Consider the following 249,411-nt stretch of genomic DNA (forward strand, 5'->3'; position numbering starts at 1 on the left):
AGAGGATACCACCGGATTTCGAGAATAAAGGCTTCTATGTCCACTATTTCCTGATTTCCCAAGGCCAAAAGCGGCTTACAACCTATACTGGACTTCTGCAGCCTCAACAAGTACCTGGTCTACCTCAAGTTCTACATGGTCTTTCTAATCTCCATCATCCCCGATCTGGATCCCGGGGACAGGTATGCCACCCTCGACCTCAAGGGTACGTACTTTCATATTGCAATCTTTGAGGGTCACAGACACTTACAGAGGTTCACAGTGGGTGCAAACTACTACCAGTTTTCTGTGCTGCCTTCTAGCCTGTCCATGGCTCCCAGGGATTTCACCAAGTGCATGCTGGTGGTAGTGGCGTACCTGAGATGTCATGGACTGCAGGTGTATCCTTACCCGGACGACGCTCTCATCTAAGGTCCCTCAAGGCTCAAGGTCCAACACTATGTGGGTCTCCTTTTTGGACATGTGCTGCTGCCTCAGCCCCCTAATAAACAAAAAGAAGTCATTGTTAGTGCCAACCTAGTGGATAGATTTAATTGGGGGCTGTCCTGGATTCTACCCAGGCCAAGGCATCGCTCCCTCAAGAGGTTCGAGGTCCTGTCGACCCTTCTGCAACAGCTCGCTCATGCACCCATGACCATGGAGAGGATGTGTCTGCAGGTTCTGGGGCACATGGCTGCCAGTACGTATGTCATGCCCCTTGCTAGGCTCAGGATGAGACCTCTTTACTGTGGCTAGCATGTATTTACATGCCAGCCAGACTCCTGAAAGAGCAGTGACAGTCCTGCATCATGTCCTGTGGACCCTAGAGTGGTGGACCAGGGTAGAACACATCATGTCCAGCACCCCCTTCCATTCACAACTACACTCGAGAGCTAGTCACCAATGCTTTGGACTGTGGCTGAGGGGTCTACAAGGTGGGTACCTTTGGACCCAGGAGGAGTGGTCTGTGGAAGAAAAAGCACTCCATATGACTATAAAGGAGCGCAGAACAGTCAGAAACATGTGCAAGGTGTTTCTTCCTCACTTCATGGGTAGGGCAGTGCACGACAGTACCACCACCATGAACTATATCAATAAGCAGGGGAATTATGTGTGCTTCACAGAATTGTGCTGAAGACACGTCACCTTCCAGGGGTTGTGCAACAGAGTTGCGGACCCTCTCAGCAGAGAATTCTCCTCTCACCATGAGTGGGCTCTTCATGCCAAGATGGCTGCCCCTCCCTTTTCTGAGTGGGACTCTCCACAAGTAGACCTCTTTGTGATGAAAGACAATGTGAGATGCAGCAGATTCTTTTTCTGGTTTGGTCTTGAGCGGGGCTTCCTGCCAGATGCATTCCTCTTTGGGGGTTGGAGGGCCTCCTATATGCTTTCCCTCCATTTCCCTTCATTGGCAAAGCCTTGCAGAAAGCCAAGAGGGACAAGGCAACAATGATTCTCATTGTGCTGACCTGGCCTCGCCAGCATTGGTTTGGGACACTTATGAGCTTAGGATCCTGTGCACCCAGATGGCTGCTGCTGCAACTGGTCCTGTTGTCACAGGACCATGGACATCTCCTGCACTCAAACCTCAGACCCCAGCATCTGACCACATGGTTACTCCATGGTTGAACCCTCCATGGCATATTTGGGCGAGTTTCAGAGAGTTCTCCTTGAGAGCAGAAAACTGTTGACATGGTCTACCTATGTTGCAAAATGGACACGGTTTTCTGCATGGGCGCAACAGTGGGAAATCATCCCATCTGAGGCTTTCCTTCAGCAGATCCTGGATTACCTCCTCCTCCTGAAAAAACAGGGGCTAGGTCTAGCCACAGTCAGCGTCCACCGAGTGGGCATTCCTGTGGTTCATTTGCACTTCCAAGACTGTTCTGTTTTCTTACATGACATCACATCCCGCTTCCTGAAGGTCTCGAATGGCTCTTCGGGGTCCTTTCCCACAGTGAGACTTGAACCTTGTCTTGGTCAGGCTCACAGGACCGCTGTTTGAGCCTCTTGCCATGTGCCCCCTCTCGTTGCTCTCTTTCAAGGTGGCCTTCCTAGTCACGATTACATTGGCTAGAAGAGTGTCCAAGATCTCGGCTTTGACATTAGAACCTCTGTATACCTGGTTCTTCTAGGACAAGGTCCAACTGTGGCCTTATCTGGCCTTCCCTTCCCAAAGTAGGCTTTGCCTTTCACTTGGATCAGGACATTTTCCTGCCAGTCTTTTATCCCAAGCCTCATGCAAACAGTGAGCAGAGACATCTCCATGTGCTGGATATCTGGAGGGCACTGTCATTCTACTTAGAATTGTAGGTCATTCTGGTAGCTGGACTGTGAGGCAAGAAGACATAAGCCATTTTCTAAAACACACTGGTTCACATTTCTCTTTCATTCAGGAGCCAGGCTGTAATAGAAATGTCTCCTACTTCTGTTCTAATCCAAACTGAACACAACTATTGTATTTGCCAAAATATAACAGGAAGAAAAACATGTTTGATTGTTGGCTTGACTGGTTACTCTGGGTACCTTCATTGAAATTATGCTAAGACAAGTAAGGAGTAGGGTGTGCAATGAAACAGACAGAAGGGCAAGAACAATTTACCTTTTACAATTTTACATAAGGTCTTATACATCTCTATAGTCTATCAGAGGTTGAAACTCTAATTTGGCTCTCTTTGTGCCATATGCAGATTGAGTGAGGAGTTTCCCTGTATCGTCCCAGGCTCTCAAAATGGATTGCCTCTTGTAACTGTATGTGCTATGAGTTGAGCCCCGCCTCCAGTGCTGATCAGGGCCTACTCTACTAGAGCTTAAGCTTCATTGCATGCTAACCTCTTGTATGTTCCAATCCAAGATATCTGCCAACCAGTGGTGTGGTCATCTGCATACTTCATACTATGCCATCACGGACCAAGCTAAGGAGGCCACTGCATTTGGCAGAGCTGTTCTGCAGTCTGCATGTCCTTCATGCCTACTCACCTTCACAGACATTACTTCTAGTCACCTATGTTGAGTGGACATGAACAAGCAGTCAGAGAAGAAAAGAGAGTTACTTGTTCCATAACTGGTGCTCTTAGAGATGTGTTGCTCATGTCCATTCAGCTTCCCAGCTGCCTTGCTTCTGTCGAAGTTCTGGCAAGAAGAAACTGAGGAGGGAGGGGCCAGGGAGTGTTCTGTATAGTGAGGCATATGTGTGCCACTCCAGGGGTGCTGGGGCCCAGCCTCTATCGGTACTGCTTAGGGAAAAACTTTTGTGCCAGTACATATGGCGAGCACACACATTTGTGTTGAATGGACATGTGCAACACATCTCAAAGAACACCAGTTACAGAACAGGTAACTGTCCTTTACCTACCTTTTTGTAACTGTTGTACTTAAAGATATATTGCTCTTGTCCATTCCATTACCCACCACCGTAAACCTGTGTCTGAGTTGCCAGCAAGAAAGAAATGAGATGACATACTGGCGGTGGCACCTGATATAACAGCACAAGTGCAGCATTCAGCAAGTGCCACAGCAGACCCTATAGATGTTGCAAAGGCAAAAATCTCTGATGACTGTGCCTGTGAGTGGTGCATATACCTAGAATGGAATGGACAAGAACAACAGTTACAGAAATGTAGGAAACCTTTTTTTCTTCAGGCTTTCACAAGAGTGTACCATTGGTGCAGCTGAAGAAACATTCTCCTTTTCCTGTCTGTGAATGAATGATTTGAAATATAGATATCAAATATTAAGATACACTATTATGTTAGTACTAAGAAAAAATAGGGAACCACACTGAATAAATTATTGTGATTAAATGAAGTTTTGTGTGAGAAATGGAATCAGTCAACTGTAAGTAATGCAATTTTGGGCAAAATATTGTAAATGTTATTAATAGGATTTACCACATGGACAGTCCTATTGGAGAAAGAAGGGGTTTGCATTCCTATTAATTTCTTTCACTTTAGCAATAAAATGAAAAAGTAAGGCTAGTATTTGCAATCATGCATGACTATATTATCAAATTAATGAAATACACATGTGCTGAAAGAGGTAGTAAATAAAAGGGACTCAAACCAATGGTGTGTTATAAAGACATTTGACAGCAGAGATGAATAATAATGTGGAATTAAGCATAGACACAGCTCAGTTATGTGTAACTAAGGTCCCACCATTGTTAAAATAAGAACAGAATGAAAGGTTTATACAGCTGTTCTGGCCTGCTGGAGAACAACAGTTCTTGAAGTGACTTTGTGTTATTTAATGGACTGTTAAAAGAAGTTCTGCGATCATAACAGAAAATGGAGGGAATTTGTATAAACTATGTGAACTTTAAGGTGGACATCTCAGCAGTTTGCTAAGTATTGATGTAGAAATTGCACAGCATGCTTGCTGAAGTTTCAAAGTTGACCATGGGATTCTGTACAAGAAGTGCCCATGCGAAGTGACTTTTGGAAGTAAGTTGCCAACCACAGCAACAAACTTGAGGTCAGTGTATTTCCCAGTATGGTAGTATCAACAGCTATAACCCAAGTTGTCTTACATAAGCTGGTCTGACTGATTCCTTGCACAAAGAGGCTGGAATATTCAAACTCAGAGGTGATGCCATGTTCTCAGATTGGATGGTGAGAGGGGAGAGCTCTGAGTTTGGTTGGACATTTCAAATCTATAATCAGATGGTGTTTCATATTTCTTGATAGTCCAGCCCAACAGGTCCAAGAAGCTTGGATCAACAGGTTGGATCAACAAATGGAATTTCTGGGGGAATTCTGTGCCACTGCGCATACGCAGAATTCATGTGCCATAAAATCATAGGACTGGAAAGGATCTCAAGAGGTCATCTAGCATAGGTACTGAATTCCCCTTTACCTTGGGGGTGTTCGACTGTCCTTCCACTCCAGCCCCACCTCCATTCCATTCTGACCCTAAGCCCTGCCCTGCCTCTTCCTTCCTGATTTACCCCTGCTCCGTTCCACACGCTCCCAATTCCTGTCTGTGTCTCTTTCTGCTCCTACCTCCCCGTGCCACCTCTTTCCCCCAAGACCCTACCCCCAACCTGCTTCCTCTCCCAAGTGTGCTGCCTCCTTACGCTTACCTCTCCCTCCCAAAGAGTCCTAAATGCTGCAAAACAGCTGTTTCATGGCATTTGGGAGGAGCTGAGAGAGGAGGGAAGGGTTGGTCAGTGGTGCTGCCTGCAGGCAAGAGGTGCTAAGGGGATTGGAGCAGAGAAGGGAGCTTGGCTGCCAGCAGGTGCTGGGAACTCACTAATTTGGATCACCCACAGAGTCGGCAGCTGTCATCTAGTCCAATCCCCGGCACTCACAGGAAGAATAAGTATTATCTACACCATCCCTGCCTGGTGTTTAAACTGTTCTTAACTCTCCAATGCTAGTGATTCCATAACCTCCCTAGCAATTTATTCCAGCAGCTACCCCACCCTGAGAGTTAAGAGGTTTTTCCACATGTCTAACCTAAACCTCCCTTGCTTCAATTTAAGCCCATCGCTTCTAGTCCTATCCTCAGAAGTTAAGGAGAACGATATTTTCTCCCTCCTCCTTATTACAATGTTTTAGTATTTTAAACCTGTTACCATGCCCTCTTTTGGTCTTCTCTTTTTGAAAAGACTGAACAAACCCATTTTTCTCAATCTTCCCTCAAAGGTCATTGTGATGGGACCACGGGCGCTGCCGCCGCCAGCCCCGCTGCAATCCCCGAGCCTCACACTATCCCAAGCCCTGCGGCGGCTTTGGACAAGGGAAATGAGGCTGTGGAGACCTCTGCCGCCGTGACCCCAGCACCTCAAGGAGCCCTTTTGGGCAGGGAGGCCGTGGCTGCGATGCGGACATCAGCCATTTGCTCCAGGGCTGCCCCCCAGAGTCAAGCCAAGACGCTGGCTGACATCAGAGGAGGCGCCGGGAGATGCGGGGCATCGGGTATAAAAGGCCCCGAGAGGTCCTCAAATGGGGAAGAGGGCGTAACGACGGAGGAGAGTGCGGAGAGACAGGAGGAGAGTGTGGAGCAACTGAGAAGAGTGCGGAGAGATGTGGAGGAGAGTATGGAGGGACGGAGGGGAGTGTGCGAGGAAGAAGAGGAGTGTGGTTCTCAGAAGGAGAGGTGAAAGCGCCATGGAGCTGAATCTGAGGAAAGGACCTGACGGAGGAGAGGAAGCGACCCAGGACTGAGCGGTGGAACCCAAAGGTCCCTCGAGGATTGGTGAGTTACGGTCGCAGCCCCACCAACCGGGCAGGGAATTGTGTCCCTGTCCTTAGGGTCCTGGGTTGGGACCTGGAGTGAGGGAGGGCCCAGGTCCCCCTCCCCTCCGTCGGATGACCAGGCGAGACTCGGGTCGGGCGAATGTTCGGTGAGCCCGAACACCAGGAGCACTATAGACCGAGGGCAAGGAGGAGAAAAGACTTTATAAACTGGGGCACGGTGAAGGGGAGGGTGCATGCTAAAGTTGAGGAGAGGCGGGGACATCCGCCTTAACCCCGACGATGACATGGCCAGAGATCTGAGGGGAGGCGCGGACCGTTACAGTCATGTTTTCTAGAACTTTAATCTTTTTTGTTGTTCTTGGACCTTCAATTTTTCCACCTTTCCTGAAATGTGGCATCCAGAAATTGACATAATACTCCAGTTGAGGCCTAATCAGCAGAGTAGGAAGAAGAATTACTTCTCATGTCTTGTTTACAAAAATCCTGTTAATGCATCCTAGAATCATGTTTAGTTTTTTTTGCAACAGTGTCATACTGTTGATTCATATTTAACTTGTGGACCATGGTGACCCTTAGATCCCTTTTGCAGTACTCCTTCTTAGACAGTCACTTCCTATTTTGTATGCGTGAAACTGATTGTTCCTACTCAAGTGGATCACTTTTTGCATTTGTCCTTATTAAATGTCATCCTATTTACCTCAGGCCATTACATCAGTTTGTCCAAATCATTTTGAGCAATAGTGTTATCCTCCAAAGCAGGATATCCCTTCCAACTTGGTATCATCTGCCAACTTTATGATGGTACTTCCTGTGCCATTATCTAAATCATTGATGAAGATATTGAACAGAACTGATTTCAAAACTGACCCCTGTGGAACCCCACTTAATAATGATTCGCATTCATGCTAGAAGGGCATAACTACTCTCTGAGAATGGTTACCCAACCAGTTATAGTTGCCTCATCTATGTTGTTTTTCCCAAGTTTATTGATAAGAAGGTCATCCAAGACTGAATCAAATGCTTTACTAATGTCTAGGTTTACCCATGTCTACCTCTTCCCCCTTATCCACAAGGTTTGTCCTAAAAAGAGAAATGGTTTGACATTGTGATGAGGTGTATCAGCCCCACACTGGAACTGACGGAGTTACACTGGTCCAACTAGCTGAGAGGGCTCCACTCTCACATCCCTGCTCAGAATGCTTGAACTGGAGACTGGCTATAAAGGCCTCTGGAGCAGCTCAATGAGGGCTGAAGGGGAAGAAAGCACTGCAGGAGCTCCAAGGGAAGAAGCACAGCCAAACCAAACGGCAGCAGCTGGGACTAGAGGGGACACAGTAGAAGCCGTGGGACCTGAGCGTTAGGATGGAGAGGACTTGTGACAAGTTCCAGTAGGAAGTAGCCCAGGGCAGGGAATTGCTCCCCTAGTGTTCAGTGCGTTGCGGCAGGATTCTGCACTGAGCAATCAGTGGACCGTACCACTGCCAAAAGGGCCTTGGGCTGCGACCCGGTGGAGAGGGAGGCCCCAGACCTCCTCCTTACATATCCCCACATGGGGGAGCTTTTCCAGTGGTATATTTACTGAAGCCGGTGGCAGTAATACCATGAATACAGGGGAAGCAGATAATGACTAAGGCTGTTGGGCCCTTCCATGAATAGACGCAGTGGCTATTAGGTTGCACAATTAGGAGAGTAAGTTTGAGGGGCCTCAGAGGACCTGTAGCCCCTCAACAGTGTGGTGGAGAATGTGGGCATATGCCCAATCCCTCTCTTGAGATAAAGGAACAAGTGGACAGGACAAGCAGAATATGCTGTAAAGAACCTAGGCAAGGGACCTACTGGGATTGAAGCCAGGGATCCTGATAAGCTGTTTGAGTGGCTGCTGGAGAACCAGTGGCACAAGCTACCTAGCTACAGTAGCAACAAAACCAGTTACTTCAGCAGTTGGTTGTCCTACAGCAGCTGCAAGAAACCGAACAACAACTACTGTGAGAGCTCGCCACGTAGGAACAGACTCTACAAGACCGCTGGCTTCAGCAATTATCAACTCCGTGGAGGTCTGCACCGGCCCCCATCCCTATCCCACCAGGAGATTGGGCCATGTGGGGGCTGCAGCAGCTGGCCATCTGCCTCAGCAAATGGGACCCAGTGACAACACCTTTGAGAGGGTCACGATAGCAGCCGGATGCCTGGAGGGACACTGGACCACCATACTAGCTTTCTGCCTGACAGGTCCAGCCCAGGTGGCCTGCCGGAATCTAGACCCTCATAGAGTGAAGGCAGCAATACTCAGATGGGCATTAGCCCAGAAACGTACAGACAGCAATTCCAGCAGGAATGATACCCACCTGGGGCCAGGCAAAAGCTGCAAGACTACTGCTGGTGATGGATTGAACCTGAGAGATGGATGGTATTGCACTTCCTCAGACCTGCTGAAGAACAAACCTGGATCAAGGATTGGCTGGAGCAGTATTGCTTTCGGGGTTATTTATTGGTACAGATTCTTAAGAGTAAAGTGATACAAACATATATCACATTCATGCTGGCAGTTTGAAGGCAGGATGCAAGTGTAGCGTAGATTACTTTTGATTTTGCTGGTGGCTGGAGTGCTGGCCTGGCGTCAGCTTCCTGGAGACTCGACCATGACATTCCTTGGGAGATCCCTTCGGATCTGCAGGAGGCTTTACTTTCTCTAGGCCGGTCCCAGGTTTCTTCTGTGATGTTACATTTTGTCCGAGATAGAGAGAGCGAGAGAGATTTTCTGGCCACTTCTCAGTTAATTTATCTGCTTGCAGAGTCTTTGTTTGCCTTAAAAGGTCACAGATCCTAAAACTGCCTTTGATTATTTCTCATTCACACTTCACGCATATTCCACAGGTTACATACATATTCATATGCAATATGATTTCTAGGCAAAGTTGGGCCTCATGGCCTTGAGTAACAAGAAATGGCATTGTTTGACATAACACACCAAAGGCTTACAAAGCGTAACAAATTATAACTAAGAAAGCCAAGGTCAGGGAAGAAGGGAAAAGCAGAGGAGAATGTCCAGTTATCTAGACGCCAGTCGAGAGGAGGGAGGGGGGTTACAGATGGGTGTGCAAGTAGCAGAGATGATGTTTTTTTTTAATAAATCTCCCGGTTTTTATGAATCTCCCTGCCAGGGAGCAAAGGTGGAGTGAAACGCCACCGCCTGAATCACTCATGAAAGCAGTCTCCCTGATGAAAGATTACCTATCATCATAGGGACCTGAGTTATGAGGCTGGAGAGCTGAAAACAATCTTGACCTGGAACCCCAAGTAAGGCAGGGCACCTGTCAACGGGAGCTAAGGAGCTTAAGGCACCCTGTTAACCCCCAGAAGCCTGACAGAAGGCCAATTAGATAGCAACTGGCAAGCCTACTAATGGATTGGAGGAGGATTACCAGGCCAGTAGGACCTGAGGAGGGGACATTAGAAGACCTGGAAGTGACAAATCGAGGCAAATGATTTGTTTGTGGGCAAAAGCGGCACTTCTGTAGGGATTGCCTGTACATGGATTGTAGCTATGGTTAATTGCTGACTGCTGGACATAGGGCCAGGGGATGAGGCCCCGCCAGGCTGAGGGTAAGCCTGAGAGTGGAGGGGACTCCAGTAACTACCCTAGTTGACTTAGGGTGCAGCCAGATGCTGGTGCAAGCTGATTTGGTGTAGTCCTCTTAGCTCGCTGGAGTCCCCATTTTGATGCAGTGTGTACATGGGGACGTGAAATCATAGCAGACTGCATGGGCGCGGCTGTCAGACAAACATGACGGAGGAGTCTGTCAGGTTGCCCAACCCTGTAATTTTAGGCTGGGACTGCAGGGATTCTTCTGGATTGTCAAGGACTGGAGCCACCAAGAGCCAGAGGAGGTTAGGGCAGGCCCAAGTGGGGGACTGATGGCCCAGGGGAGCAACGAGACCCTGGAGGAAGACCTCACATCAGCCCCTGGAACTTCCCTCCAGCAGGCCCCTGAGACCAGACCGATAAAGGAGACAGAGGCCAATTAGCTAGATACTGGTGGTAACTTCCTCAGAGATCAGTGAGAAGATCCAACACTAACTCAGGCATGGGAACAAGTATTGGAGCCAGAGACTGATGGGGATGAAGAACAGAGGAACCCCGGTCCAAGGTGTGTGATGATTTCCTTTATTGTGTGGTCAGACCCCAGACTGTCGGGCAGGAGTGGCAGCTACCGGTCCCAACAAAATATAGATGGGGTGTATAGCAATTAGCCCATGCAACCCCTTGGACCAGACACCTGGGTTGACAGAAGACATTGCGGTGAGTGGCCCGGAGATTCTTCTGGCTGAGGAATGTACCACGAGGTTCAGGATTTTTGCAAGTCCTGCCTGGAATATCAGCTCTCCAGCCCAAAGGGAGTACTGAAGGTCACCTTGATAGTGCTGCTGGTTGTAGAGGTTCCTTTAGAGTGGATTGGTCTTGACTTGGTAGGACCCTTAGAGAAGGCTAGTTTGGGGTGCAAGTATATTCTCATGGTGGTGGACTATGCAACTAGGCTGAGGCTGTTCCTTTGTGGAATACCATAGCTACCACCAGAGTGGCTGAGCTTTTAAAGATTTTTTTTCCCCGGGGATACTGAGGGAGATCTTAACTGACCAAAGAACTAATGTGTCATCAAAACTGATGGCTGAATTGTGTTAGTTATTAAGTATTAGGGCTTTAAAGACCACAGTTTATCACCCCCAGACAAATGGGTTAGTGGAAAAATTTAATCAAACGTTAAAATCAGTGCTGTAGAGATTCATGGACAAGAACAAGCTCTGTTGTTCATGGTACATGAAGTCCCCCAGACTTCCACAGGCTTCTCACCATTCGAGCTCCTTTATCCATGGGGGGATACTAGACTTGTTGAAGGAGACCTAGGAAGAGCAGGCATCCTGAGTTATAGGACTGGACTCCTATATACTAGAGCTCTCTGAGTCCCCCAGAAATACCTTTTGCAAGCACAACAGGCCCAAGTCTGATATAGTTGTGGGATGAGATGGCGCACTTTTGAACCCGGAGATCATGTCTTCCTCCTACAGCTGTCAAAGGAGTCTAAGCTACTGGTGAAGTGGCAGGGCCCTTTTGAGGTGGTGAGGTGCATTGAGCCAGTGGACTACAAGGTGTGTCTGACAGGAAGAAAGAGTTCTAGACCTACCATGTGAACCTCCTAAAGGAGTAGAAATCTCGGGAGGGTTTGCTGATTGCCCTGTATCCACTAGAATCAAAGTTAGGGCCATTTGTGGCAGACTCCGTGACTCCAACCCCTGTTGCAATAGGGGAACAACTGGACCCTAAACAATAGGAGGAACCATGCAAGCTATTCCAGGCCTTCCCCTCCATATTATCTGCCCACCCTGGATAGACCAACTTAGTCCATCACCACATAGCTTCCCTGCTGGGCCAAAAGGTATGCAACCAACACCAGCCCCTTCCAAAGAAGATATGGGAGGCAGTCCAGAAGGAACTCCAGACTGCTAGAGATGGGATTAGTAGAAGAGTCACAGAGTGAGTGGAGGCACCACATTATGCTTGTCCTAAAAGTGAACGGGGCCATACAGTTTTGCATAGACTTCTGCCAGGTGACTGCCATATTGTGGTTTGACATTCACCCCATGCCAAGAGTGAATGAACTACTCAAGAGACTGGGGTAGTGCTAAGTTTATTTCTACCATAGACTTGACTAAGGGCTATTAGCAAATCCCCTTGACTCTGGCTTCTAGGGAGCAGACAGCCTTCTCCCCTCCGTTTGGGTTCTGTTGATTCATCACTATGCTCCTACATGGACCAGTTGCAACATTCCAGTGACTGATGGATTGACTATTGCAACCCAACTATCCGTACGCGGCAGCCTACATAGATGACACAGTGATTTATAGCCAAACATGGGCGGAACATCTCCTGCATCTAGAATCTGTGCTGTGGACTTTGGGTGAAGCTGGGGTCACAGCAAACCTTGGCAAATGCCATCTGGGATGACACAAAGTGACCTACCTTGGTTACACCATTGGATAAGGGCCTCTACGCTTGCTGATAGACAAGGTGCAGACCTTAAAAGATTACACCACACCTACAATGAAGGAAGAGGTATGACAAAACGTGTGCCATGTTTGTCTTCCTCCCGGAAGAAAACGGATTTCATCTGCACCAAGTGCAAGCTGGTCGACATTTTGGAAGAAAAAATTAGAGGACTGGAGGCCCAAGTGTCGACCCTACACTTGATCAGAGAGGATGAAGACTTCCTCGATAGAAGGCAGCATTTAATCCTTCAAGCACGGCAGGCAGAAGAGCCAGAGAGGGCAGTACGTGACCAAGAAGAGAACTGGCAGCATGTAACTTCTAGAAGGGGAAAAAGGCCAGCACGGGAATCCCCCGATGCTATAGAGGTAAGCAATCGCTTTCAAGCTCTCTCCACAGGCTCTGCAGTACTGAAAGCTCTGGAAGGGACCTCACAAGGAAGAAACCAGAAGGGAACACCATCTACTGGAAGGCATGGGATACATAGTTCTACGGATGGGGGTTCCACGGCCACCCCCCCAAAAGGAAACGACGGGTGGTGGTGGTCGGGGACTCCCTCCTAAGAGGGACTGAGCCATCCCTCTGCCGTCTGGACCTGGAATCTCGAGAAGTGTGCTGCTTACCGGGAGCTCGCATTCAGGATGTCACTGAGAGGCTTACCAAGCTGATCAAACCTTCGGATCGCTACCCCTTCCTGCTTCTCCATGTGGGAACTAATGATACGGCCAAGAATGATCTTGAGCGTGTTACTGCGGATTATGTAGCGCTAGGAAGAAGGATCCAAGAATTTGGAGCGCAAGTGGTATTCTCTTCCATCCTCCCTGTTGAAGGGAAAGGACTGGGCAGGGATCGTCGAATTGAGGACGTAAATGCGTGGTTGTGCAGGTGGTGTCGCAGAGAGGGCTTTGGTTTCTTCGACCATGGGACTCTGTTCCGGGCGCAAGGATTGTTAGGAAGAGATGGGATCCACCTAACGAAGAGAGGAAGGAGCATCTTCGCGGGCAGGCTTGCAAACCTAGTGAGGAGGGCTTTAAACTAGGTTCGTTGGGGGACGGTGACCAAAACCCTGAGGGGAGTGGGAAAGTCGGATACCGGGAAGAAATGCAGAGAGGAAGGGGCAAGAAAGGAGGACCCATGTTTCGAATGGAGAAGATAGGACGATCAACTGGTTACCTGAAGTGTTTGTACACTAATGCAAGAAGCCTGGGCAACGAACAGGAAGAACTGGAGGCCCTGGCCCAGACAAAGAAATATGATTTAATTGGGATAACAGAGACTTGGTGGGATGACTCGCATGACTGGAGCGCTGTGATGGAAGGATATAGACAGTTCAGGAACAACAGGCAGGGGAGAAAAGGAGGAGGAGTTGCACTATATGTAAGAGAGCACTACTATTGCTCTGAACTCCAGTATAAAGAGGGAGAAAAACCTGTTGAGAGTCTATGGGTTAAAGGAGCAAACAACAGCATTGATGTTGTGGTTGGTGTTTGCTACAGGCCACCGAATCAGGTGGATGAGGTAGATGAGGCTTTCTTCGGACAACTGAGCGAAGCTTCCAGATCGCAGGCCCTGGTTCTCGTGGGGGACTTTAATCACCCTGACATTTGCTGGGAAACCTATAGGGCAGTACACAGGCAATCCAGGAAGTTTTTGGAGAATGTTGGGGATAACTTCTTGACACAGGTGCTGAAGGATCTGACCAGGGGCCGTGCGCAGCTTGACCTTCTCCTCACAAACAGGGAGGAACTAATAGGGGAAGTGGAGGTGGGTGACAACCTGGGAAGCAGTGATCATGAGATGGTAGATTTCAGGATCCTGACCAAAGGAAGAAAAGAGAGTAGTAAAATACACACCTTGGACTTCAAACAAGCAGATTTTGACTCCCTCCGAGATCTGATGGGCAGAATCCCCTGGATGTTAACATGAAGGGGAAAGGAGTCCAGGACAGCTGGCAGTATTTTAAAGAAGCCTTATTGAAGGCACAGAAACCATCCCGATGCGTAGCAAGAGAGGCAAACATGGTAGGAGACCGGACTGGCTTACATCCTTGGTGAATTTAAGCACAAAAAGGAAGCTTACAAAGAGTGGAAACTTGGACAAATGACCAGGGAGGAGTTTAAAGGTATAGCTCGAGAATGCCGGGGGGTTATCAGGAAGGCGAAAGCGCAGTTGGAATTGCGACTGGCTAAGGATGTGAAGGATAACAAGAAAGGTTTCTACAGGCATGCTAACAAGAAGAAGGTGATCAGAGAGGGTGTGCGGCCCCTAATGGATGAAGGAGGTAACCTAGTGACAGATGATGTGGGGAAAGCTGAAGTACTCAATGCTTTCTTTGCCTTTTATTCACGGACAAGGTCGGCTCCTGGACTTCTGCGCCAAGTGACGCAAGATGGGATGAAGATGGACAGCCCGTGGTGGGTAAAGAACAGGTTAGGAACTATTTAGAAAAGCTAAATGTACATAAATCCATGGGTCTGGACTTAGTGCATCCGAGGGTACTGAGGGAGTTGGCAAATGTCATTGTGGAGCCTTTGGCTATTATCTTTGAAAAGTCGTGGAGTTCGGGAGAAATCCCGGATGACTGGAAAAAGGCAAATGTAGTGCCCATCTTCAAAAAAAGGGAAGAAGGATGATCCAGGGAACTATAGGCCGGTCAGTCTTACCTTGGTTCCTGGAAAAATCATGGAAGGGATCCTTAAGGAATCCATATTGAGGCACTTGGATGAGAGGAAAGTGATTAGGAATAGTCAACATGGATTCACAAAGGGCAAGTCGTGCCTGACCAATCTGATTAGCTTCTATGATGAGGTAACTGGCTCGGTGGACATGGGGAAGTCAGTGGATGTTATATACCTTGACTTTAGCAAGGCTTTTGATACGGTCTCCCACAATATTCTTGCCAGCAAGTTAAGGGAATGTGGATTGGATAAATGGACGGTAAGATGGATAGAAAGCTGGCTAGAAGGCCGGGCCCAGCGGGTAGTGATCAATGGCTCGATGTCAGGATGGCGGTCAGTTTCTAGCGGAGTGCCCCAAGGTTCGGTTCTAGGACCGGTTTTGTTCAATATCTTTATTAATGACCTGGATGAGGGGATGGATTGCACCCTCAGCAAGTTTGCGGATGACACTAAGCTGGGGGGAGAGGTAGATACGCTTAAGGACAGAGATAGGGTACAGAATGACTTAGACAAATTGGAGGATTGGGCCACAAGAAATCTGATGAGGTTCAACAAGGACAAGTGTAGAGTCCTGCACTTGGGACAGAAGAATCCCAAGCACAGTTACAAGTTGGGGACCAACTGGTTAAGTAGTAGTTCTGCAGAAAAGGACCTGGGGGCTACAGGGGATCAGAAGCTAGATATGAGTCAACAGTGTGCCCTTGTAGCCAAGAAGGCTAATGGCATATTAGGTTGCATTAAGAGGAGCATTGCCAGCAGATCCAGAGATGTCATCATTCCCCTTTATTTGGCTTTGGTGAGGACACATCTGGAGTATTGTGTCCAGTTCTGGGCCCCCCACTACAAAAAAGGATGTGGACGCATTGGAGAGGGTCCAGCGGAGGGCAACCAAAATGATTAGGGGGCTGGAGCATATGACTTATGAGGAGAGGCTGAGGGACTTGGGTCTGTTTAGTCTGCAGAAGCGAAGAGTGATGGGGGATTTGATAGCAGCCTTCAACTTCCTGAAGGGAGGTTCCAAAGAGGATGGAGAGAGGCTGTTCTCAGTAGTGACAGATGGCAGAACAAGGAGCAATGGTCTCAAGTTGTGGTGGGAGAGATCCAGGTTGGATATTAGGAAAAACTATTTCACTAGGAGGGTGGTGAAGCACTGGAATGGGTTACCTAGGGAAGTAGTGGTGTCTCCATCCCTAGAGGTGTTTAAGTCTCGGCTTGACAAAGCCCTGGCCGGGTTGATTTAGTTGGAATTGGTCCTGCCTAGAGCAGGGGGCTGGACTTGATGACCTTCTGAGGTCTCTTCCAGTTCTATGATTCTATCATTCAATTTTAGGGGTTGGTGGAATACTGTTGACGCTTTGTGCCAGATTTTGGGATGCTGGCTGCTTCCTTATCTGACTTGACTAGAAACTCAAAACCCAGAAAGGTTCAATGATTGGCTGAGTGAGAGAGCGCTTTCCAATCCCTCAAAGACCTTTTAACTAAGGCCCCAGTTTTGTTTCACCTGGATTTTTTGAGACCTTTTATTTTACAGACAAATGCATTCGAGGTGGGGCTACAAGCTGTACTGTCCCAGGAGGTGGAAGGAGAAAAACATCCTGTCCTCAGTATGAGCAGGAAGTTGTTCCCTCGAGAACAAAAGTACTCCACAGTAGAGGAGACGGCCCTAGCAGTAAAATGGGCAGTCGACATCTTGAAGCAAGCTGCTGAGCAACCCGTTCCGACTGGTTGCCAGCCACACCCCATCGTGATGGTTACATAGCATGAAGGAGATCAAACTGAGGATCATGAGGTGGTACTTATCACTGCAGCCCTATGACTTTTAGGTAGGGCACATGCTAACACAGACTTTTTCTCCCAGGCATGTGTAGAGGACCCCCACTCCAGGACCTTTGCCTGATACCCACTTAAGGGGGAGGGTGTGTGACAAGGTGAATCAAATCAGTACTGGAACCAACACAATTACCCTGGCCTGGCTGGCTGAGAGGGCCCCACCCTATTGGGCATGCTTCAACTGGAGACCGGTTATAAAGGCCTCTGGAGCACCTCAGTCAGGACTGACTGCTGAAGGGGAAGGAGGTGCTCGAGGAGGTCCAAGGGAGGAAGTGCAACTGGGCCAGGAGGGGACACAGAAGCCGCGGGATCTGCACGTGAGCATGGAGAGGACATGGGACAAGTTCTGGTAGGAAGTAGCCCAGGGTGAAGAATTGCTCCCTGAGCGTTCAGCGTGCTGCAGCAGGATTCCACACTAAGCAGTGGGCTACGCCACTGCCAGCTGGGCTCTGGGCTGGAACCCAGTGAAGAGGGAGGACCTGGGTCCTCCTATTCCTTCCTTACATACCCACTGACATACTGGGCTATAATACCCTGCATACAGGGGTGGACATATTGACTGAAGCAACTGGGCCGTAATGCCTTGAATTCAAGGAAAGCGTATATTGACTGAGGGTGTTAGGCTGTTTCATGAATAGACAGAGTGGTTGTTAGGTCCACTCAATGGCTATGTCTACACGCGTGGCTTCTTGTGAAAGAAATATGCAAATGAGGCTAAGCGTGGAATATCACCGAGCCTCATTTGCATACCTAATGAGCCACCATTTTTGCAGAAGAGACTCTTGCACCAGAAGGAGCTGTCTACACTGCCCTATCTTGCACAAGAAAAACCCTCTTGCACAATGCCATTATTCCTGAAAATAATCAGAATACTGGCTCATTAGGTATGCAAATGAGGCTCCGTGATTTTCCACGCATAGCCTCATCTGCCTATTTCTCATGCAAGAAGCCGGGAGTGTAGACATAGCCAATTAAGAGAGTAAGTTCGAGGGGGCTTCCAAGATCCTGTTGCTCCTTGAGATACATGATTTGTTCTTTACAACTAAGGTAGATATTAGGGGTGAGAGAGATAAAAGAACAGGGGTCTGGGATTTTGCAGGCCTACAGGAAGGAATAGCGTCTGTAGTATTACAGTCTTCTCACATTGGGATGTTAGCATTTACTCTTCGTCCCATGGGAGGGAGTAACCAGCCGTGTTAGTCTGTAACATTAAAAGCTACATAGTATCATGAACTTTTGTGGGCAAAACCCACTTCCTGAATTTCACCTTTTGTAAGTACACGTCATGTACAGTGACATCTTTTTTGCTATTTAACATTTAAAGCTATAATCTGCTGGAATTCTAGTCATTGTATACTAAGATGCCTATGTGCATGTCTATTCTTTTTTCTCTTAACATCTAATTTGCTCCTTAATTCCAAAGATTTGACTGCACACAAGTTGACACTATAAAGGCCACAAACAGATTTCATTTATGCATTATAATATCAATGCTTCCAGCTGAATCAAATGTGCATAAACAATTTGAATATGGATTATCATAGTTATTTCAACAATGTGCATTTTTATTTATAATTATTTTCAGAGCTTACTGCATTAGCAAGCACAATCTTAGTCATTTCCCTCTGTGGAATGAGAGGATTTGATTTTTTTTTTTTTTTTACAAATGATTTCTCTAAAAGTTTCTATTGTCTCTCCTAGGGCAGCAATAAATAAATAGATGTGACTCAGTATGTGACTGTGAATGGAAAATTGTTCTCTGCTTTTTGTAAGTAGTAATGACAGTTCATCAGAAAATTATTTACAGATTCTAAAGCAGATCACAAAGAACTTGGACTCACTTTTTTTTATTGTGAATGACAGCATTAAGAATGTTACCCCTCTTAACTCTGCTACACCCTGCTAGAATATAATTTACTCAGAACAAAAGAAGAACATTGACAGCCTTCTCCAGGAACTTGTTTCACACCAAGTTTTTTTTCTTTTTATCTCAAAGATTACAGAGCACATGTAAGCAATATTTTGCATTAATCTAACTTCTTCCATTTGGACCATATTAACACACCAAGACAGGTTTATGTATCTCACACGTCAGACCCTATCAAGAAACTTGGTAGTGGCGGCTTGATAAGGACACCATACCCTATTGAACTTGTTCTAAAAATGACAACATCAAAACACTCATCTACTCTCACTTTTTAATGACCTTGGTGTCTGCTTATTTAGCTGTTACCAACTGCTTTACTATATGTATGTTTAGCGTACAAATTTAAATGACCAAAATGCTACATTGCCTGGCATTTCAGTTATATTTTTGTATTGTACATGCTTCCATTATGTGCTAGAGAAAACTGTGTGATCTATGGTTATTTAACTTTTCAGCCTTCTCTGATGGTTTTAAAGTCACTAAAAGCTAGCTGTAAAAAGGCTTTAATAAAAAGTCTAAGATTAAGCTAGCAATTTCTGGATCTCAAAATTAAATAAACCTGCAATACTGAGAAATCAGTAGTGAAATTAGACATTCTGGGAGTTTAAGACACTTTTAAATATGAATTAAATTATTGTTCTTTTTTCTATGCTAATTGTTGTTTAAATTTGGATTCTAAAATGTTTTCAAGCTAGTGAAATAACATTTCCAAACTTGTAGATATCATGTTTTTCCAAGTAATTTTTGGATGTTTCTCAAGATGAAGAAAATTTAACCACACCCTCAAATTAAATTTTGATTGCGTTTCAAGAGCTAGGAGCATTGTACACTTTGTGCTGGAAGTCTGGAATTTTTAAATCTTTCTTCTGAACTTTGTGATACAATGTAGTCGAAGAACCCACTTGTTTAACAAAAAAATCAATTATCTGTAAATGGATTTAAACCTACCATTTAAAAAAAAAATTAATTGTAAAAATCCTGTTCAGCTGGTGTGAATAATTTTTTTCATTCCCAAATGTCTTAATTTTGGAAAATGCCTTTTATTCAATATTTTGAAAACAAACCTTCTGATTATATTTACAATATTTAATCACAATATAGTGATCCAAATTATTATATATTTAACAAAATTTTAAAATTGTTTAGAGAGCTTGGATTATATACCGACAGCACTTGCTTTTTTTACTGCACTGTTCATAAAACAAATAAGATAGCTATACTTCAAAATCAGATGACAGGTTCTTGAGAGATTTCTTTTCACATAAGTGACGTTTTCAGGGAACACAGCTATTAAAGGGCCAATGCTTTATTACAGTTTCCAAGCCAGCTCTAGAGAGGTTTACATTCATTTTATCTCCTTTCTTTTCTCTCACGCATTATCCTTTTGCTTTGTTCTCTTCTCCTCTTATTTACAGGATTCCGAGGATCATAGATTTCAAAAGTATCTTCATCCTGCATGTTTGCATCTTTCACTTTTCTGCTTTTATCCTCAAACTGAAGTACATGTGACATCCTAAAAAAAAAAATCCAAACAATCATACGTCAAACTTGCTGCATGAAAGAAGTTACATTAGAGATTATAAATTACACTGCCCCTGCTTTTTAAAATGTACAGTGGTGAGATGGTCAAAAATACAAAAATGAATTTACTGCTACTTTATATCACAAGATAATTATTTTTATGAAGACAAAAGTATCAGTGTTATCTGATGGACTTTTATTTTTAGTATAGGGTCCCTTCATCTTGTTTTTATTTGCTGTACTTTCCCTGATGTACAGGCAGTCCCCGGGTTACGTACAAGATAGGGACTGGAGGTTTGTTCTTAAGTTGAATTTGTATGTAAGTCGGAACTGGTACATATTGTAGGGGAAACTCTAGCCAAACATTTCTCCAGAGCTCAGTTTTATTCTCCCACACCTCACTTCCCTCAGTCCTTTATTCTCAAGCTGAGGTGTCTGCTGAGAAAAGCTGCTCTGCGTCTCCTTGGTTTGCTGCGGGGGGCGCTAGCTTCGCGTCTCCCTGGTCTGCTGGGGGGAAGCAGCTAGTGCGGGGTTGCCTCACCCCGTTTGTAAGTAGGGATCCGATGTAAGTCGGATCCATGTAACCTGGGGACTGCCTGTATTAAACATAATCTTCCCGGAAACTCAGCGTGTTTTTTCCTATTAGTCACTTTGGACCTTCCCTTTTAAATGGCTATGGTCTGCATAATTGTAGATCTTTTTCTGTTTTATACTGAAAACTCCTACAGTAAAGTAAGCTCAGGGAATGCATTCTATAGAATCACATTAGTCCTTCTGTTCCACTTTAAACTGAGCATGCTTTCACATTCAAAAATAAACTTGGAAGGGCTTAGATTTTTATTGGTAAATGCAGGTAAACCCAAACTTCCCCATGCAGCCACCAACTCACAACAACGTATTTCCATTGATAAACAAACTTTGCAGGCAGGCAAAGTCAGAAAAATACTGCTTGAGAACTTAGGGTTTGATTGAAAAATACTTACTCTGTATATGTGTGTCAGTGTTTTAATACCAATAAAGATTTAACTGTTTGCATTTCAACGTTTACAATCATTAAATAAATATTGTATGGCTCCCTTAATTTCTCTCAACCATAAAAATTTAAATGGATAACATTGAAAAAAATGCGTACATACAAGAGATATTTGTCAAAATTATAAAACAGAAAAGTTGAATTTTGCTAAGCCTTTTCTTAGATTAAACTCTGATGCTGCTCTTCAAGCCAACTTTTTCTTTCTACTGTTAATTTGAAATTTTAACCTTACTGATAGTTTTCAAGTTAATAAAATTCTCAGTGGTCTGAAAATATCAGCATGTTCTGGAGTCATAGGTATTTTATTGGCATATTTAGTGGCAGGAAAGCCTGGATTTAATCAACTCTGGTTTTATTAGCAGGTGTCACTGAAGTGGGAATTAGTATAGAAGATGTCAGAAAAATGAAATTTTGGACTAGCCAAAATAAAATCTTAAAGTGAATAAAGTTCAATAGTTCTACTTTACTGAAAAAGACAAAACAAATTGTGCATACTTACGACAAGTTTACCAGTGGTAAAACAATGATTTTTACTGACAAGTCAGATAATTTTCCACCTCACAATATAGTGAACTGGATGTGATGTGAACTTTATACATTTAAGTGGGTCTATGGTTGTAACATTTTAGATGAATAAACACCCACACCATTAATTTCTATTTCTTCCTATTCAGAAGAGAGATGTGCTATGCAAAGCAACTAATTTTGAAAAGGTAAAAAAGACAACTTTAAAATTTGAAAGTTCCATATAAAATGTGGTAATATTCACTGGCATTCAATGTAAATCAATGAACATAATAATGGAGTACACATAAATATGACACATAAATGTTGTGTTCCCTTTCCTGTCTGTGGATCCAATTCTGCAACCACTATTAGTTCACACTTTTGTGAAAGGTCTCAAAGTTTTGGGGCACTACTGGCAATAGCAAGAACTACACTTAAAGGAAATATCTTGTATGCTTTAGTTCAGGGGTCTCCAACCTTTTTACACCGAAGATCACTTTTTAAATCTCAGAACAGGCGAAGATCTACCGCCCCGCCCCTTCCTCGAAACCCCGCCCCCCGATTCTCCTCCTGTCCATCACTTGCTATCCCCAGCCCTTATTTACACACTCTGATAAACAGTTTATTTTTAAATTATGTGATATATAATCACGTGTTTATAGTTATGAAATAAATGGTCTGTTTTTTATTCATGCTATTTAAATCTAAAATGAAGCATTTATAATTATACATTTTGTGGGGTCAGAGTTCTGCGGCTGGGGGCAGGGGAGAGGGAACAGGGTGCTGGGAGGGCAGAGGACAGGGTTCTGCAGCAGGGGACAGGGTGCCAGTGGGGACAGAGTTCAGGGAATGGAGACAGAGTTCTGCGGCTGGGGACAGGGGAGTAGGGTCTGGGGAGTGGGAACAGGGTGCCAATGGCAGCAGAGAGTCCCCTGCATCTGCCTCCTCCCTGTATTCGTCCCCCCGCCCGAGGGAAGCCAGCACATGCCTCCTCCAGGCCCGACTCTCTCTCCCCCCCCACGGGGCAGGGAAACCCCTTGCATGCCTGCCCCGGGGCCAACCCCCGTCCCATGGCGGGGCCAACCCCCCCTCCCGCGGTGCGGCCCACCCAAACCCCGGCGCAGGGAAATCCCTGCGCTCAACTCACCCCTCTGGCGCTGGCGGCGCAGGGAAGCCTCCGCACTCCTCCTCTGGGGCCGACTTCCCCTTCCTCAGCACACAACAGAGCTGTGGGAGGGGAGCAGCTCGCGCACTTCCAGAACTCCCAGAAGTAACGCGGGCTTCAGACAGGACTTCTGTCCACGCCACAGGAAGCCTAGAGGTAGGTAGTGGGGCTTCTCGGGGGTGGGGGGAAAATGGGGGCTGGGGTTGCCCGAACGCCTCGCGATCGACTGGTCGAGGCCTTGCGATCGACCAGTCGATCGTGATCAACAGGTTGGTGACCACAGCTTTAGTCCATGCTAAGTTGTTAGTGAGGACTAAAAAAATCCCATTAATGCAAACCTTTAAAGCATATTCTCTCCCTACTTGTTGCAAATTCTGGAATCCTGTTTTCCAAATGTACTAATTTCAGTGCAAATTATGTTTTAGTGTAGATTATTGTTCATGTAGATATAATGCTGCTGCACACAATTTTGACAGTCCTCCTACAGTTTTACAATAATGCTTCAAGTAACTGTTTGAAGCTGCGTTGTGAACCTTTATCATCTTGCCCCCTGGAGAGAAAGGAGTGTGCAAGCAGCTTTTGTGGCCTGCCGCCATGATAGGAAACTATTAGAGGAGATCTTAAAACAGATGGCTGAACAGGGTAACTACTGGGATGTTCCTTAGTGCTGTATAAAAATTAAATAGCTAAGGCAAACATATAAAGACAGGAAGGACGACAGAAAAAAAAAATCTATTGTTGGCCATTTGACCAGTCCATTTAATAGATATGTGGGCAGGTATTTTTAGCTTGCATGACATGATAGAGACCAACAGCCGTGTGGAGACTCAATGCAAGAATATAAGACAGAGGAGGATGATGGGAAGGGATATTGAAGATGTCTCTCCAACAGTCAGAATTTCTTCAGAACTTGGGACCCCAAAAGTGGACCATGCAGGAAGCCAGCCCAATTCCCAGTTTGTGTCACAGGAAGAAGAGCCTACAGATCGTATCAAAGGAATCTTGACATGTAAGAGAAGGTTACTCACCAGGTGCAGTAACTGTAGTTCTTTGGGATGGCTGTCCCCGTGGGTGCTCCACCTTAGATGTTCCACTGCACCCATGGTCAGCAGACTTCTGTGGTTGGCTGTGTGCGCGGAGCACTGGCATGTGACAGTTGGAATGTTCATCTCACGCACACACCCCACACCACCACCTCAGTTCCTTCTGACCCAGAAGGAGACAGATCCAAAGTCGAGGGGAAGAGGGTGAGTGGTGGTGCACCTACAGGCACAACCATCTCGAAGAACCACAGTTACTGCACCTGGTGAGTAATGTTTCCTTCTTCTTCAAGGAGTGTTCCCATGGGTGCTCCACCTTAGGCAACTATTAAGCAGTGTTCGTGTTCGGTGGAGGGTGCTTCAGCATTACTGACTCACTAACTGTGAGTACAGTTCTGCCAAAGTGTGTGTCCGTTTCTGCAAATGATTGTATTGTGGAATGCTGTGTAAATGTGTGAACTGAACCCCATGTGTCGGCTTTACAGATATCCTGGGTTGGGATTCCACTGAGGAAGGCTGTTGTCATTGCCATAGCTGTCGTGGAGTGAGCCCTTATGGTCGTGGGGGGTTCTTTGTTGAATATGTTTTAGGCCATGCGTATGTATTCTAATATCCACTGAGAAAGCCTATTTTGGATATGGGCAAGCTTTTTGACCTGTCAGTGGATAAGACGAATAGTCTTGGGGATTTCCGGCAGGACTCTGCAGAAGATAGAAGGCGATTGCTCTGCAGACGTCTAAGGTATGTAATGTTCTTTCTCTGTCATCTTTATGGGACGTTGAGAAGAAGACACGTAGGTATACTGGCTCATTACCATGGAAGGAGCTAATTACTTGTGGAAGGAATTTAGGGTGAGTTCAAAGTACCACCTTGTCCTTATGGAAGACTGTATAAGGTGGTTGTGTCATAAGTGTTCCTATCTCCCCCTGCTCCTTGCTGATGTAATTGCCACTAGGAAGGCTACCTTCATTGATCAGTGTAGTAATGAGCAGGGCTCGCCAAGCGGTGGTGAGCCCCACTCGCCAGCCGCGTGGTTCTGCGCATGTGCAGATCGCTCTGCGCCGGCTCTTCTGGGGTGTAATCTACTCGCCCCAGGCGAGTAGACTACATTGTTTGTCGAGCCCTGGTAATGAGCATGTAGTGGCTCGAATGGTTTGCCCATAAGAGCCCTTAAGAGGAGGTTGAGGTTCCGTGCTGGAAATGGGTCTTGTTGCTGTGGAATGTGATTCGTAAACCCCGTAGGAACCTCTTGGTGGATGGGTGAATAAATGCTGAGTAGCCATCTATTAGGGAATGCAGTGACGTTGTTGTGGTGAGGTGTACGTTGAGCTTATTGAAAGACCTATTCTGTGTAGTTCTAACAGGTAAGTAAGTACTTCTATCACTCCTGATTTTGTTGGAGTGCAGTTGTGTTTGAGGCACCATATGTTGAATCTGTGCCATTTCTGATTGTATGTTTTCTTTGTTGAAGGTCTGCAGCTGTTAACTAGGATTCACTGTACCTCTTGTGGATAGTTGGCCTCTGAAGGCATCAGCCAAGCATCATCCATGCATGAAGGTGGAAAGATTGTACATTCGGATGGTGGCTCCAGCCATTCTGCTGTGTCAACAGAGATCAGACTAGTGAAAAGGGGTGTGGTGGACAAGCACACATCCGTAGCAGGTAAGAGTACCAGGTCTGTCTGGGCAGCACTTGGGTGCTGATTTTCAGGATAGTGTGCTGAATCATTAGAAATGGTAGGAATGCATACATCAGAGGTGCTTCTGACTTTATACTGAATGCGTCTCCCATGGATTGGTGTCCTGTTCTTGAGCAATAACATGGATATTTCCTGTTTGTGCTGGTGGCAAATAGATCTATCGAGGGAAAACCCCATTTGTTAAATAAGTGGTTTATCATTTTGGGGTTGATTTACCATTTGTGTTTATGGGAGAAATCCCGGTTGAGATTATCTGCTAAGATGTTGTCCTTGCCCAGAAGATAGGTGGCTATGAGTGTTATGTTTCTGGAGATATACCACTCCCATAACCTAACCGCTTCCTGGCCAGTTTATAGGATTGCGCTCCGCCCTGTCGATTGATGTAGTGCCGTGGTCACCAACAGGTCGATCGTGAAGTGTCCTGTCTGCCTCGCCCCCATTTCCCTCCCACCCCCGAGAAGCCCCACTACCTACCTCCAGTGAAAAATGGAGGTAGTGTAGGCTTCCCGGGGATGGACAGAAGTCCCGCAGCTTAGTGCCACTTCCGGCGATTCATTCATAGGGATGGCCAGCTTGTTCTGTGACAAAGTGTGGAGGATGTTTATAAGGTTTGTGCTGGATCTCGGGCATATCTTCGAGTGGAATGTCCAGTGCGATTACAAACCTCCTAAAGAGGTCTTAGAAGGACCTGAAATCATCCCCCATGGCATTTGGTGGGGGCACAATTGTGTCTTCAGTTGTTGAGGAAGTAAGATGCTTGTTAGATATTGAGTCTAATGTTTCTGCCTGTGACCTCCATTTCCCCTTCCTTCTCTGATAAGGCAGATTGTTCAGGGAAGTTTTTGGGGGGGTTCTTGTGTCTGGCACCCTTGAGGTATCTGGTGTTGTAGAAGTCTGTAGGCTGACCACAGGTCCCAGTAAGGCCAGTTTGGTACCATGGGTTGTGGGAGCCACTGTGCTTGCTGCCACTGCTGGCCCTGGCATGGTTTAGGGGACGAAGTTATTGGGAGACTGTTGTATAGTGAGCCTTCTTCATCCTCTTCCTCCTTAATAGTGAGCGAAATGACATTGATGCTGGTGAGAATCCCAGCCTGGAGGAACTTAGGTTGTCCCCGGGGGCAAGTAGTGGCGTTCCCAGCGCCGATGTCACTGCCAGGTCCGCTGTGGTGGTAAATTGAGGCAGACATGGTGAGGGGAGCATTAAGTTGCTCTGTGTTATGAATGGAGCCTGTGGCTGTATAGGTATTGTAGCCGATGCCCTATGGCTCTTCCTGCTTAGTGTTATTATGCGGTACTGGCCCTGTAAGCACTTGTGCTGCTAAGCAAGGAGCCAGCACCGAGCACGCTCTCTTTGGTGTCGTTGTTAGCGCTTCTGCTGCCGGCATCCCTCGTGGTTCTGTCAGCGCCCTCTTATGTGTTTTGAGAGGTGCTGCGGGTATAGCAATTGTTGCTGCAGTCATTGTCGCCCTTGGCACGGCCGTTAGGGGCAGTTGTGTTGGCAACGGCTTGGAAGTCTTCTGATTGCCCTTTGCGGGTGCTTGGGGGGGGGGGAAGAGTGGGGAGGTCGTGCCTTTTCATTTGGGTCCTGGTTCTTTTGAGTGCCAGTCCCCACCTCCTTGTCCTTCGCCTTAAGTGTTGGTAGGTGCGGCAGTAGGCTTGTTGTGCTTTTTTGACGGTGATTCTGATGCCACCGAAGAATAGGACCTCTTTCTGGGCGTTTGAGCCCTGTCCTAGTCCATGGGGCTTGAGGGGTAGTCTAGCCCCTTATCTTGGGCACCCCCAGGGCATCTCCTTGGAGGTGATGCCCTCTCAGTTGTTGATTATAGTCTGACTCCATCTGCATCAATTTTAACTGCAGCTGTCTGGATTTCCGGGCTCTGTTAGTCACTTTCAGGCAGTGCTTACCCTGCTGCGTACTGTGACTCTGTCCTATGCACAGTGTGAGTGTCCATCAGCAAGGAATATAGATAGCCAGCAGGATTCACTTTAAAATCTGAGGCAGCAGGCATGTTCCAGTAAATTTCTTCTGTAAGACGGTCTCTTGTGAGGGACCGCCTGTGTGTTTGCTTTTAAGCCATGGCTTCTGTGACGCCCTGGGGAGATTCTTCCCCTTTTCTCTCTCTCTCTCTTTTTAAAAAAAGAAAAGGTAGAGAAAGCTAATTGAACCTATTACCATTCAACTTAACCTAAGTACAGTGTCTAACCGGAATTTAAGGGTGAGGTAAACGACGGCAACTGCTCTTCTGCGACCGAAGCTGGCAGCGTTCAGAGAAGAACTGAGGAGGTGGTTGGCTAGGTGCGCGAGATGACCATTCCAACTGTCACATGCCAGCACTCCACGCGCACAGCCAACCACAGGGCACTGCTACTAGAAGTCTGCTGACCATGGGCACAGCGGCGCTGGCCCATGGGGACTCTCCTCAAAGAAGAAGCACTCTTCCTGAATGAAAGAAATAGTTTTTCACAAACCTCTGTTATATAATAGTCATGCCAATTCACTTTCAGAATATGATCTGAAGAAGTGGGTCTGCCCCACGAAAGCTCATCACCTAATAAACCATCTTGTTAGTCTTTAAAGTGCTACATGACTGCTTTTTTGTTTTTGTTTTACCAAGATCAGACTAACACGGCTACTTCTCTGTTACTTTTCAAACCTGAACAGGTAAGTCCCCTAATCACCAGGGTATAAAGTCAATTCCCCAGGATCACTATTGGCATTTCAACATCCACAATGGTAATCAACTGGGAAGGCGGGAGGTTATCCAGCAATGCATGCATATCCATAGAAACGTGGTCCTTTCTTTTGATGTTCTCAGGGTATACAGGATGATTTGGCACCAAAATACAAACATACACACCATCTATCATGCCACTGCAGTTTGGAACCCCAGTGTTGCAAGTCCATCCAGTATGTCCTGCATATTGTCAAACGTCATCACCTTGCATGCTTCCTGCAGTGGATATCCTAAAGCCAAATTAATTCCCAAATGACTGATAGCAATCTGATGTTGCACGTGTCCATACTGTAATCTCCACTGACTTCTCCACTGTCAGTGCAGCTCCATATGCTGGCGTTTCTCAGTTGGAGAGTTGGGGTGAGCTGTGCACACAGATCCAGGTGGAACCTTGTGCATCTGAAAGTTCTGCAGCCACTGCTCATCATACCAACACTGCATTATGATGCAATTCTACTAGTCCTGGCCTGTTTCTTGGGCCCTGAAACAATGCTCCGCCATCTGTATCTGCACCATGAACACCACCAACTACCCTGAATTGGTTCTATGTCCCACAACAATCTGTCCTCCAGAAAATAGTCATGTTCCCTTCTCATTCACTTAGTATTGTGGTTCTGTAGCTATTCCGGGAGCTGTATCCTGTGCAACAAAATTGTCTTTAAAAACCATTACTTCTGCGTACACACTCGTTTCTCTTCTATGTCTTCTGTTTTTCTGCTGCTGACGGGACTTTACCCTCAGTTGAGGTGTGTAGTCCAGTGAAGAACTTAGTTACAAATAGCAAGGAGAACAAGTTCTGCCATCTTTCATCTTGAGTGCTTTTAAAATTGTACACACCAATGTTTTCAGGTCAAAATCAGGTTACTGCACATCTATTAAAATTGGAAGCACAAAAGTGGGTGCATATATAAAACACAGGCTGGCTAACAATGTGGCTGTTGGGTCAGCTATTGAGGCACTGAGACAAGCCAGGCAGGCTCAGCTTTTCACATTCTAATTAGCAGTAGTCCTGCTATAACTCCTACTAACAGGTAAAGACATACCTAGAGCATATACAAAAACTTCCATCTTTAAGCAAAAACAGTTAATCACAATGAATGGCATACGTATTATAAATTATCACCACTGTATTTTACATGGATTGTTGGTTCACTCCATCAGTTTAAAACATCTAAGATTTATAATGTTCGGATCAAGGTTCCCTCTAAGCTACATGGCCCTGCAGCTGCTTAATGAGCCCTGCCCACGGGCTCAGGGCTGCTGTGCATGGAGCTACCTAGCTAGGGGATGTCCTTAGCAGGGAGCTGCTGCTGAAGGAGAGGGGAAAGTGCACCTCCCTCAACAAAGCAGCTCCGTGCGCAGCAGCTCTGAGCCCCTGGGTGGGCTCATTAAGCAGCTACAGGGCCATGCTGCTATGCAGCTTAAAGGGAACCTTGATTCTGATCATTATTTGCATATACATTTGGCTATATCTGCAAGGATTTCCAAATAATTTGTTAGGGAGAATCTAACGTTTCTGAAAATACAGTGAAATCAGAAACTACAAGCATGAATAATGGAAAATACTGCAACGTTTTCCTCCTGTCACTCTTATGATATATAGCTAGTAGATAGACCAGTAGCCCATATGAACAGACAGACAAAACAGACAAGTGAATCCACAGATCAAAGCAAAAGAAGCTTTTCTTCCTTGGGAAAAAAAAGTTAGCTGTTCTGGAAGAATGAACTCCCTGGCACGCTTTTCACTTCCAGCAGAGTAACGGGTGGCACAAGAAGAGGAGAAACAGAAGAGATCAACAAAGAAAAATAAATTGAGGAAGAAAGGTAAAGAATGAAAAAGGAAAAAAATGAGTAAGAAAAACAAAAAGAATAAAAGAAGGCTAACCAAAATGCAAGTATAATGGAAAATAAAAAGGACAAAAAAAAAAAAAAGCCAGAGAAAAGGGTAAAAGAATGAAAATTAAAAACAAGCAAATAATTCCAATCTAGTTAAAGAGAATGAGGGAAAACACAAGAATGAGACACAAAAACAAACAAACAAAATAAAAACCAGAATGGCAAAAGTAATGTGAAAATGCAGCAAGGTTTTTAAGAAGGCAATGTTATATACATTGTAAAACAAAATTTAGCCTGCAGCTCCCCCCTCTAAGTTGATATACCACAGCTAAGAAGAAAGCTTTTAGAACTGATCTGGCTGTCAGTATACACTCGTGCAGTGTTACTTAAACTTTTTAAGACCAAGGAACACGAAACAATAATTTTTGTTTATGCAGAACACCAAAGATTTTTTGTTGAGGAAAAATAAGGTTGCTTGCCCCTTTAAGGGCAGCCATTTTGAACTGTGCCACAGAACAGAGTTTCAGAAACACTGCAGTAGTGCTCTCACCATTTCTAGTACCAGTGGAACTAATCTGGTTTAAAAGCAACTGAGAGAGAACTGTAAAAAAATGTGTGTGTAGGCTGGGCCCTCTGTGTGACAGACAGGCGCCTCCCCTTCAAACAGGATTTTACATCACTACTTCTCACAACCCGTTTATCCTTTCCCCTACCTTATGGGTGGGCACAGTCCTTTTGCAGCCCCTTAATCATGGCATTCTGGTCAGTGGCCCAAGTTGGCAACGCAAGGCCATCACTGCCTATTCCTAAGGCAGATGCAATTACCTCTGTTGCTCCTTGGAATAGAAGATCAGGAATGTTCCATCAGTATTTTCTATCTGGCACATGTTCACATTATCTAGCTATCCATTTGGGTTTGATGTATATGTCCATATATATGTTGTCCCCAAACACACACAACAAACTACCAATTCCCTAAAATAAACTATTTTTCTATAAGTGGTGAAAAGAGAGTGCAAGAGAGATTTTTATTGTTAATCTGTTCTTAAACTTGGGAGGTGCTTAGAGACTTGAGTCCTAATAAAGACCTCATAAGTTCCTAGGTCAATAGACTCTAAACCTGAACACACAAACACATCTGCTGCAGCTTGGTCTCATTTGTTTACGTGAGCCAGTTAGTGTTGTAAATGTTCCCAAGAAGCATTCTTCCTGGACTTGCTGATTTCTGTATACCCATCCACAATCTGAAAAGGCCCTACCCTAGCAGCACTTATTCTATTGCAACAGAAACTCTATCTTCTCTCCCTAGAACACATTTCCACACATCATGGACATATTTTACCAATCATGATCTTCTCATTTCCATAAGTTTTGGAATTCACTGTCACTAATAATCTATTTAACATAATTCAATTGGTGACAAAGTAAAATCAGTTGGCAGTGGACAGTTATCTGTCTTGTTACACTGTCCTTAGTTTCACCTCTTCCCATTCCTGTGAACCTCTTCCCCACTTTACTGCTTTTTTCTCCATTACCAGATTACCTCTGCTTTACTCCAAGTTCTTGTGCTGCTTCAAAACCTTCCACCTCTCTTATCTCAGTTTCACTAAACTGACAGTGCTATTAAAAACCCATGAATTTAAGGTTGATTTGCACATAAACAGCAGAATTCTAATAAATGTGTTAAAAATATTAATTTATGGTGAGTACCAGAAGTCCTGGAATGGTTAGAAAAACATTTCCAACATCTGTGGAGTTAGCATCCACAGTACTGAATTCATGGTGTGACAGAATGAAAATGGAAGATAATACTGAGAAAATCACCACACAATATATTGATAAGGAATTTAAACCGAAATCAGTATGTTTTTAGTCCTTTTTATAAAATTGATTTAATTTGTGGAAGTGGCTTTATTCCATATCCCAAGACAATATTGCATAGCTTTCACTTCATTTAAAGAAGCATGGCTCATTAACAAATTGATCTTGGTTTAATAGATGGAACTAGCTTTTTGTTCTTTTTTTTCTTTTAGACTGTCCTCAAAGGATCATTATAATACTGAATCACAAAAATTACCTTAAATTGTCATTACAATTTCAGTCTAGACAAAGGTGCCATTTTAAATACTGTTGGTGGGTTACACTACTTCTGCAAGACCTGAAAAGCCTATCATGTATTAAAGATGGCAAACCAGGTATTTTTACTTAATCAAAAGGGAATAGACTTTGAGTACAAAAACATGAAACCTAATTAGCAGAACTAAAATAAAGGATATACAGTGTCTAAAATCCAAACAAGAACAATTACTGAATCATTCAAATAAAAGTCAGGCTATTATTAAGGTTCATGCATAGAGCAAAAATCTCCCAATTTCTAAGTAAGGAAAACTGAAAATGAAATTAATAAACATATATCTGCATTAAAGTCAGATAATAGATTTCTCATAGCATTGATTAGCATATTGGAAAAGAACACTGTACATAACAAGCACTGAAGAAAGATCAAATCAGCTTAGTTTCATCAGAATATTTAGCATATAATTTCAGAAGGATGACTAATTATATTCATTTTGATCAGTTAATAAAGAACCCTTGTTATTACCTCCTTTAGAGGAAAAAAGACTCTTGTCTAGGCTGAATGAGCATTTTTATTTGAAGTGCTGAACAGGAAGAAACAACGTTGTCACAGCAGCAATTTGTGGGTTCTCCAAAATATCAAGGAAGTAACCCCCAAATATGGTTTTTGTTTTTTCCTGGCCAGGGTCTGGAGCATAAGATACATGTCTTTTTAGACAGGTACTTTTTAGGGATTCTTAACATGATATTCTCAACTCAGATATTGTCATCAAATGACTAATAATCAGTTTTTCACAAAAATACTTATTGCAAAACTAAAATTGAGAATTTGGAACTTTATGTAATCTCCAGGTTAAAACTGCAAATATTCCATTGTTTGCAAAGGACAAGGTTGATATGGAGAGGGGGTGGGGAGAAGAAAGGTTTGTAAGGACTAGAAATACCAAGGCTTGTTGCCTCATTTTAATTTTTTTAAATGTAACTCAACATTGTCATTAGTATTAATTTTCACTTAATATTCGAGTTCTGAGTAATCAGTCCCCTGGAATGCTGCATTTATCCACAGGTAGGCCACTTATTCCAAAAAACATGAACATGACTATTTTGGTTTTGTAATGACTTAAGAATCACCAACATGTGAAAACAACAATTTAAGTTTTCTTTATAGTAGGGGTAGGGTGCACTGGCCACATGTGGTTCATCAGGGTTAGCCTCTTGTGGGCTGCCAGTTGTTTACCTGAGCATCTGCAGGCATGGTTGCCCGTTATCTCCCAGTGTCAGTGGTCACTGTTCCCAGCCAGTGAGAGCAGCTGTACTTGTGGATGCGTAGCTACATACAACATCTGGCAGCCTGACAGTATCTAGCCCTGATGAACCACGTATGGCCGGCACACTGGAGGTTCCCCACCCCGGCTCTACAGCATGGAGACTACAGATGCAAAGGTATTCTGGCCTAATCCAGCAGTGTTTTTCCATTGTTTTAGTGTTTTTCCATTGTTTTAGTAATACCATCTCCCTGAATAAAGTTAGCTAACTTGAAGTGGCTTTTATCAATCTAGCTGGGTCCACACTGGGATGAGATTAGCATACCCATGTCAGCCAGGGATGTGTTTTTTTTCAGAGTCCTGACCAATGTAGCTATGCCAACCTAACTTTTAAGGGTAGATCCAGCCTTATTCTCTCTAAGGTAGTCTCATTATGGAAATTAAAGTATCTAATTCTTACATTTCATCTTATCAATAATTCACATATATAATATACTGCATTTCCCTATCCTCCTTCACAAAGTATATTAAGTAGCTTGATGAAAGAAGAGAGGTGCTTTAAACAGAGAACACATGCCGGTAGAACAGATTGTTATGGAATACTCTAATCTAAATTCCAGATTTGTCCCAGTCAGTGTACCAAGGCAGAGAAAATTTACAGCGTTCACTATAAGAACATGTGAACTACCATACTGGAACAAACCAGTGATGAATCTAGTCTAATATCCTGTCTCCAGCAATAGGCTGTAACAGTACCTCATGCTTCAGAAAGCAGCAATCCCCTCCTCAAATGAATCCAGCCAACTGTGCAGTTCCATATCATGTGGTTCATAGGATGAGGAATATCGGAGGGCTTCCTCAAAGCAAAATCACATTCCAGTCAAACTGCACTCTCTGCTAATTTTCAGAGCTTAACATTCAAAATTTTATTTAGCACATCAAACCCCTCAAAAATTTTGTGTACAGCTAAATGCATGTTGCCTACATACGTTCAGGAGTGGCTCGAGGCGGGCTGTGGGAGCTGCGCACCAGGCGGAACGCGCGATCGGTGCCCCCGCCTGCACGGCCATCAATGGAGTGACGTTATTATCAGGTGCCCCGTTGAAGGCGGCACCCTAGGCGATGGCCGAGTTGGCCTATAGTCACGGGCCGCCCCTGCATATGTTACAAAACCAGATAATGCTGGGAGTGTATGTAGACAAAAAATGGTATACAATACCTGGGATGCTTAAATTGGGTTGCTAGACACTGAAAATATATTATTTCTTCATCTTTCACTAGCTTAGCAATGAATAAACCATAAGATTTCAAGACATTAAATTCATTGCTGGACACTCCAAGAGTGAAGCATGGATCATCTCTGAGTCCTGGTCTACACTAAGGATGTTAAGGTCTAGTCGACTATCCGATAAGCAAATATTTATTAGATGGTTGAGTCGACTTGTAACTTTTCCCGCCATCTTGCTGTCTCTATCAGATAGAAGACGCAAAAGGGGGGGAGGGAAGGGAATAGGGAGTACTTCACAGCGGCAGCACCACACGGAGCCTGGAATCAGCTATGTGGCGCTGCGCCTTTGAAATGCCACTGCAGAGTTTCAAAGCACCAAAGCTGCCCAGGCTCCATTTCCACAGAATCTGGGATCAGCTGGAACCCTGGGTTCTGTGAAATGCCATGTGGAGCCTGGGATCAGCTGGGCAGCCCCCAGCTGACCCCAGTTTCGCACGGCATTTCAAAGTGGCAGTGCCACATGGAGCCGTTGTCAGCAGGGAGGAATGCGGAAGTGCCTACTGACTAGTTAAGTAGTCAATGGAAATTCCATTGACTACTTGACTAATAAATTAATCAATATTTAACATCCTAAGTCTACACTAAGGAGTTATTTCGAAAAATACCCTTTATTTGGAGCGTCCACACTATCAAACCCATTATTTTGAAATAACCGGCCAGTTATTTAGAAATCTGTACCCTGCTTTCCTCAGGGAATAACACTTATTTTGAAATAGTTATTTTGAAATAGTGTTAGTGTGGATGATCTTGTGCTGCTATTTGAAATAACTACTCCCTAGAGTAATTCAAAGTAATTACTCGCTGTACTTCCTGGGGCTCTAAGTCAAGGTAGCGCATCTACAATAACAGAGTCTGCCTTGGACTAATTTTGAGCCCCCTGGTCCAGTGTGGGGACATGGTATTTCAATTTTGCTATTTCAGCCGTTATTATTTTGAATTTAGTTATTTCAAAATAATTTCCTCATGTAGACATGCCCTGGATGTGTTAAATGGAAAAGGAGCCAAATCCAAGCCCAGATGCCTGACCCAAATAAACTCTAAACTCTAGACATGGAGAAATAAAAAAACGATTTCTCTGGCATGGACAACTGCTAGAAGCATTAGCAGTAAGTAATAGAACTTTGGCAGAACGACCATTTTGATCAAATACAATCTTCCAAACATTCACTAGTGGGAGAACAATTAAATAACTGAGGTTTTGATCATATGCTGGCAGTCTGGGGGTGGCATAGAGTAAGGATGAGGAAAGAAAAGATTTACTGCTTATTTTTACCAGCTTTGTGGCGATACAAAGACCCAAACAACATTTTATTTTTTGCCAAACAGAATAGAAATCCCCCTCTTTCCAATGTGTTTTCAATACAGACCTCTGGAATTAATTTATTCTTTAAAGGGGCCTATAAAAATCAAAATGATCAAATATTTGATAATTCCATTTGTAAAGGTAGGTTGGTAAATAAATGGCTTTAAGGGAGATCCAGTATGGGTCCTGATTTTCTAGCTAAAGTACATTGGCTTAAGGGAAGAGGAAGGGAACAAACGTGACTACTAATCTTTGTGTTCATAAATTGAAGCAGCATTTTCTCCTCCATTCCTCAGGCTACAGTAGACATGTCAAAGTAGCATGGCTTTTAGTTTTTAAGAACTTACTGCTTAGAGCACACTTACCAAAGTGAGCCCCAAAAACTATAGGCAAGGGAACATTCGGTTTGTGAATCCCACTAGAGCAGGGCTACTCAACATGCAACCCATTAGTTTGCAGCCCGTGGTGTGGTTTGGATTTATGTGGGGATCAACATGGGGCCCCGGGTGGGAGCCAAAACAAAAAAATTGTCAATTTAATGGTCATCTGTTTATATGCATTTTAGTAGTAAAATTCCTGGACTGTCATTGCTCATTAAAAGTGCTGTCATATGTGTGGAAATCGGGTAAATGTTGCATTTTATTAATATAATCAGAACTGGGGCCTGTGTGTTGTCTAGTCTTGCTTTAATCTTTGTATTCATGCCCATCAGTGTGAAAGAAGCTATTTGCATATATATTTACATGTGTATGCAATCATACTTAAGTTGCGGCCCTCAGCATGTGCTCTGAGTATCATTGTGGCCCTCGGGGCTTCCAAAGTTGACTAGCCCTGCACTAGAGCAATATGGAAAGATCTAGACACCTTGTCCTCTTAGCTGAGTTGCTGTTATGTGGTAATACATTTGTTAAATACTTTTAGAGCAGTACATAAAAATGAAAATTGGATTAATTTAATTTTCCTTCTGCAAAAGATAGGAATTGTCAGGGTTCTATCTACAAGGAATGGTGGCTTTAGACTTGGAATTGGACTTTGATGGAGTATGAAAAACTGAATGGATTGGGCAGCACCAAAGAATGCAATAATCACACCAACATGTGTCTGCCCCACAGAATGTGGTTCCTATGACAGAGGCTTTCCCTTCAGTGGCAGTAGATCTCCTAGCACCAATGGACTCATGGTTCCAGTCCTCTTGGAGCCAGAAGAGAAGCATATATATCCTTGAGAATGCTGATACTATCCTTTTTCCCCCCTCAAAGAGCATCTTGGACCAGGGTCTAGGATTAGTACAGATTTATAAGATAGTATCAAAAAGGGCTGGCCAAAGTGTCTTTAGCACCAGACTGTGAGGGTTTTTTCACACTTCCAAGAGTGTGGAGAAGAAGGTGGAATCAGTTCAGACTCCAGATCCACTCTACACTTCATCTGTTCCATAGTTGGATCCCCATGACTGATAACACTTTATCCCCAGCTCATGCACTTCAATGCTGGCATTGTGTCCTGTGTTGTACCAGAGGAGTGCAGTCATTCATGGTACAGGCAGTCCCCGGGTTACGTACAAGATAGGGACTGTAGGTTTGTTCTTAAGTTGTAAGTCGGAACTGGTACATATTGTAGGGGAAACTCTAGCCAAACATTTCTCCAGAGCTCAGTTTTATTCTCCCACACCTCACTTCCCTCAGTCCTTTATTCTCAAGCTGAGGTGTCTGCTGAGAAAAGCCGCTCTGCATCTTCCTGGTCTGCTGTGGGGAAGCAGCTAGTGCGGGGTTGCCTCACCTCGTTTGTAAGTAGGGATCCGATGTAAGTCGGATCCATGTAACCCGGGGACTGCCTGTAGTTCATACACTGAAATGAGGTCTTTAATGTAACTATATCATGTAATTGGGGCATGTGCCATTAATTGCCTTGAAAATAAAGACCAAAACCTTCAACTGTCATTGGAAGCTGCCTGGGAGCAATTACAGAGGCTTGAGCATGGTTCTGATGTGTTCCCAGTGGCCTGAGCAATTGAGAGAGTGAACAGCCACATTCTGTATTAGCTGGAGCTGCTGCCTCATTTTTACATTCGTCCTCAGATACTCACAGTAATCAGTGGTAGATGGAGATGGCTGTCTGAGGTTAGTGAAGAATCAAACAGTACCCTGAGGCTTCACAGCATTTTGATGAATGGGGGCTGCCTCCCTTCAGTGGAAGATGGCAACAGCTTCTTGCCTAGTTTTTCCCCTTTCTAACTGGTATCACTTACATCTTTCCTGGGTTCAGGTTGTATCAGCTACTTTTCATCCGTGAGCTTATTTCTTGTAGGTAAGTCGCAGGAGATACATAGCTAACTGTCATCAGCATACTGTTTGTTGAAAGCCAAACTCAACACCTCTTAGTATCTCTCCCAGTGGTGTCATGTAAATATTGAAGAGAAGAGGGGATAGTATGCATTACTGTGAAGGTCTTTAGAGGAGGAGGAGAAACAGTCACCATGATCTCAGAAAAGAATGAAGCCAGTGCTCTATCTAATTCCTCTAGGAAGTGTCTCATGATCAATGTTACTGAAGGCACTGACTGTATAGGTTTAATATCAGCTTGAACACCTGATTCTGATATATCACCATCAATCAATGCAAACCATGTACAAACCACCCACTCCTCTACCTACCTACAAGCTTCAACCAAATCAATCTGACTTAAAAGAGTTTCCTTGCCAAAATCTAAACATGGCCTATTAACTAACTTAATAGATATGGTCACATGAGTGACCATCACTATGTACTGTCTATTTATATGCAGTATTTTTTTAAATTATATGGCTACAGACTGGGTCCATTGCTGGTTGTGAAAATTTGAGACTCCTTGAATTTTATGCAGTAGGGTAGATTCTGCCACTGCAAACAATACATGATCATTGCCACAGAATGATCATAACATTTGAGGGACCTCAGTATATGTCCCAGCAAGAATTCATAAATTTAAAATTAAAACTATATCATGTATGTTTTAGCTCTCTTTAACAATACTGCTTCAACTGCCTTGTTAGAAGGTAAAATCTGGTAATAATTATCAAACACCATGCACACTATTTACAATAGAGTCATATTTCTTTTATTCCTTTTTTTGCATAAAAAGTAGAATGCTGCTGAAAAGTACCCAAATGTCTGCTGTGCTCCAAGCCAATACAGCAGCTCAGCCAAAAATGCAAAGAGAAAAGTTTGCCAAATAAAAGAAAACATAACAAATTGGTAATGGTTTCTATCTTGACAGAAAATGAAAATTATGCCTCAATGTGTGGCCACTCATGTGGACACATAAAAATATCTTAGAGACAATAATTTTACCTCAGATAACACACCCTGACAGTAGAGCACAGCATACTGGCTAGCTTTCACTTAAAAGCAGCAAGCATGACCGACAAAATGGCCTAGGAATCACATAATTTATGCCTGTCACAAATGCACATGCCATGCACTCATAATATTTACTATAAATCATCTCAAGTACAAACACTGCATTTAAGGGGTGGGTTGGAAGAAAACAAAGAATTTTTAATGTGAACTTGCCACAATTGGATTAAATCTCCCAGTCCAGCTGAGGACACTGAGGGGAAGGGGGGGGGAAAGCACAAACCCTTCTCCCAAAAAAGTTTGTGTATGTATATAGTTATTAACTACTTAGAGCTATGTACTACAGCAGTATAGACCCTGCCAGCACCAACTTAAAGGTGCCTACTTCAGGTCACCATCAAGGTGCTGGAACAATTTGTATAGTGGGGGTTCTGAGAGCCATTGAACCAATCTACATCCTGTGTATGATGGAAACCACTTCAAGCCAAGGGGTGCAGCAGCACCCCCAGTTCCAGCACCTCTGGTCACTGAAGCCCCATTTCAAATAGGACTAAGTTAACCTGAATTATGTACCTTTTTGTTGATGGCATAACAATTTACATGGGGTACTTACAGCGCAAAACTTTAGCGTGTGTTGCAACTCACATCCCTGTAGCTCACACCATGGTGCTCTGTAGACAAGCCTTTAAATGGTAAGTTATACTTTGTACGTTTTGAGCAGGGACCATGGCTTATTTATACATCAAGTGCCATACAGACTTACCACGTCATATAACTAATGATAATATCTTAAACACTTTGGACATTTATTATGTGGCTATACATCCCTTTGATTTATCTGTTCAATTAACCAATGGATGTAAACAAACATCGCCATTGCAAGTAGGAATGTAAAAGTTTAACTCAAAGGTGGGCAATAATTTTGCAGGGGGCCACTTCATGAATATTGGTATGTGGTCATGGGCCGGCTCCAGGCCCCCCAGAAGGGGCAGGGCCTTGGGTAGCAGGGGTGGGACTACGGGTTAAAGAGAAATAGTGCATAAGTGTGAGAAACATTGTGAGAAAGACTTTGTGACACATTAAATGTGTGTTGCACAGAGACAGGAATGTGTGTGGTGGTAGTGTATGTTACACTTACTGTATGTGTGTGGCACAGAGACAGTGAGACAGTCTGAGTGTTACAGTGATACAGAGAATGCATATCTGGCTGCTGCTGGATAAGTTTCTAAGAGAAGCCATGTGTGTCTCTAGAAAAGGAGAGCTGTTTTGCTCTGTTGTCTCTCCCCTCCCCCACTCTGCAGAGATGGGGTATGGGAGGAAGAGAGAGAGCGCGCGCATTCACTGCCTCCTAAGGCAGGCACTCCTCTGAGTCAATTACCATCCATGCTTTGGATTAGAGCAGTGATTTCCAACCTTTTTAAGCATGAGATCAATTTTTGAATTTAAGTGCAATCCAGGACCTACTTCAAACCCAAACACCCTTGCCCCCCCCTCCTTTCCATCCCTTCTCTGAGGCTGTGCCCCTGCTCACTCTGCCCTCCCTCACTTTTATCAGGCTGGGGGCAGAGGATTGGGGTGTGGGGGAGGGGGAAGCGGATGCCAGTCTTGCGCTAAAGGATTTGGAGTGTGGGAGGGGCTCTGAGCTGAGCCTGGGGCAGGGAGTTGAGGTGCAGGAAGAGGTTCAGGATGCAGGCTCTGGGAGGGAGTTTGGGTGCAGGGGGACTCAGGACTAGGGCAGGGGTTTAGGATGCAGGAGGGGTTCAGGATTGGGGCTGGAGTTCAAAATGCGGGCTCCAGCTGGGCATCACTTACCACAGGTAGGTTCTGGGTGGTAGTGCTTGGGGTTAAGGCAAGCTCAGCCCTACTCTGGCCCTGAACCACTCCCAAAAGAAGTCAGCAAACTCCCTCCATCCCTGCCCCCCCTTCCCCGTGGATATAGGGTAGAGGTTGGGGGGATGGGCACCTTGATATCAGCATTCTCTCCTCTCCTTTCTGTGCCCTGCACACCAAGCAAGAGGCACCCGGGCTTGGGGGCAGCTCCAAGGCAAAGGGCAGGAGCAGCACTGCAGTGCTGACAAGGGCAGATGAAGTGCCAGCACTTGACAGCCTCCCAGCCAAACCTGTGAGGATCACCTGTCAAAGGCTCCAAAATCCACCAGCAGATCCCGATCTACTGGTTGGTGACTATTGGATTAGAGCCTCTCCGCTGTGTGTCCCCCTTGCCCAATCCCTGCTCTGCAGAGATGGGAGTACAGGGGCAGGGAGACACCATGACATAGCACTCCCCTGTCCCCTTCAATCCCCCCCTCCCTACAAACACTCTGCACAGCTAGCAGGAGAATCCTGGGAGTAGCCTGGCTGCAGAACCAAGCAAGGTGGGGGGAGGGGCAGTTGAACACACACTGCCAACTATGCATGCTCTGCTAATCAGCTGGGCAGGCCAAAGAGAAATTCTTGGTGGGCCGGATTCCAGCCCTCTGCCTAATTTTGTCCACCCTTGGGTTACTGGCATGCTTATGGGATAACCAGTTAACTGGAGGGCTGGGATCATCTCCCTGCCCACCTGCTTGCAGTGCAGTTAGGGTTACCAGATGATTTCAAAAAAATACCGGACACACTTGATCTCAGATGGGGGTGAGGACCGGCTGGGAGGGGAGCGGGGCCGGCTGGGAGGAGCTCGGGGGAAGTGGAGATGCCCAGGGGAGATTACGGGGGGAGAGAAGGAGGAGGGAATTGCTGGCAGGAAACACGGCTGGCTGGGAGGGGATTGGAGGGAGTGGAGCTGGCTGGGGGGGGAACCGGGTGGCGGGAAGAAAGGCTGGCCGGGAAGGGGTTTGGGGGGAGCGGGGCTGGCCGGGGAGGAACCGGTCGGCAGGGAGTGGGGCTGGCTGGGAGGGGGTCGGAGGAAGCGGGGGGGAACCAGTCGACAGGAAGCAGGGTTGGCCCGGGTGCATGCAGGTCCCAGGGTGCTGCTCGTCCCGTGCACTGTCCCGGCGGAGCGCATGGGTGAGTCCGGCCCCGGGGAATCCATCCTGCCCCGGGCCCGCCCCCACCCACCTCCTCTCTACTGTGTACTTGCATACTGCCTGGCTGGTAGACACGCTCACGCAGTGTGAGCTGTGTACCAGCCAGGCAGTACACAACTACGTACTGATACTCATGATAATAATAAAACGTACTTAATTAGAAAATACTGGACATTTATATGTCTGGTATTTTCTCAGATTGATTCCTGGACAGAAAGCCCAAATACCAAACTGTCTGGTTCAAAACCAGATACTTGGCAACCCTAAGTGCAGTGGGGCTGGACACCTCCTCACCTGTCCCGCGCCCCCCCCCCCCCCCCCCGGGGTGCAGCAGGGTCAGAGTAGCTTTCCATCCAGGGTGCAGTGTGGCTGGCTGAGGCTGGAGCAGCTCCCTTGCCTGCAGTGGGCTAGCCTTCAGGACCTCCACTGGCAGAAGTCCCTGCCTGGTGCAGCTGCCACTGGGGATTAACTGGTACAATGATTAACATTAAATCATTTAACCAGTTAACATTTTTCATGGGTATTTACATCTCCAATTATAAGGCTGTATTTTGTACTTCTCATGTCAGGGATAAAGCCACCTAAACTTTGTAATTTTAATGTTTTTGGAATGCAGTTTTCATGAGAATTTGTGCACTAGACTCTCAACTACTAGGTTCAAATTCTTCCTAAATTAAAAACAAATATGATTTTGCTAATTTCCATAGCTGTAAGCCACCCCCAAAGTAAATACAAAAGGTGCATTAATTTTATATTTCTTATTCATTCTTGTTTTGAAAAAATTGCAAGTTTTTTAGCAATATGCCTTTGATGCTATTTCAGCTTTGTTGCATTGGTGAAAATGGAAGAAGAAAAAGATGAAAGCAACTTTAATCTATAAAACTATCTTTTGGGGAACAGAAATCCACAAAATACCTGAACAATGATTTTCTTAACAGCTTTACGAACATTTACAAATATATTTTTCACATTTTTAGTGGTCTCATACTTCTCCGCAGTACACATCATAAAACCAATGTTAAGTCTGGCTCCAGGGCAATCTTTATTCAACAGAGGTCCAGAATATCATTCAGTATCCTTGTCTTCTGAAAGTGGCCGAGACTAGGTGCCCCCAGAGGCCAGAACCCACCCCACCTTCCTACCTTTAGGAAGTCCCTTATACTCTGTGTTGGCGGTCCAGTGGCTCCCAGGGAGGGTGGGTCTTGGACCCACCACGCTCCGCTCCACTCCCCAGGTGAATGCCTTATCCCCTAAGCAATCTCCCCCTCCCCCGTCATCCATTCTCAACCTCTGACAAACAGAGGCTAAGGTCACAATTCCTACCTATCCTGGCTAATAGCCATTGATGGACCTATCCTCCATGAATTTATCTAGCTCTCTTTTGAACCCTGTTAAAAGTTCTGGCCTTCACAACATCCTCTGGACACTTTCAGAAGACAAGGATACTGAGCTAGCTGGACATTGGGTCTGAACCAGTATGGTCATTCTTATATTGATACTGCTACTGCTGGATATGACATATCCCTATGACACCACTAACTTTAAAATACATGAAAAACAGGAGATAATACTCTGATGATATGATGGAAGTATTGTCAATCTCAGTGCATAGTTCTCAATGGCCGCATATCTCAACACTGCATATAAAATTATCTCCCTCTTTTGAGTTCCAGTAAATATTCAGCAGTTTTATTTCACCTCTAAAACGTATTGGGAAAGTATTTTTTACGGTTGCTAACAGAGAATTCAGAGCATATCTTGGCTGATATAAATTGTCATTTCTACATTCAAGTCTGTGGAGCTATACACTAGCTAGCTTATTAAAGTAACAGTCTGTTATTTCAAAAGTAATGTCAAAAATCATGGAAATAGTCATAATAGTAAAATGATACTGGCGCATATATTACTGTAAAAGCAATGCCCCTTTGCAAGTAAGTATATGGTTGTAGGAGCCAGGATTACCGAATGTCAACCATGAAGCAAAAATCTGTGATACAGTAGGAACGGGGCATGCCAGTGTGGCTCTTTCAGCTAATGTATTTATGTATCTTGATAACATATGCAATAATAAATATGCTATTACACAGATTATCATAGGCAGAACACCTTACTCACATTATATATATATATATATATATACACACACAGAGAGAGAGAGAGAGAGTGTCTGTCTGCAAATCTGTTTGTTCAAGAACTCCTCCTAAATGGTAAGAGCTAGGCCCACCAAATTTGGAGTGCAGCTTCTTCTTCTAACTTAAAGCAAGGGCAGGGTTTGGTTGTGTCAGGATAAGCAGAAGCTCTGGGAAAGGAACAGTTTTCCATAACATGCAAAGGGAGGAGCTGCTGTTCTGAGGGAAGCGATATGAGAGTGGCCACTGAGGGCAGCGAACCTGCAGGGGAGAGCTATCCCACAATGGGTTTACTGGAGGCATCCGTAAAATCAAGGGAGTGGCCAGCAGGTCTGGGGTTCCTCCATCTTGCCTGCCAGCACACCAGCAAGTAGCCCTCTGCCCCAAAGTCTTCTCTCTCTCCTAGTCCTTGGCCACAGCGCTTGGGGGGGAGGGGAGAGACAGGCCCTGGGTAGGCGGGAGGTAGCCTGGGTGGGGAGAAAGAACAGGTGCCGGGCAGGCTGAAGGGTGGCCTGGTGGGGAGAGAACAAATCCTGGGGATATCGGGGGGTGGTGGTGCAAGAGAATACATCCCTGGTCCCCAGCTTCTTGCACACACATATCCCCAAGGCCCTGCACTGAAGGACCTGGGCAACTAAAAGAATCCTGCACTAAAAGTTGTCTAGTTGTTCAAAAACAGCAGCAGATCAAAGTGTACTGGAGAACATTTAGTACACAGCAGCAGGGTCAACATAGTCATTAAGCACATGGCAGGCTAGTGTGCAGGAGACTTGCATGCTGACTTGCTTTGCATTAAATTGCTGTACAGACATACAGTAAATTTGGAGAGAACAGAATCTAAGGTCTAATGCTGCAGGCTCCTGCTATTTAGGGCACATCTACACTAGCCCCCTACTTCGAACTAGGGAGACTAATGAGGGCGCGGGATTGCTAATGAAGCACGGGATTTAAACATTCCTCATGGAATGGAGGTTTAACTGTTAATTCGAACTAAGGGTTTATCTTAGAATCGCGCTTCTCTGCCGCGTGTAGACACGGGCAGTTACTTCGGGCTAGTCAGTTTCCAAAATGGCGACCGGCCGGGAATATGCTAATCAAGCGCGGGATATTTAAATCCCATGCTTTATTAGCAATTTTGGTCGCCCTCATTAGCCTCTCTAGTTCGAACTAGGGGACTAGTGTAGATATACCCTTAGCTACTTACTTTGGGGGAAGAGTGACTGGCAAAAAAACCCAACTACTTTGCTTCCTCTTGAGGAGGCCCTAAAATAGGAGTAGAGAAGCAGATTGTCCAACTTCCTCTAGCATGACTTACTAAATTGAAAAAAGCGTATTTCAGAGATGGGTGAAAATTTGTAATAGGCCTTATTTTTCCTAAACAGACTTTTTTTTAATATGAAGCATAAAAAATACTTACCATCCTTCATCATCCTCTACTTCAGGTTCAGACATTTCATTTTCAGGAGTGTCTGCTATTGCCTGAGTTAGCTTTGATTTGAATTGGTCCAGCAGTGCCAGTGTCTGAAATTAAATATATTTTGTTTTACTAAAGTTGTGTAACAATAAAATATTCAATTATGTTTGGATTACTTGAAGAGTAGTAAATTGAACTGGATAAAAATTGTTCAAAAATATATTTGAGGAAGCTCCTCCCACACAATTCACAAATTCCCCTACCTCTTCAGTGATTACCGTATTACCTTTTTGACATGACCATATGATGTAAGTGTTGAGAGGCAAGATGTAGTTTTACAAACTGAATGAAATAATTGCCCTTCAATGTGATCATTCAAGGCTATGTCCTACAAATAATAATTTATGATAATTTATTAAAATAAATGAACTATATTTGCTATTGGTACATAATAAGAATTATAAATATTAATACATACAAGTAATGTAAGGAATTTGTCATAGGTTATGAAGTTTGGTCATTCATTTACAATGTCTTAAAGCATATTTACTTAAAGGAGCAGAGTAAGATAATCAATAAACACCAGAGACTACTGAGAACAATTGTCCTTTTTTTCTAGTGAAGAAATCAATGAAATAAATTAAAAATAATTCAGATTATGATGTCCTAATTTGATTGACATTTATATGCTATATTTTACAGTGCTGAAACAACCTTTCAACTTCTGTGCTAACATTTAAAAAAAATTGTAACAGTATGTGAGGAGAAATATGTAGTTTTTTTATATACATGCACATACATAAAATTACAAAAAATTCTCACAGGAAAAAAAAAAAGACCAAGTATTATTTTGTTAGCTACAATTAGCTAATAACATAGTAAAAGCATCCTGGCTAATAACTTACATTGGTTAATTACATCACAAAGAGTTTTAATAGTTTGTGCTGCAAAGAACTGCAAGAGACTCACTCATAAGAGAGCTGCAAGTCTCAGTCTGAATCTCATTGTTGTAACTGTACAGATACACTACATCATAATCACATTCATTTATAACTTATTTTACTTTGTGAAACCGTATGACTACTTTTATATTTGTAATCAAATTGTAAGAGTGAAAAAAAACTTTTTGAAATCTTTCTTCAAAAGTTAAAATATAGGAATCAAAAACAGAAATATTTCAAATGTGCAACTGTACCTAAATTTCCTTTTGCAAGTAAACTTATCTTTGGGAATTTCCTGGCTTATGAGTTCTTATGCTAGTATAGCATTAATGGGTTGGTTGGTTTGGTCTGGTTTTTTGGTTAGGAAGTGTGGTTGCATTTAATGCCCATCTTTTCTATTTAAGAAAATGGGAAGGTGAAAAAGAAAAAAGAAAAATTTCAGAACTAATGATTTTGCACATTAATGTGTAAGATGATATGTACGGTGGGTATCACAGATTATTCATTTCTGTCTATAAATATTGGGGTACCTCACTTAACTCTTTCTCCAGGGATACAAACAAATTGCTTCCCTCCTCCCACTTTCCCAGTGGAGGCTCTGTCTGTGAGAGCAGGGGAAAGAAAACCCTCTTGTAAAGTTCATTTTGTTGCATTAGTGTATATCCAGGTCAGGTTCAACAGGGGGAGGGGGATCCTGGCTCCCTCCTAACCTGGACTTCAAAGTGGATTAGGAGAATGCATCTCATAAAGAAGATAGGAAAGGAGACTGAGGCATCTCATGTTTGACACAGTAAAGAGACAATCCTTTCCCCTAGTCCATTAACTCTCTGATGAAAGCAATGGTATCCTAACAACAGTACTGGGGGTGGGGAAGAGAGAGCTGATGGTAGTCCTCCTCCAGGTATTACAGGTATTACCCCAGGTATTGCTCATACTGTAATTATACACCTGAGTTGACTGTGATCCACTTTGCCAACGGCACTTTAATTTCTTTCATTGAGGGTTAATAGCCTTTGGAGATTCAAAATTTCCATGAACTCTTTAGTTCATTCCCATCTTCTGGCAAATAGAGGCTAGGGACACCATCCCTATCTAACTTGCTCTTATCTAACCTTTGTTTGTATAACCTGTTCTTAAAAATCTCCAGTCAACATCCTCCCCAGAAAAAACAAAAAGTAGGGGAATGTAGGAAAAAGAGAGAGCCTGAAGCATGGGCCTGGTGATTGAACCAAACTAAGCAAGAGTTGTACTATGAACAACAGACAGGCGGTGTCAAAAGCAGATGTTTGCCTGCAAATCGGTGTCTCTTTGCACTATAACTGCTAGCACTAATAAAAGCACATAAAATATGTAAATACATCCCATCAGGACAGTACTGAAACGCCCAGCTGAGTACATGATAAAATAGTACGAAACAACAAAAGAGAAAGCATAACAATGGATAGTAAATGCTTTGGAGGAAAGTGCAAGAGGAAGTACCAAATATGTCATTAATGTGTAAGATGATACGTACGGTGGGTATCATAGATTACTCATTTCTGTCTATAAATGTTGGGGTACCTCACTTAACTCTTTGGCTGGCTTAGGGGGCAATGATAATCCACACTATTAATTTAGCTGAGTCCACTGTCCCAGGTACAATACATAGGGGCTCAAAGGCCATCTGGCTACCAACAACTATTAATGTACTTCGTTTGACAATAAACCTAACTCGGGTGTCTTTGTATCTTATCTGAGTCTGTGGTTTTTGGGGGCTCTTGTAAAGTTTAATCTAGCAATCTGCACAAAGCTGGCATGATATACTATGGGAGCATACAAGAACGCACATAGCTGAACATTTATCATCACTGATGAAGCAGGAAACCTGTCAGGATGCCACACTAGTAAATCTTGAATTTACTGTTCACTGTCCTGAACTACTACATCTATAACCTTCATAAGCAATTTATTCCAATCACCACTCTTAACCACCCTGAGAGTTGGGAAATTTTTCCTGATTTCCAACCAAACTGCAATTTAAGCTTATTGCGTCTTCTCTTGTCCTCAGAGGTAACCAACATTTTTTTCTCCCTCCTCCCTGTTACAACCTTTTAGCTACTTGAAAACTGATCTGTCCTGTCAATCCTCTTCTACAGATTAAAAACCCCATTTTATATCAATCTCCCTCAAAGGTCATGTATTATAGACTTTTAATAATTGTTGTTGCTCTTCTCTGGACAGTTTCCAGTTTTGCACATCTTTCCAGAAAAGTGGCATCCAGACTGGACACAATACTCCAGTTGAACCCCAATCAGCATGGGGTAGAGTGGCAGAATTACTTCTTGAGTTTTGCTTATAATGCTTCTAATACATTCTAGAAGGGTTTTTGCTTTTTTTGCAAGTCACTGTTGTCTCATATTTAGCTTGGGATCCATTATGACCTCTTGATTCTTTTCTACAGTACTGCTTCCTAGGCAGTCGTTTCCCATTTTATATGTGTGCAACTGATTGTTCCTTCCTAAGTGGAATATTTTGTATTTGTCCTTATTGAATTTCATCATATTTACTTCATTCCAATTTGTCCAGATCCACTTTGAATTTTAATTTTACTCTCCAAAGCATTCTCCCTCCTCTAGCTTGTAAATTTCGTAAGTGTATTCTCTATCCCATTATTTAATATATGTAATTTCAAATTTAGCAAAGCACATTTGCTTATCAAGATCTATTCACCTACCATGTTTGATTTAGCAATATTATCTTTTTTTGTTATATCAAAGAAAAAATATTCTTCCTACATTAAAGAAAATATATTTTTGTCCATTTCAACATGGTTATCATCCCTTGAAGTTACCAAAAAAAAAGTCAATTTTGTCCCGAGACCAAATATATAACACATCAGGCCAAAGGATAAACATTATGGAAAGCAGGAAGAGTCAGAACAGGACAACAGAATGGAATTTTTTTTACAACATTAATGACACTGAATGTGACCATATGTACTAAGCTATGCTTATGAAATAGGGGTGTCCTACTCACCTATATATGTTTTTTTTGTTATCTCTCACTGAGCTAATGTGAGCAGAAACAACAGTGTAGATGTAGGAGTATAGATAGTAACAGTGGAGGAATGGCTCAGCCATACTGAGAAACACAATGCCTATCTATAAAAAGGGAAATAAGAACAATCCAGGAAACTCCAGACCAGTCAGCTTAACTACTTCTGTGTCAGGAAAGATAATGGAGCAAGTAATTAAGGAATTCATCTGCAAACATCTGGAAGATAATAAGGTGACAGGTAACAGCCTGCATGGATTTGTAAAGAACAAATCATGTCAAACCAATATAATAGATTTCTTTGATAGGATAACAAGCTTTGTGGATAAGAGAGAAGTGGTGGATGGGTATAACTAGACTTTAGTAAAGCATTTGATAAAGTCTCTCATGACCTTCTTTCTTATCTATAAACTAGAGAAATACAACCTAGATGGGGCCACTATAAGGTGGGTACATAACTGGCTGGATAACTGTTCTCAGAGAGTAGTTATTTATGGCTCAGTCATGCTGGAAGGGCATAACAAGTGGTGTTCCGCAGGAGTCAGCTTTGGGACCAGACCTGTTCAATATCTTCATCAACGATTTAGATATTGGCATAGAATGTACACTTATTAAGTTTGCAGAAGATAGAGGGGCTGCAAGTGCTTTGGAGGTGAGTCATAATTCAAAATGATCCGGACAAACTGGAGAAATGGTCTGAGGTAAACAGGATGAGGTTTAAAAAGGACCTCTCCCCTCCCCAAAAAAGCAATCAAAATTATTGAAGGTCTAGGAAACATGACCTGTGAGGGAAGACTGAAAGAACTGGGCTTGTTTAGTTTAGAAAATAGAAGACTGAGAGGAGACATGACAGTGGTTTTCAAGTACCTAAAAGGATGTTACAAGGAGGAGGGAGAAAAATTGTTCTCCTTGGCCTCTGATAGAACACAAAGCAATGGGCGTAAATTGCAACAAGGGAGGTTTAGTTTGGACATAAGGAAAAACTTCCTGCCTGCCAGGGTGGTTAAACACTGGAATAAATTGCCTAGGGAGGTTGTGGAATCTCCATAGCTGGAGATATGTAAGAGCAGGTTGGATGGGAACCTATCAGGGATGATCTAGAACAGTGCTTGGTCCTGCCGTGAGGGCAGGGGACTGGACTTGATGACCTCTCCAAGTCCCTTCCTGTTTCAGTATTCTATGAGGACATCTCCATGAGGTTCAGATTAGTTTGTTCTCAGCATGGCTAAAAATTGTGCTTCTGTTACTGCTACCCATGATACATTGTGTTAGCTCCATGAGATCTATTGAGTATGTGTATGCAAACGGGAATAACTTCAATAGCTTTCAGTGTAGATTCAGCCTAATACCAATATGCTCTCTTTCATTTCTGATGCAATGGGCTGGCTCCACTGGATATTTCCTTCTTTTCCTCTATTGCAGGCTCTCTGTAGGTTAGGATTTTGAAAGGTTCAGATTATACACGTGTGTTCGGGTGGTTTGGGGGTGGCTGTTGTTCTAGCACTATTTCTTCGCTGTCTCGACACACAAAGCCCCCAACCCAACTTTCCTCACACAAAAACATAAGCAACTCCAAACTTGTGGAGAAACTTGAGGCATGTTAATACTAACCAAGCCAGTACATATAGGTTCCTTCTCCATGCTGCAAAACTGTCCCTAGGGAGGTAGCAATTTTCAAGAGCAGAGGCCCATGGGAAGTCTTGGCCACCAGACAAGGGCAATGCTATGTGGGTAGCCCTTCTCTCCAGGATTTTTTGGAACAAACTCATGGCACTTCCAAGCATACCAATATTGATGTTCTACCTGAAGAACAGAGTGAAAAGTTCAGAGACTTTCCTAGCACTTATGTCTGAATAACCCACATAAGGCGTCACTGAGTCTTTTTTTTTTTAAATAAGCTAATCTTTTTCTTAGAGTAAAAATTTCTATAATACAATTGAAGAAATGAGAAACTTTTCCAGAGTTTTCTATGAAACAGGTTTTTCTCAGTGCCAGTTTGATTATTTTAAGCAATTACCTGATCTTCACGAGAAATCCCTTTCTTTGGTTGCTGCTTCCGCATATCTTCGTATTTTTTCTTCTCCTGCAGATATTCTGTAACAATGCTGTTTGGATCAGCTTCTTCCTCTGAATTAGAAAACAATTTATTTCCTAAACAAGTGCAGTGAAAATACATTTTGTATTTAATATCTGCCAATAGGCTTGTCATATCTTCTGAATTACCAGACAGAACACCTTATGAAAGTCCTTTGGATACAGAACTACTTCATCATTTAAGTCTCTTCAACTCTCAGATCATTTTGTCATCCTATCTTACCACATGATCCCACTCAATCTGACTGCCCAGTCCTCACTATTATTTACCATTCCACCAACATGTGCATTATTACAAATTCCAGCATTATTACAAATTCCATCAGCAATGATTTTATATTTACTTTGAGATCGATTAAAATGTTGAATAGCATCAGGCCTTCTACTGATCCCTATGGGACCCACTAGAAACCCCATTCAGTGATTCCCCACTGACAATTACTTTTGAGGGCCTGTCAGTTAGCCAGTTCTTAATCCATTTAATATGTGTTATATTCAATTTGTATAGTCCCAATTGTTTTTATCAGAATGTCATGCAGAACTAAGTCAAATTCTTATATCCATGCAGATACCTTTATTAACCAAACTTGTAATCTTTTGAAGAAATGAAATTAGTTAGTTTTCCATTAACTGGCGTTAATTATATTTCAGTCTTTTAATCCTTTATTAACTAAATCCCATATCGGCTTTTCCATTAGTTTGCAAAGGGCTGATGTCAAATTAACTGTGTTAATATTACTCAGGCCATTCTGCTTGCCCTTTTTGAATACTCACACATTAGCACACTTTCAGACTCAGCTTACAATATAATACAAGTGTATAAGACTAATTAATAGAGAGAAGGGGAGAGAAAGAAGATGAGAGTAAAAAAAACCAAGGCCACATGATTACACGTTACTTACCGCCAAAACCAAAAGTTCCTGATTGTTTCAGGTGCTGTGATAAAGTTTTCTTACATTTGCAAAATAAAATGCAGTATGCAGCAGATGAAGTTTAGTAGTGGAAAAGAAGTGCTAAACTAGATAACCTATCTCCCTGCCAATGACAATGCAAAGTGAAGTGTGCATCCACAGTTAAGATCGGAGCATCCAGCACAGAGTGCCTGATTTGATGCGGCATATCTTTGAGGTCAATAACACTGGTTACTAATGTTCTTCACAAATTACAGTCCTGAAATCCTTTAAGAAAATGGACAACATACTGGAGAACCACAACTAAATTCATAGTACAATAATCTTTTTCTTGGTGGCAATAAATGTAAATCCTTAGAGAGGGTATTCTAGCAATCATTCCACCTGTTTGGGTTTGCTGCTCACTGGTTCTTGGTCTTTTGAGAGATTTAGTCACATGGTTTAATACACATCCTACTCCCCCCATACATTTTTATTTCAAGCCAAAATGAACAAGCAAACAGCTTGAGAACAGATGGGAGGCCTGATTGCTTTTCATTATTGTGCATCTGTGACATCAGGATTAAATCCTGCTTTAAGGTCCATCTGGAATGCGTAGAAATACAGTGCTGTTGAAATATTAATTTTTCTTTATACCATGTAGAAGTAAGTAAAGACATCATAATTTGGCAAACAAAATGCATAACAATTTTTTTGCCCATTACAGTGGACAATTTTTGTAAATGACAATAATTTTTTTAGAACTTCCACAGTTAAGAGGAGGAAGTTACTTCTTCTATCAAAGATGTCTGTGAAAGTAATTGGAACTTCTGTGGCAGTAATAAGATCTTGTCTTTTAGAATCTGTTCAAATTCAGCTGTCTTTTCGCTTCATTGTATGATATGATTACAGTCATGGTTAAGGATTTGTGAATGCTTTGTCACCAAAAGTTTATACACACACAGTCAACAACTATTAAAAAAATCGTTAGTTCTTGACTGCAAAGAAAATTGCTATCTTTTTAACATAACGTAGAAAGGATTCCTAGTTATCTAGATAATTAATACTACAGCAAGCAGATTACAATTCAGGTTCTGCTTCACTGGGTCTGATATGGGATGGATTTTATTTGGAACTTTTCAGGTAGAAAGGGAAGAACAACCTCCCACTATACATAAAACCCCATTTACACCTTCTGCACTGCAGTATGTATGGAGAAGGAAAGGCCAGACTATGGCTGTTCTTGGGGAGAGACAGGGTTTGAAGTTCCATTGCTATGGTCCTCTTGTCTTCTGTGGGGCCAAGTCTTCTCTACAGAGAAGATTAAAGCTGCCAGTTGATCTTCTTGGGGTTCAAATTAGTGGGTCTAATGAAGACATGCTAATTCAAACTGAGAAGGTGCTGGCAGTCTTGCTCCTATTAGGAGTACGAGAAGTCGAAGGGAGAGTGTACTCCATTCGACTTCTCACAGCGTGGACGGTGCCAAAATTCAATTTAAGATACTTCAACTCCAGCTATGCAATTAATGTAGCTGCATTTGCGTATCTTAATTAAAATGTATCCCCTAGTGTAGACCTAGCCTGGAAGATGGGCCTGTAGAGCCTACTTCAGCCAATAAACTAGATCAGGTTTTATAACCACTCTGAGTAAAAGGATTCCTTCACCAGTATAGCCTTCTGCATCTGTGCCTATCATCCAACATGACTAGTTGGCTTGCAGCTCAGCAGATAGTTTAGTTCCAGGATAATCAGAAAAGTTGTTACAGTACTCAGAACCTACCTGAATGAGTGAACAAATTCACATGATCTGTTAACACAGTCCAACTAAACACAAAAGGAAAGGAAAAGGAAAAAAAAGAAGAGAAATACAGATTTCCAAATGAAATGCCTTATAACTAAAATGACTAAGACAGGAAAACAGAGGGTAACAAACTGAATTGGTATAGTGTCTGTGCTTAAATTTTTACTAAGCAGCAGATCAGCTGGTATACATAATTTAAAATCATGTTGTAGTATGAATAGAAATTCTAATTCTAGCTCATTGTTAGAGGGTTCTAACATTTTTTTTAGTTACAAACAGGTGAGTTTCTTACCCTCTCAAGCCTGTACAGTTGCATTTGTGATACAATGCACCCTGATTTTAGGTAGAGATATATGAAAGAGGACTCTAAACAGTTCTAAAAGAGATTTTCTGCACAGTATATGTAATATCAGAATACATGATGGTACGTTATTAGAATACATATTTTATTGATACTCATTCGGAATGACCATGTAACTCACCCATTCATGGATACTTTCATTACCTAGACTGAAAACTTACAGTGACAAAGTCAGAAACGCTAAGCCACAAAAGGAAATACACCTACCAAGGGATATAAAAGGCTATAAGAACAAATTATTTAAAAACTTTAGGAGCAAAAGACATGAAGGAAAGTGTAGGTCCTCTATTTAGTGGGAAAGAGAGATCTGAGAACTAGAGATGCAAAATTCCATTTAATCAGTTAACGGGTTAAATGTTATGTTTAACCTGTTAACCACTTAAATGGAGCAGATCGAGGGAGGGGTGTTCCAACCCCCGCCATTTAACCATAACCGGTAAGCTGTTAATCATTCACATTCCTATCAAGAAGTCCACATTGTTCAGTGCCTGTTTTGCTTCAGTCTTCACTGAAAAGTTTCATGGAGAATAGATAGTCAATGTAATTAATATTAACTGGGGGAGGAACACAAGCCAGGAATAGGGAAAGAACAGTTTAATGAATGTTTTGACAAATCTAGAATTTTGAAGAGTTTATTTGCTTGTGGATTTGTTTGTGCAAAATAAAGTCATACTTCATGATTACCTATAGATACCAAATTTTGCATAACCAATCCTGGCTTTTAAATTAGCTGAATGCACTACTATTTACACCAGAATATTCTGGGTGAAAGGTTTAAATAATTATTTTTGTTTTTCATCAGAAAAAAGTCATGACTATTTTATGATTACAGTTCATAACAATACTTGCTAACAAAATTAAAATCAAGTCGCCTATTCAACTGTCATTTTAGTGCAAAGAAAATTTTTACTGTTACAAGTCATGAAGTAATTCAAATTAGTTACAAAACGAGTAATGGAAACTTTCAGAGTTTCTGATTCAAATTTACTATGTATAGTAATTCAATAAAATGAAGACTGTTTGATGTTGAAATCCTGCAAATTTACAATTGTTCTTTTACTTCCCTTCTGCAAGCACAGTAATAAAACATTCTATTACATATATTTAATTTCTTGAACTTTCCTATAAGTGTGATTTACACAAAATGACTCTGCCCGGTAAACAACAGGCCTCACCAGCTAGTTAGATATATTCAAGTTGGCAGGCCATGATGAAATTCATCCTACGATACTTAAGGAACTAGCTAAAGCAATCTTGGAGCCATCAGCAATGATCTCTGAGATCTCCTGGAGGATGAGTGAGGCCCAAAAGGACTGGCAAATGTAATACCTGTTTTTAAAAAGGGAAACAAAAAGGACCCGTGGAATTATAGGCCAGTCGTTCTAACTTCAGTACCTGGTAAAAGACTGAAATAAATTATTAAACCATCAATTTGTAAGCACTTAGTGGATAACAGGGTTATAAGGAATAGCTGGCATGTTTCTGTCATGAACAAATCATGCCAAACCAACCTAATTTTCTTCTTTGACAGATTTACTGACCTGGTGCATGGGGGAAGGAATAGATGTGATATATCTTGATTTTAGAAAAGCTTTGATACAGTCATATATGACATTCTTTTAAGTAAATTAAGGAAATACAGTCTAGATGAAATTACTAGAAGGATGGGGACAGTGAAATACTCAGGGAAATTAGAAAGGCTACAAAACCAGGAACAAAAAATAAATGGGGATTTCAGCCATTTCCAGATTGCCATGGTACATGTCACCTCAGGATAAGAAGAAGAAATACAATTTCTAGATACCATTAATGATTGTTTCTTGGACCAGCTAGTCTTGAAAACTACAGTTCCTGATTTAGTCCTGAGCAGTGTACAGGATCTGGTCCAAGTGCAGAATATAGCTGAACTGATTGATAATAGTAACCAACATCCTTGTAGGTCATAACTACAAAATGAGGGAAAAGTGGCTAAATTGTCATTCTACTGAAAAAGATCAGAGTGTTATAGTGCATCACAAATTGAATATGCACCAACAATGTGATAAACTTTTGAAAAAGACATATTTTGGGGTGTATGTAAGAGGAGGCAGTCATCCAGATATGGGAAAATGATGACCCCCTAGTGGACGAAGGAACACCGCCACTACTGCCCGTGTTTTGGAGAAAACCCCGACAACAGTCCGAATGGGAGGAACTTGTATTGGTAGTGGTTGGTGCCTACTAGGAAACAGAGGAATCGTCTGGGAGCCAGGTGAATGGTAATATGGAAGTAGGTGTCTTATAAACCGAGGGATGCAAACCAGTTGCTTTGCTCCAGTGCTGGTATGATTATTGCTAGCGTCACCATCTTGAAGCGCTGCTTGCGGAGATATTGATTCAGCTGCCGCTGGTCTAGTATGGGCCTCCAACCCCTGGATTTTTTCTCTGTTAGGAAATAGTGGAAGTAAAAACCCATGCACTCGGACACCTCCGGAACCCTCTCTATTGCTCCTGTCGAGTAGATGAGCCACCTGTAGTTTGAGAGGAGATTCGTGAGATGGGTCCCTGAAGAGAGAGGGAGCATGAGGGGTGGGGACGCAAATGGGATCACGTAGCCTGATTTTATAAGCTGCATGACCCATCGGTCTGATATTATTGTGGCCCAACGATGTTGGAAGGGCCTCAAGCAATGGTGGAAGAGCGCATTGGTGACATTGTGACTGGGCAACAAGTGGATGGCTTGCAATCCCTTGATATTTCCATCAAACCTGCTGCCTGTTTGACTGTTGGTGGGTTGGTCTGACAGCTTGCGGGTGTCACCTCTGGGGACGTTGTCTTGTTCTTTGAGGGTCATCTTGCCGTGCCTGAGATGGTGTGTAGGAAAAAGGTCTTTGCCTTTGGTAGGGTGTATATCGCCGCCGACGGAAAAGTGGCGTATACATACCCAATGTCCTTCATGTTGTGCGAGTCTTTCCCACAGTGGAAGACTTGATTAGCCTTATCTGCAAACAGGGTGTGCCTATCAAAAGATAAATCCTCCACCTTATTCTGGAGCTCCTTAGGGACTGCTGCCATATGTATCCATGAAGCCCTATGCATGACCACGGATGTAGCTTGTAGTTGTGATCCTGGCTGCTGCATCAGCCGTGTCCAAGGCAATGTGGAGTGCAGAATGGGAGGACGTGTATCCTTCCTGTATGATCGCTTTCCGGACTTGACATTTGGTCTCTGGAAGATGTTCAATGAAGAATAAGTTTGGCGTAATTATCAAAGTTGTGATTGGCCAACAAAGCAGAGTAATTTGCCATGCAGAGTGTTAGTTTAGCCAACGAGTATATCTTCCTGCCTAATAGGTCAAGACTTTTGCTGTCTTTGTCCCCGGAGGCATTTTTATAATGTGGCGCTTTGGCTCTTTGTTGGGCTGCGTCCACAACGAGGGAGTTCAGTTGAGGATGGTTAAATAAAAACTCCATGCCCTTGGCCGGGAAAAAGTACTTTTTGTCCGCTCTTCTGTAGGTAGGCGGAGCAGAGGCTGGAGTTTGCCAGATGTCATTGGCTATATCAAGTATCACCTCGTCCAGCGGGAGGGCGACCTTGGATGAATGGGATGGATGTAGATTCCTGAGCAGGTGATATTGCTTTTGTTGAACCTCTCCCAGCTGGACATTCTGACTTTCAGCGACCCTTCTGAACAACTCCTGGAAGTCTTTTAGATCATCCGTTGGTGAGGTGTCTCCTCGGAATACCACATCATCTGGGGAGGAGGACGCTACATCCATGGGGGATTGTCGGTGAGATTTCCTCCATATCTGACAAATGTTTACTCCTCCCTCCCCCCGTGATGTGCTGGGCCATCACTGGTTGGTCGACAGTAGGCGTAGGTGGCCTGTCTGTAGGAGGGAAGACAGACCTGCTCTTGTCTGGAGCGGTATATGACGGAGCGGACGAAGGTGATATGCCTCCTGCATGGGCAGGTGAGTGGAATGAGTGTTCCCGGAGACTGTAGTGTCTGCGCCAGTGGTCACAGAATCATAGAATCACAGAGCTGGAAGAGACCTTAGAAGGCAATCAAGTCCAGCCCCCTGCCCAAGGCAGGACCAATTCCAATTAAATTAACCCAGCCAGAGCTTTGTCAAGCCAGGACTTAAACACCTCTAGGGATGGAGACTCCACTACTTCCCTAGGAAATCCATTCCAGTTCTTCACCACCCTCCTACTGAAATGGTTCTTCCTAATATCCAGCCTGGACCTCTCCCACCACAACTTCAGACCATTGTTCCTTGTTCTGCCATCCATCGCTACAGTGAACAGCCTGTCTCCTGCCTCTCTGGAACCTCCCTTCAGGAAGTTGAAGGCTGCTATCAAATCCCCCCTCACTCTTCTCTTCTGCAGATTAAATAGACCCAACTCCCTCAGCATCTCCTCATAAGTCATATGCTACAGCCCCCTAATCATTTTGGTCACCCTCCGCTGAATCCTCTCCAATGCATCCACATCCTTCCTGTAATTGGGGGGGGGGCCCCAAAGCTGGACATAATACTCCAGATGTGGCTTCACCAGAGCCGAGTAAAGAGGAATAATCACATCTCTGGATCGACTGGCAATGCTCCTCTTAATGCAACCTAATATGCCATTAGCCTTCTTGGCTACAAGGGCACACTGTTGACTCATGTCCAGCTTCTTATCCACTGTAACCCCCAGGTCCTTTTCTACAGAACTTCTACTTAGCCATTTGATCCCCAGCCTGTAACAATGCTTGGGATTCTTTCGTCCCAAGTGCAGGACTCTACACTTGTCCTTGATGAACCTCATCAGATTTCTTGTGGCCCAATCCTCCAATTTGTCTAAGTCACTCTGGACTCTATCACTTCCCTCCAGCGTGTCTACCTCTCCCCCTAGCTTAGTGTCATCTGCAAACTTGCTGAGGGTACAATCCATCCTCTCATCCAGGTCATTAATAAAGATGTTGAACAAAACCGGTCCCAGAACTGAACCTTGAAGCACTCCACTAGAAACTGACGTCTATGGTCCTCCCTATACCAAGAACTTCTGTGGTATGAGGGAGACCTTGGTGATCTCGATCGGCCCCGGGAGTAAGATGGTGACGGGCAGTAGTGCCGATGATAATGGTGATATCGACCTAGGTGGCATCGACCTAGGAGTAGTTATGACTTGCGAATAGGTCGGTTCCGTGTACGACTCTGTCGCTGCCGATGGATCAGTAGTTGAAAGGCTCGGTGCTGAAGTCGATGGAGGTGGTGGAGTCGGTGCTGATAAAGTGGTTGCCGACGATCTCTGTGCTGGGATGTCCATTGCCAATTATGTTGCCAGACTTGGTGCTGAAGATGTCGGTGTTGGGGGTGCTGCCGGCATCGGTGCCGAATTAGGTCGAAGTGCAGAACGCACTGCTGGGCTTGGTGCCGAAGTGCTGCACATCTGTTTTTCCTTGTCTGGTCTACGGGTCACCGTCAATCCGGAAGTGCCCGGTTTAGCACCTGTGCTCACTCTGGTCGGTGGTAGAAAGCGAGACGAGGACAGAGTTTTCTTTTTATGCACCATCTTCAGAGAAGCATGGCGGGGCGGCTCCATTTCACGGTCCCTCCGTGCCCAGGCCGTCAGCTTTGAACAGTGGGAGCACTTCTGGGGAATATGTCCCTCGCCAAGACATCTTATACACAACGCGTGTCCATCTGACATGGACACGGACTCCTTGCACGTTGCTCACTTTTTGAAGCCTGGGGATCCAGGCATATTAAACGAATTCCACTAAAGCTAACAATAATAATAATAATAATAATAATAATAATAAAAAAAATATTTTTTTTGCCAATGCGCTAAAAAGAGCTAACTAAACAATAGGAGGTAACAAGTAACTATATACACGTTTTTCTCTCTCCTCTCAGATCCTGTCAGGATTGACACGCGAGGGAGCTGTTTCTCCATCTGCGCCCGAAGACGGTTAGGAGGAACTGGCAGGAGCCGGACTGCGCGACCAGCAATGGCGTGAAAAGCCACAAGATGGCCACTGCGCATGCGTGATCTGGCAGACAATGGCTAAAAGATCTCCGAGCTGCAGCACCGGGACGATCTGCACCCACGGGAACACTACCCAAAGAAGAAATGTTTGTTATATAGTGTTGGTGTGACAAATATGCACCTTAATGAGTAAAATTATTATTTGATTAGAGCATTTCTATGATACTGATTACAATTGATAATTTAAAAGTATATAAAATAAAATTAAGAATAGTGATCAGTAGATTTGTAGACCAAAACTATTTTCTCCTTGGAAAACACTTGAAAAGTCTTAAAACATTGATAAAATATTTCATGGACGGGAATAAGACATTTTTATCCCGAGACTGTCAGTTTCAATAATAATGAGGAGTCTTGTGGCACCTTAAAGACTAATAGATTTATTTGGCTGGGGGGAGGTTGGTGCCCATAGCGTCCAAGGGGATTGGAGCACATAGGTGGCTGTGCCCCCTGCTCACTAGTTTGGCTGTTAGATGCATGAAGTGGAAATTACAGAGGCAGGCATAAATATGGGATTTGCCCATGAAAGCTTATGCCCAAATACATCTATGTCTTTAAGGTGCCACAGGACTCCTCTGTTTTTTTGTGGCTACAAACTAACACAGCTACCCCTCAAATATTTAGTTCCAATAATGAATACAAAATATTTTTTTTTTAAAAGTCAAACTCTCCAGACTTCCGTATCAGATCAAACAGAAAAGATCAAACAGAAGTTAGTGCACCGTATTTCAGGTGGGACAGACTACTAAACTGTAAATCAAAACCTATCCTGATGCCAAGCCTTTTGAAAAAGTGATAGAAGACTTAAAAGTCAGACAGTTGTGTAGAGAAAAAATTAGTTTGGAGTCAGAAACTCTTCTATTTACCCCTCAGAGTCCCCTTTTCTATTTCCTCAATGCTCTAGGTAATATGATGAAGACTAATAGCTAATACCTGAACATGAGTCCATGCTCTATTAGAGTTATAACAGAAAGATCTGGATCTAGACATCCAACATATAGAAAAAAATGATATAATAATACACAGAAATTAAAGAGGGAAATTGCAGCTGAATGTATAAAACAAAATCTAGCAGAAACTTCATGAGCTATAGCAATGATATTTTTCTCCCTTTTAATCTTCAAAGCTCTTGATGGCATAAGCCCAGGGTATCCCAAAGGCTGCCTAAAGGACCATCACGAATACAGCTGCTGACAACTCCACTACTCTGGCACAATGGATCTTCCAATAACAGTAAAACTTCTCTGTGTGGGCGTCAGTACTTCGTGGAGTAGGATGAAGCTATGAAACAGGATGAGGCTGTGGATTAAACTCTCTCAAGAACTAAAGATCAACACAAACCTTGCCACTTTCCACAAGTACAAGGCACATTTCTTTGATCAGGATTCTCTCGCATAAACACATAGCAAGAATATGTTTATAAAAAACAAAACAACCCCCTCTCCCCAACACAGCAAGATGCTCCTTTATATATGGTTCTCTCTCTGGGGATAGGATGAGAAAACAAACAAGATGTAACAGATGTATTAAGCAATGTGATTACACAACAGGAAGATGCTCAGGTATTATTGTGATAGCTCAGTATAAAAGCTTACCCAGAACAGAATTTTTAAAATACTGTAGGATGCCAACAAGGCTAATTTAGATAAATGAAATATAAGGACATTGCCTAGTTGTGCTTTAGCACATCTCTTCCAGTAAAGTGCATAGAGACAGGAAAAAGGAGAAATTCTCTTTGGCTTGAATGTTTCCATGTACATTCGAGCCAAGCAAAATCTCTTCTTTATCCCAGTCTCTGTGCACTTTACTGGAAGAGATACTCTCAGGCACAACAAGGTTAGATCTTATATTTCATTTATCTAAATTAGCCTTGTTGGTATCCTACAATATTTTAAAAATTCTATTCCACATAATGAAAATTCTTATGCTGAAATCATCACTTTAGTACCTGGGCACCTTCCAGTAGTGCATTAAGCAATGTGATTGCACATCTGTTATGTCTTTTATGTTCTCTCATCCTCTTGCCAGGGGCACAAATATGTGTAGAGTATCTCGTTGTGGTAGGAGTAGGAGTTGCTTTGTTTTGTGTTTTTTATAAATATACTGTTGCTATGTGTTTACATGAGAGACATGCCTGGTCAAAGCAATACTTAATGCCATTTTCCAGCATTGTTTTGTCTGAAAGAATCCTTAGCTTAGAGGACGAGTCTTCAGAAGCCAAACTACAATGTTTCAACAGGGCTGATCAGATTCCTCTGCTGAATCAATAGGTCACAATTTAGCAGAGCTTAGTAAAAAGATCACGGCCATAATATGATGCTTTGGTTCCTCTTTTTTATGCCCAATTTCAAATATCTAATTAAGGAATGATGAGAAAAGAGGAATCCCAACTTAACTTAAAGAAAAAATACCACTTCTTTTTAGACCTAAGCTTTTAAAAATATGCTGTCTCTTACCCCACCAATGTGACCTAAATGGTGAATGTGCCACAGGGCCTTTCATCTTCCTGGGACAATGACTTCAGAGTCTGAATTTCTTTTCTTTTAAATAGATTCTGCTCTCCAAAGATATTTCTAAAGGAGTAACAGGTGCCTGCCCAATGTCCGGAACAGTGTTTTCGCTTATAGTCTGGAAAAGAGAAGAATTCCCCCAATAACATAGGAAATCATTAATTTAAGAACTGCAAATAGGGCTTTTTTCCCTCACATTTACAGCAGTGAAAATAAGAAGTAGTTCAGCTGAAGTCAATGGTATTGCATATGTATAAAACCAGCTTGAGGACCTTATCCAAAATGTAATGAACTCAGTAGCAGTCTTTCTAATGAGCTTTGAATCAGACCTTTACACAATCACTAGTTTTCAATAAAGAGTCTATAATCAACTTAATTTCCAACTCATCTGATTCATTTAATAGGGAAATAAACCTGGGCAGCAAAATTCACATTTTACTTTTGCAGTTACAATGTTACAATTAAGGTCTTTGTGGTGGGCTGCTCCCGCCTACCCTCTTAAGTCCAAGGCCCTCCGGCCTGAGTCCACAACACAGTTTAAAGCTGGCCTTTAAGACAAGGCCAAGGCCCTCCGGCCTGAGTCCATAACACAGTTTAGGTTGTAGCGGGGACGCACCCCCAGGTAGGGGGACCCGGGCCCACCCTATGGCCCTGTGAGCAACCAGATTTAAATATGAACTTAAATCCTTTTCTGAATCATTGCCAGAATGAGGATCAGTGGGCATTCCACTAGTACACAACTATACCTCTCTTCCTCCTTTGCAGTGAGAAAGAAAAATCTATTTCATTCTTTTGAGTAGAATGGAAGCACTAAGGAGATCCAAAACATTTTCACATTCTCAAGTCTGTTCTTAAGCTAAACAACTGAAAATTAAGTTAATTTGTGGGAAACCTAAAATGGTAATTGGATTCTTAAAATTACTGAACCAGTGTGTTACATTTCATTTACCCTACTGTTCTTCCAGTGACAAGATTGCATTCAAGCATGACCCTGCCATTCTCTTCTGCTCCCCACACCTCCTGCAGCCCAGTCAGTCAGCCTGAGCAGGTCTTCCATAGCTTGTCCCACTGATCAGATCACTGTTCCAAAATCCCTTCTGGAGTACAACACACTCAAAATTGAAACAGCTCCTTGCTCTTCTGGGCCAATTATAAACAAAAGTTTTCTCACCCTTTTGGGCTGAATTTCCCAGGAACTGGGACTGAATTTCTCTGGAACTGAATCATCAGGGTTCCTGCCCCAATTGTGGCCAGTAACGGGTGCTGGACCAGCCTGGTTGCTCTGGCTGTGGCACAGGGAGCATCCCTCTATACTTCCCAGACTTCACACAAGAACTGCCTTATTGTCAGCAGAGAGATGTTTTTATTTTGGACAGCTGAGCCTTGATTAGCTGTGTCTGGTTCCCAACCCCTTCCAGCTGTTGAAGGACCAAATCTCACAGATTCCCAAAGTGGCTCCAAGGTCTGGTAAACTCTGCCTCACACACACATTTGACATAACTGGAATAGAGAAATTATTGGACAGTAATTGGCTTCTTCAATCATATATAATGCCTCAATGCTATGTTAATGAGTGCCTTAGAAATGCCTACACTGAAAGAAACAGTCAAAAAATGAAATAAAGACAAAGATTTAAGGAATAAGATAAAGACAGCCTTTTTACTCCAATGTGTAAGCTGTATCGTACATAACCATGCCCCATAAATTGAAAAGGTCTTTAAAATAAGGACAGCAATAATCTTAAAACGTACATGTATAGCTAGATGTACAGTTAGAATTCTGTATTTCTAATATTCACAACATTCTCTAGATTATGTAAGTTTCTTATCCTAAAACCTTGGAACTCAATTCAAGAAAGTCTTCATCTCTTCTATGCTCCAATAAATCTGTTAGTCTATAAGGTGCCACAGGACTTCTTGTCTCTCCAGAGTAATGTTTAAACACCACCTTAAGTCTCACTGAAATCAACCAGACTTAACAACAAAATGAAACATGGAATTTAAGCATTAACTTAAATGCTGCTCCGAATCAAGGCCTTAGTTATAATATACTATTCTCTGATGCTATTATCAGGGAGTAAAATTTATTACAGGTTGAACCTCTCTAGTCTGGCAATCTCAGGTCCATCAACATCTGTGTCCGGCATGATTTTAGTAAGCTCAATGTCCACTTACCATGAGTATGGCCAAGTTTCCCACGGTCCCATAGAGTTTACAGCCACAAGTCCTAGCCCCCAGGACTGTGCTGTTATTTAGCTCTAAATTACTCTGAAATGTCTTCTAAGAACCCAGTAAGCAGTGAAAGTGTTGGTAATGCTGCTAGACAATATAGACCTCCCATGCTTCAGTAAATTCTCTGGTTTGGCACTGGTCAAGTCCTGAGGGTGCCAGACTAGAGAAGTTCAACCTATGTTATTATAAAAGAAAAGATTTTGTACCTTAGATTTCTAAAGGTTTTACTGTTTCCATTGTATTTTGTGGCATTTTAAATATTCACTATGTAGTTATTTGGTTTTTTTAATCATCATTTAGAGATTAAGGGGTTATACATGAAAATTATATAGATTAAATTTGTCTAAAGTAGCTTTCATTGTAACATATTCACAGTTTTGCACTACAAAGCTGTGAAACAAATAAAAGATTTTTCAAATATTTGATTAAGTACTGGCAAAATACTGAAGAAATTCAATGTTTGACTGAATTATATTTTTGACGTAATTTTTGGCATCACTACAGTAAATGTCAGATAAAAGAAAAACATCTTACTTGAACTAAGGTCTTGACAGCAGTTTGGAATAGCTAACAATCTTATTCTCAAATTGGAAGGCTGGTTATAATCAAACTTGTAAGGAGGAAGTAGGTTTTTTCCCTTCTCTTTAAACCACGTAAACACTTAAATGTGCTCTCCTCTGCCCCCTATTAGCACACAACTCTGTAATTATTCTAATGCTTTGAATCTGGAACAAAAACAAGCAGGCAAATATGTAATATGTATACAGGCAGTCCCCGGGTTACGTACAAGATAGGGACTGTAGGTTTGTTCTTAAGTTGAATCTGTATGTAAGTCGGAACTGGCATCCAGATTCAGATACTGCTGAAACTGACCGCCAGTTCTGACTTACATACAGAATCAACTTAAGAACCCCAGGCGTCCCCAAGTCAGCTGCTGCTGAAACTGATCAGCAGCTGATTCCAGGAAGCCCGGGGCAGAGCAACTCTGCCTGGGGCTTCCTGTAGTCAGCGCTGGTCAGTTTCAGCAGAAGCTGACTTGGGGACGCCTGGGGCAGAGCAGCTGGGGTGCTGCTGGGTTGCTCCAGTAGCGCCGCTCCTGGGTGCTACTGGATCAACCTAGCAGCACCCCATCTGCTCTGCCCCAGGCGTCCTGATTCAGCCACTGCTGAAACTGACCAGCAGTGGCTGAATCAGGACCTGGGGCAGAGCAGCTGGGGTTCTGCCGGTTTGGTCCAGTAGTGCCCAGAGCGGGCGCTGCAGGACCAATCGGCAGCGCCCCAGCTGCTCTGCCCCAGAGTCCAAAACAAAAGCCTGGTCTGCTGGGGGGGGGGAGCACACTAGCTGCCCCCCCCCTCCCCAGCAGACCAGGGACACGGGGAGCAGAGCCTCTGAGGCTTTGCTCTGGCAAAGCCTCTGAGGCTTTGCTCTGGCAAAGCCTCTGAGGCTTTGCCCCCCCGCGGCTGCGGCTTCAGTCCGGGAGCCTGTGGTCTGCTGGGGACGGTCCCCAGCAGACCACAGGCACCCAGATTGAAGCGGCAGCAGCGGCGGTTCCCCGTGCCTCTGAGGCTTTGCTCTGGCAAAGCCTCAGAAGCGCGGGAACCTGCCCGGTGCCCCTGGTCGGCTGGAGACGGTCTCCAGCAGACCAGGGGACCGGAGCAGCTTACGAACGGGGCTCTCGCCCCGACTTCCGGGGTGAGAAAGTCCCGTTCGTAAGTGCGGATCCGACATAAGTCGGATCCGCGTAAGTCGGGGACTGCCTGTAGTTAAATGTATAAATACCAAATGTGCTCCTAATATTAATAAAGAGTTGTCATCAAAATAGATGTGTGATGGAAGCACAGCCATCAGCCAGTAGCCTTGTAACAGAACTGGGTCCTGATCCTGTAGGGAGCTCAGTATGAATAGATCTGTGTGATCACACTGATTCCTAATGACTTTAATGAGGATCATTGCCTCTTTCTTCCAGATACAATTATAGGATGACTTTTAGTTCTTTAATGAATAAAAATGATAGGTGGCCTCCACTAACAATATATAATATGCACAAAACTTCATAAGGAGAAAACACCACATATAAAAGGGCTTTTAAATACTATGGGAAAAGGTATGACAAGAACCAATGGCTGGAGGCTGAAGCTAGACAAATTCAAATTAGAAATTAAGCACATTAACTTCTGGAACAAACTAGCAAGGAAAGTGGTAGATTTTCCACCGCATCATGTCTTCAGATCAAGACTGGATGCTTTTCATGATGATATATAGGGACAACAAGGATATGTCTAAACTACACCCCTCTTTCGAAAGAGGAATGTAAATTAGATAGATTAAAATTGGAAATGAAGCCGAAATTTGAATTTCCCACTTCATTTGCATGATGGTAGCCACGTAATCTTTTGAAAAAGAGCTTTTCGAAAGCAAAACTGCTGTCTAGACGGAGGTTCTTAAAAAAAAAAAAAGCCCTTTTTCGAATGATCCAGTACTTCTAATTTTTAAACACTATGCGCACCAACTTTACCCTCAGCTGCTACGCAGGCCAACCCCCTCACCAGGAAGAGGTGGTGGGGCGGGGCCTCCCTTAGCTCTCCACAAGCCCTACAAGAAAAACCATTCAGGTAACAGGGCAGGAGGTGGCGGAGATTCCCCACTGGGTTGCGGAGCGGTGGGGCCTAGAACCTGGAAGTAGGGCTTGAGGCAGCTTGATTGGAGGCAGCAGGGATGGGGGAGCAGCAGAGCTTGCTGAGCACCCTGTGGCTATCCCCCACCAAAGTGCCACTGCCCACAGGCAGGACCCAGGAGCTGGGACAGGAACTGGCCAGGCTGTGGGAGCCGGAGCCCGGCAGCAGAGTGGGGAGCTGGAGCCATTTCCTGCAGGGGCCCCCAGGAACCTAAAGTGCAGTGAGGAGCCACTGCCATTCTTTGCAGGAGAGTCAGGGGAGTCGAGGGCCAGTGGGGAGCCTGAAGAGGGGCTGGGAGAATGACCAGGCTGGGCTGGGATCCCTGCCTGCTGGAGCTCTGGGCTCTGCCCCCCTACCACACCCATGCCCAGCCCCAGCCTCACTTCTGGACGGGGAAGGGAGAAACTGCCCTAGCTGCAAAGGATTAGCGTCCTGCCCTTAACCATGGATGCTGCTTCCCCTTCTCACTCTGCTGATACCGATGACGTGATGATGTCATTCTGTTGTCCGTCGGGAATTTTTTTTTAAATATAGAAATATGAATTGGGAAGTTTTATTTGTTCAAAACAAAGCAATATAAAGATGCATATATGCCTAATAACTTGCACAACTGAATCTTATTTAAAAAAAGATTTTTGGCATATCAAAAATATAAAGTATTATTCCAAATACCTAACTTTGGGACCCTTCCAAGCCCCAAGTATTTGAGACTGAGTTGTGCAAACTGAACAACATGTATACAAGTCTACAGAGAAAGGCGCATCTCAGATTTCAAACTGGAGAGGGAACATGGGAAGCCATGTGTCCCTTACTGCCAGCAAGAATGGTGAGGTACTCCCCAACCCAATACATTTTTACAGAAGGAGGCATGCAAGAGTTAGAATCATAGGACAGGAAGGGACCTCGAGAGGTCATCGAGTCCAGCCCCCCGCCCTCAAGGCAGGACCAAGCTCCGCCTACACCATCCCTGACAGATGTCTATCTAACCTGTTCTTAAATATCTCCAGAGAGGGAGATTCCACCACCTCCCTTGGCAATTTATTCCAATATTTGACCACCCTGACAGTTAGGAATTTTTTCCTAATGTCCAATCTAAACCTCCCTTGCTGCACTTTAAGCCCATTACTCCTTGTCCTGTCCTCAGAAACAAAGAGGAACAAATTTTCTCCTTCCTCCTTGTGACACCCTTTTAGATATTTGAAAACCGCTAGCATGTCCCCCCTTAATCTTCTTTTTTCCAAATTAAACAAGCCCAGTTCATGAAGCCTGGCATCATAGGTCATGTTCTCTAGACCTTTAATCATTCTTGTCGCTCTTCTCTGTACCCTTTCCAATTTCTCCACATCTTTCTTGAAATGTGGCGCCCAGAACTGGACACAGTACTCCAGCTGAGGCCTAACTAGTGCAGAGTAGAGCGGCAGAATGACTTCACGAGTTTTGCTTACAACACACCTGTTGATACAATCTAGAATCATATTTGCTTTTTTTGCAACAGCATCACACTGTTGACTCATATTCAACTTGTGGTCCACTATGACTCCTAGATCCCTTTCCGCCATGCTCCTTCCTAGACAGTCGCTTCCCATCTTGTATGTATGGAACTGATTGTTCCTTCCTAAGTGGAGCACTTTGCATTTCTCTTTATTAAACCTCATCCTGTTTACCTCTGACCATTTCTCTAACTTGCTAAGGTCATTTTGAATTATGTCCCTATCCTCCAAAGAAGTTGCAACCCCACCCAGTTTGGTATCATCTGCAAACTTAATAAGCGTACTCTCTATCCCAATATCTACGTCATTGATGAAGATATTGAACAGTATGGGTCCCAAAACAGACCCTTGCGGAACTCCACTTGTTATCCCTTTCCAGCAGGATTTAGCACCGTTAACAACAACTCTCTGACTACGGTTATCCAGCCAATTATGCACCCACCTTATTGTGGCCCTATCTAAGTTATATTTGCCTAGTTTATCAATAAGAATATCATGCGAGACCGTATCAAATGCCTTACTAAAGTCTAGGTATATGACATCCACCACTTCTCCCTTATCCACAAGGCTCGTTATCCTATCAAAGAAAGCTATCAGATTAGTTTGGCATGACTTGTTCTTCACAAACCCATGCTGGCTATTTATTCCCTATCACTTTATTACCTTCCAAGTGTTTGCATATGATTTCCTTAATTACCTGCTCCATTATCTTCCCTGGGACAGACGTTAAACTGACCGGTCTGTAGTTTCCTGGGTTGTTCTTATTCCCCTTTTTATAGATGGGCACAATATTTGCCCTTTTCCAGTCTTCTGGAATCTCACCTGTCTTCCATGATTTTTCAAAGATCATAGCTAAAGGCTCAGATACCTCCTCTATCAGCTCCTTGAGTATCCTGGGATGCATTTTATCAGGACCTGGTGACTTTCTGATATCTAACTTTCCTAAGTGATTTTTAACTTGTTCTTTGTGTATCCTATCTTCTAAACTTACCCTCTCTCTGCTTGTATTCACTACGTCAGGAACACCTCCAGACTTCTCGGTGAAGACCGAAACAAAGAAGTCATTGAGCATCTCCGCCATTTCCAAGTTCCCTGTTACTGCTTCTCCCTCCTCACTGAGCAGTGGGCCTACCCTGTCCTCGGTCTTCCTCTTGCTTTTAATGTATTTATAAAAGGTCTTCTTGTTTCCCTTTATGCCTGTAGCTAGTTTGATCTCATTTTGTGCCTTTGCCTTTCTAATCTTGTCCCTGCATTCCCGTGTTGCTTGCCTATATTCATCCTTTCTTAGTTGTCCTAGTTTCCATTTTTTATATGACTCCTTTTTTATTTTGAGATCATGCAAGATCTCCTTGTTAAGCCAAGCCGGTCTTTTCCCATATTTTCTATCTTTCCTACACAGCGGAATTGTTTGCTTTTGGGCCCTTAACAACGTCCCTTTGAAATACTTCCAACTCTCCTCAGTTGTTTTTCCCTTCAGTCTTGCTTCCCATGGGACCTTACCTACAAGTTCTCTGAGCTTATCAAAATCTGCCTTCCTGAAATCCATTACCTCAATTGTGCTGGTCTCCCTTCTACCTTTCTTTAAGATCATGACCTCTATTATTTCATGATCACTGTCCCCCATACTGTCCTCCACATTCAAGTTCTCAACTAGTTCCTCCCTATTTGTTAAAATCAAATCCAGAACAGCTTCTCCTCTGGTAGCTTTTTCAACCTTCTGATACAGAAAGTTGTCTCCAATGCAGTCCAGAAACTTATTGGATAGCGTGTGCCCCGCTGTGTTAGTTTCCCAACATATGTCTGGATAGTTGAAGTCCCCCATCACCACCAAATCTTGGGCTTTGGATAGTTGTCTTAAGTCTGATGGATCACTTTCACCAATTATCATTCACAGAGAAAACATTGGGCCATGTCATCTATTTAAAGTTCTTTGTTGCAAAAATGAGTATCAGGCAGGGATGAATCAGTCTCAGGTTGTGATATTTCATGCCCACAATGAGTACAGAAGTTAGGAAGTGAAAAGATCTATTAAGTCACCTATTTCTCTGCCAATTCAAAATTGTTAACAATATATTTTATAATATTTTGGTCAGTTGTTTAAACATTTCAAGTGACTAGGCAAATACTTTTTCTTTGGTAGATTATTTTGTAGCCTAGTGTTTTTCAGTATTAAGTTTTTCCTGACATTTAACTTAAATACCTTAGGTCAGGTCTACAAACAAAAATTAGATCAACTCAGCTATGTCACTCAAAGGTGTGAAAAATCCATCCACCCCAGTGATAAGTCAGTCTATATCCACAGTGTAGATAATACTAGGTCAAGAGAAGCATTTTTCCATCAATCTAGCTACTACCTTTTGGTAAAATGGATTAACTATGCTGACAGGAGAAGGTTTCCTGTTGCTGTAGTGAGTATCTATACTGTTGTACTATATGAGCACAGACGTAGTCCCACAGCTGTGTTGTTGTAGTGTTTCAAGTGTAGACAAGCCCAGAGATCTAACTTGGTAGTCCCTCTTACATACACACTAAAATTCTCCTTTCTTGGTGTTCACTTTAAGTGACACACTAACAAAAGCTAAACTAAATTAAGTATATACAATTTCATAAAAATACAAAACAAAACCTTTTGGTCTTAAATTAATTCTTCCAGCCCACTGATCATTTTTGTTACTCTTCTCCAAACTCTAATTTTTTCATCTTTCTCACAAGCTGCCATGAACTGGATGCAATAAGTAAGATAAGTTCCTCCTTGGGGAACTATGCACCAAAATGTTAAAAATTATGTGCACAATATTTTCAAATTCTGCATATTGTATTGTCAAAATGACACTACAGAATCATGCCAGTGTCAATTATTCTTGTCATTTGTATCAAAACACCTATCAGCAACTATATCTGTAATAGTACAAACATAAAAAAATTCCTCCAGAAGTAGAGAGTTAAGAAAATCCCTACGACAACCCAGTTTCTGTTTCTCTGCCTCCCTTCCCCAGAACCCTGTAGGGTGGCCACACACGCACAGCTCCTCTTCCCAGAGCCAAGGTATGGGCTCCCCTGCCAACCAATCACCTGCACGTATTTGCTCCCCAACAGGGCCCAGCTGTGCCCCCTTGAGTCCAGACACTCACATGCATACCCTAGCTCCCTCCTCCCCCAGATCCCAGTTGTAGGCCACCTTCCCCAGTCAGAGAGTTGGATTCACCTGCTACCCACCAGAGCCCAACTGCAGTATAGACACTTACATGCACCTCCTAGCTTTACAGTGCTCAAGCCTAGCCATGGAGCTCTCCTTAACCCAGAAACCCACACCTCCCCCAGGCCTCACCTGCTGGCCCCTTTACCCAGACACTCATACCACCTTCTCCTCAAACACTAGCTGTGACCCCCCTATCTCAGCAATGTTTCCTGCATTTTTTCTATCCACGTGCAGATTTTTCCATCCATGAGCAGAATACATTTTATGATGTGTACTGAGTCATGAACGAATGTATACGGCCAGGAGAAATACAAACCTAGGTGTAGGTGCACTGCTAATCAGCTGGGCGGCATTCAAATCTCTCCTGAGCAGGCAACACTGCCCACAGGCCTCTTGCACTCTTCCACAAGAACCAAGCTGCAGGCTCAAGCCCTCTTGTACCACCTCGACTTGACCTGCAGCCCTGCCCCCACCCAAACACTCAACCCCTCACTTACCGTGACTGCTTCATGATTTTTGCTAAAAAAAAAGTACCGTGACAAATCTGCAGCCCTAATCATAACCAAGATTTTAAATCCTTTATTTATAAGATGAGCTTGCCCTATGTCAGGGCTGGGCAAAATACAACCTGCGGGCCGGATTCAGCCTACCAAGCCACCAGATTCAACTGACGAACCTCTGTGCCGGGACCCTCAGGCTGCCATGGTTTAAAGCAGTCTGTGCACTCTCTGCTCTGGAGGGGGAGGCTTCGTGTGATCTCCCCTCCCCCAGCCCAATCCTCAGCTCCTATAGCCTGGAAACCACCAGCCAATAGTAATGGATCCCAGCCAACCTCTTAGCTCCTATTGGCTAGAAACAACCAGCCAACAGGAGCTGAAGATTAGCTTAGGGCAGCGTTTCCCAAACTATGGGCCGCGGCCCGATACCGGGCTGCGGGAAAAAAATACCAGGCCTCAGCATGGCTGGTGGCTGCCGGCTTCTACGAGCAACTCGAGGTAGTGCCTGCCGGGGGTGTGGCCCCTTGGACTCTGGCTGTGGCCAGTGGCTGCACCCTCCCCCACCTGCCAGCTCCGCTTCCCACCCCCCTTCCTCCAGCTCCCCCCGTCCAGCTCCGCGGCCCCCGACCCTCTCCAGCTCTGTTTCCCAGCCCCCTCTTCCTCTCAGCCCCCCGTTCCTCCTGGCCAGCCCTGCGCCCCCCCAGCTCTGCTTCGTGTCCCCCCCCTTCCTCTCGGCTAGCCCCGCGGCCCTCCCCCTCCCCCACCAGCTCTACTTCCCCCTCCCCCACAAGCTCTACTTCCCCCTCCCACCCCGCCCATGATCAAGTGTGTCCATTTTTTTGGCGGGGTCTACCTGGTAACCCTAGCAGCAGACAGGAAGCCCAGCCTGCCTTGGGGGTGCTGCAGGGCTGCTGGCTTAGGTAAGCGCCTCCCAGTCAGAGCCTGCCTCTGGCACCCTGTCGCTCCCACATCCCAACTCGCTCTCCCAGGTCACTATCCAAACTCTCTGCAACCCTTGTCCCAGGTCGTAACTCCCTCCTATATTCCTTCCCCAGGCCAGAATCCTCTCCTACTCCCAAACATCCTCCAAGATCCTGCATCCCATTCCCCTGCCCCAGGTCACCATACAAACCTTCTGCAGTCTGCACACCGTTTTCTATTTCTCCCAGGTCACAATTTCCTCCCAGAGTTTGCACCTCCTCATAGAATCCCTCCCCAGGCCAGAATCCTCTCCTGCACCCAGACTCCCTGCCTGACCCTACACCGCAATCCTCTGACCCAGGTCACAATCCCCTCCTTCACCCAAACTCCCTCTCAGACCTCACACCGTCTCCTGCACCCCAGTCCCTTACCCCATGTGCCCTTCTGCACCTAACCTCCACCCTAGACCCTGCATGTGCTCCACAGAAAATTTGGCCCTTGATCACTTTCCAAAAACTTGGAGTGGGCCCCCATCAAAAATTATTGGACACCTCTGCCCTATGTAGTCTGCAATATTCATAACTCAGGCACTGTTTTGATTATATACCCGAGACAATCTGATACTTAATCTTTCAAAAGAAGATTAGAAAATTTGTCTAATCTTGCCACTCTTTATGGCTTTGTTTTATTTGCTGAAGGTTCTGATAAAGTATTTAAAACCAAAAGAAGCCCGTAGAAGGATTAGAGAAGTAATTTAGCTAAGAGGACTGGGAAAATTTATTAAATCACTGGAAAAGGCCAAACCAGAAAATTTATTTTTGACTAATTAACTATAAACCTTTACGTGGAATTTATTATACAATAGAAATTCTTTCAGTGTAAGAATGGACAATTACAGTTTTTGCTGCACAGACAAGATATTGTATGATTTGAAATTATCCTATAGTATCCTCCCTCTCTTCCCCTTTTGGCCAAAACTAGATTCTTTCCTGTAGTGCTAAAGTAATAGAAATAAAAAATTAAGAAAACATGATATTATCTAGCTACTCAATTTAAATATGGATTTGAGGTTTCACATCAACTTTGTTTTGCTTTTGACTACCCCTGAAATGGGTTATATTTTACAATTATTTCAACCATAGAAGTAACTAGAAATGCCTGCAAACTGATGTGCTTCACAACAAGTGTTTGAATCTTTTCTAATATACATTTAGGCCTTTGAGAAATTACCCCGATTGTGAATACCTTTCTGTAAAGTAATGATTGTTTTCCACTCTTGCTGATTAGCTCATCACTTTGTAGGCTCACATAATGCATAAACTTAAAAATAGCAAGTACTATTTTGCATGTAATACTTCAATATTAAATCTTTAAAATACGTTTATTACAGAAAAAGTTTGGGAACTTCAAACTGTTTTAAAACAATTTCCTGTTATTTCTTCTAGAAAGAAAAATTAAATTTGTTTTCATGCTGAGTTTTTTAGTTTCGTTTTTTGCACTTTGGATTTGACAATGCAGAGATTCTATTCAGTTCTACTTGTTTCTAGTTAATTTACCCTTAGTTTAGTTTCCTAATCTCATGGAATTGCATAATCTTGCAATGCTTCACAGTGCTGAATATGTAAATTCCTTTCATGTAAATTAAAAAAGATTCATATTACATTTTTACTGAAATCTTATTTCTATAGCTCATGTCATTTAGTATTAATTTACACATAAGTATACAAAGAAAAATGTGGTTCTATTGAATTATGACAATGTTGCATCAATTGCCCATATGTCAAATTCAGTAAGAATACAGCATCTAAAAAAATTATATAATTTATAATTTGAACATAACACAATAATGGCCGTACTGGGTCAGACCAAAGGTCCATCTAGCCCAGTAGCCTGTCTGCCGACAGTGGCCAGCACCAGGTGCCCCAGAGAGGGTGGACCGAAGACAATGATCAAGCTATCTGTCTCCTGCCATCCTTCTCCAGCCTCTGATAAAAAAAGGCCAGGGACACCATTTCTATCCCTGGCTAATAGCCTTTTATGGACCTAAACTCCATGAAATTATCTAGCTTCTCTTTAAACTCTGTTATAGTCCTAGCCTTCACAGTCTCCTCTGGCAAGGAGTTCCACAGGTTGACTACACGCTGTGTGAAGGAGAACTTTCTTTTATTAGTTTTAAACCTGCTACCCATTAATTTCATTGGGTGTCTTCTAGTTCTTCTATTATGGGAACTAATAAAAAACTTTTCTTTATCTGCCCTCTCCACACCACTCATGATTTTATATACCTCTATCATATCCCCCCTCAGTCTCGTCTTTTCTAAACTGAAAAGTCCCAGTCGCTTTAACCTCTCTTCATATGGGACCCGTTTCAAACCCCTAATCATTTTAGTTGCCCTTTTCTGAACTCTTTCCAAGGCCAAAATATCTTTTTTGAGGTGAGGAGACCACATCTGTACACAGTACACAGGGGCAGTAAGATATTCTGTGTCTTATTTTCTATCCCTTTCTTAATAATTCCTAGCATCCTATTTGCCTTTTTGACCGCCGCTGTACACTGTGTGGAAGTTTTCAGAGAACTATCCACAATAATTCCAAGATCTCTTTCCTGATTTGTCATAGCCAAATTAGCCCCCATCATACTGTACATATAGTTGGGTTATTTTCCCCCATGTGCATTACTTTACAGTTATCCACATTAAATTTCATTTGCCATTTTGTTGCCCAATCACTGAGTTTAGTGAAATCTTTTTGGAGTCCCTTACAGTGTGCTTCTGTCTTGACTATCCTAAACAGTTTGGTATCATCTGCAAACTTTACTACCTCACTGCTTACCCCTTTCTCCAGATCATTTATGAATAAGTTGAAAAGGACTGGTCCCAGGACTGACCCTTGGGGGACACCACTAGTTACCCCTCTCCATTCTGAAAATTTACCATTTACTCCTACCCTTTGTTTCCTGTCATTTAACCAGTTCTCAATCCAAGAAAGGACCTTCCCTCTTATCCCATGGCCATGTAATTTACACAAGAGCCTTTGGTGAGGGACCTTGTCAAAGGCTGTCTAAAAATCTAAGTATATCTACTGGATCCCCTGGTCTGCATGTTTGTTAACCCCTTCAAAGAACTCTAGGGGTATGTCCACACTACCCCGCTAGTTCGAACTAGCGGGGTAATGTATGCATACCGAACTTGCTAATGAAGCCCGGGATTTGAATTTCCCAGGCTTCATTAGCATAAAGCTGGCGCCGCCATATTTAAAAGCCGGCTAGTGCGAACCCCGTGCCGCGCGGCTACACGCGGCACGGGCTAGATAGTTCGAACTAGCTAGCTATTCCGAACTATCTGTACACCTCATTCCACGAGGCGTACATATAGTTCGGAATAGCTAACTAGTTCGAACTATCTAGCCCGTGCCGCGTGTAGCCGCGCGGCACGGGGTTCGCACTAGCCGGCTTTTAAAAATGGCGGCGCCGGCTTTATGCTAATGAAGCCCGGGAAATTCAAATCCCGGGCTTCATTAGCAAGTTCGGTATGCATACATTACCCCGCTAGTTCGAACTAGCGGGGTAGTGTAGACATACCCTAATAGATTAGTAAGGCATGATTTCCCTTTACAGAAACCATCTTGACTTTTGTCCAACAAATTATGTTCTTCTACATGCCTCCCAATTTTATTCTTTACTATTGTTTCGACTAATATGCTCGGTACTGACGTTAGACTTACCGGTCTGTAATTGCCAGGATCGCCTCTAGAGCCCTTTTTAAATATTGGTGTCACCTTGGCTACCTTCTAGTCATTGGGTACGGAAGCCGATTTAAAGGATAGGTTACAAACCACAGATAATAGTTCAGCAATTTCCCATTTGAGTTCTTTTAGAACCCTTGGATGAATGCGATCTGGTTCTGGAGGTTTGTTAACATTAAGTTTTTCTATTTATTCCAATACCTCCTCTAATGACACTTCAATACAGGACAGTTCCTCAGATTCATCACCCACAAAGGACGGTGCAGATTTGGGAATCTCCCTAACGTCCTCAGCCGTGAAGACTAAAGCAAAGAAATCATTTTGTTTATCTGCAATGGCTTTATCGTCCTTGATTGCTCCTTTAATATCTCGATCGTCTAGGGGACCCATAGGTTTTTTAGCAGGCTTCCTGCTTCTAATGTACTTAAACATTTTGTTATTTCTTTTTGAGTTTTTGGCTAGCTGTTCCTCAAAATCTTTTTTTGCCTTTATTACATTTTTACACTTGATTTGACAGTGTTTATGTTCCTTTCTATTTATCTCACTAGGATTCGACTTCCACTTCTTAAAAGATGCCTTTTTGTCCCTCACTGCTTCTTTTACATGGTGGTTAAGCCATGGTGACTCTCTTTTAGGTCTCTTGCTATGTTTTTTAATTTGGGGTATACATTTAAGTTGGGTCTCTATTATGGTGTCTTTAAAAAGTTTCCATGCAGCTTGCAGGGATTTGGCTCTAGTCATTGTGCCTTTTAATTTCCGTTTAACTAACCTCCTCATTTTTGAGTAATTCTCCTTTTTGAAATTAAATGCCAGAGTGCTGGACTGCTGAGGTGTTTTTCCCACCACAAAAATGTTACATATTATTATATTATGGCCACTATTCCCAAGCGGTCCTGTAACAGTTATCTTCTAGACCTGATCCTGCACTCCACTCAGGACTAAATCGAGAATTGCCTCTCCCCTTGTGGGTTCCTGTACTTTCCGCTCCAAGAAGCAGTCATTTAAGCCATTGAGAAATTTTATCTCTGCTTCTCTTCCTGAGGTGATATGTATCTAGTCAATATGGGGATAATTAAAGTCCCCTATTATTATAGAGTTCTTTATTTTGGTAGCCTCTCTAATCTCCCTCAGCATTTCAATGTCAGTATCGCTGTCCTAGTCAGGTGGTCAGTAATATATCCCTACTGCTAATTTCTTATTATTGGAGCATGGAATTACTATTCATAGCGATTATATTGAACATGTTGATTCATTTAATCTTTTTTATTTCATTTGATTCTACATTATCTTTCACATACAGTGCCACTCCGCTACCCACCCGGCCTGCTCTATCCTTCCGATATATTTTATATCCTGGTATGATTGTGTCCCACAGATTTTCCTTATTCCACCAGGTTTCAGTGATGCCTATTATGTCAATCTCCTTATTTAATACGATGTACTCTAGTTCCCTCATCTTATTAGTCAGACTCCTAGTATTTGTGTAGAAGCACTTTAAAAATTTGCCATTGCTTATTTGTCTGCCCTTCCCTGATGCATTGGATTCCATTATATGCAGTTGTTTGTCTGCTCTGGCCCATGGTTTGTCCTCTCCTCTCCTCTCTTTCTGACTACAGCTTAGAGAATCTCTATCAATGGATTCTCCTCTAAGAGAAGTCTCCATCCGATTTACGTGCATCTCCGCACCAATCGGCTTTCCCCCATCTCTTAGTTTAAAAACTTCTCTACGGCCGTTTTAATGTTTAGTGCCAGCAGTCTGGTTCCACCCTGTTTTAGGTGGAGCCCATCCTTCTTGTATAGGATCCCCTTCTCCCAAAAGTGTCCCCAGTTCCTAATAAAGCCAAACCCCTCTTCCCTACACCATCGTCTCATCCATGCATTGAGACTCTGAAGCTCTGCCTGCCTACATGGCCCTAAGCGTGGAACTGGAAGCATTTCCGAGAATGCCACCCTAGAGGTCCTGGATTTCAGTCTCTTTCCTAGCAACCTAAATTTGGCCTCCAGGACATCTCTCCTATCCTTCCCTATGTCATTGGAACCTACATGTACCATGAGCACTGGCTCCTCCCCAGCACTACACATAAGTCTATCTAGATGCCTCGAAAGATCCGCAACCTTCGCACCAGGCAGGCAAATGACCATACGGTTCTTCTGGTCATCACAAACCCAACTATTTATGTTTCTAATGATCGAATCACCCACTACTAACACCTGCCTCTTCCTAACAACTGGCATTCCCCTCCCCTCAGAGGTATCCTCAGTGCGAGAGGATACTGCAATATCCTCTGGAAGGAGGGTCTCAACTACGGGATGGTTTCCCTCTGTTCCCTTGAGACTTTCATCCTCTTTAATTTGTCTACCTAGTATGACAGAAATGGAGCTGATATCTAACAATGTTAGAAATACCACATATAACCTAGTTAATGAGGGAAAGCTATTTAATGCTGGGTTATCAGATTTGCCTCTATGAATGTATTGGTCTAACTTCTACTGGGGCTTTGAGAAGTACATACAGGGAAAATGCAACGGCTTCCCAAATTTAAGAACATCTTGGTACACATAAGGACAATGGGGCACAGTTAGCTTCAATGATCCTGTATTATTTTCTCAACATTCTGAAACTCTGTTGTGTAATGCTGAGATCTATCAGACTAAAGGACTACAGGTTCTTGTGGGTGTGCTGGGTTGCTCTGGTACTGCCCACCAGGCATTCGTAGGGACTCCTTCCACTGGGGGTCAGAGGGAATCCTTCCCCTCCGGGACAGAGGAAGGCCAAGCTGCCTTACTACAGATCACAATGTATATTTTACTAATAACTCTAGATACATCAGAATAGATGCTCTGAATGTTCTCTTTGTGTTTTCTATTAACAATAATTATTATTTGTTGCTTGTATTATGATAGCACCTAAAAGGATGAACTGACAGCAACACCTCATCTTGACATTTTCTGTTTCACTTAGTCATCCATTAATCAACATTTCTTCTTTGACTGGACTATACTCATGTTTAACTTTTTTCATGTAGTAGCACCGCTGGTTCAATCTTGGGCTAAGGGATGCTAACATGGAATTTTGAATGTTATTAAATCTCTTCACAATCAATGAACACATTATTCTAACAAATATTTTATCATAGATCAGTATAAGGACTAAATCACCAAGATCACATTATACATGTTACCCTCTACTCCAGCATTCCCTGGTCCAGCAACATCCATGATCCAGCAAATGGACAGGACTTCTGGGGTCCACAAAAGGCTCTAATCTTAGGGAACATCTAGACTAAATTTTTCTTTTGAAAGAAGATATGGAAATATGCATATCTTCCGATTGATTTTTCAAAAGAGGTTTTTTCAAAAAAACAATCAGTCAAGATGCGGTTCTTTTGAAAAAAAAAAAAAAACCCTCCTTTTTTGAAAGAACCGTGTCTAGACTGCTTGCTTTTTTGAAAAAAACTCTTTTGATGATCGGAAGATATGCAAATTTGTGCCGAATTTGCATATCTTCTTTCGAAAGAAAAACATAGCCTAGATGTGCCCTTAGGGAAGCACTGGAAGAATCACTGACCACAAAACATCCCATGGGTAGGGTGGGGGTGGGGAGAGACAGGTTTTTAGGATTTGGCTATCAGACCCCATGTTGGAGACGTATGGGAGGATCTCTGGAAAGTTTAATTGCCTACATGTACAGTTTAATCTTTATAGAATGTTTTCTCTGAAATGCTTTTCGATATGCTTGCACAGGAAGCGCTATGTAGTAACTTACAACTGCTCAAAAAAGATATTTTGGCCTCGGGAAGGGTTCAGAAAAGGGCAACTAAAATGATCAGGGGTTTGGAACAAGTCCCATATGAGGAGAGGCTAAAGCGATTGGGACTTTTCAGTTTGGAAAAGAGGAGACTGAGGGGGGATATGATAGAGGTCTATAAAATCAACAGTGGTGTGGAGAGGGTGAATAAAGAAAAGTTGTTCATTAGTTCCCATAATATAAGGACTAAAAGACACCAAATGAAATTAATGGGTAGCAGGTTTAAAACTAATAAGCTAAAGTTCTTCTTCACACAGAGCATAGTCAACCTGTGGAACACCTTGCCAGAGGAGGCTGTGAAGGCTAGAACTATAACAGAGTTTAAACAGAAGCTAGATAAATTCATGGAGATTAGGTCCATAAAAGGCTATTAGCCAGGGGGTAGGAATGCTGTCCCTGCCCTCTGTTTGTCAGAGGCTGGAGAGGGATGGCATAAGACAAATCGCTTGATTATTGTCTTCGGTCCACCCTCTCTGGGGTACCTGGTGCTGGCCACTGTCGGCAGCTAGGCTACTGGGCTAGATGGACCTTTGGTCTGACCCAGTACGGCCATTCTTATGTTCTTATGCTGGCTATTAAGAGAAGGCAAGAGAAGAGAAGGCAAGAGAAGCCTTTTTAGGGAGCCTGTTTTTTGTCTAGGAGAGTGCAGGGAGGAAACTAGTAAGCCTGGAAGTACACCAGTTAGGAGCGAGAGGGAGATGGGTTTCTATCTAAAAAGGCAGTAGCTAGGAAGCCAGAAACCTGAGTGGCTGCCTTTGCTGTACCACAAAGGGAAATTTCAGGAGCAGTTGCTCTGAACTATAACAGTGTTCTGGTTGGAGGCACACAACTTTCTGGAAATATGATGCCCTTGATCTTGTAACACATGACAAAACAACTGATCCACTTGGACAGTCATTGTATTGTAACAGGATGCCCTTTCAATTGTTCCATGTAAGACCCAAGAAGGCTTGGGTTTCTTCCAAATAAAAGCTAGTGCTTGGGAAATATCCAACTTATGAAGCTTTTGCTCATCTTTTTGAGGATGTGTTTTTGGAAAAAAGACCAGAAAATATATTGATTAGTTGAGTTAAAATCAGATACTACTTTGGAAAGAAAAGTAGCATGTAATCTAAGCTAAAAATTCCCCTTATAAAAAACATGTACAAACAAGCCACACCAGATCATTGCTGCTCCTCTACTCTTCTTGCTGAGGTGATGGATATTAGAAAGGAAACCTTTGTTGACAGAGGCAAGAACTAGCTGGTGGCTAATGGTTCAAAAGGGAGAGACCCATAAGGGCTGAGTTAAAATACCACTATGAAGTAGGACAATCTTTTTGGGCCTTTCAGGAACATGATGATCATGGTTAGAAAATACAGTACAATTCATAACACCAAATTTTGTGCACATTGCTAGAGCTGACTGCCAAAATGGACTCTGAGTGTAACAAACAGCCCAATATCTTTTGAATTACAGATTGCAAGGAGGCACATTGTGAGAAGCCACCCAAATAGTGACTGCTTCTACTTATTAAGATTAATAGGTCTTGTTGATAGTTCCGTACTGTAAAGTAGGACTTTCTGCACTGCTTTCAAATTGTGTCTCCTTTAGGATTAGCCATTGAGGCAGTGAGGTGTAGTGACTGAAGGTTTGGGTGCAACATCTGCTCATGTTTCTGGGTGTAAAGGAGCATGACTCACTGCCCTAGTGTCTCCTGCTGGTCACAATGGGAATCAGCTCTGTTTCTCAGGCTACATCTAGCCTGAAGAGCTTTTCCAGGACAGTTTCCAAAAAAGTGGGCATATTCTTTCGGCATCCATGTATGCCTCTTGGTGAGAGGAATAAGGGATGTTCCGAAGAAGGAGGTTTTTCCGAAATTTGGCCCCGTGTAGACAGGCCAAATTTTGGAAAAGCCTCCCCACCCTGCCAGAAAAGCAGAAAAAGATACCAAATTGTGGTTCGCAATTTGTGTATCTTTTTCTGAAAAAACGCCCTGCAGTCTAGACGTAGCCTCCACAGGGAGATCTCTTCTGGCTGGTGTCTCACCTGTTGTTGGCTTTGTGCTCTCTCTATGCTCTGCTCTGGACTCCATAATCCTGAGAGCAGGACACATGTCCCCTTTGGGACGCTGCTTTCAGACAGTGCTCACTACACTCTGGTTTCTCGCCCCTCTTCTGGGGGATATCAGCAGTCCTCAGTCTCTACACCTTCCACTTTGGGCAACTGCAGACGGGTCTATTGTCTCACATCAGGATCAAGCTATAGTCTGTATTGGCCACAGTCCTTGGTGGCAATGTGTGGTGCAAGGAGGAGTGGGGAAGGGGGAGGCAAGGCCCACCCACGACTCTGGATCCTGACCCAGGGACCTTCTGGCAGCAGCTCTATCCTGTCCTCCTTCATTCTCCTTTTACTGCCTCCTGTTCACTGGGCCACTTCTCCTTTGACCCTTGAACCCTCCTGGCTTTTGTATCAAGGTTTGCAGCCTGGCAGGTATCAGACTGGAGCCTCTCTTACTCTGCTCCTCCAAGCCTGCCCAGCACTGCTCCATCCAAAGTTCTTCTACGGGAACCAGTCCTGCACCTTCCCCAACTGCCCTCTCCTCCGTTGAGCAGCTCCTTATAACCAGAGCTGCTCCAGTAAGCTGCCTCTTGATTAGCTCCTTCTAAGAGCCCTTTCCTCATAGTCTGGGACTTTGCACAGGCTCCCTCCAGTCTGCTTTACTCCTTCTGGCCATAGTTGGCAGCTGCCCCACTACGCTGCGATCTCAGCTCCTTCTTCCTGATGGACAATCTGCCCAAGTCCAAGAACCACAACTACACTGCACAGAATAGTGCAATGCGTATCATTTTGCCTCACTCTTGCTTGAAATTACTTTTGTAAATCAGCAACACCAGACAGTAACATAGAACAAGCCTACAGTGGTATTAACATTACATTTAAATTGAAAATATTTTAATAAGTTTATGTTAAATGGGTTTAAAAACTAGCTTTTGAAGCACCTGGGCTTTGAGCTTTCATAGTGTGAAATAACCTTTTACACAGTTCCCCAGTGTCTCAGACAGGGAGACAGTTCTTGTGATTTCTTACTTTGGGCATGAGGCCCCATGCATGTCTGCCCTGAGAAACCATAAGCATGAAGTATGTGAATCAGTAGAAATAACTTTTCTAAGTCCATGTCTACATTAGCACTTATATTGGCAAAACTTTTGTCACTCAAGTGTATGAAAAGAAAACACATGCACCTTTATCTCCAAGGAACATACATTTTTACATCAAAGCTGCTTTCATGCCTAGTTCTGTGTTGGCAGGAGATGCTGTCTGCTGACCACTGATATCGCCACTTATTGAGCTAGGTTTCTTATGTTGTTTGCAGAGCTCTCTCTCATTGTCACCATGTGGCTACACAAATGTTCTTACAGGAACACAGCTATATTGGTAGAAGTGTGCCACTGTAAGCTTCTAGTGTAGACAAGGCCTAAATCAAAGGACAATAGGTTATGACCAAGAAGATCCCAGGCTGTACTAATCAAAAGGCAATTTAGGAATCCTTACTCAGAAAGGGGATGGAGGTTAAGATCTTTTTGGTGGAGTCACTGCCTCCTGTTATTCTCTTAAAACTGCTTGCTTAGTAGCAACATACAAACTTGTAGACATACCAAAAAAAAAACCAGTAAACAAAGAAGGAGGCCTCAAAAGAGGACCAAAGTCAGAAGTACCTTGTATTATCAAGACTTAATACAGACTCATGAGATGGGCCTTTTATGAGGGAAAGAGAAGGTGGATGTGAAGGGGAGAGAAGACAGGAACTGCAAGGTATATCCCTGATTCCACCATGCTTAGCACTTGCTTGTCTGAAGTGATGGACTGCTATGTACTTAGCAAATGTGACAACCTGCTCTCACAGGAGGGATGATTTTTGGTGCAAGCCAGATGGTCATTCTGCCATCCTTAATGGGGGAGTCAAACAGCCTCAGACATGGGGTTGTGTGGTGGAAACACTGGAGGGCAATGGATGGGGTCGTCTCCTTTGCTTTTTGTGCTTCGCCCTTTACTGATCTGCTTGTCTAGGTATGCAATAATGCTGCCTCCGAAGAAATTGAGAGCAAAATTTTGTTCTTTTCAGGGCTGGTGTAAAAAGATCTAGGGATTTCAATATTACTTTTGAGTCTTTAAAGTATGTATCGCTTTGACAGTCTTTAAGGAAAATAATACCCAACCCTCAAAGGGGAGCTCTTCAGTAGTCTGTTGTACTTGGAATCCCCAAGGGTCTGAAGCTATGATGAGTAATGCATGGTTACTGTCATTGCCATGACAAACAGTTGTATCTTCTTCAGCCAAGGAATCCTCCAGTGCAGAAATTGGAACCAGCTAAGTTTCTTCCACCAGAAGAAACTACAAGTAAATGTTGGAGTCATCTGGCGAATTGCTAAGGAATCTGTCCATCTCATCCCAACAGGGCTTGATGATTCACTATGCATAGCTGTAAGCCCGCAACTGAATACATCTTTCTGCCAATGGTTTAATAAATCTTCCTGCTGAAAAAGTCCAATATCTTTGTCTTTCACAGTCGCTTTTGCTCTATCCTGGCAGTGTATTTCATTTACTGGTATCACTTCCAGAGATCCGAGTGTGGGTGATGATAAAACTGTTCGTATCCTTGCAAAGGAACTTGGTATTGGCATTCTGTGCACTTTGACGATGGAGTCTGCCATACAGGTTTTATAGGCTGCATAATTGCACCATTTATAGGGAGAACAACTCTCCCTGAACATAGCTGTGTAAAATGTCCATGCATTTGTGGGGAACTTCCAAAAAGCTTTGTCTGTATTCCTTGAGATGTATCCATCCTTTTCAGCAGCATCTGGTAGAACTTAAAGTCATCTGGGGCCAGAGAAGATTACATTTGTACCAGGGCCTTACCAAGTGAAGAAGACAATGTGATCAGAGAAGGCAAGTTAGAACCTGCCTAAGGCTGGACTTTTGCTATTGATGCTGGAGGCCTGGCAGAAGCCGGCAGCTAGCAGTGCCACTCCTTTTGTTTCTGATCTGGCATTTGTTTCTGTAGTATACTGGTTGCTGGGTACTAATTTTGTATGGGTCTTTTAGTATTAGGGAAACTTCCTTCTTTGGGAACTGTAGAACAGTGGAGACAAGGCTCTACATGCTGGAGACATTTCCCACAGTAACCAGCAGGACCAATGATAGAATTGGTGTGGTACCAAAGGCCAATTATGTCTAGACCAAAAATTTGCACTCCGGCCCCATCAGAGCTTTCAAGCTATCGATAACATGCGCTACAGCAGAGCAGAACTGTTAGGCTTGGAATTGGCACTAAGATTGTTTGTACTAGTATCAGAAGTTGCTAGTACCATAATAGACCCAGATGTGGGAGTCAATGAGTGCACCACGTGACAGGCCTGAAAGACACTGCCACTTAGAATAATCAGCAAGGCTAGTACTGAGAGGCTCAGGATGTCTTTTGCAATTGTGTATGCCACTAAAGTAATCACTATTGAAATGAACCTTTGCTCTGCTGTGAACAAAGGTGACAAGCTCTAGCATCAGGGTGTCCAAAAATGCTAGCCACATGTGGCTATTTGGCTGGTTGAATGTTGCTAGTTTGCTATAGCAGTAGACACTGTAGCTGCTACTGTTTCAGAACTGGTTGGATACCACGGCTCATCTGTACCAAGAAATTAGTCTGTCTTGATAGTCTTGGAGTCAACAGCTCTGATCTTGTCAAGCCACTAGGATATGGCTGTGACAGATACAAAATGTCCTGTAATATCACAGAATCTTTCTAGACCATGGATGTTGCTGGAACAGAGAGTCCCAGATTTGGGAAGTTCAACCTGCAGTAAAATAGTTTTTCCTAATATCCAACCTAGATCTCTTCCATTGAAACTTGAGACCACTGCTCCTCATTCTGTCGTCTGTCACTACTGAGAACAGCCTCTTTCCATCCTTTTTGGAACCCCTTCAGGTTGTTAGAGGTTGCTATCAAATCCCCCCTCACTCTTCTCTTCTGTAGACTAAATAAGCTCTCCTCGTAAGCCATGTGCTCCAGCCCCCAATCATATCCTGGACAAACCTTGTGCGATTAAGTTAAACTTTATTAAATTCAGAATTTTAGGAGTTCACAGTATTAAAAATACAATAGTTTAGGTACTATTGTGGGATTTTCATGGGATTTCTTTAAGAGAAAGTCCAGATTAATGCCATTTCTGGGAAGTATTAGGAACATCAAAGGATTTCTGGGGACAATACACGTGAAGTGAATTTCCTAGTAGATAGTTGGATCAAGGGAATGCTGGTTACCTATTCACGGTTTCTTCAAAGACCCAAACTGTATAAAGGAATGCATTACAGAGGGAAAAAGGTCCTTATTAACAAGCAGAGGGTTTTGTGAACCTGAATTTGTGAAAGCTTTTGGGTGGGAGATTTGGAAGGACTATTCACCTGCTAGAATGCATGTTGGAGTTGGGGTGACCTCTGGTAAAATTATTAACTGGAAGTTCTTGTGTTGTTTCTAATGAGTATTCTCTTCAGTGTTTTAACCTTATGACTACAACATACTTGATTAGAAAAGGTAACTTACCTTTTGGCAATGACATTGTGTACCATCTCCGAAGATAAAGTAAACAAGGTCTCTTTAGGCAGCCCATGTTTTGCTGCAGGTTTCAAAATATAGTCAAGTGATTATGTAGCCTATAAATACTCAGTCAGAAGAAAGAGAGGTGGGTGCCTTCAGTCAAAAGAGTGAATGGCTGGTGAGCTAGAAGCCTAGAGTGGGGCCCTTGTTTGATGTTACACGAGCAATTGTCCTGAAATGTGACAGCAACACCAGGGAAGGGTGGGCTGAACGGTGTATTCTACATTTGCTACCTGAGTGGCTAGCCACTGTGGTTGAGGAGTCCCATACCAAGCATTCTGATGTGGAATTCATCCTCTTCTTTGGTTTTGGCTTTTGAGGATGATCCAAGCACTTGCGCCTCTTTGAAGTATGTTGTGGCAAAGGGGATCTCTTCCCATCTATATCCCCAGAGAATGCTGGGGGTAGGACTCCTGGATCAGAAGGAACCTTTAGTCAGCTGAGGCTGTACCAATGCAGACCAAAAAGGGGCCTCGATGAAGTACACGGAGTGTTCTCGGTTCCTTAGTTCTTATCTTGGAAAATCAAACCCTATCGTCCATGATGTGATCCTCATCTAAGCACTTCAGGCTGTGAGAAAAAGGTCATCAGTTTTGTGACTCTTGGAGCAGAATTTGAAGACGGGGGACATGGGCATAGGCTCCGTAAGTACCAGACAGAATCAAGAGGCTACTCCTACTAACTATGGATGTTAGGGTGTGCATTCCCTATTACAGCCCTCCCTTTCATTAAGGCATGATATTTCTGCAATCGGCATCTTTAATGCCAACTCCATGTTGTCCATCTCTGTGCACTATTCATCCATCCAACTGAGAAACATCTAAAGTCCAACCTCTTTTAGGGAAACAAAAGCTCAAGCTATTAATTAAAGTCTCTCAACAAATAAACCTTTGTCTGGTCTCTGTTTTCTATCTCCTTCTGCTGCTCTGGAGTGTTTTCCTCCAGCTTTGGGGCTGTGTACTGGCTCCTCAGAACAAGTCTCTCTGAGGACTCTGGTCTTTTGAAGATTCTGGCTCATGATCCTTCACTGGAGTCCCTTTTGGTTCTCTTCTTCGGATTGAACCCTTTCCCCTTTCATGAGGATCAGGTATCTAGTTATCATCTGATGCCTTCCAGTACCAACCATCTGGCTGAGAAGCAAGTAATTAGGTACACATGACACCTTCAATAATTAGCTATTAAACTCTTTCCACCCTGAAACTGGGTTATAGAGGACAACAGGTAAAGCAAAAGAAAAGAAAGAGAGTTCAAAGACCAGAGAATGAGTACCACTAAATAACTGATAAACAAAAAATTAACTAAAAACGGCTTGTTCACTGAAGGAACAAACAGACATGCTTTGACCACCAGCCATGGACCGTGAGGAGGAACTGAAGAATGGGTGGGAAGGCTCCATCCTTTATATATTTGGCTCAGAGCATAAGAATATTAGGGTAGAGGTATGGCCCACCACTATGGATATTGCTGGAGAAAACTCTCCAGCACCAGTGCATGAGATGTGCACAGTCTGCTCTAATGAACATATGCACTGACTTGAATAAGAATGAAAAGAGATGGCAGCAGAACTTGATTCATGTTGTGGCAAACATTTTTCAAGTTAAATTTTGCATGTCTACACAACCATGTTACAGAAATAAAAAATGTTAAGGACACAACAAAATACATATTTTTGAAAAAAATTGCCACTATTAGAGCCTGAATTACAGGCTCTAACGGATATTATTAAAGAATACAATAAAACAGAGAAACGACAATAGGCTTTTCAGCTGCTTCAGCTCTCCAATAAATATATATGCATGGACATACAAATAAACCTATTTAACAGAGTATAGAATGCCATTTTATATTTTACTTATACACTTGTATACTTTTTTGCTCCTATTGTACATTTCCAAGGATTTTTTCCCTTGTAGCCAATTCAGCAATTATGTTTAAATTCATCCACATGAAACCAAATAAACCTTGAAGATGGGAAGTTAATTGAAACATTTATAATTACCATTGTCTATACTACATGCCTACCTTCCACTTTCTTTTCTTTTGATTTTGTAGAATTTTCTTCTTTCTTTTGCTTTGCTTCTAGTAGTTCACGTTTCAGCTGGCGCACTTCTTTGCGCAGTTCCTCACTGCAAAGAGAACAATATTTACATGAGTTTAATCTTCTAAGAATGTAAAGCCACTCAGGAGAAACAGAGTCAAAGTTAATGGGCAGTAAATCTCTGATGTAAACAAAGGGAATGTATTGCTTCACTCTTGTTAAGTCTGGTATGAAGAACTTGGCTCAAAAGTAAATTGGAACCTTAAAACGCTCTTCTTTACATTAGCAAAGACAACAAAAGAGTATGATAAATGGCTTTTTTAAGAGCCCATTAGAAATATGTCAAATGTAGGGGACAACCAAAACGGGGTCCTGCATTTATGCTTTGATTCATTAATTTAACATTGTATCATCCATAATACTTAACTGTAAGAACCACACTTAAAGGAAATAAAAAGCAGAGGAACCTTAAAACAAACACAATATTGTCTTGTAAAATGCAATTTACTGAAATGATAATTCTTCCAATTTATAATTTCCTATATGGACAGTAAATTGAGTTGATGAATCTATATGAATCATACTAATACGAAATTAAGTATTTTTAAATGTATTTTGTGCTTTATAAACTTTACTAAAAAATGAACATCTGTAAAAGACAGAACAGAGAAAACCAAAAAGTGGTAAGAGAGAAGTTACATTAACACTGAGTCTATTTTGTTAGTTTATCATCTGTTTTAAATGTTCTCTGCTGAACTTCTGTATTATGACCAGAATGATACTTGTTTTCTTTCAACTGCTTTTTCTAGGGGGGGTTGTTTCTTTGTCTCTTCAATTATTAATACAATTCTATCAATGAATTGACTGTCCAAAGCTATCCCCCAAAAAGCGTTCAATTCTTGCAAGACAAGTCAAGTTGTATGAAGAGATAATTTATTGAGTTCCAAAATGAAGTCTTGTTAGTGATGGAAAAAAATGGGAAAGCCATAATTACCGATCAATATTTCAAGCCTTTTTGGTATTCTAATTTATACATTCTCCATTTTGCTTTTTAAGTTGCAACTGCTTTAGTGTTTATGAAAGAGAATGAACAGAAGTACTGGCTAGAGCAGAACATAATGCAAGAATGTGCTGTGCAAGCTTCCCCCCATGGTTTGATCAGTGCACTTTAATTCTGATCTATAATACCCTTGTTATTCTAGTCCTGGGCCTCTCGAGTCAAGACTTGGAATTATGTTCTAATTCATTCTTCTGATATTTATTTTTAATCATGTGTGTGAATGAGATGCTTGTGAAAAGTAGCAGAATAAGTAGAATATAAAGTCATTTATTCAAAGAAAAGGAAAAGCAGGGTCAGGAATAGTGCAAACTTTGCCCTACTCTAAAGGGATTTCTTAGGCTAAGAGGACTGTCTCATTTCTATGGTTATTCAGTCCTTCACAGCTGTAAGACACTGATTGTTTCACTTTGCTAACAGGTGCAGGAACACATCAGGTAACTGCAACTTAATTCTTGCTGACTCACTTATGTTTTAAATGTTTACTCTGAATATAAGGGAGACTGACTTACCTCTTGTAGGGAAAGTTTAGATTTGGGATGGACAGACGAAGGAAGGAACCCTAAGTCAGCTAAAAAAGTATCTTTCATAGTAGTATTTGTGATCTGGAAGATGGACAGAGACCAACATATTTCATGTAAAAACTTAAACAACCAATAGTCTAGCAGCACCTTAAAGACTAACAAAACACGTTGTAGATGGTATCATGAGCTTTCATGGGTACAACCCACTTCTTCATTCATCTGAAGAAGTGGGTTGTACCCACGAAAGCTCATACCACCATCTATAACATGTTTTGTTAGTTTTTAAGATGCTGCTAGACTATTGGTTGCTTTTTAAGTTTTTCTAATTACAGACTAACTCAGTTACCCCTCTAAAAATATTTCACGTAGATCACCATATAGCCATCTGGTAAGAATTTGTCTAACTACTGCCTGGAGCTACATATTAATTAGGTTCTAAAGGTGAAAAGCAGTTTTGTGATGTAGAAAAACAGGGACTAGGATGAGCCTAAACAACTTACTTTCCTACTTAAAACAGGTCATTCTTTCATCTCAAATTGCTAAATTGTCAAGAAAATATATTGAGTCTATGAATTTATCAAGACTTATTGGGCATAGAATCCTCCACTCAATTAAAAAAATAATTAATATTCTTTAAAACTTCTGATAACATTTCAAACTTATCTGCAGCTGCTGTGTTGGGGATGTAAACTCTTCTACATGGGTTTTTACTACATAATGGAGAAGAATTCTCTTGAGTTTTCATGCAGAAAGTCTTTTATACTTTTCTTTCAGGGGTATGATTCTTCCCACCCCTCAACCACAGTAACTGATTCTTGTCCTTAAATCCATGACATCTTGAAATTTAAAGCAGAGAAAATGGCTTTTGGAGCCTCACTTTGACTACATCAGCTAGAAACAACAAATGAAGAGAAGATTCACAGTGAGGATGGATATACTTTGTACCCAGAAGACGGACTCAAAGAAAGGAAAGACCAATCTCAGTTATCTCCAAAATAAACTACCTGAGGTACATCACACAGATTTGAGAAGAAAAGATAAATACCCTGCAATCACAAAGATATATTAAAACATAGTGATATGTTTCTTATTGAGGATTTGCAGTAAGAATATATATGTCAATTTATATATAAGATTTAAAACTCTTCAGAGGGCCACAGTACATTATTCCTGATTCTCATCTGCATCTGAGCTGCATTTAGACATATGGGAGAGTGGCTGTTATGGGGAGTTGGTTGTGTCCTCCCTGATTCTCTTGCTTGTTTAACTTACACCACAAGTATTAATGTCTATTTTGGATCTTGCACGAATGGACAATCAGTGGCTCTGTTCCATTTAATCATCCTGATGCAAAATAAATGCTCCTGACCTGCTTCCGTCTTCAGCTTCAATGGGGTAAAGCAGGAGGCAGGCAGCTGGCTCAAAGACAAATAGAGCTATCTTTGTCAACAGAAAGTTTCCACAGATAAAGGAAATTCTCTCCCATTACCAATCTGCAGTGATTGGAGAATGGAGAATAAACTTTTAATTTCTAAAAATATATTCAGGCTACATCATTACTGTTTTTGAAGAAGAAGCTAGAAAGTAATCTTGATGCAGTGGATCAAAAGGAATGAGATAAGGAATTAACCGAATAAAGTATCAAACCAGTTATAGTCTAGGAATTAAAACAAAACACAACCCATTTTTAAACTAACAACATGGAGATGCTAATTTTATCTGAATGTTATTTATGATGCAAAAGATTAAAGTAAGTGCCAGAAAAAGATATAAAGATTTTTTCCCCCACAGTAGGATGGGAATTAATTTTCATAGATCATAGGTTAGGATTAGGTAAATATATGATCAATGATTTATTAAACAGACATTGGTGAAATTTTGTCCTCTCCATTTTCTTCTTTATTTACATCTAATTTGCTTTAGATTGATTGTTTAATACTAATAATCCTTTATCAAAAGAACCTGGATTGGTATCCTCAAAGAAAAATCTGGGAACTACAAGAAATCGGACCTAATTTGTGGTGAGTCAAGAGTCTACATTTCTTTTCATAAGAGTTCAGATGTTAGCTCCAGTATCTTCATGACATTTTAATTATGATAATTTGCAGTTTGCATTTTGCTGATTTATACCTCTTCCCCCCCTCCCCCCATTTCATTTGGCTAGTCTTCATTTTGCAACCAAAAACAAATGAATGTAATGTCCTTGTACAGAATGGTTGCTATATTTCCATTCAGAGAACAGAATAGATTACTGACAGTAAGACAGCCTAATATAGAACATATAACATTTATAGCACTTTGGGATACTTTATTTATTTTGTATATACTGAGTTAAAAAACATTATGCCTATGTGGCAGGCCTTGGCACATTGCTTCTGCAAATCAAATAAAGATATTCCAAAGGATTCCTCTTAAAATACATTTCATGACCATTAACCTTACTAACAATCATTAACGGATTTAAAGAGCTTTCTACTTACTGTTGGTGATTTATATTTCTAGGCACCACTTTTGTAAGTGGATATATATATTTATGTATATTTTGATGGGTGCTAAGTGTTTTTTGACCACTATAATTACAGTAATCTCAATATCCATCTGAAAATAGTTAAACAACTGTTACTTTAGATTTTCAAATATCACATTGTAGTGAATACAGGAATATTTTTGGTACTGGCAAAAGGTATCTTTATTTTAAACAAATGATATTACTCCCAATTATTAATATTATAGAGGTGAAAATATACTTTCCCACAGTACAATATCTGAATATTAGTTTTTATCTTTCCCAGCTTGTTTTTTAAAATACTTTTTCCATAAAAAGTGTTTTTTTGTAATCCATCCTTATTTATTTCCTATTTCACCAAGCTTTAAGAATCTTTTTGGTATTCTGATCCATGTGTTTATCCAATGCTGTTTTATTCTCTAGAAATAACAGTATATTGAATCAGTTTCCAATCTCATCTTTTAAAATCTTTCTAGAGTTTAATTTCCATAAGACTAAGATCAAAAGAAAACAAAAAGTTAGTAAATGAATTCTTTTCATTCAGATTATAAAAGCAGACTATGACTGCATAGAGAGAGGTTCTGAATTTTGCCTTGAAGTGGTTAGAATGCTGCCTCATCATCTGGCATTGATAAAATTTATAAAATTGGTTTGATACTGTTCTACAACTCTGACATTATGCACTTCCTGTGTAGATATTGTTGAGAAAGCAATGTTAAAAAAATCACACTTTGTGCACACACAGCTCTGCTTTTATTTCTTCACTGGTAATCATAAGACCATGATTATTATCTGTAGATTAGTGGGCAGTCAGAAAAACACTTTGAGATACAGTTTCTCTCTCTCTCTCTCATACATTTTTCTTACAAAACATCATATTTTGAAAAAGCATATGATAGAAATGACTTCGTAATTTTAAATTTTTCACATGCCCAGGATATGACTAACAGCAGAACACAGAAGTCAGCACTATAGTAGTGCATTTTTTGTTAATATTACCTGCCAAACTCACACTAAAGCTCTAGTATTACATCACCTTTTTGTAAATTAAATTGCACTTTCCCCAGTTTTAAATGGCAACATTTGTAGGGCACATAGCTAATGAGCATGGCAACCATCGAACATTGTTTCTCCTACTTGGTTGTGTCAGACAGGACTCACTTTTTCTCTAATCACATATTTATTTTGAATATTCAATGGCATGAATTTATCAGATGTCAAAATTGTAACAGAGCAATAGATAAAGGATTCAAGAACACCTACAATTATTGCAGGGATCATTATTAGCAGGTAAATCAGAAGCATACAGAATAACTCTAGTGTAATTCTGTTCATTCTAGTTGTATAGCATTCACCTTAATATTAATACACAAATAAGTACAATTTGTCACATGGTAGATGATACAGGGCTGTAGAAAGAAAGCCGGCCTCATTTTTGAATGTTTCAAAACCTGCCTGTAAAATTGGCATTTTAGATGAAAGAGACTGGATTTTGGGTGCAATTTCATCAACACCTCTATGCTGAAATTCCAACATCCTGATTAAACTACCCTAAATCATACAGGCCCAACAACAAATGACTGTTTTAACGTAATTTTAAAAGACAATAACTAGCAGTGCTACTATTTTATTTTAATAACCTCTTACTATAGACCACAAAACTCTGAAATGGGATAATTAATTCAGTGTCTGTAGCACTGCCTCAATGATATAGGCCATCTTGTTTTCTTGGCTGATGGTTACTTTAAAAAAATCATGCACCCAGCACAGCTAGGATTTATATTTATGCTCTGAAGTACTAGCACATTCTGAATTGAAACGTACAGTGCCTCACAACAAGTAATCCTGTTATTACTCCTTTTAAAAGAGTGGTATATGCCTTCTTCAAGAGTCAGAGCAGAAGTGTCACAGCAATAAACTAATGCTTACCAACAACAGAATTCACTGAGGGTTCCTTATGTCTCAATCGTTCTCCTCTACCCCTCCCACACGTATCCAACTGTGGTTTTTATTTTACTAATCAGTCAGTCATGAACTCGAACATTTATGATCGACTTATGCCAAGAGATTTGTTTTAATTTTATATTTAATCCTTCTTGTTTGTCGTATTCTACTCACCTGATTTTCGTACATTACTTAGAATTCATCCAGCACTGCAATAGCTTCTCTAAGTTTGAGGCTCTGTGGAATGGAGTTGATAACAGGATTGAACAGCTTTTACAGAAGACTTCTTCACACAGCACATAGTCAACCTGTGGAACTCCCTGCCTGAGGAGGTTGTGAAGGCTAGGACTATAACAGGGTTTAAAAGAGAGCTAGAAAAATTCATGGAGGTTAAGTTCATTAATGGCTATTAGCCAGGATGGGTAAAGAGTGGTGTCCCTAGCCTCTGTTTGTCAGAGGTTGGAGATAGATGGCAGGGATGAGATCGCTTGATCATCACCTGTTCGGTTCACTTCCCCTGGGGCACCTGGCATTGGCCACTGTCAGCAGACCTTTGATCTGACCCATATGCCCATCTTTATGTTCTTATGTAACCAACTTTTCTTACCTATTTTTTGTGTTGTTGCTGCAGTAAATGTTAACTTTTCCTTTATGATCCTCACAAAGCAGAAGCCTTCAATCATTAGCCCAGTGTAAAGTGCTGGTAAAATTGAACTGCTATGAGATCAATGCAGAAAGAGCTTTACAGTAATATTTTCATAAGAGCCTAAGTAATTTAGGAGGCTAAATCTCAATTTAAAAAAACCCCTATTTTTAAAAAAAATTACCCTTAATGTTGATTATTTTGAAGACATGTTTCAGCTAAATATCTGTGACGGGGCAAGCCGCTTCCACCCCTCGGAAGCGGACCCGCCCTGCACTGCGCCCGCGGTTGCCCTCACACTCATGGGGGTGGCCTGGGAGGAATGAGCGGCGTATGGGCTTTGTACCACCGCGGCCGCACAGCTGAGTGGAGGGGGCGGGGCTGACGGAGGACGTCAGCTGGCGCCCCGGGGGGGGGGGGCGCGGGACACATGACGTGCACCGCGGCTGACGTCATGCGTCCGGGACATCGGCGCGGGCCATTTAAGCCCGGGATGGGGGCCCGGACCACACAACCCCACAGGCCAGTGTCTCAGGTGCTTCGTGTGTTTGGCGGCGGGAGTGAGATAGCGGGGATTGGTCAAAGACTTATAACGGATTCTGAAAGACTGTAGGGGGGACCCCGAACCCCCACATGTGGTGGAGAATGTGGGCATGACCTAAGGCCCCCCCCAGACAGTAGGGTAAGGGGGAGGGATATATATATATATATATAAAAACAGGACACACACACACACCCTGGAAAAGAGGAAAAGAAAGAAACTGGTGGAGGGCAAGCAGGAGCAAGGCGACACGCTCGCAGCACGTGGGGCACAAGTACACGGGACGATGGAGGCAGCCGACGTGTTCAAGTGGCTGATGGAGAATCAGCGGCAGCAACAGCAGCAGCAGATGGCCCTCCTACAACAACTAGCCGCCCAACAGCAAGACCAGCAAAGACAGCTGCTGAAGGACGTGGCAGAACAATACCAGGTGCAACAGGAGCGATGGGTGAGACAATGGGGGAGCTTGGGACGGGGGCAACCCCTAATTCAAGGCAGGGAAGCAGTGGAGGGGGGGGCCCTGGCCCAATTGCCAGTGAGGCTGGCCAAGATGGGGCCCTCAGACGATCCCGAGGCGTTTCTAGTCACTTTTGAAAGGGTGGCCACCGCCGCCAGGTGGCCAGAACAAAACTGGGCTACGATTCTAGCTCCATACCTCACGGGTCCAGCCCAGCTGGCCTATCGGAGCTTAGATCCGAGACACGCCCTACATTACTTTAAAGTAAAGGAGGCCATATTGGACCAATTAGGAGTCACCCCAGAGACATACCATCAGCAGTTTCGGCAGGAAAAATACCCTCTTGGGGCGCGGCCCCGGGTGGTAGCCCAACGGCTAAGGGAGGCTGGCTAGAGCCAGACCAGCAGACGGGGCCCTAGGTAGCAGAAAAAGTGGTGTTAGAGCAATTCATCTACATACTGCCAGAGGAGGGACAGCGTTGGGTCCGTTGATACCACCCCTCGTCACTCAGTGAAGCGGTGACATTGATGGAGGACTATATGGCAGCTGAGGGGAGTGAAGGAGGGAGTATAGGCCGGAGTGAGCACGCCCCCAGTGTAGGGAGGGGGGTTCGTCTCCCACTACGGCAAAGGGAGGGGCAAGGGGCGGGTGGGCCACCCAGTCCGAGTAAGGAGGGCACCCGGCATTTGGCTCCCGTATGGAGCAGGCCCACGAAGGAGGAACTCATGCTCCAGCCTCCACCCCGGGAGATCCGTAAGGAGAGTCCGCCCCCAGCCCGAACCCCGACCGGGGGTGTTACCAATGTGGTCAGGAGGGACACTTCAAGCGTGACTACCCGTACATGGACTGCTCATATGGCCAGGTAATGGTGGAGCAGTGCGAACGAGAGCCGCGAGTCGGCGGGAGGATATTAAGGGAAATAGAGGTGGAGGGGCATTCAACAATAGAAAGTATTCAACAATAGAAAAAGAGGCGTTAGCAGTGAAATGGGCTATTGATATGTTGCGGTATTATCTCCTAGGCAACCTCTTCAAGGTGGTAACCGAACACGCCCCCCTATGGTGGCTCCTAGCCATGAAGGACTCCAACACCCGAATTATGAGGTGGTACCTGGCCTTACAACCCTACCGCTTTGAGATCAGTCATCGGGCCGGGAAAGCTCATGGGAATGCAGACTTTTTTTCGAGAAGCATGGACGAAGAGCGAGAAGCCCAAACAAGGGGAGAGGAGAACGTAAGGAGGGAGGCGTGTGACGGGGCGAGCCGCTTCCACCCCTCGGAAGCGGACCTGCCCCGCACTGCGCCCGCGGTCGCCCTCACGCTCATGGGGGCGGCCCGGGAGGAACGAGCGACGTGCGGGCTTTGTACCGCCACCGCTGCACAGCTGAGCGGAGGGGGCAGGGCTGACGGAGGACGTGAGCCGGCGCCCCGGAGTTGGGGGGGGGGCCGCAGGACGCATGACGTGCACTGCGGCTGACGTCATGCGTCCGGGACACCGGCGCGGGCCATTTAAGCCCGGGACGGGGGGCTGTGCAGGGGGCTGAGAGGGGCGACAGAGCCTGGGAGGGGGAGAGCGAGACAGGAGAGTTCAGGCGGCGGAGAGAGGTAGCAGAGAGAGAAGGAAGCGAGTGGAGGAGGTCGGAGGCGGAAGCCGGCAAAGGTGGACGCGGAAGTTGGGAAAGAACAAGGGGGGGGGGGGCAGAATTAAGGTCAGAGGGCATAAGAAGACCTAGGTGGGGTAGGAAGTAGCCCAGGGCGGGGCGTGGAGCCGGTGAACCGGTGAGTTTCAGGCACTTGCCCCACCGGTTGGGCAAGTCCCCACGAACCTGTCCTTAGGGCCCTGGGCTGGGGTCCGGGAGTGAGGGCGGGCCCGGGCCCCCAACCCCACAGGCCAGTGTCTCAGGTGCCTCATGTGTTTGGCGGCGGGACTGAGATAGTGGGGATTGGTCAAAGACTTATAACGGATTCTGAAAGACTGTGTGTGGGGGGGAGACCCCCGGACCTCCACATATCATAGAGTAGGAATCCAAAATAAGCATTAAGCCCACCAAGTGTTTGTCTACATGTTAAGGTAATGCCCACTATGGGGCTGCAACTTCTAAACTGCACTAAATTGTTGCATATTAATAGGTTAATTATACCCTGCTGATGTGCATCAAATGTTCCATAGTGCATTTTTAACATAGGGCTGTTTCAACTATGGACTCAGTAGAGTAAAGCACAGTACCCTACCTCATAAACAAACCCTAATTCTTTTTAACTGTTTAAATTCTAATATTAGTACAGTATTCATGTAAAAATAGTGTCACAATTAGATTTTAATGTGAGCAAAAAGGTCACTGCTGCTCACCCACTGTTGTGTATTTGCCCCAAATTCTGTACTAAGTGGGCATGTAAGGTGTCAAATGAAAGCTTATGCTAATTCTATGTATACTACTCATATATTTGTATGATTTTTATATGTAAAGTTATGAGTATGGTCTCTGTACTTGTATTTTAAATGTTTTCTATCTGGGAGAGAGCACTAGGCATGGTTATCCAATGAATGGCTAAGCAAATTAATGATGATGCATAGACCTATGAAGGAAGGCTGAAAGAATTGGGTTTGTTTAGTTTAGAAAAAAGGAGATTGAGGGGGGACATGATAGCAGTTTTCAGGTATCTAAAAGGGTGTCATGAGGAAGAGGGACAAAACTTGTTCATCTTGGCCTCTGAGGAGAGAACAAGAAGCAGTGGGCTTAAACTGCAGCAAGGGAGGTTTAGGTTGGACATTAGGAAAAAGTTCCTAACTGTCAGGGTGGTCAAACACTGGAATAAATTGCCCAGGGAGATTGTGGAATCTCCATATCTGGAGATATTTAAGAGTAGGTTAGATAAATGGCTATCAGGGATGGTCTAGTCAGTACTTGGTCCTGCCATGAGGGCAGGGGACTGGACTCGATGACCTCTCGAGGTCCCTTCCAGTCCTAGTATTCTATGATTCTATAGACAAAGACTCTTAAGGTTGCCAATAAACACCTGAGGAATTCATCTAGGAAGCTGCAGACTAGGAAGTACATCATGGTTATTTGCATGAAAGACAGACAGAGGTCACTTGATCATGTGATCAGCTCCAGTTTGGGAGGTACCAGGAATATAAAAGTACCATAAGGGCGCCTCCATTTTGTCTTCAATCCTGCTCTTGATTCCAGAAGCATCCTTGCTATGGACAGAGGGCCGGGAAGGATTTACTGACCCATCCTGACATAGGATGTACACCAGAGACTTTTAAGTTGGCAGTTTGTAACATCTTTGCTAAGAGCCTGCTTCAAGAACTTGGTGATTGATGTATGTAATGTATTCTCTTTAACAATCTTACTCTCAAGCTTTCCTTTTTTTCATTAATAAACGTTTAGATTTTAGATTCTAAAGAATTGGCACAGCATGCTCTTTTGGGTAAAATCCAAAGTATACCTTGACCTGGGACTGTGGCTGTTTCTTTGGGACTGGGAGAACCTGTTTGGAGTTGGTGAGCTTAGTTTTCATAACCACTCATCTGTGTAAGGTGAGTACTGGCTGTGACACAGGGAACGCTGGAGTGTCAAAGGGGATTTGCTCGTGAGGCTTCTTGCTGGCCAGAGTGGCAGCTGGAGTGCTCGGTGTGACTGGTTTGGTGTGTAAGGGTGCATTTACACTGCACTGTTATTTCAAGTTAACTAGCATTATTTCGAAATAACCATGTGAGCATCAACACAGCCAAATGTTATTTATTCCTTCACAAACATAACACAAGAACATGACCAAATTAAATTTATAGGCAGCAGATTTAAAACAAACAAAATAGGTCTACAGGGGCTGGATCATGAGGATTGTCTCTAGTTTATTCCTTCTGAAGCACCTGGCCTTGGCCACTGTTGGAAGACTGGGCACAGGGTTAGAAGGACTGTTGGTCTGACCCAGTATGACCATTCTGATGTTCTTATATAGAGCTGAAATATATCTGCTCCTTGCTGTAACCCACTAGACTCCTCTCTCCTTCCAGAGCTGAGAGTCCTGTTGGACTCTTTCTCCAGAGTTAATATATATATTCTTACTATGTTACTAACATTTTAAGTCTAATCAGTGTCCCTTAAATTACTTGCCACAAGATGTCAAAAGATGCTAATATTCATGCTGAGTAGGTCTAATATTTATTTAATATTATTTCTTTTTCATATGAATTAGATACTGTGCTCTTGTCAGCTAACTGCTAAGTTTTCTGCCTTACTAGCCCCTGGATAGAGATGATGGTAGATGGGGCTGGTTCCTCCACAGTTGGAGCTTGTCTTGTACTAAGCATGCTCAATAACACTGCTGAAGCCTCTGTCCTCCGTCTGCCTCCTTCATGCTCTCACTCTCCCCCCCCCCAATCACAGCATGCACAAGTTGCCCCCCCAAAATATGAACTGGCACCCCTGTTTGGGTCTGCAAGATTAACTTGAAAAATTCAGGCTAAAAGAGATCCATGAAAAATGAATCAGATCCATTAATTCAATATTGGGATCAACTTTTCCTGAGAACCAGATAAGATGTAGAGATAACTGATAGACATGACAATATTCTAAATGAAAAGATAGCATTTAAAAATATAGAAAACAAAGTAGGATCCACAATAGCATATTTGTAGGAGGTGATGGAAGTACAAAATATGCAGAAAAATCACAGATAATTTTTTCTATAATGTCATAATTCTGAAGACAATCAGGCAATATCTATAATAGGTACTTGTGAAATGTAGAGTTTTTGGAACGTGGAACCAATTTTCACATTTGGCATGTAGATTTGAGTCCAGTTTTTTGGGGTTCAAAATCTTATTTTATCTGGATAACAGTACTTTTTGTTTTTGGCATTGTAAAACTGAGAATGAAAGTTATAGGTCTGGAAATATGTGCTGCTTCTTCCTGCCAACCTAGGGGTTTACTGTGGAGGTTACACATAGGTCTGTACTTGTCCTGCAAATGCAACAATATATCTGTATTTGAAATCAGACAACTGCACGAAAGTGGTGGGAGATATGGATGTAGAGGACACTTACACAGGAGATTTATCAGCTACACAATTCTCAACAAAAGGGAGACCAGACGAATAAAAAGTAAACTTATGGAGCTAAATGGCAATTTCAAGATATCATTCAAAACAAATAAAAAACTTCCAAAATTAGGAAATCTAACCTCACTAGAGCCTTAAAAAGGGATCATAAATTACAACAGGCAATATGTAAAAAGGAATATAGGAGGGAAAAGATGAATTTCATAGAGCAAATAGCTTTTAAACTAATATGAATAAATTTGTTTTAGTATAAAAGAACCTGGAAATCTGCAAAAGAGTCACTGGTTTGATAAGTCCCCAGAGTTTAAAAGGAACAATTAAGGAAGACAAAGATATGGCTCAGAAACTAAATGATTTCTTTGAATCAGTTTTTATCACAGAGGATGCTGAGAAGATACCTGCCTGGGACCTGCCCTTTTCTGGTAATAGAGATGAGGTTGCATCAGAAACTGGAGTGTTAGGGGGGGAAAAAAGGGTACTAGAACAAATTTAAAAGCAATAGATCACCAGGCCCAGAGATGTACAACCATGAACTCTGAAGGAATTTTAGAGAAGGTGACTTTAATGATGTTTAAACAAGTACCTTTCCGCCTGAAAGATATTTGCTTACACTATCCACATTAAATCTGTAGAAACCACTGCAAGATTTAAAGGGAGACTGGAGAATAAAGAGGGATGACAAGAATAATTAATTATAACAGGTAATACAAAAATGATTGTCGGAATGTTATAAAACTTCCTGCTTTACAAATGAGAATAACTTCTAACTAATAGATGTTAGGATAAAACATTAATCCAGAGGGGGGTCAGGGAGGCAGTTGTACATTCATCTGGCTTTGGCCACTATCAGAGGGTATGTCTACACTACCCCGCTAGTTCGAACTAGCGGGGTAATGTATGCATACCGCACTTGCTAATGAAGCCCGGGATTTGAATTTCCCGGGCTTCATTAGCATAAGCGGGGAGCCGCCATTTTTAAATCCCCGCTGCTTCGAACCCCGTGCAGCGCGGCTACACGGGGCTCGAACTAGGTAGTTCGGACTAGGTTCCTATTCCGAACTACCGTTACTCCTCGTGAAACGAGGTGTACTGGTAGTTCGGAATAGGCACCCTAGTCCGAACTACCTAGTTCGAGCCCCGTGTAGCCGCGCTGCACGGGGTTCGAAGCAGCGGGGATTTAAAAATGGCGGCTCCCCGCTTATGCTAATGAAGCCCGGGAAATTCAAATCCCGGGCTTCATTAGCAAGTGCGGTATGCATACATTACCCTCCTAGTTCGAACTAGGAAGGTAGTGTAGACATACCCAGAGACAAGACACTGTACTACATGATGAATGGATATAAACTAATATGGTAATGCCAAAGTTCCTATCAGTACTCTTTACTTAGTTGGTACATCTCATTTTTGTTTTACGGTACTGCACTTTCAGTGCAATAGGAATGGAACACTTTAGCAGCAATGTGACAGAGCGACATGTCTCCATCCCACATTAAATAATAAAAAATAATTCAAGTACAGCTTCACTTTATTTTAAATGAACTGAGATTCAGGTTGAGTAAATAATTAATCTTGCTTTCTTTGGTAAAATATTTTATTTTTATGTTATTTTATTTTTTGAGGCTGCAGACTTGCCACCTAATTTTTCTTACTTTTAGAAACCGGAAGACCCCTACCCTCAAAATGCAAGCTGACTTTTACATCATTAAAAGAGGGCAGTTGCAGATGCTTGAAAGTGTTAGTGTGAGACTCATTCTGACTCTTTTTATGAAAAGTATCATCAGTGATTGAACCTGAAACTTACTATGGTACTAAAATGTTTGAAGTAATATTATGTTCTTCAAAGATTAAAAAAATACAGATTTTGATTAAAGTAGGAAATTCTTAATACTTAGATATCCTAGGGAGTGGATATATTGTAAATAACTAAATAGTAGATTAAACTAACCGAGAGCACAATATAGGCTTACTACAGATCATGGTTTCTTGGGATTTGGAAGGAGCACTTACAGTTAGCTTATGTCTGCTATTTTCCAACATCTGATAAGAATTTATAACAGATGGAAGTGATTGCAAAGTGAACAGCACTCTCTTCATGTTCTCTATTCTGCTGATTTAATCACAAACATACCGAATCTGATAGTAATGAAACAATAGACTTGCTGTCGATGAGATCACCAAATGGTTTCCATAAAATCCTATCAGACATTGTAAAATGTAGTCCCTATGAATTTATAATCTTTTTCAGACCTGCAGTATCACCTATCTGTACAAAACAGTAAACCTTCTGTCCTAAAAAAGATCATATCTAAAAAGTATAGTTCAACTTAAGCTCGCTTATAATTATGGTGGGAAAAAAAAATCAGAATTTGCAAATAGGGAGGCAGGCCAAAGAAGATTTTTCTGAGTTAATAGGTCCAGAAACGTCCAGACTTAAGCAATAATGCATAATCTTTATTATGAAATGGCCACATTACTCCCAAAGAGAGCCTTTATTCACCTCTGAATTATGTATTCTCTAAATGACACATATTTAACAAACTACTTTTAAAGAACCTGATAGTGCACACCATTAAGTGCATGTTTAAGCATAGAACTGTCCCCATAAACTTCAATGTAACTATTCATGTGCCTAAAGTTCAGCATGTGTCTAACTGTTTGTAGGATCAGGATGAAAATGAGTTAGAGCCATAAAACATTACATATGATCTCTTTATTGTTTCACTCCACCTGTAATTGCATCATTCCACTTTAATGGAGTTAATCTAATTATATAGATATTTGAGAGAGAATGTATAATTAACTAATTTTTAAACGTCAAAATCACGTACAATTGAACAGTTTAAAGCCTGATATCACAAAACTTTCCAAGTTCAGAAGCAACTGTTGTGCTTCATTCATAGTCAGTGGAAATCTCTTCCTACTGGTACAAATTGCAGTTTCTAACCTGGTAGAGCCACAAGATGGTGGTGGTGGTAATACTCATATTAGTAGAGTCATTCAATAAAATTAGTCATAGTGTTCAGTAATTTATAATTCATCCTTAATATTTACCCTGTCTGCTGCCCTCTAATCACTCTTCTCCCATACTGTTTTCAACTTTCCAAGTCCTTAAGCAACTTCAGACCACAGTGTGCATAATGAGTTTCCTGGGTCTTGTTCGTTTGTTCAACTACAGAAATTCAATACAAACCGTACCAATACCAGCATCATGGTAAGACTTTAACTGCATTAAATTCCAATATTTGTTCCTCAGCAAATGCAATTTCATTGTTTTGTATTTACATTTTATGACAAAAATGAAATTTCATACCTACCAAGAAAAGTCACAGAGGGTGACACAGTGGCAACTATAAATTCAAATTTCTGGGCTTTTGTGCATTTATATTCTCTGTTATATCAAGGCATTTTGAAGGGTGCATGTTGTAGCTGAGTATCTATGCTAGATTTTGCGATACCAACAGCAATCCAATAAGCAATAATTTGCACCTTAGATTAATTTGCAGTGGAATACTTGAAGTGATCCACTCCAGAAAGCAAACAAATGTCTATTTTAATAGGAGTAATTCCAACTTTTTAAGCTCCATCTCTTACCCATTCCCTTCCTACACAGCATAAGCATTGCTCTAAGGCAGTGTTTCTCAAACTGTGCTCCGCGGAGCCCCAGGGCTCGTGAGATATCTCCAGGGGCTCCACGAGGTTGACAAACTGGAAACATCGATAGGTACAACACATACTATCAGTGGACTGCTGGGGCTCCGCATAAATTTTTACACATGTAAAGGGCTCCGGAGCCCAAAAAGTTTGAGAACCGCTGCTCTAAGGAATGGCTTACTTTGACCATGCTACAGAGCAATGAAACATGGGTTAGATCTGAGCGAGAGAAAAAAAAACAAACTTCTGTGTGATCCATTTACACCAAATAAAAAGTATTTTAATTCAGCTAATGTGACTCTCAAAGAGACTCAGTACAAATGGAAATAATGGGTTATTTATTTTTTGCATAGAATCTTAAATTGTACTAGAATAATGGCTGACAAAATGAAAGGCCAGTTAAGGCAATCTATATATCAGTGCTAATTGTAATTAAGAGATCTTTTCTAGACAGAAAATGAACCAACTGGTTGATTTCAAAATGCTGATTATCATCTGTATCAGATACAACACATACTGGACTCCATAAAACTCCTATGAGACTCATTTAAAAATGTTTAATTCTACTTAACCTGCTAATATTTAATTAATATGTCCTCATTACAGTATCAAAACAATAAATGGCATTATCAGTTAAATAACCATTTATATTTTTGTTATAAATATAGGCCCCGATCCTGCAGAAACTTTTGCACATGCAAAATTTTATACAAGACTATACTCCCATTGTATTTAAAATGTTTTACTTTATTACTAGGGGGCTGTGCCCCCTGCTTGCTAGAATCGCCAATCCCCCTCTTTGGGGGTAGGGTGTCTGGCCAGGAAGGAGGGGTCAGATGCAGGCTGGGGGTAGCTGTCTGGCCAGAAGGGAAGGGGCAGGAGCACGCTGGGGGTGCGGGGTCTCAGTGGAGAATGTGTGTGAGGATGCAGGGTCTAGGTGGCGGGGATGTGCAAGGGGCCTGGGGCATGAGGTCTCAGCAGGGTGATGAGTGAAGGGGTTGGGGATGTGGGGTCTCAGGTTAGGAAGATATGAGTGAGTGTGCTAGGGGTGTGGAATCTCGGCCAAGGGTGTTTGCGAGCGGGCTGGGAGTGTGGGGGAGGCTATGCATATCCCATCCCGCCCTGAGCACCAGGGAGGCCACACGACACCTGTTCCCCCCCACCCACCCTGGAGCACCAGAGAAGCTGCGCTGCTCCTCTCCTCTCCCCTGAACAGTGGCATAGGAAGGCCACATGGCTCTTGCCCTCCCCACAGTCCCTGGGAGACCGCATGGCTCTCAGCTCCTCAAGATGGGAGAGAGGGGAGGCCATGCAACTCGCGGCCTCCGGGAGTACTAGTGAGGGGGTAGGAGGGAGGCTGTGGGGCCGCAGTACAGAGAGGGGGAGGGAAGAGGCCAAGTGGCAGCTGGACGTAGATGATGTCACTCTGTCATTCCAGGAAATTTTTACACACACACACACACACACACACACACACACACACACACCCCGTATTCCAAACTAAAATTTAAAAATAACTGTTGAAAGAACATTAATGGTATATCTTTGAGAAATTTAGAGTACAAAACCCCAAACCTGAGAACACTTAGGCACATGCTTAACTTTAAGAACATAAGTAAAAATAAACCTATGAACATGTATTTGAAGGATCAGGGTCTAGGTGACTCACCCTTTTTATCTCATATATCTGTGATGGCCTTTACAGTTCTTACATACCACAATACTGAAATCAGTGACTAATACATTTTTAGCCTTAAGTCTTTAGAGGTGTTAATCTGACTCTTAACATTACTTTATGTAGTTTTTCAACAGCCAAATTTATTCTCAAATATGATGTCTGAAACTATTTAAATTGGCTTAGAGAATTTTTTTTATACAACAGTATCATACGAATATTTCTGGTAACCCTGCCACTGGACAAATTAATTTGATCAATGCTGTTATCGCTATGTGTGGAAAAATGAAATGTATAACTGAAGGAGTCTGATTTATGAAAAGATAAGCATTTTATTATGCAATTAATATTTTTAGCATGTGTAAGCAATGTCTGTAGAGTGAAAAAGCCAGAATATTTTGAATAACATCATTGTTTTATATTGTTTCAATGATATGCTAGTTGAACTTTTACTTATGACTCCACTTTTTCTGTACTCTTTACAAATTCATAAACATTTATTCTCAGCACAGATTAGTTACAGTGAACTGGCAGGGGAAAGCACAATTTAAGCAAAATTCTAATAAAAAATTCTTAGGAATTACTGAAGGTGCTCATAACTCTAAAAGAAAATTAACATTTTATTTATACTACACAGTAGCCTTGGTTTGATTCTAATTTAGAACCATTCAACTATAAATATTGCAGTCTACAAATAAACCATTTAAACAGTTCTTAAGCGTCAAACAAGGACAATATGACATGATCTGCATTTATAAATTAAAGGTCATGTTCTTAAAACATTTCTCTCTGTTTTGATCAGAACGATTTAGTAGAAAAAAGTCCCTTTGTTCCCAGTCCAAATTGACAAAAGAAAATGGTTTTACAAAAAATAACATCATGAAAAACAAAACCCAAGATGTTGTAGCAAGTGGTACTTAGTGACAGAGGCAAAAATATTCCACACTAGTCTTGTACCTGCTGTAGCATACATTTCTTAGTATGTCACCACAGTTATACTGGTTGGAGCTAAAATCCTTTCCAACGCATATTCATTGTGAGATGAAATACTGTGGCCCACTCCAAGCTGTTCACACAGGTGGCTAATCTATTCTATAGTTAGGACTACATAAGGCAATTTATATCAACCTAATTATTTCAGTGTTTACAATACTGCCTTCCTCCTCCCAATGTAAGTGTTCTACTACATTGTCATAACTCCACCTCCACAAGAGGCATAAGGCTTATATCAGTATACTTAAGGCAACACACTGCCTACACAGGCACTTCGTCGCTTACATTGGCTGTTGGCTTTCTTGTCAGGTTCATGGCAGGAAGTCATGAAATTTACAAGAAAGTTGGACAGGTAGAACCCATTTTATACCACTTCCCTGGAGAGCTGGGGGGCTGGAACCTGCTCCTGGCTGGAAGCTAAGGAGGAGAATGGGCTCCTCTCCCAGTGGGGAGTCAGGGCAAAAAGCCCCGAGTGGCTTTAGACCTCACTCTCTGCCAGAAGCCAGGCAATCTTGTCAAGGAGAGCTATGAAATTGACAAAGCTGCTCAAGCCCTGGCAGGGTGGGGGCCAAGAAGCCAGGGCAGCTGAATCCCACTTCCTGGGGCAAGAAGCCTTGGGTGGCTTCCCTCAGCTCCCAGCAGCAAACAGGGAGAGAAGTCCTGGGCAGCTTTCCTACTCCCAGGCTACATCTACACTGCAGGCTTCTTACACAAGAAGCTTTTTGCGGAAGAGATCTTCTGCAAAAACTTCTTGCGCAAGAGCGCATCCACACTACAAAAGCACATTGATGCGCTTTTGCACAAGAGAGCGTCCAGACTGCCTGGACGCTCTCTCAAAAGAAAGCTCTGATTTCTATTCACATAATAGCCACCAGATCACCTGTGCTTTTTTTTTTTCGATTGACTTTTTTTGTGCAAAACCCCCGTTGCCCGTCAACACACATCTTTTTGCACAAGAGCTCTTGCACAAAAAGGGGTTATTCTTTGTAGAAAGAGGAATACCTACACCGCAAAAAACCCTCTGTTCTTTTGATTTACTGTAAATTTACTTGTGCAAAAACGTGCTTGAGGTGTGGGTGCTCTGTGAGTTTTTTGCGTAGCCCCAGAGAGGAGCAGGAGCCTATACAAGCAGCTGAACTCCCAGCAAGAACCTGCCAGTGAAACAAAAACTGGGTGCTCAACTCCCCACGCTGCCCTTTTTAGGTTGGTGGAAATGTTTAATGGAGGGTAGTGTGAACATGCACCACCACAGTAATTGCTAATATAGGCTGACTTCCATTTCTACTGTAGTAACAGAGCTCATTGAAAAATTTCCAAAGCAACGGTTTTCCTTCAAAAAATGCTAATTCCATGAAAAACAAACATTTTGCAAAAATATATCAATATTATTAGAATGTTCTCTGGGAAGCTATATTAATGTTGAAAATACTTTCATAAGTTAAGTTACGTTAATTATATTATATAATAATATACAAAATTTAACATTTCAACAAGGTTGAATAGAAAATTTTGCAATGTTTCATTTCACAAAAAATGTCAAGCTTTCAACTTTTGTCCCAATTACGGTTGAAGCTAAATTTTAAAATCTTGGCATTTCCTGAGGTATAGAGATTCTGTTTTTCTTCTAGCTTTACTGTTGCCATGCATGACACAAACAGTTGATGCAGAGGATTCTCCCGCATGCCTATGCTAGACAAGCCACAATATGGTCCTAATGGATATCCATTTGCTCTTTTCTCCAGCATGCTTTCAGACATTATCTCGCTTTTTTTCAAATGTAAGCAAGAGTTCCAGTTTTATTCCAGCTGCTTTGCTTCGCTGACATGAAAAGCAGCCAGAACATACTAGAGAAAGTATCCCATAGTCTTCAATAGCATGTTTTTCATGCATCAAAAAAGTACACTGTAAATATTATAATAAAATATTCATGTTCCTAACAAGATTATAAAAGGACTGAAATATCAAAAGCTTTTATAATATGTACCAATGACTTTCAATTTTATAGATAGCCATACAAATATTAGATACTTCTCATTGACTACAAGAATCAAAAGTTTAGCACTTTGGCATATCACCTTCAATTGAACATCAGTGTGTATGACATTTCTAGTTCTAATATGTTGCCACTCGATATGTAAAATCCTGTTTAACTGGTTAACCAATTGCTTGTTACTTGGTTGCTATAGTCAGGTGGGAGAAGCCCCTGCCTTCAGGGCACCTGGGCCCATCGTGGACAGAGGCTGCTCTGGACACTAGAGCAGTCCCTGTGGGCCCACCACAGGCAGAAGCTGTTCCAACCTGGCTAGAGCAGCCTCTGTCCACAGTGGGTCCTACGGGGCTGGAGCAGTCCCCTGTCCACGATGAGCAGGGAGCTGCTCCAGCCTCCTCACCGTTTAACCAGAACCGGTAAGCATTGCCCATTAAGGAGTGATACTTATCAGTTAACCCGTTAACCTTTCACATCCCTAGTTGCCGCTGAAATATCACAGAAGATATGAAACTAATGCTAGTGGTTCAACTTATTTTTATATAAAGCATGTTTTCTGTAAAATGTATCCTGTAATATTTAAAAGTGACCAGAATTCACATTAGCACTGAAACCTGTGAGTCTTCATTGTGTTTATTTTTACTCTTGTTTTAAAACTTTTCCAAGGTTGTTTTCATGGTTGCAAAAGGCTAGAATTGTTTTTCTTTATTTGAGCTATTCCTACTCCTATTGTAATTTAAATAAACTCACCACATTTAACGTAGGTGTAATATCCTTCAAATTGCCCCAGAAGCTCAATTGATTTCATCCCACATTTAAAATACACCTTCTTTAAATTAATATAGGATGTCCCTGACACAAATAGCTTACAACCTAATGTGATACAAAGATAAAAGGGTGGAGAAAGAGAAATACAAGTAATTAGGCAGATGACATACATATGTTTTGTTAGCACAGTGGATATGTTTTGTGTTTTATTTCAGCGTAAACATATTCAACTGTTAACTAACTCTTGAGACAGAAGTGAGATGTTCACATCTGATTTAAAGAGAGAGCATTAGGTTATGTCTACACTTCAGTAGCTCCTATCACTACAGTGATGCTGCTGTAGGGTCTCTATGCTGGATAGAGAGAGCTTTCCTACCAGCACAATTAAACTACCCGCAACCAGCAGAGGTACCTATGTTGGTGGGAGATTCTGTCCACACCAGTGCTTTTGTCAGTCAAACTTATGTCAGTCTGGGGTGTTTTTTCACATTACTAGCCAACAAATGTTTTGACAACTAAAGTACTAGTATAGAAAGCCTTTGATGACCTTCTTAAGTGGAGGGTTGGGGAAAAGAGAAGTTCTTTAATAAGTTAAAACATACCTGTGAGAGGGCTCCATTAAGCAGGCTGAGATGAAAGCATTAGCATTTGCCACATAACTCCATTTTCCTTTTAGATTTGCAGTTCACTGTTAAAATGAAAGCTTAGATTCTGCTGGAAACAGCAAATATGTGGAAAATCCAAGGGAAGACTCCAAATCCTTAGGATTTGTGAGGTTTTTGTATGAACAGATTTCTATTGTTCCTGAAGATTACCCACACATTCAGGCACCAGGCCGCATGGCATGAGTTATGTTATCTGTGGACATTTAAACAGTACCAGCAGGTACCAGCTGGGCATTCCAACCTCATTTTTCCTGGTATGTAGAATGTCAAATAACTGTTCAGAATGATGTGGAAATGTAAAAAAGAATGATTTTATCAATGTTGTTAATTTAACTTGGATTAATCACTGCTACTGAATTTCTAGACATGTTAAGTTATACAAATATTTTGATATGGACTCACACTATTTTCATTTATTTTGTCATTAACTGGTCATAGAGCCATAGGTAAATGGCTGTGTTTAGGCCAAATGCCCAGAACATTTAAGTATCTCACACCGTAACAATAGTGGTCTTTGTTGGACACCATCTGCTAGCAGAAAATATTTTCTTAAATCATTGTGCATCTGTTAACAGAAATGCACTGCACTTTCACAAACTGAATTACATTTAAATGCAAACTAAATACTAGTCACAAACACAGCACATTTGAGATAAAGACACTCTACAGGGTAGCATTCCCTTATAATATCCTTGGTTATATTCTATTAAGAATACAAGAATGGTCATACTGGGCCAAACCAAAGGTCCATCTAGCCCAGAATCCTGTCATCTGACAGTGACCAATGCCAGATGCCAAAATTAGTTCCAGTATAGATCCTTGAGGCACACCACTAGTTACCTCTCTCCATTCTGAAAAGTAACCATTTATTCCTACCCTTTGTTTCCTGTCTTTTAACCAGTTATCAATCCACGAGAGGACCTTTGCTCTTATCCCATGACAACTAACTTTACTTAACTTTAGTCAGGGGGTCAAAGGCTTTCTGGAAATCTATGTACACTATAGCCACTGGATCCCTCTTGTGCACATGTTTGTTGACCCCTTCAGAGAACTCTAATAGATTAGTAAGACATGATTTCCCTTTACAGAACCCATGCTGACTTTTGCCCAACAAATTATGTTCTTCTATGTGTCTGACAATTGTATTCTTTACTATTTGTTTCATCTAATTTGCCTGGTACTGACATTAGACTTAATGGTCTGTAATTGCCAGCATCACCTCTAGATTCCTTTTTAAATATTGGCATCACATTAGCTATCTTCAAGTCATTAGGTCCAGAAGCTGATTTAAAGGATAGGTTACAAACCACACTTAATAGTTCCACAATTTCACTCTTGAGTTCTTTCAGAACTCTTGGGTGAATGCCATCTGGTGCCAGTGACTTATTAGTGTTAAGTTTTAACAATTTGTTCCAAATCCTCCTCTAATGACACCTCAATCTGGGACAATTCTTCAGATTTGTCACCTAAAAAATGGCTCAAGTTTGGGAATCTCACTAACATCCTCAGCCGTGAAGACCAAAGCAAAGAATTCATTTAATCTGGGGCATCTGGCATTAGCCACTGTTGGAAGACAGGATACTGGGCTAGATAGACCTTTGATCTGACCCAGTATTTTACCAAAAGATCTATTTCATCCTATTGATGAAGTGATCAGCACAAGAAAGTATGGCAGGATACCTGGGAAATTTCCAGCAAAATTTTAGACTATAAAGGTTTCAATAAGTTTTTAAATGTTTATTCAAACTAAAAACTGATATGTTCATGAGGTTCCGTCAGCCTTTGTAGTTACTAAACTGTTGAGAATACAAAAATTGAAAAATCAAAAATTCATACTGCTAATGGAAATTTTTGCAATTTACACTTTCATGGAGAAATAAAATTCTTAACACATCATGAATACAAGTTTGTTAAGCTGTTAAAATGAAATAATAAAATGTATTAATATATATCATAGAATACTAGAACAGGAAGGAACTCGAGAGGTTGCCAAGTCCAATCCCCTGCTGAGTGTAGATGTGGGTGTATACACGCTCCAAATTATAAACTGCAATCTACAATCATTTCACCAACTAACTTAAATACTTTAACGGTGGAGAATAAAATCTGTTTTCAAAATATTGTGACTCTCCTGTGCTCAACATCCAAGACTTAACTTCCAGACAGTATATTTCATAATAAATACAGACTAAACATCAACAAGTAAATTACTGAGATATGTTCTATAAAGTGTATAAGTATTCCTTCCTTAACTCATGGAGCCATGGTTTGTTTTGAAGACAAAGGAATAGTTCATTATATTTATAATACTTGAACTTTGTTTTCTTTTCTACTATGCTCACAAATGGACAAAATCACTGTAACATTTAGCCAGCATTGTGACTGATCTGAATTAAACTTTCTCCCACTACCTTGAATGCATTTGTCACATCCCCAATGCTTTATGAAAATTGGCTTATGAATATAAATATTTACTACTTGAAGATGCTTAAAGCAAAATGTATCACAACATTTTTAAAGTCAGGATCTGCTGAATGTGTATATTCTATTTGTGTGCATGTATCGTTCTTGAATTTGAAGTTAGAAATATGAAGTGTGAATCTACTTATAAATCTAGAATTTGTATTGAGAGCCATTAGTCATACTTAAGAACTTAATGGTCTGGTTGCTCAAGGTAACAATCCATGAATTGTTTTGTTTTTCCTGTTAGCCTGGATTATAGTTGGTCCTCCCAACCCATGTAGCCAGGCCACTTGATGTTGGAACTCATTTGGGATTTTGCACTTTTCCGCTCAAAGTGAAAAAAGTTTGAACTGAACACAAAGAATTCCTGTCTTGGGCAAAGGGGATATGAAGGTGGGAAACCAAACAATAGGGGCAGTTGCCAGATGCCAGGAAACCTCCATTTGCCCCATCCAACATGCCTGATGGAAACATTAAAGACTGAACGGGGGAAGGATTGGGCCCAATCTAGGAGGCTTTGTTTATTTTGGCTTAGTAACTCACTTTAATCTGTCTGTTTTCATTCACAATCGTTTAACTCCTACTTTTAATACTCAATAAACAAACATGTTTTTATTATCAAGCCCAATATAAATAAATGTTACCTAGAGATGGGGGAAGCACTGCAACATCTCTCTCTTTCACTGATAATGAGAGCAAGCCTTATGAGCTTTTTCTGTGTAAGACTTTTATAAAAAGTAAGACAAATTTATTTAGGATTTTGGTCCCTTTTAAGGGTTGTGTTCCTAGATGTTGTCAAGGCTCTATAGCTGAGTCTTACAGAGCTGAACTGCTTCAGTGTCTGTGTTGATCTGCTGGGGGCTGTTACCCCAACTCTGGGCCTTGGTTGGGGGAACTGGCCCAGCAGAACAGGGTGATGGAGTGTTCCAGAGGGCAGGCAGACAGGCTCAGTGGTATGATCAGCACATTGGGTGACAGCTCCAAAGGGACTTCTGTGACTGAACCCATCACAACATTGTCCATACATTCAGCAATTAACATGTGCGCTACTTTAAAATATTAAAAATCTGTGATAATTCTTTAACAAAGGTTGCATTTATTATAAGAAAATACATAAGTTGACTTTCAAATTCCATAAGGATTATACAATGTAATTATGACTAAGAAACTTGATGTTACTACTACACTAGAAATGTGCATATTTCCTGTTCTAAACAAACTCTTTGTAATTTAGAAATAACTATTTTCTTTATCATGGGTTAGCCACTCCTGCTTTCTGTCTTTATCTCTTACGCTGCTCAGACACAGAAAGATTCTGCAGAAAGATAATTTTTAGGTGGTCTTTGAGTTCCACAGGTTTCATATACCATTCTGGTAGATCAACAACTCAGTCTTTCATCCTTCACTTACCATGTCTTTCTTTCAGTTCATACCTCATCAGAGAATGTCACTACTTCACAAAATAGCAAATCTACATTCTGATTCAGATCCAATTAGAATATGCAGAAAATAAAATTTAGAATTGGCTATATTAATCAGGTTCATAAAAATGTCTGAAAATCTTCTAAGAAGGTATGATTACAGAAAAATGATTGTTAACTGACTCAAAGTGTTGCTCAGACTCACTTCCTTCAGACAACATTAATAGTCTTTTTCTGACCACACCTGTCCCTTAGGAGTCTCTAATGGAGTAATGATGTTATGTTTTTGGTCTCAATTCATACAGGGAGAAAAAATATTCTTTCATCTTCTTGGGGGGGCGAAGGAGAGACACGTGGGAGATACATTTCCAACATACATAGTGCATTTTCATGAAAATGCATCCTTTCCCAGTAACTTCATTTCCTTGAAACATTCCAAGTTCTCTCCCCCATCCGCCTCTTCAGCTGAGTGTTTATGTCTTTCGTAAAAAATTCCAACACCTGGAAACTGTTTTATCTGCCTCTTGTCCCAGGATCTTAATTAACAAGTCTCCACTCTTACTTACCCCATGACCCCAAAAGCCTTCCTACTTCAACTAACCAGCAACTGTTGCCTTTTTTTTTTCTTATGTGAGGCTTTCAATGAGTGTGTTTTCAGTCTCTACCATAAAGCAGATCTTTCATTACACTTTTAACAGACCAGTATTAAATTGATAATTATAAGTGCAAATAAAATTGTGAACTCCTGCAATGAAAACAAAGCAATACTTAAAATATATATCCATGAATATTCATCCAATTTTTTTTAAAAAAAATAACTTGTTTGAGTTGCATTTGTGTTTCTTTTATAACTGCTTTCTATGAATAATATAGCCAGCAAGTTTACTTCCATGAGCATTCATTGAAAAAACAAATTTTACATGAAAATTAACCAAAAGCAACTTTTCTACTTGCAAATTCTGTTACGGGCACTTGGATCCTGATTTTAAAATCAGAGAATAGAAAAATATCAATGTGTAATCAAAACTATATGTCACAAATTATAAATACCCTCACTGAAGTGCTCATGACTGTACACAATTTATTAACTAAGAATTTCATAAATAAAATTAAGAACATTGTAATCTGATTACAGACAAAAGGAAATTTTAAAAATTCTTCAAAAGTTGTGTATGTAAAGTTGCTTTTATTCATATGCACATATGCATTTTTTGGAAAATGTATCAATAACAAAACATTTACATTAAATTTTAGCAGGCTCTAGCACTGGAGGTTACCAAGATTGGTGTAAATAATCTGTTCAGTCAACAATTATTCCATTGGGGTGATTTAAAATCAACACTGACAACAGACAATCTGAATGAGTCCCATCTGATCTTCTGTGGTAAAAAGGTGATGGCAAAGATCTGGATAATAAGAGAATGTTTATGATACGAGAGAGAAAAAGAATGTATCTTCAGGACTCCAGACAGGGAAATAAACTTCTGGTAGAACACTCAATTAAATCTCAGTGGATTTCACAAGAAGTCAGTCTGTCCAATAAAGGGGAAGGGGCACCTGATAGGAAATTGAATAGATGGCTTTATTTCTGACATAGTTCACTCAGAGTCTCAATAAGACCAAAAGTAAATAGGAGTTTAAAGTTGAGGTTCTTTTATTCAAAAATCTCAAAGCATCAGCAGATAGAGACATCAAAGGCATTTTCTGGATAGCAAAAGAAAAGATAGTCAGGAGAAGTGGGATTCAGAAATGGGAAATTTAACCTGAACAAGGAACTAGTTCCTGGCAGTTAAATCTATTAGGCTGTGAAATAATCAAGAGAACGGATGAAAAAAGATAATCAGAAGACTTTTTTCTAGAATTAACAAAATATTAAAAATGCACAGGAAACCCTCCTTATAGGTAAGATGATAGGCTAGACAACCTAACAGATCTCTCTGCCTTTAGCTAACATGAGCCTAATGTCATGCCATTATTTGTAAGAGGAATGATTTCACATTCCAAGTACTTAGTTAGGTAACAGTAATTGGTACAATTGTAACTGAAATAATTGGTATCACTGAAACTTGGTAATTTCTTCAACATCAAGACTGGATGCATTTATGGAAGATATGCATTAGTCAAGAACAAGATATTGGGCTCAACACAAGATTAATTGAGTGAAATTCAAGGGCTTGTGAAATACAGAAGTAAGACTAGATCCATGGTGTCCAACATGCTAGAAACTAGCCACAATGGGTATTTGGCCAGTTGAGTGTGCTTAGTTTGCTATAGCATTTTCAGAATCTCATAGCTAGTTCACTATAGCAAAGACTCTTTAGACCCAGAAACAATTTCTGCAGCTGAGAGTTGTGTCAAAAATATAGATTATACATTTATTTGTAATTTATATGTTTGGAATAAAATTCTTTAGCACATAGAATTGATTAAAGGGCCAGTGCAGGGCCGGCACCCTGTCACAACCTCTATCATATCCCCACTTAGTATCCTCTTTTCTAAGCTGAAAAGTCCCAGTCTTTTTAATCTCTCTTCATATGGGACCTGTTCCAAAGCCCTCATTATTTTTGTTGCCCTTAACAGAACCTTTTCCAATGCAGATATATCTTTTTTTGAGATGAGGTGATCACATCTGTATGCAGTATTCAAGATATGGCAAATCATGGTTTTCAGTAGAGGCAATAAGATATTCTGTCTTATTCTCTATCCCTTTTTAATTATTCCTAACATTCTGTTTGCTTTTTTGACTGCTGCTGCACAATGAGTGGATGTTTTCAGAGAACTATTCACAATGACTCCAAGATCTCTCTCTTGAGTAGATGTAGCTAAATTAGTCCCCATCATATTGTATATATTTGGGATTATTTTTCCAACATGCATTACTTCACATTTATCAACATTAAATTTCATTTGCTATTTTCTTGCCCAATCACTTAGTTTGGTGAGATCTTTTTCAATCTCGTCTCAGTCTGCTTACTATGGGGAGTCTCTTTGGTGCCCTCTCTGCGGAGGGTGAAGAGTTCTTCCTTTTGATGATCTTTTTGGCTGGGATGTCATTCGGAAGTGAGGGATATTGGTCAGAAGCCACCACCGGTGAGGTGTTCACCAGGGATGCTTGAGGTGCTGGTTCGGAGGCTGGTCTCTCCATTTTTTCCATTGTGAGGAGTTTCACCTGCAGCTTTCTCACTTTTAGAGATTTGGTTGAGAGGTTTTTGCAGTGGTGGCAGCTCTTGGGCGAATGCTGTTAGCCTAAGCATCGGATGCATCGGGCATGCCTTTCTAAAATATGTATGGACATGAGGCATGCTTTTCCAAAATGGGTATGGACATGTGGCATGTCAGGCACAGTTTAAATCCTGGTGAACCTGGCATGTTTGAACAACCTATTATAACTATTGAACCAAAAAGAATTTTTTTAAACCTAACGACTAACAAACTTCTCGAGAGGCGTAAACCGTGATGAGACTACTATCTAATAATAACTACTACTAAATTTTTGAGTAATGCACAGGGCGCTGCTGTGTTCCGACCAAACTGGGAGTGGTTGAGAAGGAACTGACAGCAAGCACGCGTCAGCATGTTCACTACAGTGCAGGTAGTGCTGCATATGCGCGCTGCCTCCCGGGGAGGGGGGGAGGGTACTGCTGCTGAAAAGTTCTGGTTCCAAACGCTGGGGCATCATGACATCTACAGTGGAGCACCCACAGGGACTCTCCTTGAAGAATACTTAGTTACGGTGCTGAAACTGCCAGGCTGGCCCCACCCATACTCCATCCCCAGAACGCCTACTGTAGGCATACTGAGGGGCAAGTGTTACTACTCCCAAACTCCTGCACTCCCCCATGCTCCAGGGCCAGGGAAGCTGGGGCAGCATACCACCCACTATCCCCCATGCTCTGGGGCCAGGAAGGTTGAGGCCACTCACCCTCCCTCCTTGTACTGGCTCCCATTGGGAATTCGGGCCTTGGCAGAAGAGGCAGGCCTGGGGGTGGGAGCTTGCCTCCCACAGCCCTACCTTCACCCACTACCCATGAGATTTACTATGAGAAAGTATTGACCACTGTATTAATGAAACAAAAAAGAGGATCCTTTAAATCTCTCATGTATAGTTTCAAGATTTTCCTCACTGAAAACACAAGCATTATTTGAAAGCAGAAATATTGCTGTCTCCAGTAGTCATTCTTTACAGGTCGAAGACTTACATTAGGCTTAGTGAACAAATGAAAATGGCAATAATAGGAAGTCCACAGAATTAAGGTGACTAACTTCAGTCATACACTGAATGGATGGTAAGGATGAGTAGAGAATCTGATTGATGTCTTCCCACTAAGATATTTCTCTGTTTAAATATCAGCAATAATGCCTCCTTATTATAACAGTGATGAGGGATTAGAGTATAAGCTGGGGTTGTATTTTGGTTTTGCAAACCTATAGGTAACACTAAAAAGATAGCTATTAAGTTATTAACATAACTTCTGCCACTCAGGGAGATGTTTTTATTATACAGGCAGTCCCCGGGTTACGTACAAGATGGGGACTGTAGGTTTGTTCTTAAGTTGAATCTGTATGTAAGTCGGAACTGGCGTCCAGATTCAGCCACTGCTGAAACTGACCGCCAGTTCTGACTTACATACAGAATCAACTTAAGAACCCCAAGCGTCCCCAAGTCAGCTGCTGCTGAAACTGATCAGCAGCTGATTCCAGGAAGCCCGGGGCAGAGCAACTCTGCCTCGGGCTTCCTGTAGTCAGCGCTGGTCAGTTTCAGCAGCGGCTAAATCAGGCCGCCTGGGGAAGAGCAGCTGGGGTGCTGCTGGGTTGCTCCAGTAGCGCCGCTCCACGCAAAACCGCGCGGGGGGGAGGGGGCGGGGCTCAGGCAGCGGGGCTGCCCCACTGCCCGAGCCCCTCCGCGGCTTTGCTCTGCGTCTTCCTGGTCTGCAGACCAGGGAGACGCAGAGAAAGCCCCAGAGTACACGGGCGGCAGGACCGCAAGGTCCCGCAGTCCATGTACTCTGGGGCAGCCCCGTTCGAGGACTGCCTGTACTGACAGTAGAGCTCTCTCCCTTCAGCATACAGTATCTTCACCAGACATGCTGCAGTGGTGCACCTGAGAGGTTCTTGACAGTAGGCCTATGGCTATAGAATTCACGTTTCCACAAGATCTCAGAATTATACAAAGCTTACACTCTTCAGAGCAAAATGTAAAACTCACATCTTTTATTTTGCTTTCAGACACTGTAAGGGATCAAACAAACAAAATAATCAGAAAGCAAGGTGGAACACCAAGGAAGAATGAACCTGTATTATATAATGTTACAGGATATTTTCTGAGTTATCAGACAATTTGTGTTTGCACAGCAACTAGTACAATGGAGTCTTGATTCATGGCTAGAGTTACTAGATACTCTGATAATACAAATCATAAATAATAGCAATGATGGTCCTCTATGACTATAAACCTATAATAAATGTTAAAGTGACAGAACAAGTTAAATAAGATAATGAACAGAAAAGACAAGCTCTAACGAAGAAGAAATCAGACAAATACCATGTCCTTCTGTGAAAGCTGAATGTCAATGGTACTATTGTCTCAATCAGATAGCTAAATCAAGAATCAGAAAGCCTAATGGGTGATATATAACTTCTTGCACCAAGTTTTACAATGAATTCACAAAACTCAATGTGCCTGCTTAGATATGTACAAAACAGCTTTGTTATGATTAATCATTCATTTACCCAAACAAAGTTACTGGCTTTACTTATCTGGCTTTGTTTCTGTTTTCAAAGATGGAGCTAGATAATTTCAGACGCAGGTTTACTCAACATTGAAGACTTTCAGGAGCAAATAGATATTAAGAAAAGTATTTTACACATACATATAAGTGATCTCTTTTCATGGTAAATCTGGAATCAATGCAAACCTACATACTGTTTTTGTATATTTCAAAAATAATCTCTTTATCCAAAATGTATGAGATTTCAAATTATGAGGCATTGCACATGTGGGTACACAAGTGGGAAAAGGGGAGACATTTAAGGTAAAAACAGATCAAATTTCTAAACCTTATTTAATCTAGCGCAGTCTTAATTTATGTCCCTAAAGTTATTTGAAAAACTGAGTTCTAGCCAAACACAGAAACCACAAAACCCACAAGCTGACTGTTTTTGATATTTTAATTTATAATATTTTCACTACACAACAGAAAATATGATTCATTCAAATTGATTGGAGTGTTTATAATTAATAGTAGTGAATAAGGGCACTTCTATTGGCACTTTAGAACAAAGTCACACACTGGTGAAAAGGGTACAAGTCCTACAAATACAGTGGCACAAGGCATTGTTTGTTGAACCAACTATTCCAGGTATTTATTCAAAACTAGAAAATGATTACCATAAAGGAACCAAGGTTTCTAAACATCCATATACTTCATTTTAAAAAAAAAACAACAAATACAGTAAACTTCCGATAATCCAGCACCTTTAGGACCCAGGGGGTACCGGATTATCAGATATGCCGGACTATCGAAAGGGGAGGGTTATGAGGGGTCTGGGGTAGAGTGGGGGGGATGCGCTCCTCAGTACTAGGGGGCCAGTCCGGCAGTACCCCTGCTTCTCTGCCTCAGGCGTCCCCAAGTCAGCCGCTGGTCAGTTTCAGGAGTGGCTGACTTGGGGAAGTCTGGGGCAGAGCAGCTGGGTTGCTGCCAGGTTTGTCCCGCTGCGCTGAGAGGCAGCACTAGGTGACCAACCAGGCAGCATCCCAGCTGCTCTGCCCTGGGCTTCCCCGAGTCAGCCGCTGGTCAGTTTCAGCAGCGGCTGAATCGGGGGAGCCGGGGGCAGAGCAGCTTCAATTGTCTGGCTGCCCGGAACTCTTCCGGGTTCCAGATGGTGCCAGACCATCAGGCGTGCCAGACCATTGGATGCCAGACCACTGGAGTTTTACTGTATTGAGGAAGTTGTTAGAAGCTGGGATCGGGTAACGGGAGGGATCACTTGATGATTATCTGTTCTGTTCATTCCCTTTGAAGCACCTGGCATTGGCCACTGTCAGAAGACAGAATATTGGGCTAGAGGAATCTTTAGTCTGACCCAGTATGACTGATCTTATGTTCTTATGGAAGTAGAACTATCTCAGAAGTAATTAAAGTTCTCACTGAGAATTCACGTGCCTGGTTCTATGCATCACTGCCTCAGCGCCTGTCCTCAGAGCATTTTAGGGATTAACCTAGCACCTCTGAAGGTTCTCACTGAAACTAGTTCAAACTGTTTACTATCACACCCCACCCCCAATGCTGAAAGCCCAGAATGCCAAGTCACTAATATTTTTTAAAAACATGGAATCCATAATTCTTGTGACAGCCATGATAAAAATGCAGTTTTAATAATGGGGTGCTAAAGGGTTCATGTAATCCTAAACATTGGGAAGGGTAAATTGTAAGCCATAACATACCGTAGTTCATTCTGCATCCTGAAAATTGTCCCCGTTTTATTAGCTACAGTTGTTTAAAGACATGAAGATGACTGGCCATTGAATACATGTAAAACTTATTTTATATTTTTTTCCATTTTTTGAAACATTAAGGGAAAAATCAACTTGTACATCCTCTTGATAGAAAAACAAAAACTATAAAATATTTTAAACTGGTGATAGTAAGAATTGGATGCATACTACATCACTCTGCATGCAAGAGAATGTTACCTCCTACCTAATAGCCTACAACAGAAAAAATTCAATATATTTTCTGTCATCATCTGACATAAAAGATTAAGTTCTAGAAGTGCAAACCAGTTTGAGAAAGTAAAAAATAATTACAAAACTTATCTAAAAACTAAATAAAAAACAATCAGTGTGATACACAAATCTTGTATACATGAAAACAAGTAATAAGCAATTATCGGATCACAGATTGTGCCACTAAAACAGTGTTCTGCTCAGACCACAAGAATTGAAGCATTTCTAGATTAGCTGACCTTTGTGTATATCCTATCTACCCACTTTTTGGTATTTAATTCTTATGTTTTATTATGTAAGTAATGTATTATGGGACTTTATTTCAGCTCTAAAAAATTAGTAGGAACTTGGAGAAACTAAATTAGAACTAAGTAAAATTCAGTTTCTCCTACAAACCTCAATTCCATTGGGAAAACAGGAACTCCAAGTGCAGAGATGACAGCACGTATGTTAAGGTGAGTTTACCTAAGATGGAATGAGAACACCTTAAAACCCTACTTCCATTTACTATTTAGAACACGTTCCTTAAAGAGAGCTTCCAAAGGAGTTTGGACATCAAATGGGATGACACCTGCTCTCTTTGCTAATGATATGGCCTCTACCCAGGTGGAGTGGACTCAGATGCCTGGTGAGGAGGGGACTGAGGCGGGACATGCCGTTGGCCACATAAACATCATTCACACATTCTTTCATCCCATTTTAAGCACAGGCTTTTGGATCATAATGTGGAATGAAAAGAAGGTCAGACCTTTTGACCTGGAGAGTTCTTATGAGAATTTCCATCAATCTGTGGCAATACAATTTTGGAAGAAAAAATTAAAAAGGAGAGAAACAGATTTAGTTCTTTTTGCTTCAATGATTTTCCTCAAGAAATCAGCCTTTTGCTTCTTATGTCTTCTCCAGATTCCTATTAATATCCTTCAGCAGAAATGGTAGACACACTAGAGAGAAAAACTGAAAAATATGATCTTATCTATACGTTTCTCTTCATTAACATAGTGTGCTTATCGTTGCTCTCTTTTCCAAGTCAGGATGTTTAGCATATTAGTATATAAAACTTTTTCACATCCTTAAATACCTTCCAACATTGACAGATTGCCTCATGGACCACCTCCCTTACCATGGCAATTGTGTGGACCAACTATTTTTCGTTTTGTAACCATAGCAATTGCTTTGATGGAAAGATAATGTTAGGAAAGTATTTTTTTTAAATCTGTTAATACAGTTTGGTGCCTGGAGACAAGGAGAACCAATTCAATGTGATGAACTAATGCCCCATAAACAACAGATTGAGAACTGTGCTGGAATACATAATAAGATCTTGTTTTCATTGAATAATATGAGCAGGAGTATACTTTTCATATTTTAAAGTCACCCCCGTAAGTCTGAAGAAAACTGATAGCAGGCGATTTACATTATGCTCCAGTTTTGGTTTCTGTTTCACCTATATGAAGCTGTATTCAGAGGATGCAACTTCTGGCAAAAGGATGGAAAAAACAAGATGCAGAGAATAGAAATGTGCAGCTAGAACCACTGTTTCATGTTATTTAAATAGCTAGTATATATCATCAGTTATTTAAAGAAATTAATTATATGGCCATCTTGATTTTAATGGTGGAAACTGTTTAATTTCCAAAACCACATTTTCCTTTCCATTTCAATAACACATGACTGATATCACTAGTGGGAAACCCATTTTGTTGCCATTTTAGAGTCATGTGAATGGTGAGAAATAAGTTTTTTGGCTGTTCACATGAATGAATATTGACATGCAACATTTCCTGGCAGCGTTATGAGGAAAAAAGGAAAGAGATTGTAGGAAGAGACCTTGAGACATTTCACAATATAATGAAATATATTTATTTATGAACCACAGAGGTTGGGAGTAACATCCTTGTCCAACAACAATATTCCTTTGTAACTTCATGTATTTGCCCATTTTGAAAACATGTTTTTTTTCTTTCCATTCCAGTTATAAGACCTCAAATTACTCAGACATTTAAGCAAAATTAAACACAAGTAAGAAATATCTAATTACTTACCGCATTCTAAAATGACTCAGAATTCTTCTACTCTCTCTTTCAAGATGAAGTGGAGTAGTGATTTGAGTACCTTTTGCCCTGAGGTTACACTGTCCCTAGCTCTAGGAAGTGCAAGATGCCCTTCAGAATGACTTGGTATTTCTCATTACCTCTAAAACCTACTGAGAGGGTAAACAGATATTTTGGTTTTATTCACGACATTTAGTAATTAAAATATTTTTAGCATTAATTTGAATTCTGGTGTTCAATGCTTTGTGGTTTAATCAAGATACTGTGGCTCTAGTTCAGTAGTTCTCAACTTCGCAGACTATAACCCTTACATCAGGACTTTTATTTGTTTTGAATATCCCCAAGTTTCTCTTTACTTAAAAACTACTTGCTTGTAAATTCAGACATAAAATACAAGTGACACAGCACACTATTACAGAAAAATTGTTTACTTTCTCACATGATCATATCATTATAAAATAAATCTGTTAAAATATAAATATTGTACTTACATTTCAGCATATGAACTATGGAGCAGAATAAACAAGACATTGTATAAAATTTTATTTTGTAGTAAGTTCACTACAGATTGGACCTCCTTGGATTGGAAACCTTGGGACCTGAGCAGTCCTGAATAAGAGTTTGACAGACCAGGGGAAGTCAATGCTCCCCTCCACTCACAGCTTCCAGCCACTGCCACTGGGCTCTGCTCCCAAACCCAGCAGGGCTTCCTGCTGCCAGCCCCTATGCCACTGTTTTGGCTGGGCTCATGGCTATTGCATTCCCCTCCCTCCCAATGCCAGCCTAACTGTGCTCCCGGCCCAGCCAGTTTCCTGGCTGCCAGTCCCCCTGCCACCAACCCAACTCTGCTTCTGGTCCTGGCCAGGGACCCTTTATCACAAGCCCAAATGTCCCACCCTGCTGTCAGTTCAGCTGCACTCCTGACTCTTGACTGACCACCCTACCGCAGGAGTCTCAGTCAGCCCCCACACCCAACCATCAGTGCGCTCTCTGGTCCAGCAACATTTATGATCCTGCTGGACCAGAGTGTCCTGGATTTCAAAGGTTTAACCTGTAGTGCTTTTTATGTAGATTGTTGTAAAACTAGGCAAATATCTAGATGATTTGATGTACCCCTTGGAAGACCTCTATATAGCCCCTGGATTAGGTGTATCCATGGTTGAGAACCACTGCTCTTGCTAAGCACAATTACTAATGAAGCTTCATCAGTAGTATAATAGAGCTAAGTCCATTTTTAAGGGAGAATTTCATCTTTATGTCTGTGGGGTCTTTTGAGAAGAAATTTTCCTCATTGGGAATTGCCACTGCATCAACATTAAGGAAAATAAACAGGATTTGGAGGAAAGATGACTCAGCCCTTTTCTTTTTTTTTGGACATTTCCAACTCTTCTCTAATGACGTCTTTAAAAGGAAGAACGCAAGGGAAGAGCAATTCTATTTTAGTTTTGGAGGCAAAAATTTGCCCTGTGCTTTAGCCTGCTCATCCACTGGCTCTGGCTGTATTTTAATGGTAGCTATTACATTCTGTGTCCTGGAGAAAAAAATATCTCCTGCTTCTGAGAATCAAAACTATCATGAACTGATTCTGAGTGTGAGCTAGAGTTTGTGGAGAGTGAAGAAGATCTAGAGTGCATTTTGGCTTTTTCCTCAAGATTTTAAATCTCAGTGAGGGTCCCCCTTGCAGATACCGTTGGCTAGCTCTATTCTCACAAGCAAAAAAAAAAAAAAGAAGAGGAACCTGGTAGCTATTCTCATTCAGGAAGCAAAGCCCTGCAATTTCAGTCATCTAAAGGAGAAAAAAGGATGGAGTAAAGATTCTGCTCACAATCGTCCAAAGATCGCTCTAAAAGTTAAAACAACATTTTTAACCAGCATTCTTATTCACCGCTGTTTGCATGATCAAAGGCAGATTCAAGGGTAGACGAAGAATGATTTTTTGTGTTGTTTTTGTTTAAATCATTTCCAAAACAACGTAAGAGTGCCAATTCAGGTTTATCTTCTTACAGAATTAAGGTACGTCTACACTTGCCTACATTTGCATCCCTAGTTCGAATGAGGGAGCGACAAACTGCTAATGAAGTGGGGATTTAAATATCCCACGTTTCATTAGCATGATCTCGCCGGCGCATTACTCCACTCAACAGCTGTTTCAAAAGTGAAAGTGTGCGCCAGGATGCGTTAGTTCGAACCAAACCCCTTGAAGAAAGGAGCAAGACATATCTTTCAGACTGGTGAGAGGTTATAACCTAGAAAATGTTCCAGACTATGGTTTTAGTCATGAGGACCAAAAAATGGTCCAGAAACCCAATTAGGCTTACAACTTCAATTCTGTGTCTATGTAAGAATCTAAAAGATGGTTTAACTATACATTTAATTAGTGATTTAGATTTTAAAACAGTTTACATTCTATCTGTTTAGAATATTACTAGGGCTGTCAATTGATCTGCATTAAATATATATAATATAATTGACCTAAATATAACATATTAGATCTAGAAATAAAAATTAGTACTCATATATATTAAACCATTAGAATTACACAATGGGGTTTGGGTTTCATCAGTGTAACTGAAGGCAGAAGTTGATAATCTTAGATGATAGTGGATACAATGATTATTTCTTGTAGAATACTATTAATTTCTTTTAGCATTATATTCCTTTTGAATCATTCAACATATTAAAGCTTTTATTCTTGACAAACTGTGCATGTAGCCACAGCAGGAAACTTTTCAATTTCATGCATTTCTATGCAAATAAAATACATGTTTATTCATGTTTTCAGGATAGAAAAAGAACAATAATTGCACTGTAAAGGAAATTGTGAGAGATAGAAGACAAGACAAAAAAAAAAAAAAAGGACGCCAGTGCCCTACCTCAAAATGCAGTCACAAACACTAGAAAGACAATAATTTGTTATAATCATAGCCCATGATAGTTGCTTTCTTTAGATTAGCAGTGATCCATGCCTTCAGAAATATGGCATGGTTAAAACTATGGTTTTCTCATAAACGCAATCTATTTTAAAACAGTTTATGCAACTCAAGTCTGCTAAGAAAATCACCGAATGTTTTATATATGGAGCCATCCAAATACACAGATCCAAATAATTACAGATTATCATGAACAATTCTGGCAATTTTACTGTGTCAACTTAAAATCAATCACAGTACATTATAGTACTATTTTGGCAGACTTGTAAAAATTTTGTTTCAGCATTCTGATTTACACCGCTTTGGGTGCCCCCATAAGAGACTGATCTCTGGGTAGAGTGACTAATTGATTGGCTGCCATTTTAAAAGTCTATTTACAATTCACAGAACAAATAAAAGCCTGTAAAATCCAACTCCTTTATGTATTTTATTATTCCTTCACATTAAAAACATCACACTTGCTGATAACCTTGCTGATCCCCAAGACACTCTTTCTGGACTGTTGCCAAGAGCATAGTCCTCCTTAAAAAAATACAGGACACTAAAGTAATATATATGTATCTTATTACTATATATTTTAGAAATGTGTGTTTGTCCATCCATCTGTGCATCTGAGAGTCCATTTGTTCAAGAACTCCTCCTAAAGGGCAAGAGCTAGAACCACCAAATTTGATATGCAGCTACCTCGTATCATAACTTAAAGCAAGTTAAGGATTTGGTTGTGCCACAATAATAGGATGTGCCTGGAATTTGATTGTTTCTCATAAAATGGAAAGGGAAGGGTCACATACATGGAACAGTGATCATACAGAATGACCAGAGGGGGGGCAGAGATGGGGACCAGGACAGCTATAACCCCACTGGGCAAGTGGGGACAGGAGTGAAGAAAGGGACAGCTATCTCCTATGTATTTCAGAGAGTTTGACTATTTGTCTGTCTCTCATGCATCTCTCTCTGAGCCGTACCTATTGCAACTACTGCAGCCATGGAAAAGTGCTTCTGACCTGGCCCCAAGTTGCTGAGGTAAGAGAGGGCTTGGGCTGTCCTCTCTCCCTGGGGCAGCCTGCATACTGAACCCCTCATCCTCAGCCAAGTAAATCATCTACTGTGTGTGTATATTGTATACATACACAATTTATATATTATTATTTTTTCCTATAATATGCTATGGAGGAACAATTTGCAACTGTACAGATATGGCTGAATTATACTTAGTACAAAAAAAGCAGTGATTTTGAAACTTTTTGAGCTGAGCTCCTATTTCGATTTATAATTTTTGGTTGCATCCTGTCCCTCCCAATTCAGACAAAAAGAAGAGAGTCAGGGGATGGAGGTGGCACTCCCTCCCTGAAATCCTCTGGGCTGAAGTCCAAGCTTGCTGTCACCACTCCACCTCCCCAAAACTTTCCTCCCCAACCCTGGGGGGGGGGGGGGGGGGATGCCATGTCCCACAGTTTGAAAACTTCTGACTTAACAAGTATTCAAAGTCTTTCTTCTGGATGAAAAATGCACTCATTTGCCCAAATTTACAGTACTTACTCTGAGAATTGAATGAATTCTCTGAGAATCCATAAAGCTATTAATTTGTTTAAAATGTATTCTATAACATATTTAGTATCTGTGTCAGTCTTTTCTTTGTCCCAAAGGATCTTAACAGAACAAGACAGATACTTCAAACTTTACATAAATTAAAATGAACTAAAACTATATGTATGCTCTACATTTGAAGAAATTAGATTGTAATTAAGATACAGTAATTATTAATACCCTATTTGTCATAATTACATAGGTTAGAGATAGGTCAGTTTAAATCTCAGGTAATTCCTTAAGTGGGGCAATTGGGACAGAGAAAACAACCACTCACCAGCCTTCAACTACTCAATTTGCATGCAACAATTCTAATGATTGTAATGCTTTGGTGGTGTGAGAAACAAAAGGACACTCATTGACAGACTACTTGCCCCAACTGTTCTGGTTCTTTAAAGAATTCCATGCCTGCACAGTAGCTTGGACATCAGTGCTTGAAAGTCAATCATTTGGTAAAAGTTACACTTCTCCTAATGTTCAGAGGATTAGTTAATGCCAAGAGACTACAATAAATCCCTACTATTTGAAAGTGCTTCTAGAGCTACACAATATAACATATGCTATGTAAAACAATGTGATTATTTAAACAAGGTGTAATCAGCACAGAACATGTTTAGGATCCAAAGTAATAAATTTATTACATTTCTTAACACTTATGAAAGAGTGAATTAGCTTCAAGTGCAAAGCACTGCGCTAGCAGATATTAAGGATATTATAATCTCCCCTGCACTATGTCTTTTCATAGTGTAATGATTCATCTGCAAGTTATTCTCATGAAATAGAAACATTGTCACTTAGCTGTAGCAGACATTCTTGCTGATCCTGTAGCCAGACGGCTGTAACACCAAGAGAACAATAGCCACTATTCAAAATCCCTCTTTTCTGCCACCAGGTAGGAAACTACCATTTCAGCAGCCATTAAAAACAAAACAATGCAAAACAAAAAAACACAGTGAACCTAAAGGGCATTAAACAGTAAATTTATGGAAGGAAATGCCTCAATGAAAAGACAGACATTTGTGAATGAAGTTTTTCCAATATGGTACAATTTTATTAATTATAAAACAACCAAAACAGCTGTTTAACCCACATTACTATTGTCTACTAGATGATTTTAATTATAATTCTAAAGATCCTTTGTACCTTCTTTCATTACAATAACTTCAGAACTGTGCTATAGTTCTGGAATCACTTTGTGCAACTCTCATCATGTTAAAATGTGTTAATCCCTCTTCTTGAGAAAGGATTCCCCCACTTGGGAGGACCTACTATACTGCCCTAGCACATGGATAGGAGGAGTGAAAGAGACTGTTCCCCCCCCCCCAATCATCCTGGAGATTTTTAAATGGTATAAGGTTATCTACTCTCTCTCAATCTAGTTTGGAATGTGGATTTAGGACTAACAGATGCCATTTTTGACAGCATTCCTTTAAGAGTAAATTAATTTAGACTCTCTCCAAAAAACAACTTGAATAAGGTGCATTCCCAGGTTGAGGCTCTTGAGAAAGTCTGATTTTTGCACACTAATTTGTAGGTTATCACATGAAACCTTACAAATACATTAAATACAGAAGCAATTCAAATTAAAAGTCCCCAAGTTCATTTAATATCAATTATTTCTTTGAAAACTGCACTGCTTTACCTAATTCTAAAACAGTTTTGTTAAAAGTAAGAGGATCAAAAGGATGAAAAAATTGTACCACAGCCATCAGATTTTTCTAATTTGGAACACAGCATACAAAAATAAAGCCAGTTTACATTGGGGTATGTTACTATATTATGGCAAATGCCAGGATTTTTAGCAGACACACCTATTTGATCTAAAGAAAATTACAATTAGGATCTATCAAGCAATGCAAAATTGTACGGACAATTTTGTTGTTTTATTATCAAAGTTAACACAAATCATCCATAAAAATAAGCTATGTTTCATCATGTCTTTCACACAGCTATGGTATGCCAATGTTTGCCATATAATAAATACACCATGGGGAATTCTGCATTACAGTGCATATGCAGATTTTTTTTTCCTCTGCTAAAAATACATTCTGTTGGAGAGACATTGCTGTTCTTTTTGCCCCCAGCTAGTAACTGATAGGAATGAGACAAGGCAGTGTTCCTCACTTCACCCTGCCTGCAGGGCCAAATGAGGAAACACAGGTTTTGGGGAGAACAGGCAGAGCAGAGCATAGGGGATTGATGGGAGGCGGAGGTCACAAAGACTGGGGCAGAAGCTGAATGGGAGTGGGGATGCAGGACCGGATGGGGATGGGGCTATGTGATGGCTGAGCAGGAGTGTACGGGCACATGAGGACAGGAGTAGATACACCTGACAGAATGGGAAATGCTAGGGGTCCCAAACAACCGTAATCCCACTGCTAAAGCCCCTCTCCCCCCCCCCCCACACACACCTGTTCCTTACTTCTCCCATACAAACCCAACTTTCCAGGTTCACACCTAGGCTCTTTCCCAGAAATTACTTCCCTGTCCTCCTACTCCTCCATTATTTTTGACTCTCCTGAGTTTTGTACTGTTTCTGACAGGTGTGGGAAATACAATTCTGGATTGTATTAAATGAATTATTTCTCAAAGTTCTGTATTAATATGTCTAGCAAGGAAACTGGGGAAAGCATTCCTTGAATCAACATTTTAGTCTGTATTGTTACACGCACAGTTGCTGACAGGTATTCTGAAATAAATTGACAAAATAATTCAAACTGGCATGATTATATTGTGTTATTTTGACAAAAAGTATGAAGGAGTTTGAAATTTTTTTAAATGTTGTGTGCAAATTTTTCGGCACAAAATTCTTCCAGGAGTAAATAAGTAATACAATGACTATAATACAAAGTGCTATATAATTCAATGATATATGAACATCTAAGTAGAAAAAGCCCACTGAAAAGGTCCAGAAAATTACAAATTTTTCCTTACAGGAGGCAAAATTATGTTTGTAACAAGTGTTTTCAGCAACAGCCAAGGGAGCTTGTACTATATATTAGAGACAAGGCGCTGGTATAAGAGGAAGTGCTTTATCAAACAAGAAATTGCAATTGCCCATTTGTAAGAGGTTTGTGCAGAGAAGTAATTGCTGCAGTATCACTATTATGGAGTTAACCACAAAAAAGGGGATGTCTGTAGGTACTTTTCATTAATAAATATACAGTTTTATATTTCTACAGTAAAGGCATGCTTCTGAAATATAATAATGTATAAATTCTGCTAAAACCTCGTAAAATGAACTTTTCAGAATATCTTCTGCATAATCGCCATGTAACTACATAGCTTGACACAGCTTCTCAAATAAAACATAGCCATGAATCTCTTACACATCATGAACAGGAGGGTAGCAACTCTTGCAATGGTTTTGAAGAACCACTGCTGGCATATTATTATTTTTCAAAATGCAATCATTATTTTAGAGAGAGATCAGACTAAGAATGGGGATTAAAATCAATCAAAACAGATGAAGTTTAACTATATAGAATAAGAGGAAGCATCATTACAAATAATAAGAGATATGTCCAAATTTTGTTCCTAATATTTCTGTATAGTATCTAATTATATCAATAATCTCTTGACCCACAATCTAGTAGGCAGAAGCATAAAAGATGTCACCGAACCGTCTCTGCCTGCACCACTAAGTATGCCAAGAAAAAAGAAGACAAAGCCAGAGTTTTGAATAATATGGAAGTGATTATATAAAGACGAGGTGTCAGCAAAATAATTTTTAACTGATTATGTATTATAGAAAATAGATCTCTGTAAACATATACAATCAGTTTCAAACATAATTTAAAAGTATGAATGCTATTTTAACTAACATAACTAATTGTAAAATATTATTTCATTGTAAAAAATGTGAAAAGTAAACCTACAAATTAAAATACAACCTTTTGTAAATAAAAAGGTTGTGACAGAGAGTCACTAGTTAGCGGAATAATGCATTATTGGGAAAGAATGGTATATTTTTATTTTCTTCAAAGTTATTTGCAATAAATGTATTTTTGAGATGCTTATGTCATGATCTAAAAAATGACAAACTGATTTTAATACAACAGGTTGCCAAACTAGAACTACATTGAGCAATTTTCCCTCAGCAAACTGCGCTTTTTCCTCATCCTCCTGACCTTTCAACACGTGGTTCAGAGACTATTGGATTATGGCAGTTAACAACTGACAGGTGCAGCCAATTAACCAAGCAATGACGTAACTGTGATTTCCAGTATTTAACATGAGTTTTGCTCAGAAAATGATGCTTTTCCATTCAATGAGCTCAGTATGCCTGCTTATCAGCCGCACATAAGAAGAACTTCAAAAGCTCTGTACTGCTGATATACTTCTCATTAAAAAGTGATTTTGCTGTGAAATAATCCAACTGTGACTATGGTATGCTTTACTGTTATTCAACTTGTAAACTTGTCAAACAGTGTGGATTAACCCTTTTACTGACTAGATCATGGACATTTCCAAGACTACAATAAATCAAAATGAGCACTGATGAAAATGATGATAATAGTTACATATCAAATTAAATGGGTCAAAAAGAGATAATTTAAAATAATTTAATACCTAGCCAAAACAGTTTCCAAGTTCACAGATTTGATGAAATGGTGCTAAACCACTTTCCTCTCCCCGATCCCTCAGGTTTGAAGGGAAAAAAGTGAGCAAAACTCCGAATACAGTTATTTGTAAAGACTTGCCCTCTTCTGGATTTCAAAGCCTTTTTCAGGAAACTAGACACAGTTTGCTAATCTGTAAATAAGAGCCAAACGGTTTAGCTTCATGACTAAAATCCTTTATGAGAGCTTAAAACAAAAGTCATGTATAGGTTGGACCTCCCGGGTCAAGCAGCCTCAGCATGTGACTGGTCCCAGATGAGGGATTTTGCCAGACCAGGGGAGCCCACCCCCCTGGCGCTGCCCCACCCAGCTGCCCTATCGAGCTTCCTGCCTCCCCCCCTGGGTAGCCTAGCTGGGCCACACATCAGGCTTCCCAGTTCATGTTTTGCAGCATGTCCGGCTCCCTCTCCACCCGCTTCCCCGAGCACACCAGGGATCTCTGATCCTGGAACATCCATGGTCCAGAAGGACCACAGATGCTGCCAGACCAGAGAGTCCAGGTTTAAGGAGGGGCAGCCTATACCTTGTTTCTAGTTCTCATATATATTAACAATGGAGGCTAGAAACTTTACAATATGTTTGCTTGTGAAAATGGGTTTGTATGATAGCTCTATAAAAAGATTCCAAGACTATCACTTGTCTGTGTGACACTCAGGAAGAATAAAATTAACTGTTGATTAAGTATTAAACAATGGAAACAGCTACAGGATGAATCTCCAAACCCTGGAATGCTCTGGTCCGGCAACATCTGTGGTCCAGCAGTGTCATGGATGTTGCTGGACCAAACTGCCCTGGAGGCTGGGAACAAGAGCCAGCTGGGAGAACGTGGGAGCTGGGGAACCCCCGGTGGCAGTAGGGCTGGTGGCAACAGGTGCCCCCGGGGGAATCCCAGGGAATACCCAGCAGCAGCGGGGTCAGGCGGTAGCCAGGGAGCCTCAGCCAGGGAACCGCAGATGGCAGTGGGGCCGGCAGTGGCTGGGTGGCCCCAGGCCAGGGAATCCCAGTGAACCCTGGCAGCAGTGAGCATATAGCAGGGCAGGGAGCCCCAGGCAGCGGGATAACAGGGAGCACTGACCTCCTCTGGTCCAGCAAACTCCGTGGTTCAGGACCACTCAGGTCCTGAGGTTGCCAGACCAGGAAGGTCCAACATATACAAGCATGGCTGTAAGCTTTTTTTGTCTAAATTATTACCAGGCTCAGTCATCACTAGGATTTGCTGTCCAACTGTTACCATCCAAGTTCTCTGCCATTTTTCAATAAAATGGGCCTGTTGACTCCAGCCCTGGCTGAGGTTGTGCTCCCCACTGCCAGCCATGGCTGAAAATGGCTCCTGGTTGCCAGCCCTGCTGCCTTCAGCCCTGACCAGGCTGCACCCCTCACCAGGGGCAGATGTCCGCTTTGCAGGGCCCCGGGCAGCATAATTCCACGGTGGCGCCACGGTGCATGCGCGGAGCTTTTTGAAGTACGGGGCCCGGGGCGGCCGCCCCGTTCGCCCTGCCCTATATCCGCCCCTGCCCCTCACATCGCGCCAGCTCCAGCTGGGACTGTGCTACCCATACCTCGCCAACCCCAGCCACCGTTGTGCTCCTCACCTCACCAGCCTGTCAGAAGTGTGTTCCTGGCTGCTGGCCCCGTGGCTTCCAGCCCTGCCTGGGGCAATGCTCCTGGCAATCAAACCTGTCCAGGGCTTTCTCTCCTACCGCACTGCCCCTCCCTACCACGCTGTGCTTCTGAACCTGGCTAGCTGGGACTCTCTGGTCCAGCAATATCCATGGTCCTGCTGGACCACTGATGTTGCCAGACCAGAGAGTCCCAGATTTTAGAGTTTCAACCTGTAAAATGATATTTTTTTAATAGGTAAAAAGGCACTGCAACTGTAAATATTTAATTACCATTTTTGGAAGAAGCTTTGGATGAAAACTCTCTTGTTTATATAATGTATAAGTATGCAGTCAATCAGTCACTGCAGATTGATTATCAACTATTTAGTCACAAAAATAAGTTTGCCTTTAAGCAATGGAAAACAAGAATAAATAATAAATAATAATAATAATAATAATAATACACTTAAAATCTGACACATCATTAAGTAGAGAGTTTATGTGCCACAAGACGAAAAATCAACTATTTTGATTGGACAAAACAGAAAAATCTCATTAGCCCAAGAATATAAATATCTTGCAGCAGAACTCTTTCTAGTATTATGAAAAACGCACACATTTATTTACCTCAGGAAGCAGTGGGTCCCTTGCCTTGGGGTAGTCTCCCTGGCAGTGGCAGGTCTCATTTACAATGAAAACTTGCTTATGTTTCAGCAAATGTTTAATTGAATCTGCAACAGATTCCGCAAAACAGAGAACTGGCATTTTTAAATCACAAGGATTTAAATCCCTATTCACAAGGAGGAGCTTAGCTGAAGCTGCTCATCCCTCCCACTCAGCCTTTCACTGTAGAAAGGTTGTCTCCAAAACATGGACATGCAGACATGATAGCAATGGCTACCATGTGTACCTTGAGGATCATGCATCTATACATTAGGAAACATAGCTTTGCATCATTGTGCTTGCACGCTACATGATTTCAAATATATAAATGGTATTTTTCACCCAAATAGCTTCAAATACATCTAAAGCATGTATCACGGAAGATAAAATCCTTAATAAAGGTTAAGGATAACTTGTTTATGAAGTTTTAAAGTTACAAGTAAAGTGCCACAGATACTTCTGAAAATGTTCTGAGATCTGTGAAAACCATAATATTTTCATACTTGGACAATTCAAATTGTCAAAACAGAGTGCTACCAGTCATCATCATCAAAAATGGAAAATAATTTTGAGAGAACACAAGTAAAAGGAATTTCAAATTAAGTTGAGAAGTCTACTTGTACCTAAACATGGGGCCTTATAACATAAATATGTTATTCCTTACAAGCTACAGAGTAACAAGTGAGTGCAAAAAATGTTCTGTACCACTTCATCTTATGTCATCGTTTTGTTCTGCATGCACCATATATTTAATGTATAAATACCAACAATAATATTTTGAGAGTATTTTTGTAACTACTTGTTGTATCCCTTGCACTTTACAAAACTAGCTCATACGAACATAAGGGCCTCCTGAATCATTAAGTCAAGTCAGTACCTTCAGATCATATAATCCTGTTAATAAACTTATTAAACTCCAACTTCAAATTGATTAGGTATTTTGTCCTCATTACTCTTATTTGGATGCTGAACCTCACTAATTTGATTATTAGAAACCTTCTAGTTTCCAGCCAAAATGTATTCATGACCAGTTTATACCCATTTTCTCTTATACCAATGTTGTTCTTTAGCTTAAATAGCTCTTATGCTTTTCTGGTATTTACTCTCCTGATGTATTTATACAGAGTAATCATATCTCCTCTGAAGCTTCATTTTGCTAAGCTGAACAAGCCAAACTCTTTCAGTCTCTCCTCGTAAAACAGACGCTCCATTCCACCGATCACCCTAGTAGCTCCTCTCTGCATCTGTTCCAGGACAAATTCATCTTTCTTGAACACAGAGGACCAGAATGGGTCCTCTAGATGAGGTCTTGCCAGTGTCCTATACACTAGAATTAAGACTTCTTTTATTCCACTGGAAATACCTTGTTTATATATCCTAGGATTGTATTTGCCTTTTCACAGCCACATCACCTTGGTGGCTCATAGTCCCTAGAATCTGAGTCTAACTGTACAGACTTCTCAGGAACAGAAAAAAGTGATTTTAAAAGCCTCCAAAATGCCATGTATTGTATAACTTACATTAAAACGTCAAAACTTTAAAAGTCTGAAATTCAGACTCTCTCTAGAAGTATAAAACCTCAGTTTCTAGCCCTTAATGGATCATAAAATAATGGACTTCCCATTTTTAACTATGTAGGCATTTATGTAAAACTTCATGGTGATATCAGAATATCTTAATCCAATACTAATTCAGGATTGAATACTGTTTGTCCTGCACCTGTAATTTTTTTGCAGGGGATTAGAGATTCCATATTTAAGCAGAAAGCGGCAGAGGAAGGAACTGTGTCTTTAAAATACCAGCTCTTTGCTTTGATTAAATCTTTCCCCAAAAATGACAATTATTTACCATACTCATCCCCTCAAACTGAAAAAAAGCAAGGATGGCATTGTAAACAACTCAATGAAGATCTCTGATTAAGGTAAAGCTGCAGTCTAAAAAGCAAACATATTAAATTGCTTGAGGAAGAAGATGGAATAACATGGCAAATATAATACAGTCTTTATATAAATTCATGGTGCAACTGCATCTACTCTAGTGCAGCACTGTTCAGCCCATATCAAAAAGAATATGGGAGAAGGGTGTTTTAGGGGACAAGGATGACCAAGTGACAGGGAAAAAAATCATATGAAGACAGCTTGAAAAAATATGATTGTTTAACTTCCAAAAGGAGAGTGTTTAAAACTATGAGCGTAATAAATAAATAAATTGGGAGCTTCTGTTCTTGTCTCAACATAAGCAAAAAGGGAAAATCATTTAAATAAAAAAGTTGGAAATTGAAAACCAATATTAGGAAATTTATTTTTTACACAATATGTATTAAATTGTCGAATACATCACTAAAAGAAGCCACTGAAACAAAGAACTTAAGATTTTACAAGTGTCTGAATAAGGACATCAAGAATATCTAGAATTATCATAATTCATGATAACTAAAATTTTGCAAATGATATATTAAGGCTCATACTCCAGGCCTAAGCAGAAGTCTATGCAGAGGCCCAAATAATTCCATTTTGTGTCCTCTGAGATTCCTTACACCTTAGAATCACACAATCATAGAACACTAGAACTGGAAGGGACCTCAAAAGGTCACTGAGTCCAATCCCCTGCCCTCATGGCAGGACCCAATCCCATCTAGACCATCCCTGATAGACATCTATTTAACCTGCTTTTAAACAGCTGCAGAGATGGAGATCCCACAACCTCCCTAGGCAACTTATTTTAGTGTTTTACCACCCTGACAGTTAGGAAGATTTTCCTAATGTCCAGCCTAAATGTCCCTTGCTGCAGTTTAAGCCCATTGCTTCTTGTCCTATCCTTAGAGGCCAACAGCAGCAATTTTTCTCCCTTCTCCTTATGACACCCTTTTAGATACCTGAAAACTGCTATCATGTGCCCTCTCAGTCTCCTTTCCAAACTAAACAAGCTCAATTCTTTCAGTATTCCTTCATAGGTCCTGTTCTCTAGACCGTTAATCATTCTTTTGCTCTTCTCTGGACCTTCTCCAATTTCTTCACATCTTTCTTGAAATGTGTTGCCCAGAACTGGACACAATACTCCAACTGAGGCCTAATCAGCACAGAGTAGAGTGGAAGAATGACTTCCCGTGTCTTGCTCACTACACTCCTGTTAATGCCTCCCAGAATCATATTTGCTTTTTTTTCCAATAGTGTCACGCTATTGACTCATATTTAGCTTCTGGTCCACTATGACTCCTACATCCCTACTCGTTCCTAGACAGTCGCTTCTCATTCTGTATGGCTACATCTAAACTACACCCCTCTGTGGGCAGAGAGGTGTAAATTAGACGTATCGAAAGTGCAAATGAAACCGGGATTTAAATATCTCGTGCTTCATTTGCATAATAGCAGACGCCTTTTTTTTTCGAAACAGGGCTTTTAGAAAATAACCGTCCGTTTAGACAGGGCATTTTCGACAGAAATGCCCCATTTCAGAAGATCCTGTACTCCTCATTTTTTGAGGAGTACAGGATCTTTCGAAATGAGGCATTTCTGTCGAAAATGCCCCATCTAAACTGCCGATTTTTTTTTCTTGAAAAGCCCAGTTTCAAAAAAAAAGCAGTGGCCACCATTATGCAAATGAAGCATGGTATATTTAAATCCCGGCTTCATTTGCACTTTCGATACGTCTAATTTACACCTCTCTGCCGACAGAGGGGTGTAGTTTAGATGTAGCCATACAGAATGAGAAGTGACTGTCTAGGAACGAGTAGGGATGTAGGAGTCATAGTGGACCAGAAGCTAAATAGGAGTCAACAGCGTGACACTATTGGAAAAAAAAGCAAATATGATTCTGGGAGGCATAGACATAGTTTAGACGTAGCCTAAGTGTGAAACCGATTGTTCCTTCCTAAGTGGAATACTTTGCATTTGTCCTTATTAAACTTCATCCTATTTACAACAGACCATTTTTCCAGTTTGTCCGGATCATTTTGAACTATGACCCTATCCTCCAAAGCAGTCGAACCCTTCCCAGCTTCGTATCATCTGCAAATTTAATAAGTACTCTCTATGCTAATATCTAAATCGTTGATGAAGTTGAACTGAACTGGCCCCAAAACAGACCTCTGCGGAACCCCACTTGTTATGCCCTTCAAGCAGGACTGTGAACCGTTAATAACTACTCGCTGAGACTGGTCATCCAGTAAGTTATGCACCCACCTTATAGTAGCCCCACCTAAGTTGTATTTGCTTAGTTTATTGATAAGATCATGCGAGACCATATCAAATGCCTTACTAACGTCTACGTATACCACATCCACCACTTCTCCCTTATCCACAAGGCTTGTTATCTTATCAAAGAAAGCTATCAAATTGGTTTGACATGATTTGTTCTTTACAAATCCATGCTGGCTGTTACCTATCACCATATTATCTTTCAGGTGTTTACAGATGAATTCCTTAATTACTTGCTCCATTATCTTTCCTGGCACAGAACTTAAACTGACTGGTCTGTTTTTCCTGAGCTGGTCTTATTTCTCCTTTTTTTAAAAAATAGATGGGAACTATATTTGCCCTTTTCCAATCTTCTGGAATCTCTCCCAACTTCTATTATTTTTCCAAAGATGAAAGGCTCAGATACCTCCTCTATCAGCTCCTTGAGTATTCTAGGATGCATTTCATCAGGCCCTGGTGACTTGCAGACATCTAACTTTTCTAAGTGCTTTTTAACTTGGTCTTTTTTTATTTTATCTTCTAAACCTACCCCCTTCCAACTAGTATTCACTATGTTAAGCATTCCTTCATCATCAGACTTCTTTGTGAAGAATGAAACAAAGTCATTAAGCACCTCTGCCATTTCCAGGTTTCCTGTTACTGTCTGTCCTTCCTCACTGAGCACTGGGCCCACCCTGTTCCTGGTCTTCCTGTTGCTTCTAATATATTTATAGAAAGTCTTCTTGTTTCCCTTTATGTCTGTAGCTAGTTTGAGCTCATTTTGTGCCATTGCCATTCTAATTTTGCCCCGGCATATCTGTATTGTTTGCTTATATTCATCCTTTATAATTTGTCCTAGTTTCCACTTTTTTTTATATGATTTCTTTTTGACTTTTAGATCATGAAAGATCTCCTGGGTAAGTCTGTAACCAGTTGGACACAACCCCGCGCCCCCACACCCGCCTCCTCTTCACTGGTGTCTAGCTGACCAGACATATCCCTCTGCTTTTCCCTTTTTCCCTGACCTTGATTTTCTTAGTTATAATTTCTTAAGCTTTTTATCATGCCTTTGGTATGTGAGGTGTGAATGAGAAATATCAAACCAAGAAGGCAGCTTTAGGATCTGTGACATTTTAAGGCAGATAAAGATCCTGCAAACAGATAAATTAACTGAGAAGCGGACCCGCTGTGTTAGTTTCCCAACATATGTCTGGATAGTTGAAGTCCACTATCACCACCAAATCCTGTGCTTCGGATGATTTTGTTAGTTGTTTAAAAAAAGCCTAATCCACCTCTTCTACCTGGGTAGGAGGTCTGTAATAGATCCCTAGCACAATAACACTCTTGTTTTTTTACCCCTTTTAACCTAACCCAGTGTACGTCTAGACTACATGCCTCTGTCGCCAGAGGCATGTAGATTAGGCTACCCAGCATAGGAAAATGAAGCGGCGATTTAAATAATCGCCGCTTCATTTAAATTTACATGGCTGCTCCGCTGAGCCGACAAACAGCTGATCAGCTGTTTGTCGGCTCAGCGCGGTAGTCTGGACACGCGGGTGTCGACATCAAAGGCATTTGTCGACCACCCAGGTATACCTCATCCCAGGAGGCATACCTGGGTGGTCGACAAATGCCTTTGATGTCGACACCCGCGCGTCCAGACTACCACGCTGAGCCGACAAACAGCTGATCAGCTGTTTGTCGGCTCAGCGCGGCAGCCATGTAAATTTAAATGAAGCGGCCATTATTTAAATCGCCGCTTCATTTTCCTATGCCAGGTAGCCTAATCTACATGCCTCTGGCGACAGAGGCATGTAGTCTAGACGTACCCCCAGAGACTCTCAGAAAGTCTGTCTCCTATGTCCATCTCCACCTCAGTCCAAGTGTATACTTTTTCAATATATTAAGGTAACTGCTCCTCCCTTTTTCCCCCCGCCTATCCTTCCTGAGTAACCTTCTTCTGAAGTTTCTTGCAAAGGCCACTGTCAGAGACAGGATACTAGATTAGAAGGACTATGCAAAATCCTTTGTACAAACAAACATACTGCACAACATGCTACCTACAAGAACTAGAAAGAGGAAAATATTTCTGATTACTTTTTCAGCACTAGATCTAAGGCAATAGGTGATTTAGAATGATTTTGAATTAGAATAATTTGAATTAGAATAAAAAGTTTGCAATATTAGAAATAATCTCTGGGAAAAGGATTCAGTGAACTAAGTCAAATGCTAAATACAATTTATCATGTGGCTTGGCAATTCATTATTTGGACAACAGTGTTACATACATGGTATATCACTGTACTATAAAAGTTTAAAAATACACTAACAGTATACTGTACTCTGAAAAATAATTTAAAAAAAATGGCAGAGGGGAAATATAAGTTTATTACAGGAGTAACTTCCAAAACAAATCTGCTCATTTTACAAAGTAAAATATCTTTTTCTAACTGCCAGCACAGCAAACTTCACCTCACTTAACCTTTCAATTGCAAATTGAGCTATGCACCTATTAACTATTCACTGTTAACAGTAATGAAGATTCTACATCTGAAATTTAGTAATAACTCTTATATAATTATGTTAGATCTTCAGTGTGGTAAGGAGTGTATAATAAAAATATAGTACATTAAGCTGTGACATGACTGTCTAGACAGGCAGCAGATCTGTTGAGTAAAGGAAGTATGCTTTTTTTTTTTTTAACATAAGATAGTAATCTCTGACCATAACTCTATTTTAAGACGTACTGTTCATACTTACAGAAAATGAACTCTATGGCAGAAATATACAGCCTCAAATTGTCTTTCTGCCCATGCTACTGAACTCAGTTGAAACAAATGAAGGAAATAGAGCATAAACATTTTGCAATTACAAAGTGCATTACTTATACCACTGCTGAATCGTACCTGCTACATTACCAAAATCACATGTACAACAAAACAATTGAAAGCAGTGTAGAGACTTGAAATGATATCTTTCCCTCAATATAGTGCTAACAATCCACTATATAATAAGGATTACACATTCTCACCTTCCATCACACTGATTGAATTTTCACGGGTCACCTAAGCATCCTTTTTCCAGGTGACTAGACAAGTGCATACATAAACTTCAGCTAAAAATACACTAACTCTTGCCAAGTAACAGCAGGACGAAATATACCACAGTCACAGTCCAGTCTTTGTCCCAAGCTAACACTATTAACGTGCTTTGATGCTGAGCCAAGAAAAATGTCAGGGCCAGGATATAGTTTTTATGCCTAAACAATCCGTGCTTTTGTTTAATATACTATCGTCTGCTTTTAAGTCACTGCTAATCATTAATTCTACAAAGAATATGTCTGGGATTTTTAAAATGAATTTTAATAAGAAAAAGAATATAGAAAATCTACAGTATCTTGACAACACTGAAATTAAGTGGATGTTCTTATTTAAAAAAAAAAAAATCAAGTAAATCAAGTATTTCTGCCGAGAAGCAATTTTTTCCCTACATTTTAGTTACACATTTCTAAAGTATTGGATTCCTCAAACAAAATATTAAAGATGCAAATTAAAACAAAACAAGGAATAGACTCAGCAATTCAAACTTTTATGTTGCTTAAGAAGCAATTTTGACATCTGAAAACGGAAGATCCTTACTCCTGTTTCCTAAATGGGTTAAAAAGAATCACTTGTAACTGATTAATAAGTAACTGAATCAAGAGTTTTTAAAGGAGAAGTGGAGGAATTTTGAAACCTGTAGCTAAATCAAACATCACAGCTTCCAGTAATGAACTTTACTTAGCCTGTAGTTAGTGATCTTGAATTCACTACTCTCTGAAAAACAGGTGTTCTTTTTCTAAATTAAATCAAATAAAGTCTATCAACAAAAGCACCTTTAGTATCAATATTAGGATTTCATTTAGATGATACATAAAAAGGGAAGAAATTAAAAGACAAAGAGGTAGAACTCTGATTAGATGGTTGAACATTTGTTAAAATTAAAAAAAGCATAATGTTAGGAATGTCAGTTGAGGTTCTAATCTAATCAGGTTTGACTTGGTTCTTCATCCTTCTAAATAGAACTATTTTATTATCTCAATTTACTCTGAAGGGTCTTTTGGATGAGAATTTGAAAAGCACAGTCTTTTCAAATTTATGCTGGAAGCTAAAATGCTGTTTATGCTGGAAGCTAAAAATCTCTTTAAAATATAAAATATTTTAAAGAAAAATTGAGAAAAAGGCTATTGTCCTTTGTGTCACTGGTCAAAATGACAGTGACCTCCTCTCCTTTGTTGTATATGTATATCATATTGATTGATTGTCAAATTCCAAGTCAGAAGTGGCAGATTTCAACAGTAATGCAAAGATGTGGGGTCTTTTCTACAAACCTTTACTCACATAAACAGCAGGGATGTAAAATCTCATTTAATTCGTTAACCGGTTAAACAAGAAGTTTAACCAGCTTAAAAATTAAGGGGGAGACCACTCCTGTGACGCACGCAGGTCGCTGTGGACAGGGGCTGCTCCAGATGTCCGGAGTAGCTCCTGTATGTGGTAGGATGGAGCAGCCTCCCCTGCCCACAGTGGGAAGGAAGCTGCTCCAGCTCCCATCAGTTAACCCAAGTGGTAATGGGTGACGCTTACTGATTAACCTTTCAAATCCTAATAAGCAGTTCCACAAAGTGAGACTAATTATTTAAGTGTTTGCAAGACTGGGCCCATAATTTAACTGGTTTTATATACTCAGGGTTGATACATGATTTACAAATGAAAATATTGTTTACAATTATGTTGAACTCAGATATACCATATGACAATTCTTTTACAGAAGTAGTTCCCAACCTGTGATCCACGATGGTATACAAGGTTCCGTGGAAAATTTAAAAATAAGGATCGATCTTTTCTTTTCTCCCCCAGGAAGGGGGAGATCTGTGAAATTTTAATAGATTGAAAAGGGGTCCATATGCTCAAAAAGGTTGGGAACCACTGATATACAGTATAATAGAGACCCACTAATGTGAAAATACAATATATCAATTACAGGCAGTCCCCGGGTTACATACAAGATAGGGACTGTAGGTTTGTACTTAAGTTAAATTTGTATTTAAGTCGGAACTGGCGTCCAGATTCAGCTGCTGCTGAAACTGACCAGCGGCTGACTACAGGAAGCCCGAGGCAGAGTTTCTCTGCCCCGGGCTTCCTGGAATCAGCCGCTGATCAGTTTCAACAGCAGCTGAATCTGGACGCCTGGGACAGAGCAGCTGGGGCGCTGCCGGGTAGGTCCCCACAGCGCTGTACCTCGGCGCTGCAGGGACCAACCCGGCAGCACCCCAGCTGCTCTACCCCAGGTGTCCCAAAGTCAGCTGCTGCTGAAACTGATCAGCGGCTGATTCCAGGAAGCCCGGGGCAGAGCAACTCTGCCTCAGGCTTCCTGTAGTCAGCCTCTGGTCAGTTTCAGCAGCGGCTGACTTGGGGATGCCTGGGGCAGAGCAGCTGGGGTGCTGCTGGGTTGGTCCAGTAGCGCCGCTCCTAGGCACTACTGGACCAACCCAGCAGCACCCCAGCTGCTCTGCCCCAGGCGTCCTGATTCAGCCGCTGCTGAAACTGACCAGCAGCGGCTGAATCAGGACGCCTGGGGCAGAGCAGTTGGGGTGCTGCCCGGTTGGTCCAGTAGCGCCGAGGAGCGGCGCTGCGGGACCAACCGGCAGCGCCCCAGCTGCTCTACCACAGGCATCCACGAGAAAAGCCTGGTCTGCTGGGGGGGGGTGCACTAGCTGCGCCCCCCCCAGCAGACCATGGAGACACGGGCGGCGGGACGAAGTCACGAAGATCTACAGGCAGTCCTCGAGTTACGCGGATCCGACTTATGTTGGATCCGTACTTACAAACGGGGCTTTTCTCGCCCCGGAGGACACGGGCGGTGGGACCGCCCAGACGCGCCGCGGTCCCGCCGCCCGTGTCCTCCGTGGCTTTGCTCCGCATCTCCCTGGTCTGCTGGGGGACTCCAGGGAGACGCGGAGCAGCTTTTCTCACCCCGGAGAACGCGGGCGGCGGGACGGCGGCGCGTCTGGGCGGTCCCACCGCCCGTGTCCTCCGGGGCGAGAAAAGCCCCGTTTGTAAGTACGGATCCAACATAATTCGGATCCGCGTAACTCGAGGACTGCCTGTAGATCTTCGTGACTGTTACATAAGTTACTGAGTCCATAAGCTATTGTGGGTGCAAAATTATGATAGAGATCATTTGTATAGCAAAAGGACAGAACTGTTAAGTTTGGTCTGAGAATATGATCAGTAATGCAAATAAAGTATTTATTGTAGATGGAGTTGGTAACACCGCCTAATTAATAAGGTTGCCCAACACTTCCTATTGTAAGTCCCTGTTGTTAACTGCTTATAAAATGTTGCCAAACATTAACCACTTTGTTTAAAACTTCCTACTTTCATCTTGTTTTGGCTCCCACCCGTGGGCCATGTGTTGAGCCCCGCGTAAACCCAAACTGTGCCATGCTTTGCCTCCTTCTCAATATTACCATAGCAGCTTTGCCTCCTTCTCTATCCCCAAAATGAGATAATCAACACAAGTTTGAAGTTGATATAATCAGCTTCATGTGTTAATTTCATTATATGGAATTTTCATTAGGGACTCTGTCAGAACATGCAGTACTCTGCCACTTTTCTCATCATTTTGTGGCAATCTCCAAAGGGCCCACTGTCTCACCAAGAAGGAGGTGGATATAAATAATATTCTGGGATAAAGAAATGACAGAAATCCTAATACATTAGTAATTGAAGGGTAACTAGCTAAATGTTTGAAAGAGGAGGTCTAAGTATACTTAGTCTCATCTTGTATTATAAACCATGAGAGGCTGGGGAGTGTCATAAATAGGGCTCGTCAAACTATAGAATCTACTCGCCGAGAGTGAGTAGATTTCAGCTGCATGCCCCATTTACCGACAGTGCGCGCATGTGCAATGCAGCTCTTGCGCATGCGCAGTGCGGAGCTGGCGAGCAGCTTTCGCCACCATTTGTCAAGCCCTGGAATAAAATGGTAATCTTCACTGGGGCAGAGAGGTAGAACAAATCTTTGTAATACATTACTCTGTTGTGCAAAAGACTGCTTAGATTCCCCTTTAAATTTTAATTGGATGTGCTGTTCTTCACTTACCATCCATAACTATTATGTACTGCTGACATACACTGTGAAAAAGTCATTGCATTCAACTATAGAAGTGATGGTATTTTCCCTGCAGTATTTCAGTGTTGTTACAAAACTTATTTCTAAAGTGAAGCCTAAATTCTTCACACTGCCTGTTTTTAAATCTTTTACATCCTGTTATCCAGAAGAGCATTGCTAGGCCTTTCTGTCAATTTATTATCATAGAATCATAGAACTGGAAGAGACCTCAGAAGGTCGTCAAGTCCAGCCCCCTGCTCTAGGCAGGACCAATTCCAACTAAATCAACCCGGCCAGGGCTTTGTCAAGCCGAGACTTAAACACCTCTAGGGATGGAGACTCCACTACTTCCCTAGGTAACCCATTCCAGTGCTTCACCACCCTCCTAGTGAAATAGTTTTTCCTAATATCCAACCTGGACCTCTCCCACCACAACTTGAGACCATTGCTCCTTGTTCTGCCATCTGTCACTACTGAGAACAGCCTCTCTCCATCCTCTTTGGAACCTCCCTTCAGGAAGTTGAAGGCTGCTATCAAATCCCCCATCACTCTTCTCTTCTGCAGACTAAACAGACCCAAGTCCCTCAGCCTCTCCTCATAAGTCATATGCTCCAGCCCCCTAATCATTTTGGTTGCCCTCCGCTGGACCCTCTCCAATGCGTCCACATCCTTTTTGTAGTGGGGGCCCAGAACTGGACACAATACTCCACATGCGGCCTCACCAAAGCCGAATAAAGGGGAATGATGACATCTCTGGATCTGCTGGCAATGCTCCTCTTAATGCAACCTAATATGCCATTAGCCTTCTTGGCTACAAGGGCACACTGTTGACTCATATATAGCTTCTCATCCACTGTAACCCCCAGGTCCTTTTCTGCAGAACTACTACTTAACCGGTTGGTCCACAGCTTGTAACTATGCTTGGGATTCTTCCGTCCCAAGTGCAGGACTCTACACTTGTCCTTGTTGAACCTCATCAGATTTCTTGTGGCCCAATCCTCCAATTTGTCTAAGTCATTCTGTACCCTATCTCTGCCCTTAAGCGTATCTACCTCTCCCCCCAGCTTAGTGTAATCCGCAAACTTGCTGAGGGTGCAATCCATCCCCTCATCCAGGTCATTAATAAAGATATTGAACAAAACTGGTCCTGGAACCGAACCTTGGGGCACTCCGCTAGAAACCGACTGCCATCCTGACATCGAGCCATTGATCGCTACCCGCTGGGCCCGGCCTTCTAGCCAGCTTTCTATCCATCTTACCATCCATTTATCCAATCCACAATCCCTTAACTTGCTGGCAAGAATATTGTGGGAGACCGTATCAAAAGCTTTGCTAAAGTCCACTGACTTCCCCATGTCCACCGAGCCAGTTACCTCATCATAGAAGCTAATCAGATTGGTCAGGCACAACTTGCCCTTTGTGAAGGCTTTGGCTTTACGAATAAGAGCGACTAGATATCCCAATTTTATAGGGACAGTCCCAATATTTGAGGCTTTGTCTTATATAGGGGCCTATTATCCACCCATCTCTTGTCCCGATTTTTCACACATCAATTTCTTCTAGCAACTGAAAAAATATTTTCCAGAATTCTAATCTTTTTCGTATTTGGTATACAAGCACCACTATCTGCTTATTTAAGGTTGTGTACTATGTCAAAAGGCAGATTCCTACTCATTTCAATGGACTATGGGGATACATCCTTGAGGAATAGAGAAATTAGAAAAAAGAACATTGTATTACTTTCATCTTTCAACTCACTTTTGCCTTTTCTCCATTCCAGTAAGTAATGAAAAGTTCTAAGCTTGTATATAATTAGAAAAACTCATACTTCTAATCTGTTTAAAATACCTTTGTATCCTTGTTTGGTTTATAAAGGGTTGCACACAAAAGTTTGTCATTGGCACTTAATCATTCTTTCTAAGGTGGGAGGGACAATGTCAATAAACTGTGCACTTCCTACTGCATGACTGTAAAAGCATGCATGGTTCTCAGGCTTAAAGAGAAAACTCATTCATATAAACATGCAACTTTCTGCTCCTTTTAAAAGTTATTTACATCACAATTCAAATGTGAATTTCTTGAAGCATATAAATGGGATGAATATCACCTCTTGTTTTGTGTCAAAAAGAAACATTTAAATTGATTTTAATCAAAACTTTCACTGATAGCACTGAAATGCAAGTACCAAGTTGTTACATATTGATATAAGTATGCAGAACTAAGTATCGCAGCTGTCAGGCTTTAGAGCGGGGCTTGTAGCTACACAAGACGTGGAAAAGCATCTCATTGTAATAGTCGCATTTCCTCTACAAGTGGATATGGGGACAAGTGCAGTAAATTTACTTAATGTATTAAATACTTTCCCACTGGTGCTTCACTCTACATGGACATAACTGTCATCTCACCTAGAGATGACATGTCTGTCCAAGGGTGTATAAAGTATCATAACAAAAAGGTGTCAAAAGATCAGCTATGATGTGAAACCCTCGTCTGCAGAAATGGAATTCCTCCTCGGAAAACAAGCAGATCCTCCAACTGGCATTTTGTGTTGTTTTCTGCCAGAGAATGTGGTATCAGTGAACACAAGATGTAATAGGTTTGTTTACCTGTCACAACTCTCCAGGAAGACTTAACAGTAATGGCATCTTGTCAAAGATCTAGTGGAACTATGGGCACTGGCACACAGAGACTGGAAATTGATGTATAATTCAAGCAGCCACTAATAACGTGAGTGGGCAAATTCTACTGGACAAGTTGAGTGTGGGGTGGCTGTGCCCCCAAACCACAGAGTTCAGCTGAAGCAAACATGACCAATAGAGATTTTTAGAGAATCTAAAGGGTCTTCTCTTCAAGAGAGTCCCAACAGTTTTTGTATTTCGTATGAAAACACTAGAAAAAAAATCAGACATTTCATTTGTCCCAGGTGAGGGCAGTAAAGCAGGTTACAGCTGAGTTTTACTCCCAAGTATGTAACTGGATGAAATGTCAATAGCATGCCTAGAGCACAGATCAGTAAGATGATTGTTTAAGATGGAAAGTAGCTTCCAAATCTTGATTTCACTAAGAATTTCACTACCAGTAATAAATGGTTTGAGCATCTATGCCTTGACTGAGATTCACTTCAGTCTGATGGAAGTCATTACCAGTGCATTATTCCCTTCCGAAACCAGCCTGAACCTGTATAATGGCAATTAGCTCTTTTGGCCACATAGTCAAATGAGGAACTTATTTATTATTTTCCTCAGACCCCAGTTTATTATTCACTTCAGACCCCAAATCCTTTTTAGACTCATTGCTTCCTTACTTCCTACAAGTATGGCCTACATTTTTTCCCTAAATGTATGTGTTATATTTGGCTTTTTAAAACCCTTTTCATTTGCTTGTACCCCATTTACTAAAGGATCTAAACTGTTCTGTATCAGTGATCTGTCCTCTTCATTATTTATCACCTTCTCAATTTATGTTTTCATTCATGTCATTGATAAAAATGTAAGTATGTAGGAACTAAAACCTCTGAATCTTTGAGGGTATACCCATAACTTCTTTTGCACTTTTAGGAAGAAAGGATTAAATAAATGTGCCTTTAAACCTGTTTGTAAGGACTGCATTAAATAGAGGTTAGAGATAGTCCAGCTACAACTAGGAATAATTAATTTCACTATACTCCCCATGTTTGGTATTACTCAATTTGTGAAATCCCTTCAAATACTATTAAGAACTTCTCCCATTTATATTGCTGTGTGAGGTATAAAATTTCACAGAAAGAATGATTATACCAAACATTCAGATTAAGGGAAGATGTAGACTCATTTGAATGAAATACACAGCCAACAAATTTGCCTGTGCATTCTTTCACTATTAGCTATATATTTTATCAGAATTTTTTAAAGGTTTCACAATTTCAGTATACAAAGTTAATTGCTTCTGTATTACAATGTTATCATTTTTCTCAAACATTTTTAAGGGAAATTTCTGAACAAATGAGCTGTTAGAACTGAATTTGTATAATTGAGGTTACTTCCTATAACATGAATTACTTCTTGTATCACTTCTTTTACCTTTGAATTAGTAATTATAGCCTCTGACTCAGAATAATTTATCAGTCCTTTCCTTATGCAGCAGTGTTTTGGAAAGACTTAAAAACCAATATGCTTAGATTTCTTCAAGACATTTGACTTGATAATGCCATGATACTTTGATTAAAATATAGAATATAAAATTAACATGGTATATATTAAATGGATTTAAAAATAAGTGATAAGGTCTTAAAATATAACTAATGGGTATCATCCCAGAGTGGGTATGTTTATGAATAAAAATGACAATGCTGTAATGATAAACATATATGAACTCTTAGGAAGCGTAAAGTGGGTCTTGCATTAAATAATTCAATTCAAAAAGATCCTTCATGTAATTAACCTTGGCTACCTTATATTGCAGTATTAAAGGATCATCCTACAAAGGGTCTTTGAGAGATTCTTCTGGCATGGCCAATGTGTTCTTATTGTTTATCCAAAGTCTTAGAAAGTGTTCTCGAGTCTTAATGGTATACACCTTTTAAAAATATTACATTATTCTACCAGAGCTTTTAGCTAGTTTATCTTGTAGATTCTGAAATAGGCCAGGCATACAGTAGAGCTTGTGTGCTAGTAACAGTAACCTACCACCCAGGAGCACTAGTCATGGAACAGGCTCCCCATTGTGCTAGGAAATGTAGAAACAGAACAAAAAAATGCCCCAAAAAGCTTAATAAGAAAAGAGTTAATGGATGAATAAAGACACAGAGATGGGAAAGTACAAGAAACAATGAGATGGCTGCAAAGGTCTACTATTAAAATGCCATCTTTTAGACAAAGATCTTGTTATAATCCAAGCAAAAGAAAACAGACCATTTTTTAAACATGCAGCTAAAATGATTACAGAAGATGACTAAGAATAGAAATAAGAAATATCCATTCCATCACTAGTTTCAGATCTTTGTGGTTAATTCCAGAGACATGAGAACTTTCATTTGATTTTCAGATGTCATTATTATAATCTCAAACATTTCTTCCCATTCCTTTACTGGCCAGTCACTCTCTAGAGAGTTTATTCATCACAGTATTGCCTTACTTACATTTTAAAAAAAGAAATCTTTAATGACCAGACCTAGAATAGGGAAAAATTCTATTTATCTCCTAAAAACTTATCTTGATTCATATGAATACCTTTTGATTTCCTTCTAGAAATGAGGGTACTATTCCTGCAACTTGGGGAATTAAAAAATATTTTTACCCATGGACATATCCTCTCTGTTCCATAGGTAACCAATGCATCTCTGTATTACTTTGCTTATTTTTGTACTGTGGCTGCACACTGTATGTCATGTAAATAAAAATTATGGAAAATAAATGAAACTACTGTATTTATAAATGTGTTGTACTAGAGCTCCACCTACAGGATGAAAACAAGCATACGTAAAGAAATGCTCATAATGATTCACCATTCTAAAGAATCATTAGACTAGAAGGGATCTCTCTGCGCAAAACCTCCAGCTTATACTCTCTAGCCTTTAACAAGCAGATGCCTGAGGCTTTCAAGGCCAACTTGATAGAATTCTAAAATTGAATTTGATCCCTGATGCACAAATCTGAAATTTTCTTTTATCTGAAAGTATGCATTTGATGTAATCAGCTATCCTGAACTTTAGCGCTTAAGTCACAGAGGGTAGCTGTGTTAGTTAGTATTTGCAAAAACAAGCAGTCCTGTTAGCCTTAAAGGTGCCACAGTGTTCTTTGTTGTTTTTGGAGTTTAAATATGACAGTGTATTAAAGACTTTGGCATTACCTTTTCACACACCAAAAGATATAAACATCTTGACAGATTACTTGTCCCTCAGGCTTCAACACTAATGTTGAATGGGATGGTCTTCCAAGTCAGAAGATTCATATACCAAAGGTCTGACACATGCTGAAGCAACCAAAATTAGCTTCACCATTCTGAGTATAATTGTATTTACAGGAAGTGGTGCCTTGGATGCTTGTGCCATGAATTTCAGAAAATGTCTTTTGTTTTAACGTTATTTTCTCTTTTCAACTTTCTTACTTGGATTTTGTATTAAAGAAACAAGACGACAGACCCAACTTATTGTAGATTTGCTGAAAAAGTTACCCTACTTAAAAGCCATTAATTTACTTTAAAAGCTGACTCTGCTTTTGTGTTTAAATTTCTGATGAGATGAATAACTGTGATAGGGACCAGATGTTCCTTAACACACTAAAATGCTACTAAAACCTCCCACTGAAGTCATGCACTACTGATTCTACTCTCTGTTTGTTGACAGACAACTGCTGTAGCATTGTTTGATCTGAACAACTGAAGCTTGGACTAGCCTAGGTGGAGAAATCTTAGGAGACTATCATATCACTTATTTCCAGTACAGGAAGAATTTATTCTTAAGGCAGAATCATCAAATATGATAACGGGCTCGCCATATCATCACACTGGGACCTAAAGTTAATAAAAATGAATTTGGATCAAACAGTGGCATGGCTTTAATGTCTACATCAGAGAATGTCAAACTCCTATCAGTTGAAAAATAACAGATTCTAGAGTTTAATGCTACACATACCCATAGCAATTAAAACTAATAGAATCATGGGCAACATGTAAAACATCTCTCCAGGGCCAAACACAGGACACTGATATTCTTCACAGTGTCCTCATATCTATTCCACAGACCATTTTTATTTGCCATCCCTATACCTGAAGAGATACGATTTCAGAAAAATGAAGAAGCACTCCCTTTGATGTTCCCAGTTCTGGCTATTTAACATAAAACAGATAACAAGGCCGAAAGGCTTAATAAATGAATCAGCTAGATGTGTCAATTTGACAAATTTTCCTGAAAGAAAGAGAATTCACTACTTCTGCTTTAACAGCAACCTTCATCAAGTTCTGAGGGTAAAACCTCAGACATTGTTTATATATCCTATAAGCCCTGAATTTAAAAGAAAAAGAAGGCTTGCTTTTAGTGAATTAACAGAATTTACCTCAGTCTCACCGGGTAGTCTTTTGATGCAGGACAATTTTACAGAAAATGCGCAGTAAATTAACATAAAATTAATATGTAAAATAAATCTGTAGTTTAAATTATATCTTTATAGGTTTTATGGCTTTTTCCCAATTAATGGGAGTCTGACTTTTTCTTATGTGGAACTTAAAAGTTTGCTAGTGTTTGAGCCAACTATATTTAAATTACAGAGCCACAGTGGGGGTAGCTTCTGGACCCGGCACGAGCCAGGACTGAGCCGAGCTTGCTCAGTTCCGGGTCCAGCAGCCTCTGTCCATTGGGGGTCCCAGCAGGAAGCTAGGACCCCCCACAAACAGGGACTGCTGCGAGCAGCCTCGGTTTGCAGCGCACAGAACTCCCCACAGAAACTCCCCGCAGATAGGAGCTGGGACCCCGCTTGCCAGGAATAGGGCTACTTTGCCACAGTAGCTCCTGCTCACAGAGATTCCCAACTCCCCTTTGGGATTCCCCGCAGACAGGGGCTGCTGCCGGAGCTTCCGCTGGCCCCCCTCAACTGCTGCTTAAGATAGAGGCAGCAGCAGCATGGGAGGAGGGTCAAGCGGCACCGCAGAGATGGTGCTGTAGGGAACCAGCTATTAAGCTGGCTCCCCTCAGCACTGGCTCCTGCTTCCCCCCCTCACCTTGCTACCTCTGATATAGAGACAGCAAAGAGGGACCGGGGAATGCAAGTAATCAACTTGACTACCAGATAAGCCTAGGCTTATTGGATAGTCGACTAATCGACTACTCTTTTACATCCCTATTATAGACATCAGCAAAATTACAAATCCCATGATTTTAACACAACCACCTAATTCCTTCACATGGGAACAACAAAAGCCTACACAAAATTAATACAAATTATATAATTACTTTTATACCATTTTTGCAGGAAATCAACATTTAACTCCACTGCAGGATGAAAAATTAAGAAATGTGCTTATCAGTGAAGTTAAAAAGCAATTAATTCTTAGAGAAGTAAATTTTTAACTTCAGTGATTCAAATATAATATGTAAGTTTCAGCATAGTAAAAGTAACGCTAAAGTTAAACATCTTATTATAAATAAATAAATTTAAATCAGGAAAAAACTGCACGTTGCTTACCTGCGACTGGTGATTTTCTTTTCAGTTTCTCTTTCCTCTTTAAATGGTAGCTTAACATTTTCATTTTTCTCTTTTCTCAACTTTTTAGCTACACGTTCTTTCACTTGGTATCTCTCATTACTATCCATTTCACCTTCTTCATTATCACTATCAACCTCCTCCTTTTCTTCCTACATTGATTTAAACAAACAGCTTGCATTTTAGCTCTATTTTGCAAGAGGATTTTTTTAAGCTGGAAACAATGTCTTAGCAAGAGAGCCTCTATAATGCTTACATTTACAATTTATATGCACATAGATGTAAATATTTTGTAACTACCTCAAAGTATGAACTATTTAAACACCAGAACATATCCTCTATAATATCTTTCAGAGTAATTTAGATGGTGAATCAACAACAACAATGAAGGACATACCTTTTTCAGAGCTAATCACAGATAATACAGGTATTTAAATATCTTAAAGCCCCACACTATTTAATATCTTAAATCATTTATTCTCAAACTGTGTTTTGTGGACCCCTAGGGACCTGTCCAAAGCCATCTGGTGACATGGTGCTGAGGTATCTTCACTAATTCCAGATTCTAAACTTTATTACAAGTCAAATTAAATATTTCTTTAATATTAATTTTCCATGTAAAAATTACAATTCAGAATTGTTATACCATCCTGAATGGAAAAGGAGGTGATCATACATAATAATCTATTAAGATATAGTCTATGCTATGAAAAAGTTTGACAGTCCATTATCAATAATCACAGATAAGGTTTAACAGTTCAAGTCAATACATTTTTTACATAAATTATGTGAGAATCATTTCCTTTCTAACAAAGTGCTAGAACCTCAGTTCAGGATTTTAAACCAGATTTCAGTGGGCAAGCATTCACATCATGATTGATATAGCAGAGAAGATGATAAACGAATTGTCATGGAAACTAATCATTCAACTAGCACCAGCAGCATCTACTGCTGATGGAATGGCATCAGCAGATTTACATAGTCTAACCTTGATAGAAAAGACCATGCAAGGGAAGTGGTCTACATCTTATTATATCCTTTTGATTTACAATTAATATCTATGATTGTAAACTTCCTATCATTCAAAACCTTCTATGTAATGCTATTTCTATAGTACCAATTATGTGTGGCTAAAATATTTTATAGACAAATAAACTGACATGACTCCTGCTGATTCTATCTATTGGTTAGGCAATAGATAATCTCTATTATCCGTTCCCACATTCAATACAAATGAGATAATAATCTTCATCAACAATCATGGGTTCAATGCCCGTTGGTGTCCGATGCCTCCCTCACTATTTACTTCCATCTTTCCCTGTCCAGTGCGGAGTGGCTTAGTTTCCGTAGACTAGCTCTGCACCAATCTACTATATCATCTACCCATTCTCTGTGAGGTCTGCCTCTTCTAATCGGACCATCCATTATGCTGAATACCAGGGTCTTAACTTTTTGCTTATCGTTCATTCTGCAGATATGCCCGAATAGCGATAACTTCTGTTGCATAACCTTCTGCAGTAGGTTCTCTTTGGGCTGTATCTTCCTATATAATTCCTTGTTGGTGACCTTCTGCATCCAGCCTATCCTCAGAATCTTTTTATAACAACTCCTCTTGAACGCCAATATCCTTCTCTTCGAATCTTTCATTATCATCCATGTCTCACATCCGTACAACATGCTGCTAAATACACACTTTACAAGATGCTCAGCTTCATTCCTAAGCTAATCGCTTTACTTTTCCAGATCTTATCCATCGCCTTCAAACTCACTCTTGCTTTCACTATTCTAGTCACTATTTCCTTCTTATAGTCTACATCATACATCATGTTGCTCCCCAAATACGTGAACTTCTCTATGTTCTCTAGTTCGATCCCATCTACACTGATCTTCCTTCCTATTTCCTTATCTCCAAATACCATCGTCTTTGTTTTATCAATATTCATAATCAGTCCATACCGCTTCCCTTCCTCAGTTAGCACCTGCACCATTCTCACTAGCTTCTCTTCATCTTCCTTGATGATAACTATATCGTCCGCAAACCTTAAGTTGTTAATTCTCATCCCGTGCACCGATATCCCTTCTATCTCTTCCTTGATCTTATGCATTGCTTGAGTGATGAAGATACTCAGCGATATGGGATCGCCTTGTCTCATATCTCTACTTGTTCTAAATCAACTTTCCAATTCTCCGCACGTTCTCACCACTGCCTCCGCATTATTATTGATATCCTTCAACAACCGTATCAGTCGGCTATCCACACCACATGACTCCAACACCACCCAAGTCACTTTGGGTCAAATGCCTTCTGAAAATCAATAAAGCAATTGAAGATGTTCTTGTTCTTTCGCTGAGCTTTCTCCGCTATTAATCTTAGTGCCAATATCTGCTGTATGGTACTTCTATCTTACCACTTATTACATTTGAAATGCAATTTTTAAAAGTTATGTGAAAATAATCTAATTTCCCACAATTAAACATACCACCCTCTCAACCCATGCAATATATGCATATATAATTTTTTTTGGAAACAAGGTTATTTAGTTGAGGCTATTTTAGGTATTAGAGGAACTATTAAATCAGGGGTGGGCAAGAGGTGGCTAGTGGGCTGAATTCGACCCGCCACGCTGCTAGATCCGGCCTCTGGCTGCCTTGCTGTCACGCTTACTAGAGAGCAGTTGCAGCCACTTTAAACAACAGGCTGCTAATTGCTATGCAGTCTGGGCAGGGAAGAGAAAGCTTAACGCACTGTCCCCGTCCCCTAGCAAAATCCCCCAGTTCCCATTGATCAGTTTATGGCCAATAAGAGCAGAGAAATTTTAATGAATGCAGGGGCAGCGAATGAAACCTCCCCATGCTGGAGCAGAGCCACATGGAGCAGTTGCCCAGCACACAGGCAGCGAGTCTGCACTTCCCAGCCTGCCTCTGGCACCCCAAACCCTTTCTCCCCCCAACTACCTGGCGCAGGCCTCCATCCAAACCCTCTGTATTCCCTTATCCCAACTTCTCCATGTCACAACTTCCTCCCAGACCTTTCACCCCTTTTCACACCCCTCTCCCAGTCCAGAATCTTCTTCTGTACCCATAACCCCTCCCTGACCCTGCACCCCTTTTCCTTGCTCCACATCACCACCCAAACCCTCTACACTCCCTTTCCCCCTTGTACCAGGTCACAACCCCCTCCCAGACCCTGCACCCCCTCCTATAATCCTCCTCCAAGACAGAATCCTCTCCTGCACCCATAGATGCTCTTGGATCCTGCACTCAAAGCTTCTGTCCCACATCATAACCACCTCCTTTTCCCAAATACCCTCTCAGACCCCATAATTCCTCCTCCACCCCAGTTCTCTATTCCAAGCTCCCTTCTATACCCCACCCGCTGTCCCAGACCCTGCACTCCCTCCACAAAAGTGTGCCCTTTGACCACTTACCAAAATCTTGGAGTGGCCCCCTGTAGGAAGCTACCTTTGTCACGGGGGTACGCCCCCTTTATGGTTTCCTACGCCCGCTTTGGATCATTCCTCAATAATTCGCACTGCCCACAAGGGGAAGTGAGGGGGACTCGGGCCCGCCCTCTGTCCGAGTCCCAACCCAGGGCCCTAAGGTGGGGGTGATTCCTCCCCCACCTGGCTGACGGGGCTGTCTGCTGAAACTCATCAGCCCGCAAGCAGAACTTCCGCTGCCCGCTCTGGGTTGCTTCCTCACCCCCTCCAGGCTCTTACTCGGGAGCGATCCTTTCCACAGGTCGGCTACCCTGTCCGCCCATAGCCTCGCCGCCTCCTCCACGTGCCAGCCCCTCATTCGGGCCTGTCGTGCCTTTTTGACGGATCAACCCATCTTCCCTCAGCCAATCCCTTGTGTCCCCCACCTCCGCTCACTGTTCCGTACCTCCGGGTATGGCTTCCTGCATCCTGGCATTGGCCCCCACCTCTGCACATGCACTGAGGCTTAGCGCCGTCACTGGCTCTCCCTCCCCTGGCCTATGCCAGCCGCCGCATCTCCGGGCTCCACGCCAGCTGAGTCCCGGTTTTCTGGTGGGGCAAGCGACTCCCAAGCAGTGCAGGGTTCCGCTGCCCCGTCACACTCCTTCCCCCTTAAGATGAACCCCACTCCTTCCCCATGATCCATGTCCCTTCCCACTATACGTGATAGGAAGTCCGCATTCTGGTGTGCCATCCCTAGTCGGTGAACCACCTTAAAACAGTACAGCTGTAACGCCAGGTACCAGCACATGACTGGTGTTTGTACTTCGCATGCTCTGGATCCATCTGAGCGGGGCGTGGTCCATGACTAACAGGAAACAATCTCCTAAAAGATAATAACAGAGAATATCCACGGCCCATTTGACAGCTAGGGCCTCCTTTTCTATCGTCACATAATTTGTCTCTCGGGGGAATAGCTTACGACTTATATATAACATTGGGTGGTCCCTTCCTCTCACTTCTTGTGCTAATACTGCCCCCAGTCCCACTGCCCCCAGTCCCACCTCTGAGGCATCTGTCTGAAGTATAAATGGTTACGAAAAATCAAGTTGTATCAACACTGGGACTTTCACCAGCCACTCTTTCAATGCCCGAAAGGCACGCCTGCTCTGTTCGGCCCATCGCACTTTTTGGGGTTGCCCATTTCGTGTCAGGTCTGTCAAGGGGGCTGCTAATGTCGCAGAGTCAGCCACAAATCGCTGGTAATACCCCACCAACCCTAGGAATTGCCGCACTTGCCTCTTTGTCACTGGGAGTGGGTAGTCCTGTAGGGCGCTTACTTTATCGACCAGTGGTTTTAGCTGTCCCCTTCCCACGTTGTACCCAAGATAAAATACCTCTTAATGTCCGAATCTTCATTTCTTTGGATTGGCGCTCTGAGCGCTCTAGAGGCCCAACCAGGTCTAGTGCAATTTGTTCAAAAGGTATGTCCACCATGGGGAGAGGTACTAACGGGGCTTTGGGCACCTTCGCTGGGGAGGTCTGCTGGCACTCAGGGCAGGATTCACAGAAGTCCTGTATCTCTCTATAGCGGCCGAGCCAAAAGAACCTCTGTAGGACCCTTTGTTGGGTTTTCTCCCATCCTAGGTGCCCTGCCCTCAGATTAGCGTGGACTAACTCCATAACCCGCCATCTATATCTCGTGGGCACCAACAGTGGTCTGCTCTCCCCTTGCCCATCCCCGCCATTCACCACCCGATACAGCCAAACCCCCCCATATCTCAAACCATGGGCTCTGATGCGAGCGTGAGCCAGCTTCGTCCTTCCCTTCAGATCCGCTCGCCTGCTCCCACGCCCTCTGAAGGGACAGGTCCTCCCTCTGGTGCTGCAAAAAATCTCCTTCCCTGATCTCCAGATCGAAGGGCAGCTGGTCCACAGCGATGCCTGAGGACTTTGGAGGCCCGTCACCCAGCATCATGGTCAATTTTTCCCCTTGTGCGGCAAGGGTCACCTCCCTGTCTACGACCCCATCACCGTAGTAGCTGGTAGAACCCTGGCCAGTCTCATTCAAGCAAAACAGGATAGGCTAGAGTCATGGCCAAGGCCACTTGGCATAAGCCCCCTCGATATCCATCGTGTATCTGAACCCAGGTCATGGGATAGGGCTGCACGTTGCCATAGACGCACTGCATCCAAATGGGCCCTCCTGTCGGGTGGCCTCCCTCCACAAGGTCTGCTCTTACCATGGTTTGTCCACAGCCTGAGTCTATCATCACTTCCGCCGGCCGCCTATCCACCCTTATTTTCTTTATCGCCTTGGTCTTCTCCGACATGGTGGGCAGGGGGCTGGCCGAAATTACCCAGCCAAATGTGCATCAGGGGGCACTCACGTCAAAAGTGCCGCTCCTGTCCACACTGGTAACAAACACTTCTAGCTGTGCCCCCCCCCCCCCCTCGCCTGCTCTCCTTTTCCTCTGCCTGAGGGAATTTCTCATTCTTGACATTGGACATGGGCATCTGCCAAACTCGTGCCAGCCTCCTCCCTTCCGCCTGCCCCTGGTTCGCAGTTTCCCTCCTCTCCGAGCTGCTGCAGAGCCCTTGCACCCGATACCATTGGGGGGGGGGGAGGAGTTAGTCACAGCAGCTCCCGAAGGCGTCCTGCCTTTTTCCTCAGCCCCCTCTGTGGCCAAATAGTCCTCCATCAAGGCCACTGCTTCATTCAGAGTGGCTAGGTGGTGACACCGGACCCATCTCTAGGCCCCAGCTGGCAATATCTGTACGAATTGCTCTAAAATAACTGCCTCCGCCACCTGCATTCCTGTCTTGGGTTCTGGTTCCAGCCATCTCAAACCCACCTCTTGCAATCTTTGTGCGACTGCCCGCGGTCTTTCGCTGGCACCGTAGCACTCCTGATGGAACATCTCCAGGGTCATCCCTAGCTGGTCCAAGATGGCCTCCTTTGCCTTGTAATAATGTAAAGCATCTCTTGGGGTCAAGCCCTGGTACGCCAACTGGGCTTGACCTGTCAGATAGGGGGCCGATAGGGTGGCCCAGTGTTCCTCTGGCCACTTCACAGCTGTGGCTACTCTTTCAAATGTCACAAGAAATGCTTCAGAGTCATCCTCGGGTTCCAACTTGGCCAGCCTGATTGGCAACTGTGACCAGGCCCTCCTCACCTCTCAGTGGCAGCTCTCCACCGGCCCAGGTCCTCACGGTTGCCTTCTGCTGCTGTGTAATGGTCAACTTTGTACGTGCTAATTTAGGGGTGGTGAGGCCTGCATTCCCCACTCCCCCTTTTTCTGATGAGCCAGAAGCAAGTCTTTGGGAACATACGCCATTTAAGATAAGCATTGTTGCCAGTATAGCAGGAACAAGTATAAGATAAGGGTAAAGGACAAGAACGCATAAACAACTCTGTTTACCCTAAAGTACTAATCACGTAAACAGGGCCAAAGAACAAGTAGATCCAGAACAGAACCAGATCGATAACTAACAGCTAAGCTCTACATCAGCACGTAATGAGTAATCTCTGGAAATTTCCAAGCTGCCAAACAAGGCAGGAAAACTGTATTTAAGGCTGCACCAAAGCACAGCAATTTGGACCTCACTGATGGGCTTTGAGTACTGGCGCCTCGGAAGCTGAGACAACCTCCCACTTCGTCCGCAGCCTATCCGGGATTCCAGGCTTGCAGGAGGGGACGTAAGATATGCCGCTTCTTTGTTATATTGTTCTTCCAATTATGGGGCACAGCTGTTAGCTGTCAGGAAATAAACTGTTTGTGTTTGACAGATACCTGTGTGGCAGCCTTTGTGCTTTGAGAACCCAGTGTCGGACCTTAGACTTACTCTTGCCAACTACATGCTGCTCGTCTAGTTCCCAGATCAATTGCCGCTGCTGCTCCTGGTACTGGGAGGCCAGCTGTTGCACGAGTTGTATCTGCTGTTGCTGTTACTGGCACTGATTCTCCATCAGCCATTCCAATAATTTTGCTACATCTATGTCTCCTTGCCCCCTCCAAACAAAACCACGTTCTTAGTTAAGTCAGGGCCTGCCTGCTCTCGGTTACCCTAAATCCAGGGTTGGACCGAACGCCCGCATTCTCCACCACATGTAGGGAGATACCCCCCCTTTATCCCAGGGTGTGCGGTCACGTTTCTGGATTTTAAAGTGAGAAGCCAAATCACTGCTGCCCCATGGGGGGCGAGAGGGGGGTGTTTGCCCCAAAAGTTGGTACAAAGGGGGCCATGTGAGGTCTCACATGAAAGCTTGTTCTACTGATTCTGTATATGACATTCATGTACTTGTATAATATCTGTATGAGGAGTTATAAATATATACTCTGTATTGATGCTGGAAAATTCTCTGTATCAGACAGAGCAATAGGCAAAGAATGTTCAGCCAGTGGCTATGCTAATTAGCAAGGAGACAATGAATCTCTAGGTGCCAATACACACCTGAGGAATGTGACTGATACCTGCAAACCAGCCAGGGCATAATGGCTGCCAGCATGTGAAACAGAGATAAGTCTGTGACAGGGTGCGATCACAGACGACCCCTCGGGGTGCCTCTTGGGGTGCTGACAGAGCCACTGCCACTCGCCTTCCTGCTCTCTGGGGCTCCTCACCAGCCCGTCCTGCTGGGCCAGCTCCGTTGGTCTCCCCCAGCCAAGGCCCCCAGATGAGGTCCCTGTCCCCACCGAGAAGCAGTACAGACGCTGAACCACTTCAGATCCAAGGAGAGTGCAATTTAGGGCCCAGCCTCCTGAGAGAGTATTCCCCAGATGGAATCAAACCCCAAAGAATTAGATAAGCCCCCTTATCAATAAAAGGGGAAATGTGCACACTGTTTGCCCCCCAGGTAACAATCGCTTACACTGGGTTTGATAGAAAATAAAAATGGTTTTATTAAGTGGAAGCAGTAGGATTTAAGTAGTAATAAGTGAAAGTAGGCAGAGCAAAGTAGGTTACAATGAAAAGAAAAAAAAAAACTCTTGACTAATTCTACATTGAAACCTCAGTACAAACTTAATCAAACTCATCCTAAAACCTTTTTTCCAGCTACCACTCTAAACAAGGGCTCTCTTCCCCACCCTGGGGTCTCAGGCTCCTTCCTTCAGATGCAGCCCAGCCAAGAGACCAAGGCCTCTCCTCTCCTATTCTTTTCGTTAAAGAATTGAGGCCCCTCCCTACCAACCACTGCTCAGATTGAAGGACAAAAAGAGATAGTTTAAGAGTTGAGGGTAACACCCTCCATGTCTCTCATTCACGTTTGAAACCCACAAAGTATTCCCCACTCCATGTGTCTAATTTTCCACACACAAATGGTACATACAACAGAGTAAGATAAACCAAACCAGCAGATCATGACATGAAGATCGATGGGTTACATGAAATAATTTGCTCAAACCACCTTTGAGTTACATATATTCATGCCCATGAGTCCATTTCTTAAAGCATGGGGTGAGGGGTCTGTCATAAGGTTGCTCGATCACGTGACCTGCTCTGGCCAGGAAGATATCAGGAGAGGTATATAAGTGCCATGTGGCACCCTCCATCTTGTCTTCAGTTCAGCTCCTGATCCCAGATGCAGCCTTGCAGGGAACAACGAGCCGGAAAGAACCGTGGACCCATCCTGACATAGGATGTACACCAGAGCCTTATAAGATAGCAGTATATAACATCTCTGCTAACAGCCTGCATTGAGAACTTGGTGATTCGATGCATGTACTGTATTCTCCTTAACAACCTTACTCTCATGCTTTTCTCTCTTTTAGTAATAAACCTTTAGATTTTAGATTCTAAAGGACTGGCTCAACGTGATCTTGTGGGTAAGATCCAGCGTGTAAATTGATTGGGACCTGTGGCTGGTTTCTTGGGACCAGAAGAACCCATTCAGGATAGGTGAGATTGGGTTCTATAACCCCTTGTGACCAGGAGTGCCCGTGTCAGTTAGCTGTCCCTCCACCTCACCCGAAGTTCACGTCTCACGAGTCTCTCCCTCTGTCTATTCTTGGCTCAGTTAATATGTCTTTGATCCTTCCGCTATAGTCAGGCCGTTATTTTCCTCTGGCTGCGGTGGGAAGAGGGAGGCCCAGGCCCACCCCCACTCATGGGCCCCAGCCCAGGGCCCTAAGGACAGGGACTGAGTTATAGTCCTGTCTAGCTGACAGGGCATTCCGCCGTAACTTGTCAGCCCTTGGGCTCATCTGTCGCCCTACCCTGGGCTGCTTCCTCTCCCCACTCTAAGAGACTAGCCGGAGTGGCGTCTCTTGTTCCTATTCCCTCCTCACTCTCGTCTGCTTCCGTTTCGCTTCCCCCCTGCTTCTGTGCCCATTCGCCCTCATTTTAAATTAGCCGTCATCCCTTACCCCTGATGTCAGCATGTCCACACCGTGACCATCCCTTACCCCCCCCCCCCTTCAGCATGCTTCTACCCACCAGCGTTACCAGCCTTCTCCTCGTTTCCTCCTTCCCCTCCCCTGCTGTAGGTGCGGGGTTGTGCCTGCACGTGGTGCTGCCACTCCGTGGTGAGTGAGCAACCAGCGCAGTGCCGGTATTTGCTCCCCTGCATCGCGAACAGCCCCGCGGCTGGGGCGTTCATGATGCAGGGCGTCAATGCTCCGTCACAGCCCTCACCTGATGTGTTAGGCCCGAGGCTGATTGGGGCACAGGAAGAGCTGGGGTATCAGAGGGGTTTTGCTCATGAGGCTTCTGACTAGCCAGATTGGCAGCTGAAGTGCTCAGTGTGACTGGTTTGTGGCCTATTTGGGAACATCTCCAATCTGGGGCTGTAAGGAGCCCCGAGTTTGAGCAATTCGCCCTGAGCAGACGCCCTCAGCTGTGCCCAGACCTGGCTCAGTCCGTCACATATGCCCACTCAGGATCATTCCTCAATAATATGCGCTCTTCGTACCGCCCACAAGAGGGAGTGAGGGAGACTCAGGCCTAACCTCTCTCTGAGTCCCAGCGCCCTAAGGTGGGGGGTGATTTCTCTCTCACATGGCTGACGGGGCTCTCTGCCGCAACTCATCAGCACGCAAGCAGAACTCCCGCTGCCCATCCTGAGTTGCTTCCTCACCCTCTCCAGGCTCTTACTCGGGAGTGATCCTTTCCACAGATTGGCTACCCTGTCCAACCATACCTTCGCCTCCTCCTCCACATGCCGGCCCCTCACTTGGGCCCGTCACACCATTTTGACTGGTCGACCCACCTTCCCTCGGCCAATCCCTAGCGTCGCCCACCCCAATACACTGGCCCGTACCTCCGGGTACGTCTTCCTTTACCCCAGTGTTGGCCCCCATCTCTGCACATGCGCCGGGGCTTAGCCGCATCGCTGGCTCTCCCTCCCGCCGGCCTGTGTCGGCCACTGCATCTCTGGGCTCTGTGCCAGCAGTAAGTCTAAGGTCCCTGTTTTCTGGTAGGACTGCTTTTTCTAGCAGCTCCCCGGCAGTGCGGGGTTCCACTGCCCCATCACCCCCCCCCATTAAAAATTATTACCCACCCAGTGTTAGACAGATGCCATTCTTGGATAAATTCGGTGGGTTCTATTCACGTGCACACACTCACTGTTTTCATTCTTGTTCAGGAAGATGGCACATGGCTGAAAAGGTTAGCTGATGATTTTTTCAGTTCTGCTGGTTTGACACTGGCAAACTTTTTAGCTTACTAGAAGTTATTTGCTTGTAGATGTCAATTCTTACATGTTGCACCCCAATGGTCAGATACAGTCTCCCTTGTATAATGCCTGAATTATAATCGCCAGGGAACCATTTTGAATCTTTGCTTGCGAAGAAAATGGTTCAATCTGCGTAGGTCTAAGATACGCCTCCATTCTCTTCTTTGGGGGTAAGGAAGTAGTGAGAGTAAAATCCTCTGCACCAAAATTCCTTGGGGACAGTCTCAATTGCCCCAAGGTCGAGGAAGCATTGAACCTCTTGCCTGAGAAGGCTCTCGTGAGAGGGGTCCCTGAAAAGGGACGGGGAAGTTGGAGGTTGTTTGGTCAAGGGTACCCTGTTGTGACTATCTCGATGATCCATCGGTCTGAGGTGATGGCCTTCCAATGGTGTTGAAAGCGTTTCAGGCGGTGATGGAAGAGTGGACCGATGTCTGATGACTGGTGAGAGATGGGAAGATTCTGCGGGCCCTCGACCAACAACTCAAACCTGCTGCTTGCTGTTCTGACTGTAGGTGGTGCGGTTGTTCTGTTGACACTTTCGATGTGGTCTCTGTCCGGTTCTGGGCTGGTCGAGGTCTTGTTGTGGTATCTTTGGTACGGGAAGTCCTTGTTCTTTCGGTATGGGGTGTAGCGTTTGCAATGATAAGGTGGTGTATACACTCCTAATGGCCATAAAGTTGTCCTTGAGTCCTTATTGGAATGCAGGACATCATCAGTCTTTTCAGCAAAAAGCTTTAATTTCTCAAAGGGGAGGTCCTCTACCTTTGACTGTAACACCCTAGGGATTCCGGCAGATTGTAGCCATGATGCTCTTCTCATTACTACAGATGTGGACGTGGCTCTAGCTGCTGTATCAGCCACGTCCAGGGATATCTGCAATGATGTCTTAGAAGAAGCATAGTCCTCTTGGACAATCGACTATAGTATTGGTCTCTTTGCATCTGGCAGATGTTCCATAACGGAAGATAATTTTGAATAATTGTCAAAGTTAGGATTAGACAAAACCACTGCATAATTAACTACAAGGAGTGTGACGGAAGAATAGAGTCTCCTACCAAAGAGGTCCATGTGCTTGTTGTCCTGTCACTGATGTTTTTAAGTTGAGGGAGTTTAGATCAGTGCTGAGCGGCATCAACAACCAACGAGTTGGGTTGTGGATGTGCAAATAGGAAGTCAGCAACGTTCTGGGGGACAAAGTACCTCTTGTCTGCCCTCTCATTAGTGGGGGGCACGGAGGAATGAGTCTGCCATATCTCGTCTGCCGACTCCATAATAGCCTCAGCTATTGGTATAGCGATCATACCTCTCTGGGAGGGCTGCAAGTTTTTAAGGAGCCTGTGTTGTTTTTGTGGCATGTCTGATAATTGAATATCCTGTGATGCAGCAACTCTCTTGAATAAGTCCTTGAATTGCCTGAGATCGTCCCCAGGTATGACAGCCTCATCAAGGGATGATGAGGACTGATCTGTCGGAGAGACATCAGGTGGTTGTTCATCTATTTCCGAGAGGGGTGTCTCTTCTGGTTCTGAATAGCAAGCTGTGGACTGGGATCCCGGGAATGCTGGTGGTAATTGTAGAGCTTGATCCTGTTTAGGGGAAGCTGAAGGTGCTCGACATCTGGGATAGCTTCGGCTATGCATATAGTGATCCCTTTGGTGAAGATGGCTTTGGACAGTCTTGCCGTGAATAACGTCAGTGGTGACCTGGGATGTATCGAGTGTATGGGGAAGACTGTTTAGAAGAAACTCTGTATCTTTAGTATATTCATTGGTGTCTATAGGGTGAAGGTGAAGGTGAATACGATGCATACACCCTATATGGTGAAGGGGAAAGGTCATATCTAGACCTGTATCTACCATGTCGATATGCCCTATCTCTATCTTCTCTGGTTAAGTATGGTGAATGTGGTGGAAAAGATGGTGCTGGTGAGAAAAATAAAGGCTCTGGGCTTAATTGTGCCTTAGGGTCAGACTTCTGAGATGCTTTATTTAGGACGGGAGGTGTTGGAGGGCTGTATGGAGGTGACAAACGGCCCGTTGATCGTGTGAGGGATGACAGCGGCACTGAGCCCTCCCGTGCCAATGGTGGCGCTACTGAATCTGACAATGTGGTAGGTGCCAGGTGCACACTGCTGATGTTGGTGCCGATGTGACTGTTGATGTGTTGGGCACCGATGCGGGTGGTGCCTGGTCTACCAGTGCCGAGGTAGTTGGTCCCGATATGCGCTTCGGCGTCGGTGCCATTGCATGGTCACTGGTGATGCCAAGCAACAGCAGTTACAGCAGTTGGCAGCATCGAAATCGGTTTTTGCTGAAATTTTGGCTCTGAAGTGATTTTTGCCTCAGCAAAGTAGTTCCTGAAGTGCCTGGTTTATCGTCTATCACTCTATGCGAAGGTAGGGACCAAGCTGGAGACAGCCATTTTTGGGCTGGGCCAGACAGTGGTGACGCAGCTCTCCTTTTTTGTGATGGAGACCATCGTGTTGAGGCTGGTTTTGACATTTCCGTCAGCTGTAAGGCTTTGTCAAATAATATCATTTTAAGCCTCATCTCCCTATCCCACCACGCCCTCACAGTGAGTTTGGCACAATGGGCGCACTTCTGCAGGATATGTGCCTCACCGAGGCACTTGATGCACTCGGAGTGGCCGTCTGAGGCAGGCATGGTGTCTCTACAAGTGATGCACTTCTTAAAACCCGAAGAACCGGGCATTCTTATTACTAAATCTAACCCTAACTAGAAATACAAGACATGTTTTAAACGAACTGCTAACTAACTATTATGTAACTAACAAACTAACAAGGAAACTGTGCCTAAGACACTAAGTTAACTTTTCTTCTGACTCCTGACAGAAGAAATTCTGTACTAGTGAAATATATTTCTTATCCACAGTGCTTCCTTGCAAGTATGAAAACACATATCTGTGATTCAAGTGCCACTCTAGCATATGCAAGTATAAATAATTAATTTCACATATACTTTTTATATAAGTATTGTAAATCATTTTGTTATATGTGATCATAAAAATTATATATGTGAAATTCTGCTTCTCTGGAGATACCGCTCTTAACAGGATATGCACATTGAGGTCTCAGATTTCTATTGTAAGACCAACTTAAAAGATAACTCCATGCAAGTCATGTGGCGGCTATTTCAACTTATCATGAGCTGGCCAAAAACAAACAAGTATATGCAGGCTCTAATCAGTATCATGGAGGGCTTGACATTTTTTCAAAGCTCCCATGAAAAAAAACCTGTCATGGAATATTAATCCTGTGAGCCTCACAAACTTGATAATAGCTCCTTTTGAACTATCCAGTTCCCATGAACTTAAGCTTCTTAAATCCAAGATTATTTTTTAAGTGACTATGGATTTGGTTGAAGAGCGACTAAGCTACAGGTCGAAGTGGCTGCCCCATCTTATAATAAATTTTCAGAAATACAGTGATGTTTCGAACATTCAAAATTCCTCTCCATAATTATGTTGGAAGTCCACCTTAACAGCCCTACTATCCTGCCAACATTCTCCACATACATGCATGCCCATCCCAGTAATACCTTCTTAAACATATCATGACATCAAATGATCTTGGGCATTCTATTTGTAGTGCAGTAAAAGTCTTGAAAAGTGCATCCAACTTTTTGTTATATTTGTCAACAATTTTCTGGGCATTGCTGTTTTCAAGAGGATCTCGTATAAATTTATGTTAAAATGCATTCAATTAAGTAACCGTGTGACACAGTGGGTGATAGTTGACTCCCCAGGAGCCAGAGCACATACGGGCTCCTGCTCCCCCTCTTCTCCCTGTATTTCTGCTTCTGATACAGAGGCAGCAGTGTGGAGAGGAGCAGACAGGTGGCTACCTGGGCCTCATTAGCCAGAGGGCTATATAAGGCAGCCAGAAGGGAAGTGAAAGGGAGGAGCAAGGAGTCAGGATGTGGCGGAGTGTGCTCCCAAGCCAGAAGGAGAGGCTGGCTGAGTTAGCTGATAGAAAACCAAAGCTCTGTAAATAGAAGGTTGTAGGAAATTGAAACTTACAATAAAAGGCATGGGTGACTGCACCAGAAAAAGTCTCCAGCTGTTTTGCGGACCAGAAGGTATCCCAGGGCAAAAAGCCTGAGCGAGGACCTTGCCACACCATGTAGTGTTATACTTTCACATACCTAATTATATAAATTAAAAAATAACCTGGCTGACCTGAAGCTGGAAAGACATTTCAAGGTTGCTGTAATTGTGTCTCTCAGAGGTAATTTTCTTTTAGACATCTATAAAGCTGTGATATAATCCTTTCTCTATACATTTACAATGTATTATTGCTTGGATTTGGCCTGCAGAAGGGAATCACTTTGGACTCTCAGTACTTGGATTTACTAAGAGCAAAGCAGCTTGATTTCCTTTTTTGACTGGGTAACTGGTTTGGTGGATGGGAGAAAGTAGAGGACATAGTATTCCCGGACTTCAGCATAGCTTCTGACACAGTCCCAATGTGACATTCTGATAAGTAAGCTGGAATATTGCAGACTCAGCAGAACCACCATAGAGTGGAAACATAATTGGTCAAAAAGCTGCCAACAAAGAATAACTATTAATGGAACGATAGAGGATTGGAGGGCAGTCTCAAGGGGGCTCCACAAGGATCAGCTCTGGGTTAAGAGTTGTTTAACATCTTTATTAATGACCTGGATGTAGGTCTAGAGAGTATCCAGATCAAGTTTGTAGATGAAACACAGCTATAGGAGGACTGAGTTAAAATTCAGAAGGATCTTGACAAATTGGAGAACTGGGCTTTGGAAAACAAAATGAAATACAACAATTTCAATGCAAGGTTCTATATTTAGAGAAGAAAAACTAAATGGACAAATACTGGGAGAAAAGTAGCTTGGCAGCAACACTACTGAGAAGAATCTGGGAGGTAAAATGACACAACTTAAGCACAGGTCAGCAATGTGATGATGTTGCACAAAAAGCAAATGAAACTTCAGATTACATTAAGAGGTACATCATGATAGTCACAGGAGTGGATACCATACCTCTGCTTGGCACTGGTTAAGCTTCTGCTAGAGTACTGTGTCCAATTTTGGATTCCAATGTATAAAAAGGTTGCAGAGGTGATCAACAAAGAAAATCAAAAGAAACTGGGTTATGTTTGGAAACAAAGAGATGAAGTGAGAGTGGTCTTCAAGTACTTGAAAGGTTGATATAAAAAGATGAATACAAGTTGCTCTCTCTTACAACAGAGGGCAGAACAAGAGGTGATACATTCAAATTACAACATAGCAGATTTAGATTAAATCTCAGGAAAAGATTCCAAACTAAGAACAGTGGACGATGAAACAGACTACCTCAGGAAATTGTGGAAGCTTCTTCACTGGAGGTTTTCAAAAGGAGGCTAGTTAGCCATCTGTATTGGATGGCTTAGACTGCACTGACCATCCATCCCGATTTTCCCAGGACAGTCTCAATTTTTAATGTCCTGTCCAGGTGCCCCGTGCAGCACTGAAATGTCCCAGAAAGTCCCCAGGCTCCAAATGCAGCTAGAAGCAGCTGCACAGATGATTCTCTTCCCTCTTCCCCTTCCCCAGCTGGGGGAATATAGGAGTCAGGGATAATTCCCAGGCTTTCCCTGCAGCTGGGAATCCAGCCAATAGCAGCAATGGGAGGTGTTGCCTGTGTTGGGAGCACATGAGAGCAAGTAAGAGGCTGGGCGGAGATGGGGAGAGGGTTTGAAGAGCAGCACGTGGCCCAGATGGACGAGGGGGAGAGAGGGAAGAGCAGCACGGAAGGGGCCAGAAAGCAGTGTGAGGCCCAGCTGGGATAGGCTGGGGGAAGAGCAGTGAACGGACACTCTGCTCAGCTGGGCTTTGGGGGAAAGAGGATGCTGGGAAGCCCAGTACTATGAGCGGCAGCATGGGGCCTGAAATTATCTTCCCCGAACGGGAAAAATCCCTCATCGGGACCAGTCAAGTCCAGAGGGTGCTGGACCAGGGAGGTCCAACCCCTACCCCAAGTCCGCTCCTGCACCATCCCTTTTAACCAGATAGCCTAACCCAGTCCGCTCCTGCATCCTCCCTTCTGGTCAGGCCCTGCACCCTCTCTCCTGGCCAGACACCTACCCCCCGTCCACTCCTGCACACTCCCCTTGACCAGGCACCCTACCCCAGTGTGCTCCTGCATCCACCATTGCTCCTGCATCCTCCCTCCTGGACACACATTTCATCTTCCTTTGCTCTTGCTCCATCCCCCGGCCAGACACCCTACTCTCAGACTGCTTCTGCCCCCCACCCCCCTCCCAGATCCTGCATCCCATCCTTAGCTCACTGGCAGCCCTGTCACACACACTGAACCCCTTATTTTTGTCCCCACCCCAGAATCTAAGGGGGCTCCATAAAATCCACCAGAAAAATAAATCTGACCTATGGGAAGTCCTGAATCTCAGTCCTCCCTATCTCTTCTCCTTACCCCTTGGGGCTGGAACGCCAAGAATGAGGTGCCTCAGTTTGGGGCCATATCAGTGAGGGTTGGGGGTTTTGGGAGTTATTTTGCTTCTCACTTGTGTGGTCCCCAACTGATTTTTCTGTGGATCAATGCCCCGACTCAAAAAATGTTCCCCACCCCTGCCATAAATAAAGAAAACACTGAAACCTTTTGTGTTGGACATAAATTAATATTTTATTTCAAATGAAGTTTCATAAATGAACATGAGAAAGTTAAAATGCTTAATCTATTTAATAATTTAAATTAAACAATTCTCCCTAGCTGTAGCACTAGAAAAATGGCTCAGATGTAATTATGTAATTAACGGTGAGTTTCCATTAGCAACTGGTGGTCTGTGGAAAGTTTTACATTGAACCAGGTGGTCCACAGGCCAACAAGGTTGAGAATCAGTGAAATAGCGTACCCTGTCCTCTCCCTTCGAGAGACCGCCCCAGGCACCCTGTTGCTCCAGAAGAGCCCACAAAGAGATCGGTTCTGTTACCACGGTAGTGAAATCACCATATTACTTGAGTGTGGTTGATGCACAGACTTTTTGTGAGTTTTCCTCATCCATGCAGTTGATGATTTAAATATGTTAAGATGCCATGTGAAAACACTTGGTGCATCCACATAGAGGCAGGATGTATCGTCTCTCTCCAGAAAGGGTTGTCATGACTTGTGTGTCTGAGTGAACAAGCCCTTCGTGAGCTCTGTGAAGAGGTGAGATGTTTTGACTTCCAGCCTCAAGAGATTTATTCTTCTGTCTTTGGGCTGCATGTTGCCTACACCTGAATGGAGTTAGCTGTGACAATACATTTCTGAGTTATTCAGACACACAAAGTGAAACCTGTGCTAAAGACCCTACATCCACTGAGAAAAAGCGCTGCTGTCAGAAGTAGTAAATTCAAAGTCTCTCCAATTTACTTCAAAGATCGCCCCTACCTGGCAGTGGGGCTTTTACTGATTGATCCCTTATATTTTTGAAGAGTGACTAAATATTAACTGGATCTTCTTGGGTAATATCAACCAATTGTTTTGGGCCCAATCCTAGCTTAAAATTTAAATTGGATCAGGCACTTTGTAAGCAGGTTGGGAAGTGGTCTCACCCTGCAATTATTATTAGGCATTATGTACATAATATAGGCATTGCCATCATGGTATTGACATACATTTCTCAATAGCTTTACATATAAAATAGCCCAGCCCCATTGATCTCCATGGGAAATAAACCTTGCAAGCAATGGTGATAGGGGTTAGTGATATGGTCTTCTCCACCTTGTAATGGTTATGGTTGTTCAGTATTGTCATTCTGGCTTGTGGAAATGGAGGAATCTTGATAGTTTTGCAGTAACTTCAATACATGCAGTTGCAGTCCATCTCATTAGGGATGTAAATGCTCATTCATCAGTTAACTGGTTAATGTCAGGTCATACTTGGTGCTGCCACTGGCTCCTAGCCCCTTCTGGAACAGCCCCTGTCCACAGCAAGCTGGACTCCCCATGGACAGAGACTGCTCCGGACACTGGCGCCCTCCCTATCTGTGGGCCCCTGGGTTCCCCAGAGACAGGGGTTGCTCCAGACAAGAGCAACCCCTATCTGCAGCAGGCCCTTTGTGGGGCTGGAGCAGCCCCCCTTCAAGCAACTGGTGATGAGCTGCTCTACTCCCCTCTGATTACCAGTTAATTGGAACTGGTAAGCATCATCCATCCAGAAGACTAAGGAAGTTGTCCCATGAAATTGTGGGATAGTTCTGGATGATTCCCAGTCCCTGGGTCAAATGGGGCTACATCTATACTGCAAAGTAATAGATCTCAGATCCTGGATCTCATCTTGACTTGAGGTTGGATCTCTAGCACTGCAGTGTCATGGGACCCTAAGTCTGGAACCTGGGTTAATGCAATTGCAATATAGCTGCATGGGGGCTCCAATGGGGCCCAAACCCATCCCTATTGGTAGAGGATGGTGGAAGAAGTTCTTAGAGGGGTCACATGACCCCCGTTACTTCCAGTCATGTGTTCATCTTGACCCCAGAAGTACTGCCCCATGGGTGGGACTTTCTGTGGCAGGCGGGCAGGGCCCAAGGGGTCAGGGTGTGGCTAGTAGTTTCAGGGGGCCTGGATAAGGTGTCCCTATTTTTGGTTCAGAAAATATGATCACCATAGACATAACAAATCTTGCATCTTGAAAGGGACTGGATTAGATAACCCTTGCAACCCTATGATTCTATTCTAGAACCATTTCCAAAAGAAGGAGTGGGGAAGTTCAGCTCACAGATAGATGTCCCTTAAGTTTAAGCCGGTTAAATATTGCCTGTGCAGTTTTTCTGCTTCTGTTTCCTTCTCAAACAGAGGGCCAAATCATGGCAAAAGAGTAAGAGAGCCTCAGACCTGCCACTCATACCATGTGTTGTTTGGTAATCTGGAGCAGACTGTACAGAGCTACTCTCTCTCCCTGCCCATGAAAGCTTCTCTAGTCCATTTGCCAGTCTTGGGGTAAGTACCAGGCTCATACCTAGCACATGCTTGTAGTCTCAAGTCACAAATTCTTCTAGGAGCAGTGCAATAATATGCTGCCCCTTTCTCAAGGACTCATACAAAGCCACACTTCAGCCAGGTTTATTCTCCATAGCAAATACAGGAACTAGCTTTTTTTATAGTTACAAAAAACCTCAATGTTCTAGTGTTGGCTCTGGACTGTATTATTCATTTGTGGCATTTGTTCCAATACATACTTTTTCTCTGAAGTTTTTTCCCCCTTGATTGGTTTATAATGTTGGAGGAGCATTGTTTGCCACAGACCTAAGTTACTGTCAGAAATGTTTGGACACTACTGTCACAGATCCCCCCATGCTTTATGAAATATGGCCTATGAATATGAATATACATAACTCAAAGACACTTTATGTAAAATGCATCATATAACATCAATTTCTGCTGAATCTGTAGACTCTATTTTTGTGCATGTATTAATGTTATATGTGAAGTTAGAAATATGAAGTGTGACTCTGGTTTTAATTCTGAATATGCTAATGAGGGCCATTAGAGATACTTAGGAACATAATACCTCAGCATGCAAACCAACAACCTATGAATAGTCTTGTTTGTCTTGTAAGCACAAACTCTATTTGGTTCCAGAAAGATGTCTGACTATCCCACTTGGTACTGGAATACAACTAGAATATGGTACTTTTCCATATAGAGAGTGCTAAACAAAAGGTTCCCACCCTGGGGAAAGTCTATTTAAGGAATGGAAAGCAATCAGCTTGATCTTCAGCTGGCCTTTGAAACTGCCTCGCTACTGGTGTCTGGCAAGAAGGGGCATTGTAGACGTGAGAGGGAGGCTGCAGTTTGTACTGTTTCTGCTGCGGGGGCCAGGTGTAAATGCCTAGCCTTTTAAAGGTAGCTCTGGTATCCTTCAGACTTTGTCAAAAATACAAACTTGTGCCTACAAACAGCCCTGAACAGTGGAATGATAGGTCTTGAATTGTGATCTATATCTCAGCCATGCTGAACATCTCATAGTTATGGCTGTGGCCAAGGTTTGGGCTGCAGAATTGGCAAAGTCCAGTGCCACCTGCAATGCCATATGGGAGACCACACAGCCTTCCTCAAGAATGGAGGAGAATTCCCCTAGCAACTCATCGGAGTCTTTAAATTTGTCCAGTGTGCTCCAGGAGTTATAAGCATACCTACTCAGGACTGCCTGCTGGTTTGCCATCTGTAATTGCAGAACCTTGGTGGCGTAGAACTATTGTCCAAAGAGGTTCAGCTTTTTGGCTTCCTTGGCTTTAGAGCCCAGTTGATCCTGGTACTCCTTGTGATTAGCTGCATCCACCACTCAAGTATCTGCTGCAGGAGCGTAAAGAGATGTTCATAGCTCTTTTGGGGCACAAAATACCACTGCTCAACCCTCTTTGTTGTGGGCAGAATTTAGGTCGATGTTTGCCAGAACACATTGGTGGTTGTAGAGATGGACTTATGAGGTGCAACACCCCCTGGAAGGTCCATCGGCCATGAGGATGCCCACTGTGGGATCTAAGTCCTCCATCATCTCCTCTGCCTGCAACTGGAGATTTTGTGCTATCCTGCGCACAAGGAGATCTTGGTGGGCCTTGATGTCCATGGCCAGAAGGGATGTGCAATAGGCACCCACCACAACTAATCAGGGGAGGAGGAGGAGGAAGCTTCCGGGACCGAAGGCTTCGTACCTGCCACCTGGATAAGAGGAGGCTCAGACATCACCACCATTGGTGCCAAGAGAATGAGGGGGACCTGTCTGCAGACCCGATCTAGGCTGTGCCAACACTGTGGTGGGGGACACCAGAGGGCATTGTTTCAATTCTCCCAATGACACCGTAGTTGATGGAGGGGCCCATGATGCCAACACTACCAGTGCCAACCTCAACACTAGACCCTGGGTTTGGTGGCAGGCTCTCGGAGACCAAAAGGACCAGTTCACATGAGCCTGCCATTGTGGAGGCTTGAGCTGCTACACCGGGGCCTCTTGATGCTGGTAGTACCAGAAATGGTACTGGGATTGTGAACAATACTGGCTACTGAAGAATCCAAAGACTTCTCTCCCAACTCTGACCAATACTAGGTGCCAGACCAGAGAGGGGCTGGCAGTGCCGCTACAGGCAAAGCATATGACAACTTTTCCAGTGCCACACTGTGTGCTATGGGAGGATGTTGTGGTGGATATCAGGATATCATCTCAATGAGATCCCTAGCAGCCTCACTGATCAGAGATCAATGTCCTCCATATGGTCTCTACAGGGGAGATTACAACAGCCAGGCTCAACGGCGGAGCTGCAGTTCACGGTGTGTCACACAGTGATGTTGCCTATGGGTATCTTTGAAATAAATGCATCCCACCAGGGCCCTTACCAGCAACCTGCCCTGTCCACCTTTTTTCTCTTAGCTGGCACCAGGGATGGTGAACAGTTCTGCATGCTCAACACTGCATGCTGGGGGAAGCGGTGCCTATGGCCAAAGTGTTTCTTCTGTGCCAGGTCATGTACTAATGCTGGGGCACTTTTCACTATCAATACCGAGGGTGGCTCTGATGCCTAAGGCCGCAATGCTGTCTCCATTAAGAGGCGCTTAAGACAGTGGTCCTGCTCCTTTTTAGTTCTAGGTCAAAAACTCTGACAGAGTTGTTGGTTACACCCAGGCACTTCAGGCAATCTGCATGCCTTTAGGCATAGGCTTGCCACTGCTCTCGCAGGCTTTGAAACCTGGGGAGTGCGGCATGCCCTGAAGCTGGGGCTAAAGTGGGGGAGGAGGAAGCCCCCTAGCACTAACCCATCTATAACTATAACCTATAACTACTACTACAACAACTTTGAAACTATGTACATTAGTGTAGACTAAAACACTTGCAGAAGCAAGAGATCAGGCTGTTTCAGTGACTATCACGAGTAGTAAGAAGGAAGTGAGGAGGAGGGGCTGGCTGTTGCAGCAGTGCCATGCAGGGGGCTCCACAGACAACCCTATGAATACCACTCAGGTAAAAGCTTTCCAGGGACTGTGAACATATAAGCGCACACATGAATTGGAATGCACATGAAAAAAATCACTGAAAAAAGAACAAAAATGCACATGAAATATAAAGTAAATATCTTCAATGAGTCAAAACTTTGTTCACAGAAGTGCCACTCACCTCATCTGAATCCTGCACTTCATTTGCTTTTGCACTAAGAAAAAAAAAAAGAGAGAGACACAATCCATATAAGATGATAATTATTTTTCTAAAGTACTCTGAACCAGTTGAAACAGAGAATAGCATTCAAAAACAATACAGTAGTATTTTAACCAAGAATTTGCTTAGGTTACGGATTAAAAACTATGAAAGCGTTCCCTTAATCTAGCTATTTCACCATGGTCATCATTATAGTGTCAACTGATAATATTGTTCCACCATTTAATTGTCATGCCCACTAGTTGGAATGTTTGAATTTGTCTCAAATTCTGTTAGTGAGGAATTTCAAGACCAACAAACCAGACAGCAATGTATGTATTTTCTGGAAATCTGTGAGACCACTCTGTACTCTTACATCAAACAACTGTAGGCCAAGTGCGGAGCACAAAACTCAAGTGGACAGAAAATGTGCAGGTATAACCCCTTAAACAAATTATGGTGCCCCTACAGAACAATTTGGAGAAAGATGACGTATGATACTTCATCTACATTTTGCATCTGAGGCAACTTTCTCTCTAATTGCACATTTTATGGAATGTATTAGGACTGAGGGAAGAACAGCAACAACCTGACTGCGTTTCTCCTTTTTGTTGTTCTTGTGACTATCATCTCTTTTCTTTCCATTCTCAATTATTCCATATTCCTAAATTCTTTAGTCTCCAACCTGTATCTATCTATCTATCTAATTTTATATATATATAAAATTCATCTACCAATAATTCACAGAATCATAGAATACTACAGGTTGGACCTCCCTTGTCCAACATCCTTGGGACCTGACCTGTCCTGAATGAGAGAATTTGCCAGATCATGGGAAGTCCCCTGCCACCAGACTTCCAGGACGCTCCTCCTTCTTGTGGCCGACTCCGCTCTGGCCCAACTGCCACAGGGCTCCAGACTGCAGGGTTTGGATTTGGGCTCTGGCCTGCTGGGACTCCCCAGGGAGCCACCATTTACCTGCTTCTCCCCCACGCAACCCCCAGGAACGGGGCTTGCTGGCTGCCCCACTGTCGTACTCTGCCGGGGATCCCTGGCGACAGGGCTTACCAGTTCGCACTCCCAGGTGCCAGGTCCTTCCGATCTAACAACATTCATGGTTCACCAGACCAGAGTCCTGGATTTCGGAGCTTCAACATGTAGAACTGGAAGGGACTTCGAGAGGTCATCGAGTCCAGTCCCTTGCCCTCATGGCAGGACCAAGCACTATCTAGATCATCCCCGATATATGTCTATCTAACCTACCCTTAAATATATCCATAACCTCCAAAGGAAATTTATTTTAATGTTTAACCATCCTGACAGGCAGGAAGTTGTTTCTGATGTCCAACTTCCCTTGCTGCAATTCAAGCCCATTGCTTCTTGTCCTATCATCAGAGGTCAAGAACAATTTTTTCTCCCTCCTCTTTTTAACACCCTTTTAGGTAACTTGAAAACCACTATCATGCCCTCTCTCACTCTTCTCTTTTCTAACCTAAACAAGCCCAGTTCTTTCAGTCTTCCCTCACAGCTCATGTTTTCTAGACTTTTAATAATTTTTGTTGCTCTTTTCTGGATCTTCTCCAATTTCTCCACATATTCCTTGAAATGTGATGCCCAGAACTGGACACAATACTCCAACTGAGGCCTACGTAAAACATGTTTCTTATTGATTTTTGAGCAATCTTGTATAGCTAAGGCATGAGTAGACATTTTTAGTAATCATATATAATCTCCCAATACCCAGTTTTCTAAACTGTAAATATTTATATTATGAATGTATAATATTATAAGCATTCACTAACATTTTGTTGAAAGAAATCCCAAAGGAATTTTATGAAGTTCTCCAAGCCAATGAGATGATTCCCATCCCCAGAGACATGATGGGAAAGGGCTGGGAAAGATCATTTTGGCACACCAACAATGGCTTGAATTTAATGAAAAAATAAGTTTATTTAGGACGGCTTATGGGCAAGAACTGTTACTTTGAAGAAGACAAGAGATAGTGATAGAAAATTAATGGATAAATGAACATGCATAGTGCCAATGAGATTTAACATACGAAAACTGAAACAGTTCTTCAGATTAGAACTACTGTATTCACCTTTTAACAGCAGGAACTGAGCTTAGTTGTGGATCATCCTTCAGCAAGTCATGACTACTTTTACTTTTTCCCTTCATGCTCTATAAAAATATAATCAAATAAAAGTTACACACAACCGTATTTATGAAAGTGATAAGCGAAGAGAGGTTAGTCTAGTAAAAGAAATAGGAATTTCTTTCCTGTTAACTTTATTTATGTCACATCAGCCTTCCTATGAAGGAGATTGGTTAGTTGATTCTCAAAATTTAAAAATGCTATTAAACCTAAAAAAAAAAAAAAAATACACCAAAACAGTTTCAGGGGAACAGACTCACTGGCACCAACACAATACAATAGAAAAGTGAGATGCTCCAGCTGGGATAGACAAACCTGGGTAACAAAACAGGTAAGAAAGACTATCATCTCTCCATGTCAATTCAGACCATTGGCACTTATCACAACAGTATCCATCACTAAAATAAACAGACAGTAAATACTTACAAAAATGAGATAAAACAACCCAGAGCACTCCATGAGGGAACCATGTACTGAAGATAATATCCATAGAACCAGAAAGAACAAATCTAAAGATGTGACAACACTCTCAGGGACTTATATACAGAAGTTCCAGTAGAAAAGCATTCCCTTCTCAACTGAAGAGACAGGGTGAATGTGGACTGAGGCTTGACAGAGAGTGGAATAGTGAACGGCAACCTAGGCTAGTGACTGGGCAAATGAGTGGCTCTCCATCTCAGTGGGCTGCAAGATTTCATAAGCAAGATGATCTCCTGGGAGAGGGTAGTTTTACTAACACTTGCATACCTATTATCTCTCTTTTGCTGTTGCAATTTGTGGGCTATGCCAATTGAACCGTATCAGAACTCTGACTGGATGCAGAGGGAGCACATGGCTATCACAATGTTGTGTGCAATCAACATGTACCTCACTTCACATGCCCTTGCTTTAAGTGCACATCACTTATAATACCAGTAGGCAAAAAAATCAAGCCGGTGAAAACCAGCAGAATCTGGAAACCCAGTGCATGGACAACTGTAAGCAAAATGTCTCATGGGCCACATATTGAACCCCACTGGGTTCCCACCTCAGACCACAGGTTGCCCACCTTTAATGGAGCCTTTATACAGCATATGTTTGTATAATGCACTACTTTAAGGACTTCAAAAATTAACTGTTTGAAGGTTTAGGAAAATTCCACTGACCCCATCCTGAAAGAAGGAAAAAATATCAGACAGGTCACATCTAAAAATTTAACTTTTTATCCTGAATTAGGCCCTGTAGTTGCCCTCAACTTAGTATTGTGTGTGTCAGATTCTTTACTCATTTAGCGATGTGAAAAATCACCACTTAGTCCCTTCTTCTTTATGTGTTCAAGAGCCAGTCCAACAGACATGCTGTAGTCTGGAAAGAGTGTCAGATTTTTAGAAGACAACGGCCTACTGAGACTGCTAACACACCACTGCTGGAGGGGGAGAGGCTCTGTCTCGGGGAATGGGGGGGAAGAAGAGGGAGGGAGACATTGGCAGCTAGGGACACTTCTGGCAGCAGGCAACGCTCCACTCCTGCTCCCAACCCTCCCACCATGGTACTGGAGAACTGTTACGCTGTTCTGGATACAGAAAATAAGGATAAAAAATAAGGGTGATCTTATGCTAAGGGTCTACTACAGACCACCTACCCAGGCAGAAGAGGTGGATGAGACTTTTTTTAAACACCTCACAAAATTATCCAAAGCACAAGATTTGATGGTGATGGGGAACTTTAACTATCCAGACATACGTTGGAAAACTAACACAGTGGGGCACAGATTATCCAACAAGTTCTTGGACTGCATTGGAGACAATTTTTTATTTCAGAAGGTTGAGAAAGCTACTGGGGGGGTGTAGCCAGACACAAACCCCATCTTGTTTTTCCACGAACCCCATCTTGTTTCCCCCCCCCAGAGAGCAAGAGAAAGGCAGTCAGCCTTTGATGCCCTGGGAACGCAGGTGTGGTGCCTGTCCCTGACTCTACCATAAACAGAAACCAGACAGTAAATGGGCTAGCTGACGACTGGGAGGCCTCCTGTTGCCGTGATGGCTAGTATCAGTAATTGACACGCCTGCACTGTCTCAGGAGAAGAATCTACGCCCATCACATACCAGAGGTGCCCATTGTCTGCATCTTCCCAGGTGTGAATTATGCTTTGTACACTTCATGGGAAACTTGGCATTCAAAGCCATTTTTCCTAATTGGCCACTTGAGACCAGGAAGAAGCCCATGTGACCCAAGGGGTATAAAGAGGGTTTCGTTGCCCACCCCAGTTGAGCTCCAATCACCTACACCTGCTGGCAGGTACTGATTGTCTCCCGAGGTCCGTGAGACGCCCAACCTCGTCCTACTTCTTCCCGAGGGATTGAGAGAAAGACACTGGCCACGCAAAGTCTGGAACGCAGGGGTGAGAATTGTACCTGCAATGTGTTTTCTTTATGTGTACACTCTAATTGTCTCTCTGTTATAAGTTTAGTTACTTTATTATAGTTTCTTAAGGCAAACTGCTTCATTTCTATTGTAAACTGCCTTTCGTAAGGTGATTTAGCTATAAACTTTGGGAATAAGTGGGATGCCCTCATGCACTTATAAAATATATATATATATATATTGAACCAAGTTTCTTTTATTTTATTTTCTCTTTCTTTCTCCTATAATAAGCCAGTGAGTATCAAGCTTCTGACTTGAACCCGTGCTGCTGTAGCCGAACCGAACACAAACAAAAGAACTTCAGCCGGTCAAAAGGACAGGTATAGGGAGAGTTTGGACGTTTTGGATTGTGTCACTCCCCGGTGGCAGATCCATTGGGGCACTTCTCAGTCTTTCCCTAAGGCTGCCCGCTGCGAAGGAATCTTGGATTCTAGCAGCTAAAAACTGAGGTGTTATAAGCTCTCCCTATAAACTTATTGGAGCGCCCGTCAACCTCCTCCAGGTTGCCCACTGTGAGGGACCCCGGTCTCAGCAGTTGAAGTCTCGGGTGTATAGCACACACATACACCGGGGCGTCTGAGAGCCTGTTGGCTGCCCTCTGCGACGGGACCCCGGTCCTAGCAGTAAAGTCACAGACGTTAAACTATTTTTCGGGGTGCCCTCCAGCCTCCTAGGCTGCCCACTGCAACGAGACTTTGCGTCTCAGCAGTTGAAGACTTGGGTGTAACACACACACACACACACACACACACACACTGCCCTGACCATTTCGGCTGACGGGGGGGGGGGGGGGGGAGCTGTTCTTGATTTGATTTTAACAAATAGGGAGGAACTATTTGAAAATTTGAAAGTGGAAGGCAGTTTGGGTGAAAGTGACCATGAAATCAGAGTTCATGATTCTACGGAATGGTAGAAAGGAGAACAGCAAAAGAGAGATAATAGATTTCATGAAGGCAGATTTCAGTAGGATCAGAGAGCTGGTAGATAAGGTTCCATGGGAAGCAAGACTAGGAGGAAAAACAACTGAAGAAAGTTGGGAGTTTTTTAAAGGGACATTATTAAGGGCCCAAAAGAAAACTATTCCATTGCATAAGAAATATAGAAGGTATGACAAAAGACCATCTTGGCTTAAACAGGAGATCTTTCAGGATCTAAAAATCAAAGAGGAGTCATACAAAAAGTGGAAATTAGGTCAAATTACAAAGGATAAATATAAGCAAATAACACAGGTAGGAAGGGGTAAGATTAGAAAGGCAAGAGCACAAAAAGAGCTAAATCTAGCTAGAGGCATAAAGGGTAACAAGAAGTTGTTCTATAAGTATATTAGGAGCAAGAGGAAGACCAAGGACAGGGTAGGCCCATTGCTCAGTGAAGAGGGAGAAACAATAACAGGAAACTTGGAAATGGCAGAGGTGCTTAATGATTTTTTTGTTTCAGTTTTCATCAAGATGGATGGATGGTGATGGGATGCCAAACACAGAGAATGCAAGTGGAAATAGGGTAGGTTTAGAAGATAAAATAAAAAAGAACAAGTTAAAAATCACTTAGAAAAGTTATATGTCTGCAAGTCACCAGGGCCTGATGAAATGCATCCTAAAATACAAAAGGAGCTGATATGAAAGGCTCAGATACTTTTTCTCTTTGAAAAATAACGGAAGTTGGGAGAGATTCCAGAAGATTGAAAAAGGGGAAATATAGTCCCCATCTATAAAAAGGGAAACAAGAAGAAACCCAGGAAACAACAGACCAGTCAGTTTAACTTCTGGGCCAGGGAAGATAATGGAGCAAGTAATTAAGGAATTCATCTGCAAACATCTGGAAGAAAATAAGGTGCTAAGTAATAGTCAGCATGGATTTGTAAAGAACAAATCATGTCAAACCAATCTGATAGCTTTCTTTGATAGGATAACAAGTCTTGTAGATAAGGGAGAAGCGGTGGATATGGTATACTTTAGTAAGGCATTTGACACGATCTTGCCTGATCTTCTTATCAATAAATTAGGGAAATACAACCAGATGGGTCTACTATGATCTTTGAAAAATCATGGAAGACAGGGGAGATTCCAGAAGACTGGAAAAGGGCAAATATTGTGCCCATCTATAAAAAGGGGAATAAGAACAACCCAGGAAACTACAGACCGGTCAGTTTAACGTCTGTCCCAGGGAAGATAATGGAGCAGGTAATTAAGGAAATCATATGCAAACACTTGGAAGGTAATAAAGTGATAGGGAATAAATAGCCAGCATGGGTTTGTGAAGAACAAGTCATGCCAAACTAATCTGATAGCTTTCTTTGATAGAATAACGAGCCTTGCGGATAAGGGAGAAGCGGTGGATGTCATATACCTAGACTTTAGTAAGGCATTTGATACGGTCTCGCATGATATTCTTATAGATAAACTAGGCAAATATAACTTAGATAGGGCCACGATAAGGTGAGTGCATAATTGGCTGGATAACTATAGTCAGAGAGTTGTTGTTAACGGTTCTAAATACTGCTGGAAAGGGATAACAAGTGGATTTCCGCAAGGGTCTGTTTTGGGACCCGTACTGTTCAATATCTTCATCAATGACGTAGATATTGGGATAGAGAGTACGCTTATTAAGTTTGCGGATGATACCAAACTGGGTGGGGTTGCAACTTCTTTGGAGGATAGGGACATAATTCAAAATGACCTTAGCAAGTTAGAGAAATGGTCAGAGGTAAACAGGATGAAGTTTAATAAAGAGAAATGCAAAGTGCTCCACTTAGGAAGAAACAATCAGTTCCATACATACAAGATGGGAAGCGACTATCTAGGAAGGAGCATGGCGGAAAGGGATCTAGGGGTCATAGTGGACCACAAGTTGAATATGAGTCAACAGTGTGATGCTGTTGCAAAAAAAGCAAATATGATTCTAGGTTGTATCAACAGGTGTGTTGTAAGCAAAACTCGTGAAGTCATTCTGCCGCTCTACTCTGCACTAGTTAGGCCTCAGCTGGAGTACTGTGTCCAGTTCTGGGCGCCACATTTCAAGAAAGATGTGGAGAAATTGGAAAGGGTACAGAGAAGAGCGACAAGAATGATTAAAGGTCTAGAGAACATGACCTATGAAGCCAAGCTTCATGAACTGGGCTTGTTTAGTTTGGAAAAAAGAAGATTAAGGGGGGACATGATAGCGGTTTTCAAATATCTAAAAGGGTGTCACAAGGAGGAAGAAAAAAATTTGTTCCTCTTGGTTTCTGAGGACAGGACAAGGAGTAATGGGCTTAAAGTGCAGCAAGGGAGGTTTAGATTGGACATTAGGAAAAAATTCCTAACTGTCAGGGTGGTCAAATATTGGAATAAATTGCCAAGGGAGGTGGTGGAATCTCCTTCTCTGGAGATATTTAAGAACAGGTTAGATAGACATCTGTCAGGGATGGTGTCCCTTGAGGGCGGGGGGCTAGACTCGATGACCTCTCGAGGTCCCTTCCAGTCCTATGATTCTATACTATAAGGTGGGTGCATAGCTGGCTGGATAACCGTTCCCAGAGAGAAGTTATTAATGGTTCACAATCACGGTAGAAGGGCATAACAAGTGGACTCTGCAGGGGTCTGTTTTGGAGCTGGTTCTGTTCAATATATTCATCAATTATTTCGATATTGGCATAGAGAGTGTGCTTATTAAGTCTGCAGACGATACAAAGCTGGGAGGGGTTGCAACTGTGTTGAAGGATAGGGTGATAATTCAAAATGATCTGGACAAACTTGAGAAATGGTCTGAGGTAAATAGGATGAAGTTTAATAAGGACAAATGCAAACTACTCCACTTAGAAAGGAACAATCAGTTTCACACATACAGAATGGGAAGCAACTGTATAGGAAAAAGTACAGCAGAAAGGGATCTAGGGGTCATAGTGGACCACAAGCTAAATATGAGTCAACAGTGTGACACAAAAAAAGCAAACATGATTCTGGGATGCATTAATAGGAGTGTTGTGAGCAAGACACGAGAAGTCATTCTTCTGCTCTACTCTGTGCTGATTAGGCCTCAACAGGAGTAGTGTGTCCAGTTTTGGGCACCACATTTCAAGAAAGATATGGAGAATTTGGAGAGGGTCCAGAGAAAAGCAACAAGAATGATTACAGGTCTAGAGAACATGACCTATGAAGGAAGACTGAAAGAACTGGGCTTGTTTAGTTTGGAAAAGAGAAGACTGAGAGGGGTCATAATAGCGGTTTTCAGATATCTGAAAGGGTGTCACAAGGAGGAGGGAGAAAAATTGTTCTCCTTGGCCTCTGAGGATAGGACAAGAAGCTATAGGCTTAAACTGCAGCAAGGGAGGTTTAGGTTAGACATCAGAAAAAACTTCCTGCCTGTCAGCATGGTTAAACACTGGAATAAATTGACTAGCAGGGTTGTGAAATCTCCATCACTGGAGATATTTAAGAACAAGTTAGACACCTGTCAGGGAGGATCTAGACAGTGCTTGGTCCTGCCATGAGGGCAAGGGACTGGACTCGAGGTCCCTTCCAGTTCTAGTGTTCTATGATTCTATGAACAGGAGATGACAAGGACAGCTAATGTGAATGAGCAGAGTGTTCACCCCAGTTTTCTGAACCCCCTCCTGAGTTGGAAGTTTTAGGGAGGGGATTACCTTCTCTATATTCCTGTTATGATTTTTCAGTTATCTGCATCTGGTCTCAAACCACAATCCTGTTGTAATAACTAGGGCCTGACAGACCCACTCCATTTGTGAGCTCTACTATGGGAACGTGAATAAAAGTTTATAAAACGTTCCAATCACCGATAACAAATAAATGTTCCTAGGAAAAGGAACAAGAAGATTGACTTAATCCAAACAAAAAGGCCTACTGAGATAACTATGAGATCATGCCAGGTAAACAAAAGGAGCATGAGACTGGAAATCAATGGACCAAAATTGATGTGTTGGAAATTAGACCTATTTGGGAATGAAATAATGAGAGGATGGGCTGTTTTGCCATCACCACATTTCAAGCTCCTTGCAAAAAAAAAAAAAAAAAAAAAAAAAATGGGGAAATGGACAGATTGAGGAATTCCTGGAATTGGAGAAAATGTTGGCAGATCTCCCCTTCACTTCAAAGACTCACTCATGCTACATCATATCACTGTGGTACCCAGACCTCAGGATGCTAGTGCATTATCTGTGCACTAGTAAAACTCTAGCCTGAGACATCCAGTGCTCTGCTCTGTCCTCCCTTCCTATGTCTCTCCCCCTACTATCTTCCTTCTAACTTATTTCAAATAGCTTTTCACACACAGTCCTAAAATCCACTGTTACACATAGTAACAATACTATGAGATGAGATTGCCCACCCACGACTGATCGGTCAAGTCAGATGATGCCCCAAACTGAAGAAGTGAGCCTGAGTCAACAGGAATAACTTGTGTGGTGCCAGCTTAGAGTATCAGTCTGTGCCTGAGCAGGTGTTGGTATCCTGACAACATCAATAAAATCCATAATTTCCTCATCTTTTCTATCCTTTCTCTTTTTTTCCTATTTGTGTCTGTTTTATCAAAGGCAAAGATGACTTCTATTCATACCTTGGAAGTAAACATCAGAACCCTTTATTCCCAACCAAGGACTGCCTGACAAAATGAGACACAAAATGAGACACAACTGATAAGCTCTCACTGAAAAAGTGCCTTAAACAAGTTTTGATTATGTTTGTGCTTCATAAACATTCTTTTTCTGATTCTTCCTCTCTGTGTATCCTGATCAATAACCTTCCAAACATTGATATGAATTTCCTGGTACTAAGCTGACTGAGGTCTCTGTAATGAAAATCCAAGCCCCATTTAACTGCTTGGTATTATACAGTGACAGGATCATGTTCATATCTTGACTCTCTGGGGCCATTTATTCTATCCAAATTTATATACAGTCTCTCCAACTCTCAACCTTTTTATTATCTTGAGTTGAAGCCAATAGGACCCATCCAATCTGTCTACAAAATCAATTAACAGAATAGCCCTGCATCTGCATGCAGTATCTTAGAACCTGCTATGCTCAGCTCAGACCCCAGTTTTCTTAAGGAATCTGGCTAACAGGTGTCATAAACCACAGGTCTTGCATCTGAGTCTGCTGGGTTCATGGGAGAGGCTGCACTCCAACTCATTACCTGGCAGCCTACTGATAGTCACTTACCTGGGACCTGTGATGCTGGCCCCCAATTTGAGACCTCATCCATGAGATCCTATTGGCAGAGTTTAGAAGCAGTTAGCTACCCTAATTAAGCCAACAGCAGAAACAGAATGCTTTCCAAACAACTGGGTTGCATACTGTTCTAAGAGTGTGTGCTTTGTGCTTCCTGCTCCCAACTTAATTTCCTGGCCTCCTGACCCAGTGTGATGCCTGGCATCGGACTCATCATTCTGATCTCCATTTTGTCTCCTCCCTCTTTGCCCCGGTATCCTGATCTAGCCAATACTTGACTGCCATTTCATTACTTCTGTGGGGAGGAAGAGATAGAAAAAAATCACCTATTTAATAGATAGGTACCCAGGTGTAGATAAGGAGTTTTTCCTCATTTTCAAATAAAGAAGAATGATGACTAGTGAAATTCTCATTCTAAATGTAGTCCAGCTCAGTCAGTCTGAATACATATGATGGAAGAAGAGTGACCCAAGATACTCATGACAGTGACAATGAAGATGAAAGGAGGGAGAATTTGGGAAGAAAGAAGAGATCAGTCTGGAACAGTTTAAGCTTAAAATGATGGCAGCTCATCCAGGTGAAGGTATCAAAGAAACAGTCTGATTCAAGATTCAAAAGGAAATAGAAAAATGGGTCAGGTATGTAAAGATATAGCTGACTTTGTGTAAGTGACAAGACCCATCAAAAAGAAGAGAAGAAGGAAGGAACCCCAAGGAACATCATCCTCAAAGTGGCGGAAAAATGGATAGGCACTTGCCAAAAGATGCAAAGGATGAACCAGAGAGGTGAGAGGAGAATGAGTAAAGACAGTATTGTAAAACCCAAGGAAGAGTAGAAGTTTGTGAATAAGGCTATGATTAATAACATGAAAACTCAGAGAAATGAAAGGATGAAGATGTATTACCTTGAGATTTGGCAAAAAAGAGATCATAAGTGACTTTGATGAGAGAAGTATTAGTTGAGCAGAAAGAGTGGTAGCTAGATTGGTGGGAGATGAGGATGATGTTGTAAGAGAGGAACTCTATGCAATGGTTAATTTAGACATAATCATTTGAAAATATTACCCTAAGTTTTCAGAAATATGCTCTTTTTTTAATGATATTCCTCTGACGACTCCTTGACCTCTTTGGCACAAAGCCAACAGATCAGTGTATCCAAGCAATTAGACTTTGTGATGGACATGTAGTGACAACTTTTTTATTCAATTTCCTTTAAAATATAGACTTTGAAAAGCACAAAAACATATTTAAATAATCTTGTTTAAATGGCAAAATCAAGCAAGAGAAACCTGAATTATGGCACCAGTGTAACTTTAATTCTGCCTACTTCTGCATATTCACCATGATAGAGTCTTTATTACATGATCACATACTGTTTATTCCATAGGCTCCTAGCTTCATTTAGAGCACAGGACGGATGGACAAAGGGACAGAACTGCAGATGAATAGACAACCACAAATCTGGTATCTCCTAACTTCTGAATTTATCATTTAGCTTCTCTCTCTCACATGAAGGCATATATTCTCTCTTTGGGCTTTGACTGGCAGAACCACGAATATGCTATACTATGAAGTACAACAATACAATACTTAAAGAAAGAGACAACACATGTATAAATCAGAAAGCTAAAATCATATTTAAAATTACACAAGTAGAAAATAATTTTATAATTAGCTTTACAAGACTGCAAATCTGAAAATAAAATGTGGCAAACTGAGTAAGCAACCTACTCCTAATATTTGTACTGATCAAATCTGGAAAAACTACAAAAATGAGCAAGTTTCAAGGTTTCAAACGGACTATAGACTATCACTATAAAACAATTATGCCAAAAGAATAGGAAATGAAGAGAGAGAGACAAGTAATTCAGAACTGCACCTGACTAACTCTGTTCACTTCCACTTCTTCTTCTTCAGCTTCTTCTCCAAATGAAAGCAAATTAAAATTTCTTAAAAAAAAAATACATTTAGAGTCAGTCAACATTTTGAAAATGTAAACAACAAATATGAAATTTCAAAATTCCAATATATATACTATCCAGTAAATAACTGGCATTACTCATTTAAAGCCATTAGCTACATGGTTACTACTCAACTTCTATTATACAAAGATACTTTAGTTGCTTATAACTTTGCCAAACTTCAACTTTTGGGGTAAAATTTTAAATTTCAGATGTCTGCCTCAAGCTGATTTTCTTTGGGCTTTTTTGGAAGGAAGGGAGTAGTAGCTGGGTATAAATTTCAGCTAAAATAATCATCCGGATGCTTCTGAGAAAGAGATTAGAGACATAAACATCATTTTGTCCATGTTACAAAAATTCTTACAATGGTTCTTACAACCGTTACTAGAAATGTAACAGGGAGTTAGTTATCCCAGAGAGCCTTTTACCATCCTCATGAAAATTCACCCAAATCTGACCAATTTATATGCCTCTAACTGCAGTTTGTACAGCTGGTCCTTCTGGGTCCAAGAGGCCAATGTGTGCAAGGGACAGGAACTGCTTATACCTAAACATCTTGGAGGAGAAGGCAAAAGCCAAATGATGAAAAGGGCTGGGGAGCAGTGTTTCCTCTAATTTTTTCCACCCCTAGCAGAATGGTTTTTTTGTGCACACCAATGTGGAGATAATACATAACAAAATGCACATGGTAGAAGTAGGGCCAAGCAGTTGAGAGTGTGGTGGGAGGCTCAGTGCTGAGACAGAGGGTTGAGGTGCAAAGGCTCTGGGTGGGGGTGCAGGCTCTGGTGTGAGGTTGGGGATGAGGGGTTCGGTGCAGGAGGTAGGCTCCACATGTGGGGAGGAACTCAAGAGTGACAGTTGGTACGCAGGAGGGGGTACAAGCTCTGGGCTGGGGGTGTGGGCTGACGCTGCAGCTCCCAGGTACTGGGTAACTGTTTAACTGACTAGTCTAAACTATGCATACTGAACTAAATATGCTACTTTTCTACATCTGCAAATAGAAGTGAAATTCAATGTCAAATTTTGCACTCATCCCCCTCCAAAACACCTGACACAAACAGAGGATAACAGCCTTTTACTCCTACCAGTTACGCAGTAGGTTTACGTGTTAGAGATCAATGCTAGGAACTACTTGACTGTTGCTGATGACCCAATATACATAATAGTTGCATATGACACAATTTGTTTTTTCATTTTAGTGTCTTTGTTTTAAACCAGGAATTTACTCAAAAAACCCTGTGTCAAGATTGTTAAGGTTCCACAGCTCTCTCAAGTTAGAAAATGCTAGAATTAATGCAAACTTGTACATCTGCATTATCATAAAATTTTTAAATTACATAGTCACACACTAGTCTCTTTAGGGATGCAAGTGGTTATGCTTACAAGTTATGGTTAACCAGCCATAGCTAGAGCAGCCCCCACCTGTGTTGTGGTTAGGAGCGCTCCAGCCCAGCCAGAGCAGCCCCCCTTCGCGGCCAGCCCAGCCCAGGCACACTGTTGTGAGGTCCACTCCAGCCCGACCACAGTATTTCTCACCCGCGATGGGCCCAGCCATGCACACTAGAAGCAGGAGCACTCCAGCTCCGCTGGAGCAGCCTCCGTCCACAGAAGGCCCAGCCCGGAGCAAGCATGGGACATTCCAGTGTGGCTGGAGCAGCCCCCATCCACAGCAGGTGGACAACTCCAGCCAGGCCATGGTGAGCCACTCCAGGCCCTCCTGCCCACCCCATTTAATTGGTTAATCATTTAAACGTAATGTTTAACCGGTTAACTAATTAAATAAGATTTTCCATCCCTAATTCTCTTCCCATTTGATATCCAGAAAAGGAGAAGCACATAATTAGTAGTTATGTAAACATGTAACTGTTTAAACATATGTAATGCTGAAATCTTGTACCTGCAACTAATTATGAACAATATTTTACCAACTATAATATTCAGCATTAAGAAATAAAGGAAAAGGGACAATTTCTTAAACAATGAAAATGATTTTATGTCTTCTCATTTTGAAAAAAAAAAAAACCAAACAAACAGATACTACATTTATTTTAAAAGGTACTATTCCAAAGCATTAACATATCAAAGAACAAGAGCAAAATTATTTTATAATTAGAGCTGTAAAAAAATGTTTAAAAGCCCATATTATGAGGTATAATTACTTTGTGCCTTTGGATTTTGACTTTTTTATTTCTTCCCCTGGTTTGTCCTTTTTCAGCTTTTTATTTGTTCGTGGAATGATGTCATCAAAAGGATTAAATAAAACCTAAGGAAAAAGTTAATATTTATTTTATATTTATATTTATATATACACTAAATGTTTTAAATAGATATAATTATTTTATTTTATATAAATATTTAATTTAAAAAGCATTTTGTTGTAATTTAGAATGCTTATGTTTTTAATTTTTTTAAATACACTATTATAAAAATTATTTTTCAGCAATAAAAAGATACTCAGATAAAGTAATGACAATACAGCCTACCAGAATACAATTGTATAAAAACAAAGAAAAAAAATAGAATATTTTAATTAACAGCATACATACCTCACTACTTTTTATTTTGTGTGGATTGAGTGGTCTTTCTTCTTTGTCAATTTCTACTTCAGTCAGTCGTAACATATTGTATATAGTATCCCCAGTAATCTGTCAAACGCACAAAGTAGTATTTTTAAGTTAGTTATTTCAAAGGTTAGCTATTTTCAGACTGCTTGTTAATTATTCTGCAAAATTTAAAGACTGTTATGTAAATAATTTTGAATATACGAAGGAGGGCTATCTAAATTTAGATTACGTATGGCTACAAATATTTTAAATGAAACAAGACTCTGCTCTTTAGCAACCTGATTCTGTGTTTTTTTATTTAATGACCAGAAAAGTTAGCAAATGGAGCTAAAGAAGTATTTGTGGATCTCAGGAAAAAAAAAACAAAAAACAACTATTCTTTTTTTAAATTTCTCATTCAGTGCTGTGAATTGCAACATTCAGAGCATTTTTATTGGATTACTCTGAAAAAATTTATCAGAATGGTTCCATTTAGAAGAAAAGCAAGGGGAAATTAATTAATTCATTCATTCATTCGTTCCTTCCTTCGAGAAACTCCCAACTGAGAACATAAATGCCAGGCATGGAAGACAGACAAAAACTAAGATGTACCTAATAAGTACTAAAATAACTTTGAAAGTACAGGTTGAACCTCAGGGCTAGCAGCAGCAGAGCCCATGAGGACAGACCAAAGAGCTCCTGGATCAGAGAGCTCCAGCAGCAGAGGGAGGAGCAGAGCCAGCGAGAGAGCAGGGGCAGCAGAGTTGGCGAAGGAGCAGAGCCCATATTGCCAGCAGGGTGACAGAGCTGGCAGGACTAACGGGGCCCATAGCAGCATAGCCAGCGAGGCCAGGGGAAACAGAAATAGCTTGACCAGAGAAAACAGAGTCGGCTGGAGCCCAGAGTGCTGTTGACAGCAGAGACTGGAGAAGGAAGCCCCAAGGCCACCCAGAGGATTTAGGGGGCATGGGGCAAAGCAATTTTGGGGGCCCCTTCCTGGCACTCCCTGTCTCAGACCTCAGACATTCTGGTGGGGGCCCCTGTGGGGCCCACAGCCTGGGGCAAATTGCCCCACTTGCCCCCCCCCCCCCCCCCCCCCCCCCCCCGCTGGCCCTGGGAAGTCCAGTGGGGAGGCTACTGCTCCCTTTCTTCCCACCAAGCCTGAAAGCCTGACCTCCTCTAGTCCAACAAATTTCCTTGTTTGGGATGGAAGATTCATATACTAAGGGTGCCGGACCACGGAGGTCCAACTTGTAGGAAAATACATTTGAGTTGTGTGGTGTGCTAAGGAAACACTCTCTGAATTTAGAAGTACATTTGTCTCTGTCTAAACCATGATTCAAGTTATGACTCTATAAAGCTAACCTTTCCAAAAATGGTGTGCTTGTTGTTAAGTTCATCTGCACGGCCCAGCGTAAAGAAAAATTGACTGCCGTTATCATGAGCTCCAGCATTTGCCATAGCAACCAGTCCTCTTCGATTAAAACGCAATCTTGAGTGGAATTCATCCTTCAAAATAAAAAGGAAAATGATTTAGTATGCACTTTTATTTTTGCACTTGCTTAACCAGTATACATCCACTCTAATATACATACCAGAATTTTGTGTTGAAAATTTTTATAAAAACCAACATTATTTATGGCTGTCATTCTATACAAGAATGATGCTTTTTAACAACACCGGGAGATCTTTAACTGAAAAGATTTTAAACAAAATTTCAATTCTTTCCATCATTTTTTAAAATTTTCTGTAATGCCAATATGAATAAGCACACAATTACTCCTCTTAGGAAATATACTCTTGACGAAACATCAAAAACTGCTGTTAGATCAACAATGCAAATAAATACATTTTTTAAGTGCAAGCTTAAGAGTTTCTTGTTAACCAGGATAACAAATGGAAAAAAATGTTTGCCAACCTCAAAGCAATATAGATGTGATTTTAAAAAAGAAACCTCATATTTAAAATCTCTCCCTTAGGGGAAAAAAAGACTAAAACCTGCATTTTTCTTGAAACATAAAACTATCATATATTTGTTAGACTAATGTTGTACTTAGGAACAAATCCGGTTCCCATTAAAATCAATGAGAATTCTTCAAATAGATTTTAATAATATCAATATTTCATTCTTATTATGCACTAATTTCCTATTTGTTGGGCATAACACAATCTTTCCAAGGTAAGGTACTATTCTGAATGAGAGTAAAGGCCTTTATGAAAAGATAGGAAATGCCAAAATTAAAAGATGCCTATGTAAACTTAATTTTCTTTCTCTGCATATAATTTACAATAATCTTCATATACAAGATTACATACAATTTTCACCTCAAAATTAGGGATGTGAACGAGTAACTTTAGTCAGCTGGTAAGCGTCACCTGTCCAGGATCCTGCTTAGTCAATTAACACATTGAACATTAGGATAATCTAACATTTAACCAGTTAGCTGATTGATTGGGATTTTACATCCTTAGCCTCCACTTTGCTAACTGTGACTTCTTGTTTTTTAGCCAGCCCAACAGGTTAGCAATAGCACAGTACCCAGCAAAACAGTATTCCATTATGTGAAGTACTAATTTAACAAAACCAGGGAGATGCTGACTACACACAAAGATGCCAGAAATGTAAACATGGAGCACAAATAGGTGCTTGTGATTTACATGCTTACAGAACTAACATGACAAAAAGGAAAAACTAAGCACACACAAGCAGGTAAACGTCCTTAAAACTAAGAATAGTCTGAAGCAAGAAAAACCTGTATTTAAAGCCTTCAAAGACAACTCCTTCTCCTTGTCAGAGAAAATATCTTGGGTCTTCATAATTACAGAAAGAGCGGAGTATAAACTCAAATAATCAATTCCTGGTAGAAGAAAATTCAGACCATTTCTTCAATTCTCACATTTAATGGGAGCTCTGCACAAGCTAGGGGCCCATCCACACATATCTCGGGGAATGATCATGACTTAAGTGGGCTTCTGTTAACTTTACAGATGCACCCTAAGACCATGGTTAAGGCAGGGGTATGAAGTTGCAGTTTTTTGTGACCAAATCTAGTAAGACTGAACTGGGAATGAATCTGTGTTCAAATATGAGGATGGCAGAAGCACAGGGTCTCTGCAAAGGGGCTATTTTTCTTCTGTTTATCTTCTGTTTTCTTATGTGATCATATGGAGGAGTGTTTCTCAACCTTTTTTTTCATAAAGTACCCCTTTTAAAAAAATAAATAAATATAGAAGACGTCCAGAGCCAAGCGCCCCCAAACTCTCCTGCTCTAACCCAATGCACCCACTCCTCCCCCAGAGCCAGGCATCCCCAGCATCCCTCCCCGCTCTAACCCAATGCCCCTCCCCTCCCCCAGAGTCAGGCACCGGACATATGGTAATGCTACCTTTGAAGTGCCTGCTCCCGACACCTGGCCTTGCCCAGCCTTGCCTCTGCCGGGAGCAAGTAGCTTGCCAGTGGTGGACTCACCGCATTAGGCTGTGCGCTTACACCCCAGCTCAGCGCACCCCCCCCCCAACGTGGTGCCTGGGGGTAACTGCCCACCCAACTATGCCACTGATGCGGGGGAGCCCTTTAGATCAAAGCGTATTGTGCCACTTCATTGCCTTTTAGCTCCTCTCTGCAGAGCTATGGGGAAGGGGCGATGGGGATGCATTGCACTGAGCTGCTGGAGGGGGTGGGGGTAATGCGTGTCTCCAGGTTCATCTGTTCCCCCTGCTGGAGCACCCCGGGGAGGCTGCCGGAGAGGAAACAAACTAGGAGAGGTGGCCGTGGAAGTGATTTTTTTTCTTCCCTCCCAAACCTGCCCCCCAACATGGAACTGCCCTGGGTCTCACCGGAGCTGCCGCTGCAGCCACACTTTTCCTGCCAGGTGCTGGGGAGTGTGCACAGAGTGGCTGTTAATGTCAGGGTGTGTGGCTCCAAACGTTCAATTTGACAGGCACGTGCCACCGCCCCCTCCCCGATCCCCTTTGCGGGACAAAATCCCAAACATTTTTTGCCAAATTTCACTTGTGTTGAGGTACCCCCCCCCCCCAGACTTCTCTTGCGTACCCCTAAGGGATGGCGTACTACCGGTTAAGACACACTGATATAGAGGATCTCACTTGTGGACTGGCAAGCCCTCAAGAGTCCAACATCCTGGGATGGCCTTGCTGGACAGTCTACAGGCCAGTTTTCACAGACAAACAGGAGGATGGGAAGGTAGGAGACCCGCACCCTCCGTCTCCACTGGATTCCATCCCAGGGCTCAAAGAGGATGGCACAAGGAGTGTCTAAGTCCCTTCTTGCTTCCCCTGGGCTATTTCCTATCTCCCCACTTTCTCTTCAGGTTGAGGCATGATTACAGCACTCTGCGCCTCCCTAGCAAAGAGTTCCCAATCATCTTCAACAACTTAAATAGTCAAATGGGTACCTCCCAGTTCACTTCTCAACATTAAGTTATTCTCCCTTCTCAGGAATACCAGAGAGAAAAGGGTCAAGTCCCTGGCTTCCTAGTTGGGTCTTACCTACAAGTCCAGACTTTTCTCCTTCGATCACTCTGTTCTAAGGCTACAAAATGGCTTCCTCCCTCCAGACAGCCTCTCCTTCAATATCCCACCATGGTGGCTTGACTCGTAAAGGAACCCTTTTAAGTAGGTCATCCATTTGGAGTATGCTCTAAACCAGTGTTTCTGAAAGTGCTCCATAAAACCACTTTGAGAAACACATTAACTGGCCGCCAGGGTTTGTTTATTTACTGGTGCCATGGTCACGGAGCCTCATGGCTCCCATTGGCTCCGTTTCGTCCTTTGCAGCCAAGGGGAGCTGCAGGAAGCGACATGGGTTGAGCCACCACTTCCTGCTGCTCCGCTTGGCTGCAAAGAGTGAAATGGAGTCAAGAGGCTCCGTGGCTATGGGGCCAGTAAATAAACAAACCGGGGCAGCCAGACAATGTGTTTCTAAAGTGATTTCACGGAGCACTTTCAGAAACACTTCTCTAGAGCTGCTGAGGCAAAAGATCCTTTTGCTTCCTCTCTTACTTAGCCTTTGTGTGGGGTGTGTAAGCCCCAGCACAGACCAGAATGGACAGAATCACTGCCATATAGAGACCAACAGTGTGGTCACACTATGGGACAGAACTACCAAGGAGGCCTCTAAGTAACAATACCAGCTGCTCTGCCCTAATTCCATGAAGTAGCGCTTGTTGTATGTACACAAAGCCTGAAACTCACTTTATGCAACTTAATCATTTCCAAAAGCTACTGAATGATGAGTTATCACACAAAAAATTAACAAAAGTTGCATGCTAATATTAAGCTGGGAAAAAATCAGTCTGGCCAACTGATCAAGTGTTCCCTGTTTAGTGGTATAAATCTATTTGTTTATGCAATCAAGAAGAGCAGGGTTGAAAGAGCAACAAGCTTACACATAGTATACCATTTCAATGTTATCTAAAAGATAACAAAAATCGTACAAAACCTCTTTCATACATCTAGCACACCCTCTCTTTCACTGCAATGATTAAGAAAAAGGCAAACAGATGATCACCTACAAAGAGGAAGTCTATTTTTAAATGCATCTTCTAACATGAAGAATATAAAATATTAAGAGACTGTGTGCTGAATTTTAGAAATACACTGAAGATTTACATATACGCAACTTGATCTAGCCACAGTGTCAGGAAAATGAACTAGAAGACCTCTTAAGATCCTTTCCACGGTTTTATTTCTATGTTGTCTAATTTATGTATGAAAACAATCCAGTGATTATATATTTAAGACAGGGCTGTTCATGGGACTATGCTCATCAAATCTAAACTTCCACAAGAGTAAGAGTAATTCTAGATCTAAATTTGGCATATGCAAATATTTGTCTATACTTATGAATATTTGCTACTGTCAGAATACTAGTACGAGTGTTGGAAAGTATTATTCAGTCATTGCAATCTGAGCAACAATATAAGGAAGGTACTCACCTCATGCAGTAATGACTGTTCTTCGAGGTGTGTGCGCCCACGGGTGCTCCACTGTAGGTAACGGGTCTTCCCCGGAGCCACAGGATTGGAGACTTTTTTATATCTGTTAGCAGTCAGGCAGCGCATGTGCAGCAAGCATCTCGTGCTACTGGCGGTTTGACAGTTGAGCACGGCCTCGACCCCCTTCCCTCAGTTCTTCATCTACCACAGAACAACTGGCCTCCAAGTAGCAGGGAGGAAGGGAGAGTCGTGGAGCACCCACGGGGACACATACCTCAAAGAACAGCCATTACTGCACGAGGTGAGTAACTTCCTTTTCTTCCTCGAGTGATGTCCCCCTGGGTTCTCCCCTGTAGGTGACTACAAAGCAGTGCTCACTATGGCTGGTGGAACTCTGAGTCACTGCTTCATAGCGGCAGATAGAACTGACTTAGTCACTGATGTGTCAACCGCCAGTTAGGGAATGATGACAATGTTTTGAGAACATGTGACCCGATGACCAAGTGGCTGTCCGATAAACGTCTTTGAGAGGCACAACGTTAAAGAATGCCGTAGATACTGCTGTAGCATGGGTGGAGTGTGCTCTTGGTGCTGTCTTTAGCGGTTTGTTACTAAAGGAATGGCACTGGAAGATGCAACCCACTATCAGCTTAGAAATGCGTTGTGTGGAAATTGGGTTGCCCCTGGAATACTTTGCAATATAGACAAACAGACGTGGGGACTTACAAAATGTCTGAGTTCCATCGATATAAAATGCCAAAGCCCTTCTGACATTGAGTGTGTGAAGCATGTCGTGTGCAGGCGATGTATGTGGCTTCGGAAAAAACACAGGTAAGACTATGAGTTCATTAATGTGAAAACAGGATGTGGTCTCAAAGTCACTTCATCTTTAGCGAAGACCGTGTATGGTAGGCCCACCATTAGGGCTCTTAACTCACTGACTATCCTTGCAGACACGATTGCCACTAGAAAAAGCACCTTCATTGTGAGGATACTGGGCATGTGGCCATGGATTCAAAGGGGAGGTCTCATAAGGCGCTCCAGAACCAAATTCAGGTCCCATGACGGCATCGGTGTTCTATGAGGTGGGTAAAGGTTCTGGAGGCCTTTAAGGAATCTTTTCGTCACTGGATGTGCAAACTCTGATGACACCTCAATGCGGTCATGAAAGGCAGTAATAGCTGACAAGTGTGCTTTTATGGAAGACATTGATATGGAAGACATATTGTATGGATCGGAGATTTCTCTGGACTCAGTTGTCTCTGACGATACCAGGATAAGAAGCATTTCAATTTGTGCAGGTAAGTTGTTCTGGTTTGCCTCCTGCTGTGAAGGAGGACATTTCTTACTTGCTCCAAGCGGGGGACTTCTGCGCCTCGGAACCAGACAGGAGCCAGGCATAGAGATAAAGGGTGTGTGGGTCTGGGTGCAGTAGCTTGCCGGTGTTCTGGAAGAGGAGATCGTGCCACTGAGTGAGCGGAGGGGGTGGATCGACGGACATGTACTGTAGGTATGGGAACAAAGTCTGTCTGGACCAGGATGGGGCCACTAGAATGACTCGGGCTGTGTCCGAATGGATCTTGCTCAGGATTCTGGAGATCAGTGGTAATGGCGGGAAGGCATAGTAAATCAGTTCATCCTGTGGGGTCAGGAATGAGTTTCCCCTGGATCCCTTCCCCAGTCCCTCCCAGGAGCAAAAATGAGGGCATTTGGCATTCCTCGTGGTTGCAAAAAGGTTTGTTGTTAGATAGTCCCACCTACAAAAAATGGAATCTAACACCTCTGGGTGGAGTTCCCACTCGTGATCCATGGCAAAGTTGTGGCTCAGAGCATCTGCATGGTGTTGGCAGCTCCTGGTAACTATGCTGCTGTTAGTGTAACCCCATGTTAAACATACCAGTTCCAAAGTTGGGTTGCCTCCGCACAGAGATTGGGAACATGTTCCTCCCTGTCTGTTTATGTAGAACATGATAGTTGTGTTATCTATAAGAATATGGACGGTTCTGTTGGTGATGGATGAGGTAAAGTGCCTGCATGCATTCCTGACAGCTCTGAGCTCAAGGAGGTTGATGTAGAGTAGTGCTTCGTGTGGTAACCATTTGCCTTGCATCACGTGATGCTGTAGGGTGCGTGCCCCACCCTACCAATGAGGCATTGGTTGTGATCTGGACTGATGGATCTAGTTGAAAGAAGGAAACTCCCGCGAGTAAATTGCGGGGGGGATATCTACCATCTGAAAGATTCCAGGATGTGTCTGGGTATAACAACCGCTTTGTGCAGTGAATGCCTCAATGGAGTATAAACTGATGTCAGCCAGCGCTGCAGGGCTCGGAAACGTAGGCGCACTTATTGGACCACATAGGTGGTAGCCATCATATGGCCCATGAGCTGAAAGCGGGTATGCACCGTCGTAGTGGGGCTGACGAGTAGGATAGTGACTATGTCACGTAGCATATCGAATCTTGGCCATGGCAAATATGCCCTGACTTATGTGGCGTTGAGTCCGCCCCTATGAATTTGAACTGGATTGAGAGTCGATTTCTACTCATTTATTAAGAGACTTAAGCTGTTGAAAAGTTGTTTGGTCTTTAGTATCACATCCTCGGTTTCCATTCTGGAATGGCCCTTTATTAGGCAGTTGTTTAGGTATGGGAAGATGACAACCGCCTGACATCAAATGTAGGCTGTCACTACCGCTAGGACCTTTGAGAAGTCCCATGGTGCTGAGGATAGGACAAAAGGTAGGACTTTGTACTAGAAATGCGCGTTCCCAACTGTGAATCTCAGATAGCGTCTGTGGGCAGAATGTATCACAATGTGAAAATATGCATCTTGTAGGTCGAGGGCTGCGAACCGTCCCCTCTGTCCAGTGCTGGTATGACTGAAGCCAGCGTGACCATCTTGAATCGCTACTTTCACAGGAACTTGTTTAGCTTGTCTCGGATCAGTCTCTAGCCTCCTGTGTGTTTCTGGTTTAGGAAATAAGTCGAATAATGGTTTGGGTACTGCCTCCATAGCCCCTAGATGGAGAAGTCAATCAATTTCTTGCTTGAGGGATATCTTGTGAGAGGGGTCCCTGAAAAGGGACGGAGCATAGGATAGGGTAGGAGGGAGGGAGGTAAACGGAATTGAGTATCCTGTATGACCCACTGGTCGGATGTTATTGAGGCACAGTGGTGAAGGAATGGGCATAATCTGTGGTCGAATAGATGTTTCTGGCTTTGCTGCACTGGATGGTCAGGCAGGTCAGGCAGGCCTTGGACCAATGTTTCAAATTTGCTGCTTAGGGGCCTGGCCACCAGAGGAGCATGGTTGTTTGCAGTTTCTCTGGGTGCGCTGTCTGGAGCGATTGTACTCGTATTGTCTATATTGAGTACACTTATAGTATGCGTCTCTGTTTCTATTGTAGGGGGTGTAACGTCTCCACTTTTACGGTGGTGTGTACATTCTTAGGGTACGCAACATGGTACACGAATTTTTACTTTTGTGCAGAAGCTCATCAATGTTGGCTGCAAAAAGTTTGTGCTTATTGAAGGGGAGGTTCTCCACCTTAGTTTTGTTAGGTCCTAGAAAAATAGGCCTAGTGCAGTTATGCTAAAGCAAATGTAACAAAGGTTTCTGGGTAGTTCCTGGGCAGAACTGGAGATGGGTTCAAGCAGGGACGCACCCTACACGCTTGCTCAAGTTGCAAAATGAGATAAGCAAGAAGCTGCTTTTTTGTACCTGCTGTGATGAGGAACAGTTTGTTTTGAGAACTGATAAGGAGACTCCCTGTTTCTGCTCTTCCCGTTTGTTCCAAACTCCCTGTTTATGTTCTCCTTTGGCCATAACAAACTGTCTCCTTGTTGCCCAGTACCTGTCTTTTGGGCTGATAAGAAATTGCTGATGCATTATGAATTGCTTAAGGCCATGATGTATAGTTGGCTAGGTGTGCATGGGTATTGGAGGTTGTAACTGATAAAGGGGGGGTTGGTTGCTTGGGCAAATAGTCTATGACGCGACGGAACTGTCTATATAAGCCTACCTGTAAATGAAATTGGGGCTGGTTCTCTTTAGAGACGGGCCGCTCTCTATTGTTGTGTGCACTATTCAATAAAGAGCTTGTGATTGGATCTTGCTGGTGTTGCCTGTCTCTTTGCGGTCAGACAACGAACAGAGGCGTCCAGGTTCGAGTCCCCGACAGTTTGAAGTTCCTTTGGTCCTCCTGCAGCCTGCAGCCACGATGTTCTCCTCATAAACATGGCTGTAGCAGTTGTTCTTGCTGCAGTATCAGCAACATCAATTGCAGAGAGCAATGCTGTGCGAGTGATGGTGTGACCCTCACATATGATTGCCCTGTGGATAGGCTTCTTGGTATCTGGCAGATGCTCCATCAGGTCAGCTAATTTGGAGTAGTTGTCATATCTTGATTGGCTGGAAGGGCTGAGTAGTTCGCTATCCTAAGCTGTAGGGTGGCAGAGGAATACACTTTTTTTCCCCAAGATTGGTCCAGTCTCTTGTGTTTTTTGTCCCTGTTATTTGGTTTAAGGTGAGAGACCTTTGCCCGTTGACTTGCCCCATCAATGACCAGCAAGTTGAGCCAGGGGTGAGAGAACAGGAAGTCTAAGTCTTTAGGGGAAACAAAATATTTCCTGTCTGCCTTCTTGAAAATTGGCTGGGCCGATGCCAGCTTTTCCAGATGTCCTCAGACACCTCCACAATCTCCTCGTCTACGGGCAACATGATTCTGCCGTGGAGGACAGGCGAATATTCTTTAGGAGATGGTGTTGTTTCTCCTTGACCTCCTGTAATTTTATTTCTTGGGTAGCAGCAACCCTTTTAAAAAGATCCTGAAACTGTTTCAGGTCCGCCACAGTATGCTTATTGTCAGGGACTATAACCTCCTCAGGAGCAAAAAGAGTTGCCTTGTGGTGACTGCACAAGGCAAGTGTCATCCTGATTGTCAAGAAATTGACTGTCCTCCTCTTCCGAGTCCGGTATGGTCCCCGGGGTATGGGATGGTGAGGCTGGCGGTAGCCTTTTCGGTGAGAGTGGTGGGCCAGCAGAGTGGTACTTAGGCAGTGCCCAGTGCAGCGGTTAATGTGGAGACAGTTAGTACCAGTTTGAATGCTACTGAGAATGGCACAGGCATGCTATATAGCAATGCCCTTGCTGAGATGTGGTGGAAGATGAATGCTGCTAGGAGGATGCGCTCTTCTGGTCATGGTTGATCACCCCTATGCACCTGTGCCCATAGTGTGGTGGTGTATGGTGGGTATGGTGCTGGGGACTGCTTCCTTGATGGGAGTGAGGAGGGTTATCTGTGCTCACACCCATTTTCCCTGAATTCCTTGTTGTTGCCAGCATTTCTTTAGACCCAGTCTGGTCTGTCTGCAAGCTGATATTAGCCTGCACAAGGGGAGGCATAAGAGAAATTGCACTGAGAGGCAGTGCCGAAGATTTCCGGGGCCATTTTGTGGCTGGCTCTGCTCCGTCCGTGGTGCTGCATGTGTAGGTACTTGCTTCGGTGCCGGGGCTTGTCTGTGCGCTTTCCCCAGTACGGAGGATGAGCACATAATTGTGCTGATGCTCAGTGCCGGAGCGGGTGCTTGAGGCAGTTGTCAGCACCACAGAGCTGGAGATGGCTGCCACATCTCCCCTGGTCATTCTGGGGGATGGATTAGGTGGTAGGGATCTGGTAGGTGACACCCTGGCCCTCTGATGTCCCTGAGGCATCAGGGAGGCTGATCTGCATTTGGGAGGGTCTGCTATTTTATCTAATGAAAGCTCTCCCAATGGCTGTAAAGCCTTCTCCAGAAGGGACATATGGAACCTAAGCTCCCAATCTTTTCTTGCCCTGGCCGACAAGCTTTTACAGTGCTCACATTTTTGTGGGATGTGTGACTCCCCCAGACATCTAATACAGAAGCTATGGCCATCAGAAGCTGGGATGGATTAGTTACAGTTGATGCATTTTTTAAACCCCTGTGAACCAGGCATATTGGAAGCCATTGGTGCTCGGGGCTGAGGGAGAGTGGCTATTTCAACAGTCAGCAAACTTGTGTATGAAGGCTGCCGTTTTATGAGGTTTTGATTACCCCCCACCTTTCTTCTTCTTTTTTTTTTTTTTTTTTTTTTGGTTAAAGAAGAAGTGTAGCCGGTTGGGGCAGAGAAAAGCCACTGCCACGGAAGCAGCTAGCACTGAGGGAACAGCATGTTCCCCATGTTTTGGGGTTTTTTCCCTTTGAAGTGGGAAGAATATAACAAGACTAGCCAATTAGCCCGTCATAAGACGAGCTTTTCAGGTCTCTCCTCCATGTCGATCTTTTTTCCTGAGCCTCCAGTCTCTCACTCCGTGTCTCTTTCTCTCTATCCCCCTCTCTCTCTCAGTTCTCCTCCGCCTTCTGCCTCCCTCTCCTGCCTCTCACTCTCTCTCCGTTCTCCTCTGTCTCCATTGGGGATGCACGCTCATGCAGGCCCCGTCCCCTGGGAGTGTACATCACCACCCCACCCCCTTTCGCCTCCCGCCATGGTGCTCGGCTGACTTCTGCGCCACTCAGTTGGGCCACCACGCGGGAGCAAGTAACACAAGCGGCCGTTTGGGCCCCGTGCTTCATGGGAAGCGCGGACCCCAAACGGCTACCTGCGCTGCTTTCTCCTGTGTGGCAGCCCGGCACAGACGTCAGCCGAGCACCACGGCGGGAAGCAACAGCGCCGCCCAGAGGGAACAGCCAGCATTTCAGTGTTACAGAGCCACAGACATTGGGCTACTATATAACAAGATGATCTGTAATTGAATGAGGTCAAAAGGTGGTAAAGAAAGTGAAAATTTTCCTGTGAGGAGAGAAGTGCCCGAAGTGGCAGGAGAGCTCCATCCGTGACTGAGGACTGTAGAAGAGGAACTGAGGGGACGCGCTCAACTATCAAAATGCCAGCAATGCAAGATGCTTGCTGCACATGTGCGACCCAACTGCTAACTGCTATGAAAAAGTCTCCAATCCTGCATCTCCGCGGAAGACCCATCACCTACAGTGGAGCACTCACGGGGACATTACCCGAAGAAGAACTGAAAGCTGTTGACTTCTTTTATTATAATATTCCACACAAGTTTACTTGGTGCTTTCTTATCTCCTTTGCTCTACTGAACATCTTAGTAGAAAAATCAATGCAATTACTTAAATGATGTTTTTACACTTAGGTAACTGATACAATTTTACACTCATTTTGCCCTTTTGATTCCACTTTTCTGTTCTTCATGCCCCCTTACTGTATTTTCTCTTAACCTCATGCAATTTGTGCTAATAGGCCAGTGATTCTCAACCTGTTTATCATTATAAGGAGCATGTGTTACATGGGCTGGATGCTGAGAATCACAGGACCCTCTCTTAAATTCCCTACACGCACAGCAGAATCTCGGCCTCCTGCCATCTGGCCCTGCATAGTGGGATCCTGGGCTCCCATTAGCCTCCCCACGCAGATGTGGGTGGCTGACAGCTGGGGCTGAGTGGGCAGCCAGAGTGAATCCGGGACTCCACCACACAGGGGCAGGCAGCAGTCGGGTGGGTAGCCAATGAAACCATGAACCCTGCCACATGGATGGTGGGAGCCTAGGATCTCACAGTGCAGGGTCAGGCAGCAGGAAGCCAAGACACTGCTGCACGGAGCTGTGAAAGCATGTCCAGAGCCCTGCTGTGAGGGCCGGGTAAGTGGCAGAAGAGAGCCCAGGACTCAACTGCATGGGGCCAGGCAGCAAGTGGGCAGACAGCCAACAGAAGCATGGGACTGCACCGTGTGGCTGATAGGAGCTGGGATCCCACCATGTGCAGCTGAGCAGGCTGCTGATGGGAATCAATGACTTGTGCCAAGCTAGGCAGTTGGGAGGTGACCAGCAAGAGCAGGGGAACCTGCCATGTGGGAACAGACAGATGGACCCAAAACCTTGCAGTGTGGGACCAAATGCTGGAGCTTGGGACCACACCGTGTGGGGGCCGGGCAGCAGACATGGACCCCGCCATGTAAAGTCAGGCATCTAGCTCAGACTCCAGAAGCAGAGCCCCACCTAAAACCTGGAGGTGCTACTGCACCCCAGCAAAACCATAGTTCCCTGCATCTCCACCCTCTCACTGCCCCCTCCAAACCCTACCCACAGACCCACTTTCCCACACAAGCCTCTCTGCAGCACTCACCAGCCTCCTGATGGCAAGAGCAGCTCATGCAAGTTGCTGCAAGATGCTGCTGGGCCCCCTCAGCCAGCACTGCCCCCAGCAGAGCAGAATGGCAAATTAGCTGTGTGCTAATTGAGCCACATGCGGGCTACAGGTTGGGAATACTGTAACAGGCTAGCACAGCGATTCCCAACTGCCGGTCTGCGGCGCCTCTGGGGGCCAGCGATGGGGTACACTCCTCCCTCCACAGTAGTTGGGATACGAGTGTCCTGCTCTGCCCTGCCCCTCAGCCAAGCAGCACTATGCAGCGGCGGGGTCTCTTCCTGGACACAAGAGTGCTTTGTTCTACAGTGGGAGGGCTGTGCGGAGCCTGGCACGGCAGCCTTAGAGGAGTCACGACCCAGGCAGCAGCGCTCAGCTGGGGGCTGGGAGGCAGCTCAGGGCTAAGTGAAGGGGGGTAGGACAGGCTCTGGGAGCAGGGCTAGTGCTGAGAGACTCTGGGAAAGTGAGGGGCTCAAAGAGGCAGGGGGCTGGCACTGGGGGTGAAGCTAATACAGGAGGGCTCTGGGGTCAGGGCTAGTACTAGGGAACTCTAAGAGGTAGGGGGCTGACACTGGGGGGCACTGGGACATCCAGGAGAGGAGCTGTCACTGGGGGATTCTGGGGGTGGAGCTAGTAATGGGGGGACTATGAGGGCAGGGTTGGCACTTGAGGGCTCTGAGATGGGGCTAATATTGGGGTTGGCACTGGGGCGGGGCTGGGTGCAGTGGGCTCTTGAAAGAGGAGACTGGCACGGGGGGTGGTTGGGGAAGTTCTAAGGGGTGGGAGGCTGGCACTGGGGGGCTCTGGGGGTGGGAGGCTGGCAAAGCGGGTTCAGTCCAGGGGACTCTGGGATCAGTAGCTAGCAATGGGGGGGTATTGAAGGGGCGGGGGCTCTGGAGCTTTTGGCAGACCAGTAACATTTTATTTATATATTCACATATTCATATTTGCATAATAAATATGCAAATATACAGCTAATATGTTGCTGGTTCACCAAAAGTTTGTGAATGGGTTTGCCAGTCCCCCGTATAAAAAAAGGTTAGGAAACACTGGGCTAGCACATTGTATTAGTACTATAGGAACAATTCAGACAGATTTTAGAAATGTGCATGCAAAAATGGAGATACAAGTAGTGTAAGCAATCTCTGTACATGGAAAAAAAATAATTTCTTATGTAAGGTTTGTTTTATCAACCTCTTCTATTAGTAAAGTCACTTGCAAATGAACATACAATAATTTCAAACAATTATGCAGATTCCTACCTTGAAGGGAAGCCCATAAATTGACTCTCCACCAGACCCAGTACCAGATGGATCTCCCCCTTGCACTATAAAATCAGGCACAACTCTGTGAAATATTGTGTTGTCATAATAACCTGCAAAGAAAAAAGAATATTTACTATAGATATTTTTAAACTGATCTAAAAGTGCACTTAATATAAGCAATGTGCCTGCATTCTCCACCAAAAATCTTATACTTACAAGAAACACATGGCATCTATATTAAGGGGGAAAAGGAATATGCTGTGTTTATTGAGAATGCAACATAAAAGGCAGCATATGAATCCATTCACACTATTCCTGCCAATGTTGGCATTCTTACAGTTACCAGTCTGTGGATCAGACCAATCTAATGACAAGTTAGATTGGGTTCAATTGGGGAATCAGGTTTTGTTGGTTATGATCCAGTGCTTCAAAGCTTTGTAGAGTGGAACCCAAAGACTCATGGCAAGGCATCCCATCTTTTATAGTAGTTCCTTCATATACAAATTTATGAGTTTTGCTACATTATGTTATAATCAGTTACTTTGCAACAAATGGTTATCTCAAGATTGTTTTCATTATCATTCCGCATCAGCATCTTAATGACTCTGAGTGTTTTCACATTCTGGTTTTAGTTGGATTTTGTTATTTTTTTCCCAGTAGTATGTGTTTTAGCTTCAGGGTCGTCAACCTGCCTCTTGTTAGTTATTAGGTATAATGGGTACAGTTGATAGTCTCCAGCCTCTCCTTTGACAATACTGATGCAGCGATAGCCTTCAGGATTATTTTTTCCCATGCACCCATTCTTCACACAAACAAACAAGTACTACATAGTTATTTTTTTTAAAGACCGAAACAGCACGGAACATTTTAAGAATAAAAAGTAATTGATATGAAGTTTTCCACAATAAAAGGATAATGCAAACATTCTTAAATCTTATACTAAAAATAGTCCTAAAGGCAAAAGGGTGATCATAGTGAATCACAAGCCTCTCTGTTCCTAGTCTGTTCCTGCCTTCACATCAGTAACAGACACAAACAACATGTCTGATGCACTATTACCAACAGCAACTTTCTGCTAGTCAGACATGTTACACTGCATAAATCTTATTATTATATTTTTATACAAGCATTAGACTACTACAATTTAGCTACATGGCTTCATGGTTATTCTAAATTTCCTAACCTGAAGGTTAGTTTATACGAATTAGTGGAGCTAGAAACTGCATACAAACTATATCAATAAACATGAGAAAAAATAAACTGCACACTCCACATTATATGTTACAATGTTGGGCTTTCCTGTGCAAATAATTTCTTATTGTCAATTATCAAGCATTCAAGAAATTGAGTATAACACCACTATCATATAACTGACTGGAAATAAAGAAAGCTGTGTTAAAAAAAATAAAACAAGAACACAAAAAAAAGGCATTTTTCCAATATTGCCAAATCAATGGCCGCCTGCCATGATAGATCAACTGGTGGAATACAAAATTCTTAAATTGACAGACTAGGGCTATACTCTCACACTTTCAGTATGGAAGATTTTCCTCCTTTCATTCTTTTCTTCCCTCTCCATGACTAAAGTTTTAAATGTAGTATGGCCAAACAATGAAATTGGCTACAAACCAGCATTGACAAATATTCAGCAGTTTCACCTTATATGGTGCTCTAATCTGACTCTGAAATATTGTGTTTCTTGGTTTTATTATAGGGAAATCAAAACAGCTTCTGGGAGGTGAAAATGTAACACTGCTTGACGTATATAGCAGTTCATTTAAAAAAATATTATCTTGTTAAAGACAATGGATGACTTACAAATTTTATACTATAACTAGAAATATTTCCATTTAAAATAGGCCAAGTTCAAGGAGTCTTCATACATTTTAAACATTTTTTTACCATATTAGTGATGTTACTATTCTGACTACTGAAAACAAATTTCACTCTCTCTAATAATCTCATACACAATGTGAACTTTTGCTCCCTTCCTACCAAGTCTCCTAATTATGACATAGTCCCAGCACTCTGTACGTTCAAGTAGTATTTTAAACTATTAAGAGTAAAATTACTACTTCATAGCACTTTGGACAGTTTATGTTTCTTGAGAAGTTCCTCTTAATATTTATATTGTAGCAGTGCTCAAAGGCCCTATTGTTCAAAGCGCCAAAGAAACAAATAGGAAAACAGATGTTGCCTTAATGAGAGAAATTCAAAACAAAAAACAGGAGGTAGAACAAAAATGAAAAATTAATAAAATGATGCAGCAACATAGGCTAGTTAGAAGGGTACAAGTCGATGATTCCAAACTATTTAAAAGGTAGAGGACGGGGGATCCAAATTTTTGGAAAAACTCTATCCTCATCTCTGCCCCTAAACATAAATATTTTAAAATAAAGATTGGCTATTGGTCTAAACCAAAGGTGGGGAACCTCAGGTCCGGATGAGGTACCTGGATTGCCTGGATCTGGCCCTTAAGGCTCACTGCCCTCCAGCATGGAGAGTTTATGCTGGTGCTCCAACTCCCCTGCGGGGCCAGGATACTCAAAATCTACTAGCCTTGGTCTCCCCCAGGCTCTGGGGCGGGAGGGGAATACAGGGAGTGTCTTTCTCTCTCAGTCTGGGACCATGTCAGTGAGGGTTTTTTGGGTTTGTTTTGCTCTGCTTTTGGGAGGGGTTGTTTGTTTGGAGGGGATGTTTTGGATTTTTTTGCTTCTCATTTGTGTGGTGTGCGGCCCCCAACTGATTTTTCTGTGGGTCAGTATGTCTAAAGATATACTACAGCTCAAACAGAAGTTATGGATTTCATGCAGAAATGACTAGGTGAAGTTCCTTCTCTTGTGTTAATGAAGAAGTCAAATTAGATCATTATAGTGATCCCTCTGTCCTTAAAAACTATTAATCTAAGTGTCAATAATTGCTTATTTTCTTGTAAGCATCACAGCAGTGGCAGGTTTTAAAAAGAGATTGTATTTGCCTTCTGTATGAGTACAAGGAATGAATTCCATCTGTAAAGGAAAATATGGAACAACACATGGAAGCATTTGTAGGATAAACAAGTATCAATGGCTGGCCTCATTAGCAAAGCACACTGGGGCAAAATGAGTAGAACAGAGTTATTTAATTCCATGAAAACATTCATAAGAAACCCGAACTTGATGCCTGGATAAAGGCAAGCCTATGGGGGTTTCATTGGGGAGGAGAACATATATAAATCCTACAAAGGAGTCAAGCCAGGAAGATAAGAGGTGCGAAAAAATCAAGATGGGATGTGATCCAGACTTAGACAAGAGCTTTAGCTGTCTAGGCCAGTGGTCACCAACCAGTAGATTGGGATCTACAGGTAGATCTTGGAGCATCTGACAGGTGATCCCGACTGGTTTGGCCTAGAGGTGATCAAGCGCTGGCACTTCAGCTGCCTCTCCTCCCACTCCTGTGCATCTTCTGCCCTTTGCCTTGGAGCTGTCCCCTCAGGAGCCTCCGGCTTTCGGTGCAGTGCAGGGGAGTGTGAGGGGTGCTCAAGCCAAGGGGCTCCCTCTCTCACCCTGTATCTTATCTCCACAGAGAAAAGAGGGGGCACAACAGGAGTTGGGAAGGAGTTTGCTGGCTGCTTTAGGGAGTGGTGCAGGGCCAAGGCAGGGGTGAGCCTTCCTTAGCCCCACTGCACCACCAACCAGGAGCCACCTGAGGTAAGCCGTGCCCAGCTGGAGCCCACATCCTGAAACCCCACCCCAGTCATGAACCTCCTCCTGCACCCCAAGCCCTGCCCCAGCCCTGAGCACCCCTGCATCCAAATGCCCTCCCAGAGCCTGCACCTCGAACCCCCTCTAACTGCCCAACTCCCTGCCCCAGGCTGAGCTCTGATCCCCTCTCGCACTCCAGATCCCTTAATCAAAGACCAGAACCTTCCCCCAACCTGCTGCCCCTGCCTGGTGAAAGGGAGGGAGGATGGGGTGAGCAGGGGTGGGGCCTCAGAGAAGGGCACAAAGGAGGTGGAGCAAGGGTGTTTGGGTTTGAAGGAGATCTTGGATTGCACTTACATTCAAAAAGTGATCTCGTGTCTAAAAAGGTTGGAGACCACTGGTTTAGACAGGGTTGAAACCTTAAATAGGACTGTTAGCATCTAGTCAACTAATCAATAAGCAGTACCTTATCAATTAGCACTATCGACTAGTCACTTCCCTCCCAGCTGCCGCTACGCACTGTAAAGCCCAGGGAAGCCGGCGTGAGAACGCGCTCCATCAGTCCTTTCTCTCTCCCTCTCTCTCCCTCTCCCTCCCACCCACCCACAGGAAGCCGCACACAAAGGCTCTAGCTTGGCCCCTGCTCCGTGGGTCTCTTTCTATTAATCAGACCAGAATTTTCATTTTCGGAATGAAAGAGACTCGTGGAGCAGGGACCGAGTTAGCACCTTCATGCATGGCTTCCCTGGGCTGTTTAAAGGAGAGCAGCAGCTGGTGGCGTGTGTGTGGTCTGATGAATAAAAAGAGACGCGTGGAGCAGAGACTGAGCTAGAGCCTTCGCGTGCGGCTTCCCTAGGCTGTTTAATGCAGAGCAGCAGCTGAGGTGGTTGTGTTGTGAATCGGCGTGAGCCAGACTGAGCGCTGCAACTGCCCTCCCTTGTCAACTAATCGAATAGTTGACAGAAAATCTATTAGGGAAATAATCGCATTTTAACATCCCTAACCTCAAACAGGAACAAAAGACAGGACTATGCAGCACTGTAAAGACTAACAAGATGGTTTATTAGGTGATGAGCTTTCGTGGGCCAGACCCACATGAAAGCTCATCACCTAATAAACCATCTTGTTAGTCTTTAAAGTGCTGCATAGTCCTGTCTTTTGTTCCAACAAGACCAGACTCACACGGCTACATCTCTATTACTATTCAAATAGGAAGTGATGGAGGAAGAAGTGGCAGGATATGGACAAAGCATAAATATGGAGGTAAGAGAATCAAAAATAACTTCTGGGTTGCAGAACTCTGAGTAGGAGGATGAGAGTGATGTTAATCATAACAGATGTTCCCTGGAGGTGGTAAAGCAATGCACTCTATGAACTAAGATAGTTCTCTTTAATTTTTTTCCAATCTATATGCAGACTAAATTTTATTATGTGCACCAAATTATCACAATAGTGTAAAGATTTGGGCCACCAATAGAAAAAAACCCACTCTAGATATAACTAGGGGGCAGTAACCCCTGCTTGCTTTGCTTACCAAATCCCCTGTCTCCAGGGGTAGGCAGGTCCATCTTTCCCCCTAGCTGCCAGGGAGGGCCAGAGCCATGACAGGCCTGGCCTCTTGCACTCCCTCAACTAGCCATTGAGGAGGGGAGGGTCAGGGCTGATGCAACCCTGGCCTCTCAGCTTCCCCCTACCCCCACCGCCTCTCATCCCCCTTCCTGGTTACAGCCACGGTTTTCGGCCCCCTCTCTGGCTGCCAGTGGAGAGCTGGGGTCGAGCCAGGGGACAGAGAGTCTTGCTGTGCTCTGGGGCCCCTGATACTCTGGGACCCAGGAGGGAACTGCCACCTCCGCCTGGCCCACACTCCCATTCTCCCACCAGTGCCCCACAGCCGAGGGCGTGCAGGGAGACACAGGCACCTCTGCAGGCTATGAGCTGCCCAAGCTGTTGTGTCTCTCTGCTTGGGGCTCAATCCCACTCGCTGAGAGAGAAGCGGAGGCCCTCTGTTTGTCTCAAGCAGCTCCCCGCTGTGACCATAGGCACTAAGGACCAAGTGGGCAGAGGGAAGCTGTGAAGCAGCTGGAGTGAGGCTGCCCTGCTTCCTGGCCACCTGATCCCTAGCCCAGCCCCGCCACTGCCCGCTCCGAAGCAGCCCAAAGTGCCACAGGACATACAGCCCTTCCCTGCAGCCCTGCTACTCCACTGTGCCCAGGTATGGCTCGGGGTTCCACGGGGCACAGGGGAAGACAGAGGGAGGGGCTGAGGGTGGGAATACAGAGTGACACATGATGTCACTTCCATCATCCCACAAGAAAAGTTTTTTTAAATATGTATAGCGAGATATAATTTTTAAAAAGTTACCATAAGGATAATTACTTCAGCCAGGAAAGGTTTGGCATTTTGGAACTCAGTACCCAAAGAATTAAATTTAAATATATGAGAATAATAAAAAAATATTAAATCCATAGAACAAATAACAGCATATTGAAGGAATAAAATTAGAGAGAATATGTACGCATTGCAGGAGGTATCAATAAGTAACAACAAAATATGTTAGGAGATGAGTGTGAGTGTGTGTGTGTGTGTGTGTGTGTGTGTGAGTGAGAAAGAGAGAGAGAGAGAGACACGCTCACACAGAATGTGTGTTACACACAAAGCGTGTGTTAGAGATGTCAACATGTAGACGACTGCAAGATTAACTGATAAACCTGGGCTTATTGGTTAATTCTGTTGACTACATGCATTCCTCCTCACCCCCGGCCCTGTATCAGAGGCAGCAAGGTTGGGAGGCAGGAGCCGATGCCTGTTGGGAGCTGGCTTTAAGTCAGCTTTAAGCCAGCTCCCCGTGAGTACTGGATCTGTCTGCTCCTCCACCCCTGCACTGCTACCTCTGATAGACAGGCAGCAGCGCAGATGGTGAGGGGAAGTAGGAGAAGCCAATACGCACGGGAACGGGCTTTTAAGCCAACTCTCCGCACATGCCAGATCCACAGACCCGCCTGCTTCCTGCCTTGCTGCCTCCTCCAATGCTGGGGAGAGCTGTCTTAATAGCGGGCTCCATCCAGCACTGGCTTCACGGTGCCACTTGTCCCTTCACCCTGCATTGCTGCCTCTATCAGGCTCGCCATGGACAGAGGCTGCTCTGTGGGATGCCAGAACAGCCTCTGTCCATGGGGAGCTCAGACCATCCTGCGAAGAGGGGCTGCTACCACCCTAACCCCACCCCCTGGGGACTATCAAATAGTCATGTAATAATATTTTGTGCAGTTACACGACTATTCAATTAATCACTTTCTAACATCCTTAGTCATTATTATCTCTATATATGGCATTAATAAGACTATTACTAGAATACTGAATCCAGTTCTAACATCTATATTTTAAAAGCAACATTAACAAATTGGCAAGAACTCAGTAAGCAGCTGCAAGAATGACCTGAGGGCTGAAAAACTTGTTTTACAACTAGAAAGATAAATTCAATCTATTCAGATTATCCAAGAGACAACAGAGGTAATTTGATCATCATCTATAAGCACCCACAGAGAAGATTTTCGACAGTAGAAGGCTCTTTAACTGAGCAGACAGACAATAGCATAATAAGATCCAACGGCTAGAAATGGAAACTAGACAAATTCAGACTACAAATGCATAATACTTTAAAAAATATTTAGGGTAGATGACCATTGGAACAACTCACAAAGGGATGTATTAGTATTTACACCAGGACTCAATGTCTTTCAAACAGATATGTTCTAGCTCTACAAGAAATGATGGGCTTGATTTTTGCTGGAGGCACAAGACACAGCAATAAGAATCTCCTGAACAGAGGATAGCTTCAAGAAACGATTCCCGAAGACCCCTTCTCACGTATATCTTACCAGTAATGATATATATGTTACGCCAAGAGGCAGAATCGAACCTGGAACCTTTGGAGTTTAGTGCGTGAGCCTCTACAACTTTAATTAAAAGCCAGCTGGCTCTCAGCTAAGGCTGTAGAGCAAACCCCTGATTTTTTTCTATAAGTGGTCTAAGTGCCACTACATGGGACAGTACACCACACTCAGGTGGTGTGTGGGTTACACATATAAGGGGTGATGGCACCAGCTAAAAATACTGGCATCTACAAGCTCCATCTTCCCATGGTGCCACTTTCCCAAGGTGACCCTTTAACTCCCAAACCCAATTTCTTTGATTTGGATTACATTGCTCCCACCACTTTGAAATGGCAACACAATGAAAGATTAAAAATCCACAATTTTTTAAAAAAGAAAACAGGAAGCCATAAATAGGGAAGGTTAGTGATACACGAAGTACATTTGCAAGACTTCCTTCTATTGCCTGGTTAACATTTCATGAGTTTACTGAAAAACATAGTTACATGTTACAATATAACCACAAAATAAGTCCTCTTAAGTCCCTCATGTAGTTAGTTTAGTAATAACCTGCCATCTATTGAATATTTAAAATGCTTTTTTAAATTCTGTGTCCTTTTCCATAGCTTTGAAAAATATAAATTTTCAATGTTTCTTGTTTTTCTAAATATTTGACTTAATGTCAATTCCCATGGACATTAGCATAATGTTTCTCTGATTCTTGTTTTATGGAAAGCAAAAATGTAAGAAGTCACAAATACTGTAAATTGAATAACTACTGTCTGATTCAATTATTACCTTCCATACAAAGCTGGATGAAATTTCGGCATGCTTTTGGTGCTTCTTTTGACCATAACTCTATATCAATATCACCAGCTGTTGTTTTCAGCAAAACCTATAAAATACATGCAAATATATTATTTAGCCATATTTCACTTAAACATTTACAGATGAAGTTTCTGCTCAAATAATATAATCACAAGTAAAACAATTCTTCCTATAATTTTAGGAATGCAAGAACAAAAATAGGAAGTTGGCCTGGTTTTCAGTGGCAGCTAGTATAATATACGAGATGAGAACTATTTGTCCTACAGTTTATCTGATACACAAGATACAACTCAAATAATAATTTTCATAAGACTTTATTGCCAATGTCCTGCTGTGTGACATTGGGTACCCACACTGACGTGGCCCCTGACTGAGGAGACAGACACTTCTTGCACACCAGAGTCTAGTGGGGCACAAGCTAGAAGATTTTGTGTGCTCCAGTCCTGTAGTAAGGTGTAGGTTTCCCAATGCCGGGGGGAGCCCTGAGCCTCAGGGGCTGCATCCAGGCAAGCCAGGGGCCACATCCGGCCCCAGGCTTGAGGTTCTCCACCCCTGACTTAAAGTAAAGTCAGGGTTTGGTTGTGCTAGGAGAACCAGAAGCCCCAGGAAAAGGACAGTTTTCCATAACATGCAAAGGGAGGAGCTGCTGTTCTGAAGGATCCAATACAAGAGTCCCTGGGAGCAGCGAGCCCGCAGGGGAGAGCTATCCTATAGAGCAGGGGTGGGCAAAAATTTTTGACCAGGGGCCACTTCAGAAATTTTTGAAGTGCTCCCGGGCCACCCAGGAAGGGGCAGGGCATCAGATAGAAGGGATGGGGCCAGGATACTTCCGTGCTTCCGCACCCACAAACCCTCATTGGTCTGGGGGTAGGGGAGTGCACAAAGTCTTTGTCCCCCCCCCAAAAGAGAATCATCAGCTGTTCTGAAAAGCTGGCGGTTCCCTCTAAGTATTCGTGCCCCTGGCAGTGGGAGGAGACTTTGTGTATCCCTCTTGCTGTCCCCAGATCAATCAGGGCCTGGGGAAGGGGAGCATGTGAAGTCTCTCACTCCCAGACCCCACCCCACAAGGGAGCACCCTGCTTAGAGTCAACAGTCAGCTGAGTAGCAGCTGGCAATTGACTTTAAGTGCCGAGGCCCTTGCAGGGCAGAAGGAGACTTCATGTGCTCTCCCGGCTCCCAAGCCCCGATTGGCCTGGGGATGGGAAGAGTGCACGAAGTCTCCTTGCAGAATGGGAGCAGGGTGTGGCACTTAGAAGCACCACGCCCCTCCCAGGGCTGTAGGAGACTTTGCACACTCCCCTCTCCCTGCCCCCAGGCCAATAAAGCTTGGGGGTGGGGGAGCACACAGAGTCTCCTCCCACACTGCCAGAAACATGCAGCGCTTCTAAGTGCCACACACTCCTTGCAGGGCAGGGCAGAGTGGGAGGAGACTTCATGTGCTTCTCCCACATCCAGGCCCTAACTGACCTGTGGGTAGGGGGAGTGGCAGGGCTTCCATGGGCCAGATCAACTTGGCTCTTTTGTCCACTCCTGCTATAGTGTGTCCATTGGGGCAGCCATAATACCAAGGAAGTGGCCAGCAGGGCTGAGGCTCTGACATTTTGCCTGCCACCAGAAAAGGTAAGCAAGGGCCTCCTGCCAGGGAGACAGCCCCTGCCACCCTCACTCCCTCACCACAGATGCGGTAAGGGGGAGAGAAAGAGAGACCCTGCTGCACCCCCTGCTTCAGGAGGGATCAGGGGAAAGGGAGATAGCCCCCCAAATCCCGGGAAGGGCCAGGAGGGGAAGAAGAGAGCCCCCTGCCCTGGGTGGAACCAGGACGGGAGAGAGAGAGTCCCCCCATGACCTGGGCAGGGTCATAGGGGAAGAAAAAAGCCCCTGCCATCCCAGAAGGATCTAGGGGGAGGAAGACACCTTCCACTCCTGGCTGGGCCAGGAGGGAAGGAGCGAGCCCCTGCTTGCCCTGGGGACAAGCCAGCAGAGGGAGTTTGTAGTACCTGGTGCCCTGGGCTATCCACGAGGAGAAACCAGCAGCCACTCTGTCCTGAGCCCCCCTGTCCTGAGCCTGCCTCATCCACCCAATGCTCACTCTCACACACTCCCATGCCTCCAGCCTCATGCACTGAGCTCCCCACATCCCCAAGGCCCTACCCTGACTCCTGGACCCCCACACTCCATGAGCCCTCGGCAATGAAGCACCTGGGCAATGCCAGATAAGTCTTCTAGTAGTAAAGAAAACAAAAAGCCTTCAAGTGCTTATTCATATGCATTCCAATCAGATGTGTACATGAGCACATTTATGGTAGCTGGAAGATTTTTCCCCTAGAAGCTAGCCATAGGATCAGCCTGGGCACCCCTTGGAGTTGTGCCTGCATGGTGTCCAATATAGATCCCTGCCAATCCACCCCCTCCTCAATTCCTTCTTACCATCAGTGACAGATGAAACTCCCCTGTTCTCTTGTTTGCAAGTGAAGCAGCCTATTTACTCTTTCATAGTCCTTTACAGTTGTTAATGTCAGTGAGTTAATAGTAGTTACAGTCCTTAGTTGTTTAGAGAGATTAAAATTCAGTTGGGAGATCTTCTCCTTCCCATGTACCCTTGGCACCAGGGCATGCCAAGGTCTCCAGGCTTCAAAGCCTCTGGATCCTGTGGTAAGTATATGCTCAGAAGCAACCCCCACACTTCATATATGAAGTGTTTAGGGCAGTGGTCACCAACCAGTAGATTGTATTATTTGTCGAGCCCTGGACATAAGCATCATGCATTCCCCTTGACCCACCCCACACTGATGTCAGTAAAGTTCCCCTAGTGATCTGCTTGCATAATCACAAAAAAGTAGTCCTTTCTGTTGCTGTACTCTATAGCAAGGTAAGCTGGTATCAAAATGGGGATTTGTCTAATGTATATCACAGCCTTGGAATCCCATTGCTACAAATCCATGTACTATGTCTTCCATATTACCAAGAGTTCCAAATTATTCTAAATTGCATACTGGGAACTTTACTCTTATCTCCCATAAATCACAGTGTGCATAATTTCTATCCCACCATAGGAGAAAACTTCCCTAAAGGTATTGTGCTAGACCAGGGTGGGCAATGAGTGGCTCACAGGCCAGACGCTGTTCACCACGGCGGGCCACTGATGCTTTATTTACCTGTGCAGCTGCAGGTACAGCTGTTTGCAGCACTCATTGGCCACAAATTGCTGTTCCTGGCCAACAGGAGCTGCAGGAAGTAGCGTGGACTGCGACACCACTTCTCGCAGCTCCCATTGGTCAGGAACAGTGATCGGGGGGCCAATGGGAGCTGCAAATGGCCGTACCTGTGGACATGCAGGTAAATAAAGGGCTGGCGGCTTGCCCTGGGCTAACTGTGGTGAATTGCCGCTGTCTTATTGCTCACCCTTTCACTATTCAGCGCTGGTTTGCAGGCTGGAATACCTACATGCAGGTCACCACACTTTGCATTGACCCAACTACTCTGCATGCATATGTTCAGTGCCAAGGCAAGCAATCAAGAATGCAAGCACAGGACTATATGCTCACACAGGCAATACGCTAAGCTAACTTGCACCTGCCAACAATTGTAACATAGTTGTAGGAGTGCTGGAACTACGGATGTGAATGGTTAACAGAGCAGCGTGCTGTGGGCAAGGGTGCTCCAGTCCAGCTGGAGCAACCTACACCCGCAGCCAGCCCAGCCTAACTGCTCCAATGTGTCCATGGTGAATGGGGCAGGAGGTGGCTCCAATACATCTGGTATGGAGCTGTTCCCCCCCACACCCTCCCCCATTTATGCGGTTGACTGGTTAAACATAACATTTAACTAGCTAGCTGACTGAATGGTATTTTACATTCCTAGATGGAACCACTTTATAGTGTGGGTGGCGATGATGGAAACCATGTACTTGTTGGTTATGGCTGCTTCAAGCCAGGAGGTGCAGCAGCTCTAGGGATGCAATAGTGTAGCCAATTAACCAATTAACTGGTAAGTAAAAGCTTACTGGTTAATGCTATATATTACACGCATTTCCCTCCTCCCCTGCCAGTAAATTTTTTAGCAGGCTGGCCAGAATCCTAGCTCACACCAAGTCCATGACCTACCCCCGCTGCAGCTCTGCATTTAAAGTGTATTAAGAGCTAGGCAGGCAGGCAAGCAGCCAAGCTCAGTTCTGCTTTGCACCAGGTCTGGGAACTCTGACCCCACCTAGACCAGAGGCAGCAGCACAGGGCAGGCAGCTGGTCTCCAAGGGCAGCTGGTTTTTAACCCGGATTCCCTCATGGACCAGCTCCCACCTGGCACCCTGTGCTGCGGCCGCCTCTGTAGCCGAGGTAACGGCTCCTTGGGCGCGGGGCTGGAGTGCGCTGGCTGCCGGCCCCACCCCGGGGGACTATCAAATAGCCAGTAACAATAGGAATCGATGCGGTTTCTTGACTATTCAATTAACTGATACTGAACAGTCCCGCGGGCCCTTCTCGGCGCTGCCCGTCTGGCTCCCGCTCCCTTCGCCTTCCCCAGGGGCCTGGCGGCGGCTTCTGCTCCTCCCCTCCCCCGCACCTTGCCGTTGGTCGGAGGCTCCTGGATGTAGATGTTGCTCATGCTGGTGGCGGGGCGGGCGCGGACCCGGCGACTCCGATTTCGCTCCTGGTCTGGCGCTGCTGAAACCCCGACTAGCTCTGCGAACCTCCCGCCATCTTGGACCCCGGGATTTGGCGCCGCGGCGCGGGGGGAGGCAGCAGGAGCGAGAGGCCAAACGCGGAGCCGCAGCACCCGCTCTGGGAAACGCCGCCTCCGTCGTGCGCCCTAGGCCTGAGTTCCCCCAGCGACCCGCCTCCTCCATCCCCCGCACTGACACCGTGGTGTGATCCCGCCTCCCCTCCCCGCCTAATGGTACGGCCCGGTGTGCGCTGCCCAAAGCCCTCCGGCCGGGACGCTCGGGTGTCGGGCCTGCGTCCGGCTCGGCCCGGGGAGAGCGTGCGGGGCTCGTGGCTTCATGGCGCTGCCAGGTGAGGGCTCTGGCCCGGCGTGGGGGCAGCGGGCGGCCGAGGAGACCCTTGAGACGCTGGCGCGGGAGGCCGGGACGGGAGCCTGGGTGGTGAGGGCGTCCCATCGTCTCCGCTCGCCGAAACCTCCGGTGGCTCTTGGGGGGCCGGACCCGTCCTGGGAGGGTGCCCGTAGGTGAGACGAGCTCGGGGCAAAGGTCCAGGGGGAGACAACGCAGTGAAGCTTTGAAAAGAGCCGGGCAGCAAGTGGGGGCCGGTATCAGCCTAGAAAGGAAGTGGCCACGAGCCGAGTGAAGGAAGAAACCCAGGTTTCGCGGAGGGTCGGGTGGGGGGAGATAGCGAAGGCCAGAAGGGTTCATCATGATCAAGTCCTCTGGCATGACCTTTGCAGGCTACAGAATCCACCCACGCCTGTACGTTATTGAAGTCCTTGAATCATAATGTAAAGATGTCACATAACACTTGATTAGCCTCATTTACCCAAGTATCCTCTTTCTTAAGTTGTCCTTGGCTGTGTCTACACTGGGCCACTTATTCCGGAAAATCAGCTGCTTTTCTGGAATAAGCTGCGAGCTGTCTACACTGGCCCTTGAATTTCCGGAAAAGCAACGATGCTCTACTGTACAAAATCAGCCGCTATTCCGGAAAAACTATTCTGCTCCCGCTCGGGCATAAGTCCTTATTCTGGAACACTGTTCCGGAAAAGGGCCAGTGTAGACAGCCCAGTAGTCTTTTCCGGAAAAAAGCCCGGATTGCAAAAATGGCGATCGGAGCTCTTTTCCGGAAAAGCGTGTCTACATTGGCCACAGACGCTTTTCCGGAAAAAGGGCTTTTCCGGAAAAGCAGCCTGCCAATGTAGATGCTCCTTTTCCGGAAAAACTGAAAACGGAATAGTATTCCGTTTTAAGCATTTCTGGAAATTCATGCCAGTGTAGACACAGCCCTTGTGTATATCCCCCTGCCTTGGTAAATACCACTCCAATTTATTTGATGATGAGGATTTTACCTGTGGACGCTTATGTCCTAATAAATCTGTTAGGCTACTTCTACACTGCAGACTTCTTGTGTAAGAACTATTTTGTGCAAGAGTTCTTGCACGAGAGTGCGCCCACACTGCCTTGTGCTTTTGCACAAGAGCATCCATGGCAGTGTGGATGCTCTTTTGCACGAGAAAGCTCTGATGGCCATTTTAGCCATAGGGGTTTATTGTGCAAGAAACCCCTGTTGCCTGACCACACTGCCTTCTTGTACAAGAGCTCTTGCGTAATAGGGATTATTCCTTGTAGGGAGAGGAATAACTCTTGCACAAGAAGTTCTCTTTTCTGATGTTTTACTGTAAATTTACTTGTGCAAGAACACACGTGCAGTGTAGACATTTCACAAGTTTTTGTGCAAGAACAGCTGTTCTTGTGCAAAGAGTCTGCAGGGTAGATGTAGCCCCCATCTCTAAGGTGCCATAGGACTCATTGTTTTTGCAAACACAGACTAACATGGCTGCCCTTCTGAAAGAATTCATCAGTACATTAATATAACTCAACAAGTGATCTCTGTCCCATGCTGTCTGGTATGGAGGAGAGCTGCTTTCTGACCACAAATGCAGCAATGAGACCACTGAAACTTTTCTGCAGTTACAGAGTTACCCAATTACCTGCTTTTTAATATTCCTACTTGCTACTAGCAATTGTAAATGGGTCATACCCAATCTCTGCAGGGGGTGGATGGACAACAACAGAGCAGGGCAGTTTCCCCTGCTTTAAAAAGACAAAGTAAAGCTTCTCTCAGGAACTTACTCAGCAGCAGCCAACACACACACTCTGTCACTGTCACACACTCTCAGTCTGTGTCACAGTCTCTCTTTCTCTAGCCACGAACCCTTCCACCTGAAGCCCTGCCCCTTTTGGGATGCCTGAAACCAACCTGTGGCCAAGTACAAAAAGTACTTGGCACTAATTGTTTTAACATAGAATATCAGGATTATGGTGATAGGATACATGGTAGAAAAGTGACTTTAGGGATGTTGTAACACAGTTGTATTCTGTTTCCCTTTGCATTATGGCTCAATGCTTTTTCTTACCAAAATAAGTTAAAAAGTGAGAGAGGGACATGTTTTGGGCAGTGTTCCCTCTAAGCTGTGCAGGCAGCACAGTTTCACAGGTGATTAATCAGCCCCACCGAGCCAGGCTCAGGGCTCTGTGCATGGAGCTGACTGATTAATCATCACCTGTGAAGTTGTGCTGCCTGTGCATCTTAGAGGGAACACTGGTTGTGGGAACAGGTGATGCTGCTGATAGTAAGATGGCCTGTGAACAAGCACTAGATATGATTGTTATTCACCTTGGGGGAAATGATTTGGGGAACCTGTAAAGGGGTAGGCTCATTGTTCAGATCTAAGAGGGACTTGGGGCAGATCCTAGAACTTTCCCAGGAGTAAAAATTAATTGGTTGGACATGTTGTGACACAGGGTTTGGCAGGAAGCTGTGAAGCCTCCATGGGTTGACAAGAGTAGGAAGTATGAGAACAGAGAGGGGGCCAAAATCATAGATGGCATAAGGGAGTTGATGATTTCTCATCCTGCCATACTATATTGGACAATATAGGGTTCACCTGCAGATTTAGAAGTTGATATGTTTTTGGCTGATATTGAAGGCATCAATAGATTTCTGGGAACTGGGCTAGGTGTGAGGGAAGACAGTCAAGCTAATTGCTGGAGCCTCTGTCACAGATGTTCAGTACAGGTACTCCAATAGGGAATTGATAAAGTGATCCAATAAAATAAATTTAAACACAATTTAAAGAAGGTATTTAAAGGAATGGAGATGGGTGGTTAGAGACTGGTATGACTGGGAGTTAGCCCCCTCTTTTTGGAAGAGGATGAGATGTCCCAGCAGTGGGATTGCTAAGAACCAGAATGAGGAAGGGGCAGCGCTGTCCCCACATATATGCAAATGATTAGAGAATTATATGCACCATAAACTTTAATTTGCTGGGTACTCCGAGACATTTAAATCACATCCATTGTATCTTATCCTTCTGGCCTAGCCAGACAATAGACTAGCTAGTTACAGATTTTTTTAATAGACTGAAGGAGTGGGCTGTGCCCACGAAAGCTCATACCATCTACATGTTTTGTTTGTCTATAAAGTGCTAGCAGACCATTTGCTTGCTGGTTTTTTCTGTAACAGACTAACTCAGCTACCACCTGAAGCCACTGCAATATGCATATGCACTTTGACACCATGTTAAATCAAATATAAAGGATAAAAAGAAACAATTTTGTGTGTTACTAATTAGAACATAAACAGAAGTTTGTTTGTTTTCAGGTGGAAATAAGGATAACATAAGGGCAGGATGCAAGAAGTGTGGCTATCGTAAGTATGAAGGCAGTATAAAGATGTCCACCATTTTGCAGGGAGGCAGGGGAAGCCCCATGCAGCCACCTGCTACGGGCCAGCTGGGGCTGCAAGCAGTGACGGAGGAGAGGGGCTAGATGAGGGGCGGCACTGCGGGACCAACCCGGCAGCACCCCAGCTGCTCTGCCCCGCTGCTTCTGCCTCTTGCAAGCAGGTGGCAAACAGCGGTGGCAGACTTGGGGAAGCGGCGGAGCAGAGCAGCTGGGGTTCTGCCGGGTTGGTCCCGCAACGCCGCCAACCTGGCAGCACCCCAGTTGCTCTGCTCCGCCGCTTCCCCAAGTCTGCTGCTGCCACCGCTTGCAACCTCAGCTGGCCTGTCACCGGCGGCTGCGTGGGGCTTCCTCCGCCTCCTTGCAAAACGGCGGAGGGTTTGCCCCTCGTCGTGCCGTTCCCAGCTGAGCCCCCCCCCCTCGCCTCTCCTGCTGGTCACAGTGCGGGTCCCAGCAGACCCGTCACAGCCCCCTGCTGGAGTACCTCCTGATACCCTGGCATATCCGATAATCCTGCACCTCCTGGGTCCCAAAGGTGCCGGATTATTGGAAGTCTACTGTAATAGACTATAAATAAAAAACAATCTTCAAAAAAAATTAAATACTTTTATTACATATGATATAATTTTAAATAATTATTCCCTTAATTATTTATGATCATTTTGTTGACATACCTTCCAAACCATTTTTCATTGATTTAGAAAAAGGTTACATGGTAAGAGAGGTTGTACGCTTTCTTCCAGCAGGTTCTGACACTGTTGGTTTACTTGCCAATGCCACTGAAGGCAATTATGTGTTGGTATAGGATTCATTTTTTGATATTCAGTGTTGTAAACTTTCTGGATACGAAAGAAATCAGTAAAGCCAAGTAACCTATTTTGTTTTAATGTTCCCTACTGCTTTGGCTTTAGGAGATTATCTTCAATGTGAAGAATCTGTGTTTGTAGCAATAACTAGCCAGGTTCCTGTGGAGACTTCTAGCAGTGTTTCCTTTTTGTATGGGGCTAAATTATTTTTCCAGCTGTCAGCTTTACAAATGATCATAAATGTGGCACTCTCTCTTTCGTATTCCCCTTCCCCCCTCCAGTCTATTATTTTAAGATGAGTTAGGAGTTTCTGTTCTCTGGATTCAAATTTAAGATTTTTGGCCCCTCGTTTGTTTGGATTTTTTTAAATACCTATTGATATAAATAACTGCTGCTGCAGGCAAAGTCTTCTTTAATAGCATTTCTAATATTGACTGTATTAAAAAGGAATTGGCCCATTTATTATCTCTAAGCTAGAAATGTTTATCAATTGCTACAGTAAATGGGAGAAGGTTGTCAGTTCATTTTACTTTATCCTGGAATTTTGATTTTGAGCTTATCAAAGAAAGAATATGTTTTAGATAATAAGGAGTGATGGTATATATACACATTTATATTTGATAATTTTGGTTACTGCAGATATAATTTGTCACTGGAAGAGAGGAGATTCTCACATTTCACTCTTCTAAAGAACATTTTTAAATTTGGAAATTCAAGTCTTCAGGGAAGGGTATGAGACACATTCACAAATAATGAAAAAAGTTTTCAGGGAAGTGGTTCTAAAAATTCTAGAAATATTAATGGGAATAGCACCTGATGCTAATGAGAACCCTCACTCCCTAAAACAAAAACATGGCCCCAAGCTTTGCAATAGTTTTTCAATGTGATGTTCCCTTGTTTTCCCACTGGCAAACCAAATTAAAATCCATTCTTTTTATTAAATCTGTTCAATACATACATGCATATTTCTCAGCACAAAGCAGTAACTCTTTAAAATTATTTTATAATTTGGTGTGTTTCTGCTTGTGGCTTGCTCTTTTATTCAGCTGGTCATCTGACATTTGAATGCCGAAACTTTCTCCGGGTGGATCCCAAAAGAGACATTGTTTTAGATGTTAGCAGTACGAGCAGTGAAGACAGTGAGGAAGAAGAGCTGGGGAAACTGCAGGCTTTACCAGAAAAAAAGAGTAAGTTTTAAATAGAGAATAATTCTGATGTGGGCAACTATATCATATATAAAGTCCCGTAACTGTCACTTCACTGTTTTAGAGTTCACTTTTTGTTTTATATAATCCAGTGACTTAAAAAAATTGCTTCTATGGCATGGCTTTAGGCTGAAGAGATTTGAGACTCCCTGACACTTTGTGGAAAAATGAGAAAAGCTTCTACATAAAAACATTTGACCCAAAATTTTCAAGCATGGGTGCTTAAGTTTATGCTCTTGCATCCAAAAGACTGATTTTGGGACTGTGTAACTGGGAGGAAGTAGTATACATTATTTCATTGATGTTATCCTTTTGCTTAATGTATAAGTGGAAATATTCCCTTTTTTCCAAGTTGATGGTACCCTTTCTTTGTTCAGTCTATTGCTTCTCTCAAGCATTTATTTGAATTCAGCTAATAGTTATGATTTGACAGTTAACCTTCAGAAGGATAATTTCTCACACTTTGTTTGGGGAAATGAGGCTGAACCTCCAGAGAGTAAGAGAAAACAGGTGTGGTTAATTAGTCCACAAAGATATGCATCTTCATCAGAAGATGATGCAGGAGAGCTAAGGTCTCAACATACAAAAAGGCCCCGAATGGTGGATAGTGGTCTGTTCTAACATACAGTATGTCATATAGGATACTTGATTCCAAATGAGATGAAGAAGAAGAAGAAGCTCAGAGTTACAGGCGGAATTGTAAATAAAATGGACTTGTTTCTAAGGGAGGCGGGGGATGGAGCTAAGTTTTTATTTGATTATTTTCCATTCCTTTGACAAACAGAGGTGACTGCATATCCCTCCTTGAAGTAAAGGAAAACCCATCTTATGGACTCCTTTAGGAGTTTTCTCCTGATCTGTAGGACTAGATGCAATCAGATTGGAGGGAATTGGGATTTGTTTTAGGTGTGTGTTCCTTCTTGGAAGCACTCAGATCAGTATAGTGCTCTTGGTTCAAGGTTTACCATTGTAGTGTTCCTTTACTTGGAGATTGATGTGGTCTGTGGCCACATTATCTGTCCTACCGTGTTCATAGTGGAAATGGGGTAGGTTTAGAAGTTAAAATTAAAAAAGAACAAATTAAAAATCACTTAGAAAAGTGAGATGTCTTCTGGTCACCAGGGCCTGATGAAATGCATCCTAGAATACTCAAGGAGCTGATAGAGGAGGTATCTGAGCATTTAGCTATCATCTTTGAAAAATCATGGAAGTCAGGAGAGATTCCAGAAGACTGGAAAAGGGAAAATATAATGCCCATCTATAAAAAGGGAAATAAGAACAACCCAGGAAACTTCAGTCCAGTCAGTTTAACTTCTGTGCCAGGAAGGATAATGGAGCAGGTAATTAAGGAATTCATCTGCAAACATCTGGAAGAAAATAGTGATAGGTAACAGCCAGCATTGGTTTGATGTGATTTGTTCTTTACAAATCCATCTGATAGCTTTCTTTGATGGAGAACAAGCCTTGTGGATAAAGGAGAAGCGGTGGACATCGCATACCTAGACTTTAGTAAGGCATTTGACTCAGTCTCGCATGACCTTCTTATCAATAAACTAGGCAGAAACAACTTAGATGGGGCTACTATAAGGTGGGTGCATAACTGGTAGTTATTAATGGTTCAGTTATGCTGGAAGTGGGGTTTCACAGGGGTCTGTTTTGGGACTAGTTCTGTACAATATCTTTATCAATTATTTAAATGATAGCATAGAGAGTATGCTTATTAAGTTTGCAGATGATATGAAGCTGGGAGGATATCATAATTCAAAATGATCTGGACAAACAAGAGAAATGGTCTGAGGTAAACAGGATGAAGTTTAATAAGGACAAATGCAAAGTACTCCATTTAGGAAGGAAAAATCAGTTTCACACGTACAGAATGGGAAATGACTGGCTAGGAAGGAGTACTGCAGAAAGGGATCTAGGTTGTTATAGTGAACCAAAAGCTAAATATGAGTCAATAGTGTGACACCATTGCAAAAAGCAAACATAATTCTGGGGTTCATTAACAGAAGTGTTGTGAGCAAGACACAAGAAGTCATTCTTCCACTCTACTCTGCACTGATCAGGCCTCAATTGGAATACTGTGTCCATTTCTGGGCACCACATTTCAGGAAAGGTGGAGAAATAGGAGAAAGACCAGAGAAGAACAACGAAAATTATTAAAGATTTAGAAAACATGAGCTATGAGGGAAGGCTAAAGGAATTGGGCTTGTTTAGTTTGGAAAAGAGAAGACTGAGAAGGGGACATGATAGCAGTTTTCAGGGATCTAAAAGGGTCACAGGGAAGGGGTGTGTGGGAATTGTTCTCCTTGGCCTCAGATGATAGGACGAGAAGCAAAGGGCTTAAACTGCAGCAAGGGAAGTTTAGGTTGGACATTAGGAAAACCTTCCTAATTGTCAGGATGGTTAAACACTGGAATAAATTGCTTAGGGAGGTTGTGGAATCTCCATCACTGGAGATATTTAAGAGCAGGTCAGACAGACATCTGTCAGGGATGGTCTAGATCAGAGGTTGGCAACCCACGGCATGCTTGCCACTTATGGTACGCGAGGCGATTTTCCCATGCTATGTCTGTTATGTCATCACTACCTCCCCTTTTGTTGTTCTTTGTTTCCCACACACAATTTTAGCATAATTGAGTACTAGTGAAATATATTAACTTAAGTGCCTTAATCAGAGTCTTCTTTTTTGTTTGTTTGTTTTTTTAAACTAAAAAGAATTGGGAAAGTGAGAGAAGCTACAGTGGAGGTTTCCTCACCAGTGTTTTCAGTCACTGCTTTGACAAGCTATCTGAATTAGGGATATAAAATTTTGATTAGTTGATAAGGTGCTTCCGCCTTTGAAGTGTAACAATAGTCCTAGGGCTATTGTTACACTTCAAAGGCGAAAGCTCTGCAAAGAGCACTGGGACAGTGGGGGACTGTTTGAGTCCCCCACTGGCCCCGTGCTCCCCACGGCGTTTCAGAGCAGCAGTGCTCCTCGCGGCGTTTCAGAGCAGCAGTGCAACATGGAGTCCGGTGTCAGCTGGGAACTCTGAATCCCCAGATGACCCCGGTCTCCATGCGGCACTGCTGCTTTGAAGCATCCTGTTCTCCCCCCTTGCTGCCTCTTTCTGATAGAGGCAGCAAGTGGGGGAGAGAATGACTAGTCGACTAGCGTGTCGACTATCGGATAAGCAAATGCTTATCGGATAGTCGACTAGTCGTTCACATCTCTAATCTGAATAGAACAAATTTCTGATTCTCTGTGCCTGTTCCGAGCCCTCTTCCATAAGGAGGTCAAATATGTTTGTATTTTTTGTGACATGTGCCTTATGTTGTATCCAGCTTTATCAATAACAAGTTTGATTGCTATAATATGCTGAAGAACCACAACAGAGTGATGACATACGTGTTCATCATCCCACAGCTGCCATGGATAAATCCTACTCCAGTATAAATAAGTTCAGTTTGTGAGAGTGACCATATTCAGTTTAGACTACACACGCAAATAGTAAATGAGATAGTGGGGGGGAGGAATGGCAGTTATTCAGATAAACAAGAGAGTATGTCTGTTGCATTTGATAAATGTGGGAATAAATAGGACCTCCTTTCAGGTTTTTGAGTTTCAGATAAATGAGGCTTGACTGTTACTACAGAGTTCAAGAGGATGTTAGTATTGAAATCCCAAGAGTGGATGTAAATACAAATATACTGTTGTGGAGGAAGAAGTGCAGGGAAAGCATTCCTGTGAATGTAGCAGTTTTTTTACCATGTTTTGCATACTAAATTTAATTCTCTGATATTTACGTTCAGGCTCTTCACAGTGAGTTGTGTAACCAAAGTGCAGCAGTTATGCAAAATATTTAAAATGCGCCAGAAAATTAGCATTTGATTACAAAATTTTTTGGTCCTGACACAAATATTAGCAATGGAAAAAATACTGATTTCAGTGACAGTTTTAAAATTAATTTTGAAGTTAAAAATGAAAAATATATTGTATAAAATGCAATTTTTATATCTGCAGATACAAATCAGGAAGAGGAAAAGAAGAATCTAAAAAGAATAAGCAAAGAAAAATCCAAATCAAAGAAATTAAGTAAAAGGTAACTTATAAATACCTAATTAATCTCAAAACAGAATTTTTATTATTAATTGGATTAATAATTTAAAATCCAAAATATGCCATCTAAATTGTTATCCATACCCTGTGTGAATGGATATTTATTTTTGCCTCTACAAAAGCAGGTATACTAAATTTGAATTCTGATACAGAATGTTTATCTTGTAAAACTAAACACACATTACTAATCTTTGCATACAAATCAGGATCATGGTTAAAAAGTGATAGATATTGCAGTTACAAATGTGAAAAGAAAACTCTTGTTTAAATAAAACTATCAACATACTTTAAGGCTCTGTTCCACAGAGTCATGCATGTGCTTACCTTTGGGCACCACTGAAGTCAGAAGATAATTCTGCACATTAAGGGTGCATCTACATTGCACCATAGGTCAAAATAAGATACACAATTTGAGCTATGCAAATTGTATATCTTATTTCGAAATAGCTTATTTCGAAAATTGGCACTGTCTACACAGCACATATTTCAAATAAATCACCATTCCGAAACGTCCCTTACTCTTCATGGAATGAGGCTTACAGGAATGTCGGAATAGTGAGCCCGTTCTATTTTGAAATAACAGGCGTGCTCAGAAGAGGTGGAATGCCTATTCCGGTATCCTGAAATAGTGCTGCAGTGTAGATGTAGCCTAACTGTCCATTTGCTCCCTGCTAATGTGCATAGAAAGTTCTCTAGTACACTATGACTATTACTGCAAGGAAGCCAAATCCTGTGTGTCTGTCTCTCACAAGCAGTAACAATGAAGTTAATGGGGCTGTTCTCAAGTAAGATAAAGAGGACTTACCCCATTGCAATCTTAGAGTTTGTGCTCAAAATCAAGATGCTACATTTTCATGAAACATTCTGAATGCCGCACCAGATTTATCTCTTATTAAACAGTTCAGTTGTTTGACCACTTTATGAAGTTAAATACTGTTACCATTTGGTCAAGGTTTCATCTCTTTATGGTGCCTGGGTTTTATGTTTTCAATCCATTGTCTTCAGAAACAAATATGTAAGATCATTTGCTTGTCAATAACGTTTCATCCTTGAAATGTCTACATTCCATAGTTTGGAAAGTGCTGTAGACAAAGCAAAAGAATAAAATTAATGTTTAAACCAGTGTAATCAGTTTACAACCATGAGTCACTAATTCTTTCTGAACATAACCTACACTTTTCTGAACGCTGTAGTTCAGCAGTACTACAAATCTCACTTTCTTGGTAAGGAAGTCTCATCAGAGAGGTTTGGATGAACATGAAAAAGGTTAGATTATCCATTGCAGGCTGGTGTGAAAAACCTCTCTACCTACTGCGTGAATTTGTGTATTAGTATAATCTCCACCATTAAATTCAATATAGAGTCACACATGCATACCCTGATTGATAATTTAATCTGTATTAACTTTGAGGTTTGTTTGTTTATTTTTAACAGATCTTATTCATCAAGTGTCGCTGCAGAGGAAGAGCCAAAACCAAAAAAACAGAAATCCCATAAAAAAGAAAGGAAAAAGGAGAAAAAGAATAAATCCAAGAAAGGAAAACATCACAAAAAAGAAAAAAAGAGAAAGAAAGAAAAACATTCATCCTCTGATAGTTCAGACTCCTCTAGTAGTGACTGAAGAGCCAGTGCTTTCATCTTCCATTACCCTGAAAGATTAGGATTCTTACCTTTCAAAGCTATCCTTTATGTGCTTTACAGCTTATATGTGTTTTTACTGTCAGATTAAAATAAATATTATATAACGGAGCTTTTAAAAGTTTTAAAAATATTTTAAAAGTACATTTATTTACAAATATCTACACCTTGATAAGCTAAGATGAAAGATTGGGTGGGGAGGAGGGGAGAATCTACACTGTTGGGGTTTTGTTGTTGTTGGCTGTTTAATGGCATTTCACTATTTTCATCCTATGCAACTTGGACCAAAAAAATAGACTACTTTAAACTTTTGTATTTAGTCTGTTTCTGGTCAGTTTTTGATTGTCAATTTCATCATCAATTTCCAGCCTCTGACAAATAGAGGCTAGGGACACCATTATTACCCATCCTGGCTAATAGCCATTGATGGATCTAATCTCCATGAATTTATCTAGTTCTTTTTTTAACCTGGTTGAAGTCCTGGTCTTCACAACATCTTCTGGCAAAGAGTTCCACAGGTTAAAGAAAAACTTCCTTTTGTTTGTTTTAAACCTGCTACTTATTAATTTCATTTGGTGACCCCTAGTTCTTATGTTACAGGAACAAGTAAATAACTTTTCCTTATTCACTTTTTCTACACCAGTCATGATTTTATAGACCTCTATCATATCTCCTTTTTTCTAAACTGAGAAGTGCCAGTCTTTTTAATCTCTCTTCATATGGGACCAGTTCCAAACCTCTAATTGTTTTTGTTGCCCTTTTCTAAACCTTTTCTAATGTCAATATATCTTTTTTGAGATGAGGCAACCACATCTGTACACAATATTCAAGTTGTGGGTTTACAATCGATGTATATAGTGACGATAAGATATTCTCTGTCTTATTATCTATCCCTTTTTTAATGATTCCTAAAATTCTGTTTGCTTTTTTGATTGCTGCTGTACATTGAGTGGATGTTTTCAGAGAACTATCCACAATGATTCCACATCTCTCTTTTGAGTAGTTATAGCTAAATTTAGTCCCCATCATATTGTATGTATAGTTGGGATTATTTTTTCCAATGTGCATTACTTTGCATTTATCAACATTAACATTCATTTGCCATTTTTTTGCCCATCACTTAGTTTGAGATCTTTTTGAAGCTCTTCACACTCTACTTTGGTCTTGACTATTGAGCAGTTTAGTATCATCTGTAAATTTTGCCACCTCACTGTTTACCCCTTTCTCTAGATGATTTATAAATAAGTTGAATAGGATTGATCCCCAGACAGACCTTTGGGGGACACCACTAGTTACTTCTCACCATTCTGAAAACTTACCATTTAATCCTACCCTTTGTTTCCTGTCTTTTAACTAGTTATCAGTCCATGAGAGGACCTTCCCTCTTATCCCATGACAACGTACTTTAGTTAGGAGCCTTTGGTGAGAGACCTCATCAAAGGCTTTCTGGAAATCTTAGTACACTGTATCTACTGGTTTCCCCTTGTCCACATGTTCGTTGATCTCCCTCAAAGAACTCTAGTAGATTAATAAGGCATGACTTCTCTTTACAAAAACATGTTGACTTTTTCCCAGCAAATTATGCTCATTCACATGTCTGACAGTTTTATTCTTTACTATAGTTTCAAATAATTTGCCCGATCCTGACGTTAAACTTACTAGTCTGTAATTGCCAAGATCATCTCTAGAGCTTTTTTTAAATAAGAGCGGTCTCCAAAAACTGATCTGGAAGCATACTTTAAAACACACGTTTATTGTTTTCCATCATACTCAGAAAGTGGCACTATCCATATATGGACAAACATAACACCTATCATTTCTTCTTGCAAAATAGATGTTAGGCTATGTGTATAGCTACACTATGAACTATGTGTGTGATTCCCCTGCTCATGTGCACAAAAATGCATAGTTCTGAGATCTAATGTATAAATAGCAGTATAGTCATGGTAAAATGGGTAGCAGCAGCAGAGGTATGGCTGAGCTGTACTGAATAATTTACCCACTGACTTCTGGTGAATTTGTGTAAGGCACATACAGTTATTGGTGTTAATAAGTGACAATGCAAAGTTTTCTGCCATAATGTCTTAGTGCTGTTTCAATTCAGTATGCTAATTTTATCTGCCTACATACACTTTTTTTTTAAGGGGAATCAAAGATTGATAGTTTAGATACTGGATAGTCTTGATATTTTTCAAACTCCCATTCACCATCTTTAACACTAATTGGCTTTTAAAACACCCAAAATATTTTCTTCTATGTAATAAAGGACCAAGAATATGCCCTGTTGTCTAAAGGTCAGCTCTTGTACCACTGAAGTCAATGGCATAATATTTCTTGATTACCTTAAGCTCATTACATGTATAGAGAGTCTGATTCTCATGGTGGTGTAAGTTAGGAGTTACTCCATTTACACTGGTGTAAAATCAGTATAAAGTGAGTAGAATCAGGCCCATAGACATAACTTTATTGCTGTACCTTCTTAACAAAAGAGAGGTTTTATTTACACAAGATAGGAATGTGTTCCTGAGGGGTGTGACTTGTAAAATGCACTTACTTACAAGCTATACTCTGACAGCCCTGCTGCCATATTTTAAAAGGTACCTAATTTGTATTAACCTTTCCTTGTTTGAAAGACTGTTAACTTGAATTAGGCACTTTTAGTCAGTGCCATCAGATTTTACTTGGGTCAATTAGAACACTTTACAAATCATAACTCATGCCATGTAGACAAGCCCATATCTAGTTAATCTATTTCTATATAGTTCATTTTTCCTTTATTCAGGACATAATAGGCCACTTTAGGAACACTGCGATATTGACATATATAAAATTTATATCTGAGCCTTTAAAATTGCAGCCTCTAAAATTGAAGATTTAAATGAATTAAATCTCTTACCCAGCAATTAAATATTTAAGAAATTATTCTTGAAAGAGCAGTGCAGAGAATATTTTAAGAATTAACTTATATTATCCTTTATGTCTGAAATATGTTTCAAAATGTAACTAGGAATCAAATGTTTGACATTGATTTTGATTAATTTTGATTTTTGTAACTGATTTGCAGATATTTATTTTAATTTTAACCCTTCAAATGTGCACAAACAATATTTTGAATTCTGGGAGTGATTAATAAAATAGTGCAAGACTCTTCTGCAGCCTTTTACAAACCTACAAACAATGTAATGCTTTTATAGTACAATTGTAGTTTCTGTTTATTTGCAACTACCACTATGCATGTCCATTTTCATGATTTACCAGCCTGTTAGTTTAATGTAAAAATTAAGTGACATAATTGAAGTCAGATAATCTTCACCATTGCAGTGGTCAAAATAGTATTGTGGGGTCCTCAAGATTTAGCTTCTGATAATTGCAGGTATTCAGGTTCCATCCTATAAGGTATCAAACCCCTCTCTTTAATATGCCAAATGCCATTAATTACCATTGATTTGGCATTTGACAGTGGTTGTTGTCATACACTGAACCTCTAGCATGAACTATTGAGTCTTTTAAACAAAACAGTAATCCTGTGCCACTTTAGGCCTGGTCTATGCTAAAGGGGAAAGTCCATTTAAGATACGCAACTCCAACTATGTTAATTATGTAGCTGGAGCTGAAGTATCTTAAATCATGTTTTGGCACCATCCACAAAGTGGGAAGTCAGCAGGGCCACACACTCATGTCAACTTCCCTTATGCCTCATGAGGAACAAAACTACAGGCACCAGTGGGTTGTCCGCTCAGTTTGAATTAGCAGGTCTTCACTATATCTGCTAATTGGAGCCCCATAAAATCAACTGCATCAGCATAGATCTTCTCTGTAGTGTAGTCAAGCCCTTGGAGTCTAACAAAGGAAATGGATTTTACCCACAAGCTCGTGGTCCTATACCTTTGTTAGTCTCTAAGGCTATGTTTACACCGGGAAATTTATTTCAAAATAATTTATTTTAAAATAACTATTTCGAAATAGTTAATCCACACTACAAGGCACCATTGAAATAGCACAGAATTATATCAAAACAGCATGTCCACATGTATTGGAGCCTGAAGCGCTCCAGTGAGGGCATCAGGAGAGCGGTCACTTCCTATAGCTGCTTCCTGAGGCTAGCTGAGACTCCTGCTTAAAGGGGCTCCTCTCTATAGCCGAGTCTACTGCTCCTCCACTGACCACTCCCTTAAGGGATATCAAAACTCAGCTGCATGCTCTGGTTGCCCTTGCAGACGCCACAGCACTCTCATCATGGAGTTGGAGCTGCTGCAAAGCAGTCACTGGCTCTGGGGCCTCCTGCTGGACCTCATGGCATTCTTCATGCAGACTGCAGAAGCACAATGACCTGCCTGGACTAAGGGAACTCTTCATCCAGGCCGTAGCACTCCTCATGCACTAAATTCCCTTCCATCCTCCCCTGCACACCTTGCAGCTCCGCTTCTGCTGGTGGGAGACCAATTCCAACTGGTGGGACTGCATCGGCATACAGTGGTTGGACAATCAGCTGTGCCTCCAGAACTTCTGCATGCAGAAGGCCACCTTCTGAAGCTCTGCAAGTGGCTCACCCCTGCTTTCTGGTGACAGGACACCCAGATGAGACCCGCCATCCCCCTGCAAAAGCATGTTGCCATCACATTTTGGAAGGTCATACCAGACAGCTGCTGTTCCATTGGGAACCAGTTCGGTGTGGGGATAGCCAGAGTCGGAGCTGTGCTCATGCAAGTTTGTGACTTTTTTACTATTTTACTAGGAGGGTGGTGAAGCACTGGAATGTGTTCTCTAGGGAGGTTGTGTAGCTTAAGTCGAAATAGCTTATTTTGGCTTTTGGCACTGCCTGCACAGCAGAGAGTCAAAGGAAGAGCACTTTTCCTTCAACTTCTCTTACTCCTTGTAAAATGAGGGTTACAGGCATTGGAATAAGAAATCCTTCAGCTTGCCATTATTTCAAAATAAAGGCTTGCAGTGTAGACACGCTCTTTGTTATTTTGGAATAACGTTAGTTATTCCAAAATAACACTGCTGTGTAGACGTACCCTATAGAAGGCCTAAAAGTAGCTCCTTTACATGAGAGTTGGAGCTGTTTTGAGAGGGCTTCCACTGCTGCTGCTTAAGCTTCACCTGTTATGTAGATGGAAATAGGATTTTAGCCTCTAGAACTGCATTTGTCACTAACACCAAATACTCTTTACAACAGACTAAAGAGGACTGATAGTCTCTAGAATCTGTCCCATGAAATCTTAAATAATAGAAGCTCTTTTCTCTCACAAGGAAAAACAGCAATTTGTTAATTTCTCTTGATTAGAACAGCATCTGAGATAATATTGACATCTTGCTTCAAATTTGCTACCAATGAAAATTTGGCAAAACTAGAAATGAAATACTGGAGCTAAAAATGTATATATTAAATGAAGTTGGACTTTTTAATGGTAAAACTGACACTGAAAAATTACAGAGGGGTAGCCGAGTTAGTCTGTAACAGGAAATATTAAAAAAACAAATAGTCTGGTAGCACTTTAAAGACTAACAAAACATGTACATGGTATCATGAGCTTTCGTGGGCACAACCCACTTCTATTGAAAAATTAGAAGACAATCCCATTCGACTATGGAACAAATACATTTTCAAAATGGGCAGAGGCTGCATTTATTTTTAACAGGTTTTTTTGTTTCAAAGGTGCAGTGTTTCTAGTTATTTTAAAGGTATTTTGCTTGCATTTGGTCCTGGAAACTGTTTTACAGTCAATTATTTCTGAAGGCTCGGTAGCTTCTAGGATACAGAGGAACAGCAGAAGAATAAAATACAGAGTGCCAGCCATAGCTGATTCTGATTTTAACAAGATGTGGGGATATATTTACTCAGCGTGAGAAGTTAGCTAAAATGTTGGTTTTAACCTATCTAAACCTTTCTCCCTCTCAGGCTACATCTACACTACACGTTTTTTTGGCAGAAAATATGCTAATGAGGACATCATTAGCATATTTTCTGCCATTTCTTTTTGTGCAAGGGGTTTTCGCGCAAAAAGAAGCAGTGTGAACATGGGATTTTTTTGCACAAATAACCCGTTTTACGCAAGATCCTTATGCTTGTCCCAGAGAGGTATAAGGATCTTGTGCAAAACAGGGTTTTTGCACACAAAAAAAGTCCACACTACTTCTTTTTGAGCAAAAAGATGCAGCAGAAAAGAGCTAATGATGTCACAACTCATGTTAATGAGTCCCTCATTAGCATATTTTCTTCCAAAAAAACTCATTGTGCAGACAAAGCCTTAGTGAATTGCAAGCTAAATGAAGCCTAAACAATTAAGTCCAAATATCAAATATGTTAAAGCCAACCTTTTAGCTATAGAGATGTAGCTGTGTTAGTCTGGTCTAGCTGAAACAAAAGACAGAACTATGCAGCACTTTAAAGACTAACAAGATGGTTTATTAGGTGATGAGCTTTCGTGGGCCAGAACCACTTCCTCAGATCAAATTGTGGAAGAAAATTGGCATGACCATATATACCAAAGGGATACAAACAAAAAAAAGTGAACACACATAAAATAGACAAATCGGATTTTAGAACAGAGGGAGGATGAGGAGGGGGAGGTTAATGTCTATGATATTAGAGGTGATCATTGGGGAAGCTATCTTTGTAATGGGTGAGATAAATAGCATAATTGTTAAGCCCCATTCGTAAAGTATCAAATTAAAGCATGAATGACAGTTCAGAGGCTTCTCTTTGAAGTCTTGTGTTAAAGCCTCTTTGAAGCAGGATGTAGGTAGTAAAGTTGTTGAGACAATGCCCAGGCTGGTTGAAATGGCAAGAAACTGTTTTTTCCTTTGTGAAACTGTCTGATGTCTGTTTTGTGTGCATTGATTCTTTGGTGAAGTGTCTGAGAAGTTTGTCCAATATCCATAGCAGATGGACACTTGTCACATGATGGCATAAATTATATTTCTTGATAAGCAGGAATATGTGTTCTTGATCTTATAACTGGAATGGTTAGGTCCAGTGATGGTGTCAGCAGAGTAAATATGTGGACAAAGCTGGCAACGGGGTTTGTTGCAAGGTGGACCGAAGACAATGATCAAGCAATTTGTCTCCTGCCATCCTTCTCCAGCCTCTGACAAACAGGCCAGGGACACCATTTCTATCCCCTGGCTAATAGCCTTTTATGGACCTAACCTCCAGGAAATTATCTAGCTTCTCTTTAAACTCTGTTATAGTCCTAGCCTTCACAGCCTCCTCTGGCAAGGAGTTCCACAGGTTGACTACACGCTGTGTGAAGAAGAACTTTCTTTTAGGAGTTTTAAACCTGCTACCCATTAATTTCATTTGGTGTCCTCTAGTTCTTCTTTTATGGGAACTAATAAATAACTTTTCTTTATCTGCCCTCTCCACACCACTCATGATTTTATATACCTCTATCATATCCCCCCTCAGTCTCCTCTTTTCTAAACTGAAAAGTCCCAGTCACTTTAACCTCTCTTCGTATGGGACCTGTTCCAAACCCCTAATCATTTTAATTGCCCTTTTCTGAACCCTTTCCAAGGCCAAAATATCTTTTTTTGAGGTGAGGAGACCACGTCTGTACACAGTACTCAAGATGTGGGTGTACCATAGTTTTATACAGGGGCAGTAAGATATTCTGTGTCTTATTTTCTATCCCTTTCTTAATAATTCCTAGCATCCTATTTGCCTTTTTGACCGCCGCTGCTCACTGTGTGGAAGTTTTCAGAGAACTATCCACGATAACTCCAAGATCTCTTTCCTGATTTGTCATAGCCAAATTACCCCCATCATACTATACCTATAGTTGGGTTTTTTCCCCGATGTGCATTACTTTACACTTATCCACATTTAATTTCATTTGCCATTTTGTTGCCCAATCACTCAGTTTGGTGAGATCTTTTTGGAGTCCCTCACAGTCTGCTTCTTTCTTGACTATCCTAAACAATTTGGTATCATCTGCAAACTTTACCACCTCACTGCTTACCTCTTTCTCCAGATCATTTATGAATAAGTTGAAAAGGATTGGTCCCAGGACTGACCCTTGGGGGACACCACTAGTTACCCCTCTCCATTCTGAAAATTTACCATTTATTCCTACTCTTTGTTTCCTGTCTTTTAACCAGTTCTCAATCCAAGAAAGGACCTTCCCTCTTATCCCATGGCCATGTAATTTACACAAGAGCCTTTGGTGAGGTACCTTGTCAAAAGCTTTCTGAAAATCTAAGTATACTATATCTACTGAATCCCCCTTGTCCGCATGTTTGTTAACCCCTTCAAAGAACTCTAATAGATTAGTAAGACATGATTTCCCTTTACAGAAACCATCTTGACTTTTGTCCAACAAATTATGTTTTTCTACATGCTTCACAATTTTATTCTTTACTATTGTTTCAACTTAATTGCCTGGTACTGAAGTTAGGCTTACCGGTCCGAAATTGCAAGGATCGCCTCTAGAGCCCTTTTTAAATATTGGTGTCACGTTGGCTACCTTCCAGTCATTGGGTACGGAAGCCGATTTAAAGGATAGGTTACAAACCACAGATAATAGTTCAGCAATCCCATTTGAGTTCTTTTAGAACCCTTGGATGAATGCCATCCGGTCCCAGAGATTTGTTAACATTAAGTTTTTCTATTTGTTCTAAAACCTCCTCTAATGACACTTCAATCCGGGACAGTTCCTCAGATTCATCACCCACAAAGGACGGTGCAGATTTTGAAATATCCCCAATGTCCTCAGCCGTGAAGATTGAAGCAAAGAAATCATTTAGTTTCTCCGCAATGGCTTTATTGTCCTTGATTGCTCCTTTTATATCTCGATCATCTAGGGGACCCACAGGTTTTTTAGCAGGCTTCCTGTTTCTAGTGTACTTAAAAAACATTTTGTTACTTTTTTTTTGAGTTTTTGGCTAGCTGTTCCTCAAAATCTTTTTTTGCTTTTCTTATTACATTTTTACACTTGATTTTACAGTGTTTATGTTCCTTTTCATTTATCTCACTAGGATTGGACTTCTACTTCTTAAAAGATACCTTTTTGTCCCTCACTGCTACTTTTACATGGTGGTTAAGCCACGGTGACTCTTTTTTTAGGTCTCTTGCTATGTTTTTTAATTTGGGGTATACATTTAAATTGGGCCTCTATTATGGTGTCTTTTAAAAGGTTTCCATGAAGCTTGCAGGGATTTGTCTCTAGTCATTGTGCCTTTTAACTTCTGTTTAACTAACCTCCTCATTTTTGTGTAATTCCCCTTTTTGAAATTAAATGCCAGGATGCTGGACTGCTGAGGTGTTCTTCCCACCACAGGAATGTTAAATGTTCTTATATTATGATCACTATTCCCAAGCGGTCCTGTAACAGTTATTTCCTAGACCTGATCCTGTGCTCCACTCAGGACTAAATCAAGAATTGCCTCTCCCCTTGTGGGTTCCTGCACCAGCTGCTCCAAGAAGCAGTCATTTAACCCTTGAGAAATTTTATCTCTGCTTCTCTTCCTGAGGTGACATGTATCCAGTCAATATGGGGATAATTAAAATCCTCCATCATTATAGCGTTCTTTATTTTGGTAGCCTCTCTAATCTCCCTCAGCATTTCAATGTCAGTATCGCTGTCCTAGTCAGGTGGTCGGTAATATATCCCTACTGCTAATTTCTTATTATTGTAGCATGGAATTACTATCCATAGCGATTCTATGGAACATGTTGATTCATTTAATATTTTTATTTCATTTGATTCTACGTTATCTTTCACATACAGTGCCACCCCGCCACCCACCCGGCCTGCTCTATCCTTCCGATATATTTTATATCCCGGTATGATTGCGTCCCACAGATTTTCCTCATTCCACCAGGTTTCAGTGATGCCTATTATGTCAATCTCCTCCTTTAATACAAGGTACTCTAGTTCACCCATCTTATTAGTCAGACTCCTAGCATTTGTGTAGAAACACTTTAAAAATTTGCCACTGCTTATTTGTCTGCTCTTCCCTGATGCATTGGATTCCTTTATATGCGGTTGTTTGTCTGCTCTGGCTCATGGTTTGTCCTCTCCTCTCCTCTCTTTCTGACTATAGCTTAGAGAATTTCTATCAATGGATTCTCCTCCAAGAGAAGTCTCCCTCTGATTTACATGCATCTCTGCACCAATCGGCTTTCCCCCATCTCTGTTTAAAAACTGCTCTACGGCCTTTTTAATGTTTAGTGCCGTAATGTTTTTGTTCTGATTATACACAGGCAGTCTTTTGATTTCAGTAGACAAGATGCAGTAGCTGTTGTTTATTTATTATTTTGACAGTTCCAATAATAATTAGATGGCATTTTGTACAAGGGACCCACTGACCTGTTCAGTGTTAATGGCAGCATTTCAAAACAAATCTCAGTTACCATGCTTCCTTTGATACTTTATCTAAAGGAACTGTGAAACTGAGAGAATATTAACATACTATTTTCCCCGTAGTGTCACAGTAAAGAACAGGCACAATTCCACCTTGCAGCAAAGAATACCCCTGTGGATTTGTATGAATTTTATTCCTTCACTTCTATTATCAGAACTGCAGGAGCTGAACACCAATTGTATGTATATTAAAATAACTTGTAATGATTTTGTTGAAATGGGTATAGTTAGAGCCACAATTCTGTCTTTCATTCATATTTTTCTTCCTCATTGCAGAGAGCCTATCTGCATATTGGCTATTTTTTCACGCTCTGGGCCAAATTCTGCTTACTTAACTCAGGCAAAGCTCCTATTGAAAACAATAAGACTTGACTCATCTGAATAAAAGTAAGCAAGATTTGGGCCAGGATTTAAGGAAAGGAATCCCAGCATTAAGAAAAAGCTGTAGTGAACAGTTCCCCTTCAGACATGTACTTCAGCTAAATAAATGTTTACATTCCTTTAACAGATTACATATTTTAAAATGAATAGTCTAAACATTTATCACTGTTTTAATATGCCCATAACTGTGAAGAGCTCTGATGTCTCACAGTCAGCACCACTATTTCCTCTCTGTGTCTCAGCAGGAATTCCTGTCCGCTACTCTAGTTTGTGACAAAGGGAGTGCTGTTCAGAAGAAAAATGCATGAAGATACAGAAAGGCTGCCAGTTATGAAATAGAAATATTCAGGAGGGAAGAATGTTCTTCATATCAAGTGACTTAAACCTGACACTTTCACAAATCAAGTTTTCATTAAAGGTTGTGCCTGAAGTAGCTGCTGGAGATATTACTTTTCTTTATATTTATTGTAAGAATTGATGACACATGTGCAATAGTTTAGATGTACTCAAAGCAGTGCCTGTTCCAGAGTAGGTATGTAATAGTGTAACTGATCAAACAGTTAACCGATAATCTCACTTACTGTAACGGCTCTGTATCCCAGCCAACTCCCTGGGAGTGGAGCTGGGATCAGGGCTGGGAGCCAGGAGTCTGTGTTGCAGAATGGGCAGACTACCATTTTCTTGTTGTGAATGATGCATATTTTCTTCAATTATTTATATTCATCCTGCATGATCTGGACTTAGAACCTGTGAGAAGTAACCAGAATTTGTGCCCTAGGTGGCATTTCAAAGGGGCAGTGCGGCACAGCTGAGCCAGGGATCAGCTGTGTGAGGCTGCCCCTTAGAACGCCACCTCAGTGTTTCAAAGCAGCAGTGCGGCACAGCTGATCCCTGGCTTAGCTATGCCGTGCTGCTGCTTTGAAGTACTCCCTGTTCCCCCTCTCCTTTTCTGCTTCTATCTGATAGAGGTGTGTGTGTGCATGCGCGCGCAACTAGTCCTTAACATGTCTATTCAGGGCTTCAGTTATTGCTTCCAGGAGTCAAAGAAATGCACAATTGGGCTTTTTTCATGTTTTGCTGAGGCATCAAAGACTGGCCAAACCTAAAGGTGGGACACCAGATGGGGCTGATCCAGTGTTCTAAGATGACATAATGAATCGTGTCTGGGTGGCGCGTGATACTCACATGGTCAGGGTCATAGTGATTGCCAGATTTTGGGTCCGAAACAAAATTTCCCCCAGGTCAGATTGGCAGGGCACCTGGGTTTTTGGTTTTTTGCCTTCCTCTGCATCCTGCTGGGGGTGTGGACAGGATTGCTGGGTCCCTGGGCAATGTAGGGGTGGGGGCTGGTTCTGCACTCCTGGAATGGGTTGGGCTGTAGTTGGAAGGGGCGGGTCTGGGGATGCCAGCCTCCAGTGCAACCGGGATGGCCATTTACCCCCTCTCTCCTCCCGGCCTTCAGAGCCCGCCAGAGCGTGCATGGGGTTCTGAAGTGTGCTGTGTGGTGCTCCTGTGGTGATTCCCTAGGGAAATTATGTAGCTTAAGTTGAAATAGCTTAATTTGGCTTTTAGTGCTGTCTGCATAGCAGGAAGTTGAAAGGGAAAAAACTCTTCCTTTGAACTCCCTTACTCCTTGTGAAATGAGGGTTACAAAAGTCAGAGTAAGAAGTCCTCCATCTCTAAATTAATTTGAATAACGGCTTGCTGTGTAGACATGCACTATGTTATTTTGAAATAACGACAGTTGTTCCAAAATAACACTGCTGTGAAGATATACCCTAAGGTGCCCCAGGACTACTCGCTGTTTTTAAAGTTACAACCTACCATAGCTACCCCTCTGAGATCTTTTTAAACAAACTAGGTGAAAGGATTCCTGGGGCATACAGCACATTGCCACAGGGTTCAGCCAGGGGTTTCCATTATGGTCTAATTCTGTGTTTCTTGGATGCCTTATTAATGTACTCACCATGGTCATCTCATTAATAATATGCACATATTATGACAAACCACAACTAATGCTGGTTAAGATTTAGATCAACGAGCTGAACCAGGAAATCAGGAGAATTTGGTCACTTCCAAATTTCTATGTGCTATTAGGAAAACAATTTGAATTACTGTCTTTCTGAGTGAGTATGACATTCATTTGCATAACTCTCCTCATATTAGCTCACCTGAACTTATCTTCTGACTGACAAGTCTATTGGGTTAAACTATAATAAGAAGTTTGCCTTTGACATGATTTAGAATACTCTAGAAAACTGCTCAATAGTAAGAAGACCTCAGCCCTGATCCTGCA

At 42.6% G+C, this 249,411-nt stretch overlaps 2 protein-coding genes across 3 annotated transcripts; one reads left to right on the plus strand and one right to left on the minus strand.

Moving 5' to 3' along the window:
• Window positions 1–402: 402 nt before the first annotated feature.
• Window positions 403–225,005, minus strand: CWC27 (CWC27 spliceosome associated cyclophilin). 2 transcript variants are annotated; one of them, XM_075932399.2, is made up of 14 exons: window positions 224,770–225,005; window positions 220,183–220,279; window positions 211,827–211,939; window positions 197,787–197,930; window positions 196,425–196,523; window positions 196,038–196,141; window positions 193,797–193,866; window positions 183,299–183,378; window positions 181,180–181,213; window positions 157,933–158,102; window positions 90,890–90,993; window positions 52,016–52,125; window positions 46,028–46,131; window positions 403–481 (listed from the first exon to the last, which is right to left on the minus strand). In XM_075932399.2, the coding sequence occupies exons 1-14, from the start codon at window positions 224,809–224,811 to the stop codon at window positions 418–420; spliced, it is 1,335 nt and encodes a 444-aa protein (XP_075788514.1). In that variant the 5' UTR covers window positions 224,812–225,005; the 3' UTR covers window positions 403–417. The 2 variants fall into 2 exon arrangements, with proteins under 2 accessions (XP_075788514.1, XP_075788513.1); XM_075932398.2 differs by lacking the exon at window positions 403–481 and adding an exon at window positions 19,675–20,167 and having other exon boundaries at window positions 224,770–224,957.
• A 54-nt stretch (window positions 225,006–225,059) lies between these two features.
• On the plus strand, window positions 225,060–236,478 carry SREK1IP1 (SREK1 interacting protein 1). Its single transcript, XM_075932400.2, has 5 exons — window positions 225,060–225,218; window positions 228,537–228,584; window positions 230,469–230,609; window positions 234,634–234,712; window positions 236,164–236,478. Exons 1-5 carry the CDS (start codon window positions 225,206–225,208, stop codon window positions 236,348–236,350), a joined length of 468 nt encoding a protein of 155 aa, XP_075788515.1. The 5' UTR covers window positions 225,060–225,205; the 3' UTR covers window positions 236,351–236,478.
• Window positions 236,479–249,411: the final 12,933 nt, after the last annotated feature.

This window comes from Pelodiscus sinensis, chromosome 6 (assembly GCF_052426305.1).
Source record: "Pelodiscus sinensis isolate ZL-2025 chromosome 6, ASM5242630v1, whole genome shotgun sequence".
In the NCBI taxonomy this organism is placed as follows: Eukaryota; Metazoa; Chordata; order Testudines; family Trionychidae; genus Pelodiscus; species Pelodiscus sinensis.

Bases quoted from the DNA above. Each gene is read 5' to 3' on its own strand.
- CWC27 (XM_075932398.2), bottom strand. From the start codon at position 224,811: ATGAGCAACATCTACATCCAGGAGCCTCCGACCAACGGCAAG. The intron at 211,940-220,182 runs GTAATAATTGAA...TTTTCTTTGCAG, and splicing joins CATCCAGCTTTGTATGGAAG to GTTATTATGACAACACAATA. The intron at 158,103-181,179 runs GTGAGTGGCACT...AAATCAATGTAG, and splicing joins AAGTGCAGGATTCAGATGAG to GAAGAAAAGGAGGAGGTTGA.
- SREK1IP1 (XM_075932400.2), top strand. The intron at 230,610-234,633 runs GTAAGTTTTAAA...TTATATCTGCAG, and splicing joins GGCTTTACCAGAAAAAAAGA to ATACAAATCAGGAAGAGGAA. The intron at 234,713-236,163 runs GTAACTTATAAA...TATTTTTAACAG, and splicing joins TCAAAGAAATTAAGTAAAAG to ATCTTATTCATCAAGTGTCG.